General features: G+C 37.5%; 5 protein-coding genes across 11 annotated transcripts; 3 read left to right on the forward strand and 2 right to left on the reverse strand.

Annotated features, from left to right (window-relative positions):
- Positions 1–5,207: 5,207 nt before the first annotated feature.
- grin2ab (glutamate receptor, ionotropic, N-methyl D-aspartate 2A, b) lies at positions 5,208–138,719 on the reverse strand. Its single transcript, XM_055206009.2, has 14 exons — positions 137,663–138,719; positions 136,926–137,109; positions 130,352–130,747; positions 41,993–42,588; positions 21,389–21,503; positions 16,390–16,592; positions 15,934–16,099; positions 15,645–15,798; positions 15,415–15,540; positions 15,042–15,271; positions 11,294–11,454; positions 10,042–10,229; positions 9,479–9,717; positions 5,208–9,053 (listed from the first exon to the last, which is right to left on the reverse strand). Exons 3-14 carry the CDS (start codon positions 130,730–130,732, stop codon positions 7,269–7,271), a joined length of 4,344 nt encoding a protein of 1,447 aa, XP_055061984.1. The 5' UTR covers positions 130,733–130,747; positions 136,926–137,109; positions 137,663–138,719; the 3' UTR covers positions 5,208–7,268.
- A 37,948-nt stretch (positions 138,720–176,667) lies between these two features.
- Positions 176,668–182,985, reverse strand: socs1b (suppressor of cytokine signaling 1b). 6 transcript variants are annotated; one of them, XM_055206011.2, is made up of 4 exons: positions 182,756–182,985; positions 181,994–182,073; positions 180,611–181,779; positions 176,668–177,729 (listed from the first exon to the last, which is right to left on the reverse strand). In XM_055206011.2, exons 3-4 carry the CDS (start codon positions 180,711–180,713, stop codon positions 177,092–177,094), a joined length of 741 nt encoding a protein of 246 aa, XP_055061986.2. In that variant the 5' UTR covers positions 180,714–181,779; positions 181,994–182,073; positions 182,756–182,985; the 3' UTR covers positions 176,668–177,091. The 6 variants fall into 6 exon arrangements, with proteins under 6 accessions (XP_055061986.2, XP_073722293.1, XP_073722292.1 ...); XM_073866192.1 differs by having other exon boundaries at positions 181,964–182,073; XM_073866191.1 differs by having other exon boundaries at positions 181,994–182,077.
- Positions 182,986–184,136: 1,151 nt separating this feature from the next.
- On the forward strand, positions 184,137–189,523 carry tlr2 (toll-like receptor 2). The gene is made up of 2 exons (XM_055206012.2): positions 184,137–185,053; positions 186,610–189,523. Exons 1-2 carry the CDS (start codon positions 184,968–184,970, stop codon positions 188,984–188,986), a joined length of 2,463 nt encoding a protein of 820 aa, XP_055061987.2. The 5' UTR covers positions 184,137–184,967; the 3' UTR covers positions 188,987–189,523.
- A 6,237-nt stretch (positions 189,524–195,760) lies between these two features.
- On the forward strand, positions 195,761–250,164 carry prkcba (protein kinase C, beta a). Of its 2 annotated transcripts, none has more exons than XM_073866196.1 (17): positions 195,761–196,114; positions 196,630–196,661; positions 215,639–215,715; positions 222,819–222,936; positions 224,207–224,335; positions 229,712–229,868; positions 229,957–230,091; positions 230,167–230,263; positions 230,348–230,494; positions 232,443–232,616; positions 233,014–233,105; positions 234,097–234,159; positions 236,980–237,118; positions 237,191–237,271; positions 239,221–239,328; positions 239,455–239,595; positions 249,089–250,164. In XM_073866196.1, the coding sequence occupies exons 1-17, from the start codon at positions 195,948–195,950 to the stop codon at positions 249,239–249,241; spliced, it is 2,010 nt and encodes a 669-aa protein (XP_073722297.1). In that variant the 5' UTR covers positions 195,761–195,947; the 3' UTR covers positions 249,242–250,164. The 2 variants fall into 2 exon arrangements, with proteins under 2 accessions (XP_073722297.1, XP_073722296.1); XM_073866195.1 differs by lacking the exon at positions 249,089–250,164 and adding an exon at positions 243,199–244,566 and having other exon boundaries at positions 195,762–196,114.
- A 5,803-nt stretch (positions 250,165–255,967) lies between these two features.
- cacng3a (calcium channel, voltage-dependent, gamma subunit 3a) lies at positions 255,968–263,658 on the forward strand. Its single transcript, XM_055206015.2, has 4 exons — positions 255,968–256,339; positions 256,880–256,963; positions 257,462–257,602; positions 261,309–263,658. The coding sequence occupies exons 1-4, from the start codon at positions 256,087–256,089 to the stop codon at positions 262,064–262,066; spliced, it is 1,236 nt and encodes a 411-aa protein (XP_055061990.2). The 5' UTR covers positions 255,968–256,086; the 3' UTR covers positions 262,067–263,658.
- Positions 263,659–264,971: the final 1,313 nt, after the last annotated feature.

Here is a 264,971-nt window from a genome sequence, read left to right on the forward strand (position 1 = left end):
TTGGCCTAAATAAGCTATTCAACATTTATACTCTTATTGCCCAGAAATCAACATACAGTTCACTGCATTGCCCTTTTGTGATAACTTGCCCCCAATTGGTTGTCTACTCAAAATGGGATACAAATTTTTTATGATATCATGATTTTTTTATGATATAAAAACCTTACTCGGATATAATGTGTATTTTTTCCCCAGTCTGTCCTATTTATAAAATAAACTGAGAATATAAATGTTGGGTGGTTTTAACCAATAGTTTTTTTTACCCTGGGTTGTTTCAGTTGGATTTTTCCTTATATGACCCTACTGAGTTGAAACAACACATCATTTTTTGTTTATAAATGTAACTTTGAAAAGTAACTGATCTGAATACACAATCACAAATTTAAATGCATTAAAATATTTCTGAATATATAAACATAATTTTATGCTCAGTAATGTTACTCATTTTCCATATTTCATTAAAACAGTAGGCATGTTTCGTATCATTAGGTATGTGGGCTGAAATCCTATCATCCTTCAGTATGACCTACAATGTGTCAAATGACAAGTCGACTTCCATTATTAAATCATCTGAATTATAGCATTTAAAATCATGTAGTGCACTTACTGCCTCCCATTAACGTACTTTCACGAAGTCAATTCTCTGCCATTAAAGCGCTCTCGAGAAATACTAGGTCACGTCTCATCCAAATCTGTAAAGCATCCATTAAAAACAGCGACGAATACTGCTACCAATTGTCACCCTTCTTTATTTATCCGACCAAAGGGTCTCAATAAATACAAAAACATGCAGGTAGACATTATGAAGGAAAATAGAGGTCATTACATGGCAGAATTCGGTCAAAGGCAACAGAATGCTCATCACAACATTCAAAAAAATCTGCCTTTCACTGAATGTCAATGGGAAAAATACAAATGTAGTTACATTGTGCATATAAATCTTGATTTAAAATAAAATAAATTTTATTGTAGATCCAAACGGAGCGTAAGAAAAACCAAAAGTGGCTGTATTTCATGCAGAATAAATGATAAATGCACAAAATTGGATTGTTTAGTGAAATTAATCTGGAGACATGGTCCACACATACTGTACTGTACTGTACTTTTTATATATGACACACGCTTTTGTTTTTATCCACACACACACACACACACACACAGTGCACACATACTCTGAAGTATTTAGGAAGTTGAGGCACGTACACAGTGAACTACATAAACAGCATCTGTCAACCGCCAGTATACACACACAATACAGTCTCTAAGACACTAACCTATACTTATACAGTATATATACACACTACCTGGCACAAACACACACTTTCTGTGACTGTTATGTGTAGTATAAGAAAGATTGACATCTTTCCTTTATTGCACACGACGAGAATTAACATACGAGTGACCCTATGTTATTTTCAGCAAATTTGCAGCCGGACGATTTATATCTGTGCGAAATTGCTTTAACGCTGCTATTCTCCATACGACAGTGTTAAAAGTGCTGATACAGTCACTATTAAGGACAGAAGTGCTTGTGCTGGATTGAAAGCGTTGCTTGCTTTTCGGAGCCAATTGTTGTGCCACGAGATGCCAGATTTGTCAGGGTCTTTTGGCAAGTAGAAATTACAGAAAAGTTGTTTTGAAAGATCTGCCAAAACCTCATGATTCTGTTTAATTTAAAGTGAATGGGTTGTTTCGAATCATACGGTTCTCTGTAACAACATGACCGTGCGAATGACAGGATCGTATGAGGCAATGCAACTTTAGCTGCAATGCTGATGCAGGAAAAAAGTGCTTTAGGTGACTCGTGCTATTATTTTTCTAAGCCATCAAACTTTGCCTGAAGAAAGTTGGGGGGAAATGTACAGAACAACACAACACAAGAGACTCATACTGTAGGGTTGAGGTTTTTTTTGACTTGGGTAAGCAGACGCACAGAACAACTGCATAGAAAAAAATCCTATCACTAAAATGTGACAAAATGCATGTTTATCATGATTATCTGTTTGACAGTATTGGTTTGAATCCTGATTCATTTGTACTGTATCACCTCAAAGAGTGAAACATTCCAGGGGCACAGTTCACCCAAAAACTCATCATTTATTTTGTCATTCGAAACTTTTTTGACTTTCTTTCGAGGAGAAAACTGAGAAACGTTTGCTCTGTGTTTTTATTGTGCACAAAAACGAAATAGAGACATATTGTTCCTGTTCCACTAAAGAAGTCAATTTAGATTTTTGGGTAAACTGTCCCTTTAATCTAAACAGTGCATGCTTTGTTGTCTTTGTGTAATAATGCCATCCCTCCTCCTTCAAAATGAAACTTAAAACGGACACTCCACTTTTTTGACAATATGCTAATTTTTCAGCTCCTCTAGAGTTAAACATTTAATTTTTACCGTTTTGGAATCCATTCAGCCCATCTTGGGTCTGGCGGTATCACTTTTAGCATAGCTTAGCATAATTCATAAAATCTGATTAGACCACTAGCATCGCGCTCAAAAACGACCAAAGAGTCCCGACATTTTTTCCCATTTAAAACTTGACTCTTCTGTAGTAACATCGTGTACTAAGACCGACGGAAAATTAAATGTTGTGATTTTCAAGGCCGATATGGCTATGAACTATACTCTCATTCTTGCGTAACAATCAAGTAACGTCACAGCCGTACCATGGGTGCAGCAGGTGCAGTGATATTATGCAGCGCCCAAAAATAGCCCCCAGCTATATAACATAGAAAGGACTATTTTCGGGCACTGCTTAATATCATTGCGTCTTAGTATACACAATGTCAAGTTTTAAATAGGAAAAATGTCAAAACTCTTTGGTTATTTTTTAGCGTGATGCTAATGGTCTAATCAGATTTAATGGATTTTATGCTAATCTATGCTAAAACTGGTACCGCCAGACCCGCAGATCAGCTGAATGGATTCCAAAATGGTAAAACTCAGATGTTTAACTCTAGGGGAGCTGGAAAATGTTTTCAAAAAAGTAAAGTGTACCTTTAAGCATGTTTGAATAGCAAACTGTTAAAGGAACAGTATGTAAGAAATGTTTATCAATTAATCATAAAATGGCCCTGATATGTCACTAGACATTAAGAAATCCTTTTCATTTCAAATACTTATTTCACTGACAACAGTGGTCTGGCCAGGATATTGTCATTTAAAAAGTGGAGTTGCAGCCCTCAACTGATGTTTATGTTGTCATGTTGTGTATTGGCCACCAGTTGTGTGATTGCAGTACCAGTTTTAGCCACAAGTTTTGTGATTGCAATACCAGTTTTGGCCACAATCCTACATACTGTTCCTTTAAATGTAGTATAAAGTTAAAACAACTTGGTTTTGCAAATTGGTCAGTGCAACCTACTATTTTATGTTTTGACATGTGATAAGTTGACATAACTTATAAAAATAAGTTGAAATGGTTTAACTTCATTTTTTAAGTTAAAGTAACATAAATATATATGTTGATTTGACAAAAATGCTGATTTTCTTACAGTGCACTATTGTGTTCCATTACACATCTTGTACATTTCTACAAATCTATAATTTTGTAATTTTAATACACAATAGCTTTTGGATTTCGTGAGAAACTATAATTCAACATGGGAAACTGAAGGAAAACAAAGCAAAACATTTGTGAAGAATAAAAGATAAACTTTAATATGCACCGAACATATTGGCCCATAATCGGTATCGGCAAATAAAAGCATTTTTCCCACTATCGGACATCGGGCGCAGTAACATCATCACTCCTGACTTTGGAAGTTTGAGCAAGAGTGATGATGTTACTGCGCCCGATGTCGAAGTGCTCTTCTGCCACCATACTTACTCGTGTAACTTAAATAGGGAAAGTGTTTGGTGGCTTCTAAATTCATCTCTGTTTGGATCGTAATGAATGAATGGTGCTTGGCTAAATGGATGCGCTGTACAACAATTAAGTTCATGCATTGAGAAAAGAGAGGTATGTATTAATTCGTCTAAGTTGAGGGAAGAACATAGTAAAATATTGAAAATGGTGCTGTTTTCCTTTAAATTGCATAAATTAGCAATTTCGCAAAATTCCCATTTATCGCACTTCATGTGAGGTGGTTTTTCAAGCAATTAGAAAAAGGAATATAATACATTGTTTTTCACATTTACAGGTCACCCGACGTGCATAAAAGTAACATGTTCATTCTTTAAAGGGGCCATGGCATGAAAATCTGACTTTTTCCATGTTTATGTGCTACGATTGGGTCCCCAGTGCTTCTATCAACCTAGAAAATGTGAAAAAGATCAACCCAGTAACTTAGCTTTGGTAAACCATTCTCTACAAGCACATGAAAAAATAGGTTGTTAAAATTTGTCTCTCCTTATGATGTCATAAGGAGCTCTTACTATAATAATACCACCCCTTAATCTGCACTATCCAACCACAGCACTGCCATTTAGTGCAGAGAAAAGCACAATTGAGTTTTAATTGCAACAAACCACCATCATTGTGATCAGTGTTTGAATTTCATCAGCTCATTTGCATTTTAAAGGACACACCCAAAACGGCACATTTTTGCACACACCTACAAAGTGGCAATTTTAACATGCTATAATTAATTATGTATATGGTATTTTGAGCATATGTGCTCTGGGGACACCAAAGATTTATTTGACATCTTAAAAAAGTCTTGTGCCATGGCCCCTTTAAATATGGCGCAGTATGTTTGGTTGAAGGACAAGACAGAAGTCTTCATGCGGCATCACAAGAACTGACAAGCAAAATACAGCGATTCGACTGCTCAGTATGCGTTGTAATTTGATGTACTCCGTATGTCCGTCTGCAAAGTGTCATATGAAGTCGAACACATTCGTCACAATGCTTTTTGAAATGACGTTTTAATCGCATATCATCGGTTAATGGAAACAAAGTAATTTCAAAATAGTTTTATGTCGAGATTTAGAAAATAATGCTAAAGTTTTGCGGAAACCTTTTTAATGGAAACGCAGCTAATAACAACGCAATTGCAGTTTGTACGCTCTGCACTTCTACGATTTTATGATCATAAAACTATCAGTATCTAAGTAATGGAATACTGGTATCAGCCCCGAAATTTTGTATCAGTGCATCCCTAATTAACATAACAACACAGTTTTATATAATCTCTTGGTGATCAAGCAGATGTAAATGAGTCTAACTTGTATAATGAAAGTGATGTAAATGATGTAAAACAGATCAATGTGCAAATAGATTTATTCAGATGAAAGTCAAATCTACCTGTTAATACAAAGTCATACAGGTTGCATAAATCACAACCATCTAGCCACAACCCATCTACTCATGACATAAAATGTACGACAGTGTCTTGGATCCGGATGGTGTCTACATTCAAGCGAGATGTTGATGAACACGTCTGCGCGGCCTACTCCATGGATGCTGATGTAGACAATAAGAAAATTATGAATATGCATTTCATGTTTATTAAGTAGGTTAGAAACCACCAGCTGATCTGAAAGTATCTAATGTTGATAGAAAAGCTGGACTGATATGTTTTGATCGCATATGATACAGACTGGGCCTGAGTGATAGACTGACCATCTGCAAAAGGCTTTATGAATAGCCACACTTCAGTATTTATTTCACTCGAGTTATATAACCTGAAATATAAACCTCACTCAACTGTAGACACGGGGAAAAAAACGTACGATCCAGTCGACAGTTTTCGATACGACAGTTTTATGTTTGTATTCAAATGAGAATCAAAAATCACATCTGAGATGAATCCATATTTTCACATTCACTGTAAACATATACTCCCATTCACATCGAAATCAAAAAGAACAATTCTAAAAGTTCGACCATAGAGAAGATTAACATGCTGTTATCTTTTGTTTTTAAATATATACGCAATTAAATCACATTTATAAATGAATTTCACGTGTATAACAATTCATAAATAAAGGAACTAATAATAAAACTAGGAAATTTCATACATAAATATAATATTGCAACCTGATATTGTGCATATCGCTGGAACGACCATTATATTTCAAAACGACCAAAATAATCGTGAAGTATGACCGCGTGGTTGGATTCTACAGGAAGTGATGTGCTTGTGTGTTCGAGGCAAACAGGTACGTTTTTATATCTCTGCATTGACATCATTAATAAGTTGGTGTGGGGTTTTTTCCTTTTTTTTGTCCCTCTTTCTTTCGCCTCTTTCCTATTTATATTTTCTATAACACTACAGATATGCTTCGCACACCCTTCCGAATATTTGGCAGTGTATAAAACTGTAAAAATTGACTATCACTTTTTCAATATTCTAGACAACTATAGAAATATGCTCGAGATGATACAATTTGGATGAATTAACACTGACACTTTACTACACTGTTGTGCTGTGAGCAGAGGAGTGCCGTCCTGCGTTTTGCATGCCGCTAAGGTCAGATTCAATAGTGGGGAGGGGCGAAGACCTTTTCCACCGTTGGTGTCTTTGAACAAGTCCAAGCAATCGCAGGTCTTGTGTGCGCCATGTTTCCTTCCTCTGAAACTCTCTAACGTACTTGATTTCACCCAAGGCTAATCATTCAGGTAGTGCATTTTGTCACAGTTCAGGCTGGAATGGAAATCTAATCTTTGAACTCTCTAAGCAGTCTTTGTGGTTCGTGTCTCAGTGCAGAATCTACACCGAAATGCATTTGTACATGCATTTATAAGTCGTTTGAACACAATGACAAACGTTCTTCTGCCTCTCCAAAAACTCGGATCTGATCGAATTATGTACGAGTCTACGCCTGTCGTTTCTTTTACTGTACGCTGCGTTCGTTTTTTTGGTTAGGAGAGATTTTATTCTTACAACTAACTTTGTGCCTCTTGTGTACGAGTGTGTTTGTGTGTAAAAGTGCAGAATGTGGATACTCGTTTATTTCAATTGACTTTTTGGTTGCTCGTGTTGGTTGAAAAAGGAAACTCTTTGGAGCTGCCCCTGTTCTTCCAAACAGCTTCCGCTGTTCTTTCTTTGCTCTGAGGCGCAAGAGCGTCCTGCCCACCAACGTCAATGTTTTCTGGAAGACGCAGAGCTGCTGCTCGACTAGAGGGGACCTGATGTAAAAATTTTACTCTGACTTTTGTTCAGACAGATATGTCCAAGAAGGAAAACGAAGTAACTTTCTCGCCCTACAGTCACAAAGCTTTGGGAGCCGGCGAACAGTTCCGGTTTTGAATCATATCCCGTTGGAAGTATCCATGCATGTCTTTTCAGAGTTTTTTATACTCTCTGTCAAGCGCTCTCTATCAGACATCAGATTCGATGCTCGGCATCCTCTTGTAGATACGTCGAGCGCCCCCAGCGCTCAATGCTCTAGGGGCCGTGTACGTGCCGACGGGGGGAGGGGCTACATAAGGCATGACGTGCTCGGTGTAATAGAGGTCAGGGGTCACCATCCCCATGCCGAGCACGTTGCCGTCCACCTGGCCTAATGTGAGCGGCACCAGCTGCTTATAAATGTCTGTGGAGCTGCGGCCATGGGCCAGACGCTGGTCGTCACGGAGCGTCTGGAGAAAAGGATTATCTGTAGGTTGGGCTGGATACATCGACTTGCTGCGCCGCCCGATCCCCAACCCGCTGACGCCCACCCCGGCAAGTGTGTGGTTTAGATGCGCCGACTGTTTTTTGGGGTGCTTGTCCGGGATCAAGGTCGAGGAGGGAATGTTGGCGTATGGAGTGTTGTCTTGGAGGCTGACGCGTCGTGACGAACTCTTCTGGGGCAGGTTCTCGTAAGAGTGCTGGCGGTGAATGATCACGCCCTCATTCTGGTAGTGGCTAATAAGACCGTCACCTTCCTGGTCACTCTGGGGAAGATAGGCTGTAAAGGAAGCATCAGGCTGGGGAAGAAAAGGAGAGAAGGCCCTGTCAACACTTCCACCTCCGATTCCCCTTCCATCTGGACGGAGGAATTGATCTTCGCTGATGTCATAGAGGTTTCCGGAGTGCAGACAAGCCTCGCAGCGATACTGAGGAGACCGTACAGTGTAAAGTCCAGAGTAATTGGACATCTTCGACAGGCAACTACGGCAGTGCGTCTGTCGTGGATCCTGAGTAGAAGCAGGCCCACCAGTGATGCTCCCCACTCCCCCAGGCTTGCCGTACGTGTTGTACTTTTTATCCTTTGCGATTGCAGTTTGCATTACATCTGGTTCATGGGCCTGGGAAAGCAGATTGCTGTTGAGCTGCAGGATTGGCTGTTGCTCAGAGGAAGAGGGTGGACGGTGCTTGTTGTCACGGTGATCACTGAAGATATCCGGGTAGTGAAGTCCATTCTCGTGATCAATGGAGTCAATGGTATATATTTGACTTCCCTGGCTGCTCTGAGAGAATATCTGAGCGCTGTGATTACTCTGCTGGCTTGGCTGACTCCTCAGAGTCGACAGCTCCACATCGCTCAGGTCTCGCGGTAGGCGGTTCCTTTTTCTAAGAGTCTCTTTCAACTTCTGCTGCTTCTGCAAGTCCACTCGGCCAGAGCAATCTGACACATCAGAGCGGGCGGGTGCATCTTCGGGTAGGTATCGCTGACTCTTCATAGGCAGGGTCTCAACAGCCGGCGCTGCTGCAGACGGAGGGGAACCCTCTCCCGGTCCTTGGGTCTGTCGGAGAGTCTCGACTGATTTCTTCCACAGAGCACGTGGTTTGGAAGCGGGAGGTCGTGCTGTCTCACCTCCACCTCCCGAGCCACCGTTCCCAGCCACACCTGGCTGAGCATCCGTCAAGCTCAGGGGACGTTGCCCTGGCAACAGAGTATTGTTAAGTGGCTCTTTGTGACGGTTGCTGAGCATGGTGCTGGTGTTGTTGTAGGGCGCATTTTTCTGAGACAGGTTGTTGCCTTTACCACCACCCATTAAATCCAACAGGCCCGAACTATTAGGGAGAAGACTAGTTGGGCGTTTGGGCGAGGTAACTCCGAGGGTGGTGATCTCTTTTGCAGATTTCAGAAGGTGCAACATGTTGGCCTGAGGGCTAAAGTCTAACTCTGGGGATTTTTTCATCTCGATGTGGACGCCGTGAATACAGCTCCAAATTCCCTGTGGGCAGAACGGAGGAGGAGAGGTTAAAGGAAAGAGGTTGAGTAACACATAAGTGGAATGTAACAACAAAAGATATATTAGAGCAATATTTCTCAATATAGTCTCGCCCCATTTTTGTACTTGATGTTATGAGCCGAGTTCCGAAACGCTGTAAACCGATGGAATAAAATTATACATCCTGCTGTGACAAACAACCATGCCCTATAACTTTATTCAAGAGATGGTGCCTGGTGCTTTTATATTGTGTTTTATGAGCTTTGTCTTATTTTGCTCCAAACAACATGCTTGTAAGCATATAAACAGCAATTTCTACACAGATGAAGGGCAAACAGACACTGTGACACGTTAATACGTCAAGATAACGGTCGCCTTCAGCAACTAAATCTACGTAGTTAATTTACCATAATGTTTACGTCACATACCCTGCTGATAGTGAAGAGCATTCCTGGTCGACCAGAACACAGACCAGTGAAACAGTATCGTAGCCTCCAGTAGAAGAGGTGCTCCCAGACAAAAGTAATTAGCGACAGAGCCATGGCTGCCGCTAGCATATAGAACACACCAGCCATATTATCCACATCCAGCTGACTGCTCATCACTTCGTTCTTCTCATTATGACAGATACCAGTGAGCCACTGGGCCTCCAGCTCCTCCATCTCACCTAGTGCACAACACAAAAATCACACAATTAACATTCACAGCGCACATTCACACAGATAAACACTGACTGACATGCTGGCTGTGTACCAAACTCCGGTGAGCTGCCTACGTTCTAGGCATCATATGTGCACTTCTGATGCTTTGGCTGCTCAAGGCAGCAAAAATATTCTGGTTTAATAAGATACCCAATTAGAACACTATAGGAAGGTTGCATATATTCTTGGCTCATATGGAAATCCCACAAAGCATTGTGACTGTAAAAATATTCTATAATCGAGACAATGTTTAATACATGGTAAAACAAAAGTCAAAACAACAGGTATACCATCTCCAATTATCCCAAGGATAGCGAGGTCGACCAGGCGTTTCCAGTAGGATCCCTTTTGCAAAGCAATTCCATATCCTGTCGTGGCAAAGATGTAGCCGCTGCCAATAGTTACCAGCTTACAGCCGTCATCACGTCCCGCCATATAGTTGAGCACAGCGGCATCGTATATGAACGCATCCAACTTTCTGTATAAATCAACGAGGAACAGTTAGCCTCTTATATGTTCTTGACACAACCAAAAATCAACATTAAAACAACCTACAGCAAGTACAGATTGAGAGTTTATGAAGCACATACGGGTGATTCTCGCGAAATTAGACTTATGATGTGTCATGAAACATTTTGATAAAAAAGTAAATGCTATCAAAATAAGAAGCATACAGTAACAAACATCTCTTCATGTACTATTTTGCACATGATTTCAAATGACATCATACAAACCAATTTTGTTGTTTTTAAAGGGAAAATTTTCATTACCGCAACGCAACTTTGACATGGAAATTTATAATTAAAAAAATCGAAAAAATGAAAAGCTTCAGTGCATGTTATACTATAAACATTTACAGTAAAGAAACATGTGGTATTTGCTGATCATTGGTAAATGTAGAGACAATATTCATGAATTTAAATGTGTCCAAGAACAATTTTCTCATCCTCCGCAACTATTTTAAATTATTGTTTAAGCCTTCAAGGAACTAATATAAAAAAAAATTGTTGGAAGGGACATAATTGACTTTGACACTCAAGATGACTACCAGGTAAGTGGTTCTTATTTTTTCTCTCCAGATATAAGTTTAAATTTTGTTTGTCATAGTACCTAGACAACTTTTTAGTTCTCATTACCGAAACATGAGTTTGTAAATGCATTTTTAATGTTGTTGTAATGATAATTTTTGATAATGATAATCTAAAAAATTTTATAGTAAATATTTTTTAAATCCTCTAAAAAAAATGGTTATAGTAAGTTCAGACCTTAATCTTATATGTGCAAAAAAAAAAAACTTGGCTTCAAGGGCTTTTTAAAAATTCTGATGCTGGACACCTTCTAAATCTGGATTTAGTGAGAATCACCCATATGCAGTGGGATTGTGGATTAAAATCTGGTAAAAAAAATCTTATAAATAATTACATTGGCTAGCTTAGCTTCTCATGTTGGTGAGAAAAATACAATCATTTTTAAGTTTTTGCTATGTGTGACTTCACACCCCAGTAAATACACAAATAAACTGCAGTACAATTCCAGCCGTACCCAGTTTTAAGGCTGACCAGTGCATCCTGAACTCCAGTTTGATGGTATTTGACCATGTACTGGTGCATGTCGGGATAGTTCTTCCTGATGTTTCGCTCTGTGCTCCCATTGGGGACCGTCCCAAAGCGAAATGGTGGCGAGTAAGAATAGGGACTTTGAAACTATGAAGAAAGTAGAAATAAATGCAGCAATTACATCGAAGGACTGTGAAGGCATAAAATACAGATACAGTACATCCTCAGAGTTAAACCTCAAAACCACATCAGACATTCTGTTGTAAATATATAATGATGGAAGGGCTCTGGTGAACTGCCAATCAATACAGCACAGTGTAAAAATTGTTTTTGTCTGGTAGCTTAAAATACGTGCCTCTTGTGGTAACATCTAAGTGAGCTGGTAGTATTCAAGTTTAAGAAATAATTTATTATGAGGCATGGTTAAAATGACAGATGGAGCAGTTAAAAAGATATTTTAACTCGAAAGTGAGTGACATAAAGATGCATTATTTAGCTTTATATGCTTATAATAAATTATAGGTCGAGCTCACACTATAGGTTTTTAAAAATCCTGGCCGATTATGAAATCTGGTTGCAGCACACACATAATCTTGACAGATTTTCTTAAACATGCTCACACTTCGAGATTTGAAAAACATGCTGCATTACACATTAAAAGATATTACTACAAGATATTATTAAGATTATTGTGCCAATTAGCAACTTTCTTCACTCCCCCATGTGTTTAAAACCGAGGCGATTTTTTTCTCAGCCATTGTTTTTGAGCCAACAGTTATGATACGTTTTCACAGACGTGTTATTTAGGCAGTCGTGTTGTTTCCACACTTCCACAAGCCGTTTCTCTGTCTCCGCTCTTTACTGGACCCGTACAGCAGCTTGTTTTGTGGTCAATGTTTTAAAAGGTCATTCACCTCTGTCTCATTAGCTATTGTAAAAGTACTGATGTAATCATCCCGATTTAAAATCCTTAATATTAAGCATGTTTAATATGACCAGGGCTTGCGAGCAGATCAGAAAGTGTAAGATTTTATCTGTAAACGTCACACATTATATTATGAAAATCCTATAATGTAAGCCCATTTAGAAGCACCAAATTATTCTATACCATGGTATACATATCAAAGTACTATTTAAGGGATAATGTACAGGCAGTCGGTTGTTATATCAGAAATAAGCCCCGACAGTGTGATCAGGACCTGACGCAAAGCGGAGGGTCTTGTATCACACTGAAGGGGCTTACTAAATGATAACAACCGGCTGCCTGCACTCTGAAAATGGCTGGTTAATTTTAAGCCATGTTGGGTAAATATTGGACAGAACACACCGCTGGGTTAAAACTGTTCCAATGCTGGGTTCTTTTAACCCAGCTGCTGGGTTAATATAATCCATGGCTGCATAACAACAACCCACCACTGGGTCATTTTTAACCAAGCATGTATTCTGTCCAATATTTACCCATTATGGGTTGAATAAGCCAGTGTATACATTATTCCGCTTTTTACATGTCTGTTTACATCATAAGTAAGTTAAAGAACATTAAATATTGATTTGAAATCATTTATACCTTCTGCGAGGAAAACAAATTAGATTTTGGTTTTAAGGGAAGACAAGATGTTCAAATGTCACAAACAATTATTAAAAGACATATTAACATATTAACTCGTTCACCGCCATTGACGAGATATCTCGTAAATTAAGAGAATACGCTTCCCCGCCAATGACGAGATTTTCAGTCTTTCCGCAATACCGCTATTATCCACCAGGTGGCGCCCTTCCGCAACTTTTCAAACCCGGAAGTACTGCCCTATGGCAAGCTGCTGCATGTCCATGTCTGTTTTAAAGATCGCTCTGAATGGGATCTCTATGAAAAGTCCGTCACAAAAATGGAATTATCTCAGCTTTTTGCTCAAAATGTGGTGTTTTTGCAGAAACCTACCCATATTCAAAAGCTGATTACAAAAGAACTACTCAAGGTAGGATGAAACGTTTTTTTTTTTGTTTGAAAGCAGAGGGTCTGTTCTTTCATTTGGTATATTGTATGTTTATATATTTAAAGAAGAACATTTTCTGTAAGGCATTAAACTTTGGTGAAAATCATAAAAAACGCTGGCGCTGGCTGGCAACTTTTTTTAAAAACGCTGGCGGCGAAAGAGTTAATAGTTAATTTTTGTGTAATATTAAATTGTACCTGTCTAAATGATTGTCAGCATCCGGGTTATCGTGTTTTATTAGTTATGTGCGGTTGTTATCTGGGAATAACAAACTTGCAATTGTCGCGACTGGCAGACTGATCTCACGGAAAGTCATGTTATGATAATGCAAAATTTGATCAATGTATTTTTGTCCATGGCACGAAATTCGGCTTTTTTCATGCATTGAGCACGAATGTCTTTTTTGTGACACACAAATTTCTATAAATAGTTTTTCGTGTGTTGCACGACTTTCTTTTTTGTTTCATTTTATGTATTGTTTTCTCATTGTTTTTTTTCTATTTTCTTACCATTGTCGCTTGGGGATAGAATCACTTTCTGTTACTTTTTCATGCTGCGTTTACACCAGCTGCAGTAGAGGTGTGAAGCGTGAGTTATTTCAATGTTAAGTCAATGTGAAGACACGTTGACACGCGTCTGGAGGTCTCGCGGCAAGCATGAGGCGTTTGGCGCGGAAGACGCAAATTGTGTTTTTTGTGCACTTTGCGTTTGACGCAAATTTGCGGCTGACACCCGAGTTGAAAAATTTGAGCTTTGGCGGAATTTCGCACGCGTTAACCAATCAGGAGCCTGCTTGCTGCAGTGGTGGCAACCCCGGCCGGAGTCACTCATTCAACCTGAAGGAACGCTTGATATTCTCCGTGAGCAGTCACGCGGAGCTATACGACACAAGTTCTTATTTCTATAGAGACAGGAATAAAAAAGACCTCGCAACCTTGTAAGTTGTAATACACATTTCACTTTTGAGTCACGTGACGTTTATTGACCCGCGCTGTTTATTTTCCCCCTATAGTAAGGTTTCCAAATAAAAAACGGTAACTCTCTCGATAAATGCACAATCAACATCAGTCATCTTGCAAACAGACAACCGCATAGCACTTGCCTCTCCCACAAGAAGCGGATTTTGCCTCTGACGCGCGTCAAATGCTTGCTTTTTTAGACATTTGTGCTTAAAAAAGCTTAATTTTGTGCCATTGACACAAATAAATTGAACACATATTGCGTGACTATAACATGACTTTCCATGAAATCATGTTGCGACTGGCCAATCAAAATCAAGCATTCCAACGAGCCATGTAATACGGTGTGCTTTATTTTGTAATCTCAGTGCACTTACCGTAGTATCACCACTGTACACTTGTGTGTGCGACTATTTAATACTAACATAAAGTGAAAAGAAAGAAAATTAATTAATGGTATATCATTTTTAAATATATTTAAGGTTAATTATTTATATTTAATATAAGGCGAAATAATTTTTTAAAATTAATAGATAGGGAATAATTTATAACCTTTGAGTTATAAAAATGTTATATGTTTTTAATCAATATATTGTGGAGACCGTGCACCTGTAATAGCTCAGTGGTAGAGCATTGCATTAACGGTGCAAAAGGTCATGGGTTCGAATTTAGGAACACACATACTGGTAAAAAATGTGTTACTTGTATTTTGGATAAAATTGTCTGCCAAATGCATAAAAAAATAAGACTAAAGGCCTATTTTACACAGTCCAAAAATTACCTTTCGATCACTAAGGCCTGTGACCTGGTCCACAAATTCTTCCTGGATCATAAAGGCGGCCAAGTTGGCAGTGTAGCTAGCCAGAAATATCACAGCGAAAAAGGCCCACACGGACACAATGAATTTACTTGTGGTGCCCCTTGGGTTCTGTACGGGGACAGAGTTGTTGAACACCAGACCCCACAGTAGCCAGATGGCCTTACCGATGGTGAAGGAGGGCCCGTGGGGGTCTGTTAGAGAATGAAAAGAAAATGTTAGTGAGAAGTGTAAAAGCTCTGTGGTTTCACAGCCATTCACAGTGCTTGTTTCTTAAATGTTCCCATTTTTAAACTCGATCTGTTTAGAGATTTGTAGTTGAGGTTGCGTTTCGTACCTTTGCCCTGTGCCAAGTTTCTATTGAAACCGAGAGGACTGATGAATTCAAAGAGAAAAACAGCGATTGCCGTCACGATGAGCAACATGACAAACATCATAACCCACACCGAAGCACTGAAGGGTTCTAAGGGAGAAAAGAGAGACCAAAGGATTTATTGGTGACAGCGGAGCTACAAACACAGAATCCAGAGGGAATTCAAAGGGAATGTCATTTATTTATTACACTACCTAGAAATGCGGAGGGGGACACCGTTCCGTTGCTACGGGACACCATCACACTGATGCCCGTCTCCACGAATGGGACGGAGAAGTCTATGGCCTCTGAACGTTCTTCGTTTATGGTCAATGAGCCGACGGCCATTATGGCCTTTTTATAGACAACCTGCAAAGTGGAGAACAACATAGACACAAAAATATAGATGGATGAATGGAAAAATGATTAGTTGCATAGATAGAAAGTTGATTGATTGAGAGATGTTAGTAAAGCATCGATAGATAGACAAACAAACAGACTAACCTCCCCCACCATGCCGTTCCATACGTTATTGATCTTTTTGCCATGTTTACCGTTAGTGACCAAGTAAAGGTCATAGGTAAATTTCACATTCCTAGCGATCTTCTTCAGGATGTCTATACAGAAGCCCTTGCAGCACTGCTTGATGTAGGAACCCTCCGTGGTGTTACTGCGGCAAACAGAGTTATTGAAACACGGCTGATGCTGTACAAGTTTTAAGATATAAACATTTATTGTGTTCGGAAAGCTCAATCTAATACAGTCCAAGTATTACATCCAAAACTGAGCGTTAACCGCATTAGAGACAGCACAATAATTCCCGTATTTCCCAGAAAAGTAAGCTCCCCGGCTAAAGGTTAACAAAGATAGAATGCACAATGCCTCGGGTACAAGCTAGTTTATTCAAAGCTGGTGTTATCTTCCCGAGTCCTTCTTTATAGTTGCTGTAATAAAACTCACTCTTTAATGTGCTTCCTGCATGGTACCGAGTTACGCATGCAGGTGCCGGTGAGAATGTCCACGTCATCCACTATGACGAAGGGTCTTTCCTCAAGAGTCACAATGCTCAAGTGGTTCTCATCTGCGTCCATGTCCCCGAACGAGTTGTAACGTGGCCACACCGGAAACTTCAACTTCAGTGAGTGATTAATCCATCGTCCCATCTGAAATTACATTTGGACAAGCATTGGCTCATGCAAGCTTATGCTTCGTCAAACATGGCATTTTGTGTAAGTTTTGGGAGAAACATGGGATTCTTTGCGCATCAAAAAGTTTTCGTTAAAATAACATATTGAGACTTTTAAACAGACTTTCAGACGTGCTTGCCGACAGCCTAATCGTTCCCAAAGATTATACCCTTCTACACTAACTGGATATATAGGCATTGCTCAAGTGGTTCATAAAATTGCAAAACACTAATAATAATGAAATGCAACTATCCATATAATCATGCATAGTTAAAATAGAACAATAAATAGGCTCATAAAATTTTAAAAGGGAAAAGAAAATTGTGTTTTTTGTAATTAATAGTCAATAACAGCATTAAATTACATTATTTATACACGCTAGTATGTTTGTATTATATATAAGTAATTACATAAATTAATCTTTTTAAGTGAAATCTGCTAATAAAATTAGTCAGGTGTTACCTGCCTTGCCCACATTTTAGACATTAAATCTATCTACAGTTTCTATACTATACACTCTCAGAAATAAAGGTACAAAAGTTGTCAATGGGGCAGTACCCTTTCAAAAAGTTACACATTTTTATCCAAAGAGTGCATATTAGTACTTCAAATGTACATATTGGCAGTTCAAGGATACATATTTGTACCTAAATGGTACATATTAGGACATTTTTTAAGGGGTACTGCCCAAGTGACAGCTTTGTATCTTTATTTTTGACAGTGTATGGACAAAAGTATTGGGATGCTCCCTGTACAGGTTTAACCACTTTTGTCATTTCTTTGAGCACAAATCTTAATACTACAAGATATGATGGTACTTTAGCGCAAGGGTTTCAAACTAGGGTAAATCCTCAAGAAGGTCCCCCAGAATGTATTAAGGGGGTCCCCAGAAAATTTCAAGAGATAAAACACAAAACAAAAATTGTAGTTCACTGTGTAGCCAATTATTTAAGTTGAAAATGATTTGCTCTCTTTAAAATATCACATTTACTACATTTAAAATGGAAATGGTTTCTTAAAGTCTCCCTGCAGTCATCTTTGAGTATCATAATAAAGAGTATCAAAATATATAAAAGTTTTACCTGTCACAATAATTTATTCATGCTTTAAAGCAGATTTAATGTAAAGGGGATCGCACACCGGCCGCGCAGCTCAGCGCTGCGCCGTTCTAAAAAAATTGAACACATTGTTTTCTATAAGTATACGCACACCGGCCGCCCAGCTTTGACGGGGGTGCGACCCCCTTAACTCTATACGCTTGCCTCATTCAGTATACGCAGATATATAAATATGCAAATTACTCGGGTAAATATGAATATGTGAATTTGTCCCCGCCTCCACTTTTTCACACCACCTCGGACCATAGTAAAGGGGGTCAACAAACCTTGCACTATTTAATGTGCACTTCCGGTTTACGATACCTAGAGTTGTCCTAGACACGACGCGACGCTGAGCTGCGCGGCGGTGTGCGACCCCCTTAACTTTACACTCTTGCCTCATTTATTATACGCAGATATATAAATATGCAAATTACTCGGACCATAAATATGAATATGTGAATTAGTCCCTGCCTCCACTTTTTTACACCACCTTGGACCATAGTAAAGGGGGTCGCACGCCGGACGCGCAGCTTAGCATCGCGCCGTTCTAAAAAAAACGAACACATTGTTTTCTATGAGTATACGCACACCGGCGCCGCCAGGTGGTGCCTGTCCGCGGCGCCAAGCTTTGACTCAGAAAGTTGCTCAAATCCATATTGCAACACTGAGCACCACTCACATAGTTTAACATTAAATAACATCATATTTGTCCTAAATCGTTAGCGATTAACGTTGGCTGCTAACGTTTATTTTGCATTTTGAAGTAGACGCTATCGGACTAAACTCGCGCTATTTAATGTGCACTTCCGATTTACGATACCTTCGAGTTGTCCTACACGCGACTTGACGCGGTGAGATGCTGAGCTGCGCGGCCGGTGTGCGACCCTCTTAACTTTACACTCTTGCCTCATTTAGTATACGCAGATATATAAATATGCAAATTACTCAGACCATAAATATGAATATGTGAATTAGTCCCCGCCTCCACTTTTTCACACCACCTCTGACTATTGTTAAGGGGGTCGCACACCGGACATGCAGGTCTGCGCCGCACAGCGTCGTTGTAAAAAAATCGAACACATTGTTTTCTATGAGTATACGCACATCGACGCCGACAGGTGGCGCCTGTCCGCGTTGCCCAGCTTTGACTCAGAAAGCTGCTCAAATCCCTGTCGCAACACAGAGCACCACTCACATAGTTTAACATTAAATAACATAATATTTTTCCCAAATCATTAGCGATTAACATTGGCTGATAACGTATATTTTGCATTTTAAGGTAGATGCTATCTGACTAAATTTGCGCTATTTAATGTGCACTATTGTTGTCCGGTGTGCGACCCCCTTTATACAGTACTGTGCAAAAGTCTTCGGCCACCACCACCAGCTTTGTTGTTTAGGCAAAGTTTTAATGTCCGTCCATATTTATTTTTTACACAAATACAAAAAAATATATGAAATATGTCCACAAAATTTAAAACAAAACAATTTTCAGAACTAAATGTCTTCTTCAGGTATCAGTCGGTATTAAGTGTGACCTCTCTTGACACGAAACACATCTTGTGCTTTTTTGAGGATACTGAAGTCTTGAAGGCATTCGATTAGAATTAGAAATTAGGATTTAATTTAATTTGATTTAGGTTTAAGAGATCCTGCGGTTGCCTGCTATTGCTCAAGTAAAAGGGGAGTTTACCCTAAATACTTGACACTACTATTTTTAATACTTCATACACATTTCCAGTATTTTTTGGTTGTATTACAATAAAGAGTCTGAGAAATAGTTATACGATATGATCACTATACAATTGCAAAGACTTTTGCACAGCACTGTATATGTAAATAGATGCTACATTCGGCAGTTTCAGACACATAACTGGTAAGTTCGGTTTCACACAAAAGCATACGTGAACCGCGCGTTTGCAGCTCTAATCTTTTAGCGCTGATGTTAAAGGAAAACTACACCGTTTTCAATATTTTACTATGTTCTTACCTCAAATTAAATGAATTAATACATACCTATCTTTTTTAATGGGTGCACTTTTAATCTTTGTACAGTGCTTCTTGAATGTGTTAGCATTTAGCCTAGCCCCATTCATTCCTATGGCTCCAAACAAAAGTTTTATATTATGCCACCATACTTACTCATGTAACTACTCATGTAACAGTCTTTAAATAGGGAAAACATGGAAGTGTTTGGTGGCTTCTTAATTCATCCCTGTTTGGATCCTAAGGAATGAATGGGGCTAGGCTAAATGCTAACACATTCACGAGTCGCTGTACAAAGATTAAAAGTGCATGCATTGAAAAAAGATAAGTATGTATATTAATTAGTCTAAGTTGAGGTAAGAACATAGTAAAATATTGAAAAATGGTGGTGTTTTCCTTTAACAGGTGTGAGCATAAGGAAGAGCTGAAACAGCTGTGCTGAAATTGTTTCAACGCTGAGTCTATGCATCATCCATACATAACATCTATGATTCGAACTGATTCAAGCGTTCAACTGTGTTGATGTGATCGGTTTATTTGTGGAAACCAAGGCGTTTGGAAACCAAAATCTCCAATTATATGGTAAAAAATACATGGTGTTGAATAATGAATTTGGCTTGTCTTAAAGCATATTAGAAACACCACATAGACATATAAACAACTATAAAACCTGATTTTCCCCACAGGGAAACAAAAGATTAAGATTACAAAATTGTCAATATTCCCATTCAGCCTATTCACAACACTTCTAATTCTTGTAAAATTAACTTTAAAACACAGCTGTCTACTGAAGGATCTTAGGATCTGAGGTTTTTATGTATATTATCTGAGAAGTGTTTTGGCATACTACAAAGCTGGAAAGTCATTTCAACTACCCATGTAACATCAAGTAAGACAGGTATGTTTACCCCATGTAAAAACGATCTTGTGTCGCAAGTCGTGCGTTCTGTTCATCTATAAGCTCCGACAAAGCGATCTGCTCGCACCCTGTTCTAGCCCCGCTGCAGTGAGAAATGATTAGTGTCACACATTTCACACAATCACTGCAGGATTTTAATGTGTGTGCATGTGTGTCTTTTCACGCACACTGCGGGCCATTGTCAAAACACACTGCATCTAACGCACCTTAGAGAAATAACAACTCATTAAACGAACGCGTGAGTGAGCAAACCATTAAGAAAACGAGTGTGTGAAGCTCCGAGATAAAGTTGGAGAACATGTGAAGCTAATTAAAGGAAAGCGAGTAAAAGAAAGGGCAACTAGATGAGTGTAAAGGAAACAAGCAAATTGTTTATGTTAATAGCTTAAATAGAAATACAAATAAAAAGGAACAAGTCGCATGTTTTGATATGACAGAGACGCATTACTCTGCTCCGGTTTAGTGGTGGAAATAATTTCTTAATAAATATGTTATACCATAATAGGTTAATAAGGGACATTTTAAGTAAACAATGTTTGAAGTCATAAAGCATTAAAAAAACCTGAGGCTGTGAAATGAAAAGTACAAATGAAATGTTCTTTTTCTCTTATAGTGAAGGCCACTGCATTTTCACTGACAGCCACGAAAAGCTTCGAGCTAGAAAACAGAATATTGATTGCTTATGGTCTCCAAAGCCCCTTACAGGTGAAGGCATGGAAGAAAATTAAGATTCGGGGGATATAGAGATTAAAAGCTCTTTATCTTACCTTCTCCCATTCCCTCTGTGTGTTCAGAACAATGACAACCAGTTTGGGGTTGACTTGGTAGCCATCGTCCATGAATGAATGATCTTTACCCCCTAGACGTACTCCCATCATATATCTGTAACAAACAAATTCCACAGTAGATCAATATCAAAAAGGGTAAAAAGATGCTTTGAGGTTATAATTTGTTATTTTGGCCAAATTTTAAGGGAGGAACGCACGTATGCATTTCTTCTAAAATGCTAAAATAAACATATTCCCAAAAATGCATTGCAAAAAAATTGTGTATAGATGGTTTTTGCAACAACAACATAAACAAATGACTTTTGTGACCCAAACTTAGAGGAATAGTCTACTCATTTTCAATATTAAAATATGTTATTACTTTAACTAAGAATTGTTGATACATCCCTCTATCATCTGTGTGCGTGCACGTAAGCGCTGGAGCGCGCTGCGACGCTTCGATAGCATTTAGCTTAGCCCCATTCATTCAATGGTACCATTTAGAGATAAAGTTATAAGTGACCAAACACATCAACGTTTTTCCTATTTAAGACGAGTAGTTATACGAGCAAGTTTGGTGCTACAAAATAAAACCTAGCGCTTTTCTAAGCGGATTTAAAAGAGGAACTATATTTTAAGGGCGTAATAGCACTTTTGGGAGTACTTCGACTCGGCGCAGTAGCACCCTCCCTCTCCCATTATGAGAGGAAGAAGGGGAGCGGACTTTTCAGGCGAGTCGAAGTACTCCAAAAAGTGCTATTACGCCATACAATATAGTTCCTCTTTTAAATCCGCTTAGAAAAGCGCTACGTTTTATTTTGTACCACCAAACTTGCTCGTATAACTACTCGTCTTAAATAGGAAAAACGTTGATGTGTTTGGTCACTTCTAACTTTATCTCTGATTGGTACCATTGAATGAATGGGGCTAAGCTAAATGCACGCACACAGACGACAGAGGGATGCATCAACAACTCCCAGTCAAGGCAATAACATATTTTAATATTGAAAATGAATAGACTATTCCTTTAACTTTGGGTAGACTTCCGCAAAGAATCCAAAACAACAGAGTCCCCCCAAAGTGGATTAAGCAAAATAAATAAAAAGTAAATGATCTTAGTTCAAATCATAGCTAAGGTGTAAAATCTACTACACGTTACTGTAAAATGAATGTGTACAATGTTACCTAAAGCCGCATTCACATTAGCAGCAACTAGCAGTAGCAGAGCGACGCAATCTCATTGATTTCAATGGAAGCTTGGCGGGATCTGGCGACACAAGCGACGGTGGCTGTTGGCGACCGGATGGCTGTGTCCAGTCGCGCAACAAAGTTGACAAAAGTTGAACTTTATGCAAATGATGAGCAACTTTCTGGAGCAACTACCAATGAGAACGAAGCAGTGGTGTTCACGTCATCCGTCTCTCGTCAGTTACTGCAGTGGATGTTACTCACTTGTTTATGACAACCTGATTTAGACACGCCTCCTAATGCTGCGTTTAGACCAGCCGCGCGGTAGAGGCGTCAAGGGCAAGTGATTTCAATGTTAAGTCAATTTGAAGATGCGTTGACGTGCGTCTGGAGGTCTCGTGGCGCGAATGAGGCGTTTAGCGCGGCAAATGCGATTCCGCCTCATTTGCGCGTCTAGTTTGCACGAATGGCGCGAATTAAGCGTTGCCGCGGCAAACATGCGAGTTGAAAACTGTGAACTTTGGCGGAAAAACACCCACGTTAACCAATCAGGAGCTTGCTCTAGTAGTGACGTGATTACAAAAAGCGAGCGGAGTCGCAGAAGTCCCTCCCATGACGCAAATTTCCGTGTGAATCTCTCGATGACTACAATTTCACATGCGGCATTCACACGCGAATGAAGCGAGTAAACTCAAAATGTTCAAGCGGCAAACTAGACGCGAATTTGACGCCTTAAATGCGGCTGGTGTGAACCCACAGTAATAACCTCTTTGAAAGAGACGAGCGACACAGAGCGACAAAGTTGCTTATAATGTAAATGTACCTAAAAGAAGGGGTGCATGATCTCTGAAAACTGATCACTTCTTTTAAAATCATCTTAACAAACAGACCCCTACCCCAATAGAATCTAGACCTTCTTTTGATAGACCCGCCCCACACATATGCAACCCAGGCAACGATGTTGGTTATTAGACACGCCCCCTGTGTTTTGGTAGTCGGCCCGACTCCCTTTTCCAGTGTTTTTCAAAAATCATACACCCCTCCTTTAAAAGATCCTTCAATTCTTGCCTGGCTGCCAAACCACTTCTATGGACGCCCTCACTCCTCGTCTTTGGAAACCAATTTTTTTTATTTTTAACTAAGAATTTGTTCCAGAGGTCAGTTTAGTCGCTAGCCAAACTGATAACAGACATAGACCAAAAAGTTAACTTACGGCCAGCCGCACATAACTATGACAACACGCGTGCATCCTATGGAACCGTCTATAAGGAGCTATGGTGATCATTTATTTGTTATTATACATTATGTTCACTTCTTTCTAAAATGTTAAAATGAATAAATTCCCATAATGCATTGTGATAAAATGTGTACACGGATATAGAATTGGTGACTAAAATGAACATTTTATCAGAATTTCATGTTTATTTTATATTATCAGCTTAGCAACAATCTAATGGCTAAATCAATTGCGGCTTTTCGCATCAGAGCTACAGTAAAGTTTCCAGACACAAAGTTGTTTTTGTTTACTAAAAGTGCTTTCTTACAGCTGTGGACCAGCATAAAAGCCTTTTAATGAAATTAAAAGTGAAACGTGCTCTAAACACCCATGCAACATCAACCAAATAACGTCTGATTTAACCCCATTAGCCGCATTATCTATTTTCTTGAGACATTATAATGCCTTGGTGAACTAAAATGACTAACACAAATCAATCTATTACAGCGTTACAAGCATCTGTACCCATAACAGAAAACTTAAATGAGCCAGTAAAAACATACGCACTGGCGCGGACAGTGTCTTACAAACAAATTAATTCATTTGAATGGACAAATTCTGCATAATTTTTATTTGCTGCTATCCATCAAAGCACCAAAACTTCAAACTTTTATCATGAGGAAAGTATTCTGAAAGACAATAAAAAAACTCAGATGTGTAATCTGGATGTTATAAATATTCAATCTGCACAATTTAAGTTTTGCTACAGACAACATTAGTGGCAATGCCACACAGAAGTCTTCCTATGAACACCTTTGGTGTTATTTTGTCTTGTTTGTTCCGGCAGACGTGTTCCAGGTTGTTCAGATTAATAAGATGATACAGTTTGCCATTTCAGAACCACAGACTCTGAGTGGTTTATTTCACTTTGGGTTTTGGGATCAGTCTGTTCCTGAAAATTTAACCTTCTTCCAAACTTCTTTTTTAACTTGCATCATCTGTTCCACTATTATATGTTTCAAATATATGTTTTTTGAATACTGTAAATTCACACATACTGTACTACTCGCCTCGCCTACTACTATATAGTTTGGAAGTAGGGGGTTTCAGATGCAGAGGCTGTCTAAAACCATTCAATCATTCCCTATATAGAGAATGACATATGGTGAATAAGTGAACAAAAATGAGTGCGTCAGAGAATTGTCGCAGAGATTCGTCATAAACGTGTACAGCTGTGTGGCTTTATGGTTTGTATTGTCGATAATAAAGAGAACAAAACAACTGCTTGTCATAATTATTTACTATTATGCTTATTTATTAAATTTAATAAAATATGCATTATATTAGGTATTTGGTTTTTTTATTTGTTTATTTTTGAAAAGTAATAAATAACTGCAAACAAGAACTATCAAAAGTGTGTACAGTAAATGTAAATTTGTGGTGTTTACTGTCAGTATCCTTTAGCTGATTTCAGTTACGCGTTCGTCTCCCATTGCATCATGGGAAATAGTAAGTAAGCGAGTTTCCAGGTTTTTCTCAAATGTGAGGATACGTCCTAGAAAAGTTGCATATCTACGTCATAACACATCGTCAAATGACATCTCAATCTGAAGGATGCTTTGAAGGCAGCCTCTGTGCCCTTCATTTGGCCACCTTTGAAGTGTGTCCTTCGAACTCTCAAATCACCCACAATCCTTTGCAAACATTCAAAAAACATTACGAGGATAAAATTGGCACTTTCGTTACCCAATTTCATTCTAAAATGTAATCCAAACAGTAGGAAACGAGTAGACACAGAGTTCACCCAATTTCAGTATGAAATGTAAGACAAAAACATGTTTTACGCAGAAGGCATTTATGTTTTCTTTGATTTTTTAAATTTGTAAATTAAAAAAAATTAAAATTAAATTAAAATTAATTAATGTTAACATTCCCCACCAGACATTTTTTGAAAAGTTGCCCACTAGCATTTTTTGTGATCTTTACAAAAGTTTCACAAAATTACTTCTGGGAAAATTTTCGTCTAAAAATATATAAACATACAAATATATCGAATGAAAGAACAGACCCTCTGCTTTCAAACAAACAATAAACAAACAAAACGGAATCAGATTCGACGAACGATTATCAAAACGTACACAGTAGGCTGGGTATCGATTCAGATGTTCCAGATCGATTCGATTTTGATTCACAAGCTATCAAATCGATTCGATTCCTGTTCTCGGGTCGGTTTTTATCCTCAATTCTCGATTCAACTCAATGATGCCGTCTGCCGGTTGGGTATACCAAGATGGCGGCTCGAACTCTGCGCTGGTTTCACTTCACCCTGTTATGTTAAGCGTTCTATGCGCAATCCAGTCATTTATATAGATCAGTGGTTATTTCATATTGTCCTCATGTTTTGGATTATGGTCTTTATGTCGTGTTTATTAAACTTAATATCTGCACTTAGATTCATGTTTTGGACAGCTACATTACAATATGGTATTCACCTGGGATGATTACTAAACCCTGCTGAATGAGTTCCCCAAATCTGTGTGTTGTGAGACAACAAAATATCATTAAAATATTTGAAAAAAGATTCATACACAGTCACTACTACATACAAACACGAACAGTGATGCGCCAAGAAGAATCATTTTGGCTGAAATCGAAATTGCTGGGCACACAGACTGGAAATTGAAATGGAATTCTTTAGTCTCATGTTTAATCCAACCTTCAGTTCCAATAATAAACACTATAAATTCATGTTTTCATAACAGGTAAAACTTGTAAATGTACCTGAATATGTTATATTGTGCTGTGTAAAAAATAAAAATGAAAAAAGCGGAACTTCATTCACGATTTAAAAAAGGCGCACACGTCACTACGGCAAGCAGTAGGTGTCCGACTTGACGGTTCCATCTTCAACTCATACCCTCTATATATTCATTTGACATGCCTGAAAACCACTTTTTTGCGATATAAGTTTTATGGGAAATTGATTTGTCCGTTGGGCATATATCTCAATCAAAATTGGCCCAATTCGAAGAGTAATAAAAACGCAATTACTAAAACACGTGTGGGTGTTTCTCACGAAATCCAGACTTAAAAGGTGTCCAGCATCAGATTTTTTAAAAAGCCCTTGAAGACTAATTTTTTTTTGCAGATATAAGATTAAGGTCTGAACTTACTATAACCATTATTTTTTTAGGATTTAAAACATATTTCCTATAGAATTATTTACATTTTTTTAGATTATCATTATCAAAAATGATCATTACCGCAACATGATATTACCTTAAATATATGCATTTACAAACTCATGTTTCAGTAACGAGAACTAAAATGTTGTGTAGGTACTATGACAAACAAAATTTCAACTTTTATCTGAAGAGAAAAAATAAGATCTACTTACCTGGTAGCCATCTTGGGTGTCACAGTCAATTATATCCCTTCCAACAAATTTTTTTTTGAAAATAATAGTTCCTTGAGGGCTTAAACAATGATTGAAAATTGTTGCGGAGGATGAATTTTTTTTCTTGGACACATTTATATTCCTTATTATAGTCTCTACATTTACAAATGATCGCCAAATACCACATGTTTCTTTACTGTATAAGTTTATAGTATAACATGCACTGAAGCTTTTTATTTTTTAGATTTTTTAATTATAAATATTTCCAAGAACCCAAATCCAGTCATGGACACGTTGCGGTAATGAATTAAATGTGGAAAACAAAATTGGTTTGTATGATGTCATTTAAAATCATGTGCAAAATAGTAATGAGATGTTTGTAACTGTATACTTCTTATTTCGATACTCCTATGCATTTACTTTTTTATCAAAATGTTTCATGACACCTAATAAGAGAATCACTTAGGTTATTGTTTTTGGTTATATTTGACTCATAATACAGATACCCTGTAATGCTTTATGAATAAAGGAATTATACAAATCCACAATTAAAAGCCTTCCTATAAATACATAATTTCTTTCTGCTTTACTTCTGTACTATTTTTCGAACCGTTGCATTGAAGTAATGCAAGTATTGTTAAGTATTTTATGACAAATGGCCTGCGATGTTTCTCATTTGCAAGCTGCTTTGGATAAAAGTGTCTGTTAAATGACTAAACATAAAAGTACAATTGAATTCAATATCGCAATTATTAAATTCCTAGTGGTTATGGCCCTGAAGCTGTGAGCCTGAGGTTATGTTAATGTAATATTTTTTTAAACTATTCAGACTTTATGTTTTCTGCTTTTTCATTTCCCAAGAATGGACACGTCCCGGTCTCATTTGCCCGTGTAACACTTTTCCAGATAGCAGCTGGCTCACCATTACTGTTTGCTTGTTTGGCAAATGCCAGATGTCCTTTGACACAATGCGTTTTGAAAAGCGCCTTCTCTTGTGTAATTCTCCCATATGGTGCTATGCAAAGCTCTTAATAATGTTGTTTGTTTCACCTTATAGTCAACTGCTGGACTCATTCGAAGTGATCATTGGACCCCTCTGTGGCTTCGCTCACAAATCTCCTTGTTTGTGCAGAGTTTTGAGGGATGACCTTTTCTCGACAGCGTCTGGGGGGTTTGCAGTAGTTTCCACTTCCTAATAATTGAACCAACACCGCTGGGACGAGCCAAGACTTGAATATTGTTCAGTAACCTTTTCCTAAAGCATTTGTTTAACATTATCTCTGACATATATAGAATGCTCTTTAGTCTTCATTGTCACAGTTGTCCTTTAGATTAACAACCATAATAATTATTCCTCTGTATGAGCAACAGCAATCCTCCCCTAAGCAAGCACTGGCCACGTTTCGTCGGCATTTGAGGCAATGCACATTTCTGAGCCTGTGCCTAGTTTGCGATCGTACGCTTCCGCGCACAGAAACATTAATAACAATCGCGGCTCCACGTGAAACTATTAACACCTAATATGCATTTAACTTCATCTAATCTCTGGATACCAATTAACCGTTAATTGAGATCATGCGAAAAGGAGCTCTGTGTACAAAAAGTCATTTGAATCGCCACTTATGACATTTTACAAACCATGAACTCAATACGGCATAATTAGAATTAAGCTTTCAATTATTTCCAAAAGACCAGGGGAAAAGGTTACCCTGCACAGTCTCTAGTACATTAAACTCAGTTTCTTTATTTTTCAATCATTGAGATTAGATACACAGATTTATGCGTTTATTTGAGACAGCTGTGGGGAAAAAAAAATCAATTTTCGTTTTTCTGCTGTGGAAATCTTTAATATATAAATAAGACACACTTACAACAGAAGTTGTATCCGAGTAGCAGGTGTAGCTCTGACCCTGTTCTCTATATTTCTGCCTGAAGCCAAACCCCATTTCCTTGTTATGTTTCTGTTTCTTAATTAAATCCCAACAAGAGATTGTGTGTGTTTGTGCCATCTGAGTAGCGCACAGCTGAGCTAATCTTTCTTGTGCACTTTTAAGTGAAGACAGAGATACAATATTGTGCTAATGTTTTTTTGGAGTGTATTTGATTTGGACAGTGGTTCAAGACGATTCATTTTTACTCAATTACAGACCTTTATATAGTTATCTGTGGTGATGATGAGGCAACTGTTTAGATAAACTAATAATAAATGCTCAAAGCTTACTGTACCCTGTAAAAATGCAGCATGAACTTAATTATGCAAGTCAATTTAACCTACTTTTTTAAGTTTTGACTTTGTTTAACCTAATTTGTTACTATAAAAATATATGTTGTTATGACATCATTTTTACAGTGTACTTTCGATGACAAATAGGCTGTAAATAAACCAACAATATATGAAGCACTTATAGTAACGTTTGGTAATAAAAAATTGACTTTACTTTGGGGATTTTCTCCACAAATGTGATTACTCACAATTACTTTGATTAAATTGCACATCGCATAATGAATCCGCTTAAAATGAATTGACAGTCCTAACAAACAAACTCTGTCCACACAAGGATATAATTACCATACAATTAGTTTCCCACTGTGAATCATTATAACCTTTCTTAAAGGGACAGTTCCCCCAAAAGTTAAATTCTGCCATCACTCACCCTCATGTTGTTACAAACCTGTATAAATTTTTTTGTTTTAATGAACACGGAGGAAGATATTTTGAGGAATGTTTGTAACCAAACCGTTTGTGAGCCCCATTAACTGTAATAGTCGTACTTTTTTCCTACTATGGACGTAAATGGGGCTCATAATCAGTTGGGTGATTCTCATGAAATTAGACTTATAAGGTCATAAAACACTTTGATAAAAAAAAGTAAATGCAAAGTAAGAGTATCAAAATAAGAAGCATACAGTTAAAAACATCTCTTCATGTACTATTTTGCACATGATTTCAATCATACAAACTAATTTTGTTGTTTTTTTCCACATTTAAAGGGAAAATTGTCATTACCGCAACGTGTCCATGACTGGATTTGGGTTCTTTGACATGGAAATATTTATAATTAAAAAATCTAAAAAATAAAAAGCTTCAGTGCATGTTATACTATAAACATTTACAGTAAAGAAACATGTGGTATTTGGTGATCATTGGTAAATGTAGAGACAATAATAAGGAATATAAATGTGTCCAAGACCAATTTTCTCATCCTCCGCAACAATTTTCAATCATTGTTTAAGCCCTCAAGGAACTAACATTTTAAAAAAATTGTTGGAAGGGACATAATTGACTGTGACACTCAAGATGGCTACCAGGTAAGCAGTTCTTATTTTTTCTCTCCAGATAAAAGTTAAAATTTTGTTTGTCATAGTACCTAGACAACTTTTTAGTTCTCATTACCGAAACATGAGTTTGTAAATGCATATATTTAATGTAATATATAGTTGGGGTTAGTGATGCACCGAAATGAAAATTCTTGGCCGAAACCGAAAAATGGAAACCAAGGCCGAAAAAACAAAACCGAAACACCAAAATAAATTATTATGCAAATTATTAGTACAATTGCATTTATGGCTATCACTGTGTACTAACTTTACTAGGGGTGTGTGACGGATGAAAAAACTCACAGTTCGGATCACATTACAGTTATTGAGGCACAGATCAAATTATTTTTCGGATCAGCAAAAAGCGGGTGGGAAAAATCTAATAAACAATAAAGAAATTGCAAACATTTATAAAAGAGAACAAAGTTGTACATTAATAAGGTCTGAAATTAGCATTAGGTACAGAAATCAAATTAAATGAATCATAACACAATAAATTAAATATATTATTATTTTTTAGAGCTATTTGTCTCTTTGTCATGGGTTGTTTGATTAACATTAATGACACAGACTTAAGTAGGTTAATCTGACTGTAATCTATACATACACTTAAGACATAAACAAATGTTTTTATTAGAAAAAGAATACTGTGGAGGTAATTTTGTTTATATGTGCCCTGTCAATAACAGCGAGATTTTATGTTTGCTTGTTTTTTTTAAACGCGTTTCTCTCGTATGTGCACTACCGAGGGCACTTAAACGCGTGCACATACAGAGACCGAGGGTGAATCCCAACAGCGCAACAGTCGCTCCACATAAAAACGTTACGTTGTGTTTCGTTGCTTTATTCGGCAAATGTATGTTAATGGTTTGCAGTATGAGGCACATTAGCGCGACTCTCTCTAAAGTTTACACATCAAGACATACTTAATCTTTGCAGACGCGTGCAAACAGCTAGACCGTGAGTGAAACCTGCTTGAGCACGAAGGGGAGGGGTGGGAGACGACTGATCACCGTGAGTGAAACCCAAGCGCTAGCGCACGGATGGGAGGGGCGCGGTTGACATTCATTTTCGGTTTACATTTTCGGCTGGATTTTTTATTTATGTTTAAAAACACATTATTTTCCATATACCGTCCATATTTTGTTATTTTGTACACAACTCACTGATTTGAAAAGCACTGATCGGCCAGCTAATCTGTATGTTGTGATTTTTATATTTTGAATTATGATAATGACCATCGTGTCAACAGGATGAGGAAGTAAACTGTTGCCTACAATCTGTGTCTTTGTTGTAGTCCAAGAAAAGAGATTTACATTGGAGACGATAACTCGCGTAATCGTTTACTTTGGTATGTACCGTTAAAGGGAAACCAGGCAAGTCTGCGTAATATTTCTCTACGAGCTCCCCCTAGTGTATTAAAGTAAATGCTTTCAAACACACTGTCGTAAAAACGAATTGTTGTCCCTCCCCCCTCGGAACCAAGTTTATCAGCTTATTTCCAATCCAGTTAGGTTTCCCTTCCGTCAAGGGTTTTCGATGCTTCTTCCCCGGCTCTGCCATTTGCAACAATTGCTAGCCGTGTTTATCTCGCCTGCCTCTGTGTTGTTTGCTGTAAAGTGATACTGCTTCTCGCGATATCTGAGACTTTGCGAGACTGAAGGACACCGGGTCGGATACAGCGAAGTTGCAAGTGGGGTATTCTTCCTACAGACGGTAGGGGCGGGCGAGAGAGACTTCATTCGTCCAGTAATGAGTCATTTAACCATATACCGACTTACGAAGATGATTTATTAACATAAAAATGCTGCCTTGTGTCCCTTTAACATGTACTAATACACATTTACACTCCAAAGGAAATGTAAAGTTGTGAATCGGACCATTGTTGCTCTTTAACCTCATATCAAACCGTACGACTGTCTTCAAATCTAAGCAGAAGGGGACATTTTGAAGTATTTTGCTCCATATAATTAAAGTGAATTGTGACTGGAGCTGTCAATCACTTACATTCAACATCATCTTCTCCACAGAAGAAAGTCACATGGGTCTGGAAAAACATGAGAGTGAGGACATGATGACAGTTTTCATTTTGGCCTGAACTACCCTTTGACACTGAGAGGGGGTCATGTGCCAAACTAGGAAACAGACTAATATAGTGACTTGATGCCTTAGGGACTGCACATCAATACCATTGCAATACCTTAGTATTGTGATATATCTGGAATTTTCCATAAACTTTAAACAAATTGTTTGTATTAATGTATCGCTGTTGAAACAGGATTAACAATAATTGCCAAAAATGAAACAGAATCAACAAATGATTATAAACCAAAACTTACGAAACCCCATTAAATCAGAAATGACAACAAATGCTGAATTATTAACTGAATAGCAGAAACCTTTAAATGGCACCAAAGACTTATGTGAACAACACCAATCATCTGGTAATCACACCGGGGCTGACATCTCCAATGCAGCCAATAAGAACTACCCTAGCAGTTATTATGTTGTTTTGAGTGCTGGAAGACAATAAATAGGAGGTCAACAACAAGGGAGGGCTACAACATAATGCTTCAGAATCAATTTTCAGCAATCTTGACTTGCCTACAAGTGAAGCAAATAAACAAGGCTCGAATCAAAGGACAAGAAACGTCTCATGGAAAACGGATTTGTGCTCACATAACACGGTGCTCACAACGCAGAGGTGTTTAATGTTTTAAAAGTATATCAAACACGGAAAATACCCTCAGATGAAATCCTTGCTGAATTAGCATCTGCGTCACACTGTTCAGTAAGAAATGCAGTATTTGATACAATTTGACTGAGTGTTCCTGTAGCTAAGCAGACCGCATGAGTTTGATTTTATAGGGAATGCACATTGATCAAATGTATAGCTTGAACGAACTATAAGTCACTTTGGAGAAAGGTGGCATATGCATATGTAAATACGAAATAAAATGTTCAGTTTGAACACCTTGAAGATTGTTGCTTAAAGGGATTGTTCACCAAAAAAAAAAAAAATTTGCTGAAATTTACTCACCCTCAGGCCATCCGATATGTTACTGACGTTATTTCTTCAGTAGAACAATAAAGAAGATATTTTGCAGAATCGCAGTGCTCTGAGATTCATATTATGCAGGTAAGTGCTTTCCGCCACTTTGAGAGTTCAAAAAGCAGATATGAAGAGTTTGGTTCCAAAACGCAATAAATCCATTTTGACTAATTTGGGTAAAAATGTGTTTTCTATACCAAGAATCTTTAGGTTATTATAACATTAAAAATTCAAATCCATAATTTGATTTTCAGAGATTTATTATAAAAACTGATAATTTTTTCACAAAATGCAATAAATCCATGACAAGTTTTTTTCCCCAAAATGCTATAAATCTATTGAATCAATATATAAATGTGCATTCCTCTTTGCCATTTTATATTCATTTAGTTGACTAGTTGTACACACTGATTAAAAAATAAACATTAATGGCATTAATCAAAACATTTACTTTGTCATATTAAGAATATTGTCATTGCTGCTGTTATACTTGGGACGTTAGCGCTGAACTTTCTTGACAGCGATCCGCTGTAAAATGTTTTGGTCCTGCTCGATTTTCGTTGACTTCGAGTAAAATAATGGAAAGTTTTTCATAAGATCACCTGAGGTCAATGTGTTAGTATGACAGAAGCTTGATGCTGTCAGGAGAACAAGCAACAGCCGACATTTTTCCTTTGCCCGATTGCCTCCCGTAAATTATTCAATTTTGATGGCTAACGTTTCTTCCCCGCCACAGAAAACCACCACAGGTTTATCAATGCCATCAAAACGGCTATTTTGTGTTTGTTTGTTTGTTGATCACAAATTACAAAGTAGATGAGGAAAACTAGGATTTTGTGTGTATTCAAAGCACCACCATTATTGTTTACAATGCGTGGAATGGTGCGCTGTGATTGGTTAAGCGAATTTATTGCATTCTGCAGAGAAGGAGGACTGCCTTTTGTCACGGTTTGAAAAAAAGGGAGAAAAGATGACATAATAACACAGCAGATATCGGAATTTACGTAAAAATAAGAATTGACTTTTTCATAATGACCTGATACAATACTGATTTTGGCGGTATCGTGTATTTTGCGTTTTTCAACCAAACTCTTCAAATATATATTCAATACAAAAGTATTCACCATGACTTCTGGTGATATATTGACATCTTGACATCATTTTTTGCAAACAACTGAACATTATTTACAACATTATTAGCCTTAATGCAGAGACGATTGGCAAACCAGCCGCTTACTGCCACCTAAAGAGCAGAAAGGGGAAAGTGAGGCCCCCACAAAACACCAAAAGAAGAAGATTGCATTCATGTATGGCAGAGGCTCTGCATAAATGCCAATAATGTTGTAAATGACATTACATTTTTTGCAACAAATGATGGATTGGCTTTACAAGGCGTCAATATGTCACCAATATGTTACCAGGAGTCATAAGGAAGGATTATTGGGTATCTACTTTTTGAACTCTTAAAGTGGTGGAAACCATTTACTTGCATTATAGTTTACTTGCATAATAAAATGTTTTTTTGGGGTAAACTATCCCTTTAAAGGTGCAGTGTGTAAATCCCAGCGCCATCTAGTGGTGAGGTTTTGAATTGCAACCAACGGCTCAGTCCACTGCTCACCCCTCAATTTTGAAACGCATAGAGAAGCTACGGTAGCTGCCACCGGACAAACGTCATCTTCGGAGACAACTTAGTAAAAAAGTTTGTCCGGTAAGGGCTTCTGTAGAAACATGTTGGCACAAAATGGCGACTTCCATGTAAGGGGACCCTCAGTATGTAGATAAAAACATCTCATTCTAAGGTAAAAAAAACATAACAGTTTATTATGAAAGGTCTTCATACACCTCTGATGATATAGTTTTGTATATTATTTTGCATTTCTGTCAAGAGATCCTTCTAAAAATTACACACTGCACCTTTAAAGGAATAGTCTACTCATTATTAAAATATGTTATTACCTTAACTAAGAACTGTTGATACATCCCTCTATCATCTGTGTGCGTGCACGTAAGCGCTGGAGCGCGCTGCGACGCTTCGATAGCATTTAGCCCAGCCCCATTCATTCAGTGCTACCATTTAGAGACAAAGTTAGAAGCGACCAAACACATCAACGTCTTTCCCACTTAAGACGAGAAGTTTGGTGGTACAAAATAAAACGTAGCGCTTTTCTAAGCGGATTTTAAAGAGGAACTATATTTTATGGCGTAATAGCACTTTTGGGAGTACTTTGACTCGCCTGAAAAGTCCGCTCCCCCTCTCCCTCTCATAATGGGAGAGGGAGGGTGTTACTGCGCCGAGTCGAAGCACTCCCAAAAGTGCTACCACGCCATAAAACGTAGCTCCTCCTTTAAATCCGCTTCGAAAAGCGCTACGTTTTATTTTGTACCACCAAACTTGCTCGTATAACTACTCGTCTTAAATAGGAAAAACGTTGATGTGTTTGGTCACTTCTAACTTTATCTCTAAATGGTACCATTGAATGAATGGGGCTAAGCTAAATGCTATCGAAGCGTCGCAGCGTGCTCCAGCGCTTACGTGCACGCACACAGATGATAGAGGGATGTATCAACAATTCTTAGTTAAGGTAATAACATAGTTTAATATTGAAAATGAGTAGACTATTCCTTTAATGCATAAATTTAACTGTATAGTATAGTTGTATAGTTGAGTTGCATTCAGAAGTGAGCATTGCTATTGGTTGTATTCACACCGAAGGGCAAAACAATTACAGTAAATAATCTGAAGGGGAATTATTGTCTCATATGCATGAATCTAAAACGCAAAACAAATCGTAATGTTGCCTTGAAAACGTAGTTGAAGAAGTCACGTATAGCTTTTTTAAACTAGATTTCAACTTGTTTGTCTTAAAAACAAACAAACATGAAAAGAAGCAAGAAACGTTTCCCACTGAGTCTTTGGGTACATGAGCGCAAATTAACATTAAAATTGAAAAGCATATTAAATCTTAAATAAGATCTTGAATAAATTTCAAATTAGGTTTGAAAATGAATCATAAAGATGTGCCACCCAGGAGATCCCATTATGATAAATGGCAAAATGACTTTCTTTGAAGTGATTATGCTATATAGACACATTCTTTTGTGAAGTTGCTCAGTTTCGACCTTACGGGTAGCATCGCCCTTCAAGGTCACAAAAGCGCCATTTAGATTTCGCCCCGCGTGCGACTACATTAAGCCTGAGCGAGACAATAACAAAACACAACAGCGTTGATGATGATACTATCTCGATGCTATTAACAGTTAATGTGTCAGACTGTGAATAATTTCGACTGAAGGAGTCACCACAGCTCTGGCATAACAAAAGGATGCCTTAGGCTGCGAAATCAGTCAAGCGCTTTGAAGAAGAGACCTGTCGATGGCATGGGAGAGTCTTCTGTGTAAAGGTGATAATGTTGCAGGAAGAGCTCATGAAAGGAGCTGTTATGTTTGCGCTCGAATAGATACGGCAAGTCTGTTGGGCTCACAACAAATAGCAAAAGGTCTCGGATAAACATAAGCCTAGGCAGAGCTCTCCAAATAACTACAGTTAACCCATCACAACCAAGAATGCACAAATTATTAATGACTATATTGGCATTAGTCAACATATAACACATTTCCGTATTATTTTTATATTGCCATACTGTATTTGTTTTAAAATGAATGTTATTTCTGTATGAACATGAAATGGGCTTAGTTAGAGTGCATGGCAGATTTAATTTAAGTGAAAAACACAGCTATGAGCAGGGTACAAAGACTGCCATGGGCAAAATGTTTGTAAAAATGGGCACTGGCAAGTAACAGGCTTATGGCCAGTTTTCCTGCAGCTTCAAAAGGAACATAATACATTGATAATGTGACCTTTGATAATCTGAACATTAAGGGCTGGACAATAAGGAGTGCACAAAGGCCCAGGGCCAGCGTGAATGATGCTCGGGACAGTTGACAGAACTGTCACGTGTCTGACTGTGCCAACAAGTCCATGTGCACAAGATAAATGATTTTAGGCATTGGCCATTTTAAATATTCAAGCAAAGAAGACACAAAAGATAGTTTAATGTGCTACCCTTACTCGCCGTATGGCGTTTTTTGGCCAGAAATCTCTTAAATTGTAGTCTGTATGCCTTAAGTAAATGGGAACAATTCAGAAATGAAACTCTTGTGACAGCAGGGCTAGGCAGCATATGCCTTTACCATGAAAAAAAGTAATACGTAACAGATTTTTTTATTCTGTGTGTATAGACAGTTTCAGCAGTAACAACAAAAACAAGCGGCTTTCGTGGAAAACACGTAACTTCCGGTAAACTCCGCTAAGAATAAATAACAACAAAGTCCTTTTAAAGTAGTTTCTTTATATAACAAGCAAAATAAACAACACGTAGATTACCAACGAAACCAAAACATTTGTATTCTCGACGAGGTATTTGTTTAAGAGTTCTGTTTCAGCCAGTGTTGTTTTCGTCAACGATAACGAAATGATTTCGGTGACGCGCCATTTTTATGATGATAACGTGACAATGACTAGCTAAAAATGGCTCTAAGGTGACGAAAACATGACGAGACGCTTTTGAGTTTTCGTTGACGAAACGGAACGAAAATGATTATAAGTCTAATGTGCACAATGCATCTCATTTCTGCCTATTTTGCGTAAAATCTGTCTGTTTTTAGCTAAAACATATTAGCAATGCTGCCGCTTCCTACCCTTGTTTTGGGTACGCCCACCACCCGGCTGCCGCCATGTCGCGCACGCGCACCAGATTTCATTCAACAATAACACACCTTCGGCTGTGGCAAGCTCGAAGGACCGTGGCGGTGATGCCAATAAACGGAAACGACGAGATGATTTATGGACATACTTTCAGTGTAATCCATTAGACAGAAAAACGGAATGCATATTGGGAGACGATGGTAAATGAACTAGATGGGAAGAATACTATCAACCTCAAGCGGCACCTAAAGGGTCATCATGCTGATATTTTTTCAAAGGTAACTAACAAGTGACGCTGTTAACATATCATACACATTCAATTTTACTCGACAATCAGCTTGTGACACATTTCTACATGTATCTACTTGTCAAACCTAAGCCCATTTCCAATACTTTTTAACCTAAATTAATTTGTTAATTACTAATTACTAAATAACTTTTTTACTAAAATTGACTTAAACTTGACTTAAACCTTTTTGTGTTTTTGTCGACTAAAACTATTAAGTTTATAAGTGACTAAAATGTGACTAAAACTAAAAAGCATTTTCATCCAAAAGACTGAGACTAAAACTAAAAGGGCTGCCAAAAACAACACTGGTTTCAGCAACTAGTCAGACCATTAAACAAACAGAAACCAGAGGTAAAGTTCCGACCAGACGCGTAATTGCGTCACCGCACGTGCGTCTGATGACACAGTCTATACGGCAAAGTGTAAATAAGTGGGCGTGGCTAACTCAGCACTGCATCTTATACTGAATCTGACAGAGAAACATGGGAAATAATCTACACATAACAAATGAACGAGTAATTACTGTAAATTCACAATAAGCGCAAGTGAATCCACAGCGTCTCTCTTTCTCTATGTGCTCATGTTATTAAAGTGACTGTTATTGTCTGATTAACTTTTGTAACTTTAATAAGGATTAATCTATATTTAATTTATACAGTGAAGACTGCAGTATTACTCTACATTTGATTACTTCATTTCATTTCTGTTCCTGAATAACAGGATACTGTTAGATCAATCTGGAAAACTCAAACAGGACTGTTTATTTTATTTATATGTTTGTTCTGTTGTATTTATTTGCGCTTTTGCTCCTAATTGGATTATTTGTTCTTATTTTTTTACTTAACTTTATCATTACTTGACTTTAATAATTATACGTGGTGGGTCAAAAACAATGAAAAGAATATGCAGGCCTACTTCATGGCAAAAGGTTCTTAGCGTCGAGCCAACACTATCTTGTGGCAATTCGTACGTATTTTACGAAGTGGCTATTTCGTATTAATTTGTAAGACCACATTCGTACATTTTGTACGATTTGTATTTGCCACAGTGACGATGGGGTTAGGGGCGGGGTTTCGTTATCGTTTTTTTATCATAATCGTATGTTTTATACGAATAACTTCGTACGAATTAGCAAACTCAAAAAATATGGTTGGTCGAGCCCTGAAATTGAAAATTTACGTTTACTTGTAAGCAATGTGAGCACAGATATTAAAAACACAAAGTGTGTTACTGTATATCATTAAACAACACCGATAGAAAATTGCCTGATATTTTTTCTTTTACAGCAAATGTTACAATAAATATGGTGTCTATTCTTGCTACGCTGTCATCACAGGTAATGTCTGCCAATAGAATTACATAAAGACTCATCCAAATCCAGTTATATAACATCCTTTCTACAGTACTATGATGCCTCCATCTCTTCGTGTGTTTTTTTCACAGCAAAGATGTCTCCTTTTTTGCCTATGCTGCACTATGATAATCCTCTGGTTGGTTGAAAAAATGAAATGTTAAAAAATATATTAATGCCCATTTCTTTAACCCTACTGTAGGCTTTGTTATTGCAGATGCTCACTTGAAATCTTCTAAATCAATCCCTAAACTATGCCTGGTTACAAACACATTTTTCTTACTCTGCCTAACTAAATCCGATACTGTTTGAGTGCAGCTGTGTAGTATGTATACATATGTGTGTCTATTGGGAGGACTAACAGACTTAATTAAGCCAACACATACATTTGTCAGAAATTGGGTTTAGCCCCTGGGCGAGCAGAAGGAACGCACTCAGAACTACACCTGCTACCCATAAGCAGTCTTTGGGTTTATGCATATGATTGCCTTAAGACGTATATCTGATATACAGCCAAGTAATGTGGTACTGTATAATAATCTGCAGCTTTAAATGTAATCTTTGTGAACACAAGTCATTGCAACATTCTTTATGTAAAATAAAGCTGCTTACAGTTTTATATTCGTGTCCTCTGCTATAACAACCAGCATAATGCATCTATGCATCGATGTTGAAGGCATTAAGAAGGTTAATTCTAGCTCATTTGGATGGTGGCGTCATGCAAAATGTTCTCACATTGAAGAGTCTGCAGTGTCCCAGATACAGACAGCCTTAGCAACGAGGGAGAGATCAAAAGGAACACCTACTCGGAGCAGACGGATACCAACACTGCAAACAGCTACTGATGGTAACCCATGGCAACTCCTGATAACTGTGCTTTCCGGAAAATAGCCAAAGTGAGCGCTGTTCCAATCTAAACTAACAGTAGCTTATGTTTCAGACTACCGGGTAGATATGGACATCTTCCGGGCCGGGGCAGACTTCACAATGTTACCCAGAATGGAAATCAATCCGATAGCTGAGATATAAAAAGGAATCGGGCAGGAGGAATTATATGGGACCCAAAAGAGAAATCTTTGTGTCTTTTTATATATCCAGCATCTCTCAAATGAAACACGCAATCTGTTGCCTGAAAGTGCTCCTTGTTTGTCACTGCTAAGGGCATTAAGATGCAGAAATATTTGCAGAGATGAGAAACTCATTCAAAGAAAAATGCAACATCTATTTGACTTTTTCAAAATCATAATATGAAAGTGCTAAGCTGCTTTAGCCTGAATTCTACCCAGATAGCAAGCAACCACTATATCAAAGTTTGCACTCTCCAATAAAGTTGAAAAAATATAGAAATTCCACCATTATGGTGGTCAGTATTTGCTTTAGTTTGGCTGTTGACATTGATTTATTGGTTTCTGTCTTGTGCCTTGCTATCTGGGTAATCCACTGCATTAGCAGCGCAAAGGTGGTGGGTTCGATTACCCAGACATACTGATAAAAAATCCATACATTGAATGCACTGCAAGTCACTTTGGATAAAAGCGGCAGCATGCAAATGTAATGTTAATTAACTATGCATTGCAAAACTCCTGGTCATGTGATTTCAATCTAATGACCACCATTAAAAAGAGTCCTACCCTTCATTTAAAAACAGCTTTTTATAGATAGATCACTTATATGACTAAAGTCATCACCCCATTTTAAACACATTTTTCAAAAGTACTATTCATTTACTGTAAGAACTATGCTCATTTCCAAGTGCTCCCTCAATCCTATAGCTTACAGACAAATAGCACTATTGAAAGCTTAGCTTGCTCCTTTGTGTTATAGATCTGTTAGCCAGTGAAAAACACTTGTACAAGCAACTGTTGCCCAGAGAAGTAGGTGGCCAAGCTGTAGTACGACTTGACAAGCCAAAAGACACAGCATGTAGGCCCTGCACAACTAAGCTGTGATCACACAGTCTAAAAATGATTGTCGTTTATCATGTCAAAACTGATGAAATCACTAGGTGTCAAAGTTAACATACAGAATCAGTTTGTGGTTTGTATGAAGGCATTACTACCTTTAAGTGCACAAGGTATAGCTTACCTTCGTAGAGCACTTGGTGGCACTTCCGGCTTCTCTGACTGGCTGGTGCAGCTAGCTGTTCCATCAGGTATCCGACCTTCCTCCCGAAACATGGCAGCGGCTGCAGAACTGATGATTCCCACAGCATCCTGCACACGCTTCTCCAAAGGATAATCCCACTCGTCGTATGCCACAGATATCATCCCAGTTGGAAAAGCTTCTGGGGTATGTTCGATATTTCCTGTTGTGAGGCTTGGAACAATCCACACGAAACCAGCCCCAGTGAGACCCAACGAACGGGCTTCGTCTAAGACCAACGCTGCTTCGTCTTTGGAGCAGTACAGTAGTATGACGGGCGACTGGATGCGTTTCAGCTGTACGTGGGCTCGGTCCTCGGGCTCGCCGACCCCATCCAGCGTCACTACGCTCTGAAGGTCCCAACGTACAAAGCTGTGGTCCACCGTGACACGTACAGTGGCTATGAACTCCTGGAAACCTGGGAACTTGGTGGTGACCACAGAAAAGACGTGCCAGTCGTACTCCTCCATAATGGCAAGCATCAACAGTGCCTCCTGCTGGAGGGAGGCTCCAAACTGGAAAAATGAAGAACTGGCATCCTAGAAGAGATGAGAGAAAGAGAGATGGCAGAAGAGACAAAGAGAAAGGTAAACATTTTAAAAGAGGAAAATAATAATATAAAGTCAAGGAAATACATAGATCAGTTGTTTTCAAACTTTCAACTACCTCTTGTGTAGGGTGCATCCCTTCGCACAAAATTCATGACATAAACGATCTCAAACTTAAAATTTAAATTAAACAAAACATATTAAATAATACAATGTAGTGCTGTTGGTTAGTAGCCTAATTAATATTTTTATAAAATTTTATAAAACTGGGGCCCCATGGCACCATATGGTCCGCCCTAAGGGAGTCCAAGAGGCAACCTTCCAGTCTCTATTGTGAAGCCAACACGAAAGTGACTTAAACTGCAATTCATTGACTGGCCACTAGAAGCTGGCTCCAAAAGTGAGTCAATCCCATAGACCCCCATATTAAAATGCCCAACTTTACAGCAGTAATAAATATGTTTTCGTCTATATAGTTAATCCCCCCCCCATGACAACTGTGAGGGGAGTGAATTTTTTTGAAACTCATCCGTTTAAATTATATCAAGCCTTACGGTAGGTTTACATGGGGCGTAAGCGTTAAAGGCGGAGTGCACAATGCTTGAAAAACGCTTTGGAAAAGGAGACGGGCCGACTAACATAACACACTTATAGCCAATCAGCAGTAAGGAGCGTGTCTACTTACCGACATCCTTGCCGGGTTGCGTATGTGTGGGGCAGGTCTTTTAAAAGAAGGTCCAGATTCTATTGGGGTAGGGGCGTCTTTCTTTAGGTGATTTCAAATATCAACATTGGCTTTCAAACAGTGTGCACTCCGCCTTTAACGCTTCCCATTCACTTTTAATGGGTGACATCATGCGTTGCCGAACTAAATTCTGGATCTGTTGGCGCCGCGTCACTGCCGTTGCACACGGCAGAAGTTGAAAATTTTTCAACTTTTCAAGCGGCAACGTGTGCGTCAGCCAATCGGATCGCCTTATGCAAATAACCTAGACAGAGCTAGCCAATAACTTTATGGATGACCGGAGCATGTGTAGCGGCCACTGTGATTGGCTGTTGGCCACGCTTCAGACAAGCCTTCCGTCAACCGTTAACGCTTTCGCCCCGTGTGAATGTACCGTTAAAGTTCTGCATAATTAATGGAATGTCTATAAGAGTGACAGCTAAACTGCGTGGTTTCACAACTAGGCACCTGAGCTCCACCCACGTTCCGCCTCTTTGCCCATTTTTGGTTATCCATGAGTGATGTGCAGTGATGCGCTGCCAAGATGGTGATGGCAGGCTATGGGTGACGTTACGGACACTGTCTCTATTGTTTTTACAGTCTATGGTTGGCACACATTTAGACAGGGTTGTCAGAAATTTCTATGAACTTTTTACACAAAGGCAAGAGGATGTAAGCATCATGGGCTTGAGAGTCAGATTATGAAATGTTGACAACATCGTACAGATTTCTATCATTTTAACATGACATAACAAATGAAAAATGAGCTACCACAAATCATGGCAATATTTTTTTACCATGTTTGTGCTGTTGTTTTCCCACCAAAAATGGTCACTTCCTAAAGAGTGATGGTATTAAGCATCTAGCTTTGTTTTATACAAAAAAAGAGATAATGAAAGTCTAACAGAATGAAAAGAAAAACCTAAAACGATTACTCTCATGCAAGAAAACATGTTATTTTAAAATAGTGATGCCATATGGTAAACTACAATGCTTGCCATTCACAAAGCTGCCTTTGAGCAAATACTACCGGCGAATGTTACCTCACCCAATTAATATTCATGAGCTGAGACGATAAGGATTATAATGCCAGCCAATTCCACTCCATCTTAAATGTTTTCATGAATGTAATTTTGGAAGCAAAAAATGGGTCATGGATCAAAAAAGGTCGAGAACCCCTGAAATAGAGAAGGAAATAGGAAGAGCAGGAAAAGAAGACGTATCAGAAGCAGACAGGGAGCAGTTGAATACAGAGAGAGAGGAAGAAATTACTGCACACTGTCACCCAGCAGTCACTGAGTGAGTTAAGAATAATGTCTGCCTCCTCACGAGCTGACAGCTTGATATCTGAGAATACACAAACGCATAAACGGACGACAATGGGGCTTATGAATATCACAATTCACATGCTGTGCAAACACAAGCGAGTTGATCTGTCCACCACTGCGCCGTGACAGGTGCCACTACGCAAACAGTGGCACGCAGGTAACCAGGTGTTTCACAAGGAATAACATTGCACCTCTGCCGCGTAAAAAAAAAAAGAGGCCAAGCACAATTTCATTTGCATGAGGGAATCCTACGCTCATCTAGTTCAACTAAACTGTACCTCACTGTAACCGAACCTACGGAGAAAATTTAATCTATGGCATGTAACTGAGTCACGAGGCAATCCATCTCTCCGCACATTCAAGACCGAGCGAGCACCAAACTTCACGTAAAGCAATTATTTCAGGTCCTAGAAATATATGAAACACAAACAATTTAAGAAACATTAAAACTGTGTCCTAGATACACTCAGGAGTTAATAAATCAATGCAAATATAGTGGTTGCACTTAACAGGTTTATTTGATGGACCTATATGCACTCAGTGTGAATTCAGCACTTTAGGATGTTAAAAGTACCAGTATGCAATCGGATTATGGATATGCACACACGCGAAAAATCTTTATATCTCAGATGTAAATGCATGCATGCATAAGATGCACACCTTAGCTAATCGAAAATACCTGCTCTCAGACCAGATGTGACAGAGTCACAAATAAAATCATTTTTTGGTACTTGAGGTGCTCAGGGGTTTTCCTGTTTGGCAGGAGGTTGATAAGCAAGTAAAGAGGGTTGGGATTTAGCTGGAGAGCTAGAGGCATCCGGTTAAACACACAAACACAAATAGATGTACTTTTGTACCTAGAAATTGCTTTAATTTAGAAAGTAGGTGAGGTCAGAGCTCTGCAATATTTCTCTATTTAAGTGCATTTCAATCCTGTCACTGTTTATCAGTGCACCCTGACCTGGAAGCGATAATTTTCTTGACATTTCAGCATACGTGCATTGCTCTTCGAGTGCTAAAATATTTTATAATACTGTACGCTGCACTTTTTTTGTTTGTTTGCCCAGCTCATGCAAATTTATAAATGGAACAAATGAAAGAATCATATCAATAATTCAGTAAGCTCATGAATCCTTTCAAGTACTCTCAGATGGGATGGACAGAAACCAGAGTTAATCTTATATAACATCCACACATAGTTATCATGCACACAGTATGTCAATATTTGAAAATTAAATGTTTGGTTTATGCGTTTCAAATTTGCATTATTACCACTAATTTACACTGCACATGTCTGTGGCGCGCTATGGCTCCAATTAGGTTTTCTTCCGTCACGCTGTGCCAACTTACAGGAGCAATTCAGACGCAAACTGGATTTGCGAGACTATGAGATTTGCCCATTTTTATTTTCTTTTAAAGGAGTTGTATGTAAGATTTCGACTGTACTAAATCAGGAAAAATACTATATTTGTAGATATTTATTCTACAGATGCTGTTATTATCTTGGTACTTACTTGTTGAAATGTCTGTTTTTGTTTGGGTCTGTGTGATTCTGCCACTGCTAATTTACCCAATAGTGTATTTCCACAGCTTGGTTGCCAGTTACGACACCGCAATGTACCATAAATGCGACCTCCGAAATGAGCCGCAGACTGAGTATAAAAATCCACATGAGCGGGTTTGTAATTTGCAATCAACAAAAACATTGCAAACGTAACATTAAGCAGATAAACTTATGCTTTCCATCATCAATTGCGCTCCTTTATATTTCTGGCAACGTGAGATGGGGGCAAAAAAATAAACCATCTCAGATATTTCAAATTTAGACTGCGATACCAAGTTCAGCCGTTGTTACATACAGTTACGTTAAAGAAATACTCCAGCCAAATTTCAAAATTATCCCATGATTTACTCACCCTCAAGCAATCCGAGATGTCCATCATCTTTCAAACGAACACATTTGGAGTTATTTCAATAAATGTCCTTACATTATAATGGTAGAAAACAGGGGTCAGGTAACAACTTCTGACTTTAAACCCCCCCAAAAGTGCATTTATCCTTCAAAGAGTTAACCCAGACCACTCCAAGGGGTTAATAACGATATTCTGTGGATAATCAATATGATTTTCTAAAAAAATCCACATTTCAAACTTTATAAACTGTAGTAACTAGCTTTTGGTAACGATGGCATCTTGTACTCATGCGATTCACAGGAGTTTTAACGTAGTGAGCATTGGTTGCCATAGGTACTAGGGATGTTAACAATTAACTTATCTTCAATTAAATGTCAATAATAATACAATTTTTAAAACTTGACGATGTTCGAAAAAGCATGGTCATGCACGTGTGCGCGGCACCTGCACAAAACACATACAGCAGGAGAAAAAAAATAAAGTGTGCGCGCAGGAGTTAAACTCAGTGTTCAGTTACTTTTAAAAGTAATGCATTACAATATTAAGTCACTCTCAAAAAAAGTAACTAATTGCGTTACTTAGTTACTTTTCATGGAAAGTAATGCTTAGGTTACTTTTCAGTTACTTTTGCGTTACTTTTTCTAGTCTGAGGCTTGACCACTTTCAGGCCTTGCAGGTGTTTTTATAACTAAAAAGTTCTGCATTTAGAAATTGCATATTTCATCACAAAAACTGTGTAACTTGCATTACTTTTTTTAAAAAGCAACTCAAATATGAATGTATTCATCTAAAAAGAAATGCATTACTTTACTCGTTACTTCAGAAAAGTAATATTATTATGTAATGCACGTTACTTGTAATGCGTTACACCAACACTGGTTAAACTAGCCATGATCACAACGATGCAATGCATTGCCAACGCAATGAAATGGCATCTGTAGTGGATCTGATTGGGATCCGATACAGAAAATGCAAATACGGTTAGGATACTGAAAGCAAAGACTTTGGAAGCCGTCAAGTTTAGCATAAAAACCCTGCTAACGCTGCTAGACACAGAGAGGGAGACCAGAAGCCATTTATTAATAAACTGATATAAATGTAATCTTAAAATCTGGCAAGAAACAAAAATGTAAACTTTAATTGACTGACATAACACTCTGAAGACCCGCAACAGATGTCATTGATCATTATTGACTTGCTGAGGTGTTGCACGCTAGTCTAGTTGACCGTTATGGGTTTTCTAATGATAGAATACTGAAGGTTGCTATCTCCATAATTAAAGTATCTCTGCTAAAAGTGCACCGCAGGTCCAAGCTGAAGGTGACGACGGGAAAAGTGCCCTTCGTATGCTTCTAGGATATAATTACAACAAACAGTGTATCAACGACTTGGAAAGCAAGGTGAACAACTAGAAAAATAGCACTTGATGATAATGAAACCTTTATTCTGACATGGACACACGGACTTACATGCGACTGTTGCCGGAGTGGACATGTGAGGTAGAGTTATACACTGTCTATTAGTCATTATATTTCATTATGAGATAAGTAAAAATTGATGATTTTATTAAAACACCAACTACACTGACTTATTTCACAATCCCACTAGCATAGGGTGACCATACGTGCCATTTTCCCTAGATACGTCCTGGTCAGAATTTCCATGGGGCCTCCGGAAGTTGCATTTGTCAACCGCATACGTCATTGAGGTACTCACATTTCAGTAAAAAATATTTAAAAAATTATGATTTATTTCTCTTAAGACATACAATCGTAGTTTTATTCTTACCTTGAAATGTAACAGTTGCTTTTCTGAAAAACAGTAGAAGCTGAAATATTAAACCTCGATGACGTATGCGGTTGACAAATCTACCTGAAATCCTGGCCAGAAGAGAAGTTGAGGTTTAAAAGTGCATATTTTTTATTTTTCTTGCCAAAAATGACAATCGTTTCGCTAGATAAGACCCTTATGCCTCATTTGAGATCATTTAGAGTCCTTTGAAGCTGCAATTTTAAACTACATTAACACTGTTAAGTGTTGGGGTCCATTAAAGTCCATTAAAATGAGAAAAATCCTGGAATGTTTTCCTCAAAAAAACATAATTTTTTCTCTACTGAACAAAGAAAAACATCAACATTTTGGATGACATGGTGGTGAGTAAATTATCTGGATTTTTTTAAAGAAAATGTACTAATCCTTTAAGGGGGAATAAATCATGGTGTAATTTTAATATAGATGGAGTATCGCTTCAAGGTGAAGTTGGGTAATGGTTATGTTTTGTCCAGTTTAATTGCGCTTATGCCATGTCTTACTTTGTTGTCTTGTAGAATACAGGCAAAGTTTGTAGTGTTTAAATATGGGATTAATGCTGTAAAGATAAACCCTCTGTACAAGTCTCTTCGCAGCTCAATCCACAATAAAAAAGAAACACTATTTTATGGCTCTTTTAATGAGGTGATAGTACTTTTGACTTAAATCTTCCTTAAAAGCAACATTGCACTTAAATAAGCATGCCTTCATTTGACATATCTTTAACCACTTACAGTATATTTTACAAGAAAAAATTTTTTCAGTTTGTGTATGTGTCACTGGGACTCTAACCTGTGACCTTGGTGTTGCTTATACGGTGCATACTGACAGAGATACACAAATTCACTCTATGTGTAATTTAATATCTTTGAAGGAGCAATTCTTCTCAACCACCTCTCACATCTGATTAAGAATAGATCGGGTGATAAAAATCAACATCAGTAAGCCGCCAGCCCTGAGAGTCTTGAACTTCAACCTACCCTTGATTATAAAGAGATGCATTACAACCTTGAAATATCTTTGTCAAAAACTGACCCTGGAAAAGTCTAGAACAAGGGAACTTTAATAATATCTGCAGGGCCACCCGCTCACCGTGATCCAGGTTCATGCATTGCATTCAAACACTGTGCTGAAAACCATAAAAGCTTTGCTTCTATGCCATGCTGTCAAATGTATGCAATACTTTCCTTTCTTTTTGTTTCTCACCTGTTTTTTCAGGTCCAGAAACAAGGTGGGCCTTCATGCATGCTCTGCAGCATCAAAAAACAGGAGCAAAACAAAGGGAGAATTTCAGCATTTGGAGAAAAAACAGACAGAATTTATTTCGTATCCAAGTTGAGTATGCCAAAACCTCCATGTCTCTTTATCTATGTGCTAAAAACGTCTCGGTTACATATGTAACCCTCGTTCCCTGAAGGAAGGGAACGGAGACGTCACGTCGTGACCGACGAATTGGGAACCGCTTCGCGGGTGACCTATCTGCTTCGAGAAACCTTTAAAACGCCAATGAACTTGGCATGCAGATAATTGCATCTGCCGGCGCCGCCCCGCCGCACAGCTATTTAATGAGCGGCGGGTGCAGTTATCAAGTCAGCTATTTTTTGCTGAGAAAGCTGGCCAGAAAGAGAAAATTGTCCGGCCGGTATCAGCAGTGGAACAGCAAACTGTGGCGACGGGACGTGACGTCTCCGTTCCCTTCCTTCAGGGAACGAGGGTTACATATGTAACCGAGACGTTCCCTTTCAGTCGGTCACTACGACGTCACGTCGTGACCGACGAATTGGGAATCCCTACCAAAGCGCCACTGAAGCTGACCCTTCCAGTGCCTGCGTAAACCCTCCGACTCTCCTCTTAAAGGGAGCGGAAATGGGGTTGAAGCAGAGGCCGGTCAATACTTGTTCCTTAACCCACGATAGTGACTAGGCGAACTGGGAAGCGAACTCGTCAGGCGGGACTAAGATCGCTGCGGAAGAAAAACCCTCTAGGGGTCTACCACTAAGGTGATGGATAAAAAGACACGAGGTCTATAAAAATACACTCTCTTAGCAACACTAGAGAGGCGCGGAACGAACTCCGCTAAGGGAAACGTGGTAAATCATAAACTTTCCACGGAATACTCACAAAGAAACCACTAGGGGGCGCAATGTGGGCGCTAGCCTCACCCAGATAGTCAAGAATACATCTAGTGAGAGGCTGGCAGCCGATGCTCCGCAACATCGACCGCCAAGCGGTGGAAAAAGACAAAAAACATTTTTTGTAACGTTTTTGCCTTAATGGCCTTCCATACTGGTGCGGTTTTCTGCGCAGCCAAAAAGAAAGGCTCCAAGCCGACACAGGAGCCGTTCCTCGATGTTCTCACTGATCTGATGAGAGAACTCGAGAGGATACCGGCTCAACACGAACACTGTAGAATCTAGTGAACGTATTAGGTGTCGCCCAGCCAGCAGCTCTACAAATATCTGAAAGCGAGGAACCACGAGCCAAAGCCCAAGATGAAGCCACGCTTCTGGTTGAATGGGCTCTCAAACCAAAAGGGCAGGGAATGCCCTGTTTCTCATAAGCCAGGGCGATTGTGTCTACAATCCAGTGAGACATCCTCTGTTTAGTGACAGCTCTCCCTTTCTGCTGACCACCGTAACAGACAAAGAGCTGCTCTGAGGTCCGGAAGCTTTGAGTGCGATTCACATACACACGTAGTGCACGTACAGGACATAACAAAGCCATAGCTGGGTCTGCCTCTTCCAAAGGCAGAGCTTGTAAGTTCACCACTTGATCCCTAAAGGGAGTGGTGGGAACTTTAGGCACGTAGCCCGGCCGGGGTCTCAGTGTAACGCTGGATTCAGCCGGCCCGAACTGAAGGCACGAATCGTCGACCGAGAATGCATGAAGATCCCCTATCCTCTTAATAGAAGCCAGTGCGAGGAGCATCAAAGTTTTCATAGTGAGAAACTTGACACTCACTGTCTGCAGAGGCTCGAACGGGCAGTCTCTGAGAGCGTTCAGCACCATGGACAGGTCCCAAGGAGGAATAGAGGGAGGACGCGAAGGATTGAGCCTCCGTGCACCTCTTAAAAACCTAATGACCAGATCGTGCTGACCCACAGATCTACCGTCTATGGGTACGTGATGCGCGGATATTGCCGCGATATCTACTTTAATAGTAGACGGTGACAGCCTCCTCTCCAAGCGGTGCTGGAGATATGAAAGCACAATATTGATCGGGCATTCTCGGGGGTCCTCTCGTTGAGAAGTACACCAAACAACAAACAGGTTCCATTTCAGCGTATACGCCTGTCTCGTAGACGGCGCTCGCGCTGCAGCGATGGTGTTAGATACCGCCGGGGGTAAATCACCTACAACCTCCGCGCCCCGTCCAGAGACCACACATGGAGGTTCCACAGATCGGGACGGGGGTGCCATAATGTGCCCCCTTCTTGAGACAGAAGGTCCCTCCTCAGGGGAATCCTCCAGGGAGGGGCTGTCGCGAGGAGAGTGAGCTCTGGAAACCAACTCCTGGTGGCCCAATATGGAGCAACTAAAAGAATTTTCTCCTCGTCCTCCCTGACTTTGCACAATGTCTGTGCAATGAGGCGCACTGGGGGAAATGCGTATTTGCGAAGACCTCTCGGCCAGCTGTGCGCTAATGCATCCACGCCGAGTGATCCCTCGTTCAGTGAATAGAATAGGCGACAGTGGGTTGTTTCTGGAGATGCAAACAGATCTATCTGCGCTCTGCCGAAACGTCTCCAAATCAGCTGGACCGATTGAGGGTGGAGTCGCCATTCGCCGGGGCGCGCTGCTCGGGAAAGCGCGTCTGCCGCTACGTTGAGCGACCCCGGGATGTGAATGGCACGAAGAGACCTCAGATTCTTCTGACTCCAAAAGAGGAGATGGCGGGCGAGATGCGACATGTGACGAGAGCGCACTCCGCCTTGGCGATTGATATACGCAACAGTCGCAATGTTGTCTGTGCGAACTAATACATCTTTGCCTCTCAACTCGCTGCTGAAGCGGACGAGCGCAAGATATACAGCCCACAGTTCTCGGCAATTTATGTGCCAATGCAGCTGGGGTGATGTCCATACTCCTGAAGCTGCAAGCTCGCCATACGTGGCTCCCCACCCCGTGTTGGAGGCATCTGTGTATACTATTGCATGTCTGGAGACCTGTCTCAGTGGCACCCCCGCCCTGAGAAACGCTGGGTCTGACCACGGGGTGAAAGTGAGACGGCATTTCGGTGTGATTGTGACACGGTGAAAGCCGGTTAGCCACGCTCTCCTCGGGACTCGGTCGTGAAGCCAATGCTGAAGCGGTCTCATATGCAGCAAACCGAGCGGTGTTACAGCCGCGGCTGCAGCCATATGCCCCAGTAATTTCTGAAATTGTTTCAGAGGGACCGCAGTCTTGCCCGAAAACGTATTCAAGCAAGCCAGAATCGACTGAACGCGCGCCTCCGTGAGGCGTGCTGTAAGATTGACCGAATCCAATTCCATACAGAGAAAAGAGATCTTCTGTGTCGGGCACAGTTTGCTCTTCTCTCGGTTGACCTGAAGACCGAGACGGGCGAGGTGTTTGAGCACCCGATCTAGATGAGTGCAAAGCATTTGACGCGACTGTGCTATAATGAGCCAATCGTCGAGATATGCCAAGATGCGAACACCGCTCTCTCTGAGAGGTTTTAAAGCACCCTCTGCCACTTTTGTGAAGACGCGGGGAGAGAGAGAGAGCCCGAACGGTAAGACTTTGTACTGATATGCTTTTCCCTCGAACGCAAAGCGGAGAAACGGCCTGTGCCGGGGAAGGATTGAGACATGAAAGTACGCGTCCTTCAGGTCGATGGCTGCAAACCAATCCTGTGGGCGAATGCATTGAAATATGGTTTTCTGCGTAAGCATTTTGAACGGCATCTTGTGAAGTGCTCGATTCAGAACGCGCAGATCCAGGATCGGTCGCAACCCGCCGCTTTTCTTGGGTACAATAAAGTAAGGGCTGTAAAACCCTGACCTCATCTCGGCTGGAGGAACCGGCTGAATCGCGTCTTTCGCCAATAAGACAGCAATTTCTGCACGTAGTACGTGCGCATCGGCGGGTTTCACTATAGTGAAACGGATGCCCGTAAATTTGGGAGGTCGCCGGGCGAATTGTATCGCATAGCCAAGACGGATCGTGCGTAAAAGCCAGCTCGACGGACTGGGAAGTTGTTGCCAAGCTTCCAGATACCGGGCGAGGGGAATTAACGGCACAATCGTAGTACCCGCGGCGAGCGGAACGGCGGTGCTCGATGACGCGCTCTCCTGGGCTGCGTCGACATGTGTATTGTGAAAATGAGCACTCACCTGACTCCGCTGATGGATGGCTGCGCGGGGAAGACTCTGATGAAGATATCTCGGTGCGCTTAACACATCCTTTGGCGAGAGAGGAGGGGGAGAACGTAGGGTTATGAGCCCATCCGTCACACCCGACTGCCTCTGATGACCTGGAGGAAGAAGAGGAATTCGCTCTTTTTGTGGTTTTGTGGGTGCCGGCTGAAAAGCCGGCGGAACAGAAATTAAAGAAAACCAAAGATTCCCCACCCGGTCCTCCTCCGGGGGGGGGAGTGGTGCGTTCACCATCTCCCGAAGAGCGATCCCCTCCACCTCCAGGTCGCCCATCTCAGGGCCGCTTAGATTTACGCTTTCCACCAGGCTTAGCGGGCTGAGCGGGCGGGGCGGGCTGCTGACGGCCGGTTCCTCGCTTTTTTGGACGGCCCCGATGAGGAACGGAGGCGGCCGCCGCTGCAGGACGCCCTCGGCGAGGGGCAGACTGAGGTGCCGACGTCGACGGGGCAGGTGCTGGTCTCTTCCGACGCGGCATGATGTTAGCCAGAGCCTCAGTCTGCTTCTGGGTGGCGGAGACCTGTTGTGCGAAGTCTTCCACCGCCTCGCCGAACAGGCCGGCCTGGGACACCGGGGCGTTTAGAAGCCGGGTTTTATCGGCATCCCGCATGTCCGCAAGGCACAGCCAGAGGTGGCGCTCCTGGACCACCAAGGTGGACATAGCACGACCGACGGCCTGTGCGGTGGTCTTGGTCGCACGTAGCGCCAGATCCGTAGCCGCACGCAGGTCTTTAAAGACCGCCGAATCGTGACCTCCCTCGTGCAGGTCCTTCAGAGCCTTAGCCTGATGAACCTGCAACAAAGCCATGGCATGTATGGCAGAGGCCGCCTCCCCACAAGCCCGATATGCAGACTCCGTCAGAGCTGACGAATGCCTGCAGGCCTGTGAGGGAAGAGTAGGACGGTCCTTCCAGTAGGAGACGCCGGCAGGACACAACTGCATCGCTACCGAGCGCTCCACTGTCGGGATACCGGCATACCCTTTAGCGGCCCCCCCATCGAGGGAGGTGAGGGGTGAGGGCTGATGCGGACGGTTCCGGGAGGAAAACGGGGTTTTCCACGTCCGAGTCAGCTCATCATGCACCTCGGGAAAGAAAGGTACCGGTGGGGAAGACTGTGAAGCCCGTGCAGCCCCAAAGTACCAATCGTCTAGGCGGGACGGTACGGGAGGGGGAGGAGCTCTCCACTCCAACCCGACCGTCTCCGCAGCCCGAGCGAGCATGGCCGTCATCTCCGGGTCGAGATCGGGAACCGCAACCCTTCCCGAAGGAGGGAGAGGCTCGGGATCCACGTCAGAAAATGACGGCCCCCCCTCCGATGTTACGACAGACACCGAATCCTCGGGAGGTCCGACAGAGGTAGAAAGCGACGCAGAACGCGCGCTCTCCGTCTCCATCGGAACCTCAGATGGTTGCGGATCCGGTAGCTGAGGGCCGCTGGACGAACCAGCTTGCCGATTCAGCACCGTGAGGCGGAGGTCGTCTCTCCGTAGCTTCACAGCCGCCTTCTTGGCGGTGATCAGCAACGGAGGGCGGCGTTCCCGGAGAAACGCCACACGACCCCGCAGATCCGCAAGAGTCAGGCTCTCGCAAGCGGAGCATGTCCCTCCCATGAAAGCCGCTTCAGCATGCTGGAGACCCAGACATGAGAGACAGCGATCATGTCCATCGCGAGGACCCATGTATTTGCCGCATCCAGAAGTCGAACACGGACGAAAAGACATCTTTAAAAAGACGCTTTAACGCCCGTGAGCAGTGAACGGCTGTCTTTAAAAAGACGCAAGTTCAACTGCAGCTCTTTTAGGGGAAATCACTCTTTTAGCTGTGTAGTTGATGAAGCACACAGGGAGGAGAACGCACACACTCAAAAAGAGAGTGAAAAGAAAGAGGTGGAAAACACTCGCGAGCCTCGCTGTGGTGCCTTCGCCCAACCAACTGACACGCAGAGATCTATTTCGCAGGATCAGAGCAGCTTCTCGTGAGCAGTGTTTGTCTGCCAGCTTTCGAAGCTAAAAAGCTGATTTGATAACTGCACCTGCCGCTCACCAAACAGCTGTGCGGCGGGGCGGCGCCGGCGGATGCGGTTGTCTGCATGCCAGGTTCATTGGCGTTTTAAAGGTTTCTCGAAGCAGATAGGTCACCCGCGAAGCGGTTCCCAATTCGTCGGTCACGACGTGACGTCGTAGTGACCGACTGAAAGGGAACACCAGAATTCTACCCATCTGAGCCACCTGGCATCCCTTGACCTCCCAACCCGTGCTACAGCCCAAATCCTAGAAGCTTTTCACTATTCATTTAGCATTCCCAGCCATACCACTTGAACTTCACACATGAGTGACAACTTGGCATGATTCCTGACAACCTGCAGGCTAAAATCCCACTTTCCCTTCACAACTGACTCAAACACCCGATCCATGATACTTAAAAATCAACTCACTCCTCATTTTCCTGTTATAAATACAGTAGCGCATCCTACTTTAGTTTTTTTATGGCTTGCATCTTAAATTTGCATTTGACTTTGAAGAATTTAGCTGGAATCCGTCAGCTAGAGGTCCATGGGGAGTGCCAGTGGCTCACAAGTCACCATGATATTAAATCAACCAAAGTATACCCAGGTACCGCTAGTGGAACTAGTACATTATTATCTTGTATTGCCATTTTGCATAAATTCATTAGACAGGGCAATTAATTTTTTCTTCAAGCTAAAACCGTCATGATAAATGCTGTGACGGTAACTGTGTCAGAAGAGAACTGAAATGCCCCATCTGCATTAGCATTCATATGCAGATTAACGTTGTTGTTTTTTACCGCAGTACACAGAAAAACAAGCTGAATATGAGCCGTTTGGTTTGGTGATGGCATACGAAGGTCTGTCTTACTGCATTCAAGATAAAACTAAACTTATAAATCACATTGTAATGCAATAGTTGTTATATTGCAGCATATAAACAATACTGAGACGTGCATGGTATTTTGACCCGACTATGAAAATAATATCGTGTCTGGGGATTTATCCTGATTCTTGCCTCTAGAAAAAAAAAAACTTTTGAGGCTGATGGCAGACATTTTAGCATTATAAAATTACTCTTGCATACAACACATGATGAAATCTCAGGAGTGGGAGATAATGAGCCAGTTAAGTTAGCCAAACAATGATGGATAGATTAGTTAAAGCCAAAAACAGAGTGACAGAGAGGAAAAATGTGCAGCAAGAACGAAATTGAACAGTATCCAAACCTAACCATTTCATCAGGGAATAATGGTCCATAGATCAATTGTATATGGGCACAACCGGTTCAGACCAATGCATCATTGTTGATGATTAAACTGCTGCCTCTAATCCCCTTTAATGCCTTCAAACTTATTGGATGAGTCTTCATTAGGTAGCATGACTAAAATAACCCTACAGCAGGATTCAGGGCATGACAATGAAAAATGTGTTTTGTTTAAACAATTGTAAAATCTAAATCCGAATGAGTGTGTTTAAGTTCAACATTTCAGGAAATAAGGAGCTACTAAAAGTGGCAACTTTAAAGGCATCACAAAAATAGGAGATGTTGTCTGATCTCTAAGACTTCAGGCAATGATTAACTGCTAAACTATAGTGACACATTTGCTTTTCATTATAGCATACGTCAAACTGCATTTAAGGCTTGAAATGGTTTGGGATTACTGTGTCTATATCATTTAACAATTCCCCACATTTCATTCTTTACTATAAAAGGACAGTTCACTCAAAAATGAAACTTAACACTAATATTGCTACCTGTGTGTGCTTTTATTTTTAGGAGATGGGTTTTGGATCAATATATTGGAAAGGACTGTTCAAAATAATAAACCATTGACAGACAATCAAATCTACCGACAACTTTATATTTTTTTGATTTTGCATTGATAGATAAGATTACACAAACGTGTCTATCATCTTTCAGACGAGCACATTTAGAGTTATTTTAGTAAATGTCAAGCTTATCCACCTGTTTTTTGACATAAATGTGGGCGCCGCCATCTTTGAGCTTTCTTGTTTATGACTTTCGTTGAGCCACTAAAGGTAAAGGTAGTCTATTCGAAGGAAACAAGTGTGCCGTTTTGACTGGATGTTTAATGTTTATTATGAAATCCAGGACGACTGACATAATTTGTGCATTTAGGGGTTGCCATAATAGCTACAAATGCAGTAAATCTCTTAAAACATTTGTTTTAACCCCATGCACAAGAACTGAATGTGGAGCACATGCACTCATGATCTGTATTTACAAATCCATCCAGTAAAACCTTTCATAGAAACTGCCAGTAAACAATAAATACAATAATTGTTTATAAACAACCAATATTATGCTGATAAAAATATGCTGATTTATTTATTCTGCTACTATACAGTATATACTTACAAAAATGCGATTTCAGTACAGAATATATATGATCTGCTTAGTTAATGTTAATAATAGTTCGTAATGTGTTTTTGCCTAATTTGTTATGTTTTAAATAAAAAGCAAATACTTTAAAAAGTAAGCAAATAATTTCAAAAGCTCATGTCTCCAACTAGTGCGTAAGAAGCGATGTAATAATATTTTCATAAAACGAAAACAATACTCAATACATGTAGTAGTTTAAAATGTTTATTATGGTTTGTTCGAATTACTTATATTGTGTTGAATGAGAAATATACTGTGCCGACTGTGTCGGACCACCTGAAGGTTGACGTGTTGCCATAAACAAGTCCATTAAAAATTGCCGTTTAAAAAAACCTCACACCAGAGGGACAGTTGTGACATTTTAAACCATCACCTGAAAAGGTTAAAAACGTGAAGTCTTGGTTTATTTCATGCACAAACACTCGACTGACTTTCCTGTTGTAAAGATGCTGGTATGTCTCTGTGCTTTTATGTTTGCACATTGAAGACCCGTCACCTCCAATCAACAACCCGAAATGATCGAATATATTTTCATATGATGTATCAGGCCACTTCTTAATTTCATCCTCACACTGGTTCATACATGGCAGGTGTAGTTAATTTTAAACTGTTTAAATCATGTTTTATGCATGCTCCCACAACAGTGTTTTCTACCAGCTGGCTAATAAACCGGAAGTCTCGCACAAAGAAGGGAAATACGTCACATAACTTACTTCCGCGTTCGAGAAAAAGGTGGATCATGATAGAAAACAGGGGTCAGGGAACAACTTCTGACTTTAAACCCCAAAAAAGTGCATTCATCCTTCACAAAGGTAATCCACATGGCTCCAATGGGTTAATAAAGGTCTTCTGTGGAAAATCGATGTGATTGTGTAAGAAAAATATCTATATATTTAAAAACATTTTGACAGCATCTTGGACTAGTGAGTGTTGGTTGCCATAGGTAACATGTCCTAGATGACATCGTTACCAGAAGCTAGTTTATACAGTTTAAAATATGGATATTTTTCTTACAGAATTGCATCGATTAGCCGCAGAAAACCTTTTATTAACCATTTGGAGCCGTGTGGATTACTTCTGTGAAGGATGAATGCACCTTTTGGGGGTTTGAGTCAGAAGTTGTTCCCTGATCCCTGTTTTCTACCATTATACAGCTTGGATGAGCGAGGACATTTACTCCAAATGTGTTGGTCTAAAAGATGATGGAGATATGTATCTCGGATTGCTTGAGGGTGAGTATGGAGATATTTGGCTGGAGTATCTCTTTAAAAGGGTGAATTTAATTTTTATTTCATTTAAAATCTTAATTTTTTGGGTGCACTGTCTCTTTAAATAGTGTCTAAATCTGCCACCAGACTTTTATGCAGACTTTAAAGGTGCACTATGCAAGATTTTTAGTTACTGTTATAAACACAACATTCAAGATTGGCCCCTCCTCACCACAAAAGCTCACAAAATGACAAAATACTTACAAAATATTTACCCACAATGTTTTACTAACAACCATTTACACAACTACCACTTTCTTCAGATCTCTGACTATGGTTTTCTACTTTCTACTTGGTATGTGGCGGCTGTTGTTGTGCGTTAGACAAAATTAATCAAAGCCCATAGTCAGTTTTACCAACCTCAAGGGCTATTTTTCAGTAATAGTAGAATTTAGTGCGTGCATAAACTGCTTATTATGTTTATTGCAAGCTACTGAGGCAATAGCACACATCTGTCCAGCAGAACTTATGCCAACACTCAGACCCAGGCTCTTCTTTAGCATTCGACTACTTTTACGAGGTCTCTCTGCCCGGCGTTTAGCCTCTGTATATTTGCCGTTTTTATTGTGCCATGTTGGTTTATTCTGCCATGTTATTTTCGTAGCTGCTACCCTCTAAGGTTGCCTCCCGGAAACACAAAAAGCACCTCAAAACAATACAAACATAAGAAAATACAGGCAGGGAACAGTGTTCCTGTAGACACAACACTACACACCTTTATTAAATCATAAATAATGAATGAAAGGGATTATTTTTTGATTAGGGATTAGGGATCTGTAGAGTTTAGCTTTAATCTTAAACAAAACACGTTGGCCTGTAATTTGCATGCAATCTTGAAAAACTGATAAGATGCTTCAGGTTTGTTTGAATTAGGCTGGAGCTAAGCTTTATACAAAACCGTATTTGGAAATAAATTTCATATCAAACCAACCGGTTCCTGCTAACATTTGATACATTTTGAATGACCTAACTTTTTGTGACATGTTGCTTTAAACCAACTGATCTTAAGGTTATTCTTAATGGTTGTACGTTGGCCTCGAGTTTACATCTGTTTGTAAATTTTATTTTTGCATTGACTTTTGTCTATGTTTGTTTTTTATTTTTAAAGTAGTGGGTCTTACTTGTTGAAGTCTCTTGTTTTGAATTTGTGCTCTTGACTTGATGCACCTTTGGATTCTTATAAGAAAAAACACAGCTCTTGGGTTTTAACATTCAGCTTGCCTGAGCTAAATCCTTAAAGAATGCTAAACCCATATTCTCGGTTCAGGTCTTCTGTAACATGCAGTAATAGGATCTCAGCAAAAGGAGGACAGCTTTATTAAATGCAAAAATAAACAGCAAAAAACACCATGAACAACAGGCAAACGAAATATTCAACAAAACCTATGAAGGTTATTTATACAAACAACAACAAACAAGAAAGGACAAAGACAACCCAAACATTACAAAGGATTTAGATAAATAAATTACAGGGTTTAGATTAATCCAATAAACAAAGGCTTTTCTACAAAGTATTCAATAAAGTGTGTTCAATACTTATTCCCTGTGTCATTTCACTTTATTATTACGATTCAACTTGTATACTTAAATGTTCTGAATTGTTTGTATGAATTCAATATTTGGCCTGGCTACATCTGGTTGAAATTTTGTGTCAATAGCCCACTTAGAAATCCCCTTACTGATAAAAATGCTGATGTGTCAAATACTTATTTCCCCCGCTGTACATACACATATATACAGTAATATATAATGTTGATGTTAATGAGATAATAAAGTAATGATTGAGTGATTAATGATGAACACCTGCTGTTAACAAACACAATCACTTAAGAAAAGTAACAAACACAACAGATACAACTGACTTACAGTCCTACAGTTTTAGATGAACATCAACTGCAGATAACAGATCAACACATTAAATCTGTCAAGATTTCACCAGAAGAGAATTAAACACAAACATTATTATTTTCACTTATTACAAACCACTTCGACTTTATTTCATACATGTCCAGAAGTTCTTATTGAGAATTAACAGAACTTTGTATTTTCTTGAAAACAAGTTTAGTTTGAAGTCATCATTATGGTGATCAGTGTTTCTGTTAGTTTGGCACTTGACTCTAGCAATCATTAAATCGATTATTTTGTTCTCTTTTAACAATTGCAATCTTGTTTAATGAAATAGTAGTTAAACTGCAGTCGATAGCTTTAACAACATTAAAATGATTGTGACAAAATCAAGATGTGGTTGAGTGATTTGTCGAAACATTTTTTATTAAGCAAATAAAGGTCTAATGATTCTTTTTTATCTGCAAGCAATTGAGGCGTCATTACTCATCAAAAAACCTTAACAATGGTGATAATAGTAAAGTACAATTGCATAATTTATTCATGATGCAATGCATGCTGGGAGTCATGATTGGGTTTTTTACTATGTTGCTACCCAACATGCATTGCAGCATGAAGCTTTTTATTGTAGAATGTCACAACTGTTGAGATTCATAATATGATTTTTGATATCTGTCAAGTGTTACACTTTTTTAAACTTTTATAGATTTTATTCATAGGGAACGATACTGCTGTACTGATTTTACCATCAACAAAGCAGACAGTATAATTTTGGATTCTTTGGCTCAGAAAAACACTATTACCGCAATATTGAATCAGAGTTTATTCAGTAAGTATCAACATAACCTAGGATGGAGTACATGGAGGTATTCAAATTTGTTACTAATAGAATAATACAAGTAATACTCCAATCCCAAACTATATCTTTAAATCTTGTCCAGAAATTGAGTACATAAATTATTTCCTAATAAAATGATGTATTAGGTAATAATATTATTAGGTAATAATAAGTTAAGCTAATATCATCAGTCTCCTTATACTGTAGAATGTATTATATGCCATACACTATAAAGAATATAATAAATACTACATTTTAGAATTTAACAGAGCAAGTAGTTGCTGGGCAGTCATCAATTTGGCAGCATGAGGATGGGCATCAGGCGGATCGGTGGTGGGATGAGCATCACACCAAACTGGAACTGAGCCTATCTGTCTCAGATGTCCTCGGGGAACCGAGGATGAGACAGGGAAACAGAAACAAGGTTCTATTAGCGTAGAGGCCGCTCACATTTAATGTAAGGCATACAATCATAAAGTATAATGGATGTGCGTGTGCTCGGTTCCGGTCAAGCTAACTTTTGCGGTATAAGTATGTTTAGGACCTGAATTAGGTGAATGCTTGCTTAGATAGATGATCAAATGTGTCTAAATCCCGAATATTGCTGGGAAGGTCATACCACAGCACAAGGGAAAAAGATCCACCACCTTTAGATGATTTTAATGTTCAAGGGATTATTAAGAGACCAGCTATTATATTAGCTAGCTGCCATATGAGCCTCTTTTATTGCTACTATTTTATTTATTCATCCTGATTCATCAAAAATCTCTTTAGATGTTTGAGAGTTATCTCAATGTCCTTTTATCATTTTTTAAAAACTTTGTTTCTCAGATCCTCAAATCTATTAAACAAACATCTCTTTATTCTTGTCATTTCACTATCAAAACATCTATCAGAAGGGTCTTTTCTTTCTATCAGCTTTCCATCTCTGTAAAGCAATCGTGTATTCCTTCCACTGTACTTCACAAACATCCTTTCATCACAACACTGCCCTTGTTTATTCTATCCATCCATCATCCAACTAACCATCAGCTACCAAAATGTTTCTCACTTCGCACGCACACCTCCACCCTGACACCTCTCCGTTCTCAAAGCCCTTTATCATAACAACCACTCATCCATCAAATATCTCCATAATACGCACACACTGAGCATAAGTGAGATTTGCTTTATATTTTTCCATACATGAAATTTATGACGTATGTGTTCTTTCTTTTGAGAAAAAGTTATATAATTTAGTATGCATGAAAGTATGTGTGCGCGTGTGTACATTGCAATTCAGTGCAGATTCTCTCCTTTTGAGCGGAAACACATTATTGTTTCTGCTTGCAATGCCTTTTTAATGTCTTGATTATTCTCCCCCTTAGGCCATTCAAAGCCCAAAATACTCAAAATCCCAGAATTCATTAGAAGTTCATTACATTGGGAAAACTCATAGTCCAATAAACTTACAAGACTTTGAGCATCATGCAACTTAAGCAAGACTTTTTGCTGTGATGTGCCATTCAACCAAAACAAGCATTTCTTCCGATCTCTTCCCTTATTAGATCAAGAGTAATTGGAGCTTGATGGAAAAATCTAATTCAAATCCCATATTAGATACAGCAGTACCAATGCCTGGAACCAAAGGAAATCTGCATTTTCTGCACCAATTGTTGGGGAAAATCGGTGGAATGCTGTGGAGTCTACATGAAACTGCTTGCAACACATTTTATTTTTTGTAATGTTTAATAACCAAAACTTAGAATATTCATTTTGATAAAATGCTAGGTAATACTTCACTTTTTCTCTACACTCAAATATTTATTTTAATATCTTAAAAACGTCTTGTGGAATGTCCCCTTAAATGTTTATTTGTTTAATGACTGGTTTTGTGGTCCAGGGTCACATAATTCTAACTAAACAGTCCATATCAGTACCCCATAAAGGTACCTACTGGTGCCAAATGTATTCTTATCTATAGGGGTGGGCGATAAATCGGTAGGTACCTGTATGATAAACTGGTAGAGATTTTGGACTATCATCTCTATCAAGGTTACGCGCCCAGTCACGTTGCTGTGTGCGCGGTCACGAAATCGAACGTTTGTACACGTATTTAAGCACAGCAGTTTTTTAATAAATGATACTAAGCCCTTAAAACACAAACAACAGTGCTAAATGCACGTGCTGTTTCTGTGTGAGAAAAAAGCGCAAGCTGCGCATCCGCTGCTTATTGAGCTCGTAAGCATTTTGGTCACTTTAATGGCCTTAAATTTAGTCATTTAGCAGATGCTTTTATCCAAAGTGACTTACACATGAGGTAAACAATAGAAGCAATTAGAACAACACAAGAACAACAGTACATACACTAAGTGCACTAGAACCAGTCTCATCAAGTCTAACACAGTATACATAGCTACGTTTTTTTTGTTGTTGTTGTTAAATACACATATGCGTCAAAATACCAAGTTTCCCCATAAACACGATCATTTAGGTCTTAAAAGAAAGTAAACAGTTGAAAGAAATGCATGTGTAACATCATATTGGATCTGGACTTTGGTCCTAAAGGGGAAGTTACCTAATTTTGCTCCTGTCTGTCACTCATGTTAATCAAACTATGAAAAATAAGAAAATCTTATCCTTATTTCATCACTGACTATTTATCTTCAGTTGAGTTTTGTTTGTTTGTTTACATTCTTTTTTTATGCTTCTATAAGTTTTTTGTGAGAGTGATGAAAATTTTATGGCAAAGAGAAATGGAAAGAAACAACGCAGTTGGAGGAAAGTTGTCGATAAAAGTGATAGATGACATCAGCTAAAAAGGAAAAATTTTAAAATGATGGTGCCCACCGATGAATAGTGCTCGAAGGCAACATTAATGTAGTATTTTGGATGCAAGTAGGTTCCGTTTTTAATTTCACGTTGAATTTCAAATGCTAATCAAAACTGCGAATCCTTAACTTTTAAATGTACATTCATTTACACAATGGTTAAATCACTGGAGCTTGCAATCACTGTTGGACCTAAGCAGACGTTTCCACTCGACTGCTGTATCAAACTGTATCCGTCTCCTTTGAAGTGTAAAAACTCAAGCCAGTGGGCCCGTATCCAGGGTAGTTTGGGAATAGAAAAGAGGGTTGTGGGAGGGAAACAGACAAAAAAGCACCCTTTTACGATTTCTGTGACTCTGTGCCTCTGCTATGCTACATCAAAATGGTTTTTATCTGGCTGGCTAGAGGGGTCGGGTTAAAATGTATTTGGCTATTGCATTACGCAGCCTCACATACGTCAAAGAGACAGGGTTACAGCGGGAAGAGCTAGTCATAGTTTGATTAAGGATAACTAACAAGAAATATTGAAGTAGATATAAAATATTAACATGCATGTATCACTTATAATGAAACCAGGAATGTAAATGGGGCAATTTCCATTTTGTGTCGACTGCAAGCAAATAAATCAAAATATATGTAGAAACAAATATGTAAAGAATGGAGAATGTGTAGTACTTGGTAAATGATACTGCAGGTATTTAGATTATGAGAGCCTCCTGCAGGGATGCAAACTCATGAGAGGGGAAATTTATGTTTTATTTTCTCTCAGAATAAGGTACTAAAGCTGCTGCACGATACTAGAAAAAATTGCATTGTGATTTTTTTTATATTTATTGTAATGTGAACAATACAGGATGACCTCATCAGATTAAAAACAGTGGCGGGCCGTGCATTTCACACCTAGGCATTCAGTGCTGTCCTACATAAGTAATCCATCTCGTAATACAGTACTATCATTATGACGTCACGACAATAAAAAAAAACACCAATCGTTAAATTGCAAAGTAAAATAGAAATGACTGTATTTTACACCTAAAGAAATACGGTAACAATCAAATTTTACTTTATTTAAAAAGACACTACAAAATGAGGCGCAGAGAATATTATACAGAAATGCACTTGCTGCACTTTTTAATTTTTTTTGGACGACCTAGTTAAGGTGGTAGGGTTTCCAAGCTTAGGTGGGTCGCCTTAACTGAAATATGCAGATAATGAAGATAATAGACTATTATGGGATTAATTTAATATACATTCATGGAAAAATATATTACAATGCAAATCAGCTGGCCCTGACTTCCCACCACTGCTTAAATAGCTCTTTTTGACAAGAATGATTTTGATGGTAACTGAATCTTCATTGAAAATTTAAAGCTCGATTTCAGTTCCAGAATGACAATTGAAAGAAATATGACATATCATTTTGTCATATGCACGCAAAGAACACAGTGTATCCAAAAACTCCAAATCTGAGTAAATAAAGTCATAACATTACAATTTCAGTTTTCCTCTAAAAAAAGGTTTACCTTACTGCGCTGTACATTCTGCAATTAAAGATACACTGGGATGTCAATTCTGATATGTGACCCTGCACCACAAAACCACAAAGGTCAAAAGGTTTTGAAAGCTATATAAATAAGCTCTCCATTGGTTTATGGTTTGTTAGGATTGAATAATATTTGGCCGAGATACAACAATTAAAAAATCTGGAACATGAGAACCTTTAAAGTTGTATAATTTTATAATAATAATTTTGTATAATTTAGCAAAACATATTGTTAATGAAAAATATTTTTTTGATATATTTACGGAAGGAAATTTACTGATAAAATATGTAATGATTAAAAAAATATTTTGACCCATACAGTGTTATGTTGGCTATTGCTACAAATATATCCGTGCGACTTATGACTGGTTTTGTGGTCCAGGGTCACATATGATATAGTGTGCAGCTCTATTTTATACTTTACATTTAACTGTATTAAAGAACCTCAGTGTAGGTTATTTTAATAATAATAATAGAAAATTTACTACATAAATTTGGCAAATTAGTTTAAAAAATGGCAAATTTAGCTGTAAGGCGTGTAGGTTGTATCTCTGGTGGTTTGAGTAAACTTCTGCAACTGCAGGTTCTGTTCAGGTCTACACCTCTGACCAGTCCTGTTATGCTCTTAACCTCTGTCCACATCCCGAACACCATTTACGGCTGACTGCACCTGTGCTGTTTCTCTTTTTTCAGTTTCTGTCAGGAGACCATTGACATGTCAGGGGATATTCGCAGGCAGGTAAACTACATTCAAGTCGCACAACTGACCCAGAACGCCATACAATAGAAAACAGAGCTGCCTACTGTACACAACAAGGGTATTGATATAAACATTGACAGTTTTGTTGATTACAATTGAACTCATAACTGCAATTGTTATTATATTATTGATAGTCACATTGTTGTTGCGTGTCACTAACCCTAACCTAAATATTTGACAGAACACAGGTAAATAAATAAAGCTATGCTGGGTTGTTTTAATGCAATGCTGTGTTGTTTTAATCCATTTTCTTAAAAAATAAATCCAGATAATTTACTCACCACCATGTCATCCTGTCAAAATGTTGATGTCTTTCTTTGTTCAGTTGAGAAAAATTATGTTTTTTGAGGAAAACATTTTAGGATTTTCTCATTTTAATAGACTTTATGGACCCCAACACTTAACAGTTTTAATGTAGTAAAACCTTTCAACCTCTTTACGCAATTATGAGAGGTTGCGCTGGCACATCACAGGACCGGAGATAGACGAAAATTTGTGGTCTAAAAGTGCATATATTTATTTTTCAAAAATGACAATCGTTTCACCAGAAAAGACCCTCATGCCGCGTCTGGGATCGTTACAGTCCGTTGAAACTCAGTTGAAACTGAAATTTTAAACTGCATTAAAACTGTTAAGTGTTGGGGTCCATTAAAGTCCATTAAAATGAGAAAAATCCTGGAATGTTCTCCCCAAAAAACACAATTTCTTCTCAACTGAACAAAGAAAAACATCAACATTTTGAATGACATGGTGGTGAGTAAAATATCAGATTTTTTAAAGAAAATTGACTAATCCTTTAACAACAACACAGCATAGGTTAATTTATAACCCAACATGTTTTCTGTCCAATATTTACCCAGCATTGGTTTAAAAATAACCCAGCAGAAATTAGAGTGCTTGCAGTCCTATATTATTTTAAAGTCCTCTACCAGGTTTTCCCAATATTAAGTAATTAAATTTAAATGTTCTTAATCAAAGTAGTAACCTTAATTAAAATGTTCAACTAACAGACAATCCTCTAATGATTTGTCACCTCATAAATATAATTACTAAGAATATAATTAAAACGAATATACAAACTTAATAATGTGCCCAGGCAATAAAAATTTAACTGCACCATTCAAACTACTAATAAACGTTAATATCAAACCACTTTTAAACTTTCTAACACTAAAACTTTGTTTATTTAAAAAAATATTTTGTACAATAGTATAAAATTTAGTTGAAAAAAGTTTAGGTACGTTTTATAATAAAACTATAATAATCCATATTCGCGCGAACAAATGCAAATATAAACACACTTCGTCACTACAGCCAAAAATATATGCCAAAATCAAATCACATTAGTTCAAACACATTTTTATCTTTGTTTACCTTACTCAGTAATGTTCTGTCAATGTTCTGTCTAGAAAAACAAGACCCCATCCAGTTCAAACGAGACATAAACAAATACAAAACATTAACACCGTGGCTAAACAGACTGAATCAAAGAATCCGATCTAATCAAAATCATTCACACCCACATACACGTTTAGTTATGACACACTTAACAAACCTTTCATCAACCCGCCATCATACGCAGACCATGACATGCAAATTAATTAATTACAATCTCGCACAATGAATAAAAATTATAAGATGCAAAAATATGTGAAAACAGCAACAGACTTTCTGTTCTCATAAAAGGACATCTGTCGTATTATGTGCGTGTAAAATGACTAGTAAACGCTCTCTTGCTGAAATCGAAGATACGTTTGCTGAATCACTTCAAGTGCTGTTTGTGGGTTCGCTGAGGGCAAGAGAGTCTGTGCCAACAGCCTGCTTTAGCAATGTAAGCAAAATGTATATTAAGTTTCATTAAAAAAACTCATTAGGACGCACTTTCACGAAACATCCAGGTCCAATATCTGAACCTCTTATGAAGGAGTATTTCTTTTTTTAGTAAACACTTCATGTAATTTGCATATCCTGCTCTTTTCTCAATGCTTATTGAATGGTTAAGAATAGTGTGCATATTCCAATGTGCGGAGAGAAGACATCTACTGAAGTATTACTGTTAAAACATTATAAAAGCAATAAAAGAATTTACAGGTAATTACAAGACGAGCGCTGCTCACAGCATTTGTGTACTGTATGTTCGCCCTAAATAATCTTACAAAATAAAAGTATTCTTTACAGCAATGCCCTAGAAAAACCAGCTTTGGTTCCCTAAAGAACCTTTTAATCAAATAACTTTCAGAACCGTTTCTTTCTTACATTTTTTATGTGTACTCTCCCACAACAAAAAACCTTTTGTGCAAGTATTTTAGGAGTATAATGTAGACTTTGCAAGTGTGTAACTGTTAACACTGTTTTTAGTTTTTTTTTTTGTAGTTGTATTACCGAGATGTTTGTTTACAGTATAACGCGTAAGAGGACACTACACTTTTTAAAAAATAGGCTCATTTTCCAGCTCCCCTAGAGTTAAACAATTGATTTTTACCGTTTTGGAATCCATACAGCCAATCTCCAGGTCTGGCGGTACCACTTTTAGCATAGCTTAGCACAATCCATTGAATCTAATTATACCATTAGCATCATGCTCAATAATCACTAATGGTTTCAATATTTTTCCTATTTTAAACTTGACTCTTCTGTAGTTACATTGTGTACTAAGACCAACGGAAAATTAAAAGGTGAGATTTTCTAGGCCGATATGGCTATGAACTATATTCACATTCTGGCGTAATAATCAAGGACTTTGGTGTCGTACCATGGCTGCAGCAGGCACAATGATTTTACGTATTGCCCGAAAATAGTCCCCTGCTATTGAAAGTTACCAAGTGAACTAGTTCCTAGCCATATCAACCTAGAAAATCGCAACTTTTAATTTTCCATCAGTCTTAGTACGCAATGTAACTACAGAGGAGTCAAGTTTTAAATTGGAAAAATATCGAAATTCTTTATTTTTTAGCGCGATGCTAATGGTCTAATCAGATATAATGGATAAGGCTAAGCTATGCTAAAAGTGGTACTGCCAGACCCAGAGATTGGCTGAATGGATTTCAAAATGGTAAAAATCAATTGTTTAACACTAGGGGAGCTGGAAAATGGGCCTAAAACAAAGGAATGTACCAAGGAACGTACCAAAGCTATATGTATTTTCTAGCTGGTGCCGGCACTGCCTGTAGGCTTGTCGCGATAGTCGGTGTAACGGTGATTACCGGTGCTTCAGCCTCTCACTGGTTAGATCACTTGCCCACCGCGACACCGTCTTTCACCGTCGTTTTGATATTTTCTTGTAATTAAATCATTTAGTTTCGTTAGAGAGAGCAAACACTAACAACTGAACGTGTCTGCTGCCTGAATTCAGCGGAGCTGAACGCACGTCACAGAGCAGCTGGTGTCAGATTTAATTTATGACTGTCAGAGTGTTTGAGGTGAGCTGCCTGACCAGACGATGACAGAAGCTGTGTGCCTACTCGTTTTTGTTATAATATACATATATATAATAACATAGCCCTTTATGAAGATTTAGCCAGTTGCTCCGCTTGGGACTGGTGGGTTAAATTCAGTCAGAATTACCTGCAACATTGACTCAAGCACTTAATTAAACCAGCTGTTGCACTAGCATTAAACGCAAATTTATATGCGATTTAACGCAGCGTACGCAAGCGCTGCATTTAAACAGTTGCGTAATTCAAAAGTGAAAGTAAAATGCGCACGTCTGCATGCGCATTAATAAGCCCCTCCCACCCGGTGATGGCCTGTCGTCAATTTTTCCTTACTTAATCTACACTCAGTACCCTGTAATGACAAAGTGAGAAACAGAATTTTTGAAATGTCTGAAATAAAAACTAAAATATCACATTTACATAAATATTCGGACCCTCATTACTTAGTTTAAGCACATTTGGCATGGTGCAACAAACTTTTCCCACTTGGATTGGAGGATTTTCTGACATTCTTTTTTTGCAAATCCTCTCAAGCTCAGTCAGGTTGGATGGGGACATTAGTGGACAGCCATTTTCAGGTATCTTCAGATGTTCAATAGGGTTTAAGATAGGGGGTCTGAATACTTTAAATATTTGGTAGGGCTGTGACTGTGGCAGTATTTTACCACCGCAATGCTTATCCACCAATTCACTGCCGTGGTGCGGTGGTTATATAGTGTGTGTGTGTGTGGGCGATGCATATAGGCTTATATATAATGCATACATAGATTTTGAAATATAAAAATGTAAATGAGGATCAGATATACGTTTCTTTACAAACATGCGTGTTCATAGGTGCCAATTTCTTTTTCTGCTGGTGGGTGCTTGTAACAACGTTACGCAATGCTTAGGTTACTTAGCAAAGGCAGATGCTCTGGAGCGCCAAAGCGGAAAGTGTCATGGTTATGTTTACTGCATGGTTTTAGACGCGAAATGTGAAGCAAATGAGCATATGGCCAATTCCGTGTGTGCTTGAGTCAAGCCCTGGAGCACCCACGGGATCAGTTCCTTTGTGCTTGTTTATTGAAGCACTTCCATCTGTGAAACAACACACGGTTCAAGAAAAGAACCTTTTTGGGGTTATAATGCTTCCAGCCAAGCTAAAACCGCGTTCTGATGGTATACTGGTAGCGCAGATTGATATTTTTTCGCAACCTTGAGTGACCAAGAGAGGATATCTTGCCTCATTGTTCCATTGTTCCGCCCCCAAGCCAACGGGTCATCACTAATATCAGTTGCCTCCCCTTACAAATAGCGCACTAACTCTGAGTCTGCTGGCCGTTTGCATTCACACAAACTTGAAGACATTTCGGTGGGTGAGGTTGTACTTTATATTTTCCATATATTTTTGCACACCACCGCAAGTCGCACTTCACCACCACAATGGCACTGCACTGTGCAATGGTTATGACAACAGTAACAGCCCTAATGCTTGGTACAACAAACTATTTTAAAACTATAATAAATTACCAAGCACACAAGGGGCAGGGCATGTGCAAAACTTTGTGAACAGGGACCTACAGAAACATTTCTGTGGAGGCAGATTCTGTCCAATGACTTTAAACACCTGTTAAAGCTGAAACCTCTAAAAAAGGTTTAAATGAAAGTGATTATCATGAGCCTCATTGATTGTTTACCTGGTGAGACACTCTGCCAGTGTGATATTGACAGAAATTAAGACAGGCCCTGCTTTAGCGGCTCAGCTTTTGGCTAGAATAAAGCCTTGTCACCATCAGCAAGCAAACCCCAAGCAATACAAGAAGATTCACTTAACACTGCACTGGGACAACCGACAAGAAAGATTATCACCAGTAATGCTTCACACTAAGTGGAATGAAAGAAAGATAACAAAGACGGAGCGGTGGAGTAGACGATTACCACTATGAGGAACCAGCTGGCTCAGTTTAGGCTTGAATAAACACATTGGAGAAGCAGGTGCATGAAATAAATCATACTAATGTTTTGGTAAACCGAAAGGTTTACTGATGCATGTTAGGGATTGGTTGAGTAGCCAAACAGTCGTCCAATGAATGACTGAATTATGGCACGTTTCCAGTGTATAGTATGGCTGGTACGGCTTGGTACAGCTCAGTTTTGTTTTTTTCACTATGTACACTTTTTTCAGTCCTTCCAGAAAAACGCAGAGTTTTTTTGTGATTGTTGCAGGCAAAAATCCTCGATTTTGCGGCACGTTTTCTTAAAAAATGCAATGGAATATGTGGGATATTTATGCAATTTATGCGATGGAATTGCGGGAATTTGCGAAAATTGCGGAACTTGCGAAAACTGCGGAAACTTGCAAAAGCTGCAATGATGTTCACGTCACATAATCACGTCCCTTCATAACGTTCCCATGGCAATAAAGGACACGGCTGCGCTTTTGGGAAGTAAATGCAACATTTTTCAACTTTCTGCTAATATATATGTGACTTTTTGCTACGAAAATGCGGGGATTATGAAATCATGCAAGCCCCGCATTTTTTGTGCCCGGAAATATGTGATTAATGCGGCGAAAGTGCGTCATATTTGGAAAAAATGCAGCCCCGCATAAATATGCGGATTTGGCTGATTATGCAATATATCGCGCGATCGCGCAATCGCATTTTTCTGGAGGGACTGTTTTTTGAATACCACCTCGGTTGAGGTTCCTAGCAAGCCGTATTGATACCATTATGTAATGTGTAAACACTGCAGATCACTGATTGGTCAAAGAGAAAGTCATTACCACAGGGTTCCCACACCTTATGGTTCCATTGCATAGTACCCCACGGTTTGGTTTAGTTTGGGTCGGGTCAGCTTACTTTTGGGAGCTTTTCCATTGGGTGCAGTACGTAGTACCCAATACTTTTTTTCGTACCACCTTGGTTGGGGTTCCAAGCGACCAGAGCTGATACCAACAAGACGCGAAAACAAAGTAGATCACTGATTGGTCTGAGAAAATCGTCACTACAGTGTCATCGCTATAATGTAGATTAGCTTTACCTGTGGTAGCTTGCGCTGTCTCGAGCAAACATGTTGTCATCTGTGCTCTACTATAAGTTCCCAAACTCCCTTTTAGTGATGAAAAACATCCACAGGTTGTAAATCAGGAACACCATAACAGTTTTTTCCAAACTTGCAATTTGTGGTGGAACATTCGCGACGAGCACGTCAGCATTATATATGCATAAATGCAACTTCAATGAGGCTCAGCAGAGCGCCGTCAACTGACACCACGGTGTTTGAACAGAAACTGTCATGTGAGACAGAGTGATAAACGCGAAGTGCAAACATCTATTTGTGGTGGCCAATTTTAATTTTGTGGCGGACTGAGAAATAAATAAATAAATGTATGGGAATGTACAAGGACGCTCTCACTTGTATGATGTCACAGCAGTATGCAGCGCAAATATAACGACATGCCTATAATTCCTCCCACTGCGAAGTGTACTAAACTCGATGTAAAAGCTAACCTCGCCAAAGTGAGGTGAGCTGACCCAAACTAAACTAAACCGTGGGGTACTATGCAATGGAAAAGCGCCATTAGTTAACTTTAAATTCAAGGACCTATCAAGGACTTTCCAGGTCCAATACCCTCAAATTCAAGGACTAAATGTGGGGACACATTTCAAGTGAGAGCAAGGTTGCATTGTGTTACCTTTAAAGAGACATTAAGATGAATGTGTAAATCAAATTCAACCAATGGTGAGGCTTAACGACAAAGACAGGGTGACGCGGGAGTCAGGAAGTATATCGCTATCTGAAATATTGCCAAAGGCAGTGTTACAGGGATGCAGAAAGTATGGCAAGGGAGACGCAGCGCCTTGTTCCCTTCTCAGGGAACAACATTTGTCAAACACAACTATGCAAAAAAGCATTTTGGTATGAATCAACATTCGCATACAGAAGATATAAGCATTTAAGCAAACAGTTTAGCAAGTGTGCTTAAAAAGTCTAGAATTTTTATGATATTATCCTACACTACACAGGGAATAATATGGATTTTTTTCCAGAAAACATTTGCATAAAATAGATTCAAGCACTTTCAATGACCTGTATCTATGTATGTATATTTTCAAAAACTTCCCAGGGCCTTGCATTTCCCCCCCTTTCAAGGTTTTCAAGGACCCTTGGAAACCCTGCTACCAGCATCATTGCTAAGTTTAGCCCCGTGTGCTGTCGAGCAAACCAAGTGATGTATTCATCTTTGCTTTGATTGTGAATTTTTCTTGTGAATTGTCATGTTTCATGCATTAACAGAAATTTCTGAAAGCCAGTATAGAAGATCTTTAAACGCCTTTTAAAATAAAAACGAAGTTTGTTCTGGAGCATATGGTGAGACCTGAAAAATTCAAACGTTTTGTGAGTAATCTGTGTCAGACACAGACCTTAGAGGATACAGTTTATACATTTTCCAACTGTTTACAGCAAAACACAATTATTTATACCATATTATTTAAGTGTTTCACCACAAATAAAAATTCTGCAATCAAAAAAAGCATACATTCTTCTATTTCTCTTCTAAAGCTAACATATGGTTTCATAAAACTTCAAATAGAGTGCACAAATCTCATGAAGGGTTTCCTGCATCACTGCGTTAATATAAACATTATCCACATAGACACAAACATTCATCACAAACTAAAGCCAGCTATTGCAAAAAATGAAACATCTAAATCACTCTGCTAATGAAGCATCAGTCTTTGTAATAATTCGAGCAAATTATTTAGTTTATGGGTTTGCTGAAAGCCTTTTATCACTTCACAGTGAATAATCACAACACGTACACATGCTGGCAGAAAGAAGTCAATCATTTGACTTCCATTCGCCCACATTAGCCGAGCCGACTCCACGACGGTCTAAGAGAGAGAGAGAGGGAAATGAAATCGGGTGCGAATCACGTCATTTCCCAATCAAAGAAATGAGATTTATTTATAGCTTTGGGCAGCCGCAGGGTGGAGCTCTTTTTCTTGAACACAGTCGTACCTCTTCTGGTTTGAAGTGACCTCACTGTCTCTCTCTCCCCGTCTCCTGTCTGTCATGGTTTTTGTGCATTGCTGTGGCTAAGATGTAATCTAATGTCCTGCCGTGTAAAATATAGCAAATCCTCTCAGCTTACTCAGCCTATTTCTTTGAATTTCACTTCCTCTCACCCATGAGCACTTGATTCAGATTTACCAGGTTGGCAACACCTGTTCATCATTTAACAAGCTATTTTAGCTATACTGTACCTGGCGTCTACAGTATTTGTAATTTACCTATATGTTACGATTTGGCTAAACTCTGCATATTGCAGCTGAGCTTCAAGTTCTCCTTGAAATGAATTTAAAATGACATTTGCAACCTATTGTATGTATTGCAATGTATTTCTAAGTAAAACTGAATATTAAATACAAATTTAAATGACCTCGGCTTCTTTTGTGAATTGATCTTATCGTGAAAAGTACAGAAAATGGTCCCAAGCTGTCACTGGGGCTGTGCCCTTTAAAATGGTCCTAATACAGTATGTATAATGTGGAGACGTACTGTTTGTGTATACATTTGGTACCAATATGTACCTTTGATGTACTGCTATGAACTTTTTTGGTACCAATATGTACTCTCATCCCAGAGAAAAGTCAGATCTGAATATGGAGTCAATTGTGAAAAACATCCCTTGTTTCTACTTTGAAGAGAATTTTAACCTGTATGAAGGTTAAGTTCATTCACAAAAGCTCAACTTCTAATCGTAACTAGGTGTGGAAATTTGGGGACTCGGGGGGAATGAGGCATTAAATTTCAAGTGAGGACAGAGTTCCAGTTCAAAACATTTTCCATATTTTATCCACGTAAAACCCTCTAAAAGCTATGCAAATTTCATACTGAAATAAAGTGGGATTTTCTGCAACTGTGTTTAAAAATATAAATGTTCTCAACTAGGATGAATCTCTGCCATTTTCCCCACTGAACAATTAACTTTGTTATTAGTGCTGTAACCTTTATTATTCTACCGTATGTGAACTGATATTCAGTCACTGCTTTAACAGATTTTAGAAAGTTTGCATTACATTTAGCACCCTAAAACCAATCTATTGTTTTAATAAACTAATAAAAAATAATGAATGTTTACATGACATCAGCCAAAAAGGAAAATCTGTATCAGGCAAAGCAAGTTATTATATTTTTATTCAAAACTTATTTTTTCTTTATAATAATGTACTGAAGAATCATGGAAAATACGACCATGTATGTGCGTTAATAACATAGGCAATGCGATGACCAATTAATGCTATAATTTAGACATGCACGGATATAAAAATTTTCCACCTATAGCCGATTATTCAGATTAGGGTTGTGCCGATAGACGATAGTATCATAGCGGGCTTTAATGAGGATAGTTGGCGATGGTTATTATTATTATCATCATAGTTTCACGTTAACATGTCAGTCCCTTTAGAAAAACGCGATTGTGCGATCGCACGATTTATTGCATAATATGCCAAAGTCCGCATATTTATGCCGGGCTGCATTTTTTCCAAATACGGCGCACTTTCGGCGCATTAATTACAGATTTCCGCCCACAAAATATGCGGGGCTTGCATGATTTCATAATCCCCGCATTTTCGTAGCAAAAAGTCACATATATATTAGCAGAAAGTTGAAAAATGTTACATTTACTTCACACAAGCGCAGCCGTGTCCTCTGTTGCCATGGGAACGTTATGAAGTGACGTGATTATGTGATGTGAACATCATTGCAGCTTTTGCAAGTTTCCGCAGTTTTTGCAAATTCCCGCAATTCCATCGCATAAATTGCATAAATATCCCGCAAATTCCATCGCATTTTTAAGGAAAACGTGCCGCAAAATCGAGGATTTTTGCCCGCAACAATCACAACAAAACTCTGCGTTTTTCTGGAAGGACTGACATGTGCATTGCGTGCTTTTCCTCACATGAGAGGGTTTGTAAGCTTCACTTTGCGCGAAAGAGTTTGTAACCCGCGCGGATTCCTTTTCACAAGCACCTGGACTTAATGCCCGTCTTGGACTCTTGCTCGGACCTGAATGCGCACGTCATGATCTTCTTCTACCACGTGAACTTGTAATGCGCATGATTCAGACTCTTCCTTGCACTAGAGAGGTTGTTAGCATGCAGAGGGTTAAAACCAGCGAGTGCGTTGTTTCCGCTCCCTGGCATGCATGAAATTAATGACGTGCTCGGATTAATGGCATCAGTTTTAAGATGCATGCGGTCATGACAGTGTTGCCCTTGATTATTTTTTGTCCATCAATCAAGTAACTTGTCATAAATGAGTCAAAAATTAACAAATAAATAAATGAGTAAACTACTGCCCACCCCCGATACTATAGTGTATCGGTGATCTCACAAGCTGACGATAGGACGATCTCAAAATGGGGCAAATCGCCCAACACTAATTCAGACTGATATCTCCTGATACCAAAGCCAATACCGATAGTTTGGTGGTTATATTAACTTGCATTGATTACATTTTCTGAATGTTATTCATTCATACAATGACCATCAAACATTAAACTAGTGATGTTTCTTTACATTTTCTACAGTATACACAGGGCTTAAATTCATTGCATTTTCCTGTTTTCTTTTGATTGACAGGATATATCGGCAATGACTATCGGCTGTTTTATAACTATTAATCTATATACAATAGTGTGATTTTTTTATCGTCCGATACCGATTATAGAGAGTATGCAACGACGTCACTTTTCCACGTGACCACGCCGAAGCTTGTCCTGTTGAGTGGCAAAACATATAGCCAAATGGTTGGCTGTTATAGCCACGGCTGCGAAAATGTCAGTATAACTGACAATTACAAGCAAAAATTATAATTTAGTTGAACTTGATAGTAACCCAACTTGTCAACCCACTTGTGGTCAGTGGACGTTGGCATGTGGTCAGACATTGCTTTTCCCAAAATGTACGTACCTTATTTTGGCAGTCTGTAAACCGATAGCTCCGAATACTTTTTAGATCTGTTAGTACAGTCTATTGGACAACAGCTTTATCCCATTTAGACTTGTTTTTCCCGTGTTTTCGCTGATTTCACACTCTACACAAATTCTGCCGCTCTGTCTTTTGCCACTTAGTGGGCGTAACCGCAGTCACTTTCGCAAAAGTTGACGTCACATGCATACCCTCTATTGCCCAAGATACGGTACATTTCTGCTATCATTATTCAAGTTTCGCAATGACAAAAATACGCACGCTGTTGGTTTCTTAGCCTAACTCTTATAATACAGTAATAGATTTGGAAAGAAAGACAACATTAATAATCTTTCTATTTTCTAATTTCTTTATAGAAATATTTAGTCTGACTGCATGTTTACACTTATAGATGGAAGAATTATATATCTTTGTAAAACTGCATTGAAACAACATGAGTACTATGAGCTATGAGTTTTTATGCCTTTCTACAAGTTCCCTAAAAGCTAATAAATGAATGTCAAAAACACAAATGTTACAACACTGCTTTTCATTGTACAACTAACAGATAATAACAATTCAAAATGTGCCTGTATTGTGACGCGCATCATATCGTGACCTTGTATTGAGATACATATCGTATTTGGAAATTGTTGGTGGTACACAGCCCTACTATGCGGAAGTCTATCGGCCGTTCGTTGATGTTGTTGCTGCTGAAACTCTGTAATAATTAATTGGGACTTTACTGTCCACGCAAATAAATGTAAGATCTGAGGATTTCTGCAATCTGTGAAGTACAAAATATATGTTTGTGTTCATGAACATGGGCCCGTTACTCTTGGAGCATCAAGCCTCTGCTGATGGAGAGAAATAGCTGCTGCAGGGAACTCATGAATAAAACACCAAAGTTGCTCAAGAGCGTATCTATTCACACACACATGCACACATACTCAATCTAATGGAATCTACATGACTTAATGGTCTGACATACTTTTTACACACTTAAGCCCATAGAGAGAAGGAACACAAACTTGACGAAGAACCTTGATGGTCCGAAAGCTGCTTCGCAAACATCATCTCTCAGGCTTCTATTGTTGTAGTATTTACCCATCTTATGTTGCATTTAAACATTGAATGCACTTAAAAGCATCTGTGTTTGTCTAATCTTTGGCTTGTCTTTTTAAATTTGCTCAAGCTCCCCACAAGTCTAACAGCATAATGTCTGCAAGACAGTCTTCACTAAGTGACCCCACAGTTACTAAATAATTCACTAAGCTCTGGGGTGCTCTGAAATGCTTTTCAGACTTGACCATTGCTATTGCAGCTTCAAAGACAACCTGACACACTTGGTCGTGGTGTGTATAAAAACTTTGGAGGTCAGGATTTGTGGACCGAATGACACAATCGTACAAATGGCCTATCAAGGGATGGAAGGAAATTGGAAGTGATGTTTAGCAGATACACTCCACAGACTGCATGGAGGAATCCATAAAAAAGGTCTCTGCAAATAATTTGGTTAATTCAGATTATCCAGAGCTCTTCAAGGTGCTCCAGAAATCCCTCCCACTGGGTAAACTCCAAACCAGATTAGGCAATAAATCCATTATTCTGCTGCCATAACATTATACGGCATTGGAAAATTTAATCAGTGTCGAGTATAAAATTACAGGCTCCAAACACTGCTTATTTAAAAAATATATAAATACACTCTTACCTACTTTACTCTGAATAAGCGGCTAAAATTAAAAAAGCTTTTCAACTGGGTCAAATGTTTATTTGGCATGTTCACCCACTGTAAGTGTATGTTACGGCATAATGAATTATAATTTGATGACAATTTTATGCATTCTAAACCCTCCATATTCATACAGCAATACTATACATGATATGCGATGAATAATGTCGTGAATCACTTCCGACAACTTATTCCGTCTGGATTAAATGTACCAAGAAATGGGGATAAACTTCTCTCATTAACATACATGCTTTCTAAAATATCAAGCTTATTAAGTCATAAGCTTAGTGAATTTAGAAAATAATGTCTTTTATGCACTTTTTGTGCCTGTTCAAAATGTTCACACAAATAATATTACATTTATTCAGATAGTAGATGCTTTTATCCAAAGCAACTTTTAATCAGGTTCTTGAAGGTTGTGGTGATCTCCACAGATCATGTGAAGGGCGGCAGTTAATTTCACTAGACAAGGGCAGAAGGGGTAAATGTTTTTAAAAGTGAAAAAAGCTTTGAAGTTTCAAATACGCATTACAAAACACAATTATGGCTTCTGTCAGCACTTGTTATGAACTAATCTACAAGAAATCCTTTTAAGGTAAAATACAGGTAACAATCTTTTGTATACTGATTGCACAAGTTGCTATTCTTAAATCACAACCCAGTCTCGTGGCAATCCATGCCATATTCACAAAATTTAAATATTGATTTGTGTTCATGGACACAAATTTCCACTTTTTTGTTTCACTCAGCATAACAGTTTTAGCTGGTGTGTTCACCATAGTGTCGATTAAACATCGGTACTGTAGTGATTACTGCATTGTAAAAAAAAATGGTTTAACTTTAATAGGTAAGTTACCTGGTTGCGACGTTGGGCGATATGACCCATTGTGAGATCTTCATATCGTCAGCCTGTGAGATCGCCGATACGCGATAGTATCGGGGGGCAGGGCAGTAGTTTACTCATTTATTTATTTGTTAATTTTTTACTCATTTATGACAAGTCACTTGATTGGTGATCAAAAAAGTAAGGGCAACACTGTCATGACCGCAACCTTCTTAACTCTTTCACCGCCACCGTTTTTAAAAAAAGTTTCCAGCCAGCGACAGTGTTTTTCATGATTTTCACAAAAGTTTAATGCCTTCCAGAAAATGTTTTTCTTTAAATATATAAACATACAATATATCAAATGAAAGAACAGACCCTCTGCTTTCAAACAAAAACAGTAGTTCTTTTGTAATCAGCTTTTGAATATGGGTAGGTTTCTGCAAAAACACCACATTTTGAGCAAAAAGCTGAGATAATTCCATTTTTGTGACGGACTTTTCATAGAGTTCCCATTCAGAGCGATCTTTAAAACAGACACGGACATGCAGCTGCTTGCCACAGGGCAATACTTCCGGGTTTAAAAAGTTGCGGAAGGGTGCCACCTGGTGGATAATAGCGGTATTGTGGAAAGACGGAAATAGTCGTCATTGGCGAGGAAGCGTTTTCTCTTGATTGACGAGATATCTTGTCAATGGTGGCGAAAGAGTTAAAACTGATGCAATTAATCCGAGCACGTCATTAAATCCCAGGCGCTCTAAAGTTTCCTGCGTGCCAGGGAGCGGGAACAACACACTCACTGGTTTTAAACCACTGTGCTCCTAACAACCTCTCTAGTGCAAGGAAATGTCAGACCTGCACATATTACAAGCTCATGTCCAAGGAAGAGTTCAAATCATCCGCATTACAAGATCAGGTGCTAGAAGTCTATGTTGTGCGCATTCAGGTCCGAGCAAGAGTCCAAGATGCATGCATTAAGTCCAGATGCGTGCATGAAGGAATCTGCGTGTGTACAAGCTCTCTTGCGCAAAGTGAAGCCCACAAACCCTCTCTTGCGAGGAAAAGCACGCAATGCGCATGTTAATGTGAAACTATGATGATAACAATAATAACCATCGCCAACTATCGTCATGAAAACCTGCTATTGACGATATGTTTGACGATCAACAATACTATCATCTATCAGCACAACCCTACTGGTTGCCTTAAAATTTTGAGTTAATTCAACAACAAAAAAATTAGTTGACACAACTATTTTTTTAGTCAACTAATATATTTTATGGTGTGTTCACACCAGACGCGAATAAAGCGTTAAGCACGAGTGACTTACAAGTCAATGCAAAGAGGCAATTCACACAAATGACGCAGCACAAATTAAGTGTTTGGGGTGTTTGACACGCAATACGCTGAGTTGAAAAATCTCAAATAAAAAATCTAAAATATCCGCGCCGTGTTAACCAATCAGGTGCTTGCTCTAGTAGTGACATGATTATGGCTGCGTTTACATTTTGCATTAACATGCGATCTCGGTGATCCGTTCACGCAGATCCGATCATTCGTATATCAGGACACGGCGCGTTTACATTTGTCACATAAATGTGGCTTCTGTATCTGGATGTGTGATCGGATCCCGTGCGGGGAGACGCGCGCTGGGTGGATAGCTGTCAATCAAAATGGGTACAGCTGTCTTTAGCCACAGGATTTAGGGTTTTCGCGCTAACCGCAATCCCGTATTGTATTGTACAGTGCTACTGAGAAGCCAACAGCAGAGAATAACTAGCAACCCCAACAACCATGATGTTCACATTTTAAGCGTTATATTTTTTATCTTTAAAAGCCGTATAGCGTCCGCACCGCGGATGAATGTCCTGTTTAACTTGTCCTAAACTTGACTTTCACCCGCATGCTTTAAATCAACAACAAAATCCGTGTGAAACATGACCGACTCCACTGTTTTATTCTGCCTTAATAACGGGCTTTTGACTCTGCCTGAACTTATATGTATATTTATATTTTAACCACTATATATAAACTGTTGTTAGTTATGTTTCCTGGTAATTTTTATATTATTTTATTAAAAGAGCTAACAATTTGCTAAATTTCCTGTTCATAGTGCGTAAGAAGTAATGTAATTTACAAACACATATAAGTAACCTTGCATAAAACCAACACTGAATAAATGTATTTGGTTAATGTTATTATGGTTTGTACGAGACAGAAACAGCCGATTGACCAGAAAGAAGCGCAACATTCACGTTGATATGTCACCATGGAAACTCAAACATTATAACGATCCTGAATTCTGCCATTAAATATTAAATCTCTCTATGAATAGGAACATATATGCCTGAATAACTTAAATACAGTCAGCAGTGTTAAAATGCTTTTGAATATCGATTTATTAAGATACTTTTAAGCGTAGCTTCCATTGCTCCACAAATATGAATTTATGCGTTTCTCACCTGCGCTCCATGACATAACGTCCTTTATTTTTGACAGCTGTCAGTGAGAGGAGATGATAGTGGGCGGGGTTTTTTGTGACATTGACCTGTAAATGCAGATACGATGGCTGGATTGCGTTTACATTACACTGAGATCCGATCACAATGCGTCCTCGACTACCTCTGCATCAGGACACACAGATCGGATAACATTCCGATCACAGACGCGTTTACACTTGTCTTTTCAATGTGTATGTGGACAACATCCGGATACAGGTCGCATGTTAATGCCAAGTGTAAACGCAGCCTATGATGTAGCGAACTGAGGCAGAAATACAAAACAACAATCAGGGACAAAATCATTGTCGTTGTATGTGGACACCCGGAGCTGTACGACACATCTTCGTACTTATATAGAAACAGGGCTAAAAAGGATCTTGCCTGGAAGAAAGTGAGTGAGATAAGACAATCTGGTAAGTAAAAACGCTCTTTACATAATTTAAGCTATAGATATATAAACATATTGAGACTGGAGCGTATTCACGTCTGAGTTTTATGCGTGAATGATGCAAAATTTCAAGTGAGAATCAAGTGAGTTAACTTAACATTTTTAAGCATCTACTACGCGCGAATAGTGCAATTTATTCGCTTCACTCGTGTCTGGTGTGAACGCACACTAAGTCAAATCTTTTTTAAAGTGTGGTGGATTTCACATATCAAATCGATGAGCTGTATTTCTCAGAAACGAAACGTCAACATTTAGAAGTGACAATAGTTTACAAAGATAAGTAAACAGCCAACAGAATATAAAGCAAAAATTAAAAACAAGGATAAAAACATTCAGGCACTGCAAAAAATTACTTTCTTGAGTATTAGTTTTGTCTTCTTTTTAGTACAGATCAAACAAGCAAAAAATAGCCAATGGGGTGAGAAAATATTTCTTGAATTAGGTGTTTAAGAAAAATGTAAGCTTATTTCAAGATTTTTTTCTCACCCCATTGGCAGATATTTTTGCTTGTTTTAAGCACAAATTCACTTAAATGTAATTTTTTACATTTTTGTATAACACTCGACTTATTTTCTTAGATCATTTTGGTTATCAAGAAAATACATTTAATTTAATAATTTTTGGATATTTGTACTTAATACAAGACAAAAATACGAAGTAAAAAAGTCCCTTTTTGCAGTGTGATGTAGAATGTATAGTAATGTAGCAGCAGAAAGAAAAACGTGGTGGCGGCACAAAAGACACTTCCTTATAAAATACATAAGATTGAAAGTCGGGCTGAGTGACACGAAAAAGGTGAAAATCGTGTCCATGAAACTGAATCAATAGTTTTAAATTTCAGTGCCGTGAGACAGGGCAGTAAATGAATAAAATCCCACATGTCAAGCCCTTCTGATGGGATTTATTTAGAGGAATCCAGGAAACCACACAGGGTAACAGGTTCTGCTTTGCTTTCATCTGCTGCTTCTAATAACCCTATAAAGCAGCTTTCATCTTCAACCTATGACATGGTGAAATTGGTATGCGAAGGTTGTTGCAAGAGACCTTAGTTTACAGCTGACCAGCCAATAGCAGCGTGGGATGAAAGCAAAAACAGGGACATGACAAATTTCGTGAGAATTATAATTTCCTATTAATTCTTTCAGACCCCATCTCTAAAAGTACCCCATTGTGTGAAAGATTCTGAAGCTTATTATCCTAATTCTTTAGAGGTCAAAACTTTTTTTAGAATCACTCTCTTGGGCTGAATAATTTACACATTTTAGTACACATCAGAACACCTTCAGCACAACATCAACCATCGTCAGAGGTGGAAAGTAACGAATTACATTTACTCACGTTACTGTAATTGAGTAGTTTTTTTTGTGTATTTTTACTTTTTTGAGTAGTTTTTAAAATCTGTACTTTTACTTTTACTTAAGTATGTTTTATTTAAAGTATTGTACTTCGCTACATTTTAAATCTTATCCGTTACTGAGTAAAAAAAAATTTAAAAAGCAAGGTGATAAAGACGCGCAACGGATGTAAATGGGTGGGGCCTGGGAGAACGCGCAAAAAGAACCATGGAGACGGACGAGACAGGCGCGCGCTAATGCAGACCCGCCTCAGTTCAAATCTTATGAAAGAAACCCCTGGTCATATTTAAGCGACCACTTTCCACTGACGCGAAGCAGGTGTTTCATTTCTATGAAAGGTAGGATTCATGCTCTTAAGTACGAAATTGCACGACGCGTTTTTAATACCATGCGCATTATCTTCCGAGGTCTAGCAGCTTCGCGTCAAGTCAAACACAATTTCAAAACGTCATCGAGAATGCGTAGGTCATTAGACATTGCAGAGAGAGAGAGAGAGAGAGAGAGAGAAGAATAAAGGTGACATCAGGTCCCCAGGTCAGGGAAGTAAGAAGATAATAAACGTGTCAAATGTATATAGACATGGCACTCATCTCATTATATGCTCATTTAAACTATATATAGTTTAATAAAATAATGTATGTTACCAGCAATACATCAATTACAACCTTACTATAGTGATTGTATTTACAAGCTGCTGACCACCTTCAAAAGTGCATAACTCACATGTAAAAACCATTAAACAATTCCATAAATGTTTCTTACTTTAAAAAAGCTTTTTATGTTATTAACTTTTTGTTATTGCACTTTAATTGTAAAGATGTTCCTACAATTAAAAACAACTAGTTTGAGATGTATATTCCCTTGTCGTTTTTAAACTATACTAGAGTCCTCCACCTCTTCCCGCTGTAAAAAAAGTAACTTTTACTCTGAGTAAAGTTAAAATGACTTACTTTTTACTTTTACTTGAGTAGATTTTTAGACAAGTAACTTTACTTTTACTTAAGTAAAATATTATTAAAGTAACTTTACTTTTACTTGAGTACAATATTTTATTACTTTTTCCACCTCTGACCATCGTTATAATCACATAGCATCACTGATAACATCAAACTATACTACAGGGTTCCCACACCTTTGTTAACTTCAAATTCCAGGACCTTTCAAGGCATTTCCAGGTCCAATACCCTCAAATTCAAGGACTAAATGTGGGGACACATTTCACGTGACAGCAAGGTTACATTGTGTTACCTTTTAAGATACATTGTTACAGTTCCCTTTCGAAGGAACTCTCGCTCCGTCACTGCGGTGACACTTTGGGGACGCCTCCAGTGGTAAGTGCGTCTGAATGTGTATATCAAGTTCAACCAATGGTGAGGCTGAACGACAAAGACAGGGTGACGCGGGAGCCAGGAAGTATATCGCTATCTGAAATATTGCCAAAGACAGCGTACAGGGACGTAGGAAGTATGGCAAGGGTGGCGCAGCGCCTCGTTCCTTCTCAGGGAACAACAGTTACATACGTAACCCGATACATTTTCATTTGTCAAACACAATTATGCAAAAAAGCATTTTGATATGATTCAACATTCGCATACAGAAGATATAAGCATTTAAAGCGAACAGTTTAGCACGTATAGTCAAGAATTTTTACTATAAAACGGCCCATTCTGGTTCTTCAATCTGATTGGTTGAAACCCGTTCTAAGCCGTGATAAAATACCCCGGTAACCCCACGGTTCAGACCGCATTACATAAGTATCACTGCGCCACTGTCATGATTTATGAAAATAAACACCACAGTCTTTAATCATATTTTTATTTTTCTACAATTGCACAATTAATGGCGATATCCAGATAAATGTCAATAAAATTTGTTTGAGTCATCTCGTCAATAAAGAGAAAACATTCTCTGAGGAGTGGTAAATGGTACCAGATTTTCCAGACTATAAGTCGCTCTGGAGTATAAGTCGCATCAGTCAAAAAATGCATCATGAAGAGGAAAAAACCATATGTAAGTCGCACTGGACTATAAGTCGCATTTATTTAGAAAATTATTATTCTTTTGGAGGATATTTTGTCGGTTAAGTCTTTCTGCTTCCACGTATATTTGATTATCACTTCAACATTTGAACGATATAAACATGTTAATGTATATTTTAGATGAATATTGATTTGTAAAAATAAACACCACATTCTTTAATCATATTTTCATTGTGTCTTTGCTGCGTCTGTGTTGGTTGGGAACTGCGCTCTGTTGCAGCCACACTTGATTTTGAGAAACTACTTTGTTTGGCGGAAGAGTAATATTTGTACTAATATAATTACAACTTATTTGTGTTTTATTTATAAAATCCTGCTAACGTCATGCGTATGAAGTAACTGTTTTATAAAAGCAATAAGCCCCGCAAAGCAGTGGGGTTACAGTGCATTTTATAACAGCTAAGGGGGTTTTAGGCACTCCGCTTCGCTGGTAACCCACTGCTTCTTGGGGTTTATTGCTTTATGATATTATCCTACACTACGCAGGGAATAATATGGATTTTTTTCCAGAAAACTTTTTGCGTAAAACAGACTCAAGCACTTTCAATGACCTGTATCTATGTATTTATATTTTTAAAAACAACCAGGGCCTTGAATTATTTCCCCCCAGATTCACAAACTTTCAAGGATTTCAAGGACCCGTTGAAACCCTGATTCTAGTTTTCTATACTAAAATATTACATTCAATAAAAATATGGTTGACTTTTGACCAAATGTTCAAATGCAATTACAGCGTATGTTTGAGAAAGGTAATATATATGAAATCAATATCAGTATGAGTGTCGATCAATATAAGTGCCTTCAATATAAGTGTCAGTCATACAGCATTAGTCGAAAATAACCAATTCTTCTTCCTTAACATTATTCAAACATATTTCATATCATTTAAACTAATAGAGCCAGTGCCTTTCATTTGACCTTTACATTTTCCTGGCTAGCAAAACCTCGTGTTTAAAACGTATTTTAGTTCAGTTCAATAGAATTGATATCTAGCCGTAGTAATGTATTGTTAATCAGTCTAAACCAATTTACGCTATGTAATAAACTGTTTAATCAAATGCCTTTGGACACGTAGTACAATATTAGACTGACACGGCTGTGTGTGTGAGACTGGAGCTATGTATGTGATCAATATTTCATTGGATTTGTGCAGTGACAGTAAGCATATCGCTCTGGCGCATGCTGTTGCCTTTCAATGTATTTGTATGGCATTGATAAGCACAGTACGAGACCAGCCATTAGAACAAAGCCCCGCTGCTGCTAAAACACACACACACCACTTTTTTTCCTCATATACCCATTTCTCCTTTTTACCCTCTTTACGCTTTTACTTCATGTCTCTCACTCTCTCTCTCTCTCTTACACACACATACACACACTCCACCATGCCATTACGGCACTGTTGGTTGCTGAATTATGCCTAAACACACTCAGCGGTGAACCAAAGGATTATACAAACACTGTTAGCATGTTCAAACTATCACTCATGTTCATTTTGTGAGGGATATATATTTAGGAGAAGAATTTGGAGGGTGAATATTTCGCTGGTGAGCTCTCTAATAAATCTTCTGTAAGAAGCGGCATACAAAAATCCTTATTTAAATTCATGCTACTACAGAGAAAGAAAAGAATCAGATGGTGTTACCATTCACTGGCTGATGCAGAGACATGGCTACTGACCGCAGCTGTCAGACGGCAATCAAAAAAGCAGTTTTGTCACCCTTCGGTGATTTCCAAGGTTTGGAATCTAAATGAATATGGATCCAAATCGCATCGAGGTCCGCACCTGGCCTGAACATACAGGTCTCTTTTGGAATAGAAAGGAATGCAGCATGAAAAAACACAACATTAAAACAGATGAAAAATGTGACAGGTCACAGCGTAACGTAAAAATCAATTTAAGCACAAGGAATAGTGACAAAAATACAAAGTACTGTATATATTTTACTCCAATGAGAACACTGTACAAATAGGTACATATGTAGGGGAGAGCGAGGCACAACCTAACGCTTTTTGGTTTTGGCTCAAAAAAATATTTGAGTTTGATTAATTATATTTTTGCACAAGCAACACACACGTCTCTGCTACAAATGAACATTTGAAGTTTGTTTCTTACCATTCTTGGACAATTACACCAAACTTGACAGAAGTGAAAACGTTACAACTTACCCCATAGGTGGGGTTAATAGTAAAAGGCAGGGGGTTAGTTGTAACACTAACTAAAAAGTAAGTTTGCAGGTAAATATTTCAATACTATTTTGTCTGTATACTTGAAGTGGATATTCTTTATATATCTGTCTATAATCCACACACTGTATTCATTCACCCAGCCCTTTTCTAACAATAGTTCAATTATAAATGAATACGATGTCTAAATATGTGCGAAAAAGCAGCACAATTATGACAAAAATTTTTTTTATATGTGACCCAGTCTGTAATAACCAAACTACAGTTTCAAAATCAAATTCTTAGAGAATGAGCATCAAAGTCTGATTTTAGCCATTTTTATTATGATTTCAATCTTTGACGTGACCTTATTCAACCAATATTAAAAATATGAATGAAAATAAATTTGACACACGGTTTTTGATAAGACAGGCATTTATTTTGTTGGCAGCCAGCAATCATTGGTGTGTAGCCTGTTTAAAACAACGGCAAGAATTACGCTAACGTTAGCGGTTTTATATCGTAAGTGCTGAGGGGTTAGTTGTAACACAGAGTTACAATTTACCCCGCTGGGTCAAAATATTTCAACCCCACCAATAAAATTGCTAAGAGCTGCAGACATATTTCAAAATGATGCTATGTTTTATTCAACATGACACTGATTAATATTAGTTAGTAAACTTAGTTAAACTTAGTAACCGAAAAAAAATTATGATGAAAACATTTAGGGGCTTTTTACACCTGGTCACTTCATGCGTTTTCTCTGATCGGATAGCTATCCGATCGTAAAAAGACCAGGTGGAAATGCCCTCCGAAACGTTTTCGAGACGGATTTAAATCCGATCGTCAAACCACTTCAGGAGGTGGTCTGGGATGCATTTCAGATGAAACTGGACAAGTTGGTTGATGAAACCACATCTTTCAGCACATAACTCCTCCCAAACGTAAGCACGTCACCCAAAAGTTTGCCGTCAAAGAGGCAAACAAACAAAGATGACACGCTCGTTGCTTAATGGAGCGACGACAGCGGGTAAAAAAGCTTTATAGAATCAATAAAAGAGTCTAATAACAAACTCAAATGATATTAAACAAAGAAAAAAAATTTAAGAGAGAGTTTTGTGATTGCTTTTCCTGTCATGGACCTGCATTAAATCACTGCGGTCTCCTGCTGCGCTGTACTGCGAGCTTCAGCTCATGCCGAGCAAGGAGACGCGCGTCCCCTGCCCAACATACAGTACAACATACAGTAAGTGCCGCCTATTGTTGCATAAACGTCATCTTAAGTTTTTTAAGGCGGAGTAATAAATAGTGTATTTGCATTTTGGGTGGGGGTAAAAGATCGGATTCATATCCGTTTTGCCAAGACGCATTTATGTGTTGCCAAATGTAAATGTAACAGTTTTAACAAATCCGATCAGAGAAAACGCATGAAGTGACCAGGTGTAAAAAGCCCCTTACTTACATGCCTCAAAAACACTCGTTCATCAATAACTCTCTGGAAAAACATTATACATTTCCAATAATTTGGAACGGAAAAACAAAACGCTCAACCTTGTGCAACAATGTAAACAGTCCGTGTTACAACTAAGTTTTTGCTCCGCGCACCCCTACATTGTACAGGAACCACTAAGCTATAAGGATTTCTCATAAGCAGATTATCTCATATAAAGACAGCGCTCGTGTGCCCGTATGTTGCACTGCACATTAAAGGAGAAATGTACCATACAGAAAAATTCCCATGATGCCGTGTGTTTGGCTTGCACCCATGAGGGCTTTATTAAAAGATCAAACTATCAAAACCAACAAATTTTCTCTCTCTTTCATTTTCCTTTTGCTATTTCTCCTTTATTTATGTCTTCTATGTTCTATCTTTCTTCATTTATCTCCCCTGTGTGTGTGTGTTTAACAACAAAATGGTTCACTTTTGTAGGTTTGTTCCTTTTATATTTACTATAAAGAACGGCGTACATCATTTTTAGCATGCATCTTCATTTTGATCTCTCGTTTTTGCTGCTTATTTGAGCCATTCAGTAGTCACTACGTTTCCAAACCAAGTGCAAGCGTATTAGGATGTGCACATGTTGCATGTAATCTCTTTCCTGTGGAAAACACCTCCACAATCTTCACAGCAACAGCTGGGGTTACCGTGACAACACCTTATTACTGTGGTGCTAACCCTCTGGTAGCCTTGGCAACACCATAGAGACACCATGGAAACAGAGCGGTTTGACCGAGATAAGAGAGGTGGTTACGCCACAACATTTAAATTCATAGCCTCTCGCATCCTAAATTGGATTCAATTCATTGCATTCAATTCAAAAGCCTTACAGTCGAACAATTTGATCAACTGGAAATGTGGCCTTTGAGAGTCAATCCAAATACGGGGTGATGTTATGAAGACGATGATGCGGCCACGCGCAGTGTCTGTGTTCGGAGATCAGCTAATATTCATCTTCATCTACAGATATTCATCTGCATCTCTGCCTCTCTCGTGCGGAGGAGAGCCGAACAGTCAAGCTTACTTTGTCAGGCTGTAATTAGTTTTCAGATTCGATGACACCTCCTTTTGTTTATTCATCTTTCGCTGTGTCTTTTCTTTCATTGAAGTGTGGCTTGGAGGAGTAACATCCTTTATATCAGATAAGAAATCAAACTGTGTTTCATATTCTCAGAACACTCCTTCAGTATTTTCCCATTTTCCCTCACGCTATTCTTCTCAAAGAGTTTATCTCGCAACGCAGTAGTGTTTCCTTCCTTTCGTTTTTTTATCCCACCGTCCCAGATGTCTTGTTCTTTAATTCCCTCTCTCCCTCTTTCCGTCCACGTGCTTTTCTTCTAAACTCGTGCTCAGATCTTTCTCTCTCTTCTTTACTGTCTCTCTTTGCTGATACTAATGTGCATGCGCCGTTTTTGTAGCTTACTGTAACCGAAGCAAATCTTCTTCAGATACAGGACAGTCAAGGAAATAAAGCTAATAATTTACATTGTCACTTAAAAACAGGGAAAATGGTCCGCTTGCTAATGCTATTGCTGAGCTGAAAATCACTAAAGCACTTGACATGTGTACTTTCTGACCCAATATATTATATACAGTACCAGTAAAGACGATGGGCTCTATTTTAATGATCTAAGCGCATTGTCTAAAGTGCATGACACAGCTGCACTTGGGGCGTGTCTGAATCCACTTTTGCTAGTTTAACAACGGAAAAACGGTGGCGCACCAGATGCATGGTCCAATGAAATTGATAATGAAAAAGACTTATCTGTGAGCTTTATTATTTTTTAATAATTCATGTCCCCTCATAATTTTAAATCGAAAATGCAAATTTTTCCCCTTCTCGAAAAGATCTCTCTTTAAGTCTGGTCACGGGGTATGACAGGTGGGCAGGGCCGGGAAAAGATCACAGTGATTAGCAAATAGCAACATGACCCAACTTCCAACAATACAATTAATTCTCATTGAACCAATTCAAGTCCAGGCCCTACCTTTTTCATTTCAGAAGTCCGTGGGGAAAATAAGACAATCGCTACTTCTGTTTCATTAGGTGCGTTTACATGCAACCAAATAATCAGTTTGTAATCGTACTGATGGCTCAATCGAATTGAAAAGCCTTTACGTAAACACCTTAATCAATACGATTGAGGTCAATCGGATGCAAATTTCGATCATATTGAAAAGGGTGGTGTAGTCCAATCTGTGATCCGATCATCAGGTGAAAAGTACGCCTGGAAACGCCTGACTCGCAGTATTTTCTTGGATGCAAAAATACCTTGTGCACATACACAGAAGAACTGTGCTTAACGTTATATTTACTTCATATTTACGTATCAAATGATTCTCCTCACAGAAACATTAAAGCAAGCAACGGCACACCCATTATTAAGGTAATGGGGACATACAATGTATTTTGCAGCATTCATGCATACTTTCACAACATTACATAAAGCAATAAAATAATTATAAAAATGACCACTTAGCATAGCATAGCACAATCCATTAAATCAGATTAAAACCATTTAGCATCGCGGTCAAAAATAACCAAAGAGTTTCGATATTTTTCCTGTTGAAAACTTGACTCTTCTGTAGTTACATTGTGTACTAAGACCGACGGAAAATTAAAAGTTGCGATTTTCTAGGCCGATATGGCTAGGAACTATACTCTCATTTCCGTCGGTCTAGTACACGATGTAACTACAGAAGAGTCAAGTTTTAAAATGGGAAAAATATTGAAACTCTTTGGTTATTTTTGAGTGCAATGCTAATGGTCTAATCAGAATCAATGGATTATGCTAAGCTATGCTAAAAGTGGTAGCGCCAGACTGGGAGATTAGCTGAAACGGTAAAAATCAAATATTTAACTCTAGGGGAGCTGGAAAATGAGCATATTTTCAAAAAAAGTGGAGTGTCTTTAAATGTGTTTCTAGCCGAAAATGAGTCGTGTGCAGAAACATCCTGTTATTATACAAATATATTTATTATTCGTGTAATCTCCTTTAAACCGCAACAGTCACAAAACAGGCTGTTGGGGATCCCATATCAATGTGAGGTCACATTGAATACACCCCAACCATAACCGTTCACAGACTCCACTTTATGAGTGCGTAATTTAACCTTCTGCCAGAGACACATGTTTTGATGTAGTCCAAAGCACATGTGTGAGCGCTCTACCCCCTACTTTGCTTTCTTTGCATTTAAAGAAACACACACACAAAAACAGCGCGTTTTCACTGCAGCCACAAATGGCCATGTTCAACATCATATAATTTAAGATCTGTGGTGTATTTTTGAGCTGAAACTTTACAGACACATTCTGGGGATACCAGAGACTATTTTTATATTGCTAAAAACAAGGTTAGGAACCCTTTAGAAACAACTTTCTTCAACTCAACTTTGACTTTGTACATAGCGTGTGAGCTCGACGATACGCTGTCCGCAGCTTTCCAAGTCCTCTGCCTTTTGGCAGAGTTTGATTTGGGCTACTTTTAAAATGTTTGTGCGAGTTTATATATTTCTGTGGGTTTAAGATGAAAGGATATTGTGGATTAGTTAGTATTTGAGCTGTGAATGTCCATTGGGCTGGTTTTGATATGTAAATCTGGTAACCCTGGCAGTGTGCTTGCGCAGAAGTTTGGTTCGCATTATATAGAATGTACATGTAAACAAACTTTTTATCAGATTGCAATATATTGTCGTAACCTGTAATCGGATTAAATTCAGTCGGATTGACAAAATTTTGTGCATGTAAACAGCCATTGTGACTTTAATGAATCACAAGTGTGTTTTGGGTGTAACGTGCGATTAACCATTTAGAGTCTAATCTCTCATCCCCTTATAAGCCAGTTGCGCTTGCACCATGGCAGATTTGCTATTTATATGGCAGAATTTGGAAAAAGCAAAGACTAAACACTTCTCCAAAGAGGAAACAGATCTGCATTTGTCATAATAACTTTGAATAGATAATTCTGATACATCCAATTATATTCATTATGACATAGGCATTTTTATTATCATGTACACAATAATAATCTTTTACATTGTAAGCCTTTTAATTTTTAATATTTGGCGTGTTTGTGTGCTGCTGAGCATCCATTTGAGTGTATGCACGTTGTGCACCTGCCTATAGGCGACCATTGACTTTAGACCAGGTTTTTGTTGTTCAATGTCGCAATTGTTTTCAGTTGCCTTAAAATAGCAAAGTGCCAACAATAAGCTATGAAACCCCTCATTTTCATGTGCATTTGCTATTTAAACAATGTGGCGCTGGACGTGAAAGTGATAACTGCATCAGGCTGAAACTACTACTGTAGCAAGAAATACTTGCGTCACGCCTGGCGATGCATTGCAATCTTTCACAAATATTGTTTCTTTTAAAACATAATAAAGAACCTGGCAGTGCAATCAAAGGAATGGAAATTTAGATATGAGAAGTGGCTACGTTGGAGAGCTAGGGAGAAGTGACAGGAATGATCGATCCTAAAAACACAGTGATTGGTTACGGTGTCATTTTTGGTGGCACGATGCGGTGCAATTCATCAGACAGCAATTTGTGTCAACAGTGTTCGTGATGAACTTCATCACGGTACATCAGCAGCATACTACACCCCGGAAAGGATTAGATAACTCTTACGCAAGACATTTTTACTTTCAAATGGGTAGATGGGAGAACGGCAAGGACCATGAGATGGATTTAAAAAAAAACACCCTTATTCATTTGCCACAGCATATGGAAAAAGATGCATGGCCAAACATGTTCAAAAATATAGCAGATGAAACTTGATGATATTCAGCTGAGCTGACAAAACAGCTAAAACTTATACCCTTACTAAAACTCTTCTAGCCTTTGCTTCTGTGTATATTATATATATCTGACAACTTTATCCTCATCCACATAAACAAGAGTTTAATGCTGCATGCATTCCCATAAAATGTGGCTTAGAATTGTTCATTACTGCTAAAGTTAGAAAGTAGTGATACCGTAAACTGTTTATCAATAAACTGTTTATCCAACAATTCAATACTTTTTGCATTCTGTTGGCAAACAACTTCCTACTGAAAATACCAGTTGATGATGTCTGGTAACACTTAGCATTCATGATGCAGAAACGCATAATTGGTCTGTCCTCAGTGAAAGGGAAATTACTCTGTGACACGGCACAATCACAGCCAATCAAAACACATGGTTATGTGGAGTGTGATTTAGCCATTAAAGACATTAGAAGACAATAGTACGATGGAAGAATAAACCGTGTAATAATGAAAGGCAAAATTGCAGTATGTCAGCTTTAGGAATAAGTCCCATTTTTTAGTCAAAAGAGTCCACTGTCTTTTTAATAGAGTTATTATTTGTCTCAGAAATATGCTGTAGTTTTGTATATACACTCATCTAAACGATTATTAGGAACACCTGTTAAATTTCTCATTAATGCAATTATCTAATCAACCAATCACATGGCAGTTGCTTCAATGCATTTAGGGGTGTGGTCCTGGTCAAGACAAATTCCTGAACTCCAAACTGAATGTCAGAATGGGAAAGAAAGGTGATTTAAGCAACTTTGAGCGTGGCACGGTTGTTGGTGCCAGACGGGCCGGTCTGAGTATTTCACAATCTGCTCATTTACTGGGATTTCCACGCATAACCATTTCTAGGGTTTACAAAGAATGGTGTGAAATGGGAAAAACATCCAGTATGTGGCAGTCCTGTGGGCGAAAATGCCTTGTTGATGCTAGAGGTCAGAGGAGAATGGGCCGACTGATTCAAGCTGATAGAAGAGCAACTTTGACTGAAATAACCACACGCTAGAACCGAGGTATGCAGCAAAGCATTTGTGAAGCCACAACACGCACAACCTTGAGGCGGTGGGATACAACAGCAGAAGACCCGATAGGCTATCACTCATCTCCACTACAAATAGGAAAAAGCGGCTACAATTTGCACAAGCTTACCAAAATTGGACAGTTGAAGACTGGAAAAATGTTGACTGGTCTGATGAGTCTCGATTTCTGTTGAGACATTCAGATGGTAGAGTCAAAATTTGGCGTAAACAGAATGAGAACATGGATCCATCATGCCTTGTTACCACTGTGCAGGCTGGTGGTGGTGGTGTAATGGTGTGGGGGATGTTTTCTTGGCACACTTTAGGCCTCTTAGTGCCAATTAGGCATTGTTTTAATGCCACGGCCTACATGAGCATTGTTTCTGACCATGTCCATCCCTTTATGACCACCATGTACCCATCCTCTGATGGCTACTACCAGCAGGATAAGGCACCATGTCACAAAGCTTGAATCATTTCAAATTGGTTTCTTGAACATGACAATAAGTTCACTGTTCTAAAATGGCCCCCACAGTCACCAGATCTCAACCCAATAGAGCATCTTTGGGATGTGGTGGAACGGGAGCTTTGTGCCCTGGATGTGCATCCCACAAATCTCCATCAACTGCAAGATGCTATCCTATCAATATGGGCCAACATTTCTAAAGAATGCTTTCAGCACCTTGTTGAATGAATGCCACGTAGAATTAAGGCAGTTCTGAAGGCGAAAGGGGGTCCAACATAGTATTAGTATGGTGTTCCTAATAATCCTTTAGGTAAGTGTATTTATACACTGTAAAAAATTATATCAAATCAACATATATTTTTATGTTACTTTAACTTAACAAATTAAGTTAGACCATTTAAACTTACTTTTATAAATTAATAATTATATTAATTATTAATTAATTAATTATATTAATTAATAATTATATTTTAATTATATGAATAATTAAAAAATGAATTATAAACAATTTTTTTAATTTACGGTGTACAGACAAAATAAACAAGTTTTTAAAACCAAGAATTGAGCTAAATGTTCCATGGTTGTCAAATTGTATTAATAATTTGTAATGTTTTTTAAATAAATTGTATTGGTAATGTAGATCTTTGGTTTTCTCGATTCAAGTGGATAGGAGCTGAACTTGCATGTCTATTACCTTTAAAGAAAACAGAGGCCTTATACCCGCTCAGTGAACCGACTTGCCTTAAAGGGACTTTTTAGACAAATGAGACTTCACTTAAGGCAGAAACTGAAAGAAAGTTACTGATAAAATGACCTGTAGCAGAAACAGAAAAGCTTTTATTGCTCATCGTTTTTTCATTCCACCTGGTAGTAAGAACATAATGTCAAATCTTTTAGGGGAAAACCTGATATATTACTATATGCTATACATTTTAATAAAAAATACATTAAATTGAAATATTAAATATGCAGTAAACTGTAATACACACACTCTCAAATACATACAAACACAATCACACACACATATATTTTCATGCATGCTTGATTACAAACATCATCATTCAAGACAAATCACTAGGAAATACTATGCTAACTGTTACATACACACACATACAGTATGTATAAACACACACACAGTATTTATCTAGACTGTATATTTAAACACCGAAATATAGCCACAATCTAAAAATGAGATTAGAAGCATAAAATTTGATTTCAGTCATTGATTTTACAGTGATTTCAATCTTTGATATGACCTTACTCAGTCAATATTACAGTACAGATATAAAGGTTATATTTTCACAGAATGTTCTTAACATTATATAGGATGGTTTAGGTAGAAAATAATAAATCACAAAAAATCACTTTAGCTGGGTTTTCACAAGTCTGGTCACATACAGTGCATACTGTATGTATTAGGGATGGGCATGATTAATCGACGATCGATAATTGATCGTTAAGAATTTAGTCGACTAAGTTAATTTGTTATTGATTAATCGAATACTTTTTTATTCTAATGCAGGTTGCAATGCCTAGCGTAGCGTGTGTCTTGAAGCAATTAAATGAATTTCACTGTGTGGCAGCAATTCAACATTTTACCACCAGGGTGCAATATTTGACACCATACTCCATTATCTGTGACCTTCCGTTTTGATTTAAAAAAAAAATCATGAAGAGGTCATGATTTTTTGGAACAAATGAGGTCTCTTTTTAAGAATGCGGCTCGCAGCTGCAGGTTCCGCTGCTTTAGAGCACCGCATATTCAAGCGCATATATGTTCCATTTGTCTAACTAAATGTAGTTTAACTGTTTGCCACAAGTTGATCTTGTAATAAAGGTCTCATGGAGGAAAACGCGCTGTATTTTTGTATTCAACATTTTTGAATTATAAAAGTTAAATAATTATTTTTTATTATAAAAATATTAATTATTAATCGATAGTCGATCGTTAATTCTCCCGACAATCGACTAAAAGAATTTAATCGAATGCCCATCCCTAGTATGTATGCATAATCGTTAAAAAATAAATAAATTAGAAATTAATGAGAAATTAAAACGGATATTACAGAAATTAATTAGCACAGAAAACGAATCTCAAACATTTAAGCAGAAGGTTAAGATCATAAAACTGTTTAATCAAAGTGACCCTAAACTTTTGACTGGCCCTATATACAGTATACAGCAAAAACTGTTTATGTCTATGCAGTGCTAATGTACTCATTTTAAAGTGTTACTAACAAAAGAAACTGAAAGCACAGTGTTACTGCACTACAAAGTGTTTAAAAGCTGCATCATATTAGGTGGGTGTCAATATCCCACGCATGAGAAGACAAGCGATTGAGCAAGGCAGTGGTCAGCCATTAAAAATCCTTAAATGGGTGCAGTCTCTGGTCTAAAAATGTGCGCCTTGCAAGAACTTTAAATGGACCATGGGTCAGTCACTAATGAACTGTGTGATATTATTGAGTCACCCATCCATGAAAGTTAAGAGATCTACATTTATGTGCAGTTTAGTTGGTATGAACTAATCTTTATATATTGCCTAGAGGAGTTGTTTCATTATATAAGAAAGCATTCTCATTTCTAGGGCACAGCTGGCTATCAAAGCATATCTATGAGATCCCTTTGACCCCATATGTTTTCAAGAACCCTGAACCATTTTTACTATTAATTTAAGTTATTGATGTTCGAATATAAGTTTGCATTATTTAGCATGGTATTTTGATATTACTGATATTAGTTTTATTGAGTATAATATTGATTTTTGATCAATTGCAACATTTTGGGAATTTTGGAAACTTTCCATGGAAATACACAGGAATATATGGGAAAGCTAAGTCAGATGTCGAGGAAGCTAATGTTTTATGTGATGCAGTTTGTAAAAAATACCTACATTTTACGAATAACTTCCTTTAATTCCTTAAGTTTCCAAATTGGAATATTTCCAAAATTCCAGATCTTTGCAACCTTATGTACTACACAGTGTAAAGATACCAGCTGAGCATTTTCCGAGGGTAACAGCTTATGAAAGCCCTATAGGTTCCCTAATTGCAACTGTTTTGAACATATCGATGATAACGCATTGAGTAAAACTATTGGTCTTTAACATTCAATGTGAACCAATAGTTTTTATGCAATATCATTTGTCTATCCAATTTGTCTGACACTTCATATAGAGGTTCAATGTTAAAAAAAGAGCTCTGTTTATATCACTTCCTGTCTCTATCTATGTACAGTACTGTATGTGTGGAGATCATGTCAAACCCACTTGATGACTGTAGGAGTAAAGACCACAGCACTGAGTTTTTCTGTGAGTCACATACTCTTATGGAGAATCAATACTGATTCATAGCATTAACATTTGTACATTTTGCATGCATGTGTGAATTGTCAAAAATGAACTTTAAAAATAACCCCACAAGAAAACCCTCAACATTTCAATGCCCCCTAGGTATTAAACCTCAGCCATAAATTAAAACTTTATAAGTGATCAGATTTTTGCAAACATAATATATATAGATATAGATATAGATAGATATTTATATATATATATATATATATATATATATATATATATATATATATATATATATATATATATATATATATATATATATATATATATATATATATATATATATATATATATATATATATATATATATATATATTAGTGCTGCCGCGAACAGTCGACGTAGTCGACGTAATCGACGATGAAAATTTGTCGACGGCAATTTTTTTAGTCGAGGAGTCGCATATTTATTTTTTTCCGTCTCAAACGGCCCACTGTAATTCTGTCTCATGTCTCAAATGGCTCAATGTAATTCACCTCCACACCAGTCTGTGCGCTGTGCGCACCCTGCTGGTTAATCTGCTACGCTATCATCTTTCTTCCCTCTCCCCCTGCCTTCACTGCTTTAATTTTGAAAAATTGGCGGTGGCAGGTGAATCTATGGAATTATAAGTCGGAAAGCTTTCGAAGTATGAAAGTATTTTAAGCCAAGTTGTGATAAAAGAGTGGTCTGTTACACCGTGCCAAACGTCGCTGGCTTATCACGGGAGCACAACGACAATGCACGAGCATCTCAAACGAAAACACTCGGGAGTTATTGACGATACACCCACAGAGAATAGGACAACGTAAGTAACTGTTATATGATTATTAATGAAACGGCGAGCTAGTCAGTACTGTTTTATTAACTCTTTTGAGAAGTACAATGACTCTGTCTTTGGATGTTAAAGGCTATCAGTGTTTGCTCGTGATTCGCCACGGAATCAACACTGGACGCAACAAATAGATTTTTCATGATTCCCATTTACATTTTTATTTTACTATTTTAAACGGCTCAATTCATTGTTGCGAGTGTTCAGCGCGTCTCTCTCTCTCTCTAAGAACAAAGACGACTGATCGAGTTAACATGACTTGAAGAAAGATTAGCAGTAGTGTGAGTCTGTGGGCGAGCTTTCTCCCTCCCTATGATGCTGTATGCCGTGTTCTGTAGTCTATGTAACAACAACAGTGTATTCTCTTATATTTCTGAATTTGCACCGAATTGTCTGCGCTATATCACTCGCATTTAAAATCAAGAAATGGCTCAAAACACAACAACAATTATGAGAAGAGCAAAAGCAGTAAAGCTACAATGTAAATGTATGGTGATTTTTGCATATCTAAATCAGGATTTTAGCAGCAGTTAAAGGAACAGCTGGTTGGATAAAAAACGAGGTGATGGGTCATGTTTAGTCACTATTTTATAGGCTACAACAGAACAGATAATATGTAAAATAGCATTCAGTTGTGTTAAAATGCAATATAAGATCAAAGAGTAGAAGTGAAACATTTCATATTTCTGTTAAGCATCTACTTTGCACTGGAAGTTTTTATTATTATTTATATTGTTTACATTGTAATTTTTTATTTGGTAACATTTAAGTTATTCATATTGTTTATGACACCGGTGGGTTCAAAATAAAATGGACACAATGAAATAACAAACACTTGAGTTTTTTTTTTAATTAGTCGTTTAGAATAGTCGACTATTCGAAAAATTAGTCGAAAGATTAGTCGTTAGAAAATTAGTCGTTAGTGGCAGCACTAATATATATATATATAGATATAGATATATATATATATATTAGGGCTGTCGATAGATTAAAAAAATTAATCTAGATTAATCGCATGATTTCATGAGTTGACTGCGATTGGTCGCAAATTGGTCGCACCTTTTTGTCCATTCTAGATTTGCCCTAGTTTGGCACTTTTCAGGTTTTTAATGTTCTAATCATATATACATGTGTAGATGCTGTATGGAAATGTGTGTTGGCAGCAGCCTGTTTGCATTTTGGCAGAATCACCAGCCGTTGTTTTGTGTGTGAGTTTTCCTTTCGGAGGATTTTTCTTTCTCCATTTTTGTTTGCTGCTGCGTCGTTTGTGACCTGTGCTGGCAAGTTGAGTCGGAATTAGCAAATTTAAAAAAAAATAGTTGTTCATATTTTGACATTCTCTATTTAAACATAGAACAATGCATGATTTGTTGAAATATAACAAAATATGACAGAACTACACGTGTTTGAAGTTGAAAAAGTCAAATTACCACAAATATGTCCACATCCATACATTATATTACCACATCAATACCTTAAAATCACTGGTAAAACTAATAGATTTAGCACACACAAAGCAAAAACATCATCAATGTATGTTCAACTTTTTTTTCCTTTTGTTTGATTGACATTGAGACAGACTGCTTAAAATCTAAGTGATCTAATATAATGTTACACATCAGATATTTTTACCCAACAGTTAACCAAACATTTACTTAAGACATAACAGATTATAGATCCTACCTGCGTGAATTCTTATCAAAGCAGATATTTGTACAACTGTAATTTTGTGTAGATATCTATATATCCGGGTCGCGCACTCGCGCGTCTGTGTGCACGCGCTTCAGATATCAGTCAGTCAGCGTAAGGGGATCGCTTTTGAGTCTTGTCGCTCTTTAACATTAATCAGGTACCGAACTTTATCTCTCTTAATGACTATTTTAACATCAAGCAAGTCCTGCAGTCTATTTTATAAGTCATGCATAAAAGCGAAACCAAAATGAATTGAGACGCATTTTTGTATTAGATTAAGCATTAGGAGGACGGTAACGTTACACCTCTCAGACGTATAAATGATCATATCAGATGTCCAACGAGCATTTAGAGCATTGAATTTGGTAGACGATTTGATTAATGTTCTTATTTCTATGAAAACCTTTTACTCATTTAGAGAGAGTCACATTTGTCTGCGTCTCTGTTCATTCAACTATGGGCTGGACCAAGGGTCAAACAGAAATTGCGCGTTGCGTTAATCTCCGTTAATAAAATTAGTGGCGTTAAAATGAATTTGCGTTAACGCGTTATTAACGCGTTAATTTTGACAGCCCTAATATATATATATAGATATAGATATATATAGACATAGATATAGATATACACACACACACACACACACACACACACACACACACACACACACACACAAAGCATATATATATATATATATATAATAACCACTCGTTACGACCGAGGTATGCAGCAAAGCATTTGTGAAGCCACAACACGCACAACCTTGAGGCGGATGGGCTACAACAGCAATTTGCACAAGCTCACCAAAATTGAACAGTTGAAGACTGGAAAAATGTTGCCTGATCTGATGAGTCTCGATTTCTGCTAAGACATTCAGATGGTAGAGTCAGAATTTGGCGTAAACAGAATGAGAACATGGATCCATCATGCCTTGTTACCACTGTGCAGGCTGGTGGTGGTGGTGTAATAGTGTGGGGGATGTTTTCTTGGCACTCTTTAGGCCCCTTAGTGCCAATTGGGCATCGTTTAAATGCCACGGCCTACCTGAGAATTGTTTCTGACCATGTCCATCCCTTTATGACCACCATGTACCCATCCTCTGATGGCTACTTCCAGCAGGATAATGCACCATGTCACAATGCTCGAATCATTTCAAATTGGTTTCTTGAACATGACAATGAGTTCACTTCACTAAAATGGCCCCCAAAGTCACCAGATCTCAACCCAATAGAGCATCTTTGGGATGTGGTGGAACGGGAGCTTCGTGCCCTGGATGTGCATCCCACAAATGTTCATCAACTGCAAGATGCTATCCTATCATTATGGGCCAACATTTCTAAAGAATGCTTTCAGGACCTTGTTAAATCAATGGTATGTAGAATTAAGGCAGTTCTGAAGGTGAAAGGGGGTCAAACACAGTATTAGTATGGTGTTCCTAATAATCCTTTAGGTAAGTGTATATCCGTCCACACCCATGTTGATTAGAGTATTTAATACTTGAAAAGTGTTAAATTAAGTATAAAAACGTGCGATTAATTTGCGATTAATCGTGAGTTAACTCATGACAATAATGTGATTAATAATTTTTCACAGCGATTACATTCTGCCTTTAATGCCAGAATGATTTTCCCAAATGAAAATGTAAATATACCTCAATTGGTCTACCTTTTTCTGATAAGTGCTACGCTAACCATTCTAAGTTTCTGGAAAACTTTGTTTAATATCCAAACATTTACCACGTTCACCTTTGATAGTAATAAACTCAGTAGAAATGTTGGCAAAATGGCACCTCTAACACAAATAAATGAAGAATTTTCTTGTTGTGAAATGGAACAGAGCTCCCTCTCCCCCTCTCCTAACCCTGATTTGTGTGTTTGTGTGCATGCGTGTGCGTGTGTGTGTATACTGCACACTTCCCACGCGCAGTGAGCCTATGACTTGCATAAGAGGACCTCACCTCTTTAGCTTTCTCTCTCTCACACACACACACACACATTTTTTTCTTCACTTATTACTAACCAGACTGATATTTCATTAGAACAGATAAAAAAGGCAATTTTTCAAAATGTTAAGGAATGTCGGAGAGCTAATTGCTGATTTTACTCAAATGCACACAAATTCTACATTCAGGAAAAAGATATTAAAACCAAACCATGAGCAAAGAAAGATCCTCATGCACAATCCTCATATTGTAATATACTATTTTCTAAATAAAATTATCCTACATAATGTAAAGGCCATTTAGTGAAAATATAACCTTGGAATCTTTATATAATATTGACTAAGATCTTGTCAAAGATTGAAATCATGTCAAATCAATGACTGAAATCCAACCATTAATCTCTTATTCCTTTGTGATATACAGGATACGTTTACACAGCCTTTGGATTTACAACTACATTTGTTAAACATGCACAGTTCAAGGGAAAAAATACAGAAATACCTTACTACTGTTTAATAATTTATTTTCAAACTATTTTTACTTAATATCCATAAAAGCAAAATGGACTAAGACACAGTTTACATTTGAACTGGACCATAATGTGATTTTAGGCTTTTTATTGGAGGGCCAGGTGCCATTTACAGTATATGCAAAGAGATTTTTGTTATTTTCACCAGCTAGTCTACTAGTTAGGCTACTTATAGGATTCTTAGGGTATTTTAACACTTGAGTCCTCTTTGAAGGAAGCCAACAAATAAGTCTGACTCTTACTGTGGGTTCACACAAGTCGCGTTTGAGGCGTCAAATTCGCGTCTACCGCGCCTAGTTTGCCGCTTGAACAGTTTACTCGCTTTATTTGCGCGTGAAAGCCGCATGTGAAATTTTAGCCATTGAGACATTCATGCGGAAATTCGCGTCATGGGAGGGGCTTCTGCGACTCCGCTCGCTTCCTGTAATCACGTCACTAGTAGAGCAAGCACTTGATTGGTTAACATAGCACGTTTTTCACTCAAATTTTTCAACTCGTACGTTTGCCGTGGCAACGCTTAATTCGCACCATTCGCACAAACTAGACGCACGAATGAGGTGGAATCGCGTCTACCGTGCTGCGCTAAATGCCTCATTCGCGCTGTGAGACCTCCAGATGCGCGTCAGCGTGTCTTTACATTGACTTAACATTGAAATCACTCGCGCTTGACGCCTCTACCGCAGCTGGTCTGAACGCAGCATTACAATGTCTTTTATTAACAGTGGCAAAACAGAGTAAACAAAACAATAAAACTAAACAACCTGATCTCACGAATTTCCGTGTTATAGTCACGGAATATTGTGCTCATTTATCCGTGTCATTGTCACGAATCTCAGCATTTTTCCGTGTCTGTACCACAGACTTTCTTTTCTGTGTCAGTTGCACGTATTGGTAACTCAATTGTTTTCCCATTTTCTTACCATTTTCGCGTAGGTTTGGGGTTAGAACGACTTTCTGTAACATAAAATGACATCCTAACCCAAACCCAACTCTAACCCTAACGTCAGGCGACAATTGTTTAAAAGTCCAGAAAAAAATAGTATAAACCAATAGTTAAAAGTGACATCCTAATTCAAACCCCCAATTCTAATCCAAAACCCACGCGAAAATGGTTTAAAAATAGGAAAAACAATTGAGTAACCAATACGTAAAAACTGACACGGAAAAGAAAGTCTGTGGTACAGATAATGAGCAAAAAATTACGTGACTATAACACAAAACTTTGTGAGATCATGTTGAACTAAAATGCATAGACAGGTGCATAAAGTCAATCTCTTCTAACAATAGCCTTGAGTAATGCCTGTAATAAGAGTGACATTATTAAAAAAAGTTACTTGTAATTTTCATGTATTTACATTTTTCCTAAACTGTCATGTTAATTTCATCCTCTAATAGGGGTACCAAACATTTTATTTTCGTGACCTAAATAGTAAGGGGTGTCACGATTTCGATGTTAAATCGAAATCGATCGAAATTAAGTCACAACCTCAAACTTCCAATAGACAAATGGGATCGTCAATGCTGCCACGCCCCCATGCACTGAAAAAAATTATTCATTGAATTTAATCAATTTTTTTAAGGTAAGTGGTTGCAATCAATTTATTTAAGCTACATTTAAACAAAAGTTTTATATTTTATTTTACGTTACTAATCTTTTTTGTTTAAATGTAGCTTAAATAAATTGATTGCAACCGCTCACCCCAAAAAAATTGACTAAATTCAATGAATCATTTTTTTCAGTGTGTCAAGTCCGGTCGGCTTGCCAAGTGAGGGAAAATAAACATCTCAGAGGTGCCTTTAAAAACATCGGTCCAGCGGAACGCGATTTATATTTTAAACACGAGGGATGTATTGCTACAACTCCTTAAAATGCATATAATAAACAGGATTACTACCTAGTGATCTGACTTTGGACAGAGCGCAGCTCTCTGCACGTGCACGAGAGAGCCGCCAAGATGCAGCGGGTTATATTTTAAACAAAAGGGATAGTTTGCCTCAGCTCGCATGAAACGCATAAAACTGGTTTTACTTCAGATGCTAGCAGTCAAGAAGCGCGCATTAAGTCCATTTGCGTGCAAGAAGGAATCCTCTCTCTACAAGCTCTCTCGCGTAAGGTGAAGCCCACAAACTCCCATGCACGGAAAAGCACGCGATGTGCATGTTAATGTGAAACTATAATAATAATAGCATATCATTTTTTGTCTTTCAAAAAAAAAAGAATTAAAAATTGAAAATCGAATCGTGAACTTAGAATCGAAAATGTAATCGAATCGAGGATTTGGAGAATTGTGACACCCCTACTAAATAAATATAATTGAGTAGCTTTTATTTTCATTGTTATCTTATTAATGAAATGTGTGCTTATTTGCAATATCAAAATACCCTATGGTACATTATATAAAAATCCTTGCCATCGCTATTCATTATATAAACAGTTTTTGTGCCATTCACTGCAACAGCCACAACTTTGCGTGACCCAACTTGCTCCACTGTGTGACACACAAGTGGGTCCCAACCCACAGTTTGAAACCCCCATACACCTAACCCATACACCGTTGTGTTTATGTCCAGTTCATGTTTTTTTCCATCATGTACCTTAGACCACAAAACACAATAATTGCTATTTGCCACAACCTGACAGGGCAAACATCAGTGATTGACAGTAAAGCCTACAATAAGTGCATGCTAATGTCATTCGTACAGTACAGCATGTCGATGATGTGACAGGCAAGTCAACAGTGGCAACACCGTACATATCAACTCACAAAACCAATTCCATAACAAAACTGCATATACAGTAAACAACACTCCAAATACGACTGTCAACTGTATTCTGCTGTAAAAATGTTTTCTCTGTGGACTGATGATGCAGTCTGACTTTTTTTCAAAATTCAATAGGGCATTTTTCTATTTGAATGTTGTTGGTATTTTTAAATGTCCACTTGTCAATAAAAACCAGATTCCTGCCTGAAGCATTTCAAACTTTTCCACCTTACACTCCTAAATATATTTATACGACACCTGGTTTGAATAGACAGATGTTGCTGATGTTTGTTAATTCTTCACACCATTCCAGCATCTATTGCTGGATTCATGGTTAATCCACACACACATTGGGGGAGGGGAATTTGGCATCTCCAATTCACCTAACCTGCATGTTTTTGGCCTGTGGGAGGAAACCAGAGTACCCAGAATAAACCCACGCTGACACAGGGAGAACATGCAAGCTCCACACAGAAAGGCCATCTGACCTTGCCGGGGCTCAAACTGGGGAGGCAACAGTGCTACCCACTGAGCCACTAGGCAACCCCCTGTAGCTGTTGTAGTTACACCCACGTATTCAAACTGTTATAGCTTAACTATGTACATCCTACCTGCACTACAAACATCTATTACAATTAAGGAGCTCAAATGCAAAAGCCACTAAACGCCATCTCAGGCATAAATGAGAAAACTAAATGGTCTCAGCATGTATTATATGTTCATTAAATACCTTCACAACAAATCCGTTTAATCCCAGCCTCAGGCCATTCAGAAATAACATTAAACGCCACATTGATTTTTCAGCAAAGTGCACAGAAGAAGAATTGGATGAACGATGAAGACGATTTTATAAATCAAAATGTAAAGGAATCACGTAGCCTGGGTGCCAGCCGATCTTAGCCCCGCCCACCACATTTTGAAAAACAGGAAGATCGGTCTGGCGTTTTTCCGTTGAGGAGCTACTATGCGAGTCCCAAAGCTGGCCGACGAATCAAATTGTGAGGGCGGGCTTTATACAATGATGGACAGATGATCAACATTAACGTAATGAACCACGTCACCAAAGAGCGCGTGTGTTAAATCTGTTTAATGAAATGCCTGCCGCTGGAGAATTCAGATGTGTGGATTCTGACATTGAGTCGGTTCTAAAAGATATCGACAGAGCATTTATTTAAAAAGAGGAACATTGAAACGCGATCAAGGCATTTGTTTATGTTTTGCCATCCTATACGGTATTCGGCAAAAGTTGGTCGCATTTATGGAGGAGAAAGTTAAAGGAGCAGCTGAAATGAGTGTCACGGCGATGCAACTCGGCGTGCACGACGAGATGGATATAATTAGCGGTCGTTGCCAGCTTCTTTTCGGAAGCCTGGAATCGTGGCTGCTGAATAAGTGGAGGGACATGCTAGGCTCCGATATTTTTCAAGCCAACGTAATGGGTATCATCGTGGATGAAGTTCACCTAACGTACAAATGGTAAGAGATAGTCTTACTGTATGACTTAGTAAATACTTAATGTTGTGATATAAATGAAATGTTGTAAACATAGTAGGTGTTGATATACGTTCGCTAACTCAGACTAAGTATAATCACAATGATGTTAGTGTCATTGTAGCGAAATAACTAGCAGTTCGGTCAGGCTGCAAAAGACGACATTTCAACATACGTCACACACTCCGTTGCTCTGATTGGTCGTAGGTCTATCCAATTGAGTGGAGAGACATTTTTCGGTTGAGACACGCCTCATAATTTTAGCTCAATGGAGCGGTATCAGACTCAAATTCTGACTAGAATTGAGTATGACAATGTCAGGCTAGGAATCAAGTATAATCTACATGAATATAACCATTTATGTGTACTTTAGTAGTTTACCATTATGTATTTATTTTATTTTATTACTATTATATGTATTTGAGAAGTTATTCAATGCATACATTTAATTGTGTAGTCTAAAGCATATTTTCACTGTCAAGAGTCACAGATGGTTTCAATATACGAAAAGCCCCACTTGAAACATACATGGAAAAATACCCCTGTCTCAAAACTGTAACATGTAGTCTTCATGCTCTTATATATACAAATACAAGCCACAGTACAGAGCGTAGCCAGCAGATCTTGCAAGATCTCCTCAAGGCTTTATTTCGCAAACATAAAGTCTACATTTTGAAATCAAAACCCAAGACTGAAGAGTGTTTTGTACGAAGAGAAGAAAAATCACAACAATGATGGCGTGCAACTGATCACATTCAAACTTGGGTCCCTTGCGAGTATACTTTGACCTGAATACAACCCAAATGTGGCAGTGACATGGATCACAGCGCCCCTAAGGTGTGATTCAGTTTTTTCTGACTTTCATCATATGTCTTATCAATGTTTTAGTTGCATCATTAGTGATTTTGCAGCTGTTTACCTTGTCTTGTTCAAAGAATTTGTAAAAAAGTGTACATTTTTGCCAAGGGTTTTGCAGAAAAAGGCAGTCGAATTTGTTAAATACCAATAAAATAACTAAATTGACATTAGTGAAAATAAGGAATTTCAGTTACTGGCAAATAGCCTTTAAAAGTGAAATTACTAAACCTAAACATAAGAGCCTGATAAAAATGCTAATTTACAAGAAAATACCAGATGCACTTAAGAGAGTTTTGCACCTGAGCTCCTCATTTATTAAAGGAACAGTATGTAAGAAATTTATATCAATTAATCATAAAATGGCCCTGATATGTCACTAGACATTAAGAAATCATGTTCATTTCAAATACTCATATCACTGACAACTCTGGTCCGGCCAGGATATTGTCATTTAAAAAGTGAAGTTGCAGCCCTCAACTGATGTTGTCATGTTGTGTTTTGGCCTGATGCGCCACCCTCCATCTACCAATCACAAAGTCAGTAGTGTTTCGGCATCCGAGTTGCCAGCTCTGCTCTAGTGACCACAGCTGCAGCTACGAACGTGTCGGATAAAAAGTGTTTAATGTTACGAAACCGAAAAGACCTCATTATGAATCTGAAATACGTCGTGACAAAGTCTGAAATAAAACAAGGATTTGTATAGGAGATGCCTTTGAAAGATGGAGATGGCTTAAAACGGAGAAGAATTTGAATCTGCCCGTATCGCGTAATGTTATGCCTTCTCCATAGTAAAATCGCGCTGCGTGCCCAATTTATTTGAAAAACAATATGGATTGAGGTTTATTTTATTCAAAATCCAATGAAATATCTATATTTCTTATATGTAATACGTTTGTGGACAAAAACGGCAAATGGATGTTATATTGTGAATGCTTAGCATGGAGATTACAGCAGCGCGAGTCTGGAGTTACTATGAACGCGCTGTTTTATAATACAGCTATGATGTAATTTTATGAATGAACGCATTCCGATATGACCTTGTTGCAATAAATGTATTATTAATTTTGCTAGAGCATTTGTTTCATTAAACAGCACTTCGAACTGCCATCTAAACCCTTTAACCTTTGTGATGTTGTATGGCAAGTTTAATACCCTTCTTCATCAATATAATACATTGCAAACTTAATAGTTTGTAAACAAAGACGCTTCGGGCCCACCAGCGTGGCCCGGTCGGCCTAAACGGTTTAACAGAAAAAAAACGTACTGTGTTGGACTCGTCACTTGCCATTGGAAGCTCCTTGTAGCAGCCAGTACGTTCCTGCTGGATCCTGCAGCCTATACTATCTGGCAACCTCGAATCAGGGGAGACGGGGATGGGATACACCGCTCTACAGTAATTTGAAAGTGATTGCAGTACCGTTTTTGGCCACCATCCTACATATGGTTACTTTAACTCCAGAACCAACACTGGACTGCTTTCATGTATGGATCTAATCATAAAATCGAATTTACTGTACAACGCGGAATGTCACGGAATTTAAAAAATTTTGGATTGTCATTTTTAAAACCCATTACAACTCCTTTTCAAATGCTAGTTTTTATGTGATTTCATTAATAATATGACAGAAATGTGCGGACAAATTTTTTGTGTAATGCATTGCAAACAATTACAAGAGTTGCCTCATCCGAGCGCAAGCAGGTTTCGTCAAAGCCCGGGACACGGCAGACAAAAAATCTACAGTATACTTTCTTCCCTCGCCCGCCTTGTGCCCGCACAGCTTTGAAAGTATTACAGGACATTGACAAATTCAGGATAGATGAAGAAAAGTAGTAGATCCACCACTGCAAACTAAGTTTAGAACAAACAACAAGAAAACAAAGACCAGGAATGCGACGCTCTTTACATCTATTTACCAGCGTGTATAGCTTCTTGTTTATGTTCCTCAGACATGAGGGCTCACAAAGAGCGCACACAGGAGCATCGGCAGTCAACACATGCGTGATCGCTGAACTAAGTTTTCTTGTTTAAATAAACATAAACAACTGGATGTTTATCATTAAATTACAACTTTTAGAAATTAAAAGAAATTAAAGTTTTAGAAATTTAAATTACTCACTTCTCTTAAGTGAACAACTTTTGCAGCTGTACATTTAATTCATACAGTTAATGTTATAATCAGGGGCGTCATGCACCAATTTTTTTTAAGGGGGCAGAGTGTCAACAGCTCACAGAAAATTGTGCATACACAGACATCAAACGAAATATTATAGAGCTTTCAGTCTTTTCCATGGCACTTACATTTCTAACAATCTGAAAACCCCTGCTTTAATGCAAAAACCTCCAAAATAAAAGTGATGACTAACTTTAATATCAAATACTATTCAATCGGAATAATGACACATTTGCATCATATTTACATCTGAAACGGCATGTTTTATTTATTTAAGTCTTCATGGCTTGTTTAATTGTGTCATTAATGCATTTTGCACAACAACTGCATTATATAAAATTAATGTAATTTTAAATCCATAAAGTATATAAACAACGAAAATGACATAAGCTATAGCCACGTGATTAATTTTAATGGTCAATAATGTTTTAAAAAATATCTGTTTAGATAAAATTATTAGAGGAACGGATTTTTGCATTAAATTTTACCTCATATGTGAGCATGTGAGATTCCGCGCCCGCGTGAACTCTGGCGAACTTTGGCGTTGTGCCAAGAAGATGAATCTCTACTAATATAACGTTGAGACGGTCACATTTAAAACCATACATTTTGTACACAGAGGAGGTTAACTGCACATTACCGTACTGGGGTTTGGAAATGTTGTGAGCGTTTCTAACACGTTTTAATTCCTCAGATAGCCAAATGCAGCAGCAACCCAGCAACAGCAGAGAGCTCGTGAGCGCGCCCAGACGCTGATGACGTCTGCGACTGCGCTGGCTGCAGCCAGCTGCCGCCAGAATAAAAGTAATGTAACATGATCAAAACGGCGAAAATCTCCGAAAAGTGACAAGGATGCAGCACAGAATGCATAAAAGTGTGCATATTAAATAGATTAAAAGTCAAATAACAGATTAATGGACGCTTATTTGATTTTGAGGTTGGATGCAAAATCCATTGGCTCAAAAAAACCAAGGGGGCACGTGCCCCCTTAGTTTGAATGGGCATGACGCCTCTGGTTATAATGTTAAATAATAGATTGTTGACAGACAATTTCTGAACTAATATATTTACATTTAATATAGATGCCTGAAAAGTAAAACAAGCTGAGTATAGTCTTATGATTAAAAGAAAAAACTGAACAGTTGGTTGCTTGTCAGTAGGACTGTTGTAGTAACAGCCAAAATACATTGTAATTTTAAATAAAACTTTTAATAAATAGTTGTTAAATTGTATTTGTTTAAAGGGACACTTCACTTATTTTGAAAATTAAACTCATTTTCCAGCTCCCCTAAGGGGGTCGCACACCAGTCGCGCAGCTCAGCATTGCGTCGAGTGGAGTCTAGGACAACTCGGAGGTATCGTAAACTGGAAGTGCACATTAAATAGCGCAAGCTTTGTCAGATAACGTCTACTTCAAAATGCAAAATATATGTTAGCAGCCAATGTTAATCGTTAATGATATGGGACAAATGTGATGTTATTTAATGTTAGTGGCGCGACAGGGATTTGAGCAACTTCCTGAGTCGTAGCAGGGCGGCGCAGACAGGCACCACGTGTCGTCGCTGGTGTGCGTATACTCATAGAAAGCAATGTGTTCCAGTTTTTTAGAATGGCGCGATGCTGAGCCGTGCGTCCTGTGTGCGACCCCCTCTAGAGTTAAACATTTTGTTTAACCATTTTGGAATCCATTCAGCTAATCTCCGGGTCTGGTGCTACAACTTTTAGCATAGCCTAACATAATTCATTGAATCTGATTAGACTATTAGCATCGCGCAAAAAAATTACCAAAAAGTTTCGATATTTATCCTATTTAAAACTTGTAGCCATGTTAAGATTGTTAAGTTATGCAAAGATTTAGTACACGGTGTCACTACAAGAGTCAAGTTTTAAATAGGAAAAATATTGAAACTCTTTGGTTATTTTTGAGAGCGATGATAATACCCTAATCAGATTCCATGGATTGTGCTAAGCTATGCTAAAATTGGTAGCGCCAGACCCGGAGATCAACTGAATGGATTACAAAATGGAGCCCTTTTCACGCAGACATTCCGTAAAATACATGGGAAAGGCATCAAGGATTTTTCCGGGATCCTTCGATTTTTTATTCATTCACACTGCCATGATTACCCGGCTTCTGATGGTCCCGGAAAGACACGTGACCTGTTGAAAGTCCCGCCCTCTCTTCTACGCAGCGTCTGAAGTTTGCATATTATATATTATTTCTCTCTCCAAGAACCATTTTTGTTTATGATAAGATTATAAAGGAGCGCGTGACGCGCCGTTCTAATGCTGGTAAATGATCTCAGCTTCAGAGTGGATATTTGTCTATTTCTCATCGTGATTGCATTTCATTATATGCATTTAAAACCCGCATTTTGAGGAGCTGAACGATATATCTTGTTGGGATGACGCGCGGGTATTTTTGTTTATTATAGCTCAAATGAGCATGTGACGCGATATTCTTTTATGCTGCTGATTTATATGCATGTTATCTCTCGTTTTAAAGAGCTGAACCATAACTTTTGTTGTGATGATGCGCACGTCCTCACTACGACACGCCCATTACGGCATTCTTTCGGCTTCTTGTTCACACAGAGGGTTATCCGTGTATCTGACTAGGTCCTCTTTCCGACAACGATCCCAGAAGATTAACGGGACGAGTTTGTGTTCACACAGACGCTTGTCTGGCAATTTTACGGGTATTTTCTGGGACCAAAGGTCTGTGTGAATGGGGTTTGGTAAAAATCAAATGTTTCACTCTAGGGGAGCTGGAAAATGAGCATATTTAAAAAAAAAAAAAAAGTGGAATATCCCTTTAATGTTTTCAGTTGATAAAATATGCTTTTTGATTACTGACATTTAATTTAATCATTAAAACCAAAATCCATTAAAATAAAAGCAGAAAACACAGAATTTGAAAATAAAATGGAATTTGGGAAAAAATAAAACAGATTTCATAGGGCCTTAATTTATGCATGGATCCTTTAATGTGCTTCACATCAGACAACTGATGCGCTAATACTGATTACATAATCATCAATTAATACTTGTTGACACTGCCATGCTGCAATAAAGCCAGTTGATGGTTAATTAATAGAAATTGCTTTCTGTTTAACGTGCACTGCAATGACGATAATGACTTGTCATATAAATGTAACGTGGATGAAATGTTCAGTTCTGTGAGTCTCTGGCAGACATACACGGAGAGTGCACAGGGATGAGGGACAAGGTCAGCCAAACCACAGACTGCCTGAAGCAGATGAGGCTCAAGTGCTTTGCTCAAGGGCACAATTGTGTAAGATTGTACAGCGCAGGGTTTTTCAGATCATCTCTTAAAAATGAAGGTTCTTCGATGGTCCTTCGCAGCACCTTAGATCCAGTAAATAACCTTCTGCTGATCAAGAATCATTTTTCACTCTACTGGGTTATTGAGTTGACTGTGTGATTTAATCATTTTGTGTTGTTAACATTAAAAGGTCTTTAGATCAAGATACAGTATTGGTTTTATGAGCTTTGGATGGATGGTTTTGTAAAGAACTAAAACATATGAAGATCATAAAGATGAAGTGCACTACTAACATCAGCAAAATAATGACTCTACTTAAATAAACTCTCTAATTTTTTCATCAGTTGGCCAAATATATCCCAACCCAAACTCTTGTCAGCTTGGTATGGGTAGCAAAATCTTGATAAATCTCAGCGCAGATGTCACACATTCTTGAGATCTCATCAAAAGCTCTACAGGAGACATTTTACTGAGCTGGGTGTAAGCCCTCACAGTTTCTTTGCTTTTCCACCTGATAAATATGATATCCAGAACCAAAAAACACATACTGACATGCAGTTTGGTAAGAGAAAGTGAGAAATCCGATCCAGCCTGAACAGACAAGAGTACAGAAGTGATTCATTGGAAACGATGAGTCCCACACACAGCAACCATGGCCCATTGCTTTGAACAGCTACACATTTCAACATCTAATCCTACGCCAGGCGGTCTTTGATCGTGCGATGACTGCTAGACCGTTATGACCAAATATGGACATTCTCTAAATTTATCACTGTTTTATCAAACAGCATCTAAGCTAAATGCAGCCCTGCAGCTGTTAACAAAGGATGCGATTTCTGGAATAATCGGAAGTTTAACCGACCCTTGCTATTAACGCCATTTTCAAGAGATCTGGTTACAGATGAGCATGTTTTAAATGCATGTGCAAAAAGGCTCATAAATGGTCAAATCAATCAAACAATGTTTAGTGGTGGTCATTAAAAATCACCATAACAGAAATAACCATTTCCATTATAATCAGTCACATCAGTCACTTATATATGCATTTTATTATCAACATCTGGTACCTCAATTGGTAGTGCATTGCATTAGCACTGCAGGGATCATACGTTTGATTCCCAGGGAACACACACACTAATCAAATGTATAATTTAAATGCACTGTAAGTCACTTTGAATAAAAGCACTTGTCGAATGCATACATACAGTAGATGTAAATTAAGCCATTATTATTATGAGCTTAAAGAGGTTTATATTGAAATAATGAGTGGTTGACTGTACATGATTCATTTCTCAGTGAAACATAATCAATAATGATGGTAAACCTTTGAAGCCCTCACATTAACATGTATTTTCTAACACACTGAGCAGTGCTGTTCATGGAGGCAATGCTCCTGAAACCAATTTGTGGGATTGCCTGATACTGTTGTTGTTGTCCTCCTCCTCCTCCTCCTCTCTACCGTACCATCTATCTGTGCAAGACTAAAACACTGCTATAGTGTCATTTTTACCTCACTTTAGAGGATTCTGCCAAGCCTAGACAATCTTTAGGTGTTATAACCTGTTTAAATAATGCAGAGGACAGAAAGGGTGATATGTTGATGTATTTTTAGTTACAGTACTGAAGGACTTACATGTCATGCCATGATAGAATACAGAATAACAGTATTATATAATGCAACAAACAGTAGGTATAGGTAAATAACTTAAGGAGCACCTATTATCCATTTTATGATTTTAAAGTTCCTTTGGTGTGTATGTGTGCATGGGCCGGTTATCGGTTTTAAGGTATACAGAGGTTTTAAAGAGTCAAGGTTTCAAAACCACTAAAATTTTATGTGATACCGTTTTTAAGGTATAAGCTGTGTTTACACAAAATAAAGTTAAATAATTAAAGGAAAAATCCAGATAATTTACTCACCACCATGTCATCCAAAATGTTGATGTCTTTCTTTGTTCAGTCGAGAAGAAATTATGTTTTTTGAGGAAAACATTGCAGGATTTTTCTCATTTTAATGGACTTTAATAGAGCCCAACATTTAATACTTAACTTAACACTTAACAGTTTTTTTCAATGGAGTTTCAAAGGACTATAAACAATCCCAAACGAGGCATAAGGGTCTTATCTAGCGAAACGATTGTCATTTTTGACAAGAAAAATAAAAAATATCCACTTTTAAACCACAAATTCTCGTCTAGATCCAGGCCAGCACGACCTAACGTAAATGCGTAGTGACGTAGGGAGGTCACGTTTTACATATATAAAACGCACATTTGCGGACCATTGTAATCAATAAACTGACACAAATACATTAATTAGTATCATTCAACATACAACAACGTAGGCACAGTCCTCTTTCAACACACTTGTAAACACTGGGGCGGAGTTTCGCGTTCGTCTTCTGTGACCTCTTGACGTCATGACGTATTGCGTGGGGTCACACTGGCGCATCACGACCGGATCTAGACGAGAAGTTGTGGTTTAAAAGTGGTTTAAAATATGACAATCGTTTCGCTAGATAAGACCCTTATTCCTCGTTTGGGATCGTTTATAGTCCTTTGAAACTCTTTTGAAAAAAACTGTTAAGTGTTGAGTTAAGTATTAAATGTTGGGCTCTATTACAGTTTTTCTCAGTCGCTTTGGTACAATTCTCAGATCAGAATTGAAATTCTCAAAACTGCTTGTTCAATTCTCACATCATTGTGTCACTTGTGCACATCAAAAAAGCAGTTTCTCATTTCTTTGAACAAGTTGCAAATGCTTTGGTACATCCATGCAAATGATTATGTACAATTCTCTGCTTTTTCCTACATTATCAGTTGCTTATGTCATGGTGATCAAAATGTATTATAATGGGTCTCTGTTGAATAGTCTCACTCCACACAACATTTAGGCATTGGTTCATAGTATAAGTCTTTACTTGCAAAATGGTTGAACAAGTTCTCATAATACAGGATATGGTCAAACATATTTCTATACATTTCCATTAGACGTTTTTTTCTAAATTTGTCCTGAATTGGTAAATTGCTCCCAGGTGAATCGTGACTTTCTCTAACAGACAGAAACGTCCCCCAGCAAGCAAAAACCGAGACGTTGAAATGATGGCTAACTATAGACCCAATAGTAACCCACTTCTACCCTAAATAACCTTGAATTTGGTTACATGCCATTTTTGCCAAAATAACTTGAAGATGTATGATATTCCAACATGTAAGCAAAGTCAACAAGTGTTCAAGTTCAAGGTGTTTGCTTTCATTTCTTTTACATGTTCTAAAAGTATACACCTTGTCTATTCTTGGGTCATGGTTAGACGTCTATTAGACTTTTACTGGCAGCCAAAATTTAGCCTTGTTTTAGCCAAACATGCTTGCTGGGTCAGGAGGTATAGGAAGACTTCAGTGCAATTTCTACAGCACTGCATGTACAGTTTTCCCTAAAGATATTGTCCCATGTTCACATTTCTACCTTTATGTTATGCAGTGCTGTCTTTTCCTTTCTGTATCACTATGACATGGTCTGTCAACCAATTACAGTACAAACAGTAAAAGCGTAAATGTAAATTTTATCCAGTCTCTTGCAATCAAACTCCCACATAACTTACCCTAAGGTGTAACTTACAATTGACAATACTTGTCATCAAAACTTTAGCCATAGTTTACATCAGAACATCCCTACAGAGTAACTGTTATAATGACAACATGACTAAACAATTTGACTGTCTTATCCGTACACAATGACACAAGGACTTGACATTCTGATGGCACTGACATGTTCATTGACACAGATATTTAATTTTGAGAGATGAACTAAGGATTTTGAGCAAGAAAGTGGCTTTTGCAGGTTATCCATGGTGTTTTGCTATTTGTACGAATTGTTTTGAGAAATGCACTTACTGTTTTGCAAATTGTGAGTATGATTCGAGAGGTGTACCAAAGCGACTGAGAAAAGCTGTAAAGTCCATTAAAATGAAAAAAAATCCTGCAATGTTTTCCTCAAGAAACGTAGTTTCTTCTCGACTGAGCAAGGAGGGACATGGACATTTTGGGTGACATGGTGGTGAGTAAATTATCTGGATTTTTCTTTTAAGAAAATGGAATATTCCTTTAAGTCATGCTATTGATTTGACGTTTACATTTATATTATTAATATTAATATATTTTAATTTGATAATTTTTATAATTTTTTGAAAGAATATTATAATTTAAGGACTTATTTTTGCCTGGCATACATGTTGTATGTTGCTTAAAAATAAAATGTATTGTGCTCAGTTGAAAAGTTGCAGACATTTGAAAATAACACATTTTAGTGTTGCAATGGCAATACTGCAACACCATGAAACCGTGGTATTTTTACTAAAGATTATCAAACCGCCAGAATCTCATACCGCCCCTTGCCTATAAGTGTGTATTAATACATGTTAACGATATGCAAAGGTATAAATCCCAAAGTAAACGCTAATGCTAGTTAGCGTAAATTTACAAGAATGACATTACCAGTAAATTCAAAAACGACATTATCTTTTTTTACCAGTAAGATATCATTTACACATGAGTACCAAAATATGAGTAAACTATATCAGATAGCGGATGTTTCTGCACAGCGAGGTTGGTGTTGTGTTGTAAACAATTGTGGGTAATGACTTTATATCCACGGTCCGTATTTTAGTTGTTTCTACTTCTGTGGCAAACGCTCACAGTCGTGCACCGTTGCTCCTGACAAAACAACATTCTATTAAATGACTTCAAACTGAACTGTAAGAAAAAAAGTCACTAACCTGCAGTAATGTCTAAACATAAAGCTTTACAGAGAATGTGCACTTGGACAATTTGTCAAATAGTTAGTTAGATAGTTAACTATTTTAAACAACTCTGGTGAAGATATTTAGTTGATTTAGCACTTTACGTGTCTTCGACTTTAAGCAGCATATGGAGAGAACCTTCAATAAACAGCACGAGTAGAAAAACACGTCATCTGAATCAGAATGTTATGATTGGCCCGAAGCTGTCAGCGGCAGGGTTTCCTGCAGCACTTTGCAGTTCGGGCGGCCCGCCTAAGCTGGGAAGCCCTACCGTCTTAACTAGGTCGTCAAAAAAGCTGCACAAAAGGCTGTCAAGTGCATCTTGGAGAATAGCGCGGACACGAGCATGTGCCCTACATGGCCAAATTAGAGAAAGACGTGGTCCATCACTGTCTGGAGGATAACTAGTAGCCAGTTGATAAAACTTCTCAAAGAATAGCGCAGACGCGCTTCACACCACGAGCCTGCAGGCGCGCCACACGGCCGAAATGGCCCGTCAACTGGCTGGAGGATAGCCAGTTGATAAAACGCATGTCCGTGAGAACTGTAGTGGACTTATGTTTTGGGTTTCTTTAAGCATGTTATTGTATTAGTCTATAGTTCTTGCAAATTTAAAGTAAGTTAGCTCGTGATTTTTGTTGTTTGAGCAACCTGCTAGCTAGGTTGCACGTGCATGTTGATTAGATATAATTGTTGAGCGCTCTTGCTCACGTTATTTATGTGCATTTTTTACATGCTACAGTAGTTACACTCCTTTAAATTAATGAAATTAATAGTGGGATATAAATAGTTTTTACACTCTTCGCGCTATCTATCATCGTTCGCCAGACGTTCTACAAATCTGCTTCATTAATAATCTAGTATGTGTCATTAATAATCTAGTATGTGTTCATTTTCTGTCATAGTTTATTAAAAATTAAGTTTTATTTGAGTATTTTAAATAAAAATATTTTCATTTTCATCATGACCCGTACGCCCCGCCCCTTTGATTAAATATACTGTCTGAAACGAGTCTACATTTACAAATAACATAATTTACAATAATTTAATGGTTAGTACCAACATTTATGCGTGTTTAAAGACGTGACGATGTGAATGCGTCAGGTTTAACCCTTTAATTATACACTTCCGCATAGGATATACTTATGTATCCTCACTCATGAACTCCTTGTTTCTCGCGGTGCGATTAAATAATTGAGATGTTTTTTTAGATGGCAATGCTTGATTGGTTTCCGGGTCGTAGGATGTAGGACGTAGGAGCAAGGAAACGAGGAAGCATATTGAGAAGCACCATATATGTTAAATGATTCAGGCAGCATTAATTGCAGATGTTTAATACTTATTGTTATGAAATGAAACAAAACCCCTAACCATAACTCTCCAGGAATATCAATAAACACTGCCTTGCAAAATAATAAAGACAAATCAATTTCCCAGAGCTCATTTACAACGTGAGATCAGCAGTCGAAATAAAACTATATTAATCCAACAACTCCCCGCTGTGTTGAATATTCATCAGACATATAAGCTTTACGTAGATATTTATCAAGTAGATTTGTTACCAATTTGCTGGCTTGATATAATCCATACATCAATATACAGCAGTGACTCGTCTTCCTGGGAAAACAAGCTGTATATATATGATCACATTCACCAAATCTGATGGCTTGATAAATCCAAACATCAATATACAGCAGTGACTTTCTTCCCTAAGAAAGCAAGCTGCGAAAATATGATCAGATTTAGCGAATTTTCATAATCTCTCGAATTCCCATTGTCAGTCATCATAATTTTTTCTTTCACGCTCACAAACGCACACACAATGAAAGCCTCTGGTCCAAGACAAATCCGAGAAAACAATTTGAATTATGAGGTTAACGTTTTGCTCTAAATGAATTAGCCCGCCCGACTATACAATATTCATAAAGTTAGTGTCTCACAAAACGCAAAAGACTGCGGAATAGTGAATCTAAACATAGCTCTTAAAAGCTGCCTTCAAAGGTTTTTTCTGTTTTTTTTCTCTTGTTCCTCTCCCGAATAGACTGTCATCTCCGAACTCTGAGGAAAATGACCTCATTCGGTCCTGAATGCAGCCACCAATCTCCATGTTTCCCGATTGTCCTTTACAACCCGAGGGAAAGAAGCAGTGAGAGGAACAGCAGGGAAAAAATAAGTAAGGACGTGTTGGTGGTCTGCCAGGGAGAAGTATCTTTTGTGTAGGACCTCTATTCTGATAAACCCTGAAGGAAGAAAGAGGAAGAAAATAAAAGGGAACGAGTGAAAGAGATATGGACGAGAGAATCAAGGTTCACATATAGAGGGATTGCAGAGATTAAAAGAAAAGACTGAAACTTGACAAAAAAGGTCTAAAAGCTTTATCTTCTAAGAAAAGACCTGTACAGCACTTTTTCATCCTACAGTTCAAAGCGCTACACGTAATATGGGCACTTTCCCGTGAACCCGCCCAAAGTGACATCTACTTTGCGAGGGATTTGATCTCCTAATGATTCCAACACCGGCTGAATTCATTTCTGATCTCATATCTCTGTAATCAAAGGTGCTGTGCATCAAAGTCAATCTATAGCAGCATCTGAGGACAGCTATGACTCACACAAAAATAAGTATGTGGACATGGAAGTGTTATTGTCGGGGCTAGAATAGATTTAATACTATGGTATATGACTACGGCAGATTGATTGATCAAGGTCTGCCATTCTAAGGTCTTTTTAAAGGGGTCATATGACGTTGCTAAAAATAACAATATTTTGTGTGTTTACACTGTGTTAACGTGGTTTAAGTTTTAAAAAACATTATTTTCAACATACTGTACATTATTGTTGCTCCTCTATGCCCCGTCTTTCTAAAATGCGGCAATTTTTACAAAGCTCCTCACTCTCAAACGTGTGAAATGTTATGCCCATTACCAAAATCTTCCCACACTGCAAATTTTGCCCAATTCCGATTTTTTTCCGTTATCTGATTTTTTTAAAGACTCCCTTACATTATGTTTTAAATGGGGCTCGTTACCGATATCTGCATTTACAATAAACACTTGGCAAGACAATTCAAGGTAGACATACTGACCCAGAACAGCTTAAACCACAAGGAAGTACAATGTCAAGATATGCAATGGACACAGAAAAAATTATCCAAGATTATAAAGCTTTATACTACGGGTACGTTGAAAGCTTGAATCTGATTGGCTGATGAACGTTCTGAGGTGTGCAATTATTTTCTGGGAAATGCACGTCGAACGTAGTTCAAGGCAGCTGTCTTGACCGCATTACAGTTCCATATCACCTTGCATAGTTAACTGTAATAACAGACTAACAAAAACAACATGACAGATGATTTTTTGAGGCAATAACAGCGCTGTTTAGAGATGCACAGAGGTAGCCTCGTTTACACAATCTCTCAGTGTCTCGCTCGCCTTCTTTTTCTCTCTCGCTCGCTTGTTCGCTCTCTCTTTTTTCTATTTCGCTCTGTCTCTGTCGCTCTCTTTCTAATAACTTCATTAATAACTGCATTAGAATGCTATCAACGGCTCAAGCCTCCATTGCCAGTGTTATAAAGGCGTTTTGGAGCAAGCAAAAGAGCCGTTGGATGAGATGCAAAAGAAATAGTCCTACTCACAAAAGCGGTTTAAGTACAAACCGGACGAATCCCTTTAAACCTATCATGTGATCGATGTCTTGAGATGTGTTAACCGTAGTATTAGCCAAATAATTGACTCCGGGCCGTTGAATTATTAGAAAAATAATGCACACCCAAGGTGTAACGGCCACTTCGCTTTGAGTCGAGGCATCACCACCTCGGGTGTGTATTATTTTTCTAATAATTCAATGACCAGTCGTCAATTTTTCCTTACTTATTTCTGTAACAAGACATAAAACTTCCACATTACTCCAGTTAGTGGAGCTGTCATCCTCTATTGCACTGCTAAGAAGAGTCATGTGATCGTGGGTTGTGTGCACGTAAATTGACGTCATTTGCCAGTGTAGCATTTTTATTGACATACGACACTTTTTAAAATTAGAATATCCGATCTGTCCGCTTACATTGTGGGCGCGAATGCATGTATCCGATTCATATATGATTTATATCCACATATGAATGAGGCCTGAAACCAATTGGAGAATATGGAAATCTATGCATTTTTTCCTACATTTTTACACATCCATGGGTCATATCTAATCTGTGCCACTTTAGGGGAAAATCAATTGGAATTGAGTCACTTCAAACAGGCAGTGTAAATGAAATCTTTACAATTTTACGGATCTTCTATATGTACAAATAGCTTTTAACAGGCCAAAGACAAAGAAAAACATGAAATTGCATCATATGACCCCTTTAAACATCTTGAATTGAAACTTAGGTCTGGCACTAACATTCTTTTGTCACCTACTTCGAGACATACAACACACATAAAGTTTATTCTGGCTCATTCCGAAATGAATGCGAACACTAGGAGGCTGAAAGCCTTCTTATTAGTGAACTGGCCAACCAATAAATAGATATTTAAATCATGCAGTGTCGTTTGCTTCCACCCAAACTGCGCCAGTAAAATTGGCAAGCGAAAGGAAGGTCAAATTAAATTTACCGTATTTTGCATAAACAACCAATCATTATCAGCGGTGACCTTTCGAGCCAATTAGCTTTTAGTATCACTTTAATGTGTCATTAAGCCTGCTTATAGTCAACACAACAGGTGATAATAGACTGTTTTTGCCAAAATAACAATGGAGTCTTTATTCATTTTTCTACTGGTCAAAGTATGTACTGTAGCACTACTATATTTGTACGGCTTGTTTACTTGACTGACAGGTGTTGGACTGTTAATGGAAACATTATAACGCATCATTACATACACTACAATTCAAATATTCCCACAGTAAAGAAAGGGGAGTAAATAAAGTAAAAAATAACGCCTCTGCAAAAACAGATTGCGAAAGAGATGTGAGGATTTGTACATTAAATCTTGGTAAATCGGCTTACTAGACTGCAAGACCGTAGTTGTTTATTTGTCTATTGTAGTTATATTTCAAATTGTGAAAATAAGGCGAAAGCTTACAACACACAGCTGGGTAAGACTACAGAAGTAATATCAGTGACACTTAGGGTTAGTGTATATTATTTCTCATTATACCACTCAAGCAAAAAGTGTGTGTATAAAATTGTCAGAATTTACAGCATCGTGAGAAAACGAACACTCACCCAACGTGAACTTTGTCTCTTATTAATTAAAAAAATCTGACAGATTTATTCGCTATGAAGTAATGAAGCTGTTTGGGTGTTTCGAATGAGTCACTGGTTTAAAAAAAGGGTCACAGCTAAAGGCCTCTTGGAAAAAAAGGCCCGTGGGCTGTGGCCCAATAGTTAATTTATGCCTCAACATAAAAAATATATACTCATGTATTTGACTTCTGGAAAACATATGACAAGCACAGCGCCAGGGCACTAATATATTAGGGCTGATATACTCAAACCGTTGCTACTGTGACATCAGCAAGTGTCTTATAAGCATGTCAGAGAGATGGCTCTCCCTTCGAATGGGTTTTGGGTCCATAGCAGTGTTTTAATATGCTATTATTAGGCACAGTTGGTGACATCATATGATCTAATCTGCCAATGCAAACCTCAGCCTATTGTTCAAGGAACAAAAAGAAAATTTAAGGGTGTGTGGGAGACGGATAAGAAAAAGGGACTTTGTGAGCTGTGTGAGTGCATGTTAATATTTAATTTTGTTCTGTCCTCCCATAATGCACCTTTCTAATACAGGCGGAATAAAAGCAGCTTCAATGGGGCAGAAAACAGCTTTAGTGTTTAACTGTGCAGCCTCCATCGCTCTCATTTTCCCTCGCCTCCTTCATATGCACCCTAAACACATTTCCACATTTTCTCAGACCTCATTCCAGAAGTCGAGCATGCAAACCACATAAAGAAGTTCATCAAATATGCCGTCCTGCCCCCTCGGCGCATGTTAGTGGTAGTGTGAGTGCTCTCTGCCCTTTCCTTCCATATGGCAGGGGGAAACATGGTAAAAAGACATGTCCCTCCATGTTCATTTTTTATAATGTGAAAACAGAAAATTCGGGTGTACGGCAGAACCAAGCATCCTCCAGGACTCTCATACACACTTTCAAACCACGCTCGCAAGCCCCCCAGAGCGTACAGCAAAGGAACATGCTGTGGAACTTGAACAAAGCAGGATGAGAAACACAGAGGTACATCAGACATAGAGAGAGAGAGCGAGCGAGCTTAACCCATTCTCCTCCTGTACTTTCAGTACATTACATTTACATTAAAGGTGACATCCCTACTGAAAAATCCAGCTAAGACCATCATAAGCTGGTAGCTGGTTTTAGCTGGTTTAAGATGGTCCTTCCAGCCTGGCAAAGCTGGTGGGTCAGCTGGTCTTCCAGCCTGACCACCTAAGTCCAGCTAGACCAGCTTAAAACGTGACCAAAACACAGCTGGACCAGCTTGCTACACTTTTTTCCATGTTTAAATGATATAATTGGGTCCCCAGTGCTTCTATCAACCTAGAAAACATGAAAAAGATCAACCCAGTAACTTAGTTTTGGTAATCCATTCACTGCAAGCATGTGACAAAATCTACCCAGTCTCACGAGATTTCGTGATATAGTCACGTTATTGTTTTATTCTTTTTTGTATTATTATCACGCATTTCCGCGTTTTTCCGTGATCGTATAACAAATTCCTGTTTTCGTGTGATTAGCACGTATTGGTTACTCAACAGCTTTTTCCAATTTTTTAACCATTGTCGCTTCGGTTTAGGGTTAGATTTGGTGCTTGCATTAGAATGTCACTTTATATATTGGTTTATACAATTTTTTCTGATTTATTTTTTTATATGTCGCCTGGCGTTAGGGTTAGAGTAGGGATGTCATTTTATGTAAATCTAACCCTAAACAAAGGGACGATGGTAAGAAAATTTGGCAAAACAGTTGAGCAACCAACACGTGACAACCACACGAAAACAGGAACTCGATCACGAAAAAACGCGCAAATTCGCGATAATATCACGAAAAAAGAATCAAAAAATTACGTGACGGGTTTCAGCAGTAACAACATAAACTGTTGTGGCTTTCGTGGTCATCGCGTAATTTCCGGTAAACTCCGCGAAGAATAAATAACAACAAAGTCCTTTTAAAGTAGTTTATTTATATAACAAGCAAAATAAACAACATGTAGATTACATAGGACCGCAAAACATTTGTTATATTCGTCATGGTATTTGTTTAAGAGTTCAGTTTCAGCAACTAGTCATGACATTAAACAAACAAAAACCGGAAGTAAAGTTCGGACCAGGCGCTTATCGCGTCACTGCACGTGCACCCGATGAAACGGTCTATATAACGAGATTTTGTGAGACTGGGCTGGATGTCAGAAGGGGATCCTATTATAATATCACCACCACGGCACTGCCATTTAGTGCAAAGATAGAGACAGAGAGAAAATAATTGACAGCACAATTGAGTTTCAATTTCAACAAACGACTATTATGGAGATCAGTGTTTGCATTTCATCAGCTTATTTGCATTTTAAAGGACACACCCCAAAATGGCACATTTTTGCTTGCACCTACAAAATTGCAATTTTAACATGCTATAATAAATTATCTGTGGGGTGTTTTGAGCTAAAACTTCACAACGTTAAAAAAGTCTTGTGAAATGTCCTCATTCAAAATAGAGAGTTAGACCGGCAAATCCACTCAGCCTGGAATATCATTGCACTTCCAATACAGAAATGCCTATATCAACTTGAGGATCGAAAGCAATTCTGGGACATGATTTAAAGATGGGATGAGATGTGTTATGGGAAACGGCTAGCGGGGGGATCTTAATGTTTGAGTTTCATTCACATCAGCCTCAGTGTTTGACTCCCATTGCGCCATTTCCATCCATAAGAGTCTCTTCAGTTATTACCCTATGGGCTCTCAAGCAGCACTGGGCATAAAGTGTCAAAATAGAGGAGATATTAAACAATCAAAATTGTATGAATTCTAGTATCAAAACTCTGGATTGTGAAAAAATAAAAAAACAACAACATTTAAGCAAATCTAGTAGTAATCATACCAAATTCAACGTGTTGCTGGGGAATGAACACATCAAAACCAATTTTCCATCTTCAAGAATCATTCCTAATGAAGTGCTTTGACAGAACAGCACAATCCACGCACTTTGAGGTTATTACATCACGGTTTAAAATTATCACATCTGTATTTGAAAAAAGGTAGTTTAAAGAGAACTCAGCTAGATGATGCAACGCAATGACATGGTCGCCACTGAGAGGTTTCGGCGGTGAACCCTTTAGAAACAGCATACTAGTTGAATGTAACTACTTGTTACAGTAATGAACATTATTAAATAGTACACACCAGCAGCATCACGTTTCAAATAAAGGCCGAACTGATGATTCAACACACAATAATAAAGTTTGCTGGCTTCTGCACTGAACTCTCAGCGACAGGTCTGTCAGTAATCCAGCCACAGGTACTCTGTCACACCCCCACATCTGTGACTACACACACACACACAGCTCCCTGCCAAGGTTTCACAAAACAAATAGATGAGGGACAGTGACAGAAAGACTGGCAACCCGTCAGGCTGTGTCTGATGCAGATGGCATCAGTAATAAAGAAAATCTGCCAGGTATCTGAATTGTGTGTCATTTTAATGGCACATAGCTGGACAACCCGAAACATGGCACCGAATGTTTCATATCACATTTTCTGTTTGTGGAAAATATCAGAGATGTGATGAATGTTTTGTGGTGTTCCAAGCGGTTTGTTTGTTTGTTTATAACACCATGCCTGTTTCTGTGTTTATTTCACCGCTAAATCCAGTTTAAAATACAAAGATGTGAAATTAAACAAAACTTATAATCAAATGAAAATTCGGTCATCATTTACTGACCCTCATGTTGTTTTAAACCTGTATGAGTTTGAACACAAAAGATATTTTGCTTGTTGACGATACCCATAGTATTTGTTTTTCCTAATATGGAAATCAAGTCAACTGTGTGCTTACCATCATTCATCAAAATATCTTCTTGTGTGGTCACCAGAATAAATAAACTCAAACAGGTTTTATACAACGTAAGGGTGAGTAAATAATGCCAGAATTTTCATTTTTAGGTGAACTATCACATCTAAGCAAAGGATGCAGTCTTACCTTCTCCGCCATGGTCATCGCAGAGCCGCCGTGAATTCCCAGTATGGGCATGGATGTCTGAGAAGAAACAAAGTCCAGCATCTGCGCCACGGCTTCCTGATCCGTGCCGTCTCCGTACACCAACCCGTGCAGTCTCTGACGAGACATGAGCTCACACAAGTGAGTAAGCATGCTTCCTGGGTCCGTCTGGTTCACCTGGACACTGAGTACAGTCACGTCCAGCGGCGCGCCTACACCGCGAACTGGACGCAGGGCAGATTCGGATACGGTGGGGGTCTGGCCCAAAATCACAGCCACACTTAGGGATGGAGGTTTCTCTGCAGCCTGTGACCAACCCAGGAAAGCCAATAAGACCATGAACCAGACTACAGCTCCCATCATTCCTGGCTTCAACCCCTGTGTGGATGAAAATTTGAAAACAAGCTATATTTAGCCGGTCGCAACACTTCTAAATGCAAACACTCTCCATGTCTTAAAAGCATTTTAGCAAATCAGGCTCAGAGCAGCAAACTAGACTAAATCGAATAATCCACTGACATAATTTACATCCACCCCATTACTTTGCTTACGAAGATTTAAGGGGTGGACTGAAAAGAAATGGGAAACGAAACCGGAAGATGAGCCTTTAAAGGTTAAGATGGTATGGCAACTACTAGTACTCAATCATTACCAGTCAATACTTTTCAATTAGTCTAAATAGTTTAATGGAACAGTGGTTCACTTATTACCAATTAACTTAGATGTACTGTCTTACCATCTTACCCATATATCAGTGCAGTTGTATTTCAATGTCCTGCCTATTTGATAGGACTCTTCAATAGTTTATCAAAATTCTGGGCTGTATTTGATGCTTGGATGACTCCAGATGGCAAGTGTGACTGTCTTCTAAAGTATAGTAATAATTGATGAAACCATGCACTTACTAAAATGAATTTTAACTTCATGAGTGAAGAACAGCTTACACATGGTTAAATTTTAGTGTGCTTTTGTCAGCACTTTAAAGATGGTTCAATCTCAAGAAATCGAAGTCATCTTCGTTATGGAGGTAGCTGTGTTTGAACCATTGTGCTTTTTAAGAGCACATTTTGCAGGTCTCCCTTATTTAACACAGATGATTTAAATCATCAGCTTGGTAAAAGATCCACGAACTGAATGAAATGAGGGCATATCTGAAACCTCGGTATGCGAAAAACACTCAAAGATGTTCAAAACTTTTGGATGTGCGTTTGAATCTCGTGAGAGCATGAAGGAGACACCAAATACAAAAAGGTATTAAGATAAATTTCCTGGAAAACTGTGAATCAGTTGGACCTTTTCAAGTGTAAGGGGGCGTGCACACCAAAGCGTTTAAACACGGCTAAAAAAAAGGCCAGGCGAACGCCAACTGTGGGTGTTTGCCAGCTTTTTTTAGCTGAGCGCTTTGGGTGCTATGATACTTCTGCTTTGTTTATCAGTCATTGAATGATGCGCTGGTTGGTTGTTGTTGTAATATTTGTCCTGCACCTCCTCCACTGTGATTGGACGGCTGAGTGAGAAGTGACATTGATGAGCTGAGCGTTTCACCTAAAGTTGAACATTTTTCAACTCCCGGCGCTCAGTGCTGAGCATGGAAAAGCCACCAAAAACCGAGACTCAGCGCAGGCAAAACCCACTTGCTGCTGGTGTTTTTAAAAAAGCGCCCTACTACCAATAATTGGTTTTCACCTTCTTCAACAAGAGTAAATAATTTTTGCGTTAGTACATCATAAGTGAACAAACATTCAGGTGACAGAGAAAACATGCTGGATGTCAAAAATGTGTGCATACTGCATTAACACATACTAAAGTATAAACTTTTTCCCTGCCAGCGTTTTTTTTTTAAAGTTGCCAGCCAGCGCCAGCATTTTTCATGATTTTTACAAAAGTTTAATGCCTTCCAGAAAATGTTCTTCTTTGAATATATAAACATACAATATATCAAATGAAAGAACAGACCCTCTGCTTTAAAAAAAACATTTCATCCTACTTTCATTAGTTTTCTCGTAATTGTAATAAGTTCTTCAAAAACACAAAATTTTGAGAAAAAGCTGAGATAATTCAATTTTTGTGAAGGACTTTTGACAGAGATCAGATTTAGAGCGATCCTCAAAACATACACGGACATACAGCTGTTTGCCCTAGGGCGATACTTCTGGGTTTTATAAGTTGTGGAAGTTGTATAAGGTGGTAAATAATAGTGGTAAAGTGGGATACTCGTCATTGGCATGGAAGCGTTTTCTCTTAAAGGGGCTCTAAGCGAATTCATGCGTTTTAGGCCATAAAACATGTTTTGTTTCATACAGTAAACATCTCCTCACTATCTGCTAGCTGCCTGTCCTCTGAACACACTGTAAAAAATGCAGTCTCTGTAGACAGCCCAGGCTTCACAAACTGCATCAAAAACAAAGTGGTCAAACCTACCACCACGAAACATAACAAAGTGTTCCAGCCAATAAACGACAATCAGGATTTGGGAGTGGGGGTTTGGTGCCTTCATGACTCGTTCAGAAAGCACGGAAGGGAGGGGGAGGGGAGGAGTTAGCTACACTCTGTTTTGTTTGAAAACACTTCGAACATCAACAAGAAGTGACATCACATAGATTCGCTTAGAGCGCCTCTAATTGACGAGTTCATCATTGGCGGGGAAAGAGTTAAAAACGTAATGTTTAATGCTGCATTCAAGCCATATCGTAATTACCGTTATTTCGAGATGACAACACGTAATGCTCAACTTGAAGCCCTCGGACTGGGAATTATGCATTTCTTTAGACGGTTTCAGCAGTAACAACATAACTAACAGCTTTTGTAGACTAAACGCAACTTCCAGTTGAACAGAGTCCTTTTACAGTAGTTTAATTCTGATAACAAGAAAAATAAATTACAAGTAAATGACCTTCATTCATATATCATATTTAATGCGTATCAACTATTACACTGAGCTAAAGTTACTATGTAAAATTAATGTATACCAGTGATGCGCGGGTCAATGTATAAACAACCCGCACCCGACCGACGTTTTTAAATAACTCGCCCGCAACTCAGACTGCAAAAAAAGAAAAAATATAAATTGTACCCGACCCAATCCCTGGCCCGCATTTTTTAAAAGTAATTATTGTTTAAAATAGTTAATTGGCATCTTTATTTTAAACGACCCGACCGACCGTGGCCCGAATATCATTAAAAATATTTTTTGATGACTCGTAACCTGCGGGTAACCACAGGCACCCGCTCATTTCGGATCAACCCGCGCATCACTGATGTATACTGCCCTACAAAGCGAAAGCGCAGTAACTACGCATTTGGTCAAAATTGAGTTAAGGGTTAAAATGGGCTTTGTGAGATCTGTTGTGTCTTGTGACAAAGTCTCCTGGTTAAATTTTGTCCCAATTCAGAGAAATGTGTGTGCCAAAATTGCAGTAACATGTTTGACTGGCTGGTGTAAAAAACGTTAAAGCCATTTTTCTCAGTTTCAGTGTTTGCGTAGATACTGCACATAGCCTTTGGAGGGCAGTATACAATGTTAGCTAAAATTATTGCATGGCTGTTGTCTCGCCTCGTCTTTAGCAAACCAAATCATTTTATTTTCGACACTGTATTTGTTTTAGAGATCAGTTTTCCCACTAGCCAGACCAATAAATAAATACACACTGGAAGTTCACTTTGCTTCAGGTGCGTAACCGCAACTACATGTGTGCGTTCAATGAAACCCTCTATAGTAAACTACAGTATAGTAAAAATTTATTGCATGAAAGAATATTGTTGGCAGCTGTAAAATACATAATTACAACATTAAATTACAATTTGATGGTACTGCACATAAAGCTCAAGGTAACAATAATAACATACTTAAAGTGGTTTTGCGTGAGGTTGCAGCGTTCATGTGGTACAGACCGGCTCTCAGAAAACTCCCAGTCTATAAGCTGTAATTACGAGCTCTACGAGGACATGAAAAGTTTTTACACATTAAAATCTTAAAATATGGCGTGAACGCACCTTTAACGGTCTAGCTGGTACTTCATTTAATATGATTTCGGACACGGGAATGAGTCAGATAAGAAAGACTTTCCAAAGGTTATCTGTTTCACACCTGTGTAACTTCACTTTTTCTGTGACACAATCATGAAACCAAATGAATTCAACAATCTTGAACACAGCAATATACGCTCTAAAAAATGCTGGGTTATTTTCAACCCAAACTTGTGTCAAAAAGAGACGAACCCAACCTGTTGGGTTGTAATTTAACCTATGTTTGGTTGTTTTTAACATGAAATGCTGGGTTGTTTTAACCCATTGTTGGGACAAATATAAAAAATTTGACCCAAAACTTCGTTGAAAATAACACAGCATTTTAACTTAAAAGGAGTAGTTTAAATTTTGTTTGTTGTTAATTTAACCATGGTTGCATTCCTTTGCCATCAAATGTAAGCTCTTGATACCAAGGTCAAATTCACTCTTTCATTGAACGTTTCTCTAGAAATGTCACTGGGTACAGTACGTCTTTCATTCCTGAAATTCAGTCATCAGTCATATTTTCACCTCTATTTCATTCACTGACAAGCATTTGACAAGAGTACTTCTGACCTGTAGCCACCAACCAAAGATGATAAAGTACTCTGAAGACTTGTATACAGTATAAACCAAACATCAAAGCCCAACACCTATAAAGGGATACATTAACTATATTCAAATATCCTGCTGTTTATATATGCAAACTCTGTTACCACTGACTAAAACAGAGTATATATACCGTATATTATTTTGGTGTATAGCATCAGTTTCCGAGGGTATGTCATTTATCAGTATTTATCATGACAGAAAAATCAATGAAATGAAATAAACCTCACAGTCTTGCTTGAATTTTGTAAGTTTATTTGGGTTCTTAGTACTAAAAAATGCGATAAGAATGAGATACCATCAGCTGCTGCGAGTACAAACATTTTATATCACCAGTCCTCAAGAAGAGATAGAGCTCATTACAAAACGTAATAAATATCCTTAGTAATAGAAACATTCTTTCCAAACACCCATCTTTACCCTGGAGTAAAAATAAAATGTATTATGAATGCATTTACATGCATATAAGTAGTTGAAAAAAGCGTGCATTTTGCATCAGTAGCAATAAAGATGTCTGCATATTTAGTTAAGGAAAGTGTTTATATACAAAATACAAAACAATACACACACAAATGATTGCAGACTAGTCTATTGCATAATCCTGCCAAAATGCAATATTTGCATTATGAAGCAATGACTTTGTTTAACACTTGACAATGTACTGATGCGTTGCCAGTTGTTGGCAAACAATAACGGCAGAAACCACATTGGTTAGCTGTGACAACTAAAACATTTGGATGTATTGTGAAGCATACTAATTAGTACCAATCACATAATTACCCTAATTGCATTCTTGATGGTTGCACTGATTGTTTGTGAGGGTCCAAAAGCAGTACGTGCCTCGATGGCCACATTACAGTTTCAGGAGACAGACAGTGCACTGTTGCCCTTGCAACTTTTTCTATTTGCATACGTACTAACATCCATAATTGGCATACTCGCAGAGCTATCCCATGCCCTTAAGCCCAACCCGGGGTAGCACTTAGCATTTGCAAATTTTATTGCATCTCCTCCACTTGTTCTTCATGCTTTTATATGATTTGTTGCAGTGTATCAAGCTTTCAAGCACATTAGTGGTCAACCTATAACTATAACCTTAGCTCGCAGGATGCAGTTGAAAGGCAGCCAAATGTTCGAAGTAACGACAGTTCAGCACAAGGAAAAATGTGCTATTTTTTATGCATCAAAATTTTAGCAATGCTGTCAGAAAGGTCTTGCCAAGAGTGTTCGTATGAGCAAGGTTTAGATGTCGCATGCCCAAAAGTATACAGACCACAGTTTTGATGGTCTGTCACTGTCCATATTTTATAATTTAAAAAGCAGAGCGTAAAGTGCCAAGCGCAGATCGGGCCCTCTGTTAGCACAACATCACCGCTGAGATCACTTCGCAAGCGAGCGCGAAGGCTGTGGGTGGATTTCTGACTTTGACTGTGTGTGTGGATGGTTGGGAGGGTCAGCTGTTATACTCTGAGTGTACTCCTAAAATAAGCACCTGTGCTACTTGTAGGTCCTTCTTCCCACAATTATTACTTTTACTGACTAACGCATTCGTCCTCATGGAAAGATATTACAAGAGTTGACCCAATACTGAAAATACAAAAATGAATAACATTTTGTTTTTAAAATAAGGTCACCGTATCGTTTGTTTACAGGCCTATACAGTATGTGAGCCTCTGTATGTGCATGTGTGCATAAAGAAGGGGCAGTTTTTAATTATTTAACCTTTAAAAATGTATCATCCTATGTAGGAAAGACTATTTCAGGCCTGGTCCTGTAAGCAAGAGGAAAACATCTAAAATGTGTTTGGACAACGTGACTGCACCCAAATCTGCAAGTCCCTCTATTTCGGCGAAACCCGCGAACCAACGGCGCCCCCTGTCGGATTGTCCCTAAATCGCTTCGCGCCTATGACTAAACATTCAATATTTTTAACGTATCTTACCTTGCGTGTCACGAGGTGTCAGTGAAGAAAACTCGCCGAGGTTGAAATGTGCCATCTGCGAAACCCAGCGACGTTTTGTGAATTTGATCCACGAAGATTTCCTGACAGAGAAGAAGGCGCGTGCCCGGGCGCATTTTCAGACCTTCGGTGAGACACCTTGACAGGAGCTTAAGTGTGCAATGTTCTGAAAGAAAGTCAACCAAGGTCCATATACCAGGTTAACATAAATGTGACAACTGATCATTTAATGTATTTTTCTGTAGAGTTCTATAGTCTGTGAGAAAAATGCCACACAGACAGGCTTCGCGAGTGTGCCTCGCGGGCAAAACTGATCTACGAGGACGCGTAACGGTTCCCCCGCACAGAACCAAATATCTCATAAGTGACTGACAACACCATTAAATAACGGGGTCTTGGATGATCAGTCAGCTTTAAGGAGACAGTAAGTGATACGCAGGTGTGCCAGAGACCCGGCGTGTTTAAATCACGGCTGGTGTGGTATTCCCCTCACGCGCGCTGGGTTTGTCTCTATGTAGGGCGCTCGTTCGCGCAGCAGGTGTTGCGCATCAAGGCGGTTGAAATAATTTTAACTGTCACAAATATAAACCGACACTTTAGTCAACGTCAAGATCCAACGACTTATTTTCTTTGGCTACGAGAGCGCGAGCACACATTTGTAAGGATGGTAATAACAAAATTTCCCATATTTTACCGAAAGTCAAATGAGAACAACTCACCTGATATCCCTGTCATACATTCCCAACATTCCTGCCAGGATTTACGCCGTGTCCCCACTCTTCATTGTATAACCTTGCTGTTTCTTTATAAACAAATCCGTCAAGTTCAGCGCTCTCAACGGCGTAATTCCATCGGTGCCCTTGCGTTCACCGTGCCCATTCCTTAAAGCGATTCGCCAAAAAGGAAAGGGAAAAAAGGGTTCAGTGGTTCGGTCGAAATACAACGATCCAAACGGATTTACCCCTTCGATTTTTTTCTCTTTTATGTTTGAGTCTGGAGCGCTTTCTGCAGTGGAGCTGGTGGAACAGGTCCGCGTGCCTCTTCTGAGGGGCTTCCGTCAATATTGCATCCTTTTGGAAAAAACAACAATTCGCCGCTTTATTCGTCGATAGTGGGGATGGGGTCTATTTTGGATAGAGGTTCCTCTGCAACACCGTCGACTGAACTCGAGAGATCAGCGCAGTCAAAACTGTCGTGCGCGTATTCGCTCCTTAACATCTCAGCGCGGAATTGAGACGGTTCTCGCCAATGCCTCCCACGCGCTCCGCGCCAAATACAACTCAATTCGCTCACCTTAGACGCTATAATTAAACGTGCACGTATGCTTTAGAGAGCTATTGTTGTATGTAAATGAAAAAACTGTATTTCATTCTTATATTGCACTGTTAATTTCAATAAAAAAACAAAACAAACATTTGGTTACCTCAGGCGCGTTAATAAATGCACCAACTTTACAAAACAATGTTATCAGATGCAGCCTTACTAAATCAGTAAACTTTACACTTACTCTTCCAAACCTTTCCTCCACAAACCCTCTCACTCACTGTCTCTCACACATCGCGTTGCACAAGCACAAAGTCATAAATGATCATGAGAACCATTAACAGCCCATGCGCGCGACGGCCGCGTCAAAACTGTGGAAAATTCTCAATCACGCCTCAGTAAACAAGTCGTTTTCCGGCTAGATGTGGCAAAACCACTATCGCCTCCACGTGTTTAAGAGAGCAAAACAATTCAACGAACCGACTCCTGCCTTTCTCAATGAAAACGGAGATTTTGGGCTTGCTCTGTTTGCCCCAAAATTGGTGGTTCGTTATGAGTCAGACGCTCCCAGCTGTGTAATTTCCCTGTGGGAAATCTACAAGAGCCTCTGGTGATCCCCAGCTCATGCAATTAAATCAAATGATTTTATGACTTTCACTGCTGTGATCATTCAGTCAATCACAAGAAAACAGTTTGAAGCGAGTCTATTTAAGTCATTCAAACTTCACAACACATTAGGTGCAATTGGAGCAGAGTGCATTGGATATGAAATATTATAATGAATATTACGTGCATGTACATTACATAACCCTACATAGGCCATTATCCAATCATTATTTGACTAAAACCATATACATGGTTTTAAAAGGTGCACTCTGAAAATAATAACCCCAATCGCTTTAAAGTAGCCTATTTTGAATTATGGACTGAATTGCTAGGCTGGAAAAGCACTTTTACAGTCCAGTGACAAATTTAAATGATTCCCACACTTTACTATCTGTATGAGTTTGCACAGGGACCATTGACAATCCATGTCTGTCTATTTAAGTTTGGAAACCTATGCCTATTATCTGCTTGCTTGAGCGACTAACACAGATTTATGACTGAAGGGAGGCTCTGATTCGTTCTGGCAAGGAGAGATTTTCTTTTAAAGTTCAAAATGCATTTTCTTGTCTAGTTCAAAGACATTGCATGAGTGATTCAGAATAGTGGTTAGTTTTGCTTTGATGATGGCCAAACACATCATTGACAATATACTTATAAAAGCATCACACCATAGTATAGAAGTGCTCTCAACGATTATGGGGTGTTTAACTTGTTCTTTTTAAAATGTTATGTTTTCTTTTGACAGCGTTTAGATCCGTCACGGGATAAAGTGAAGGGCGCTTATTTTTATGTCACTGTTTTTAGTAGAACATCAATTTCTTTCACAGTTTAAAGAACATAGTGATTATGAATTAAAGAACTGTGACATAAGAGACATCTGAACCGAGAGAAATAAGTGAGACAGTTTAGTTAGCGTAATATAATTTTATTAGCAGTACTTTTTTTGTAATTCTTATCAATAATAAAATATTTAAAATTGACATTTTACATGACAAGGTTATACGATATGCAATAGGACCTAGGTTATATCAACAAGCAGAACCTAATATCTAAACATATATGCTTTTTGGAAGATTATTTCAGAAACAGTTGTATTTAACATTAGTTAATGCATTGGCTAACATGTACTAACAATAAGCAATATAGTTTTTCATTAATCTTTGTTAATGCCAATTGTTCATGTTTATTGTGCATAATGTTAACAGTTACAACTTTTAATTTTAAAAATGAAATGCTGATATTAACATGAATAAATGCTGTAGAAATATAGCTTATTAATGCAATTAACTAATATAAAACATTATTGTAACGTGTTACCATTATTGCTAAAACTATTCATTTTATTTAGTAATAATTGAGTAATAAATAGACATTTGTATGCTAATAATATATGTGTGACCTGATGTGTGGGCATGGAAACCGTATAGAAGCTCCTGAGTATACCTATTAATAAATCATGTTTTATATACAGTATTGTGCGTAAATCCCTTAAACATACACAACCAATTTTTTGCAATGTATTAAATCAGCCCTTGTTGCAAAGTTAACCGAGCCAAATTGCGAGTTATTAAATAAGATCTCCGAAAATGACTTGAAAGAAAATCACAGGTAATTATCTAAAACATTCATAATAAAATACATTTATAATTGAGAATACCTTACACATTTTCGTCAGCCTTTTTTGAGGACGGTTACTGTACACTGTCTTGGCAACAGACACAGCAAGATACTTCATTAGTTAACAATAGACTGTTTGGATTTACAACACACATCATTATTTCACATCCGTAAAGAACAACCTTATTTGTATGATAAAATAAACATGCTTACGGCAACAAAACAAACCCAGTTATTGCAATATACAGTTTTTGCAACAAAAATGCAGAGCTGGATAAGTAAATGGAGACGAAATTAAGAAATGAATGAGTAAAGAAGAAATGGAAGAGAGGCTTGCATGAGTCTGTCATGTGCACAAAAAGTGGGAAAATTCTGTCTCCATGGTAACCCAATTTTCAGTGTCACCACTTTTGTTACCAAACAGACCATGCTACATTACATAAAACACACATTTACACCCCTCTTCACACACAGACAAATGTGCTCTCACACACGCGCACATACACGACGACACACACGTAAACATACTTTCACCTAATAGGGAAGCAGTGATTCACACTAACGATTGAATTTGCATTGATCGCCGTGGCCAGACTTTGATGCATCAATACAGAAGACAAAATTGTCATCTAACTTAATTATTTTATAAGTACTTTAAAGTATCCCGCAGAGATTTTGAGTGCAAGAACACAATTAAGATCAAAACACTAAGGCAATATTTACTTTTAATTTTGCAATTATGCAAATGTGCTTTATTAGTAATAATTAATCCTAATCTCACTGGTAAGACATTCTGCATTTATCTTTGTACAAAGCACTGCACGTGAGCCCTCGTGTACATTTATGGCTTCACTTGGCATGCATATGACTACCTTATAACTATACACTGCTTATATTTAGCTTGATTTAAAATGTGTATAAATCTTCATTGTGAAACCATCTTCATATTATGTTGACAGTGAAAAGTGATTCACTAGAAATTTAAGACATGTCTTAATGCATGTGTGATGCCAGCTATTTTATTGGTTTTTCCTTATTTAATACCCTACTTGTACACTGTTCTCTATTTAAAACCCTTAATGCAGTCAAGTAATGATGTTGACTAATGGATGCAATATTATTACATAAAGGCTACTAACAATTCATGGAAATTTGATACATTTACACATTTGACTTTTATACAAAGCGACTTACAAGGTACCCATTTTTATCGTTTCCTGGGTTCACATACTAATATGCAGTAGCTATAGAGAATTGCTTGTTAAAAATGACAAAATTGTTGAAGATTGGCAGAGTTTCTCTGCGTTCATAATAATTACATGTGTTGCTGAAAGCGGACCAGGCATAATTTTTTCCAGGACTTGGAGACCCTTTTTATTCAAATTTGTTTGACATTTGTCTCGTGTTTTAAAACATCTACTGTTTTTGCAAAATGTGACTACTAGTAAACAATACTCATAGCATAATATTTTTTAGGAAGTTGCTACAGCAATTTAAGTCAGATGATCCAATTAACGAGATGAATGGGGAGAGAATTTGAGAGCCCTTGAGAATACTAATGATCAAGGACAAGTGTAAGGTGTATAATATTGAAAAAGCTCAGAAAGCGCAGAGCATATCTGAAGCTGTGTAGGCATCTTTTGATTGGACAGTGTTGAAATATGAGAATTTCACTGCTTTATAAAAAGAGCTGGCTGTCACAGGTTCGTCCAAGTCAAACTAAAACAATCTGAAGGAGATAATGAATTCCCTGACATTACTATCCAGACCACATACTGGGTGTATTTCACACAGGCAATAAATATTAAATATAATAAGGTAAAGGGCAAAAAAAATCTCTTTCTGACTGTATGGGTACACACCAAAAGATAATCGGGTTGATTTTCAGCCGATTTCCCCCCTTCCTAGCAATGTCCTGATTATCTTGATGGTTCTACAGATTATCTTATCAGATTTTCCCTTGGTGTGAGGTGTGTTAAGAGTGTCCAAACCTGTTCGGAAGAGCATCGGAAGCCCCCCAATCGCGAATCGTAAATCAGAAATCAGAAATCCTGATGTGTGGGGGAACCCGAGGACAAACGCGCGCACACTCTTGAGATTATCACGTGAAACGAAACAATATCCAATCAGAGGTCCCGTACACACTGCATATTAATTCGGTTGTCACTTCACCTTTTAATGCTTAATCCTGTTCTGTACACACACACTTCAGGAATTTACGGGACTCACAACCGCATTTTACAACTGAATTAACTCCCGCAAAATGCAGGTAGTGACAACCGAATTTACAAAAACTCTGCACAGTGTGTACATAACCGAACTGAACAACTAGTAGTTAATCAAGTGTTTAAAAATTCATCATAAACAGGATAGGTCTCTCTTCTGAAAAAATAAATGCTTAGAAGGGGGAAAAATCTTCTGTATGCGCGGTTCAGAAAATGACAGAGGCACAAGCGTTTGCTCCTCAGTGTTGCCAGATCTTGCACTAAAAAAACAGCGAACAAGAAAAATCCAATAATAAACCGAAATAAATCTAAATGCTTTACCTCAAAGATCAAAATATTGGGACCGGCACCCTCACACTTTATTAACACCAAAAACTTGATCGTTTCATGAGGCAAAAGCCATAAACGGTTAAGCACTATTTACGCGGTATTTACGTACAAAAAAGACGAGGACCTGGCAACACTGCAAGACAGCGCGCTCCGCGCTGTGAAGCAGCCTCAAAAAAGCGTAAAATACACAACGCCAAAACACAATGCTGTTATTATTTTGGTCAAAGCTGTGAGTGATAAGCACACGAGACGGCAGAACGTTGCTATGGTTATTTCTGTCTCAATCATCACATTTTCGGGAGTGAGTCTTGTTTTGTACAGACATGAAACGAACATTTAGGGGATTCACTCCCGCATTTTAATGCGGTTGTCACTCACGAAAGTTTGCAGTGTGTACAAGACCAGATTGCGAGATGATGGAAGATGGAAACCGTCATGGCGCAGCACTTGTACAGACCATGTTCCCGCTGTCTCCACGACTTCACCCAAACCCTTTTCTTTTTTTCCCTTGAATTTTCTGTTAAAATCATTCCAAACACTATCATTGAAATGTCTTCCTGCATATCGTCCACCATGCTTATTCTGAAGTCTCGCAAGATTTTGCGAGATTTCCTGTGTTCACAGTCGAGACTCTTAAAAATCTGTTTGTGTGTGGTGTGCTGTCTTTGACACATCATGGCACACAACACACTATAGACGGTTTCAGCAGTAACAACATAAACAAGCGGCTGTCGTGGTTCGCACGTAACTTCCGGTAAACTCCGCTAAGAATAAATAACAACAAAGCTATTTAAACGTAGTTTATTTATATAATAAGCAAAAAAACAACACACAGATTGCCTAGGAAACCAAAAAATTTGTTATTTTCAACGAGGCATTTGTTCAAGAGATCAGTTTAGCAACTAGTCAGACCATTAAAAAAAACAAAACCGGAAGTAAAGTTCGGATCCAGACGTGTATCGCATCAGCGCACATGCGTACGATGAAACCGTCTATAGGTGCAAAACGGTTAAATGTAGGATTTTTTATTCTCATGTTTGTGGTCTATCACATTTTGAAAATCTCAAAAGATGTAAAAAATCTTTTGGTGTTTACCCAGCATTAAGCCCAACCTGATATCAAAAATTTTACGAGTTAGCTAATTCATATAAATTTGTATGAAACAAATAACTCAAAAATGATACACTTCCCCTAACCTTGCCCCCAAACCCAACGTTACATGTGTTGAAAGCAAATCATACAAAAACATACATATTTGCTCGTTCAAATTCATAAAATGGGAATTGTAAAATGTGCCATGAGAAATACGAATTGCCATGAGATTGTGTTGCAAAGCCTAATATCTATTTATTTTAAGGTATTCAAAGTATATGGACATCATTTAATATCTATATTTATTTTTATTCAAAGTAAACAAATCGTAATCCAATCATACACTGCAAAAAATTATTTTCAAGAAAAAAAATTCTTAGTATTTTTGTCTTGTTTTCAGTAAAAATATCTAAAAAAATCTTAAATTAAGATGCTTTTTCTTGATGAACAAAATGACCCAAGAAAATAAGTCTAGTTTTTAGTCCAAAAATATCAAATTTAAGTTGATATAATTTTATATATAATATTGGCAGATTTTTTTGCTTGTTTTAGACACAAAATCACTTAAATTTTTGGTCTAAAAACTAGACTTATTTTCTTGGGTCGTTTTGCCCATCAAGAAAAAGCAGATATTTTAGATATTTTTACTGAAAACAAGACAAAAATACTAAGAAAATGTTTTCTTGAAAATCAATTTTTGCAGTGTATAATCAATTATTCACATTTCTGAGGCATACATATTGTATCTGACATGAATATTTGACATATTAAACATCTTTAAAACAATATATTACACTGATTATCTATTCTAAAAGCCCTTGAATAATTGCTTGTTTCAGAAAATGTTCAGTTTGTTGCTCGGAGATACCTCCTGGACAAAGATTTTGTAAATCATGCACCTTGTCTGCACTATGTCATGTAAAATCCTCTCTGCTACGACAACAACATGACAGATGACAGGAAAGATTATTGCGCAATGCGGGGAGTTCAGCGTTTTTGGTAGACTTGACGGTAGAGTGGCACGACAAGGGCCTTTGCTGACCCACCTTGTAACATATCAGACTTAAGACAAAGAGCAAGAATCTATTAGAGGGTTTAGTAAAGCCATGATCCATTAATGATACCGTTAAAGCAGCTTGAGTCAAGAAGAGTAATCAGTCCAATCAGACCGATAAAAAACAAACAAAGCCAAGAGACTGATCTGAATTGCAAATCAACCTTTAAGACTTGGCAATAACTGTAAAACCCAAGCAGGTCTATCATACCTAAAGAGTGTATTTACATTCTAATTTACATTACATTATCTCTGTAGCAGCTGGTTGGCTGGCACCGGCAGCTCCGAGTATACATGACGTGGACATTGCCATCTTAAAGTCCCTGTGAACTGGAAGTTGTGATCCACTTTACTTCCATGTTTTGACGTATTTCCAAGTAAAACAGAGGCTGCGTCCGAAAATTAAGGCAACTGACTTGGTGCCTCGCTGCCTCATGCGGCAATGACTTCGGGGGCATGAAGGCAGCTCCAGGAAACACATTTGGACAGCCTTCATGTGCAGCGTAATAAAATTCAGTTTGAAATATAAACAGAGAGTGCCTTTGTGATACGTAATCCCATATTTGAAAACGCCAATATTAATTTCTCGCTAGATATGCAATTAAATTAAATAAACTTTTTTACACAAAATTTCCAGACGCTTGGCAGCCATTACATTTTTTAGAAAACTCGATCAGGCTCGCCCAATAACATTCCCCATAATGCAAAAAAAATATTTTCAAGAAAAAAATTCTTGGTATTTTTGTCTTGTTTTCAGTAAAAATATCTAAAAATTCTTAAATAAAGTACTTTTTCTTGATGAACAAACCAATTCAAGAAAATAAGTCTTGGGTTTAGACTTAAAATATCAAAAATTAGCGTCCCTAACTCAAAATTTTCTAGTGACTGGTAACATTGACAACCTGATCTCACGAATTTCCGTGGCATAGTCATGGAATTTTGTGCTCATTTTTCAGGTGGCATTCTCACGGATCTCCACATTTTTCCGTGGCCCTGCTACGGACTGTCTTTTTCCGTGGCATTCTCACGGATTGGTTACTCAACTGTTTTGTCCTATTTTCTTACCATTTTTGCTTCGGTTTAGGGTTAGATTTACATGAAATGACATCCCTACCCAAACCCAACTCTAACCCCAACACCAGGCAACAATTGTTTAAAGTTTAGAAAATATAAAAGAATAAATCAGAAAAAATAGTATAAACCAATATTTAAAGTGACATACTAACGCAAACACCAAATCTAACCCTAAACCGAAGCGAAAATGGTTTGAAAATAGGAAAATATGTTGAGTCAATACTTAACTTTCAGTTTTCACAATTTTTTAAAGTATACATTTTTTACAGTGTAAATTCAAGAAAAATTTGCTTACACCATTGGCAGATTTTTTTGCTTGTTTTATGCCCAAAATCACTTAAATTTGATATTTTGTCTAAAAATTTGACTTATTTTCTTGGGTCGTTTTGCTCATCAATTTAATTTAAGAATTTTTAGATATTTTTACTGAAAACAAGACAAAAATACTAAGAATTTTTTTTCTTGAAAATCATTTTTTGCAGTGCACCAACTCTGTATCACGAAATTATGTACCTATAGTCACGTAAATTTGTGAGTCTTTTCCGTGACACTGACACGCTTTCCCGCCTTTTTGCATGAACATGTCACGCATTTCTGTTTACGTGTCAATAGCCTCTTTCACACAGTAATTCTGGTAAATTACCATGAATTTACCAGAATGAATTTACCAGTAAATACAAAAATGTGCTGTTCACACACGCAGTGGCGTTCCGTTATTTTACCAGTAAGACATCATTCACACATCAGTATCAAACTGATAAATTCGTTGAGAAAGCGGAAGTACCTGTAGCACGCGGCGAGCTCAGTGTTGTATTTGTAAACAATCCACGTCGTTCATAACCACGGTCCGTATTTTGTTGTTTTCACGTCTGTGGTAAACAGTCGCGAAGTTGCTCATGACCAAACAACATTGAATGAGACGACGTCAAACCGAAAATGCGTTTTTAACAACAGTACTGTTTGCACTTTAGGCTTCACAGAGGGCGTGCTAAGGACGTCGGCAATTCGGCGGTAAGCTGTTTTAAACAACTTTGGTGAAGAAATGTGGACATAACCTTCAGGTGTGCTCAACTTTCAAGCAGCATGTGTGTGTGGAAACGTCAGTAAACAGTGCGGGGCTAAACGCGTCATCTGTATTAAAACGCTATGATTGGCCCGAAGCTGTCAGCACGGTCTGACGTCGTCCGTTCTAAATGCCGGTAATCCTATAATTTTCGTTCACACACAGCGCTTACCGGTAAATTACTGGTAATCTTACAACCTGTCTTACTGGTAAATTGGGAGCACTGATTTACCGGAAAGGTTCTGTTCACACATGACATGTTAACGGCAATTTACCAGTAAATTACCAGTAAAGACTGTATGTGTGAAAGGGACTAATGTCACGTATTTGTTACTCAAATGTTTTGTCCTATTTTCAAACCATTGACGCTTCGGTTTAGGGTTAGATTTTGTGTTTGCATTAGGAAGTCACTTTAAGTATTGGTTTATACCTTTTTTCTTGATTTATTTTTTTATATTTTATGATTTTTAAACCATTGTCACCTGGCATTAGGTTACACTGCAAAAAATGATTTTCAAGAAAAAAAAGTATTTTTGTCTTGTTTTCAGTAAAAATATCTAAAAATTCTTAAATTAAGATGCTGCTTCTTGATAAGCAAAATGACCCAAGAAAATAAATCTAGTTTTTAGACAAAATATCAAATTTAAGTGATTTTGTGCATAAAACAAGCAAAAAATCTCCCAATGGGGTAAGCAAAAAATCTTGAAAATTTTTCTTAAACACTAAATTCAAGAAAAATTTGCTTACCCCATCGACAGATTTTTTTGCTTGTTTTATGCCCAAAATTACTTAAATTTGATATTTTGTCTAAAAACTGGACTTATTTTCTTGGGTCATTTTGCTCATCAAGAAAAATCATCTTCATTTAAGAATTGTTAGATATTTTTACTTAAAACAAGACAAAAATACTAAGAATTTTATTTTCTTGAAAATCATTTTTTGCCATGCACCAACCCTGTATCATGAAATTATGTACCTATAGTCACGTAAATTTGTGAGTCTTTTCCGTGACACTGACACGCTCTTCCGCCTTTTTGCGTAAAGCATTTCTGTTTACGTGTCAATGTCATGTATGTGTTACTCAAATTTCTGTCCTTTTTCAAACCATTGACGCTTTGGTTCAGGGTTAGATTTTGCATTAGGAAGCCACTTTAAGTATCGGTTTATACCTTTTTTCTTAATTTATTTTTTTTCTATTTTATGATTTTTAAACCATTGTCACCTGGCATTAGGTTACACTGCGAAAAAAAATTCTTAGTATTTTTGTCTTGTTTTCAGTAAAAAATATCTAAAAATTCTTACATTAAGATGCTTTTTCTTGATGAGCAAAACGACCCAAGAAAATAAGTCTAGTTTTTAGACTAAAAATATCAAATTTAAGTGATTTTGTGCGTAAAACACGCAAAAAAATCAGTCAATGGGGTAAGCAAAAAAATCTTGAACATTTTTCTTAAACACTGAATTCAAGAAAAATTCAAGAAAAATGTGCTTACCCCAAGCATTGGCAGATTTTTTTTGCTTGTTTTATGCACAAAATCACTTACATTTGATATTTTTGGTCTAAAAACTAGACTTATTTTGTTGGGTCGTTTTGCTCATCAAAAAAAAAATGCATCTTAATTTAAGAATTTTTATATATGTGTACTAAAAAAACAAGACAAAAAGACTAAATAAGAAAGTCATTTTTGCAGAGATCTTAATATAATACAATTTTCTGCAAATGTTGCCTGTCAAAAAATGCTATCTTGTCAAAAAACGGGTACGCTTAAATAGTCGTATTGGAAGATGTTTTCACCCACATAATGGTGTTTTTAAGGCATCTTCGGTAACTGAAGCCATGCTAACCAGCCAAACTTTGATCCCTCGGTTAAATCAGTCTAATCAAACAAACATGAAGAAAATGAATACAGGCAAGAATTGCAACGTCTGATATTACAAATGCTGTGTTTAGGTCTCCCACATGTTGCCCACAAGGTTTGCACCTGAAGCATCCAACACATTTGCTTTTCACAACCACACAAAATGCTTGACAATTCAACATTTCAAATGCTTTTAGACATTATGGCCAATTGTAAAACCAGATTGCTTTGAACCTTTCTCACTGCAACTATGGTAGACTACATATTTGTAAGGTCCCCAACCAGTTATTATCCGTAAACATCTAAGTTTAAACTTCTTTAATGACTGTTGTATCAAGGTCATTGGAAGTCAATACAGCATATTTTATCACGTGACACAATACAAAAGTCGGTTTGTTAAAGCTTAATCCCACTCCCTCTATAGGTGTAAATCATTGAGGAGTTTGACGTTAACTCGAATGATTTACAATGGCGCAACCGCGGTGTCAATGCTCTTTAGCCATTAGGCCGGAGGATGTGTAGAAGGACATTTGTAAACGTCAACCAGCCATTAAGATGAGGGAGGAGACACATTGTACTGTCTCATAATGATTTATTACGAAACGTGGATATCTAATAGGGGATTTGTGTGCGGGTTTGTGTGTGTCTGTATTCAGGTGCCATCCGCTAGTGTGGAGTCGCACGGTTCGCTACATCAAGCTAAGCGGCTCACTGTTTTGAGCATTTGGTACAGTTTCTGTTCTGACGGTTATACTCCAAGCCAGTATCTGGAGCGAGCGTGGGCCTAACACATACTCTGACGCAACACGCACATGGTGTCCTGGATACGCCACAGCTCCGACAACAGCTAGAAACAACACACATACACATTCAGACATGCAGGCTATTATTTCAATATTTGACTCTTTATACAGTATGTGAATGTGCCTTTACAGCTCAACTGGAATAGCATTTGCACAAGAAGCACAAAGGTCATGGGTTCGAACCCAAGGGAACGCACATACTGCTTATACTGTGGCTTGAATGCACTGTAAGTCGCTTCGGATTAAATTGTTTGTCTAGTGAAGATATGTAAACGTTAATGTATATTTGACGAGTATTTGTCTTGTCACCTTTTTTACATGGGCACCTCTACAGTGAGGTTCAAAAGTTTGAGACTGGTAGAGACACGGCTTCTGTTTTATATTATTTTATATATTATTAAAATATTTTGATTTCTGGCTTACAAAGTTAGCATAACAACTTAAGATTTGACATGAATTGGAGTTTTTGTTTTGTCCACTTTTCCATTATTGACAGGATGCTCAGCTGGCATTGATGTTTGTGCAAAACCTGGTGATCCATGCTATCCCAGCGTGAGCTGAGAAAGATCCAAAGAGCATCCTGTGCGCTTCAATGGATTTGACATTTGGTACAAAGGATTTAATATGGTCAGTAACTAATTTGTATACATTTCATAAATGACCAAAGTGTAGTCCAAAATATAAAAATGTATATATAATATTAAAGTTTTAATGGGTAACTTTAAGAAGGATCTCTTGACAGAAATGCAATATAATATACATAACTATTATCAGTGGTGTATATGAAGACCTTACAGAATGAACTGTATTGTTTATATTGCTTTAGAATGAGCCGTTTTATCTACATACACAGTGGGCCTCCTTACATGGAAGTGGCCAACATGTTTCTACAGTAGCCCTAAATGGACAAACTGCTCTACAGAGCGTGTTTTGTCCCTACGATGACAAGTTTCATGTGACAGCTACCGTAGCTTCTCATTGCGTTTTCGAAATTGTGGTTGGTTGCAATTAGCAATCTCACTGCTAGATGCCGCTAAAAACACATTATAAAACTGCCCGTTCTGGTCCTTCATTCTGATTGGTTGAAACGCGTTCTAAGCCGTGATAATATACCCCGGTAACCCTACGGTTCAGACTGCATTACATAAGTATCACTGCGCCACTGTTGCTACTTACTGATTTATGAATATAAACACCACAGTCTTTAATCAAATGTTAAATTTTTCTACAATTGCACAATTTATGGCGACATGTCAATAAATATTGTTGAGTCATCACGTCAATAAAGAGAAAACGTTCCCTGAGGAGTTTTTACCTTAAATTCATATTTCCACTATTATCCACTAGGTGGCGATCTTACCCAACTTAAACACTGACGCATTCCCTCAACACTAAAACTAGCGTGTACGTTTTGATCAGGCTCTGAATCTGATCTCTTACAAAAGTTCTTCAGAAAAATTGAATTATTGAATTTGAGAGGTGATAAGAGAACAAATGAAGGTATGATGAAACTGTTTGTTTGTTTTTTTAATCGGAGGGTCTGTTCTTTCATTTGATTAATTTTATGTTTATTAAAAGAAGATAATTTTTCTGGAAGGCATTAAACTAAAACTGGGTGGCAACTTAAAAAAAAATGCTGAATGGAAACGAGTTAAGCATGCTTCCAAGCATATTTGATCATCACTTCAACAGTTGCACGATATAAATGTTAACTCTTTCACTGCCAGCGTTTTTTTTAAAAGTTGCCAGCCAGCGCCAGCGTTTTTCATGATTTTCAGTTTAATGCCTTCCAGAAAATGTTCTTCTTTAAATATATAAACATACAATATACCAAATGAAAGAACAGACCCTCTGCTTTCAAACAAAAAAACTCGTTTCATCCTCCCTTCAGTAGATCTTTTGTAATCAGCTTTTGAATATGGGTAGGTTTCTGCTAAAACACCACATTTTGAGCAAAAAGCAGAGATAATTCCATTTTTGTGACGGACTTTTCATAGAGATCCCATTCAGAGCGATCTTTAAAACAGACACGGACATGCAGCAGCTTGCCATAGGGCAATACTTCCGGTTTTGAAAAGCCACCTAGTGGATAATAGTGGTATTGCGGAAAGACGGAAATACTCGTCATTGGCGGGGAAGCGTTTGATCTTGATTGACGAGATATCTCCCCCCGCCATTTTCAAGATATCTCGTCAATGGCGGGGAAAGAGTTAATGTATAAATTAGATGTATGTTGATTTATGAAAATAAACACCACAGTCTTTAATCATATTTTCATTTTGCTGCGTCTGTGTTGCTTGGGAACTGTGCTCTGTTGCAGACACACTTGATTCTGAGGAACTACTTTGTTTGGCGGAAGAGTAATGTTTGTACTAATATAATAACAACTTAGCTGTGTTTTATTTTATGAAATCCTGCTATCTATATGAGATAACCGTTTTATAAAAGCAATAAGCCCCACGAAGCAGTGGTATTACAGTGCATTTTATAACAGCCCCTTAGCTGTTATAAAATGCACTGGTAACCCACTGCTTCCTGGGGCGTATTGCTTTATTACACCTTTAAATAATGTAATATATAAGGGTGTTTTCGACCTGTAGATCAATTGCTTTGTTTTCGAAGGGTTAAATGGCTACAATGTTGCAATTTCATATTGGTTCAGTTTGCATTCACAAGGCAATATTTCCAAACAAATCAGACTTTGAAAATACAAGTCACGTGCGAGAAAACTCTCCTGTTTATTTTTCAGGTTTACGCACAAATTTGTCAGGATTGACAGACAGCAGCTTTGGGGCATTATTGTGTGGTTTTTTGGTAAATGCGGTTATATGACTTCATTATTGTGAGCCTCAAAATTTAGGCAGGACATCATTCTTACCATCTATTGCGAAGAAGAGCAATTAAAAGACATTTTATAAGGAACAGGTGCGCTGTGGTTTTGAATGCCGTTGATATGCTCACTAGAACTCGTCACCAAGGAGCTTTCTGGTATGTTTATGGTTAAAAAAAGCAATAAGATAGCCGGTTCGTTGGTTCGTTGAGTCAGATTGCTATTGTAGTTATACCGGACCACTCCAGAGTTCGTTTGCACCTCGTTCAGGCAGTCTTGGAGCGGTTGTTTTGGTGCGATACGAGCGTGATTGCCGTGTTCACATATGCCTGAATGAACCAAATCAAGGGAGAAAACGCACCAGGTTCTGAAACAAAGGCTCATGTCTGAAAACACTATAATATTACAAATATTATGTTTTCATTGTTTAAAATATTTGTAAAAATCCTAACCCTGTTAATTTACCTGTTACTGTCAAGTCTGATAGATCCAACTATGGCTACGTCCAAAAATTGTTACAGACCTAACGTGAGGTCTAGCTCACTAAATCTCTCATGTCAATGAAAATTACTCAGTCCGTTACTCAAAGGTAGTTAACTCTGTTGATAAAGATAGAGATGAATGAGAAAACAGCATGCAGGAGACCAAGTGATGTTAAACAGAATAAGGATTGTCTTAGTTGCATTCTCGATGGTCTGACTGACTTTACATGACTAGAAACATATTTAGGAGGTGTTATTATACACTTTCAGAAAAAAGCAGACAAGAAGGTGCAAAAGTTATTACTGGAGCAGTACCTTTTATAAAAAGTACACATATTGGTACCTGTTTCACAATATCGTATTTTTTGTGTTATGGATTTGAGTAGAGCTCTTGTGCCTCTTAGTTATTCTTTATAACCTACTTTATATCTGAGTGGGACAGTTTTTCCCCAAAGTCTTGGGCTTTGGCCCTCTCCAGCTTATATATATCTAACAGTGTGCACAATTGCTGTTACACATTACCTCCTGGACTGCAGTAACATGTATGGAATATGCCAAAATACATCATATGCATAGACCTTAAATCATGTTTAATCACACAGGCACCGGTACGGGAAAGTAGTAGTCAATGTATTCATAAGTCAAGTATTAACTCTTTCCCCACCAATGACGAGTTATCTTGTCAATTAAGAGAAAAACGCTTCCCTGCCAATGACTACTTTTTACGGAAATCCATATTTTTGCTATTATCCACCAGTTGGCGCTCTTACCCAACTTAAAAAACACTAAAAAGTAAACAAAAGTACTTTACAAATGTGCTCACGTGAAACTTTTATTTGCTCATGCGAAACCTTCATGTGCAGGATTTTTTTTTAAGTTTAGTTTCTCGTGCTCACGTGAAACTTTCGCGTGCGCATGTGACATTGAAAGTTTCACATGCGCACGCGATAGTTTCACGTGTGCACGCGAAAGTTTCACGTGAGCATGCGAAACTAAACGCGGAAGTTCTACGTGCGCGTGATAGTTTCACGTGCGCACGCGATAGTTTCACGTGAGCATGCGATTGTTTCACGTGCGCACGCGAAACTAAACTTTATTTAATTTTTGCTCCATGTCCCTTTAGGGGCTCCATATATTTGAGAGATGATAAAAAAGAGATTTTTTAAACTAATGTATAGTTAGGCAGTCCCTCCAGTTTTTCGCGATTTTGTAGTCCTTATATGAAGTTGTTGGGAACTTGGGACACAAAAGAAAGGCATCTGTCCACTATCATCTCATCTCAGCATTAGCAAACATGTGCGCATGCCGCCTTTCAGTGCGTGAGGACTGAACTGTTCTCCTTTCAGGCTTTGCACTTGAACGGTCACATAGACAGATAATAACACTCAAGTGAACACACTTTTTAGGGAAACAGTAGTTTTAGACTTGTGGCTATTGTGAATTACTGTAGGTGAGTCAATTTCAAACTTTTTAAAGAGCGACGCACCTCAAACTTTTGAATTACGTGACGCACCTCTCTCATTTATGCAGCTGAAGTGGTTAATTTTATTTTAATAACATTTTCCATAAATCATCCTGGCGACCCAGTTTATAAAACCACTGTTTGACAGCTGTCTATATGTTAACAGTGTAGGCCCTATCTGTATCTAAAAGTTGTATTTATTTGTCATATTTTCATTTTGTTTCTCTGTTCTAATTACATCAATGTTTACTAAATTATTAAATTATTTCAGGACTTCTTAATAATAATTTAATATTAGACAATTGGTGTGCAATTATTAGAGGGGGGGGTCACAATATTCTGCGCAAACTTTTCGAAATTACCGCCGCAAAATCAGTAATTTTAATCGCAAAATCCTGGAGGGACTGTATTGTATGTTCATAAAGAAATTTTCTGGAAGGCATTAAACTTTTGAAAAAAACAAAAACAAAAAAAATGCTAGCGCTGGCTGGCAACTCTCATGTTGTTACAATTTAGTATTAATTTCTTTGTTCTGATGAAGACGACGGAAGATATTTTAAGGAATGTTTATAACCAAACTGATCAGAGACTCCATTGACTTCCATATTGTATTGTTTCTTACTATAGAAGTGAATGGGGTCCACGAATGGTTTGGTTACAAACATTTCTCAAAATATCTTCCTTCGTGTTCATCAGAACAAAGACATTTTTACAGGTTTGCAACAACATGAGTGAGTAAATGATGACAGAATTTTTATGTTTGGGTGAACTATGCCTTTAAGAAAAAAAACTAAATTATTGGGTTTGTGTAAAAAATAATAATCTTTAAGGCCTTGAAGTTTTAAAGTTTTACTAAAAAGTTCAAATACTTTTTGATATCACAGTGTAAAACAACTTCATTCGGGTTGTTGTGGGCCACGTAGCGACACATAATTTTTCAAGGGTACAGCAAAATAATAACCATATGGCGTATGGTGTCATTTGCTTGCAAAATATCATTGATAGAGTAGCTAACTTTAGGTAATAACATTGCATTTTTTACAGAGTAATATTATTTTTCTGATACTATTTAGTAATTCTGTATGATCAATATACAATTAATATAAAGGGTCTCTTGATCTATATGTGGGCCTCAAGAGGTTTTAGGCAATTTTAATGCAAGTTTCTGGTATTAAATCTATATTTAACTCATACTGGTCTTTTCCTTTCAAAAATGATAAAGTTTTAGTTAGACAGTTTATGATTTTTACTGTACAGTTTTTCTGAGCTGCAAATAGTAGCAAAGTCATTGTGCAGCCTGTAAAGCAATGACTCACCTTAAGTTGTCAGCTGAAGTCTGAGTCAAGTGACAGTGAGTAAAATCTAAGTTTGCTGAGGTGCAGATATTTGCAGTTCTCAAAAAAATGTTTTTTTTTTTGCGGTCTAAAGTCATAACTCTTGAGCCTTGTACAGTATATGTGGAAACTGAAGAGTCTTTATCAGTTTAGCATTGCCCTGTTATGCCAAAACAACACTGTGGGTATGAAAAGCACATTTCTCTCTTGGAGAAAATTCATATATTCTGACAAAATGTTATTTACTGTACTCATGGGTTCCAGACACATGCCGTCATCTTTAGGACCTATGAGTAGCCGCTCAATATAGGCAAAACGCAGTCTTGCTGACCCTACACCAATAGACTGTAAAAAATATGGACGTAGTGTCCGTGACGCCACACATAGGTTTATGAAGAGCTTTTTTGAAGCCAATCGTGTCATCGTGTCATTCGCGTCACCACCCATCACTTGCGGATAACCAAAAATCGGCAAAGAGGCTGGACGTGGGCGGGGCTAAGGAGCCTGGTTGCTGAAACCACGCCCACCTAGATTGACGGTAGTGACAGCAGTAGCAGTTCACCTGTCACTCATGTGGCCACGCCCTTAATTATGCAGAACTAATTTACTTAAAGTTCATATTTTTTGTCTAAAAACTAGACTTATTTTCCTAGGTCATTTTGCTCATCAAGAATTTTAGAATTTTTAGATATTTTTTACTGAAAACAAGACAAAAATTACTAAGTAAGAAAGTCATTTTTTGCAGTTTATACACTTTTTGTACCAGCCTGTAAACATGCGGTAAAGTTGGCCATTTTAACATGGGGATCTATCTATGGTACTGTATTAACCATAGCAGTTTAATGCTGCGTTCACACCAGCCACGGTAGAGGCGTCAAGCGCGAGCGTGATTTCAATGCTAAGTCAATGTGAAGATGCATTGACGCGCGTGTGGAGGTCTCGCGGCGCGAATGAGGCATTTAGTGCATCGCTGTAAATGCGATTCCGCCCCATGGCGCCTCAATGGGGTAAATTGAGCGTAGCCGCGGGAAACGCGCGTGTTAAAAATTTTAATTTGGCGGAAAAACGCACAGCATTAACCAATCAGGAGCTTGCTCTAGTAGTGACGTAATTACAGACAGCAAGCGGAGTCGCAGAAGCCCCACCCATGACGCGAATTACCGCGTGAATGTCTCGATGACTAGAATTTCAAGCGGGTAAACTCAAAATGTTAAAGCGGCAAACTAGACGCAGTAGACGCGAATTTTGACGCCTCAAACGCGGCTGGTGTGAACGCACAGTAAGTCACTTCCATATTGGCTTCACGTTAAAAATCGGAAGGTTGCCCTTTGCCCTACATTCATTTCATTTACTGTACACTTTCAGAAAAAAATGGTCAAAGATGGTCCCAAACTGTCTCTAGGGCAGTGAGTAACTTTAAAGGTCCTATTATGTACCATTTAGGTACAGCAATGTATGCATATGTACCTTTGAGGTACTAATATGAACTCTACATGCAATGGTGTAATTTTTAAAGGGTATCACCTCGGTGACAGCTAAGGACCATTTTTTTTTTGGACAGTTTTGTCATGACATCATTCTCCTGCGACATCAGGAGGATACAGTAAAGGAAAACCATTTACCCCAAAAACTACAACTATAAAGACAACTATAAGGATAATAGCATGCATCCACACCAACTGATGATAATGTTCAAATGCCCTTCAAATTAAAATGGTTTTTAATTGGCTGTCAATGGTTTACTTTAAATAGCTACATTTTTACTCTTTATGGTTATCTTTGTAGTTATAATTCTTGGTATGAACAGGCCTCAAGTCACATGCATCCTAATGCAAAACAATCTGGCTACAGAATTATGCTCCATGAGCCATTATAAACAAATATGGCAGATTTGAAATCACTTCTGAAGGGAATTTGCAATGTGCCTATGGGATGAATGGGCATTCTAACGAATAGCTTTCTCCAGGTATTATAGACCCCCTTGTGTCAAACCACATTTCCTACACTGCAGTCTCCACATTTTCCACATGGTCTCCTATCACTCCCTCTTTCTCAGCACGAGAATGACTACTGACACTATATCCCCATATACTGTAGACTTCATCCAAAACCGTTTTTGTGAAATACAACAAGGGGGGAAGGCGAGTGATAAGCCAACATTGGCTACAATTTATAGCCAATATTAGAAACAAAGGATTATAATGGCAATTAAATAGACAGACATGTAGATTAACAAAGAGAATAATCAGAAAAGGCATGAGATGTAACAGATGGAGTGATTAAAGTAACACAAAGATAGAAAGGCAAGGAATCAAAAGTGCATACACTTATGCCATCTGTACAGTAGGAACACAGCATATCTTTCTCACTGTATCTTTCACTCTCGCGTACAGTAATGATTTTAAATAGCAAGAAGCATTTATCAGTGCCAAAACAAATATTTTAAGTTTTGCTGGTAACTACTGGCCTGTTTTTCCTGTAGCTCAAATGGAGAATTGCAGTGACGGCCGGTGACTTCTTTTTTCGAGGGCGCATAATGGGAAGTTCGTCACAACATGTATGTAACCCTTCATGTGTGTGGTTTGTAATTTCAAAATATGTGTTTGGCGCGTCAAGTGAACCTATGCATCATGTGTCTTGTCAAAATAAGTGCCTGCTGCAGACACGTCTAAAGGGTTTATGATAAAAGAGACGCTCGCGTTTGCCCGATACTCTCATAATTTGGTGATGGGGACGAGACCGCCTATGCCGAGTCCAAGTCTATCAAGGGTTTTCAAATACAGTCGAATCTGAGTCAAGACCGAGTCTTTAAGGAAGCAAGTCTGAGTCGAGACAGAGTCCTTTAGGAGTCGAGACCGAGTCGAGACATGTCAGTTTTCATATTCATGATTTAATATCACCCCAGTTAATAATCAACAGTTAGGCCTACAGACTAAGCTAGATTGTGAATTGTTTAGAGGAGCAGTTTTAGGGGGCGTGCACACCAAAGCTTTTACGCCCGCGGCCGGCGCATGTTTTCAATTAATTCCAATGGAATCTTTGCGTTTTTTAAATAAGCCAGCAGTTAGCGGGTTTTTTCCTCGCTGAAAACCGGCGCTCTGTGGTTTTTCCGCGCTCTGCGCTGAGTGTCGCGAGTTGAAAGAGATTTGACTTTGGGTGAAAAGCTCCGCTCGTCAATGTCAGTTCTCACGTGGTCATCTAATCACAGTGGAGGAGGGGCGGGACATTACCACAGCAACCAACCGGCTCACAGCTGAAGTATCAGAGCTACCAAAGCCCCCGGCTAAAAACAGCTGGCATTCGGCGTCCTCAAGGCGTTTTCAGCCGCGTTTAAACGTTTTGGTGTGTCCAGCCCCTTAACGTCTTACTATGGACAATGCTTTTACTATCGTTAAAAATATCCCTACCACATGCATCATCTTCTGCCTATTTTTCTAGAGATAAATAAACTGCTCTGATGGCAGTATCTTTGCATTGCACCATGGGATGTCATTATTAAATAATGCATTGTATTATTATTGTTATGTGTTGTGTGGTTCTTTTATATGAACATTAAAAAATGCATTGGTCTGGAGGATTACAAGTCCTTCTCCTCCCACTGTGATCCGAGACCAAGTCAAGACTGAGTCTTTGAAGGAACAAGTCCGAGACGAGTCCGAGAAAGCAGAAATCGGTCTTGAGATCGGATTCGAGTACTACATCACTATTATAATCTCATGCGTAATCAGAGTCTACTGTTAAGGAAGTGTCCTGGGTGTATTTTGTGAACGTGAATGTCTCTTTTATCATAAATGGTTTTGACGCGTGTGCAGCATTTAAGTGCAACAATGAATATTTTTACAGTGTAGATCAGTGGTTCCCAAACTTTTTCAGCGTGCGGCCCCCCTTGTGTACAGTGCATTTTTTTCGCGGCCCCCCAAAAGAAAATTTATGACAAAAAAATGTAATATTTTCATTAAAAAAAATATATTAAATTATACCTAGTAGTGCTGTTGGTTAGTTGGCTTATTATTTTTTAGGTTTAATTACACAGAATTCATGATAAATTAATGTATTTTATAAAATGTCATAAAACTGGGGCCCCCCTGGCACCATCCCACGGCCCCCAGTTTGAAAACTACTGGTGTAGATGACATAACTTATAAACAAGTTGAAATTATTTAACTTAATTTTGTTAAAGTAAAACAAAAACTTGTGTTGAAATGATACAGTGTTAGAAAAGGTGAGAAAAAACAAACAAACATTAACTCAATGGTTTTTGGGAAACCAAAAATGTTTCTTTTATGGCTTCAGTTTGAAGAATCTTTTGTAGCACCTTTATTGTACCAATAGCTTGAATGCTCTGTAATTTGCTTGGTGTAAAAGCATCATTTTAATGTAAACGATTTTGTGTCCAGAGCTGGGTGGTGGTGTTGTATAGATTTGGGACCGTTCAGCTTGTACTCACAAAGCCCAGAAGAGAATTAGCATGAGTCATGGGTTACCTCGGGAATCTCTAATGGGTTTATACAATAGAAGTTTTTGAATTATGGTAAATTAAGTTGTACGGTTAGCCTTACTTTAAAAGACTTTGCGCTTAGTTCTACACCATAAATTACATATCATTTTCTTCCATTTCTTTAATGGTCACCAGTGAACTAGGTTTGTCTATAAAATGTACATTTATAGAAAGCCGAATCAGTCTGTACTCTCTTATTATGAATTAATAAAGGCCTAGTCCTACATCCAAATTAATCCTCAACCAGAATTCCTCTCTCACAAACTACAACTGTGATCCACCAGAGGGCATCAGCGTACAATGTACCATACTTTACTTTACAAGGACAACTCATTGGGCTTTTATAAATGCAGATATGTTTTAAAGATTATTCATGCATGTTAGAGTCTGAGTACAGTAAATACAAAAATACATTTTCACTGAAAAGAAATGATTCATTCAATTTACTCAATTTTTTAAGGTAAGTGGTCGCAATCAAGGTATTTAAGCTATATTTAACAGAAAAAAATAGAAATACAAAACAAAACAAAAACCGTTTGTTTAAATGTAGCTTAAATAAATTGATTGCAACCGCTTACCTTAAAAATTTGAGTAAATTGAATGACTGATTTTTTTCAGTGTTGGGGCAGTTTCCTGAACATGGTTTAGATTAATACAGGACTAGGCCTTAATTATATTAGGATATTTAAGTAGTTTTACAAAAAATAAAAAAACAACACTGGAGTGCAGATGTGTTTTTGTACCAAATGTATACATATGGTCCATTTTAGGACATTTTAAGGGGTACTGCCCCCGCATTGACCATTTGGGACCATTTTTGGACAATGTTTTCTGCAGTGTAAGAACATTTTTGGGTGTTGTTACTGAATATATAAAACTCATACACCAATTTTCATAAATTTTTATTAACATTTTTATTTTAGTGCATAAAACTAAAAAGGGTGGTTTCCCGAACAGGGCTTAGCCTAGTCCAAGATTAAAATGCATGTTTGAGCTGCCTTAATTTAAAAACACCTTGCACTGATATATGTTAAGATAATTGTCCAAAAATTGTCCTAAATTGTCGATGCGGTGCATTAGCCTTTAAAATGTCCTAAAATGGACCATATGTACACCTTTCAGCCTGATTTCACGAGAATTCATACATATTTTACGAGTTGGCTAATTTGTATGAATTCATACAAAGTTAATCGTGCAAAAACGTATGATTCTCATGAAAAAAACAACAACGAAACCCAATCCTAACCCCGCCTATAACCCCGCATCTAACCCTAATGTCACCGGTATTGATGGTAAAGCATTACAAGTAACGTGCATTACGTAATAATATTACTTTTCTGAAGTAAGGAGTAAAGTAACGCATTACTTTATAAATGCACACATTAATATTTAAGTTACTTTTTTAAAAAAGTAATGCAAGTTACTTTTCAGCTTAATTAATTTGATAAAAAAAATAGTCACATAGAATTTCGCACTGTATGCATGCACTCCTGAGCAGTTTGAGTCAGAAACGGAGATGACTGGCCAGACCTTGACATTTTTGTGATGAAAATATGCAATTTCTGAATGCAGAACTTCAGTCTTAAAAAATATCTGCAAGGCCTGAAAGAGATCAAGCCTCTGCTAAGTAGGAAAAAGTAACGCAAAAATAACGCAAAAGTAACGTAAGTATTACTTTCCATGAAAAGTAACTAAGTAACGCAATTAGTTACTTTTTTGGGAAGTAACTTAATATTGTAATGGTATAAATGTGCACTCTATGATATGGTATAAATGTGCACTCTTTGATATCAATATGTACTTGTGAGGTACTAATGTGCACTCTTTAGGTGCAAAAGTGTATTTTTACTGGCCCAGTGACGGCTATGGACTATTTTTTTTTGGAAAAATTTTCTGATAGTGTAGTCTGAAACAAATGGTGCTAAATAGCACTTAAAGTGGTTCTTGGCTCGTAATCATAAGAGGAACCATTTTTAGTACTATATAGCACCTATGAAGCACCTATGAAGAACCATACGGGGGTCATACAGCACCACAATAGCACCACAAACCACACGGTGCTACACAGGTACTTCATCAGTGCTATATGGCACTTATAATAGTTCCTCTATGATTACGAGCCAATAACCACTTTTAGCGCTATTTAGCACTATTTGTTTTTAGAATGTATAGTTCCAGAGCATTAACCAAACCTTTTTTGTTGCACACAAAAGGTCTCTTGTTGTTGGAAATGTGTTTACAAGCCGTTTCTCAATGTCAAGGAAGGATCCTCGGAAGCGGGAATTTCGAGGATGCTACGTCATCGAAGTCCGTCGAAGGACTGTTCCAATGTCGAGGATCCTTGAAATTTCAGCCAAGGACTGAGTCCTTCGTTCGAGAAATATCCCATATACAGGAAAGGATGCAAATTTGTATCCTTCGCGCTCTTCACGCGCTGAAATCACCCACAATCCTATGCGCGCAGCACTGAAAGCACACCTTTCAATCACGCAATGACGTAATGAGGTGTACTTGCTAGCCTGTTCCATTTAACGTGTTCTCCGAATGCTTAAAAGGAGCCTCGCCTAGCCTCTGAAGGAAGTGACTTGTAAGGACTAGTCCTGCCAAGGAAGTATCCTTGACATTGAGAAACAGCTACAGACTATAAAAAGTTACAAAATAGTTTTATTGTTCCTTTGACTTAAAGTTTTTTTGGGGAACTAAAAATGGTAAAAACGGTACCATCTTTATTTTTGAGTGAATGTGAAAAAAGAAAAAAGATCTAAAAATATAAATACTCAGAATCAGCACAATATATATATTTAAATGCTTTGTTAAAAGAGTTAAAACTTTGATCTGACATGTTTTGAATATTTGAGTTAATCACAGTGTCTTTAAACAGTTAGCTGGGCGTATTATATAGACAAATCGTGTGTGATATGTATGCAAATTAGATGATGTAATGATCTCTGCTGTGTAATCACAAAAACCAGGAAGACATACGCACAGTCACATTTCACATTACATACGCCCAGCTTAAAATTTTCCTTTAGGAAAAATTGGCACCACTAAATATTTTATTATTTCTTCTATGAGTTACATCTTCAGACTTATCAAACACTTATCATGGGCAAAGTAATGAGTCAGCCTTTGTTGTTATTGCTGTTGGTCTACTATTATTACTTTACTTTAAAACTATGAGAATCTTAAAGCTGGCAATCAATCAACAACAGTTTTGGAAAGAGTGCTAATTTATGAGAACTGTTTGTATCATAATATATATACCTGTAGTTGCTGCGTTATATTTACCACTCCCTCAGTGTAAACCGCCACAGGGGATTTTAACTCAGGTGATTGATCCATTAACAACCTGTTATTGTTTAAAGTAAACTTGTTTGAAGCTAAACAATGAAAATCTGAAACGTGCTGGCACACTCTTGGTATACGAATGTTACAACATTGTGGTTTTGTCAGGTTTTGTCCTTGTGTGGATGCCCAATTGGCACTTAGGGGCCTAAAGTCTGCCAAGAAAACATCCCCCACACCATTACACCACCACCACCAGCCTGCACAGTGGTAACAAGTCATGATGGATCCATGTTCTCTTTCTGTTTACGCCAAATTCTGACTCTACCATCTGAATGTCTCAACAGAAATCGAAACTCATCAGACCAGGCAAACTTTTTTCCAGTCTTCAACTGTCTAATTATGGTGAGCTCGTGCAAATTGTAGCCTCTTTTTCCTATTTGTAGTGGAGATGAGTGGTACCCGGTGGGGTCTTCTGCTGTTGTAGCCCATCCGCCTCAAGATTGTGCGTGTTGTGACTTCACCAATGCTTTGCTGCATACCTCGGTTGTAACGAGTGGTTATTTCAGTCAAAGTTGCTCTTCTATCAGCTTAATTCAGTCGGCCCATTCTCTTCTGACCTCTAGCATCAACAAGACATTTTCACCCACAGGACTGCCCCATACTGAATGTTTTTTCCTTTTCACACCATTCTTTGTAAACCCTAGAAATGGTTGTGCGTGAAAATCCCAGTAACTGAGCACATTGTAAAATACTCAGACCGACCCATCTGGCACCAACAACCATGCCACGCTCAAAATTGCTTAAATCACCTTTCTTTCCCATTCTGACATTCAGTTTGGAGTTCAGGAGATTGTCTTAACCATGACCACACCCCTAAATGCATTGAAGCAACTGCCATGAGATTGGTTGATTAGAAAATTGCATTAATGAGAAATTGAACAGGTGTTCCTAATAATCCTTTAGGTGAGTATATATACTGTATATGTAAATAATACAGTATATAAATGTACTCAATACACATTTTTGTCTAGATATACCCATAAACTATAAAAAGCTGGGTTATTTTCAATCCAGCGTTGGGTCAAAAAAGCATTGAACCCATTTGGGTTGGAGTTTACCCTACACTGAAAAAAATTATTCATTCAATTTACTCAATTTTTTAAGGTAAGTGGTTGCAATCAATTTATTTAAGCTACATTTAAACAAAAGTTTTTTGTTTTGTTTTGCCTTTCTAATTTTTTTTGTTTAAGTAAATTGATTGCAACCACTTACCTTAAAAAAATTGAGTAAATTGAATGAATAATTTTTTTCAGTGTATGCTGGGTTGTTTTACCACAAAATGCTGGGCTGTTTTAACTTATGGCATTAAAATACAACACAAAAAAAACATTTGTTAACCTGGATTTTAAAAACTTAAGTTGCACGGTTATATTTACAGCGAATGCCAAAACTACATTGTATGGGTCAAAATTATCATATTTTATGCCAAAGAACATTAGGATATTAAGTAAAGATCATGTTCCCAGATATGATATTTTTTTTAATTTCCTACCGTAAATATATCACATTTGGACAACTTTAAAGGTGATTTTCTCAATATTATGTGTTTTTTCAGATTTTTAAATAGTTGCACTTACAAATATTGTCCTAACAAAATATTTATACAGCTGTCAGATGATTTATAAATCTGAATAAAAAGCCCCTTATTACAGGTTTTGTGGTCTAGGGTCACATTGATGGTTACAGCATCTGCATGTACGCACTTGACTCACTGCCTTATTCCAACAGAGTGGAAAACCCAAAGCTTTTACCACCAGATAAATTAAATTAAAGTTTAGAAAGAAACACGCCTCCTTCTGGCAAATTCCCATCCAGATGATCAAAAACTCCAGTAAATAAAAAAATTCTAAAATCAATAAGTAACTATTACTACTAGTTTATGGTCTGTATGAGGCAATCTTGTTATGCACTGTAAAAAATGATCTCAAACAACATAGATATTTGTATAACAGATTAAGTTAAACAATTTCAACTTATTTTTATAAGTTATGTTCACTTATCATCAACGTAAAATAGTTGGTTGGATTGACTTGCAAAACCAAGTTGTTTCAACTTCATGCTGCATTTTTTTACAGTGTGGTAACTTTCTTCATGTAGTTATTTCTGGGTGAACAATGGGCATAAAAAATCATCGGCATTCAAGGTATTTCATTGTAGACAGACGTTTTATCCAGAGAGAGAATTTGAACACTGTAAAAAAATTCCGTATAAATTTGCAGCTGGGTTGCCGGTAACTTGCCGTGGATTTGAATTTATGTTATTTACTGGCAACATTTTGTTCAAAGTTAAATAAACTTTAAACATTCACAACTCTTTGTCCCTACAGAACAAAACTAGAAAAACAGCATCAAGCAAAACATTCTGCGAAACAAAATCTGAAGCAAAAAACAGAAAAAGGTTGATGATGATTTCTGGTTCCCAGAATGCTTTGAATGAGGCCGTTATTGTATAGTTTTATTCTGTAAAGATAAAGACTTGTTAATATTTCAAATGTATTCAACTTTGAACAAACTCTTGCCAGTAAATAACATAAATTTAAATCTACGGTAATTTACCAGCAACCCAGCTGCAATAACATTGTAATTTCTACTGATTTTTTTTTATAGTGAAGTTATACATTTTATTAGTATATGTTTACCTTGAGATCAAACCCATGACCTTTGTGCTTTCATTGCAATGATTTACTAATTTAGCTATATAATTATGATAATCAACATAATTAAGATAATTAAAGGCAGACAGTGAGATAATCATGAGTTCGATTTCTCTTTAGCAACATTTGTGAGAAACGAAAACTGAAATCATTCACATCTAACACTTGATAAAGACATAAAAGGTTTTAAAGAAATGAAAGTAATGTCTTATGACACAAATCGTAGTATTCTTCTAAACTGTAGATTTCCAATCAGACGTTACAGACTCAGTTTCACTTCAGCAGATGTTTTCTCAACAAAGTAACTTGTTACGTAAGAAATTAAAAGAATTAATCCAATACAGAGTAGCCTACTTCTCCAAAACTGGTAATGTGCTCCTGTAGGTTCTTCCCAGCGATGCCTTAGAAGAACCATTTTTTGTTTTCTCAAGGAACCTGTCAGTCAAAAAAGCTTTTTGAAGAACCATTTCTTTCTTACCTTTTTATAATCTAAAGTAACTTTTGTCACCGCAAAGAACCGTTCTTCGTATGTTAAAGTTTTTTTATGGAACCATTTAGCCAAAAATGGTTCTTGTATGGCAGGTGTCCAAACTCGGTCCTGGAGAGGCGGTGTCCTGCAGAGTTTATCTAAAACTTCCATAAACACACCCGCCTTAAAGTTTTTAATCTGCCTAGTAAGACCTTGATTAGCTGGATTGGGTGTGTTTGATTACGGTTGTAGCAAAACACTGCAGAGACACTCCTGTTTTATGGCATCATTTAAGGCTCATTTACAAGAAAACATGTCAGATGCACAATAGAGGGTTTCGCAATTGAGCTCATCAATTCCTGCTTCAAAAATAACTTTTCTCCTCATCCACTGTCACATGTGATCAAATTTGGTTCCCCCGCCATGCAAATGCTTAGTCACAATTAACAATGCAAGTATTATGATCAAATATTTATAGGACCTAATGAGAATACAATGTTCAGCACACTAGCCATACTACGTCAATGCCACACACTATACATGTCAAACTAACCATATCAAGAATTTAAATTTAACTTCTGCTGAAAATACCAAATGCCATTGCAGCACTTTGCTTAAAAAAGCACATTGGCATGAGTGACATGTTGCGTTAGCATTCGAAAGCTGTATATCTTGCTCTCATTCTGTCTTTCCGGTTTCCTTTAAGTAGTGCACCACACAAAAAACAAACAAAACAAAGCCGGTCTTGTTGTAAAACCTACTGGGTGAATGAAACTGAGGTAATGCCAAGGCATGCAGAAAAAATAACATTTCCAGTCAGCACAATGAGAAAGCTAATTTGCATGCCAGACTGGACTCCGTAGGAAATCACTTAGATTGTATTCTGTTGAGTGAGGCTAGTTGGATGTAAAAAGAAATCTATGGAGGTTCAGTTTTAGTGAGAGAGATTTCTTTGTGTTTCCTCAATCATTATTACATATTGGGGTCTTTAATGACCCGGGATGTTTATCTAACATGAATGGATCTCTAAACTGCCCAAAAGTACTAAACTAATGACTGATACATTAAAAAATGTTTTGTTATGCACAGAGCCGGATTAACCCAAAGGCAAACTAGGCACGTGCCTAGGGCCCGATTGGCGGGATGGGGCCCAGACAGAGGGGGAATTTTTTTTTTTTTTTACAAATGTCCCATCTACAATTTCGCAGCTGTCGGGCGGGATCCCCGTATGTCCAAAACCATTGTTTTTCAGGAAATTAAAAAACGCCGTATTTTTTAAGTTATTAAACATTGTTTCATTAAAGACGAGCTTTATGACTCGGGAGCAGAGAGATACGAGCTTATGCTCTCATTGATAAAAATGGTACGGACACAGACGTCGCCGCTGCCAGCAGTGTTCAACAAATACTGCGGTCACATTGAGCCTTAAAGACGATGCTTCAATAGTTAACCAAAGCTGACTTTGGTTTCGAATGCCCATCCCTACAAACAACCAATTTGTAACCAAAGACTAGGCTATGTAAAATGTGAATTAACTTTTATTAGTAACTTTGGTAAGTTTCAGATTTCAATTCATAAATAACCTCGATGGGGGGGGGCAAAAAATGCAGCCTGCCTAGTGTAGTCCATTTATTTAATCAGGCTCTGGTTATGCATTGACATTTTAGTTGTCATCAAACAGATGTTAAAAATGTACAGTGTTGAAGTTCCACACTAATAATTTAGCCACCGTGATAGTCAGAGCACTGCAACATTTGTATTAAATAATTTCAGTTCATACATCCATCCGTTCATCTATTCATGCATTTTCAAAATCTACTAATTCGATACACCCTAAGGTCAGGGGTTAGTTGGAACCTATCCCAGCATCTTGTGCAAGGGGAAAATCTGTACAGATGGTCAGATGTGGCACTTACATACTTACGTACACATTTACAGACACACACACCCACACACCTAAGGGCAATTTGTAATTCTGATTTACCTCATCTGCGGATTTTTAAACATCAAGACCCAATGTTGGTTTGACGTCAAAACCCAATGTCAAACTGACTTCAAGACCCCACATTGGGTAGACGTCAGGACCCCATGATGAGCAGACGTCAAAACCCAACGTCAAACTGACATCAAGACCCAACGTTGAGTAGACGTCAAAACCCATCGTCGATTTGACGTCAAGACCCAAAGTTAAGCAGACGTCAAAACCCAACATTGGTCTGATGTCAAAACCTAACGTTAAGGAGATGTCAAAACCCCTCATCAGCCTGACTTCAAGACCAAACCTCGGCCGGATGTCAAGACCCAATGTTGAGCAGACATCAAAACCCAACGTCGGTTTAACATCGAGACCCAATGTTGAGCAGACTTTGAAACCCAACGTTGGCGTGATGTCAAGACCCAACGTGGAGCAGATGTCAAAACCCAACGTTGAGCAGACGTCAAAACCCAACATCGGTCTGACGTCAAAACCCAATGTCAGTCTGATGTCAAGACCTAATGTTGAGCAGATGTCAAAACCCAACGTCAGTCTGATGTCAAGACCCAATGTTAAGCAGATGTCAAAACCCCTCATCAGCCTGACTTCAAGACCAAACCTCGCCCGGATGTCAAGACCCAATGTTGAGCAGACATCAAAACCCAACGTCGGTTTAACATCGAGACCCAATGTTGAGCAGACTTCAGAACCCAACATCGTCTGACGTCAAGACCCAAATTTAAGCAGAAGTCAAAACCCAACGTCAGCCTGACGTCAAGACACAACATTGAACAGACGTCAAAACCCAACTTCAAACTGACACCAAGACCCAACGATAAGCAGACATCAAAACCCAACGGCAGCCTGACATCAAGACCCAACAACGGCCAATGTCAACACCCAATGTTGAGCAGACGTCAAAACCCAACTTCAGCCTGACGTCAAGACCCAACATTGAGTAGACGTCAAAACCCAACGTTGTGAAGACGTCGATACCCAACATCAGCCTGATGTCAAGACCCAATGTTGAGCAGACTTTGAAACCCAACGTTGGCGTGACGTCAAGACCCAACGTGGAGCAGATGTCAAAACCCAACGTTGAGCAGACGTCAAAACCCAACATCGGTCTGACGTCAAAACCCAATGTCAGTCTGAGGTCAAGACCTAATGTTGAGCAGATGTCAAAACCCAACGTCAGTCTGACGTCAAGACCCAATGTTAAGCAGACATCAAAACACAATGTCAGCCGACATCAAGACCCAACAATGGCCGACATCAACACCCAATGTTGAGCAGACGTCAAAACCCAACGTCGGTCTGACATCAAGACCCAACATTATAAGGCGCCGATACCCAACATCAGCCTGACGTCAAGACCCAACGTTGTGCAAGACGTCAAAACCCAACATTGTGCAGAAGTCAAAACCCAATGTCGGCCTGATGTCAAGACCCAACGTTGTGCGGACGTCAAAACCCAACGTTGGCCTGACTTCAAGACCCAACGCTGTGTAGACGCCAAAACCCAACATCGGTCTGACTACAAGAAGCAACGTCGGCCCTACATCTAGACCCAACGTTGTGCGTTGAGTCTTGACCCAAAGTTGTGCAGACATCAAAACCCAACATTGTGCAGACGTCAAAATTCAAAGTCGGCCTGATGTCAAGACCCAATGTTGTGCAGACGTTGCGTTTCGGTTGGAAATGAAAATCAGGTTGACATCAAGACCCAGCATTGAGCAGACGTCAAAACCCAATGTCAGTTTGACATCAAGACCCAACGAGATTCAAGATCATCTTCTGATTGAATAAATTATACAGTACTTCTTGGAGATGTTTGTGTCGCGATCTTTGCAAGCAACATGAAGCCATCCGATCAAAGAAGAAAGCCTTCATGTTTACATCGGCGACAATATGCTTCATCAAGATTGAAAAAACGCTGCATTTCTTAAAGTATGCGTGGTTCACGGCATACAGTCTTTAAAAAGGCGTCCAAGAGTTTAGCTTGAAGCAATTACTGGAATCAATTGCTGCCCACAACAAGTCCAAGATACTGATGCCTAGAGACGGCCCTTTAAAGATGAATGATTGTTGCACACTGGCATGTTATTGTAAAGACAACTCCGAGCCCCTAAACATGACTTGACACAAAGCGAAACGTGATTGGTTGTATTGCATGTCAATCATGTGGCCTCTCGTGTGGTCCTTGACCATTTAAAGCAGCCATGGTTTTATGTGAGACTATGTCTTTCCAGTGCTGTTTGCCATTTAGGGACTTTTAGACTTTAGATTTAATAAACAGGGTCACATTTAATATGGCTAAATGGGCCATGTGAGCGACGTCTCGCTGTAGCCGGTGATGTCAGAAGGAAGCCCCTGCCCAAATACGTGACATTATCACTTACTTTGAAACAGGAAGAAGCTCAATTAAACCTCTACAGAGGAACTAGGATTTGGCATTGTGTTTGGCCTCCAAGAAACTCACATTTATTTTGTCTCACTTCGTCAATTCTTCCCACAACAAGAACCCCAAGATACTAATGCCTAGATACAAAACAGTTACTGGATCTGCACCCACCTACTTTTTTACACTTCTGCAAATAAATTCTTTCCAGGAATCTGTGACGTCTTGTTCCAGCATATGTGAAAGACTTACTGAACCCAATGAACTAGAATTTAATGCATTTTGCAGACACTTATATTCGACGCGATCAAACCCATGAACGCAATGCAACACAAGTAAGCTAAAAAATAGACATAACTCTTTCATTTTCATTTCTCTTCTTTGCAATTGACTCATAACAGCCAGTGTGTATTATAAATCATGCATTGCAAAAATAACACACGCCTTAAATAACAATGAGAAACTAACCAAACACTAGTACTTCAGTTAGTTTAACTCAAACATGTAAGGTGATGAATTTGTATCCTACAGTCTCTAAGACTACATTGCTCCTCCCTTATCTATAAATATCACTGACAGGCGGATCAAAAGAGTGAAATTGCGAAACGTTGTGAAAACTTTTCATCTTTTAATCACATTTCAATGCAACAACTGTATCCTAGTGTGACTGGTTCATATTAATTCCACACTAAAATAAAGAGAACAAAACTCTGTATCAGGTGTCAGTATCAAATGTCCATGTAGCACTGGGGAATTAAAATTTTTTTAAGTTAAACTTTTAACTTGACCTCACGACAAAGCAGATACAGTATCCGTCTAGCTCATGTGTATCCACCAGGATGTATCGATTCACCCGGTTTCTTGATGCACTGATGTATTGGGATTGACCACTATATTAACCACTGATCAAAATGTGTACAGTTTCATTTGTACGTTTCATTGCGTTCAACTTTACTCCTTTGACCAAGTAGACATAACTGCATGCTGGGATTTCCAAATAGGAGCGTAAAGTCCAAAAGTGCAGTACCTTTCAAAAGGGTGTCTATGTCCTGTCTATCTGTTAATCAATGGTCAGAAGTCACGCCTCATTGGATCTCCTGCTCTGTTTAAGAGTTTTTTGAGAGTCTTTGTCCTGTGGAAATTTATAAAACATGTATTTTCTGTGTTTTGATGGCTGAAAGACCAGCATCCATATATGTTTAAAGCACAAGCTCTGGATGTCCATCCCTAACAGCCTCATTTTGGAATCAACTTGGCGGCGGACTGGATAAAGGTACATTTACATATAAGCGAGTTTGTCGCTGTGTGTCGCTCGTCTCTTTCAAAAGAGGCATTTCTATATCTGGTTGTCATAAACAAATGAGTAACGTCTACTCCAGTAACTGACGAGAGACGGATGACGTGAACTTCACTGCTTCGTTGTCATTGGTAGTCGCTCCCAAAAGTGGCTCATAATTTGCATAAAGTTAAACATTTTTCAACTTTGTCGTGCGACTGGACACGCCCCATCCAGTCGCCAATGGTTACTGTCGCTCGTGTCACTGGAAATCGCTAAGCTTTCATTGAAATCAATGAGATTGCGTCGCTCTGATACTGCTGGTAGCTGCTAATGTGAATGCGGCTTAAAGGTACATTCACATTATATGTGAGCATGTACAGCACTCAATGCGTAGGGCTCCTTTTGCCTGAATTACTGCAGCAATGCGGCAGTATTGCATGGAGTCGATCAGTCTGTGGCACTGCTCAGGTGTTATGAGAGCCCAGGTTGCTCTGATAGTGGCCTTTAGCTCTTCTGCATTGTTGGGTCTGGCATATCGCATCTTCCTCTTCACAATACCCCATAGATTTTCTATGGGGTTAAGCTCAGGCGAGTTTGCTGGCCAATTGAGAACAGGGATACCATGATCCTTAAACCAGGTACTGGTAGCTTTGGCACTGTGTGCAGGTGCCAAGTCCTTTTGGAAAATGAAATCTGCATCTCCATAACGTTGGTCAGCAGCAGGAAGCATGAAGTGCTCTAAAACTTCCTGGTATATGGCTACATTGACCTTGGACCTCAGAAAACACAGTGGACCAACACCAGCAGATGACATGGCACCCCAAACCATCACTGACTGTAGAAACTTTACACCGGACCTTAAGCAACGTGGATTGTGTGCCTCTCCTTTCATCCTCCAGACTCTGGGACCCTTATTTCCAAAGGAAATGCAAAATTTACTTTCATGAGAGAACATCCCTACTGAAAAATCCAGCTAAAACCAGCATAAGCTGGTAGCTGTTTTTAGCTGGTTTAAGGTGGTTAACCCTGGTCCTCCCAGCCTGACAAAGCTGGTCATGCTGGTGGGCCAGCTGGTATTCCAGCATGACCAGCTAAGTCCAGCTAGACCAGTTTAAAATGTGACCAAAACACAGCTAGACCAGCTTGCTACACCAGCAAAACCAGCTTCCTACACCAGCAAAACCAGCTAACACCAAGCTGGGGACCAGTTTTAGCTGGATTTTTCAGTAGGGATAACTTTGGACCACTCAGCAGCAGTCCAGTTTTTGAAAGCGAGACACTGTTTGTTGTTCAAGAGTGGCTTGACACAAGGACTGCGACAGCTGAAACCCATGTCTGCTTACATCATTGTGGTTCTTGAAGCACTGACTTCAGCTGCAGTCTGAAGTCTGCCTTTTGAATCTCCCCCACGTTTTTCAATGGTTTTGTTTCACAATCCTCTCCAGGGTGCGGTTATCCCTATTGCTTGTAGACTTTTTTCTACCACATCTTTTCCTTCCCTTCGCCTCTCTATTAATGTGCTTGGACACAGAGCTCTGTGAACAGCGAGCCTCTTTTGCAATGACCGTTTGTGTCTTGCCCTCCTTGTGCAAGGTGTCAATGGTCGTCTTTTGGACAACTGTCAAATCAGCAGTCTTCCCCATAATTGTGTAGCCTACAGAACCTTGTCAGTTATAGTTATAAAATGAAAAGAAATAAACATTTGAAATATATCAGTCTGTGTGTAATGAATGAATATAATATACAAGTTTCACTTTTTGAATGGAATTAGTCAAATAAATCAACGTTTTATTGATATTCAATTATATGAACAGCACCTGTAGCATGAATTGTACGGTTGTAAACAATTCACGTCGAAATCATGTTACCACTTTGTAAAAAGTTTCCTTTAAAATAAGATTGTGACTACAGCACATAAACTATTACTTTTACAAATTAATGATGACAGTAGGGTTCTCCGTTGCTACAGCACTCTTATTTATTCATATTCAATAAATAACTACAACAGCTGAAGTTTTTTTTTGTTTCATTTTGTTTCATTTGTTCATTGTACTAGTATCATTATTTAGTTGTCCACTTGGCATACAGAAAATATTTAACTGGTCTTTTCTCTTTTTATTTTGTGGCCTTGGTGCATGTTACTTTTATTTAGGGATATTTTGATAAGATTACTAAAAATATTTGTGACTCTGGATCACGAAACCAGCCATACAGTTCAATTTTTTCTAATTTAAATGTATACATCAAAGCTGAATAAATAAGCTTTCCATTGATTCATGGTTTGTTAGGGTAGGATAGGATAATATTTGGGCGAGATACAACTAAGATACAACAATTTAAAAACCTGGAATCTGAGGGTGCAAAAAATCCAAATATTGAGAGAAAATTTGTAGTCCTTAGCAACACAAATACTAAGGATAAATGTATTTTTATATATTTACAGTAGGAAATTTACTAAGTATCTTCATGAAACATGACATTTGCTTAATACCCTAAAAATCTATAATTTTGACTCATGCAATGTGTTATTGGCTATTGCTAATATACTCATGCTATTTTTGGTTTTGTGGTCCAGGTTCACTTTTTACTATAGGCCAACGTAAAATTAATCTGTAAAACATTTCCTTCCACATTGTAAAATTTCTTTTACTTTTATTATCTTTTATATTTTTAAAATGTCTAAGTTTAATCAACTCGAATTTACAGTTAATTTTTTTACTTTTTATGACTAGTAAGGAGTTGCTAAAAATTATAAAAATTAAATTAAATTTGCTTATGTTGTTGTTTTATTATTTTATCAACTCCTCACTAGTCAAGAAAGTTGAAATTAATTGTAATTTCAAGTTGATTAAACTTAAAAAAAATGAAGTGCAACAATGATTTTTTTTTTTTGTTCACTTTGTTGTATTTCAAGTAGCCTTTAAAGGAACAGTATGTAGGATTGTGGCCAAAACTGGTATTGCAATCACAAAACTTGTGGCTAAAACTGGTACTGCAATCACACAACTGGTGGCCAATACACAAAATGACAACGTAAACATCAGTTGAGGGCTGCAACTCCACTTTTTAAGTGACAATATCCTGGCCGGACCACTGTTGTCAGTGATATAAGTATTTGAAATGAAAAAGATTTCTTAACGTCTAGTGACATATCAGGGTAATTTTATGATTAATTGATTTAAATTTCTTACATACTGTTCCTTTAACGTTTCTTTGAAGTGTTATTGAACTTTTCAGAATGTTTGCAAGAAAGACAAAAATTGCAAAATCCAAAAAGTAAATGAACTGAATCAAAAACCAGTAAATTATTAATCAAATCATTTAATAGCCAGTCCAAATACTAACAAAAAGTCTCATGAGCTCTTAAATTATGCTGGCACTGTGTACAATTCATAAGGAAATAATGCAAAGAACACCTTTCCTGTTTTTGTACTAGAGGATGTGATTTCTATAGGCAGAATGGTCTGTATGAAAATGTGCAGTCTCTGATAAAGATAAAAAAATATGCATTTGGATTTAAACATTGACTATGAAAAACAATGAATGCACATACACACTTATACAATAACTAACAAATGTACTAATTAGAAAGATATAAGATGAAACATCCTATTGTAATTGTTTCACATTTTGAATAAACTCATATCATGCATATATATTCAGAGTTTTCTGAATTTCTGAACTAATTCAAAGGCATGAAAACACTGGGATTAAATCATCTTTTCATTACCATTGATAAATGCCATTTTTAAGTTTCTAAAAACCGTACCATAATAGCTTTAAAACAATCTGGTTCATCTTGTGATAAGTTTTTTTTCTTATTGATACAAAACAGTTTCATTTATTTCTTTTTTTACCACTAGATAGAGCTGTTTCTTTGAATCACGAGAGCATTCTGGTATTGTGGGTTGGATTAGATTACAATCAGATCTTTCAATATAAACAGAAAGGGAAACTGAGGGATAGAGATTACAGTAAGTGAAATTAACCGCTCCTGTATATCAATAAACCGTTTAAAATAAATAATGTTTATTATAAAATGAAAAGAAAACTGTACTTTACACCAACTAGTGAAATGCTTTAAATTTCTGCATAGCAGACATTATCATAAAATACACACTATAGATCACACAAACTACATCTTGTAAATATGTACCAAACGTTTTATACTGATATCGGACACTCTATGTTAAATAGTTTTACATTCATATAAAAGCAAAAATACTTTAAAGTAACAAAATTGTTGCATGAACCAATATCACTGTAACAGCCAATTTGCGAAATTTTCAAATAAAATCGTTGTGTAGTGCATATTTCTGGGTCCAAACTATCCCTATACATTTATATCCACTATGTCTCGTTAGGCAATAAAGAAGAATCCTATGAAATGACAAAAAAACTGTAAAATGTGAACCGTGTAACAGCACACATTCATATGCTAAAAGGGTACGAAGAGAGAAAATCTCGAAGCTCCCGACTCAAAGGAAGCTGTTGAATGTTTTCTTTTCGACATCTGTTCATTACGGCTCTTCTTGCCAGTTCTTGCAGACCCTGCGGTGCATTTCCACGGTAAGGTCTACTCAAGCTCTTTTTGGGGGACGCAATGTAGTACGCCAAAAGGCCAAAAAGGCAAGGGAATGTGTGTTTACTTCCCGCTAAACTGAATTCTCCATCTTTCAGGAGCACTCGTACGCTGGTCGGGCCCTCGGGGGCCTGATAGCTCAGAGTAAAGAAAACATTCGTCTGCATGCTGTCCCTGAGCAGAAACGTCCCGAGCGGGAGTTTAGCCAGTTGCGTGTGTGCCTCGTCCACTTCATAAGGACCCCAGTAAAATCCACTTTGGCTCAAGTAATGCATGGTCTGAGTGATAAGATCACAGTCCCGCTGGTGCCGAAAGGGCCGAAAGTGCGTCGGCCCGATGGGATAGGGCACAGGGAGCTCGGCTGTCTTTGGTGGGCCTTGTGGCTCGGCTGTAAGGTCTGTGTCATTGTGTTGGACCATTCTGGATTGGCTCCCACTCATAACATTCCCCCATTGTCCCAGCGCATAAACGATTGATTCTGTGCAGCCTGATAAAGACAAACAAGAGATCTCGTTTGAACACTTTCGAGAAATGTACGATAAATGACAAATTTAACCATATTTAAAATAGGAATTTCTCTAGATTTACAATTTCTTGGAACTTTTGGAGTAATACAATACAGAACTCACTGTGATATTTTGTTACAAAAATCGTACATATTGTGGCTTTAACCCAGCGGTTGGCTTTTCCCTTTTTGACCCAACTGTGGGTTGAAAATAACCCATGGATGGGTAAAGAAACATTTTAAAAATCTAGAAAATCCTACATAGGTTGAAAGAACCAAACATAAGTTAATTTTAACCACGCAGTTGGGTTGGTTCATCTTATCTCTTAGAAAGGATGTGTTCATTTTTGCACATTTAAAATTTGTGTTATGCTTTTATCACATGATGTGTCGTTTTGTGTTCAAATAAAACAAAAGTTGTTTTAAAAGTAACACAAAATGTGTTGTTCCAGTAACACAAGAGATTTACGCATTTAATGTGTTGTCCTTTAATGTGTTGTTTTAACACATCCGTTCTAGGACATCTCAGCATTCATTTTCTTTTTTTTCATCATGCTCAACTAATTTGAATAGGCATGACTTTCACTTTAAATATATATATATATATATATATATATATATATATATATATATATATATATATATATATATATATATATATATATATATATATATATATATATATATATATATATACATCAGTAAATGTTACAAATCCATTAATCGAGATGAACAAATGCAAAACTGTTAACTCATCCTATTGATATAAGCAACAAAAGTAAACAAATGGAAATTTAACTGTAAATTGTTACCAAAAGTTATCTTTTGTTGTAGCGAGTGCTTGTTATAGTTTAGACTAGTCTAAAATATTTGTTCTAGGTTGGTTATTTTTACTGCAAGAGAAAAAAATGAAATGACGCAACGTAGAGCTCGTCTATAGTCGGTAAACTTTGGCATGTATGATGTCATTAAAATAATTATCATTTAATTCATCATCTAATAGCCCAACCCTAATACATTTACACAGACCAGAAACAAAAAATCAAATGAGTTACAGATCATTTTTTATATTTTATACAATGAAATAGGCCTACAAATAAACCCAATTGGAAAGCTCTCTCATATCAAATCAATGTCATTGAACTGTATAACCTAATAAATAAATAAATACATTTCGTAACTGTACATTTAAAGGTTTTTCATATCGTGTCATCCGTTACCCAAGAAAAACCATGGGATCCTCTGCTGATCTCCAATGTCACCGTATACGAAATAAAATGTGCTTTTCGTATTAGGCCAGGGGAATCCCCTTTGCGACCTTTACTGCACTCTTTTCTTTGGTAGGACCATCACCACACAAACTGTAACCTATGCACTTCAGGACAACCAGGTAACAGGTGATGTCAAATTATACGTACTACTGGTAACGTCCCCGTTAAATGCAAAGAGAACGACGAGCACTGATGATCCATATGACAAACCACAAGACGTTTAGTGTAACTTACCGCAATAACAGTGTGATGTCGACTAACCCAACTTCTCCACAGCTGTGATCAAACGTCCAGCGATACTAGATGTTAAGTTGTGACAGCATTCTTACAAAAGGCACATCAAACGAAACCGAAAGTTTTGCACCAAAAATAAAAGGCGGTCTCGCTTCTGCCACTTCAGTTACAAGTAAATCTCTTCCAAGAATTGTACATGCCCTCCTATAGGATCCTATATGTATAAGGTATGCGCTTTATGATATGGGTTATAGGCTGTCATCCGCTTCGTTGTCAAGATGCATAATCAGTGCGTAATGTTCAAGTCATAGTTATAAAATGGGAATTTATTACGGCTATAAACGCACCCCAATATGTCCCTCTCGCTCCTCTTATGCACCCTTATATAAGGACAACATTTTGAGGATAAATAGACACAAATAATGCTCACAGAGGCGCATGTCACGTGCAACCGACAACAGTTTATACTGACATTTATTGAAACGAGTCCGTATGCAAATTTATTTTTAAATTCCTCTTTAGCCTAGCAACAATAGTGCGCATTTTGGTTTCACTTTCGCTTCAACTTCGTCTTACTTTAAATCACGTGATATTCGGCTGGCTCTCCGCTTACAGTTGGTTAATGATTTAAGACAAGCCGTTGGGTTCAGATCCTATCTCCATTTTAGGGCTGAAATATACATGACATGATAATTAAATACTTAACATTTGCAACACATGACAACCTGCAACTCTTACAAAGTATTTTATGCACAATTCATGCGTAATTTAGTTTTTTCCTCAGGCTATTGCTCATACAACATTGAATCACCAAGTATGCAAGTGATTTTATGTAGCCTACTACTACTAGACATAGTATAAACATTTCGAAACGCAGGTTTGTTTCATCCCACAGTAAGGGAAAGAATGGATAAACCCAAATGCTGGATCGAAACATGTCTTTATGCAAACTTAATGGTTGCATTCACTGGTAACAAAATATTTTTTAAAATAAATACAGATGCTATAGGATAAGAAGACACTCTATAGATATCTTTGCAATCTCTTGTGACTCATCTAACTCAAAACATCTGCTAAACATCCTGCTGTGCTCTTTAAAACAATGCTGCGTTTTCTTAACCCATGGTTAGGACAAATATGGACAAACCCAACCATTGGGTCAAATTAACCACATTATAATTTTTTTTCTTAAATGTCTGTCCATATTTGACCCAACAAACAAGCATTTTTCGAATTAGTGCTTTAAAAGTCATAAACGCATGGCATACTTCTTTGCTTGTTTGCATTACAATCATCATTTGGTTTTAATCTGTTTTTGCATTAGAACATTTAGTTTGCAGATTCTGGGAGAACAATACCTTGCACAGCACGGTATACTCCAGATGAATCCAGAGACTTTAACCGAAAGTTGATTCCCCTTGGAGATGAACACCCAAAAAAAATAACAAAAATTGCAAACATTCAAAAAGACCAGCTGTTATCCACTGCTATGTGCACATTCACCTGAGATGTGTTTCTACAGATGGGTGTAATGCCCTGTCTTGTCTTAGACAAGAGGAAAATGCACACCACAACCCATCAAAGACTTAAATACAGGTGCTTTTCCATTTTAGTTTCACTTTGGCATAAGTGCAAGGGCTTTAGCACATCGATAATGTGCATAAATTCGATTAGTCTTGTGCAACGCATATTTTCAAGTCAGAGACAAAAATGTTGATGTCTAAACGTAAAAATTTATAAGCGATTAAATGCAGCTTTATTGTATTGTTAAAGGATTAAGGAAGTTTTATCAATCACATGTTTGTGCCAAAACAATGGAATCTTATGTGATGCTATTAACTGCAATGTCTTGAATTAACCTTCACTTTCAGAATGACTCACAATCAAAATTAAAGGAAATTATCATTCTGAAACAATCAAACAGGGGGAAAAAACAAAACATTACAACAGTGCTGAGACTTATAAAACCTAAACCTTACATAACATTTCATTAAATAGGAAAAAGGTGTGTTGCAGTTTAGATACAATATTGTTATCTTTTGTGTAACTTTACAACTTATAAAACAAGGTTATTTATTGGCCAGGTTTATATTCCCACATGTGATGTTAACTTCACTAATTTAAAACAAACACTTGTAAAACAACTACCCAATTAGCCTTTATCATGAAAGATAAAGGAAAACGTTTTCTAAAAAAACAAAAACGGTCCTTTATAAGCTAACACTGCACTCTGCTGGCTAATCACTAAACAGTGAAAACGCCATAGAGATATCGACACTTAAATACAAATATCTGTGCATGATAAAAAGTAAACATCCGGCAAAGGACATGAAAACATCAACCACGGTCCAAATATGTGGCAATCATAATTTATTGCATAAGTCTCCTTTAGTCCCCTTCCCCAAAACCCCAAACTTTCCATTGTTGTTTAAGTGGCTGCAGGTGTTGTTTCGTGTTCCTCCTTATGTCGCCTCAGCGTGTAGACAGCAGATGTGAGCACAAGAACACCATATGTGGCAAGAACAAACTAGAAAAGAGCAGAAAAATGCAAGAAAGGAAGTAATGTAGACAAGAGATAACAATTAGAGACGATATGCCAACAAGCACCCTTTGTGTGTACAGACAATGCCGCTCTTGACATTCTAACCCAACGATTACCCAAAAATTCACAGTTTTTGTTATCTTTAACAATGGGACACTGTATGACTTACTCGTGAATTAGTCAAAAGAAATGAGCTCACATTTCTTGTAATGTGTAGCTGTTGAAATGTTTTCTCCATCCCGTCAGCTCAGTTGGAGTTGGTGCATCAATCTTTAAAAGCTGTCTCGGTTACACAAACACACAGTGTCATATTGGGGTCATTTCGTGTTAACTCAGATAAAAATGTTCAATTTTCATTCATATTTAATAAGAAATCCATATTTGTAGTAGAACGGGGAAAATTTTAGTTAAATCCGTAAGTAACATGACTTTAAACAGTTGACTGTTTTGTTATTTTATTTAAGCGCAGTATTAAATTAAAATCTGTTGACTTTAGCCATTCTTGTTGTATTTATGTCAATATGTCTAAAAATTATAAAAAAAACTTTTTTTCAAAAGTATGCATGATGTTGCAAGAAATATTAAAGATTTCTTAATAACTGTTTACTAATAAACCTAATTTTACCCTATATGGTACATACATTGGGGTTTTCAAAATTTGGATGATTTTCACACAAAATTAAATATAAAAAAACACCATAAAACACATAAATATATTTGACAACACTAAAAATTTACAGAATAATAAAAATTTATAAAGATGCATAAACAATGACTTAAACACATACACAAACATGGAGTGTATGCTATTTGTATACTTTAAAATATAATTATAATTATTAATATGCATTTATTTACTTTTAATATTATTTTTAATATATACATGCAAGAATCCCTTGTATGACAGAATTTATAATACATTTTATGCAAAATTACTATCTATGAAGAGATGTTTATCTACCTTGACCTCGGTTATGAGATGACCAAAGCTCCGGAATGCGCGTCTTAATAATAGGAGATGTCGGCATCTTTGAAGATTTCAAAGTTTTTATTACACCTGAACTGCAGCAATCGAAATATAATACAATAAAAGTTTTATAATGCGAGGGTGTAAAAGTACATACAATACAGTATACTGTCTTTGTTGTTTAAGGACCAACTATGCGCATGCTTCAGCTGTTTATTTCCGGGATTTTTAAAATGACAGCACAGTAGCCAATTAAAACGCGATGACGTAAATGCAGATCCAATGGAATCGGCCTGAAGGCGGGACTTAAATGTGGTTACAAAATATGACAGTGGTCAGCCATGTAAACAGTGTACACGTGTTTATCGATCAAAGAGGAAGATAACGGGCAGGTTTTATTTATTAACTATGTTCTCTTTCGGCTCAGTTTATACTTTAACCTGTGTTTCTTGATTTTTTTAAATGGTCCGTTAGTTTGTGTGTAAAACATTGACATAGCCTACGCGTCACAATAACAACAAATATACCAATTTTCATCATTCTATTTAATCTATTTTAAGACGTCGTAATTTTGTGCAATTATATAAAATATGTTTACTAAATTTATATTAAAATGTTTCTTTTTCGTATTTCTGTTTTTATTGTTCATTTATTTGAGAATGATAAAGGTCATGGGTTCCAACCCTGATAAAATAAATATATGTAGCCTATAGCTTGTAATGCACTGTAAGTCGCTTTGTATAAAAGCATCTGCCAAATGCATAAATATATACTATATGTATAATGAATGGATACTTCATTTTAAAATATTTTATTATAATTATTCTTCACAATTCTATATTAAAAGTCCAGGACAACGATAATTTAAAAGCATTTAAAAAAAAGAAAAATAAATAACATGAAAAACAGTTTCATTCAATTCAATTCATAACAAGAACCTTATAAATAGTCCCATTGGCATACATTTTGCATTTTGCAAAGTCACCTTCTTCAGTATTTGTAGATTTCATTTACGTGTGATATATTGAAAAATGGCTTTTTTCCAAGACAGTTTTATTTGATATTTATATAAAAAAATATATACAGTATTGGCAGAATAAATATACTGTTTATTAACAAGAAAAGTATTGACAGTGACACACAAATGTTGTGTGTTGGCAAGTTTGCTACTTCAGAATTTATTATATGGCTGGAAAACAAAGATAAACATTTCGTAAGTTTTAAAGACTTTTATGTGCAAAAAAATTGATTAAATGTATTACGCAACTTTTAATACAAATTATTTTTGTTCAACTTTATTAGACATATTTTTAGTTTTGCTTCATGTAGCACGAAGCAATTAAGGATTTAAAAAGAGGAAGTTAAAGTGTGTGACACAAGCCATGAAAGTAACTCTGCCACACCTATACGGCAGCACTACAGCTCTCCTGTGGTTTTTGTTGGACCCACCCAGTCTGCTTTTAGTAATAACAGACAGTTGTAATGTAATATGTAAGGAAAAAGTAATACGAATTAAAAAAAAATCTCACAAACAATTCATAACAAGAACCTTATAAATAGTCCCATTGGCATACATTTTGCGTTTTGCAAAGTCACCTTCTTCAGTATTTGTAGATTTCATTTTACGTGTGATATATTGAAAAATAATGATAAGCATTTTATACGTTTAAAGCTTTTCAATACATGCAAAGAGTCTCAAATTTTAATAAATTGATCTCAGAGCTTCTTCTTCATTATTACTCTTGCCTTGTAACATATTGAAAGTGCATGAAAGATTAGATTGTTTCTGGATCATTGGAAGAGGGTGCTTTTTTCATATTGTCCTTTATTATGTACGTTTTGGGTCAAAAAAGAGAAAAGCTGAAGTGCTGCCTTGTTGTGGCAGATTACTTTCATGGCTTGTGTGACATACAGACTAACTTCCTCTTTTCAAATCCTTAAATCTGAAACAGTGCTTAGTGAAGCAAAAGAAAAACAGCTCTAAAATAGATTTACAATCAATTATTTGCATAAAAGTTGTGTAAGACATTTAAGGCAGTTTGAAAAAACTCTAAACTACTGCGTAGTGTGTAAGAAAAATACATGCACAGAGGAAACAATAAAATTAATCTATAGGGATGGTTCCCTTAAATCTAGGAAGCAAATAAAAGTCATGATTTAGTAGGTTTCAGGCTAGGCAGTTCCTCATGAAATTCACACTATATTTATGTGTTTATTCTGTTGTCTGCTGTTACTGCTATTGCCAATCTGCAGTTTGTCTATTGAAGGGAGAGGTACAATAACGTCTGCCAGGTAACCAAATTTCAGGCTTTCTGTCTTACAAAATAATGTGGCATTTATGATGGATTAGATAGTTGTTTATAGGCTTTTTGTTTGTTTATATATGCTAAATATAGTTTGTATATGTTATATGTATATATTTATATAGTATATAATAGTTATATATTTATATGTATAAAAACACAAAGTTACACCCCAGAGATGGGAACTAAATAATAATAGTATATATTCAAAAATATGTAGTAAATAGTTTTAAGTACTTATCTGATTAAATAGTAAAAAAGTAAAGTTTTTATTAATTTCATAAAGAGTTAGAAGTGTTTCCTGTAGCTCAACTGAGCATTGCCTTAGAAATTCAAAAAGTTGTTTCTGTTCACTTAATACGGCGCATGTTTTTGTCTCATTTTATATTGGTTTCTCAATTGTTTTATTATTTTACCATTGTCACTTGTGTTTGGGGTTAGAACAACATTTTGTTACATAAAATGACATCCTAACCCAAACCCCTATTCAAACCCCAACTGCAATCGGCCATGGTTTAAAAATTAACAAAACATGTTAAATGACACCCTAAAGCAAGTCCCAAATCTAACCCCAAACCCAAGCGACAATGTTTTATAAAACAGAAAAAAAAGGAAAAACCAATACATAAAACGACACAAAAAGATGTGCCGTATTAAGTAAACAGGAATAACAGCAGTTACACAATTATATGCATGCAAAATTGGAATTTGCCGTATGTATTGCATAACTATGAGAATGGGTTGAAAAGGTTGTGAGTTGTCAGATTTCCAAGAAATACTGACAAAATGTATCTTAAATGCCTGCCAAACGCGAACACATCATTTTACGAAAGTAAATTTGCAACGATGCGAATAGATGGCAACTTGCATGGGGTGATAGGAATGACGCGAATTAGGCGGCGTGATTGCGGCAATTACGCAATATTTGCTTCCTTAATGCTGCATACACACCAAACGCGAAGCATCGCATTCCTCACTCTAGATTACTCGCGGGATTCAACTTCATGTCATGCAAATTATTCGCTTGAGTTAAATATTTTTAATTTGCGTGAAGAGAATAGCGCGTGTTTTCCCTGCAATCTTTTGCGTCTTTACATTGACTCTGTATGTAATCTAATCGCACAAAATGTTGAATTCGTGTTGGTGTGTACACATCTTAAGTATTTGCACAAGTAGATACCATTTAAAGTCAATGCAAAGAAGTGATTAGATGTGATTTCGTGCTGGACGAAATGAATGATGTGAATTGGGTGGCACAATCGCCACAAACACGCACTATTTGCCTTAAACTGTTCTCTGCGCAAGTTAAAAGCTAAAAATTTGCGGGATCCAACATTAAATTCAGAGAGTAATATTGAACGAGGAACACGATACATTGTTCGCATTTGGTTGTTTGCCTGATTAAATTCGCTTTTGGTGTGTATGCCTCATTAGTCACATTGGATAAAAACGTCTGCCACATTCATAAATTTCAGTGTAAATGGTTAATAAATATGATATGTGCTTACTATACAAATATACAAATATGTGTTTCTTTACTTACAGGATGGGACTCCTGCGAGCAAAAGAGTACATAATTCTACTTTTTGTCTTAATTTTGGTTCAAGGTTTTAAATACTCAAAGACACAATGTCACAACTGCAGCAAGCAACATTTTTGTAACTGTTCCTCAAATCATCTACAACGTGTCCCAGATGTTCCTGTGAATGTCCTGGGCCTAGACCTGTCTTTCAATCAAATCGAGTCGATCTACATGACAGACCTCGGCCGATATACTGAGCTGAAGTTCCTAAAGTTACATAAGAACGAGCTCACGTTTATTCACGAGGAGGCATTTAAGTCTCAAAAGAAGTTGGAAGTTCTTGATCTGTCTTTAAACAAGCTAGAAAATCTATCTTCATGTTGGTTCCAAGAGCTAAAATCTCTTCAACAACTGAACGTTTTAGGAAATCCATACACCACTGTGGGACCCGCACCTCTCTTCCGGTGTCTGGTAAACCTGAGGACACTGCAGTTTGGAAGTCCTTCACTAAGAAAAGTGTACAAGAATGGCTTGGATGAGCTCACTCGTCTGGATGAGATGACAGTTGTTGGTAGTAACCTGATGTTGTATGAGAATGGGAGCTTAAAAGCAGCCCGACCTGTCAGTTTAGTGTCCTTGAGCCTTCAAGATCTATTCCAGAAGGACCCAGAACTTGTTGCTAAAATTCTTCGAGATGTCTCCCATTCGGAAACTGTCATGATTGTGAGAGATAGTGCTCTCACGACCAACATTTCAGCCGGACCCTTCAAAGAGATGAAAGAAGGGGGGACTACAAGTTTGACATTTCTGAATTGCACCTCAACAGATGAAGCTATCACCTCTTTGTTGTTGGTTCTAGATGGATCCGCTTTGTCTTACCTCGGTCTTGAAGATGCCCATCTAGTTGGTCAAGGATTTTGGCAAAAAGCTACACTCACGCATTACGAAAACTTGCGTACGGTCTACGGTCGTAATCTTGACATCCAAGGGTTCATTCGGTTTAGCAGCATGATGCAATTGGAATTTCTCCTACAGAATTTTTACAAAATATCCATGATTAACTCCACAGTTTTCGTGATTCCTCGATTTACCACTTTTATGATGAAAAAAATTGAATACCTGGACCTTAGCCAAAATCTCCTGACAGACCTGACAATCGAAGAGACTTTGTATACCGGCATGGGTCAATTTCAAAACCTCAGCACACTCAACGTAAGCCAGAACTCTTTAAAATCTTTCGGGCTTTTGTCTCATCTCGTGGCTAACATCGCAAGACTTATAAATTTAGACGTAAGTCATAACAGTTTCGTTTCTATGCCAGAAAAATGCAGTTGGCCGACGACTCTCAGGTTTCTGAATCTTTCACGTACAAAGCTTTCAAGGTTGACCCCTTGCCTGCCTTTAAGCCTAACAGTATTGGATCTGAGTGAAAATGATCTTAAATCGTTCCACCAAAAATTTCCTAAACTTACTACGCTTATACTGACGGGCAACAGATTTCTGAGTCTACCACAGGGGGGATTTTTTCCGAACCTAGAGACGTTGCATATACAAAGAAACGCTTTGCGGATGTTTAACGGAAAAGCTCTGAGTAGATTTAAAAACCTGCGTTATTTGGAGGCGGGTGACAACAATTTTCTGTGCTCTTGCGAGTTTGTGTCTTTCTTTCAATACAATGTTAAAGATCTAGTCACCTTAAGGGACAGTCGTCAAAATTATGTGTGCGACACCCCGTTCTCTATCAGGGGTGATACTATTGACAGTGTACGATTGTCAGTCTTCGAATGTTATATGATCCCTGCTGTCTCAATCCTTTGTGCTGGGATTATTTTAGTCCTCCTGATTATCGCTGTAATCTGTCATAAATTTCACGTTATTTGGTACCTGCAGATGACTAAAGCGTGGATTAAAGCGAAACAAAAGCCTGCTGTTGGTCGGTTGGCTGGAGAACTTCGCTACGATGCTTTCGTATCCTACAGTCAACATGATGCAGAGTGGGTGGAGGAGATCCTAGTGCCGAATCTAGAGAACGCTCACCCCCCGTTTTCTCTATGTCTGCACAAACGTGACTTCCGGCCGGGCCGCTGGATCGTGGACAACATCATTGACTCGATCGAGAAGAGCCATAGGACTCTGTTTGTTCTGTCCGAGCACTTTGTGACAAGCGAATGGTGCCGCTACGAACTGGACTTTTCGCATTTTCGCATCGTTGACGAAAGCAACGATTCTGCGGTACTGATACTGCTGGAGCCGATCGAGAAAGAGTCGATTCCCAAGCGTTTTTGCAAACTGAGGAAGATTATGAACTCCAGAACGTATCTAGAATGGCCTGAGGATGAAGACAAGAGATCAGAGTTCTGGAGCAATCTGAGAGCTGCACTAAGTAGAAATGAATGTTAAAGTCCCTGTTAGGACTGTGTATCGCCAACAATTTCCCGATACGATACATATCCCATTACGATGCACATCACGATACAAGACTATTTTGATTTACATTTTTGTTCAGGATTTAGTAACATTATTAATATTATTATTATCTGTTTATTGTACATTGAATAAGCAGTGTTGTAACAGTTGTGGTTTTGCCATTCATTTATTAGCTTTTGGGGTAACTCATAGAAATACTTAAAATTAAGTTAGTACTTAACTTATGTTGTACAAAGAAGTTTTACAAAGATAGTGCCTTACTCTAGGCATTATATTTGTCTCTCATTTAATTATTCTATATCTATATGTGTATAAACCTACAGTCAGACTTAATACTATTTAATAGAAATCAGATTATTAATGTGAAGGCTATAGTTTATAGCTCTGTATCTCTTCTCTAGACGTACACTTTTCACATCTCTCTCAACTTTCGAATACCGCTGAATGCATGCTCGTAATTGTGTTAAGGGGGTCGCACACCAGACGCGCAGCTCAGTGCCGCGCAGCGCCGTGCCGTTCTAAAAAAATTAAACGCATTGTTTTCCATGAGTATACTTACACCGGCGCCGACAGGTGGCGCCTGTCCACGGCGCCCAGCTTTGACTCAGGAAGTTGCTCAAATCCCTGTCGCGCCACTTACATAGTTTAACATTAAATAACATCATATTTGTCCCAAATCATTAACGATTAACATTGGCTGCTAATGTATATTTTGCATTTTGAATTAGATGCTATCTGACTAAGCTTGCGCTATTTAATGTGCACTTCCGGTGTACGATACCTCCGAATTGTCCTAGACCCGACTCGACGCGGCACTGCGCGACGCTGAGCTGCGCGTCCAGTGTGCGACCACCTTTAGGGGTGAGGCCATGCGTAGTGGCTCAAGTCACTGTTTTTTAAAAATTTCACCCATTTTTATACATCATTAACACCAGTGACGGCTGGTGACTTCTTTTTTTGAAGCGAAGTTCGTCACAACATGTATGTAGCTTGTCATGTGTGTGGTTCGTCATTTCAAAATATGTGTTCTGTGCTTTGAGAGATCGTGTGTGCATCACGTGTCATGCCAAAATAAGTGCCTGCAGCCTTGAACTTCAACTTGAAAAGAGACGCTCGCGTTTGCCAGATACTCGCATAATCTCATGCGTAATCAGAGTTTACTGTTAAGGGAGTGTCTTGCGTGTATTTAGGGAACGTGAGCGTCTCTTTTATCATAAACGGTTTTGACGTGTCTCCAGCAGGCACTTATTTTGACAAAACACGTGATGCACACAGGATCTCTCCACACGCAGGACACATATTTTGGAAAAGGGAACCACACACGTGACAATCCGAACAGTTATTTTGAATTAGCGCATCCTCGGAAGAGCAGTTACGAGCCGCCATTGATTAACATCGTGCACACACAAGAAATATTATTTAGGTAAATCTACAACAATTAAATTATTTGATCACATTAGACTTAGCAGTATCAGATTTATCTTAAAACACTGCTTTAACAGCCAAAGAAAACTTAACATTAAAACACAAGAGTCAAGGGCCCAATAAAGCAAACACTGATCACCATAATGTTGTTTTTAACATTGTTTCAATGGTTGCTTGCTATCAAAGCTTTCTGTATTTTTTCTATGGAAATCTGACTCTCATTTTCCTCCTTATACAGCCCCATTTTTGGCTTCCCTAGTGGGGAAAAAAACTTTTTGTGGTTTTGTGGATGTTACAGATCTTTATGTAACTATACAGCTCGACAAAGGAGCTTTTCAAAAACCTTCATTTGATATGACTAAGAGGATTAGCTGTGGGAGTGGGCACTACTGATAGGAACCAATCAGGTAGAAGGATCCCCAGTGTATGAACCAATCAGAAGCAGGAGAGTCAGTCAAATTTCAATATGACACTGGTTTAGGCTGGATTGTAATGCTTTTGAAGAAACACTGACCAACTAAATGATTTTAGGGACTCAGTTGTATCGATTAACATTATAAACTATTAAACTAGTTGTACTAACACCACTGTGATTGTGTAGGTGCTTTGAGGTAAACACGACAAATATTGACATTCCAGATCACGCTACTGTCAGATTGTGTGTATTGGCGTGAGACCAAACAATCGGCCATCACATTCAAGGCATTGCACTATTAAAATGGCTATTTATGTATAGCCTTTTGAATGCTTTTAAAGTTTTGTTTGATTTGGTAATACGATTAAATTTAATTTAATTTTTGAAAATGATTTTGTGATCAAGTAAAAATGTTTTATTAAAAGTCTACTCATCTACTTTTAAAGTTCAATCAAATTGATTTATGTTGTGCACTTCACAAGTTTTCATTAAAGGCAAAGCAGCTTATCATTATAAATTTTAGTCAAGACTAAATATGGAAAAAAAAACTAAAATAATAAAAAATACATTGTATTATTGCAATTTTGCATCTGTTCGGAAATGCAAAAGTTTTACAAAAAATATCTGTATGTGTTTATTCCCCAGAAATGCCACGAGAGGGAGAACTTTTGATAAACCTATTTCATGGCTTTGGCGCCATCTATTGGATATTTTTGTATTTTTATTATAAATTTTGGTTTTATTTTCCCCACAGTGAAACTATCGTAAAATCTCACTTTTGTAATTAAAATCTATTTACAAGTTAAATATAATGTATTATTTTTGTTGTGATAATTTGCCATAGCCCATAATTGAATGGTGAGGTGGATGGATAACCACATCAGAGAGCCCTTACGTTTATTTCTTTCCTGATAGGATTATATGACAGATTCAATGTAACCTTTGACTAAACACTCAATAATAGTGTCAATAACACATCAGTGAACAAAATCAAAATCAATGATTCGTATACATTACCTCTTTATGCACACTATTATGGTCATCAATATCACCTTATCCAGATAAGCATTAACAATTTATTGCATATTAAAAATTATATATTGGTAAAGTTGCCTCTTTGTAGGAGAACCTAGAAAGCCTTTTTTGATTAACTTGAGGAATTTATTTAAAGGGATAGTTCGCCCAAAAATAACTTACTCACCCTCGTGTTGTTTAAAATCTGATTTTCTTTATTTTGTTGAACACAAAAGATATTTTAATAAATGATGGTAACCATAGAGTTGATACACATTAACTTACGTAGTAGCAAAAACAAACGTGTACCATCAACTGTATGTTTATCATAATTTCTTATCATCACTTGTGTTGATCTGAATAAAGAAACTCATACAGGTTTCGAACAAACATGAGGGTGTTCACCGAACAAATATTGATGTATGTTGTCATACATTTTTTAATGGGAACCTGCTATTAAATGTAGGTTCGGGAGGAGCCTAAACATTCAGGCGTGTCAATCATCATTATGAGCGTTTATAAGGCAGCCTCCAGGCCTCTGCATCCATCTGCAATTGTTTCAGCATCCCTCCCCACGCACCCTTGCAGGGGGGAGGGTTGGGGATCGAGCACCGGCCTCGGGTTCGGCTCTGAGCTCTCTTCAAGGACAGCAAGCCCAGTTTGTTTACCAATCATTAAGACTGAATGCGCAGGCGAACTAGTCAATTGTTTAAAATTGCACCACTTAAAACACATGTGACAACCTGCCAAAACATGAAATGTCAAAGTTAAGTTGTCATGTTAAAGTTCAGTTCAACATTTCAGTTAATATCTTGTAATATATAGTAGATATTAGCCTTAAAGGTATAGTTTACTCAAAAATGAAAATCCTGTTACCAAACTAATCAGAGACCCCATTGACTACCATAGTATTTTTTTGCCTCTATGGAAGCCAATGGGGCCTCTGAAGGGTTTGGTTACAAACATTTCTTAAAATATTTTCCTTTGTGTTCATCTAAACAGAGACATTTATACAGGTTCGTAACAACACGATAGTGGGTAAATGATGACAACATTTTCATTTTTGGGTGAACTATCCCTTTAATACAACCCAGTGTGGTTTTATTGTGACTACTTACTGCTATTTTAGAATGATATTGGGACTTTATTTTGCAGAATTCAAATTTAAGTGTTTGCAATTTTGACTTTCCTTAATATATAATTCTTGTATAAAAATCTCTGTCACAAGTCTCCCTAAGGCATTAGGTAACGACTTTGAAATATCAATGTTTGTGTTTCCATTTCGTGTGATGAAGACATTAGTCTCTTTTGGATTATGTTGTAACAACCCTCATTTGTCACGCTTCAAATAAAAGCATCTGCCAAGTAAGTGAATGAATTTTGCTCATAAAACACATGGGAAGAATCATTTGTTGGGGTCAAACATGTTTCGGCGGCCCTTCTATTAAATTTGCATGGTACAAAGGACTGTTAATTGTGGCATGGTGATATTTTTGGGATAGGTTGCCACCAAATGCAGAACACTGCTTGCTAATATATGTAGTATTGATCTGACAGAGTCTATTTAGAGGAAGCAATTGCGCAAAAAACCTTGAAGGCAACAATTCCTGAACCGACAAGGATATTTCCCTTGTCAATGCTAAGGGGTTAAGTGACTTGTGCCTCGAGTGCACCATGCGAACTGTTATTTCGGAGGTATCAGGTCTTGGATTGGAATTGTTTCATATTAAAAACACAATGCTGTGATTATATTTGCTGTAAGGGAAACTGAAAACAATCTATTTCAATAAATCTGATAAGAAGTTCTTTGTCATGGTAAGTTAAAAAGCCAAATTAAAAAAACAAACTTTGTATACTCAGTTGGTCTTCCAAGGAAATGTCTTCCGTAGAATTTTAGAGGAGGTAACAGAGTTTTATTGATTTGCATATAATTGCACACACAGCTTAAGGCTATTTGAATAGGTTCAAACAGATATTACTGGTTTTAAAGCACTTACTGCAAAAGTGACAAAACAAACTCGTCGCTTTTAAAAAAACTTAATATCGAAAGCTAAAACAAGGTGTTCAATGAAGCCAAAACAAATACAGTAACATGCAGGGGCAACATCAAAAAACATCGTTCTGTATAACGTGACGTTACATATATTAAGCAGTTAAAAATAAGCTATAGGGGTAAAATTATTATCGTACATGCTCACTGACCTCCTGAGGTGACAAGATATATACAAAATAGATTGTACCCCAATGTGCTGAAATACGCTCCAGCCCATTACGACACTGCAGAGGACATGTGACTTAGGAGAAAGGATGAATGGATGGAAAACAGGTTTTGAGTTGAAAATAAAATGTCTTGTTATAATTTTTGTGACATTGTTAGGTAATGATGGATGCCAAAACTGGTATCTGAAACTGCAGGTTTCTAAAAAACAACAACATGAAATATGATGATTGTGCAAAAAATGTAATCCTAGAGCCAAAGCCTCAAGTAACATGAGTATATGTGTAGCAAAAGTCAAAAATACATTGTATGGGTCAAAATATTTTTCTTTTATGACAAAATTAAGTAAAAATCATCTTCCATGAAGATATTTTGTACATTTGCTACTGTAAATTTTTCAAAACTTGATTTTTAGTGGTGGCCTGTGACTTATTTTTCAAGGGCACATGGTGCGAAGCTTGTCAAAACATCGCGTCATGTGTGTGGCTCGTCATGTCAAAATATATTCGCCGTTTAACCTGCATCACGCGTCATGTCAAAACACGTGTCTGCTGCAGATGCTTCAAAGGGGTTTATGATAAAAGAGACGCTCACGTTTGCTAGATACTTGCTTATTCTCATGTCTAATCAGAGTTTAGTGTGACGTTAGCATCTCTTTTATCATAAACCCTTTTAGCGCGTGTGCAGCAGGCACGTATTTTGACATAACGCATGATGCACATAGGTTCACATGACGCAACAAACACATATTTTGACATGACAAGCAACACACGACACTTGAACACATATTTTGACATGACGAGCAACACACATGACACTTGAACACATATTTGACATGCCAAGCAACACACATGACACTTGAACACATATTTTGACATGACGAGCAACATACATGACACTTGAACACATATTTGACATGACAAGCAACACACATGACACTTGAACACATATTTTGAATTTGCACACCTCAGAAGGCCACCACTTGCTTAGGACTTCATTTGGACAACTTTTAAAGGCGATTTTCTCAATATTAAATTGTTTTGCACCGCATATTCCAGTTATTCAAATACTAGTTGTATCTTGGGCCAATATAGTCCTATCGAAAGCTTATTTATTCAGCTTTCAGATCTGAATCTAAATTCAAAACATTAACCCTTATCTCTGGTAAACTTTTGTGGTCCAGTTTCTTCACAGCAATGCTAGAAAAAAATTGTTTTTCAAAGAAACGTTCAGGTTAAGTTTTTTTTAAAGCAATTTCTTTCTTACTGTTTAAAGTCTGTAGAAACTTTATCCATTGACTTGAAATGGCCCTAGCACACCCAAATAGAAAACAAAATACACATTTTCTACTTATACTGCTAAATGCTGCCAAAAGAAAAACTTGGTCTGATAAATTTGGACTGTCAGGTAGACACAGACACATAATATATTATGTTTTATAGCCTATGTTTAATAAAGTAAATATTATTACCGAAAAAATGTGCTCGCGTTCTGTTACTCAGTCCTTTGTAGGCTATTTATTCACGACGCATTCTTATAAGCATGCTTACTACATGTTTTACAAGCAAAATATATTAAAACCGAATATTTCTCTTAACCACACAACACATAAACGCATACAGTTATGCAAATCGACCGTATGACAGGGGGCGTGGCCACGGTGTCTGGAAGCTCCGCTGCTCGCGCGCTCAGGCAGTAGAACAGTCAGCTGGGGAGAGGCAGGCGTGTGCTCGCGCGTGCCGACCAACCGGGAAGCGAAGCGCAAACCGAGCTAGACCCTGCACGACGGCGCAGGCTCGAGGTCGAAACGGGCACTTTTTCACCCCATCGACGCACGGATTTCTAACACTTCCGTCCTTACCATGGCCGACCCAGTGAACGAGGCTTTCGATGGCGAGGAAGGCGCTCGAGGATTCGCCAGACAGGGCGCGCTGAGGCAAAAGAACGTGCACGAGGTGAAGAATCACAAGTTCATCGCGCGCTTCTTCAAGCAGCCGACCTTCTGCAGCCACTGCACCGACTTCATCTGGTGAGTCCGCGGGCGTTTGCGCGTTCGCGTTGTTATGTGAGGCACAGGTTGCTCACTTGATGCTCGTGACAGGAAAAGCCCCTCTGTCACAAACGCACCGACGCGTCTGAACGCACTCGAACATCCGCAGTGGTGTCAACGCAAAACAAAGGTGCCGACGGAAAAAGAAAGAGGCTCGCGCGAGCAGCTGCAACGCAGCGCTGCGGTTTGTGTCTCTATCAGATGTTTTTCTGTACATTTGCACGTAACACCCACATTTTGGCATTCGGATAAAACTATTGCGCGTAAACATGCTCTTCCTGTCCTCCAGGGAGGGTAAAGGACAGATGTCTATCATGAATAAATGGGGCTATAATCAAGCCATCATTATGTCAGGGAAATATTTGGCGATTTTGCGGAATATATGGCGCGCGCCTGCGCAAGTAGTGCGAGCTGAGGAATGCGTCCAGATTTGCTTTCTGCGCTGCTGTTTTTCTTTCGCCGCAATCTCACACACGTTTTTTTCTCTTTTGCAGGGGTTTCGGCAAGCAAGGCTTTCAATGTCAAGGTAAGACTGAGTTCCCCTGTGTCTCCATACTAAAAAAATCAAGCAAATGCTGCATGTCTCATTTTCACTGGGGAAAACCGGTTGTTTTCTGTCAACTGTGTCTTTTTTTGCTATTTGGGCTGTGGGCAGTCTTTCACAATTTATGGTGTCTGAGGGAGAAAGAGAAAGAAGACTTTGGTTGTCTAGCGTTGGGTTGAAGAAATTGCCTCTGACAGTGGCTTGTGTGCTGTTCCTACACACGGATATGTTAAAAAGTACAGTACAGTAGCCTATAGTACAAAGAACAGTAACAGTAGGTGTTAACATTTGCTGTAGCTGCGACTAGTCATATTAAAAACTACAGTGCAATTCAGGAAACAATAACGGTTGGTGCTAACGGTTGCTGCTGACAGTTGCTCATCTGATGTAGCAACACATATACATTAATAACTACAGTGCAAGATAAAAATTACAGTGCAATACAAGAAACAATAACAGTGGGTGTTAACAGTTGCTGCAGACAGTTGCTCGTCTGATGTAGCAACACCTAGACATTAATAGCTACAGTGCAAAATCAAAATTGCAGTGCAAAACAAGAAAAAAATAACATTTGGTGTAAACGTTTGCTGCTGACAGTTGCTTGTCTGATGTAGCGACACATAGACATTAATAACTACAGTGCAAAATAAAAATTACAGTGCAATACAAGAAAAAATAACAGTTGTGTAAACGGTTGCTGCTGACAGTTGCTCATCTGATGTAGCAACACATATACATTAATAACTACAGTGCAAGCTAAAAATTACAGTGCAATACAAGAAACAATAACATTTGGTGTTAACGGTTGCTGCTGACAGTTGCTTGTCTGATGTAGCAACACATAGACATTAATAGCTACAGTGCAAAATCAAAATTGCAGTGCAATACAAGAAACAATAACAGTTGGTGTTAACAGTTGCTGCAGACAGTTGCTCGTCTGATGTAGCAACACATAGACATTAATAGCTACAGTGCAAAATCAAAATTGCAGTGCAATACAAGAAAAAATAACATTTGGTGTAAACGTTTGCTGCTGACAGTTGCTTGTCTGATGTAGCGACACATAGACATTAATAACTACAGTGCAAGAAAAAAAATACAGTGCAATACAAGAAACAATAACAGTTGGTGTTAACGGTTGCTGCTGACAGTTGCTTGTCTGATGTAGCAACACATAGACATTAATAGCTACAGTGCAAAATCAAAATTGCAGTGCATACAAGAAACAATAACAGTTGGTGTTAACAGTTGCTGCAGACAGTTGCTCGTCTGATGTAGCAACACATAGACATTAATAGCTACAGTGCAAAATCAAAATTGCAGTGCAATACAAGAAAAAATAACATTTGGTGTAAACGTTTGCTGCTGACAGTTGCTTGTCTGATGTAGCGACACATAGACATTAATAACTACAGTGCAAGAAAAAAAATACAGTGCAATACAAGAAACAATAACAGTTGGTGTTAACGGTTGCTGCAGACAGTTGCTCGTCTGATGTAGCAACACATATACATTAATAACTACAGTGCAAGATAAAAATTACAGTGCAATACAAGAAACAAAAACAGTCGGTGTCAACGGTTGCTGCAGACAGTTGCTCGTCTGATGTAGCAACACATAGACATTAATAACTACAGTGCAAGATAAAAATTACAGTGCAATACAAGAAACAATAACAGTTGGTGTTAACGGTTGCTGCAGACAGTTGCTCGTCTGATGTAGCAACACATAGACATTAATAACTACAGTGCATGATAAAAATTACAGTGCAATACAAGAAACAATTACATTTGGTGTTAACGGTTGCTGCTGACAGTTGCTTGTCTGATGTAGGAACACATAGACATTAATAACTACAGTGCATGATAAAAATTACAGTGCAGAGTTATTGGCAAAGATTTGAAAAAGCAGTTGGATGTGTGACAGAGTATTTCTGAGCTAAATAATACAACCCTCCTTTTTCTTGCAAGTTTTGGAAAGTTTTTTTCAACTTCTAAATCTGTTGCGTAAAAGAGCCCTCCAGTACAGTGGAAGTCCTTATGTGGAGACAGGGTAGTAACAGAGTTGTGCATGTGTCTTGGTTTAATGCTGGGTTTTGTTGAAATTGGGCTGTCCCAAACGGGTCATGACTTGCAGGCGGTAAGTAAAACTGCATCAAATGTCTGTGTTTTGTTGGCAATCGGCGAATAAGTGCATATAATATAAACAACACGAACATGTAGTGAATCGTAAGTTATCCAAAGAGAGTGGGGTAATGTTTTGTCGTTCCGGAAACTATCGATAGAGCTGATCTGTTTTTTTAAATCTGATAAAACTAACTCTTCAGAGATATGAAGGATGCAGTACTACTCTTTAGGTACTCAAGATTGACATAAGATAAGCAGAACCAGCGGTTGTATACAGTTTATATAAAAAAAACTACAGTGCAATATACACTAACAGTAAGTGTTAACAGTTGCTGCTGACATTTGCTCATCTGCTGCCGCTGTGCCTTGTCACGTTACTGTAAAACTACAGTGCATACGTGTAGTGTATAAGTTCTGGAATCTTATCTGAAATTCATCAGTAATACATTATAGCGCCTATTGTGCTGTAGTAATTATTGTATTTTTCTATTTTATCGATTGTCACCATAAATCATTTGTGATTTAAAAAATATAGTTATTTTGCCTGTGGCACTGCACCCTGTCAAGGGACTGCGAAACACCTCTTGTCACTTGTAGTACTCAGTTAAGTTACGATTGAATTGTGAAATGAAGAAAAACAGTAGATCTTGACTTTTTGCATTTGAAAGTGAGTTACAGTATCTGCCATAGCAGTTGTAAAATGACCCAAACACAAATTCACAAGCATAAAACTGTCAGAGCCTGAACTGTCATTATACAAGTGGTTTGGTAACATTGTGTGAATGCATTATCTCCCACCCACTCAGAACAGTAATGGGCAGTTAAAAGCAAATCATCATCCGCAATGATTACATCACAGTTCTGATCGTTAACACGATACAAACGTCTTCTCCAAAACATGCAGCTAAAAATCTACACCACATTCTCAAAAAAGCATGCAATTGCTGGAGGATTTTATCAAGCAGTCATGGTTATATGATGCATGGTCTCCAATCATCACCATTTTTTAACTATTGACAACTTCTTAAGCACAGCTTAAGTACCACAAGTAGAAAATTTTATGTTAAAATGGACACCTAAAGTAATAATTGTACTATAAAATAACATTTCGGTCATTGTTTACTTACTGTTACATTTCTCCATGCCCATTCGACTTAAGTACGTCGTACTGTTTCAGTATCGGTAGTATATGTAAACGAATAATGTTTACTCTTCCTCTGTGTTACCTGAACCGAGAAATTTCTTCGAATTTTTTAGTAGTCCGCACACCCCGGAGCTGTCAAGAGTCAGCAGACCTTTGCAAATAATAAACATAGATTTCTCGGTCCAGCTAAGGTGGAGAAAGAGTCAATATTGTTCGTTTCCATATACTACCGACATTAACAAAGTACAGAGGGAGGTAAAAATGGCAAAGTTAAACTTTTTCTCCATGTAGAACTCAAAAGTGCACAATTTGCTGGCACTTTTTATATAATGTAGAGCCCTATGAAATCCTTTGTATTTTTTCCCAAATTCCGTTTTATTTATTCTGAAATTCCGTGTTTTCCGTGTTTTTTAAAATTTATTTTTAACCAAAAATCATATATTTTTAACTGAACACATTAAACGAATACAATTTAAAACCAATTTATTGAAAGTTTTATTTAAAATTACATATAAGGCGATGTATTTTGGCTGTCACTGCAACAATGCTACTGACAAGCAACTAACTGTTTAGTTTTTTCTTTAATCATAAGACTATACTCATCGTGTTTTACTTTTCAGGCATCTGTATTAAATGTAAATATATAAGTTATGAACTTGTATGTCAACAATCTGATTTAACATAAGCAATAAATACAAATAAAACACTGCACAGTCCCTACTGTATGAATGAAATGTACAGTAGGCCTGCACGATAAATCACATGTGATTGTCACACGTATCTCGTCAGTAATGCCGGTTCCTTGATTAGTAATAAATCGCCATCAGCTGCTTTCAGATGGAGCGGCATTTACTACACAAAGCCGTAGTTCACTGACAATCGGGGCAATTTCGCATTAATTATCACGGATGTATTGCCTGCGATATGTATGCAATACGGCCCAGCTTGTCAGTGAGCTACGGCTCTATGTAGTAAATGCCGCTCCATCTGAAAGGGGCTGATGGCGATTTACTACTAATCAAGGAACCGGCATTACTGACGAGATGCGCAAGATATCGCGTGCGATTTATTGTGCAGCCCTAATATGTACAGATGCAAAAGTTGTTCTGTTAAGAGTAGAGAGGGGTTTTCATTTTTGGTGTGTACATTTCTAACACAGAAAGCAGCAGGCTACTGTCACTTTAAGACCCAAGCCAGACTAATCTGTTTTATATACTGATAAACATCCAGCTGGAATGTTCACCTAAACAAGAAAGAAGCCAATAGTTGGCGGGGCTTTCCGTCGCTATCTTAGCATTGCGTCATCGCGAATCACTCGAATAACCGAAAATGGGTAACGAGGCGGGACTTGGGTAAAGCTAAGGTGGCTGGTTGTGGTTGCTGAAACCATGCCCGCCTAGCTCGACGGTAGTGACAGCAGTGGCAGTTCACCTGTCATTCAGTGGGCCACGGCCTTAATTATGCAGAACTTTAAGGCCTAATATAATTTAAACGGATTAGTTATAAAAAAAATTCATCAACTTCATGGTTGTCATAAGGGAAGAATTAGCTATATAGACCAAAAACACTTTTCGTACCAGGCTGTAAACATATTATTTTTTGCTGTAAAGTTGCCGTTTTAATATAGGGGTCTATGAGAATTTACTCCCTTTTGGAGCCAGCCTCTAGTGGCCAGTTAATGAATTGCAGTTTAAGTCACTTAAGTATTGGCTTCATCACTCATACAGTATATTCACCGCAGTGGTGGATCTGCTACTTTTCTTCATCTTTTCTGAATTTGTAAATGTCCTGTAAATATACTTTCAAAGCTGTGCGGACGTGGGAAGAAAGTGTACTGTACCTTTTTTGTCTGCAGCGTTCCGGGCCTTGACGAAATCTGCTTGCGCTCTTATGAGGCAACGCTTGTCAATAGCCATGTTTCCATCACCAAAATTTTATGTGGATTTTGAAGTATCACATCAAAAACTAATGATGGAAACACAGAATTTCGATAAAAAAAAATGGGAGATGGAAACGCATTTGCCGAATTAATTATGACGTAGCGAACATTAAACCCACGGGACTGACCATCTAGCTGTTTCCGCTGGAGTTTTTATGGAGCTCGACGTCGTCGCAATATCCTTGCTGCTAGTGCATTCATAAAAAGTCTACATTCCTTCTTCTATGCACACCATTCAGTTTGGCAAATACATTGCCCCATTGTGACTACATGCAGTCCTTACTCCATTAACCTCGCGTACATTTTTGTTGGTTACTAGGTTACCAATACCACCGTCATTCGCTCGAACAACTTGTTGGAAACGCACATAGTTTACATTTGTTTGACTTTTTTGGAATTTCGAAAAGATTCGCTTCATGCTTGGATGGAAACCCAGCTATTGTTTGCAATGTATGCATACCTTTCTTTACCTCCAACATTACATAAAACGAAAATGTTTCTGCGCGTTTCTGTCATTTTTATTTGCCGAATAATGAAACCACATCAAAAAAATAGCATTTGAAAATGGGTTATTATGGGTTTTCAAAATGACTAAATTCATAATTTCCAAATTCCATGAGATTCCGTGTTGTACAGTATATTCAATTTTTATAGCTGAATTCTGTCCACGTTATCCGCATCTCGGAAATCATAGGGCCCTAATAACAAAAGTGAATGCGAACTGGAGCCATCAAGCTCCAAAATGGCCATAAAATATAATGAAAGTGAGCCAGATGACTCGTATGTTACATTCAGACAGCCAAGAGTGAGGAACCATTGGGTTGAAGGGTCCCGAACGAATCGTCATTCATAAATCAAACAACATTAACTTTTCATGAACTTTTATTAAGGTGCCAAGGAGAGCTATGGAGAGGACCCCAGCAACAGCAAATTATATTTTCAGTCTGTTCCACCAACAAAGCTTCTGTATGGCTTCGAAAGACATAAAATGCAAGTCATACAGACCACCTGGATGATGTTTTTCACGGGTTGAAAACAGTATGCACTTTTTCGCATTTGGGTTAACAAATCTTTTAATCTGCTTCACTGTACCACTGTCATCAAATTGAAGTTTCACTATGAGTTATGTACAAGCAGCCTCGCTTAGTTTATCTGTTTGTATTGCCTCCACATAGTCTCCCACTATTATAAATGTATGGGTTTAATTAAAAAAAAAAATTTATTACACTTATAAAAGCATATAATCTCTTAATATTGTGCATAACAACAACCTGGCCACCATCTGCTTCCTACTGGGCCCAATATCAGTCAGATAATTCATCAATCTGACATCATTAATGTGAAAGCTTTCCAGTGCTAATCCTCATTCATTGATTTCTTAAATTTTTAAGTAAGGATGTAGAAGAAAAATGTTACTGTGTTAATCCCGCAATGTTAGCATTAAATGTTAATCATTTACTCTTTGAGCAAACACGCACACACCCAAACGTAAGCTTACAAGATAAATAGATTGATAAAATTGTGTAAATGTGGACTCTAATTTTGTTAATATTTGTTTTTTTCTGTCCTGTAACACAATGACCACATCTCCTGGACATGTCTGTTTGCGTCAGCGTGCATACTCCTTAATGTTAACTTAATTAAATACACATCTTCAGCAAGAAGCCCCTCCCTCTTATACCATCTAGAAATAGCGAGCAACAAATATTGGTTCGTGTTAGCAACAAACCTTAGGCTATTGGCTGTTTAATAAAAGGGAGGAGCCCTTACGTCCCTCATTTTATTAAGAAATTTGTCAAGGAAGGTCAACTGAACAAAACAGTCGCAAAGATTGAAACTGAATTGGTTGTTTTTAGGATCTTGAAGGGTAATCTAAATAGATGATAGATTTACAACAAAGAACAATAAATCAAATTGTTCCAACATACAGATAGTTATCTTCCACCTTTGATTCTTGCTTTGTTTTGCTTGTGAGTTTGCTAGAGAGGGTTAAAGCAAAAAAGAGAGCAAGAATACAGAGAGGAGGTCAGAGCCGTCAGTCCCTGACCTGGTTCAAGCAACAAAGGGATGTGTTTTATACAGGCACAATAGCTATTTTTACCATTTCATTTTACTGTCAAATACCTGTAAGCCGAGGCAGAGGTACGAGAGGGCGGTGGTGAAATACAGAGGGAAAAATGCAAACAAGAGGTTGAAGTGAAGGCTACTGTTAAAGTTGAATGTATCAATACACAAAGCCGTGCGTAAAGATGCCGTAATACTTGTTTGTGTTATCAGCACTGTTACAATGACAGCCAATAAGAAAGCTTTCTCATTATGCCAAGTATACGGTTCATCGATATTTCAGAAAGTTATGCGCATGTCAAACCATGAAATGTTTTACTGTAAAAAAAAAGAAAGTACTAAACAAGTACTAAAATACATGCCATTCTGCATTTGTTTTATTTCTAAATTCCAATCATGTATTTATATAAATGTATGGTTGGAAAAATACGAATTTCATTTTGAGAAATGAAAAGTATGCTTACTGCTATTTAAATACACGATCCATGAGCAAAACACAAAGTAAATCATGGCTGAAACTGTTGTGAGCTTAGATTTAAACGCAAGCACTCTTTTATTGTGGCAATAAAGCAAATAGTAATAAATAACCACAATAAAATACATTTAAGTGCTGCTTGGCTTTGCAGAAACAGGTGCCAAGATGTGACTCTACGCTGTGGGTGGTTGCCAGGGCATTGCCAAGCAGTTGCTAAGGTTCTGAGTGATGTATAGCGCATTGCATTGTGGTTGCTTACTGAATTTTTTAAGAGTGAAAAAAAGACCAGCCCAGTTCTCAGTGGTTGTGTCTTTAGTTATTGCTTGAGTCTCTTTCTTAGTGTAAGTATACAGGGTTTTCCAGCTCATATAGCTGTAAAAAAAACCTTTAAGGCTGCACGATATTGAAGGGGGAACTGCGATTTATGCATTAATATAGTTGGGGTTTTTTTTTCGCCTGTGCATTTTATGTAAATTATATTAAAAATATTGAAAACAGAAAATTATATAACCAGCATACATGTTTCACATTGTTTCTTTCGTTGTTGTTGTTGCTTAAAGAAAGCATTGCTCTCTTTTAGGCCTGTGTTTTGTAAGAATCTCATGATATGATGCGTATCACGATGATTGTCATGATTATAAATTTGGCTAACGGTTAATTGTTTAATAAATGGTGGCGGTTATGCCGATTAGTTGCCTGTTTTAGGGCTTTGCCAATTAATTGACTGTTTTATTGCATTGACATTCAATTCTTATACATTTTCTTGTTTGTTCATGAAATACTTTTCACACATTGTTGTGATTATTTTAATTAAATATTTTGCACAGTTTACCTGGCAGTAAATATTAATACACATAACACATATTTAAGTTATTATTTAATGAATATATCTTTCAAAAACTGAAAATCTTCATGAGAAATAAACCAACTAAAGTGTCTGAAAAATAACTGAAAATAAAAATGCTATCAAAATAAACTGATTACACCAAAACAGACTATACATTTCTTTAAATGCTGTTTTTCCACACTATTGAATAGCTTTGGAATATATCACGTTACACTGTCAGTAGGGAGCAGCATCTGATACTATCTCGTTTATACAGGCGCTGCAGCTCCCCCTTGTGTTTTTAAAGAGGTGTGCAATAGTTGGGGTGATCTAAAATCATCGCAATGTCGTCAAACAATCGCGGTGAGATGATTATTTAATCATTGTGACAGCCCTAATTGGGACACTGTTTACAGACGTTTCCACACATACATTGTTTAAAAGGTCGATCGCATTTCTTCACCAAAGTTATTTAAAACAGCTTACCATCTATTTGCCGAATTGCCAACGTCCTTAGCACACCCTCTGTAAGCCTAATTTGCAAACAGACTGTTGTTTAAGACGCAGGTTTTGTTTGACGTCACCTAAGACAATATTGTTTGGTCATGAGCAACTTTGCATTTGCCACAGATGTGAAATAAAAAAATGTGGACCGTGGATATGAAGTCATAACCCGCCATTGTTTACAAGTACAACATTAAGCTCGCCGCGCGGAGGTTTAGAGGTAACTTCCGCTTTCTCGCCGAATTTACCGGTATATTGGTTCTGATGTGTGAATGATGTCTTACTGGTAAAAAGACAGAACGTCACTGTGTGTGTGTGTGTGTGAACAGCACATTTTTGTATTTACTGGTAAATTCATTCGGGTAAATTCATGGTAATTTACCGAAATTACTGTGTGAAAGAGGCTATTGAGAACACACCACCATATGCAAACCTTAGCAAAAAAATGTAAGTGTGCCCCTATGCTAGTACTTCCTGTCACTGTTTGGGTTCAGAGATCAGAAGAATGCTATTTAGTGTTTGTGATGTAAACAACTACCACTTTTATTTATTTAAAATATCAATATTGTGTTTTTTTTATTTAATTGATACAGTATTGGCAAAGATATCACGGTACTCACCTGTGTTGATATTTTCTTATAGCCTATACTCTCTTTAGCCCTATTCGAATGGGGTTCGTTTTTTTATGGGGGTAGCTGGAGTAATGTAATTTTACCACAGGACATCTGTAATACTGATGGTCAATTCGCACGGGAAAATCTCAGTAAAACATTCAGAAGTGGGAGGGTTAACTCGAATACGCAGCGTGTGACCTCCCTCGTCATTACGTGCACATTACCTTGCTTCCTGAAATCACATGTGCGAAAACACAACATGATGCAGACAAGAACAACTCGAAATCTGAGCAGAGAGGAAACAGTGTGTTTTATTTTGGTTTGTGGAGAACGTCAGTTTCAGAAACAGTTCTGTGTGCCTTGAGAAGTGATTTTGAACTTTTTTTAAGTCTGTGTCGTGGTATGCAATACCTGACTTGCCACAGACTTGTTCCTCTGTCTAGAACAGAAAACAATTTTTGGGTATATTTATAGCTAGTCTAATTGCACTGGATTAGTATTACCTGAGGTAATTTCTCCGGACCTTTTTACAGAATCTAAAAGTCACCGTAATCTTACTGACATTGTTTGTAATGAATACTGTCAAGGAGCATTCGGATGGGACTAAAATGACTGAGAAGCTCTGATAAAAATTAATTTACCCCATCTTCCTATGTAAAACTAATCCCGTCCGAATAGTACTTTTGTCTCTCCAGTCTTTCTGCTATGGGCATCGACCAACTTTGACCAACTTTTTGAAATATTGAAGTCATTCGTTTATAGCATAGAATTGCGATACGCATATTACGGTGATTTCGGGATATTTTTCGCTCCTAATTGTGAGGTAAAGAAAACGTAAGCATCTTTTAGTTTGCAGTAAAAGTGCACAGGGCACCCACATTACTGGGATGTTGGATGCAATGTTTAGAAATGTTACGATATGTTTTCCTTTAGCTTAAACTTTAAAGAATGGGGTTAACCACACCAAGGGCATGGGATTGGGTTCGATAGCCATTGAAAACATGGACTCGTAATTGTAAACCCATTTCCCCCTTTATAAAATTCCAGTTAAACTCATAACATCAAGGTTGCTTGGAGAGAATGAATGGGACGAAGGCCTGTAAATGCCTTCATAACCAACTGCAAGAACTTTTCTGTTATCACATCATTTGTAATGACTGGAGGGCTATAATTGAATTAATAAGAAACTTGACTTTAATTAAGATGCATGAAGCCATGGGATTTCAGACATTTCATTATGAACGTGCCAATCTTCTGCCATTTGAATATTTGTGCGCTTTGTGCAATACATGGCGTACATTGTAGTTGCTTGCAATAGCGGCTGTGTTGGGTAAGTTAATAAAAAAAAATGTCATTACTAGTTACTTATTACATCTTCAATCAATCAATTAGATTACTGTACAAATTACTCTCTCTAAAAAGTATTTAATTACTTATTAATTACTTTTTAAACCCTATTTATTAAATAATACAAGGATAGGGTTGAAATGGCTCTAATAAATAATATAAAAGTACATCAATTATTCTGTTCCCACTTTAGGTTCCAATTGTCACTAAACTAGTGTGTTACCATAATTCTTAGTAAATTACCAACGTATTTAAAGTGAGAAGGATACATAAAAAACGCATTTTAACGTTAGACTTTAAATTTTGATTTTACTTCGAAATTTTATTACTATATATATATATATATATATATATATATATATATATATATATATATATATATATATATATATATATATATATATATATATATATATATATATATATATATATTGTAATAAAATATATATATACACACAAATATTTGTAATGATATTCGGGTCGTGGTTCGGTGGGTCGTTTGAAATAAAGATGCTAGTTAACTATTTTTAACAATTACTACTTTTAAAAAATGTGGGCCAGGGAGCGGGTCGGGTACACTATTTATTTTTTATATTTTTTGCGGTCCTAGTTGCTGGCGGGTTAGTTGAAAAAGTCGGTCGGGTGCGGGTTGTTTATACATTGACCCGCGCATCACTGATATGTATCATTTTGGTACAGATATTTGTTACCAGCATGTACCTTTGACTTACACAAATTTCCATCCTTGGGTGTAGAGGTGTATTTTTTTTTAAAGGCTACCTCCCAAATGACAGCTTTTGTCCCTTTTCTGAGAACCAATCTGCAAAAGCATACTTAGGATTAGCAACTTCATGACAATACCTTGACAAGTCATTTGTAAGTAGTAGGACAAAGTCTATTCGGGACCATTCATTTTTTTTAAAGAAATAGACAACAATTTAAAAATATCCATGATAGGTAACAAAGTTGGACATTTAACCTAAATTAAGCTGTCACCCAACACTGTAGTACACAGTTTTGGCATGAACGTCGATCTATATAGTTCTGTTTGGTTGTTTTTGAGCTATAGGCACTTGTTCGGTCTTGTTTCTTGACATGCTGAAAATTACAGCTGTTTTGAGTAGTTTATGATGGTCTAAGTGAGACTCACACCCACATCTAGTCCTCCTTGACGAAGACAACTTTTCGATCTATATCATGTTTCATACGTGAGCGGTTGAACTTTCTAGGAAGTCAACAGGTTGGCACTTGCTCCTATGGCGAACATGTTGGAGGAACTACTGTGGGAATCATCTCCTATTGAAACACTAAAACATATGTGTGCATGTTAACTGTTATATTGCGAAGAGTTAATCGGAGCAAGACTATTAAATTGACATTTAGTGTAGGAAACCGCTCCATTCTCTTTAACCCTTAGGTCTTGTTGCTAGGCAACAGCCGACAGATTTCGAAGGGAATGTCCTGGAATGTTTCTTTGGAAAAGGGGCATGGTGAGCGGAATGGAAAAGACTTGTTTACACAGAAAGGGAGATCCTTTTGCCTCAGCGTGGCTTCTGTAACTTGACCGTCTCTTTTCTGATGTCACACAAGCTGTACATTCCTGTGGCTGGAACGTATAGCCGTGTTTGTCAGATTGACTAGATTAACTGTGTGTGTGTGTGTGTGTGTGTATGTTTGGTTACCTCCCTAACCTCTGCCCTGTAATTGTGTTTACCTTCCCTCTTGCCTGTCAGGTCCTACAAGGTATTCAAATAGGCGGAAGATAGACATGTAGGTGTATGTTAGAGCTCTTAGCTCTTCTTCATTAGAATCAACATTTTACTTTCCTAAGAACAGACTATTATTTACGCACATTAACAGTGTACAGTAATGGAAATACTGTTGAGAGCATATCTCAAATAATCTGGTTTGAAGAGTAATGAACTTTTGATCAGCAAATCTGAGCACAGTGTGAGACTTGTAGAGATCTTTCTGTTCCTGTAGTAAAGGTCATTGGTTCAATAAATGAAGAAAAACATACTGATTTAAGAAATGAAGATACATCTAACACCTCAGAACAAGACGCAGACAATGTTCTACATTATTTTCGGGTTAATATAAAGACACCACATTTGAGTGGACATGAAGCACACTTAACCGTAAAATCACAGATCACAGCAGTTGCCGTTGAGTTGTCAACCTCATTAATAATTTGTCAAATGATGCATATTTAATAGTCTGGTTAATAATGAATGCTAGTGAGCTCCTGTGATTAAAGTCCTAAGGTCGGTAATGTCTACTTGTTGTATTTTTGCACTGTTTACATGTATTTAGTTGGTGGTGGTGTTTATTGCTGTGAAGTCTTGCTCTAAAGTGATTTTTACAATATATTAAAACTTTAAATATTGTATTCTTGCATAAGACGTCATCCGATACATTGTACTTATAGTGCACGTACGTGTTCTGGGGTAAGTTTGGGGTCAAGAGTGTAATTACATACTGATACCATAAACGTAAGTACAATGTAACTATTTACGTATATGTTTTTCTTGCGTTACACCATGTCCTAACTATATGCGACGCAGTATGATTCCAACGATGGGCAATTTGTCTGTCCATACTTAATGCGATAAAGGGGTGCAGCGCGACATAGCCAATCACAAATCACAGCCAATCAGAACAGTTTTGCTTTGTTTAAGTTTTGTATCGCACTGCAGCTGAGGAGCGCACACACACAGACAGTTGCATCTGTCTGGTTTTTATGGTTTTCTTTGGCAACTTAAAGGATTTGTTATATATATAATCTAAAATTAATCTCTCCTCATCCATGTTTGATGAGTAACGGGATAGTTCACCCAAAAATAATGTCATTAATGACTCACCCTCATGTCGTTCCAAACTCGTAAGACCTCTGTTCATCTTCGGAAACAGAGTTTGGGATGTTTTGGGTTTAGGCGGAGAGCTTGTTGACCCTTCGTTGGGGGTCTATGTGCGGTTTGCTGTCCATGTCCAGAAGGGTAGTGGGAACATCATCAAGGTGGTCCATGTGGCGTCGGTGGGTCGGTTGGAATGTGTCGAAGCATCGAAAATAAATTTTGGTCCAAAAATAACAAAAAATTCTACTTTATTTAGCATTGTCTTCTCTTCCACGTCTGTTGTGAAGCGCATGCGCGAAACTTAAGTCACGTGACTGCAGTGACGCGGATGACGTGTTATCCTCAGACATGTTTGCGAAGTTTTTTTTCAAACTCACAGCGTCTCCCGCAGACTGTAAACGAAGCCCAGGCGCACACAAAAAAAACAGCTGGGGCGCACCAGATAACACGTCAGCCGTGTCACTGCAGTCACGTGACTTTAGTCTCGCGCATGCGCATCACAACAGAGGCGGAAGAGAAGACAATGCTAAATAAAGTCGTAATTTTTGTTATTTTTGGACCAAAATGTATTTTCGATGCTTCAACACATTCTTACTAACCCACTGATGTCACATGGACTACTTTAATGATGTTTTATTACCTTTCTGGACATGGACAGTATACTGTACATAGATTTTCAATGAAGGGTCAAGAAGCGCTCAGACTAAATATAAAACATCTTAAACTGTGTTCCGAAGATGAATGGAGGTCTTACGAGTTTGAAACGACATGAGGTTGAGTCATTAGTGACATTATTTTAATTTTTCGGTGAACTATACCTTTAATATTCATAATGCGCAGAACTTTCATTGAATGAGATCTCCGTATAGCTGGAGCTGTCAGCCACGACATTGTGGAAATAGAAATCGTTTCTAAAATAAAAATGTCGAGGCATCGCATCACAGGTCCTATTGAAGGTCTGGGAATCATGGCCGAGGACCGCCCAAGAGGCCATATGACTGGCACAAAAGCAACCAATCATGTTTCACTTTGTGTTTAGGAGCTTGGAGATGTTGCCACAATAACAGACCGGTGTGCAGCCATCCTTCATGAACGTCTCTAAAGTTTATAACAACAATAGCAAACACATTATAATACCTGCCATAACAGAAGATGACTACGAAATCTGCTCAAGTGTTTTCAAAAAAGTGTTTTAAATGCATCAGACATTCACCCAACGGTTTGTGGGTGAGACTATTCTTGGGTTATTAGACTCTTACTATAAATTGAGTCCTAGAGTTTTAGTATAGATGATGCATGAGTATGTGGGTCGAAAAAGCTACTAACAAATCCAGGGACTTCCTATATTTCTTTGCAATCCATGTATTCTGTTGCAAAGGCTCTGTATTTAGTGTTTCATGGTGTCGAGGAAATGGACCTTATTATTGAATCTTTAGTTTTCAACAACAAATGTTGATGTTAAGCAGTTGATTATTGGCTTTAGCTTTCAGATACATTCACATTGTTAAGCAGATTATCGATGCACAGTCTGTTCATTGACAGTGTATTGCACGCTAAACTAGAAAGCACTTTCTCAAACTGGCAAGCTGTAATCTAATCTGAGTTTTCACAACATCAGGAAGTGTAAAAAAAAAACAAAGTCCACAGACACAATGTGGTAACAAGATACTGTAGCTGGTTGATGCAATAAGTTTGAAAACAGTTGAAATAATTACTGGGTTTGCCAATGTTTCCTAGGTTAACACTAAGTTTATATTTTGAGTTTTTTTTTTAAGGCACATGTACTTTCCTAGTACATTGTATTTGTTCCTACTGTAAGTGGTACAGCATGGCACCGTCAATGATAAGATCATGGCTTCAATTCCTAGGTCGCACACTTTGTGCTTGTACCATCTGAACAATCATAAATCACCCTAAAAGACACGTAAAACAAAATGAATTGTGTCTTTTCCTGTGTACACGGGCATGGACTACATCATTTCCCATTCAGCCCAATGTTTGGCTACATGAGTTGAGTGGAAGGAATTCATCTGGCAAACAATTAGGAGCAATGGTTTCAAGATGTAGATTTATAAGTAGGCACGTGGAAGTGAAAACCCTGACCTGTGCATTGCTTGTACCATAAGTTCAGCTACAGGAACTTCAAAAGGATCCCCAAGGGGGAAGTATAGTCAAATTTGTACAAATGGTATGGTATGTCACAATACTGCTCTACAAAGGCAAAAGGCAGTAACTTTGTTTTTGGCCGAAAATCAATTTATTGATATTTTGGGACATTCAAGACCTCCTTTATCATTTGGAGAAGTATATTGATTTAATTGCATTGTTTTTCAAAAACTATCAAGAAGAAAATGACTGACAACTAAGTCACTAAAAAGTCTAAACTAAAGAGTAATTTTCACACACCAGTGAGTTATGTTTTTTTGCCTTCGTTTGGCAGAATAAATGCAAAATGAAACCACACTAGAATACGTTCGTCATAATGTGTTTATTGAAAATGTGTTATATGATCACAGCTTTATGTTTGTATGCAAAGTCAAAATGGAGACTTGAGTAGCGTAAATGTGGGTGTGATTTAATCTATACGTTTCTATTACAAAATCATTTTTGATGTATTTGAACTAAAGCTACATTTAAAATGTATAAGGTTCCCTTGCATTTTATTTCTGTAGCTTCTTATCTTTACAAAAATAATATCACAAGCATTTACATTTATGCACAGTGTTGGGGTAACGCATTTAGAGCTGCCTAACGATTAGTTGCGACTAATCGTTTGCGGAATAAAAGTTTTTGTTTACATATTAAATATGTGTGTAATGTGTATAATATTTACATTATATTTACAATATATACATGCATGTATATATTAGGGATGCTTAACGATTAATCGTGATTAATCTATAGCAGAATAAAAGTTTTTGTTTACATCATATATGTGTGTAAACTGTGTATAACAAATATATAAGTATATTTATATATAATATTAATTATACATAAATATACAAATGTATATACACATGTAAACATTTCTTAAATATATACATGAATGTGTGTGCATTTATTTATACAAAGTTATTATACACAGTTCACACATATATGATGTAAACAAAAACTTTTTTCTGCTATAGATTAACCGCGATTAATCGTTAAGCATCCCTAGTATATATTTAAGAAATATTTGCATGGGTATAAACATTTGTATATTTAAATATAATTTATATATACTAATATATATCAATATATTTTTCCCTAAAATTATACATACATGTGTTTGTATTTATGTATATATAATTAATTCGTTACATTTATATATACACAATATTTGTTGACATATTGTGTATAATAATTATGTAAACAAAAACTTTTATTCTACAAACAAATAGTCGTTTGGCAGCCCTAAACGCATTACAAGTAACGCGCATTATGTAATAATATTACATTTTTGAAGTAACGAGTAAAGTAACGCATTACTTTATAAATGTACACATTAATATCTAAGTTACTTTTTTTTAAAAAGTAATATGAGTTAGTTTTCAATTTAATTAATTGAATTTAAAAATAAAATAATGTATTGAATTAAACTGAACATATTAACGTAGAATTACGCAGGCTGTACGCCTGAGCGGGAACAGAAACGGAGATGGCAGGCCAGAGCTTGACATTTTTGCGATCATAAAAAACACCAGCAAGCCTGAAAGAGATCAAGCCTCAGCCAAATTAGCAAAAGTAATGCGTAAGTAACTTAAAAGTAACGTAAGCATTACTTTCCATGAAAAGTAACTAAGTAACGCAATTAGTTACTTTTTTGGGGAGTAACTTAATATTGTAATGCATTACTTTTAAAAGATACTTTCCCCAACACTGTTTATGCATATGGTAGGCGATTTTTATCTAAAGTGACCCACAGTTTATTTACGGAAAACATTTTATCATGTGTGCGCCGTGTTGTGGAAACGATCACCTTTGCGTTGCTAATGCAATGCATAACCAATTGATTTACTCAGAGAAACCACATACATGCATATATTTTGGACATCTCCCAAATCAAACACACTGGGTTATTAAAGTCATTAAAACTTTATAGAGTACTCAAAGACCTGAAATGGGTGTCAAGTAGGGAGACCTGTATTTCAGCTACTGTACAGCTTAACATGGAAGTGGATTATTATTGCATTTGTGTTTACTTTATTGTTCTTATATAGGGCAACTATCATAATACTTTCATAACATATTAGTAATTTCTTTACATTTACATCAGACAGATGCTTTTATCTTAAGCAATACGTTTTATCAGCATGTGTGTGGGAATCGAAACCCATGACCTTTGCGCTGCTAACACAATTTTCTACCAACTAATCTACAGGAACATTGCTCTAATCTGCTCTATTAGTAAAGGACCTAAAAACTATGTGAAAAGGGAGATAAGGGATCTTAAAGGGATAGTTCACCCAAAAATGGAAATTCTGTCACCATTTACTCAGTTGTGTTGTTACAAACCTGTATAAATTTCAACACAAATGAAGATATTTTGAGAAATGTTTATAAACAAACCAATCAGAAGCACCATTGACTTACATAGTATTCTTTTTTCTTACTATGGAAGTCAATGGGGCTTCTAATCGGATTGGTTACATCGGTTTGTAAATTTATACAGGTCAATATAAGAGTGACTGTCTGACCCAAAGGTTCATATCTAAACCCTAAACCACACGTATAAATGCCTTTTTTTCATACAAACAAAACTTCAAACCAAGCAAAAAAGGTTATTTTGATTAAATTTCACTTTTTTAACCATCTGTTGTAGTTGCCTTTAACTAGCCGTTCGCAGGGTAATTTTTAGTAGATGTTTGACATCTTAAATTCAAACAGGTGTCCAAGCTGACAAAGCACAGATATATGGACATATTTTATTTAGTATGTAAATTATTTTTGTATTGATATCTTAATTTTTTGCATAAAGTATTATTTGCTTAATAAGCAATAAGTTGGTTTGTGCACATTTTTACATTTGGTAGTAATAGTGTCTGGCCTCTAACAGTACTATTCATCTTTGTTTCTCTTCCAGTGTGCTGTTTCGTGGTCCACAAACGCTGCCATGAGTTTGTTACGTTCTCCTGCCCTGGAGCCGACAAAGGCCCTGCATCAGACGTAAGTAAACAATGCGAACTCGCCAGGAAGCAAGCAAACATCTGCCCCACCTTCTGCATTCTTGCGCCATCTTTTCTGATAGTGAAATACCCTTCCTTGTGAGTTGAAAAGCTGGCCTCATACTTTGTGCATAGAGAGCAGTTTAAATATTTATTTTGTGGTAACTGATTAAGTAGTGTTTAATAACATATATTGCGTGTGTAGGCATAAGTTCACATCCACCCAACATGCAGGCACGAATAGGGAGGGACATCGAATTTCTTCTCTCTTAACTCTATTTTAATAAGCACACTTCCTTCTAATATGTGTAAATCAGACAGACACATGCACTTCCTGTGTGGCACATTATCTTTGCAATGCAGCCGAGTTTATGACTTTCATCACCAGTGGGGTGCATTAAGTCGTATTAACCTTAAAAACGCATCTTGTTGTAAAACCAATAAACAAACTCCAACAATCATGTTGCATATTGTTCGTGTACGACAATGCTGATGGTGTTTAGCAGGTTCAGCTCAAGTCAATTTTGGGATGAAAAATAATTTGACGACTGGCTGTTTTTTACTTGCTGACATTTGTTGAATGAAAACAATAAGGGAAGTAAGCTATGGGAAAGCAATATCTCTTGACAGAGCTATATTTCATTTTTGCTGCAGTTTTGCCTGTTGCTTGCTCTCTACTAGTGCGCCCCCTAGTGTCAGAATTGAATATAATGTTCCTGGTAGTCATGTGCAATATTTACAGCATACTTTTTGTAATTTTATTTTACTGTGAATTAGCCTTTTCAGTATGTGGAAGTAAACTGGGTTAGGGTTTAGCTCCAAAAATTAGTCTATCAAATAGCCCACATGAAAAAATACTGTATTTAGTATTTACCAAACCCTAACGCAGGCTTTCTCAATTTACCTCCACAAACTGAAAAGACGAATTCACTAAGACTAATTTAGTTAAATAAAATTACAAAAAGGTTGCTGTAAATATTGCACGGGAATTACCCAGGCATTCTCAGTATACAAAAAAATTTACAAAGTCTATCGAAAATTCCACATGAAAAAAATACTGTAGTATTTACTGTGCACTAAAATTAGTGTTTTGGACCCTTACCATAGTAAATATTAAAGAATACTAAAGTGTTTACTACAACGTATAAGGTCTTTTGTAGTCAATACTACAGCATACTATAGGTAAACTGAGAAAGCCCGGGTTAGGATTTAGCTCTAAAATTAGACAAAGTCTATCAAACAGCCCACATGAAAAAAATACTGTAGTATACTTTAGTATCTAGTGTACACTAAAATTTGTGTTTTGACCCTTAAACATACTGTAGGTAAACCGAGAAAGCCTGGGTTAGGGTATAGTCAGGTGTTAAATTGGGATTTGTTATGTGGGGGGGGGGCTCTGTGGGGAGGGGTACTTCGAGGTGTAACATGTTTAATACTGATGACAGCAAAGCCATTGGTGTGTTTCAATTACATTCGGACCTCTGATAGGATTTGATAAGTTTCAGCTCTAAAGCTGTGCCAGAGATTCACCCCAAATATTTTAAAAAGAGTGTCTAAATTTTAAATTATGCAAATCTATGAGTTTGACACCTTATATCCATTTGTTGCACATGTCATTATGCACAATTGATCAAACTTTAAAGGAAGTTAAAAGAATTAATCTCCTTAAAGACTCAATTAACAAGAAAAGGTACAACACACAGTACTGTATCAGCAACATGTCTTAGAAATTAGCCATAGAGATGCCCTATGCTGGTCAGCAGCTAGTAAAACAATCACTATAGGTTTGATTTGTGTAATCAAAATACATTATTTTATTAAACTATACAATAGTTATATCCAGTGTTATCCAGTTAACATACTGTAATTAGATGAGTGAGATACATACTTTAATCTTTTAAATTACAAGTTTCTAGTCTTTTCTCGACATGTGCACCATTCCCTAGGATTTAGCTACAAAATTAGACAAAGTCTATCATACAGCCCACATGAAGTAGTATACTTTAGTATCTAGTGTGCACTAAAATCTGTGTTTTGGACCCTTACCATAGTAAATATTGAAGTATACTACAGTGTTTTGTACAGCTTATCCGCTTTTTTATAGTCATTACTACAGTACAAAATACTATAGGTAAACTGAGAAGCCTGGGTTAGGGTTTAGCTCCCAAAATTAGACAAAGTCTATCATACAGCCCACATGAAAAAATAATGGAGTATACTTTAGTATTTTCTGTACACTATAGCTTATCTGTTCTTTATAGTCAATACTTCTGCATAATGTAGGTAAACTGGGAAACCCTAGGTTAGGATTTAGCTCTAAATTTAGACAAAGTCTATCATGCAGCCCACATGAAAAAACGAGTATACTTTAGTATAGTGTGCACTAAAATTACTGTTTTGGACCCTTACCATAGTAAATATTGATGTGTACTACAGTGTTTACTACAGCTTATCATTTTTTTATAGTCAATACTAGGGGTGGCACGGTTCACAAAACCCTCGGTTCGGTTCGTATCACGGTTCTATGGTCACGGTTCTCGGTTCAGTACGGTTCTTGTTGTTATTTTTTTTAACACTCCAGAAATGTATTATCTTATTAATGTATTAATTATCCATAATTTAGGATACAGTATTAAAAAAAGTTATATCATGTAATCATGCACAAACTGAATTTGACTAAGCACATTATTGGGAACATCCCTGAGGAAAGCCAGGCGAGATTTTGATACAGCAAGAGGGAAGACATTGATGATTTCAACATGCTTTTCATTTATTTGGCAAAAAAGAGAATGTGTATTGCCATCTACATGAACTTTGTGTGCATTTTTAGCACACAAAGATAACTTGCATTTATCAAAATGCCAACTTCAGTGTAGCTTTACGATTTATCACTGAGAGGCTGCTTAAATACTGCAGAGAGAATATGTGAACGAGAGAGAAACATAACGTTTACACCTGTTATATTTAAATCCGTCTCTTTTGTCCACTTTTGACCATTTCTGTCCTGATTACTTTAAGGGGCAGTTTATGAAATAAGAACGCGCAACTTTCTGTAACGTATGCTCTAAATGATGCGAGTGAGAAGTGAATCCATGTGCAAAAGGTGTTTATTGTAAAATCCCAATAAAGGGCCAGCAACCAAATCCAAAACAGGGTAAATCCAGTAATCGTAATCCTAAGCACAGGCAAGAGGTCAAGGCAGGCAGAGTCACAATCATATATCCAAATAAACAGGCGATAGATCAAGGCAGGCGGCAGACAGGCAATAATCCAATAAACAGGCGTGGGTCAAATAACAGGTAGATGCAAATACAAAATACAGGATAACAGATAACAGATCAGGTAACAGAACAAACAGGTAACGGGCTGGGCATACGAGTGTAATATACAGCGGGGAACAGGTGTACAGGAAGTGACTAATATACAGAACTAACAGGAAGTGTGAAGCGTAACATGGCATGATGAGTTTCAAAATAAAAGTCCAAACAGAGCAGAGAATCAAAATACAAGAACAAATAACAAAAACACACAAAATACAAGAAAATACAAGACAAAACCTTACAGAATCCCCCCTCTAAAGGGCGACTCCCGGAGCCCAACATTCACAAAACAAAGTCCAAATAGAGGGTTGGCGGGCGGGCCAGGACCTCTTGGCAAGGCAGGGCAGTTCGTAAGAGGTCCTGGGTCATGAGGCCAGGATGGTCCAGGGTCGTGGGGCCAGCATGGTCCCGGATCATGAGGCAGATGTAGGCCTGGGTCATGGGGCAGGCTGGGGCCTGGGTCATGGGGCAGGCTGGGACCTGGGTCATGGGGCAGGTGTGGACCTGGGTCATGGGGCAGGTGTGGACCTGGGTCATGGGGCAGGTGTGGACCTGGGTCATGGGGCAGGCTGGGACCTGGGTCATGGGGCAGGCTGGGACCTGGGTCATGGGGCAGGCTGGGACCTGGGTCATGGGGCAGGCTGGGACCTGGGTCATGGGGCAGGCTGGGACCTGGGTCATGGGGCAGGCTGGGACCTGGGTCATGGGGCAGGCTGGGACCTGGGTCATGGGGCAGGCTGGGACCTGGGTCATGGGGCAGGCTTGGAGCTATGTCATAGGGCAGGAATAGACCTGGCACACAAGGAGAGGAAGGGTCCGAGCACACTTCGGCCTCCGCCTTGGTGTCCTCTGCCTCCTCCCTGTGTCCGGGTACTACCCCCCCCCAAAAAAAACTTGGGAAAGCTCCCACTGTCCCAGGTGGCGATGTCTCAGATGGGGAATCAGGCGAGTTCTTATAGCCAGGTGAATCAGATGAATTAGATGGGATCGGTGAATCAGGCAGGACAGACGAATCCGATGAGTCAGGCAGATCAGATGAGTCAAGCAGATCAGATGAATCAAGCAGATCAGATGAATCGGGCAGATCAGATGAGTCAGGCAGATCGGATGAGTTGAGCAGATCAGATGAGTCGAGCAGATCAGATAAGTCGAGCAGAACAGATGAATCGGGCAGATCAGACGAGTCGGGCAGATCAGACGAGTCGGGCAGATCAGACGAGTCGGGCAGATCAGATGAGTCGGGCAGATCAGATGAGTCGGGCAGATCAGATGAATCATAGGAGTCGATTGAATCAGAGTAGTCGGATGAATCAGATGAATCGGATGAATCAGATGAGTCGGATGAATCAGATGAGTCGGATGAATCAGATGAGTCGGATGAATCAGATGAGTCGGATGAATCAGATGAATCAGAGGAGTCGGGCGGATCAGGAGAATCAGGCGGATCAGATGAATCAGGCAGATCAGGTGAATCAGGCAGATCAGGTGAATCAGGCAGATCAGGTGAATCAGGCAGATCAGGTGAATCAGGCAGATCAGGTGAGTCCAGGGGTTCGGGTTCAAGGCCTTGAGAAACACAAGAGACAAACGAGCAGCAGGCAGACCAAACGCACCACAGGGCTATGGCAAACTCAGAAAGTCTATAGTCCAGGAGACATACCTCAGCTGTTGGTTCAGGCATGGCGGCTATCTTCACGACAGGTGCAGGGTGAAAAATAGCTCTCCTAGGTGCAGGTGTGGTGGTGACGATGGCCCTCTGAATAACAGGTGCAGGAATGGTGATAGCTTTCTCACAAACGGGTGAAGGTGCAGACACAGACAGGATGGCGGCCATTTTGGGAACAGTCAAGGTATTTGCAGACATGGGCAGAACAGGCAGATCATGGCGTGGTGTGTTATGTGCGCTCACCGGAGGTGTATCCCCAACACCCACAGTGAACGGTGAACCACATAACAATAGTGCAAAATCAATATATTCCTCTAGTGTCCAAGCATCCATATCCCGTGGCATCAGTAAACGTAAATGTTCATCAAGGGCATTGTAAAACAGACTTTTCAGTGTTGTGTTGTCAAAATGTACCTGATAAATTAAATCCAAAAAATCCTGAACGTAATCCTCAATGGTGCGGTGGTTTTGGCGAAGTGCAAGCAGAGTGTAGATGGGTTTCATGATGCTGGTGGGAAGTTACTGTCCTTTGCTGGATTCCGGTATAGGCTGTATATTCTGTAACGGATGCTTTAAATGATGCAAGTGAGAAGTGAATCCATGTGCAAAAGGTGTTTATTGTAAAATCCCAATAAAGGACCAGCAACCAAATCCAAAACAGGGTAAATCCAGTACTCGTAATCCTAAGCACAGGCAAGAGGTCAAGGCAGGCAGAGTCACAATCATATATCCAAATAAACAGGCGATAGATCAAGGCAGGCGGCAGACAGGCAATAATCCAATAAACAGGCGTGGGTCAAATAACAGGTAGATGCAAATACAAAATACAGGATAACAGATAACAGATCAGGTAACAGAACAAACAGGTAACGGGCTGGGCATACGAGTGTAATATACAGCGGGGAACAGGTGTACAGGAAGTGACTAATATACAGAACTAACAGGAAGTGTGAAGCGTGACATGGCATGATGAGTTTCAAAATAAAAGTCCAAACAGAGCAGAGAATCAAAATACAAGAACAAATAACAAAAACACACAAAATACAAGAAAATACAAGACAAAACCTTACACTTTCACACGCTAGCAAAATGAAACTACGCGGAAATCAGCCGCTTTCGTTTTATCAACGAAAGGCTAAAAATAGCGCTGAATACGAAAAGACGTAAAACAGTGTTCATTACCTCAGATTAGATAAATGGTCGGAGAGAAGGCTGTCGCGTGTGGCTGTATCTATTGTTTTATTTCCGCTGTCATCATAGGTAACATGAAATAAAAAATGTTTCCACACACCAAACTTATAGACGCTGGCGCATCCTCCAACTGCGGGCAGACTTCTTTTTCTCTCCCTCTTGCCATTCTACACGTAACATGACCGGCAGCACTCACTCTCCACACCAGTCACCTCTTCTTTCGCGCTATTCGCGAAAGGGGAACACGCTATCTGAGGTCACATACATTGCGCATGCCATGAACCGTTGAACCGTACGACACACACACGCTCCGAACCGAGACAAGCGAACCGAACGGTTCGGATTTTTTTCATGAACCGTGCCACCCCTAGTCAATACTAAAATATACTATAGGTTAACTGAGAAAGCCTGGGTTAGGGTATAGCTCCAAAAATTGGCTAAAGTCTATCATACAGCCCACATGAAAAAATACTGTAGAATACTTTAGTATTTACTGTACACTAAAATTTGAGTTTTTGAACTCTACCATAGTAAATATTGATGTGTACTACAGTGTTTACTACATCTTATCAGTTTTTTTAATAATCAATACTTCAGAATACTATAGAATGTAATGTACTATATAGTATACTACTACTAAAGTATCTTTAAGTCGCTATAAAACTCAAAGCAGTGCTTCCCCACCGTTTTCCTGGAGAAACTCCAGCAGTTCATATTTTGGATGTCTTCCTAAGTAAATGCACTTGAATAAACTCATTTGCGCAATACGTGAAATGGGTGTGACAGATAACCTACATTTCAGCTATAGTTTGCTATGCAGTATAACTACATACAGTAGGCTTCTGCTTTATTGTATTTAGGGCAATTGTAGTAATAGTTTTAAAATGTCTTACTTTAGTAATAATGATTGTGTGTTTTGTGTCAGACGACCCTCGTAGTAAACATAGGTTTAAGGTACACACGTACTCCAGCCCCACGTTCTGTGACCACTGTGGATCTCTGCTGTACGGACTTCTACATCAAGGGATGAAATGTGACAGTGAGTACATAAGCACTTATTTTGACCCACCGAATTCCCATATATATAGGGCAGGGATTTTCAAACTTCATAATACCAAGGACCCCCAAATATGATTACCTTTTGTGAGGGACCCCCAACCTAAAATGTAGGCGCGCGGTATGCGTGCTCATAATGGAAGCGGGTGGTCACGACGCGCACACGGTGCGACGTATAAACAATTTTTTTGTATAAAGGAAGAAATGAGAGATAAACATAACAAATAAAAACACTTAATGAATACAAATTTTCTTGGAATGTTTTGGGGACCCCCTAGTACCTCATGGAGGCCTCCATTTTGAAAACCCCTGCCCTAGAGTGCATACTTTTTATTGCACATTATTAATAATAGCACGGTTGGATGTAGACTCTGCACAATGGTCTTCGAGTAGCGACACCCCGATATAGTCTATTCTTAACCCTGTTCCCCAAAGTAAAGTATTGCATTGTTTTTGCACACTTTGCTTTTACATCTGTAACTATAAGGACATCCCATGATGATACCGGTTTTGTCAGATTAAGATACTTTATGTGAACTGTTTTGGCACCTTAGTTAAGTGTAGGCAATAAATACTCACACAGAGCCAAAAGTGTCACCGCATAATGAAAGCCCCCCGAGCGGTTCCCTCTACTGGATATATGGATGTATTATATTACTGCATGTACTCTTATCTAAAAAATTATTGTCATTTATAAATCATGTAATTGCTGCAAAATCATTACGAATCGAATTATGAAACATGCTTATTTTTCTATTAACCAAATCATGCTCATACAGATCAATATGTGACACTTCCTCTGAAAACCCAGCTAAAGTCATTTTTTGCGATTTGCTGTTTTCTATCATGCAAAATAATGTAAAGTACATGAATTCTGTGAAAAATAACTTTGATATTTTTAATATTGACCCAGTAAGGTCATGACTCATGTCAAAGATTAAAATCAATGAAGTTGAACTTTGAGTCACATGTATTAAAATGAATGTCAATGTGATTTGTGCATATTTAAAAATGTGTTGCTATTGAATCAGTTGTTTAGTGTGTGTTGCATACAGCTGCTTTAAATGCAGCTATTTGTTAGTTGAGGTGTTCTTTAGATGGGTTTAGACGACGTGGGTGTGATCATCTGTGTTTATATGTGACTGTGTGTGGTTTTTTCGTGTGTGGGCTTGTCCTAGTATGTCGCTAAAGAGCGTGAAGCCAACGCTGCATGTGTGATGCTGTCAATCTAACTCTGTGTGTTTTTCATGCAGACTGCATGATAAATGTTCATAAGCGATGTGTGGAGAATGTCCCCAGTCTGTGTGGAACGGACCATACGGAGAGAAGAGGACGTCTGAATCTCAGTGCTCATATCAAAGATCAAGTGCTTACAGTGAGCGGTGAGTTCACACACACATGAACATTTACTTTATATAATCCTCCCATTCATTGCCGTTGTTCCCATTTAAAGGAATAGTTCACCAAATATGAAAATGTACACGTTCCAGATATGTATAACTTGAACACAAATACATTTAAAATACCATCATGTTATCTTCTTACATCGGGGTCAACCTGGCGAAACTCTAAAAAGCACATCCATCATTAAAATAATGACAATGATATTAAGAGCTTATTTAGTGACTGTTATATCAAAGTTATGACTAGTTGTCGTATGTGTGTTTGTCACCAGTAAGATTTAAAGGGGACATTTCACAAGACTTTTTTAAGATGTAAAATAAATCTTTGGTGTCCCTAGAGTACGATGTGAAGTTTTAGCTCAAAATACCCCATTGATAATTTATTATAAAATTGCCACTTTGTGCGTGCGAGCAAAAATGTGCCGTTTTGCAAATGCAAATGAGCTGATCTCTGCACTAAATGGCAGTGCCGTGGTTGGATAGGGCAGAATAAGATGCGGTATTGTCATTACAAGATCCCCTTCTGACATCACAAGGAGAGCCAATTTCAATTATCTCTTTTTCACATGCTTGCATCGAATGGTTTACCAACCCATTAAGTTACTGTTTTTTTTTTTTTAACATTTTCTACGTTAATGGTGGACCCAATTATAGCATTTAAACATGGAAAAAGTCAGATATGTCCCCTTTGAAGGTATTGACTCATGCCATATTTAAATTTACCATGCTAATCTGTATGTTTCCTTAACCACGCCACATGTTGATTAATAAATAAGCTCAAAATAAGATATTATTACTTGATCTGACACTTTAAATAGCTGTCACTGGTGTAATCCAATTCCAGGGACTTAAAGGGCACCTATTATGCAAATCCACAATGTGTTTGGACATAATGTGTGTTGGCAGTGTGCGATTACAACCACCCTACAATGGAAAAAAATCCACCCGGTCATTGTTTTTTAATTCTCGTTTAACCAAAGCAGTTTCATTAGACATGCCGTTTTGATTCTCTTATCAATGTGAGGTCACATTGATAAAGCCCCGCCCACTTACAGTCCTGCATTACCATGGTTTCCACCCTTGGTGAGTTGTACTCTGTCCTCTAGATAGTATTGTCTCAGACTTATTTTAACTATATTAATCAGGTCTATTTTACTGTCTGTTTGTAATGAAGTGAAGAGCTGTAGCTCATTTGCATTTAAAGGTACAGCGCATTTTTGCTCCCACCCAAATAAGGGGATTTTGGACATGCTTTAACAAATGATCTGTGGGGTATTTTGAGCTGAAACTTCACAGACATATTCTAGGCACACCTGAGACTTATATTACATCTTGTAAAAAAGCCATAATAGGTCCCCTTTAGCACTAGAGACGCACCCTTATATCGGCCAATAATCAGCAATTTTTCATGCTATTGGCCCATAGTTTAAAAACAGCTGATATTCAGGGCTGATATATCCTGCCAATTAAAAGAGAACAGGAAAATGCAATGAATTTAAGTTCTGTTGATAGAAAATGTGAAGAAACAAGTGTTAACTTCACAAATGTTAAGTTCAGAATTTAGTTATTGCAAGTTAATATAACTACCAAACTATCAGTATTGGCCCGATATCAGTTTGGCTATCGGTATTAGTGGAAATATTTAATATAGTTGCATTTCCACCTGAAACCTATGTAAATGTTACAAGTAGATTTAAACCCATTTTTGTGTATTTTTGCAAAATGCTATTTTAAATTTTTTTTTACAAATCAGAGAAATAGCTGTGGTCATCTTTGAACAACATAACCCTGTAAATTCTGTTGTGTTGGTTTTAAATAAGTAATGCTACAAGCAAACATTATTATTGTTGCAGGCACTTTTATCCAAAGCCACTTACAATGCATTCAGTTTATACATTTTATCAATATGTGTTTCCCTTGAAATCGAACCCATGACCTTTCCACTGCCAACACAATGATCTAGCACATATTTGTCAGCTACAGTTAATCTTCAGGTCTGGATATGCAATAGCAGCAGGTTTTTGTAGGCTTACAGCCAACATGCAAATCAGTGAAACCAAAGTAATGAATGGAAGTGTAATAATGTTGTACGTCCCTTTGGTTGTTTAGATACGTTTGTTGGCAACACAACTGAGAGGCTTTAAGCAATGCTAAGCTCAGGGTTGGATCGTAAAAATGGAAATCCTAAATGCACTGTAAGCCACTTTGGATAAAAATGCAAATGAAGTAAAATCGTCTTCATGAGAAATCCGGTTATTAGTCTGGTAACAAACCCCTCTAAATGAGTCTGTTTTTCTCAGTTCTGTTTGCTTCGGGCAGAAACAGCATCATCTGGAAACATGAGATCAATCCACCAACGATCGCCCCACATCCCGTTCTCACACACCCACAGACACATTCGCCCATCAATCAGCTGTCAAGAGCTGCATTTAGAGGCGCTTTGTGTAATGATAGTGGAAATGTTGTACACGTTACAGTTCATTTATTACATGACAGACTCTTTAGTGTGATAATGTGCACTGTTGATAACAAGAGCCACTTAGGTTATTGCTCAAGCCTTAGCATATAACACAGTGTTTCTCATTTAAGGGACTGGGGCTCACAGGTGGGCCTTTCAAGGGGGGCCTTAAAGGATTAGTCCATTTTCTTTAAAAAAAAATCCAGATAATTTACTCACCACCATTTAATCCAAAATGTTGATGTCTTTCTTTGTTCAGTCGAAAAGAAATTATGTTTTTTTGAGGAAAACATTCCAGGAATTTTCTCATTTTAATGGACTTTAATGGACCCCAACACTTAACAGTTTTAATGCAGTTTAAAATTGTAGTTTCAAGGACTCTAAACGATTCCAAACAAGGCATAAGGGTTTTATCTAGCGAAATGATTGCAAAAAAAAAAAAAATGCACTGGGTTAGGGTTTAGCTCCCAAAATTAGACAAAGTCTATCATACAGCCCACATGAAAAAATAATGGAGTATACTTTACAACTTCTCACAACTTCTCATCTTCCTCCGGCTGTGTGACGAACCAGCCGACCTCATGTAATACGTCATCACGTCAAGAGGTCACAGATGATGTATGCGAAACTACGCCCCAGTGTTTACAAGTGTGGAGAAAGAGGACCATTCTGACATTGTTGTATGTCGAATGATACTAATTAATGTCTTTGTGTCAGTTTATTGTTTAAAATGGTCCGCAAATGTGCGTTTCATATATGTAACACGTGACCTTTTCACATCATTACGCAATTACATGAGGTTATGTGAGTTGTGGTTTAAAGGTGCATATTTTTTATTTTTCTTGCGAAAAATGACAATTGTTTTGCTAGATAAGACCCTTATGCCTTGTTTTGAGAACATTTAGAGCCCTTGAAACTTTAATTTTAAACTGCATTAAAACTGTTGAGTGTTGGGGTCCATTAAAGTCCATTGGAATGAGAAGGGTCTGGAATGTTTTCCTCAAGAAACATAATTTCTTCTCGACTGAACAAAGAAAGACATCAACATTTTGGATGACATGGTGGTAAGTAGATTACCTGGATTTATTTTTTAAGAAAATGGACTAATCCTTTAAGATGACTTAAAATTATTCAAAAGTTATAAAGATAAATAAAACAACCAACCCAAAATCCACGTATTTCTTATTGTTTGGTTATTTTGTAATGAATATACATTTCAGTGTTTCCCAAAGGATTTTGAAGAGACTGTGGTGGTGATGACGTCACTCGCTAATTAGCATATATGTGACGTCATCATGTCGTGTTTGCGTTTGATCTAGTGTTGGCACCTGAAATATGTTTCACTTCTACTCTTTGATCTGTATCTGTATTTGATCTGTATTTTATATGAAATTATATTTTAAGACAAATTAAGCTGTTTTAAATGGTAAAATAAAAATGTAAATGGGAATCATGAAAATTCTATTTGTGGGGGCCAGTGTTGATTCTGTGGTATCATTTTGATATTGTAAGTGATTGTACTTAATCATAAAACCTACCATACTGATAAAAAGTATAGCTTTGAATGCATTTTCGCTTTGGATAAAAACGTCTGCCAAATGCATATTGTGAAATGATTATAATGAAAGAGAGACCCATGTATGTGGAAAAGGATGTGGGCACCTAATGCTAACCTAAAAGCCACTGGCAACCAACCCAGTAACCTTAAGCCGCCTTTCCAATGTACACTCATTCAGAAACGACTGTCAGGCGTTCGCCCCCTAGTGGCAGTTGTAATGATTTCAGTTTAATCGTAAATCCATACCAACATGGGAGAGAAGTGCAAAAGCCTTCCTTCTAATATTCACCATAGTGGAATAAATAAAAAAATGCAAATGAATGAAAAAATAAACAGCTATGCATGTATGACAAAGACCGCCAATAATATTTGGAGAGAACAGTTGGAGACAAGATTAAAAATAATGTATACATATTTAATTGATACTTATCAGGATTAATTTTTGAAAGGATTTAAGTGTTACTGATAAAGTTAAGCAAAAAAGATTATTAATTTCACCTTGCATTTCCACTGTACACGACATTCAGACACAACTGTCGGAGTTTGCCCCCTAGTGGCAGTCATAATTAAATTTCAATTTACTCGTAAATTCGGAGATGTTCAAAAACCTTCATTCTAGTATTCACCATAGTGAAATAAATAAAGAATGCAAATTAATGAAACAATAACATCTATGCATACATGACAAAGACCACCCATATTTTTTGGAGAGCAGATACAGTATTGTGCAAAAGTCTTAGGCCACCATGCCATAATTAGATTTGTTGTTTTTGCAATGTTATAGTGATCATATATAATTGTTTCTCAGTCTCTTTAATAGAATACATCCAGAAAATACATGAAATGTGTATGTAGTATTGAAAACTGTAAAAAAAAATTAGCAATAGCAGGAAACTGCAGGATCTCTTAAATCTAAATTAAATCCTAATTTCTAATTTTAAAAAAAATTAGTCTTTTTACTTAATTCTGCTCAAAAACGCTCTAGATGTGTTTAGTGCAAACTTAGAGAGGTCACACTAAACATCGACAATGCCTAAAAAAGACATTAAGTCGTGAAAATTTTTTTATTTTATTTTTTTGTACATATTTCCTGTATTTTTTGTTTGTATCTTAATAAAATAGATTGAAAAATAAATATGGATGGACATTAAAACTTCTAAAACAAAAAGTCTGGTGGAGGTGGCCTAAGACTTTTGCACAGTAATGTATGTAGACAAGATTAAAAATAATTACAAAAAATATTAAATTAATAATTCCGAAAAATGTAAATAAAGTTTCAGAGTAATGCTTAATATTTAAGTAATTTATGGTGTACTTGTGATTCTGTTTCGTTTTACAGTCCAAGATGCTCGTAACTTGGTACCGATGGATCCCAATGGCCTGTCAGATCCATACGTGAAGCTCAAGTTAATTCCAGACCCAAAGAATGAGAGTAAACAAAAGACCAAGACCATCAAGTGCTCCCTAAATCCCGCCTGGAACGAGACCTTTACTTTGTGAGTGAATAATGCGTTACTTCATTCATATGGTGTGTGGTGTGTATGTGTAATGAGTGCATCCGTTGCATGTGTGCTGTTACCATAGTAACCTCAAAGAGACAGACGTAGACAGGCGTCTGTCAGTGGAAATCTGGGATTGGGATTTGACCAGCAGAAATGACTTCATGGGTTCGATGTCCTTCGGCATCTCTGAGCTGCATAAACAAGGTGTCAGTGGATGGTAAGATATAACGTTATAGACAAAACACTATGAGACCATCATCTGGATTATAAACTGCACGGGTTTGGATTGTAGGTTTAAGTTGCTGGGCCAAGAGGAAGGAGAATATTTTAATGTTCCAGTTCCTCCAGAGGGAGAAGAAGGCAATGAGGAACTAAGGCAGAAGTTTGAGGTAAAATCGTACTTGTTGTACTTATCTACATATTATGAATCTGCTTCGTCATTTTAATTTTGGTAAAAAAATTTGTCACCTCAGAGAGCCAAAATTGGACCGGGCACTAAGAACATAGATGGATCATCAAAGAACGACATCTCCAAATATGATGCCAACGGCAACCAGGACCGCATGAAACTCTCTGACTTCAACTTCATCATGGTACTCGGCAAAGGCAGTTTTGGCAAGGTAACGCACTGCATACGTTCGTGTACACTTTCTTATACAAATGAACAAAAAAATATGTTTGTACTTGAGGTGATTTTTGATGGCTTACTAGTACGGTATGAGCTTTTAAAACATTTGGCTTTATTTATAAAAATTATTAAAATAAAATTATTATTTAAATCCAGAACAACAAGGTGCATTATGAGAAAAAGTTTAACACAAGCTATACTACAGCTAAATATTTTTATGAATTGAAGAACATTGTTTAGGCTTTTTAAGTGTAGATTTAGTGAAATAATGTCCTAATAAAAAAAAATCAGCCAGTATCTGTCAGGGTTCCCACGGGTCCTTGAAATCCTTGAAAGTTTGTAGATCTGGGGAAAAAAATCAAGTTTTTGAAAATATACATACATAGATACAGGTCATTGAAAGTGCTTGAATCTATTTTATGCTGGGAAAAAATCCGTATTATTCCCTGTGTAAAATTCTAGACTTTTTTGTTCGCTTTAAATGCTTATATCTTTTGTATGCGACTGTTGATTCATACCAAAATGCTTTTTTGCATAGTTGTGTTTGACACATGAAAACGTCTCGGGTTACGTATGTAACTGTTGTTCCCTGAAAAGGAAACGAGGCGCTGCGTCTCCCTTGCCATACTTCATGCATCTCTGTAACGCCGTCTTTGGCAATATTTCAGATAGCGATATACTTCCTGTCTCCCACGTCACCCTGCCTTTGTGGTTAAGCCTCACTATTGGTTGAATTTGATATATCAGATGCACTTACCCCTGGAGGCGTCCCCAAAGTGTCACCAAAGTGACGCAGCGTGAGTTCCCTTGAAAGGAATCTTTAACGATGTATCTTAAAAGGTAACACAATGTAACTTTGCTCTCACTTGAAATGTGTTTGGGTAATGTGAGGGTATTGGACCTGGAAAGTCCTTGAAAGGTCCTTGAATTTGAAGTTAACTAAGGTGTGGGAACCCTGATTTGTGCACATGTAAATTTACGAAAAGAAATCAAAACAGAAAGCCATGCATATTAATATAGGGCATTTTTAATAATATATTAGTTGATAGATTGAAACGAATGAATCATTATTTAGGCTAAATTAAGTCGGAAAGTCATGTAGTCATTTAGATTTCAGAACAAGCTTAAATGCTATCCATAACAACTTACATTATATCCTGTGTGTTCCTTGGTCGAAAATATGTAGAAATATATGCGAAAATAAAAACTTTTTGACGCTCTGGGTTTTCCCCTTCTGCATCATTTTTTGACGTACAAGATACTGTGGCGAGGACGCCGGTTGCTCTTGAAAATAATGTGTTCATGTTCTGTGGAAGTAATGTTATTAACAAGTAATATTAATAACTGCACTTTGACACTTTTTGGGGCGAAGGGGCCCGGGAGGGGGAAATGTAGGGTTATGGAGGAAGTAAAGCAATGAAAGAGAGATGTTTTTGGTTTTTACTGCTGGTTGTAACGTTAGATTGTTTTATTGTGCGTTTTGGTTTTTGTTTGCACGCATGAGAGTTTTAATATCTCCTAATACCCGTGTTAGTCTGGACAAATACAGGCAATAAACCAACAATCCAGTTTGTGTGAAAGCTATCCTCTCTCATGCTCGTTCTCCTGGGGAAAAATACACACCACCACATTGGTCTCAGAAGTGGGATCTTCCCAGAAGATAATGGAGAAAAATCCAGTAAGATCGCTCTGTTGTACAATGACAGAGAAGAGCAACCAGCGTCCTCACCACATTACTTTCAGTTGTTTGGCTTATTTGTCAAATAAAGATGCATTTTAATTCATTGCATGTGTACAAGTAGAAATCATTTTAATACAGCTGCCGAAAAAACCCATAACCTAACCCTAACCTAATGCTGTAATACAGGATTGTGCTTACCGCGACAGCCCTACTTTGTATTGTACTATGATAAATTTCAATTGACTTTGTCTTTCTTCAGGTCATGCTCGCCGAACGTAAAGGCTCAGATGAGCTGTACGCCGTGAAGATCTTAAAGAAGGATGTGGTTATCCAAGATGATGATGTTGAGTGCACTATGGTGGAGAAGAGAGTTCTGGCTCTTTCCGGCAAGCCGCCCTTCCTTACACATCTACACTCCTGCTTTCAAACCATGGTACAAATCACTTTCACACTTTACACTAACAGATGCATTGTACCCTGAAAACTAGAGATGCGGTGATATGAAATGTTTCTACGATAGCCGATTATATAGATTAATTTCTGACTATAGATTGGTGGTTATTAACTAAATTATGAAGATTACATTTTCTTAATGTTATTCTTTCATATAATGACCATTAATATTGAACATTAAACTAGTGATGTTACATTTTCTTCTATGCACTTCTATATTCCTGTTCTTTTTTAATTGACAGCTGTTTTGAAACAAAAGTGTAAAAAATCTATTTTCTTGACTGATTCCGATTATTAGCCGATATATCGGTGCATCTCTACTTAAAACTATTAGCTGTTATGTTATGACAATCGATTATGGTGTTTGTGTTTTGTAGGATCGTCTTTACTTCGTCATGGAGTATATCAGTGGCGGAGATTTGATGTATCAGATACAACAAGTGGGAAAATTCAAAGAGCCCCATGCAGTGTATGTAATGACTCGCTTTTAAACAAACTATACACAAAGACCAACATTATGACAGCAAGTTACTACATTAAATCTATATACAGGAAAGTTAGATGACAGTGTTGTAAATGGCCAGTATGTGGCACCTGTGATCACACATTCGTTGAATTCAAATAATCTTAAAGGCGGGGTGCATGATCTCTGAAAGCCAAATGTTGACATTTGAAATCACCTAAACAAACAAACCCCTACCCCAATAGGATCTGGACCTTTTTTTGATAGACCCACCCCACACATACGCAACCCAGGCAACGATGTTGGTTAGTAGACACTCCCCTTACTGCTGATTGGCTACAAGTGTGTTTTGGTACTCGGCCCGAATCCCTTTTCCAAAGTGTTTTTCAAAAATCATGCACCTCGCCTTTTAAGTAGAACACCACCGTTTTCCAATATTTTACTATGTTTTTACCTCAACATAGACGAATTAATACATACCTATTTTTTTCTCAATGCGTACACTTTAATCTTTGTACAGCACGTTTTAAATGTGTAAGCATTTAGCCAAACCCCATTCATTCCTATGGCTCCAAACAGGAATGAATTTATAAACCACCAAACACTTCCATGTTTTCTCTATTTAAAGACGGTTACATGAGTAGTTACACAGGTAAGTATAGTGGCACAAAATAAAACTTTTATTTGGAGCCATAGGAATGAATGGGGCTAGGCTAAATGCTAACACATTCATGCTGTACAAAGATTAAAAGTGCATGCATTGAAAAAAGATAGGTATGTATTAATTCATCTTAAGTTCAAGTTAAGGTAAGAACATAGTAAAATATTGAAAAAGGGTGGTGTTTTCCTTTAAGTAAATCCATACATTCTATACATGCAGTCATATATTTAGTGTATTGTTATGATTTAGTGTATTGTTACTCAAGATTTTGAGTACTGATGTGAATAATTAAGTTACTGACTGGGGCAGAGTTTTAACTCTTGTGTTCATCATCAGGTTTTATGCAGCTGAGATCGCCATCGGTCTCTTCTTCCTCCATTCAAAAGGGATTGTTTACAGGTAAAATTGTACATTATGTGCATTGTGTAATTTTTAAAATGCTGTATAATATACACAACTATATTATAAGTGGTGTATAAAGACCTTACAAAATGAACTGTATTGTTTTTATTACCTGAGAATGAGCCGTTTTATCTACAGTGGGGCAAAAAGGTATTTAGTCAGCTACCAATTGTTCAAGTTCTCACACTTAAAAAGATGAGAGAGGCCTGTAATTTTTGTCAAAGGTACACGTCAACTATGAGAGACAAAATGAGAAAAAAAATCCAGAAAATCACATTGTCTGATTTTTTAAGAATTTATTTGTAAATTATGGTGAAAAATAAGTATTTGTTCAATAACAAAAGTTTATGTCAATACTTTGTTATATACCCTTTGTTGGCAATGACAGAGATCAAACGTTTTCTGTAAGTCTCCACAAGGTTTTTACATATTGTTGCTGGTAGTTTGGCCCATTCCTCCATGCAGATCTCCTCTAGAGCAGTGATGTTTTAGGGCTGTCGCTGGGCAACTCAGATTTTCAACTCCCTCCAAAGATTTTCTATGGGGTTGAGATCTGGAGACTGGCTAGGCCACTCCAGGACCTTGAAATTATTCTTACGAAACCACTCCTTCTTTGCCCGGGCGGTATGTTTGGGATCACTGCCATACTGAAAGACCCAGCCACGTTTCATCTTCAATGCCCTTGCTGACGAAAGGAGGTTTTGAGTCAAAATCTCACGATACATGGACCCATTCATTCTTTCCTTAACTCGGATCAGTCGTCCTGGTCCCCTTGCAGAAAAACAGCCCCAAATCATGATGTTTCCACCCCCATGCTTCACAGTAGGTATGGTGTTCTTTGGATGCAACTCAGCATCTTTCTCCTCCAAACACAAAAAGTTGAGTTTCTACCAAAAAGTTATGTTGTGGTTTCATCTGACCATATGACATTCTCCCACTCTTCTTCTGGATCATCCAAATGCTCTCTAGCAAACTTCAGATGGGTCCGGACATGTACTGGCTTAAGCAGGTGGACACATCTGGCACTGCAGGAATTGAGTCCCTGGCTGCATAGTGTGTTACTGATGGTAGCCTTTGTTACTTTGGTCCCAGCTCTCTGCAGGTTATTCACTAGGTCCCCCCATGTGGTTCTGGGATTTTTGCTCACCATTCTGGTGATAATTTTTACCCTACGGGATGAGATCTTGCGTGGAGCCCCAGATCGAGGGAGATTATCAGTGTTCTTGTATGTCTTACATTTTCTAATAATTGCTCTCACAGTTGAATTCTTCACACCAAGCTGCTTACCTATTGCAGATTCAGTCTTCCCAGCCTGATGCAGATCTACAATTTTGTTTCTGGTGTCCTTTGACAGCTCTTTGGTCTTGGCCATAGTAGAGTTTGCATTCTGACTGTTTTAGGTTGTGGACGGGTGTCTTTTATACTGCTAACAAGTTCAAACAGGTGCCATTAATACAGGTAACAAGTGGAGGACAGCGGATCCTCTTAAAGAAAAAGTTACAGGTCTGTGAGAGAAAGAAATCTTGCTTTTTTGTTATTGACCAAATACTTATTTTCCACCATAAATTGCCAATAAATTCTTAAAAAATCAGACAATGTGATTTTCTGGATTTTTTTCCTCATTTTGTCTCTCATAGTTGAAGTGTACCTATGATGAAAATTACAGGCCCCTCTTATCTTTTTAAGTGGGAGAACTTGCACAATTGGTGGTTGACTAAATACTTTTTTGCCCCACTGTACATACACCCCTGGTCCCATAACATGAAAGTCTGTATCATGTTTCTACAGTAGCCCTAAATGGACAAACTCTTTTATAGAACGCGTTTCGTCACCATGTTGTCTCAGACGACAGCATGTTTGTCCTGTTGCGGCTACCGTAGCTTCTCTATGCTTTTCGAGAGGGAGGGGTAAAGCCGATTTATAGTCGTGCGTAAGTTCGGCTATACGTAGCCCGTGTGTAGCTCTGCGTAGCCTGACGTGCACCTCGCAAAAATTTTAACAGCGCGTCAGTTCTACGTGGACCGCAAGCGCCGTGATTGGTCCACCAGAACCCCTCCCGTCAGGTAAAAAAAAAGTAGTACCTACACACAACTATAACGATCCCTTAAGCTGTGGACTAAGCCGTTGGTTGCAGTTCACAATCTCACCACTAGATGCCACTAAAAATCGACATAGTGGAACTTTAAGGAAACCTGTGCTTATGTAACACAAAATAATATACAACATGTTTATGTACCTGGCTGCATGGAAATGTATTAAATGTCTCTAAGGGCATAAATATCTTGAAGTAAATGTGCATCTGAGTAATCTCTAAGTACATGTTTTCTTTTATCACACCTTTATTGGTTTACACAAACAAACCGGTATTTCTGAATGGCCTAAGGCTTGGATTAAGCGGATTTGAAGCGAAAGTATTTAAAGCACGTATAATATGTGCCGAGAGCATTGTGTTAATATCACTATCTAATTTTTTTATGGAGGTGGCATTTAGCGGTTTTTGCATTACGAGCTGTTTAATTATTCATTGCTTATTCAAAACATTCTTGAGGCCATGAATGTAAAAGCCTGGATTGTTTATAAGTTAAGATTCATTGACAGTGAAAATAAATGTTACCCATATATGTGACCCTGTCTATAAAGTCTCATAATCTAATGAGATAAGAAGCATCAAATGACTTTATATTAAGAAAATCCAGGTTATATTTTAAAATCTCTAGAAATGACTTCAGCTGGGTCTTCACAGACTGGGTCACATATTTTCTTGACATAATTTACATACATAACATATTTCCGACATTATTGTTTGCTTTTTTACAGAGATCTGAAGCTAGACAATGTGATGTTGGACTCTGAAGGCCACATTAAGATTGCAGATTTTGGCATGTGTAAGGAGAACATGTTTGATGGTGCCACGACCAAAACCTTCTGTGGTACTCCAGATTATATCGCCCCTGAGGTTTGTTGGAGTTTTTACTGTAGAGATGTACACTATGGGTGTACGTTACTTAATATCTGTCCTCTGTTACAGATCATCGCTTATCAGCCCTATGGGAGGTCTGTTGACTGGTGGGCTTATGGAGTTCTCCTGTATGAAATGCTTGCTGGACAGGTAAGCTGGTGCTAGCTTATGAAAACAGTATTATTAAAAAAAAAAATTGGATGAGGCACAAAAATGGTAAATATTTTTAAGCACTTAAGATCATGCGTAGTTTGAATTTGAAAGATGTAAAGGACGATAACTTATGTACTGTAAGTTTTCATATTAATGGAAGATATCGTCATTTTCATTGGCTGTCGGTGTTTAATGGTTTATCAGCTGGATAAAACTACACTCCGAAAGTAATAACAACAAAATCTTTTTCTTTGGAGTTGGAATGTTAACTCTTGTGTCTTTATAGTTTAACGGTATTGTCCTTAGGCTAATGAACTCTATTATTTGGCAAAAATAATTTATAAATATTATTATTGTTAATAAATTATTAATATTGTATTTTTAAATATAATAAATGTTGCATAAAATATATTATAAAATTGTTTAAAATACACTAGTCAACATTTGAAGTGGATCAAAACCTTTCGTAAAAGTTGTCTTAAAACCTATATTACCCAATACCCATTCTTGTCCTAGGACAACTTTAATGAACGTTTTTGATCCACTTCAAAAGTTGACTAGTATATATTGAAATTTCATTAACAAAGATTAATAAATACTGTAACAAATGTATTGCTCATGGTTTGTTTATGTTAGTTAATACATTAACTAATGTTAACTAATGAACCTTATTGTAAAATGTTACCGTAATTTTTTATATATTTTACAATTTCTATATATTTTTATATTATATTATATTTTATATATATATATATATATATATATATATATATATATATATATATATATATATATATATATATATATAATTTCTTTCTTTATTTATTTCTTTATTTATATTTAATATATTGTAAAATATTGTTAATAAGTACGAGATAATGTATAGGTAGCTGGTTGTTATCTCAGAAATTATTTTAGTTTGTGATAACAACAGGCTGCCTACATTATCATGCTTTTTACATGGCTATTTACCTCATAAGTAAGGTAAAGAACATTAAATATCATTTTGAAATACGATTTGAAAAACCTTCCTCGAAGAAAGCCTGTTTACTTTCAATTTTAAAAACATTTTCAATGTCACAAACACACTATTTGGTTTAATAGTTTGTAAATTTAATGTCATATATGTTATTAAAAGACATATTTATATTACATTTTTGTGTAATATTAAACTGAATCTGTCAAATTGATTTGCAGCATCCGGGTTATTGTGTGTTATTCGTTTTGTGCGGGTGTTATTTGGGCATAACAAACCTGCAATGTTGCGACTGGCCAATCAGAATCAAGCATTCCAATGAGCCGTGTAATAATAAGTAATGACGATTAACGAACACAATTTTTTTGTATTAATCACATAAGCAATAAGACACTCTGTTTTTACAATAGCTTACATATTAATCTAGCTTTGTGTCATGCGTATTTGCTAGGACTGCACAATATATCGTTTCGCAATGTGCGCCTCGGCAATAGTTACATCGCAGAACATACAAAACATTTATTTCAAAAGGAAAACTTTTACAAATGCCTTTGCCAGTGTTATTATGAGAACGGTTTCACAAAATGAATAAACAGAAGACAGAAGTTAACAGAAGTTAAATCCTCTCAAACAGAGCTTTTGTTGTCATCTGGTGAAGTCATGAAATATTTTGCATATGGCAATTTACATCCCAGAAAAACAAAAGACCGCAATGTTAGTTTCCTCTCAATATCGTGCAGGCCTAGCAATCGCATTCCTTATCAAGGTCAAAAAAAATTAGTGGTTGCTACTTTGTTACACAATGTTTTGCAATAGTAAATCATTCATTTGTAAGTCACTTTGGATAAAAGCATCTGCTAAATGACTAAATGTAGTAAATTAATATATAAGATATATATATAAGAGTCTAATTTCATGTGACAAATTTAGGTTTATAGTAGTGTCAACAAATTTTTTCTTTTATCTTTAGCCTCCTTTTGATGGCGAGGATGAAGATGAGCTTTTCCAGTCCATCATGGAGCATCATGTGTCTTACCCGAAATCTATGTCCAAAGAAGCAGTGGCCATATGCAAGGGGGTAGGTACACAAGTGTAACATGACCGTACTCGATATATATATAAGTGATTTTATATAGTAAATGACTTTAGCTGGGTTTTCACAATGCTTGTATACCCTAACCGGCCCTATTACTTATTTATATAGCTGATGACCAAACATCCAGGGAAACGCCTTGGCTGTGGACCAGAAGGAGAGAGAGATATTAAGGAGCATGCGTTCTTCCGTTACATGGATTGGGAAAAATTACAAAACAAGGAAGTCCAGCCCCCCTTCAAACCCAAATCTGTAAGTGATACCACAAATTGTACGTGTTGTATGTGATGCCACTGAAAGTATGCCGGCTTTTTCCTGGGATGCTGTGTTTGAATTCCCAATCCTGAGAGTTGCAGTACTAGTGCGTTGAATGAGCTCATGAGTGGAGCATTAAGGCCCAATCTTCATTTATTTAAGAGCCTTGTGGTGATTTTCTGAAAACGTGGTTTTATTTTGTACATGTGGTGAAGTTGAGGCTCTTGCACGTCCAACACAGGAAGTGATGCGTCTCTTTTAGTTTCTGCTGTCAAGCCGCATGTGGAAAAAATGTGACGCTAGGTGGGGAGGGTTTGGTTTCAGCCTTTGGTGTTACTGTGGTATGAATACAGAACTGAGGTGGAGAAATTTAAGCACTTTTTTGTACAGATTGTACATAATGCTGATGCTGGGTGTGAATGGACATGAATATAGACATGTATGTCTCTTATACAGGGTTACTGAACCGCCACATAAACATGAACACTCTTGTTAAGGAAGATTGTTTAAGTTTTAAAGAAGTGATTTGTTTCCACGTACTTGTTGAAACATAATTGTTAAATTATTATTAAAAGTGAAAAAGTGAGGACATTTCTAGAAAGTTTAGTTCATAAGCTTTTAAGAGGAATGCTCTTACGTATTGTTTTGTATTAAAACAACCTTAAATCTTAAAAATTAGCCTACACTGTAAAAAATACAGCATTTTTGTCAAATCAGTATATATTTTTATTGTACTTTAAATTTAAAATTGAGTTAAACAATTTCAACTAGTTTTTATAAGTTTTAATATGTCAACTTTTCAAAGGTCAAAACTTAAAATAGTATGTTGAATTGACTTGCAAAACCAAGTTGTTTTAACTTTTTTTACGGTGTAGGTTACTTAAGTTTTTATGTTTGTATTTAAACAAGAACCTAAAGTGCAGAAATCTTTACAGCTAAAGTGAAATTTGCATAATGTGGTTTCATGCATATAGATATAACAATGCTAGCCAAGTCAGGATAAAGTCGTCATGAAACAGATTGTCTTATTTTCCTTGTTGTGACATATATCCTATGATAGGCTTCTGAAATGAGAAAAAAATTAGGGTGGGACTGATTGGATCGTTGGAATCATGCTAATAGCCAATCGCTGCAGTCTTTTTCCCAGGCCTGCCCTCGCACCATTCCTCATGACGGGAAGTTAAGAGACGTCCTTTTGAGGAGAGGAGGAGATTAGCATTTTTGATTTAAGATTATGAGAGATTAACTTTAAAAAATAAGTCATTTGTTAAAAAAAATTAAATATTCCATAAAAAGTTTTTAATTTTACTTCTGTTCCAGGATTTTTCTCATTTTAATGGACTTTAATGGACGCCAATAGTTAACAGTTTTAATACAGTTTAAGATTGCAGTTTCAAAGGACTCTAAACGATCCCAAACGAGGCATAAGGGTCTTACCTAGCGAAACAATTGTCATTTTTGACAATAAAAATAAAAAATATGCACTTTTAAACCACAACTTCTCGTCTATCTCCGGACCTGTGACGCGCCAGGGCGACCTCACGTAATACGTCATCACGTCAAGAGGTCACAGATGATGTATGCGAAACTACGTCCCAGTGTTTATAAAGTGTGGAGAAAGAGGACCGTTCCGACGTTGTTGTATGTCGACTGATACTAATTAATGTCTTTGTGTCCGTTTATTGTTTAAAATGGTCCGCAAATGTGCGTTTCATACATGTGCGTGACCTTTCCACAGCATTGCGCAATTGCGTGGGGTCGCCCTGGCGTGTCACGGGACCGGAGAGGGACGGGAAGTTCTGGTTTAAAAGTGCATATTTTTTATTTTTCTTGCCAAAAATGACATCGTTTCCCTAGATAAGACCCTTATGCCTCATCTGGGATCGCCCAGAGTCCCTTGAAACTGCAATCTTAAACTGTATTAAAACTGTTAAGTGTTGGGGTCAATTAGAATGAGAGAGATCCTGGAATGTTTTCCTCGGGGAGCAGGGTTTCTTCTTGACTGAACAGAGAAAGAGGTCAACATTTTGGATGACGTGGTGGTGAGTGGATGGTCTGGATTTTTTTTGGGAAAATTGACTAATCCTTTAAGGTTTAGGGTCAGAGAGATAGAAAAACAGACAGATTTAGATTCATGTTGGAAATAGGTTCTCATTGAAAAGAGAAAGCGTGCGGTATAGTGAAATGTTGCCTTATTGGTCAGTGTAAGTAAGCCACGCCCCCAGTATTGTGTTGACGACATTAATACTTTGAGCTAAAATGATGATTTTTCCCATTCACGGGTAAGTTCTTTGGGTGTATATAGATCCCTCTTTTTTTCTCCAGTTTTTCCACTTCACCATCACATTTCTGTTTGAATACTTTAAATTATCCGGTTCCTCGGATCACACATTTCTCAATGCTGCATTTTTATGGCCTGACATTCAAATGCTTCCCTAACATTTAATTTACATGTTTGAATGTAAAAACTTATACCGCACAATCAAAGGCAAGTTTGCAACATTGAGATCAAATGCATCACTTTTCACTCAAAAATGACAAATCTGTCATTATTTTTCTCACTCTCAAGTTGTTACAAACCTGTTTAAATTTATTTGTTCTGCTGAACACAAAAAAGACATTTTGAGGAATGTTTGTAATCAAACCGATCAGAGGCCCCACTGACTTCCATAGTAGGAAAAGGAATACTATGGAAGTCAATGGGGCCTCTGATCGGTTTGGTTATAAACGTTCGTCAAAATATCTTTTTAGTGTTTATAAAGAGATTTATACAGGTTTGTAACAACATGAGAGTGAGTAAATGATGACAAAATTTTCATTTTTGGGTGAACTATCCCTTTAAAACATTTTACATAAAAAAAATGTTTCTGATAATTTGATTGCCAACATTCATATATTCTAGACTATGAAATGTAGATATGTGTTTGTATTATTTTCTGTCATTGCACAATCATGATGTTCAGTTATTGTACAGCAACTGTATTTAATAACGTTACTATAAAAGAAGCAGAAAGTTGTTTCATTTCGATTAGAGATCTGTATTAAAAAATTAAAGGAAGTTTCAGGTTCAATGTTAAGTTTTATCAGCAATGTTTGGGTTATGCTGCAAATCATTTGGACTTACAAGCCAAAATTATTTAAATTATTATTATTATTTTTATTATTTGTTTGTTATATTTTTAATTATTTTATGCACATAAAGTTGACATTTATAAAGCAAGGCTTTTGACGAAATTATAAAATATGTTAACGCTATTTAAGACTAATAAGTTAAAATTACATTACTATACATGCATATTTTTACTAAGGTATATTGATGATATTTAAATGATTTTAACATTTAACTCATTAGGGTCATTCAAACATTAAAAATGCAAATATTATTTTATTAGCAAATTTCTTATTCCGCCAAATCAAGACCAATTTGAAAGATCATAAAACTTGCACTGAATCTGAAACATTTCTTAATTTTTTTTAAAGATTATCCTTTATAATTTTTCACATTTAAGGTTATCCTCACATGTCATTTTGCCTAATTTGTTTCCTCATTTCGCAATCATTTTCCCATCCCACATCTCTCTTCTCTCGTCTTCTCCACAGTGCGGTCGAGACGCAGAGAACTTTGATCGTTTTTTCACCCGTCATCCTCCTGTCCTGACCCCGCCTGACCAGGAAGTGATTCAAAACCTGGACCAAGAAGAATTTCGGGGCTTCTCGTACATTAATCTTCGTTTTTCATCTGTAAGATCCAAGTAGCCCATTTTAGCCAAGCACGTTGTAGGGACCAATCATATGACAGATACACGGTTCGAACGAGCCGATGAGGGACGACCGGTTTAGTGGAACGGAGGTAATTTCGGTACACATTGTTCCTTCCTGTTTATTCTTTCATTCATGTTGCTTAAGCCTCTTATTTCGGGAAGGATCGAGGAAAACGATAAACTAACTTTTTAAACGAGCTTATTAAAGAGCGAGTAAGTGAGATTTTCCTATTCTCTGGCGCTTGCATTTCATTATGTATTGTAATGTTACGCGACTTAAAAAAACTTCATAGTATTTAGGTGAATTTCACGAAACTTGGCCGGAACATGTCCAGGTCACATTTTACACCAAAAGTTAAAGAAATATATTGAAAATAAAACCGAATGATTTCCTAAATACATGTAATGGGACGAACAGTATTAGTGTAGTATTTGTCGTACTGACTTTTATTTATGTTGCCTTAAATACAACTATTGTATTACATTTTAACTGTATAACATTGAAATCACTTTAAAGAATAATGACAAGTACGAAATACTCAAAAAAAAGAGAGCGTCATAATCCAAAAGAAAATGATAGTCCTCAAAACAGGCTATGAATTTGTTGTTTTTCGGATGTGAAATATGAAATGAACACGTTCTTCACAAGTTTTGTGAGCTTCACCCAATCACCTCTGATTCAATCATATCTTTATCAAATATAGTTGCCAAATCTGTCCTTTTCCCCTAACACACATACGCACGATCCACGTGGCTCGGCTGAATCATTTAGCTCTCATTGATCAGGACATTTTACTGGGTCACCCCATTTTCAGTGATTTTTCGGTTCGGTGTTGTACGTGTGTTTGTGTAAAACTGTGCCAAGTCAGAGATTAAAGATTAGAGGGTGATTTTACGGTACATTTATGTAGTTATCCAACCAGTGCTGCTTGGATACTCATAACTACATCCTTAAACTTCTTAGATTAGACAACTGGAAATGATAGTGATGTATCTGCAACAATTAAGCATCTGCGACTTATTCCAGACATATTAATGTTGTAACTACTTACTAAAGTTAACATATCTTTTTGTCATTATTTTGCCAAATCTGTGATGTATGATCTTTTTTGACTTGTTACCTGTGCCTGGCAGTGTTTGGATCAAATTACTGTAAAACTGTGGACAGACTGTTTCTAGAGGAAAATATATGAATATGTATTTGGAATATACGAATGATTTCTGTTTGTTCTGTACATTTTCATCCATTGTGTTTTATTCATGTACACACAATAATATATCATTTATCATTTAATGGTCATTGAACACAAAACCAGTCAGGTATTATTGTAGCAATTGTATGGGTCAAAATTAAAGTTTTTTCTTTTATTATGTAAAGATCATGTTCCATTAAGATATATTGTGCATTTACTATTGTAAATATATCAAAACTTTTATTTTTGTGAGTGGATGCGGTTGCTAAGGACTTCATCTGGATAACTTTTTAGGCAATTTTTTTAATATTTAGATTTTTGGCACCCTCGGATTCTAGATTTTCAAATAGTTTTCAAAATGTGTCCTATCCTAACAAACCATACATCAAAGTACATTTTATTTTTTCATCTTTTAGACTATATGTATAAATCTTAAACTGTAATAATGTAAAAATATTGACCCTTATGACTGGTTTTGTGGTTCATATATCTTTTTTGATGCTCATTGCCATGGATGTTACAGGCCATAACAATACAATATTTTTTTTGTTTGTCTTATATATAGCTAAAAATCATGATGTTGTGTTGTCCAAGTTAGTGTTAAAGGAAAACACCACAGTTTTTCTATATTTTACTATGTTCTTACCTCAACTTAGACTAATTAATACCAAACACTTCCATGTTTTTCCTATTTAAAGATTGTTACATGAGTAAGTATGGTGGCACAAAATAAAACTTTTGTTTGGAGCCATAAGAATTCTGCATTTGGCGGCCATCTTTACCCCAGGCAGCTCGCTCACTCGTAGCATTGAGTTTTAATGGTGCAGGTACTTTTAAGTGACCATAACTTTTTTAATTTTCTACCGATTTTCAAACAGTTTGGTTTGTTATAAACGTCAAAGATGTACCTATGACACTGCATACTTATACTAAAAAATATATTCATGAAACATGTTAAAGCATCCAGAATTATAGCCACGTATGCTACGAGTGAGCGAGCTGCTTTGGAGACCCCGCCGTAACACATCTAGCCTTTATACATATCTATGGTTATAACAAGGTAAACTTTAAAAAAAGATTTGTTGGTGCAGCTTAAAAAAATAAGTTACCTGGTTGCCTTAAAGGTGCAGTGTGTACATTTTAGCGGCATCTAGTGGTAAGGTTGCGAATTGCAACCAACGGCATCACACATCCACTGCTCACCTCTTGCTTTTGAAACACATAGAGAAGCTACGGTAGCCGCCACCGGACAAATTTGTCATCGTTGGAGACAACTTAGTAAAAAAAGTTTGTCCGTTAAGGGCTTCTGTAGAAACATGGCGGCACAAAATGGCGGCTTCCATGTAAGTGGACCCTCTGTGTATGTAGATAAAACGTCTCATTCTAAGGCAATAAACACATAACAGTTCATTATGAAAGGTCTTTATACACCCCTAATAATTTAGTTTTTTATATTATTTTGCATTTCTGTCAAGAGATCCTTCTAAAAATTACACACTGCACCTTTAAATTTTTGAGTTAATTCAACTTAAAAAAAAATACTTTTTTCACAACTTTTTAAAGTTGAATTAATTCAAAATTTTAAGGCAATCAGGTAACTTACTTTGCTAAGTTGAACCAGTAATGTAAGAATGTAACAGAACTGGCAGGCCTGTAACATCTTGTGATCCATGACAACGAGTACCAAATTATTCAGATAACTAAAAATATACCCATTTGAAAAAGCAGAAAAATAATGACTGGGAGGTCAAATATAGGCAATTACGTAATCATCACCTATATAACAGAAAGTGAGATGTGCTGAGTTTAATGACAACAGCAAAGCGCCTTTAATGCAGTATACTGAGACTTTAACACAGATCATTTGCCTTCTTGTAAGCCGTATTATATGTGTGGATGAAAGTATATCTACACAGCTGGATAGCCTGCACACATTTTTATAATGCATTCAACATTTTTTTGAATATCAAAACATAAAATATGTATTTAAAATCCAATCAATTGTGTTGAAAAGTCATGTGCATGTAGCCTTAAAGATACTGTATATTTAAAAACAATGCAAATCTAGAAATTACTTTTTAACTCTTTCCCTGCCATTGATGAGTTGTCTCACAATTAAGAGAAAACATTTGCATTAAAAAAGCATGTTCGTGATTAGTTTTTTGTTAATCTGTAATATCGTGATTATCCACTAGATGCCGCACTTTCTCAATTTATAAAAAAATTAGTGCTGGGCAAAGATTAATCGCGATTAATCGCATACAAAATAAAAGTGATTTTTGGCATAATATATGAGTATGTGCTGTGTCTAATTATTATGTATAAATAAATATACACACATTCATGTATGTATTTAAGAAACATTTACATATTCTATATTAAAAATAAATTAAAAACAATTAAATATAAGTAAAACAATTCTGAAATGAATATATGAATGTGTGTGTGGTTAAATATACACAATTATTAGACACAGTACACGCACATATTATGCAAAAAATCATTTTTATTTTGTATGCGATTAATCGCGATTAATCTTTGCCCAGCACTAAAAATATATATTTACTAATTTTAAACTCTGTGTATGTTTTGATAATCGTTCTGAATCTGCTCTCTAACAAAATTCCTTTACAAAAATGCAATTATTTTAGATTTTTGCTTTTTTATGAATATGAATAGGATAATACGTTTTTTTCCCATTTTGTTTGTTTGTTTGTTTGTTTATTGTTTGAAAGCAGAGGGTCTGTTCTTTCATTTGATATATTTGTATGTTTATATATTTTTAGAAGAAAATTGTCATTCTTTTTGTGAAACTTTTGTGAAAATCACAAAAAATGCTGGCAGGCAACTTTTAAAAAAATGGCTTGCGGGGAATTAGTTAACGTAAATTGTGTAAACAAATTCTCATAACATTTAATTAAAAAAAAATATAACAATCCGTAAAAGCGGACCCATATCTCAACCTCAGGAATGTTTTGTGCGTATGCACATAAATTGTGTATTTGGACTTCTTGGTCTGGTGGGGATGTGATGATGCAGTTGTTGAGTAGGTACAGGGACCAGGCCCTCGAGTGCTACTTCTCTCCAAGAGCTCTTATAAAGCCGGGCTGGGTCCCCGGCAGAAGGTGAGAACTTGTCTTGATTGTCCTCTGAAGGGCATTGGTTGCCATTTGTCTTTCTCTCTCTGTGTGTGTGCCTGGTTTTGTGTTTTTCAGAACTTTGAACTGTTTGTCTATGTTGTTTAGACTTGAATCTCCAAATGTTTGTCTAATGGCTGTTCTTCGGATAAGTTTATGGTCCATCTTTTGTCCTTCAATTCTTAATTCTGATGTTTCTTCTGACTGTGGGTCTTCGTTCATTTCCTCCTGCTCTTTCTTGTGATCTGTCTGAGCATCTGTGTTTGTTCGGAAACTCTCTGATTATTCTCTACGACACTGTTTTGTTGCATTAATATGTAAATTAGGTTTAAAGTCAACCTGAAATCAAAACGAGACATTTGTGGTCTTATTGTGACCAATTCACTCATTACATGCTATTTACGGAAAACTAAGAAACACGTTTGTCTTCGTAATGTTGTATAAAAATTATAAAATAATTACATGTGGATAAAACAAAATATTAAATAAACTCCGCTCTGTACTGTACATTTTTCCAATTAATGTGATAAAATTGAAATTTCTTTGCGTCAAGCCCATCGCACATTTTGTTTTCTTGGCTGAATACTCTTAAAGAGGTTCACCCCAAAAATGGTGCTCATTGACTTTATATAGTAGGAATAAAAATGACCATGCATGGTCAAGTCAATGAACTACTTTTTTAATTTTTCTCTGCATTGTGTATTTTCATGTTGACTTTGAATCCATACTTTGTTGAAACCATACAGCATTGTTAGCATTGTTGCTATAACGTATGGGGTTCTTATTAAATGTACATGTATTGTTTGATTTATCACTAAACATGGCAGAAAAAAAACGCAAAACCTTTGATTTATTAAAGCGGTGAGATGAAGTTAAAGCAACTTGGTTTTGCAAGTCAATTAAACCTACTATTTGAAGTTTAAATTGTTTAACTTAATTTGATAGGAATATCCTATTAATGAAATCTCTGATAAAGTTGATCAGTTTATTTGATAAAGATGTTGAAATGGATCTAAAGTACGATAAACCTCGACATCCAGGATAGTTGCACTGTGGAAGTGCTTTGCTGCCTTAAAATTTTTTGTTGGATGGGCTCCGATTTGCAGGTCATGTCAACTTGCTGTTGTTTATCTTGACAGGAGATGAGTTGTTACAACTTATAAAATGAAGTTGCCTTTTTTTAAACTAAACTTTATAAGTTATACCAACTCACCTTTAGTTGTAACAGCTCGTCTCTGGTCAGGTTGGGTAATGGTGGGTTGAAGTGACTTGTGGATCTGAGTTGGTTCGGCGGAAAAATTGAGGCAGCAAAGTATTTTTTACAGTGTGTGAATGAATTTGATCCTCATGGTTATTTGCTTAATTTTGCAATCATAACTCTATTTTTCTCTTTTTGTAGAAAAATCGCCAAGACACGGGAAATTTCGACAAGGAATTTACCAAGATGGCAGTCGAGCTAACCCCGACAGATAAACTCTTTATAATGAATTTGGACCAGAATGAATTCCAAGGCTTCTCCTACACCAACCCAGAGTTCGTCATTCAAGTTTAACCCCAAACCGACTTATCAACCGTTCAGATTATATGAAGGGAGGAAAGCTACCCAGAATGCATTATTTTGTCCTTGTGCATCTTGATTTTCCTCTCTTCTCATTTAAAAAAAAGGTCCAGACCCTGTATGATCATATACAGAACCAAACCAGCACTACTCAGTCTAAACAAAGTTCTCAGAAACTCTGAATCGAACGATAAAAGAGCGTATTCATAGTCTCCATGAGAATGCCACGTGTTTTCATCTCCATGAGAATTATCCTACCTCTTTTCTTTATACATGTCTCCATATATTTAGTCTTGCTTTTCTAGCAGTCCCAAACAAAGTGCAAGCACGGCTAATCTGAAATTGCTTAGAGAGATCTAATGGCATAAAGACAAGCTAGAGCCCAAATGAAAGAAAAGCAAATGGCCATTAACTTGAACCACACGCATGTTTGTGAGTTTTGCGTGTAATTGTCTTGTTGCTAGATTCCAGTGATTCCGGTTTGCTGGAGATTCCCGGCAGTAGCTTGCATTAGCACATCATCAAAGCAATTAAATAATGGCATAGTGGCTTTAGTTTGCCACAGGCATGATGGTTCCTGTTCATGAGACGATCCTAAAAATATTTATGTATAATTCTTAATATCTTAAGGGAACAATGTGGGCTCTCAGGCTCTCTTATGTTGCATTAATGAAGCTTTTAGAAAGTCAATTTGTAAAAAAAACGGATGGTTTTAATAGTGTCGAAGGCCTGTTGCTTGTTTGTCATCTTTAAACCTAGCAATTTCAACAACCAAGGTATGGGCCAATGACATGATTTATGATGCATATTTTTCTGTCCGGGGGCATTATTTACTATAAAAGTAACTTGATACATTTATGACGTGTCACTTTATTTTACAAAACCTATACAATGACAGTATTTTTTATAATTGCTACTCATTTTTTGTTTGTTATCTAAAAAATGTAAAATGGCGGCAGGGCAACTGTCCATACAAATGAGCAGTTTAAGACAACTCAAAATCAAAACAAGTTCATTTTTCATTATTTTATGTTCGAAATCTTTCCTATTATTTCACGAATATCAGTAGTTGTTTGGATGTAAGGATAATTTAAAAAACATGTGTTTGACAATTTGGATGTTCTCAAATGTCAGTGTAGTACAACCGCAATGAGTATAAATACTAAACATGATGTCTCATCATCCGTTAAACTCCAGGTGCTCTTTATGGCTGAATGAAAGTTTGTAGATTTCTCTAAAATACTGAAAAAAATGCCACTTTAATGTTATGGGTAGGCTGGTTCACATTCTGTGTCAGGTGGTACAACCAATGAAAAGCTAGAAAAAAATGCTATTTTATCGATCACATTTTAATTGTAAATTTAAAAGTATATTTATGAATTTAATATCACATGCAAAACCTTATACCACCAGCATCCAACTAGAAGTCTTTTAAATGTAAATTCATTGCAGAGGTCAGGTGGTGCAACCAGAAAGTCAAAGTGAGCAGCTGCTATGAATGCCCCATTAAGCTAAATAATTTTAAGCTATAACTTACATAATAATTTTAGTTTTAATAAATGCAAGGTCGTCTATATTTGTTTTATTATTGTTCTTAAATTTATTGGACACTATCAAATAAACAAACAATTAGCATGACACAGGGAGCACATTAAAACTTATCTGGCAAATGGACAATAATTGGTTATACCACCTGACATTTTCTTTGAATGAGGATATCAAAAATATTGTGAAAAAAATTAATTTAAATGTACTGAAATGTTTTCTGGTTTACAAAACGTTAAATGCATTGTTCCTGACTCAAAAATATGCATTACATATTTTTTTTTAAAAATCGGTTTTAGGAGCTTTTTTTTGTTATTGACCTGTATGTCGATCATTGAAGCACAGATATTAATAGTCGTAAATAAGTCATAATAAACAAATGCATGCTATTTGTAAGAGCATCACACCACTGTTTAATCACAATTATTTGTTAATTCATAGTGCAATCTGCATTATCCCCTATACAGTGGGTGAATTAAGTATTGGACACGTCACCATTTTTCTCAGTAAATATATTTTCAAAGGTGCTATTGACAGTTTTTACCAATTTTAATTACTGATAGTTTTCAGCTGTTTTTTTCTTGGCTTTTTTATGCCTTTTTGCACCTCCCTTTCTTCTTCCTCCCTGTGTCATTTCACATTATTACATATAACTTAATTTTTGAACTTATTTGTTTTGATTTCTTTGTACGTATGGATTACTTGGGTTGTTACCAACATCTGGTGAAAATTTCATGTCAATAGCACATTTGGATACACACACACACACACATATTTATATATAATGACAAATAAAATTATATAAATGTTTGCTCAGGTAAGTCAGGATAATATTTCTCTGAGTGCACAGAATAAGCATTATAATTCAGATTTATGGTATTCAAAATTATTAAACTTATATAGATATCTTACATTATTGCATAGACAATAAATTTATAATCAATCAATGAACCTCACAAGAAAAAATGTATGCACATTCTATCTTCATTGTGTTTTTAAAAAATAGTTTTAACTTTTGAAATATATATATGGGTCACAATCCAATACTGATCGGCAATTTAATAGTTGAAATATACATGAAAAATTAAATCTCTGAAAGGAATTAAGGAAAAATGATTGCCCATTTATGATGGCAACTATATGACCAACTAACTTGGTCATTTTTTTTTGACAATGATGTTACAGAAGTTGTGCAATCTGAAGATGACAGTACATCAAAAATGCAGTGGTGTGAAAAAAAGTGTTGTGCCGGACCCCCTCCAGACATCTTATGTTTTTTTGCATATTTGTCACACTTTAATGTTTCAGATCACCAAACAAATTTAAATATTCGTTAAAGATAACACAAGTGAACACAACATGCAGTTTTTAAGGTTTTTATTATTAAGGGATTCATATAAGCCCAACAAAACTAAAGTCTTGCCTGAAACCCGTATGTGCCATATCTGTGTATGGGGGTTTATGCCGTATTCGGGGGACTCGTTATGTGTCGTGTCTGTGTTCGGCAGACTCCACAAGGAGTTGTAGTCTACCCTATGCATGCCTGGTAGAGCCCTTGCTCTTTAACTCTGTGTTTACATATTAACCAAACGTGTCAGTAATGGTTGGATCTGTAGTAGTATAGATCCTTTATAAAAGAGTTCTGGTATGTGAACATTTCTGTTTATGTTTTCTTTTGTATTTAGATATACGAATTAGAAATATAAGTATTCTAGTCTTCCAAATAAAAATGCATTGTGTGATTATGTAAACAGTGATTATATAAGGATAGCCTGCTTTTCTTGGTGTTGTGACCGGGAAAGTCTGGATAACGTATACAGATATTGTATAGTATTTATTGTATAGAATAAATGGATGGATGTTTGTTTGTTTGTGAAAGAAGACAAACAGTGATCTGGCCTGAATTATAAAGAATTGGATGTAAGGGTAGTACAGTTTTAATCTTAACTGGATGTTTTGTTAGTAAAGCATCAAAAGGTATCCCAATGCAGATCATAACTGACAGCCTTACTATCATTTTTTTCCTGAACTATTAAAACTCTTCAGCATGTGCATAACTGTAAATGAATAATCTGGATTAGTTACACCTAAAATGACATGCACATCCCGTGGCCCTTTATTTTTGGTATGGAGCTAATATTTGAGTTTTTCTATCATGTTTTAATGATGAAAGCTTCAAAGGGCTTCCTGTACAAGAATCAACCTCCCCAAACCAGATTTTATACTATGCAAGACAGGTGTATGTCAATACTAACACACTGACATTAACAGGCAGCAGTGGTTATTGGCTATACAGGAGAATGTTATTGCTGGTGATTGAAGAGATGTTTTGCATGTTATTAACTCATGTTATGTGGCCATTAAAACTGAAGTGTTCCAATGGCAACCTGTGTCTGTACTGTGTGTCCGTCTACAGTAAAATGTGTCTGCTTTGTAGAGTTATTCGGCTAGTTTTAAGAAATGGTACCAAATTGTGCATGATCATATTAATATGAGAAGGATATCAAGGTTTTGTAATATTTTAATACTAAAGTATTTATTTATAGAGGTAGCTATTTTAATGTAAGAGGGAAGAATTGGAAGATTTATCATGTTTTTGCTTTAAATACTAAACATAATAAAATAAATAAACAGCAACTATAGAATATGAAACATGACACTTTGCATTGGTGTCCATACAGGGACGGATTAACTCACGTATTGGGCACGTGCCAGGGCAACTGGACCAGCAGGGGGCCTTGGCAAATTTATGAGTAAATTTTTCATATAATTTTTTATTTTTAATGAAATGGCGCTAAATACGGTAAAATACGTTTTTATTTTTTATTTACAAATAATTAATCATAATGCAATCCTTCCTAGCTGTTGAGAGCGAGTAAAATACAACATGTTGTCACGCGTACTCGGATGTCTCACTCAGTTTATTGTTTTTAATGGCCATTTAATCCAAACTTTTGAGGGAATTGGATTTCGATGACTTTGTGGAAGAGTTTTTCCGAAGGAAATCAGGAAAGATACCCATCAGCTAAGGTAAAACCCGTATTCCTGTCAGCCTTTGGCTCCTTAAAACTCACTGTTATTGCTGTCAGACGAGATTCTGTGAAACTATACCCTAATAAGTCATGTTTAAATGGTGTGTTCATAACTCTTAAGCAACTGAAATAAGTTGTTGTGAAATTAATTGGTGTCCCAGATTCAGAGAAACGCAAACGCCCTTCTGCAGTGCGCGCGCTCTGAGGGAGTTTAGCGGTAGGCGCGTGTATGGAAGTAAAACAGTGCCGTTGGATTTTGAATTCTAATTCTTAGCACTGAATTTTTTTACATCGAATTTTTAACACTGAATTTTATTTTGCATCTAAATCAGACTTTGAATTTTAAAAGCCATCGAATTTCTAGCACTGTTTTTTTGCCTATGACATTTTTTTCAATGTTTTAAAAAAAATTCAGTGAGAAAAAAAATTCAATGTCTAAAAAAATTCAGTGTAAAAAAATGTAAACGGGCAGTGTCCTGATATACTGATGATACGATCTGCCAGATGTGAAAAATGTGAGATTTCGTACTACGTTAAAGGCGGAGTCCACGATGTTTGAAAGCCAATGTTGATATTTGAAAACACCCAAACAAACACGCCCCTACCCCAATAGAATCTGGACCTTCTGTTGATAGACCCGCCCCACACATACGCAACCCGGCATTTGATTTGATTTGATTGGCTATAAGTGTGTTTTGGTAGTCGGCCCGTCTCCTTTTCCAACGCGTTTTTCAAACATCGTGGACTCCGCCTTTAATGCAAATAAACCCTTTGCCTGAACTTCACCGACTTCCCGTTTCAGCGTCACATGACCAATGGAGCGTAAATGATTGGCTGAATGTTGAATGATTTGATACAGGGATCGATTGCTTCTCCTTGCTTCCCCGGATGTTGACTCTGAATATTTTTACACTGAATTTTTTGAGAGGTTGAATTATTTTGCACTGAATTTTCTGAGACATTGAATTTTTTACACCGAATCTTTTGAAACATTGAATGTTTCTACACTGAATCTTTTGAGACATTGAATTTTTTTACACTGAATTTTTTTAGACATTGAAATTTTTTTCTCACTGAATTTTTTTAAAACATTGAAAAAAATGTCATAGGCAAAAAAACAGTGCTAGAAATTCAATGGCTTTTAAAATTCAAAGTCTGATTTAGATGCAAAATAAAATTCAGTGTTAAAAATTCGATGTAAAAAAATTCAGTGCTAAGAATTAGAATTCAAAATCCAATGGCACTGTTTTACTTCCATACGCGTGTTGTTTTTATTTCCCATGTAAAGGGCAGCCTGTACGTTGTATTTCGTCAGTTTTTTTCTAACGTTGAGACTGAAAACGTTTTTAACAAGTTAACTTAAATAAAAAGTAAATATTGTGTACATTTTACATGTTTTTTTAGCGCAATTGTAAATCCTGTATGATGGTAGGCTACACTTGCAACACCGTTGTCAAAAATGGGGAGCTTTGAGATGTCCATCAAAATCATAATAATTCCCTGTGTCCATATGAATACTAACTCTATTTAAGTTAATTATTTATAGCTCTACTAGTGTTATATTTACATTCAATAAGTTTAACATAAAAAATGTAAAGTGTTACCAAATATAAATTTTACAGTCAATAAAACATGCGCAAATGCTGCTCCATGGCACATTTTTACGCATCTTAGGCAAAGGCTAATTGTTCCTAAAACTTCTGGGTTTTTAACGACAAAATGAAAATGACAAAATATTATTTTGCTTATCATATGCATGCTTTTAAATGTATAGCTACTTTGTTGCACGTGCGTAACGGTAAGCTGGACTTTTTGTGCCCTGTCTATCGAGCGCAAAATGAGAGGCGGCGCTTTACATCCACGAATGTGTAGAGCTCTAACAGAGATTCGAGCCAAAACGACATGAGCATGTGCCATGGAGTGCACAGAGACCAGTCATGGACCAACTGGTTTTATCTGAAAACTTATGGAGGGGACCTTTCATCGCAACAATGACTTTTTAAGGAAGGTTGTTCATGGATAGACAAATATTGATCTGGCAGGTAAGTTTTTGAAGAGCTTACTTGACTGACGTTTGTATAAATGGAAATAAACCTTAGCTATCCATATTTTGGAACTCGTTCACAATGCGCGAGTCTGGAGCGCACGACATGAGGAACCCGTGCCAAACCCAACATGAAAAACGATCTTTTGGTCGCTGTCACGTAGGGGTTGAAAAACACTCATGAAGATCCAAGTGGATAAGCTGCTGTTATCCCTTACATGTGTACAGTAATTTGGAGACACCCTGCTCCCGGGCGCAGGATGAAGGTGTGTAACCGTGGAGCGCAGATGCTCGTGACCACGGCGGGGGCTTTCGCGGCCTTCAGTCTGATGACCATCGCCGTCGGGACGGATTACTGGTTATACTCGCGTGGTGTGTGCAGGTCCAAAAGCGCGAATGATAACGACACGAACCGGAAAAATGAAGAGGTGCTCACTCATTCAGGGCTCTGGAGACAGTGCTGCATGGAAGGTATGATTATTATTGTAGTAAAATGTCTAAGTTTAAAAAATAAATTGATTTACCTATTTTAGGGTGCTGTTGTTTCGACCCATCTCGCACTCTCTGACCTATATCAGTTCAACGTCGATACTTTTAATGGAAAGTGTAATGAAGCGCGCAGGCTGTTAAAGGGGCATCAACTCGTGAATGTGAAATAAGCAAAAAGTTGATTACGTTGAGAAAACAAATGTAAATAACTAATGTGCTTATGTAGCATTGTGTAAAGATCGCAAAATATCATACAGTAAAGTAGTTTCGATCCCATGGATTACACACTGATAAAATGTATATGCGTAAAGTTAAGATGGTTGGAACAGACGAAACATACACATATACAGTATATGCTTTACTGGCGTGTTACTCAGTTGGTACAGCCTTATGTTAGCAATGCGAAGGTTGTGGGTTCCATCCCCCAGTTGAATGCCCTGCAACTTAATGATTTGATAGCATTAGTCAAACCATTTGGAAAAGGGCATTGGCTATTAACAGTGTGTCTGTGTGTGTTTACAGGCGTATTCAAAGGGGTTTGTAAGAACATTGATCATTTTCCAGAGGATGCAGATTATGAACAAGATGCTGCAGAATATCTATTGCGTAAGTATACAAACATCAAGGTGCAAACACACATACATTCATATCCATATATTGACATCTGCACAGATATCAAAGACACATTTCAATAGTTGTAGTAATATTTGGGGGAAATGGATATATACATGGTTCATTACATATACACCTTCTAAGTTCCTAAATTAAGATTCTGAAGAAATGTGCCCATTTAATCGATTAACTACCAGAGTATATAAGTATGTTTTTGGTGGGTGTTATCTAAAACCTACTGGAATAAGACCCAAACACTACATAAAAGAAATGTGTAATGGTTTTAATGGTGCACTGCTGAATCATAATCATCTTTATTGCCAAGTACTGCGGGTTTGCATGTGCAAGGAATTTGTCTTGATGTGATGGTGCATATGACAATAAAAAGTAGAATACATTAAATAAGGAAACATTCAGAATTTTTTTATTTAAATTTAAACATTTGTGATATAATGCTATGTCAACATAATATTTTGTCTTTGTGTGTTATAGGTGCTGTGCGTGCCTCTAGTCTTTTCCCTATACTGAGTGTGGGACTGCTGTTCATTGGTGGAGTTTGTGTAGCTGCTAGTGAGTTCTACAAGAGCCGACACAATGTTATCCTGTGCGCGGGAATCTTTTTTGTCTCAGCTGGTATGTCTGCACGCTTACACACATGCATCTCTTAAAACGAACTTTTAGTGGCTGAAAACAGTGTTGTTGAAACAACATCATTGCTCAAAATTCATGCAGCTTTTGAGAGAAATCCTGCATTTGGCAAAAATCCTTTTTAGGAAAAACTTTAAGACCACATTTGCAACATTTCAGTCATATTAGTCACGTTTATTTTGTATAGTGCTTTTTACTGTGTTTTATTTACCTGACGACAGCCGTACCATAAATTTTGTTTCTTAAACTCAAATTACACAAAAAAAATGGTTGCTACTGCACATATGTTCACAACACTCTGTACAGACCCAGATAGCATGCAACTATTGAAACAATGTTAAAAACAGTTGATTTGTCAATGTTAACTGCATTGAATCAATATCAGGTTTGCACCCTCCATGAATATTGAAAAGATATTGAAGTTTGAACAAGCCACCATTGTTATGATCAGTGTTTGCTTTAGCTGAGTCCTTGACTCTTGACATTCACTAAGTTAAATCTTTCTATTCTTTTTTTTAAGTGTCTGTATGTGTTTATGTTGAAATGCATGTGCATTGGAAAAGAAAGATGTGTTTCAAAGTTAACTGATTGCTTTTTGTGAAGATGTCAAGATTATATAAAATGAAGCTGCTTTACATGATTATGCTGATCCATTTTTGACAATTATAATTGTTTTGGTTTGTAAATACACTGTGACAAGAGAAAAAGTGAAAAAATGCTGACACATTCAGACATCATTACCCATCCTACAAATCTCAACAATGGTGACAATCATCAAACAAATTCGGATAAAACGATCAACTGGAATGCATGCTGGGAGTGATCAATTAGTTTAGTACTACGATGATACCCAGCATGCATTGCAGCATGATTCAATAGTTTAACCTTCTAAGTACTTTTATAATCCTCAAAATAACAGACCTGACACTGCTTCCAACTAGTACTGTAAATCCACTTCTTTCACATTTTTAACAGTATTTCATTAATATTATTCAGGTATATCTACAAGAATTAAACTACTTAATAACATTCAATGTTTTCTTTGCAATAGCAAATGTATTAAAAAAAAAACACTGCTTCAACAGCCAAATAAAACTTTAAACACATTAAAACAGAAGAGTCAAGGGCCCAACTAAAGCAAACACTGATCACAATAATGCTGATTTGTTGAAATTTCAATATTTTTTTCAATATTAATGGAGGGTGCAAATGTGATATTGATTCAATGGTATTAACATTGACAAATCAACGATTTTTAACATTGTTTCAATGGTTGCATGCTATCTGGGGAGCCCCGCCCCCACAGGTTCTACATAGGTGATGGTTAGCACTAAAAATAGTTTTCCTATGATTACAAGCCACTTTTAGTGCTAGTTAGCGCCATTTCTTTCGAGTGTAGTGCAGGAATAATCTTTAACAGTCTTTAACGATTGATGATTGGCCACCCAGCAAGCAAAAATCGAGATGTTGAAATGGTGGCTAATAGACCCAGTATAGTCCGGCTATGAATAATCCCCTTCTACCCTAAATAACCTTGAATTTGGTTACATTTTTGCCAAAATAACTTGAAGATGTATGATATTTCAACATGTAAGCAAAGTCAACAGGTATTCAAAGGGGTTTGCTTTCATTTTGTTCTAAACTTACACGTATTGTCTATTTTTGGGCTATGGCAGACGTCTATTAGACTTTCACTGACAGCCCAAATTTAGCCTTGTTTTAGCCAAATTGCTTGCTGGCCAGTTTTAACAATGAGAGGCGGGACTTCCTTAGCTAGAGTGGCTGTAATGAACTTCGCATCTTTCCCCATTCATAATAATAGAATTGCACCGGCTTATTAATATCTTAAATCTTTCATTTAGCCTACTGGAGGACAGCATTGGGTCATTTTAACCTATATATATTTACTAGTGGTCGACAGATATGGGTTATTTTATGGCCGATGCCTATACAAATATTAAGAAAGCTGTATGGTCAATATGAGGCAGATATAACACGAATTTAGCAGAGAATTTATGTTTAGCACACATTTTCTTATATGTGGATTTAACTCCACTTTTGGGTTGACAGTGCCAAAACCTGATGCAATGATGTGATTTTAAATGGAAGAATACACCCCTCACGTTTAGTGACATGAGTGCCTTTTTTATTACAAACATCAAATTTATTAATAGAAAAACTTACTGGCCGATGCAGTTTAAAAAAAATCCAAATATTGGCAGATATATCGGCTTCTGCAATATATTGTCCTATAACTAATATTTACCCAGCATGGAGAATGCAGGGCTCAAAAAAACAAGCAGCTACATATAAAGCTCCATAAAATGAAAAACAGTTGAATTGCAAAAAAGAGGGGTTGATCAACATGAGGAAAAGACAGAATTGAGGAAAAAAGAAAAACATAAAAAAGACAGCACTGTAAACAATTTTTCACGCTTTTTTTATTTTATGTTTACATTAGAATTATTATCATAATTATAAAAATATTTAACGTGATCTCATGACCCTACGAACACAGCTTACATGACCCTACGAACACAGCTAATATTTCAGCCTGATCTCACGAACTTCCGTAGGATAGTCACAGAATTTTTTTGCTCATTTTTCCGTGGCATTCTCACGGATCTCCGCATTTTGCCGTGGCATTCTCACGTATTGGTTACTCAACTGCTTTTTCCTTTTTTCAAACCATTTTTGCTTCGGTTTGAAAATAGTTTGAAAACTTCAAACAATTGTCGCCTGGTGTTGGGGTTAGAGTTGGGTTTGGGTAAGGATGCCATTTTATTTAAATCTAACCATAAAACGAAGTGACAATGGCAAGAAAATAGCACAAAACAGTTGAGCAACCAATCCGTGAGAATGCCACGGAAAAAGACAGTCCGTGGCAGGGCCACGGAAAAATGCGGAGATCCGAGAGAATGCCACAGAAAACTGAGCAAAAAATTCCATGACTATCCCACAAAAATTCATGAGATCAGGCTGAAATATTAGCTGTGTTCGTGGGGTCATGTTCTCAGGAGGCTAAGTCCCCCTCCTATCTGACCCTAGCAACGACCCTGTCCCCCTCCTCTAAAATTCAATACCTGCTTTTAATTATCTAATGTAGCCTAATTATATAGCTGCAGGGTCAGCCTATTGAAACTATAGTAAGATTCAAAAACTATATTTTACTACATTTCACTATAGTAAATGTTGTTGTAGATAAAAAAAGTATTTTTCTTTTTTTAATCATTTCACTTTTAATAAAGAAGTTGAACATTTATGGGTAGATACATTTTCCTTATACTCGTGTAACCTTTAGCCATGACCAGTAGGTGGCATTCTAACCAAATATATATGCAATCCTTATGCCAATGATATTTGGGGCGAAGTTTTGCAGATACTTAATCAAAACTTGTGTAAGAAGCTACACATTTTTTAAAGGGACACTCCACTTTTTTTTTGAGTAGCGCCAGACCCAGAGATCGGCTGAATGGATTCCAAAACAGTAAGAATCAAGTGTTTAACTCTAGGGGAGCTGGAAAATTAGCATATTTTTAATATAAGTGGAGTGTCTCTTTAAGTATATGTCTTCTGTGGGAAGTGAACCTCTTGGGTTGCTAACACAATTGAGGCAATTGTCATTTTTAGAATAAACCAAAAATTTTCTCCTTTGCATTTCAGCTGGGATTTAACATGTTTTTGTTTTCAGGTCTAAGTAACATAATTGGGATTATTGTGTATATTTCGTCCAATGCTGGTGACCCAAACCAGAGCGAGTCGAAGCGCAGTCACTGGTACGGCTGGAGCTTCTACTGCGGCGCGCTTTCCTTCATTGTAGCGGAGACGGTGGGCGTCCTCACCGTGCACTTGTTCATCGATACGCACCGCGTGCTCAGAGCGCGTTCACATCGCACGCTCCAACTCAGCACTCATTCCCTGCAGCAACGGCGATCGACCAGCTACCGTTCCCGTTATCGCTGGAGGCAGGGGCAAAATCGTTCATCTGACTCCCGGTCGCGCGAGCCTTCACCTGCTCGACACGGAAACGACCTCGGGTTGTACGGGCTGGGGCACGCGTCTTCAACGAATGCAACCTACAACTCTCTTAATACTAGCCGTGGATTTGCGCATTTCCACAACTCTGTCATTGCCAACAATACATTTGCGAATCCTCATATTTTTCCCACGCAGAACTCTGTGAAATCAGAAAAAGGGATTCCCATACAAAACAATTGGGGGTCAGAAAAGGGGGTTGGGTTTCCAAATGCACATGGTCAAAATTCAATCAAGTCTGAAAACGGAGTCATGCTGTCACCAAACTTTAAACAGAACTCGGCGAATCCCCGTAAAAGCCCTGTGTATGCACAGAATTCTGGGATTGACATTGTGCGCGCGCAATGCGCAGTAAAGGAGCACTTGTATGTTTCTCAATGTGGAACTGCAACAAGAAGAACAACTCCAGTATGAAAAGCACAACATTTTTTGCTGCTACAATAGCCTATATGACTATGCAACATGATGGTGTATAAAATGTGCCCAAGGCCTTCACACGTATATTATTAATGGACGAAATCAAGTGGATTGACACTAAATGGTGCTGCACTAACAGGACAAACTGCAACTTTCATCGATACCACTTACAAAGACTCATTGTTAATTTAAAATATGATAATAAAGTCATTAATTGATTTTTTAACAACATCTATTTTTTATCTAATTCAGAAATTTTAGAAATACCCAATGCACACATTTTTTATACTGTAAGTGGATTAAACTCTACTTTTGGGTTGACAGTGCCAAAACCTGATGTAAAAGATGTGATTTTAAATGGAAGAATACATTCCTGACTTACTGCCATTCATTATTTGTTGTAACAACCAGTCTTTCCAGAAAAACGCAGAGTTTTTTTGTGATTGTTGCGGGCAAAGATCCTCGATTTTGCGGCACGTTTTCTTAAAAAATGCGATGGAATATTTATGCAATTTATGCGATGGAATTGCGGGAATTCGCGAAAATTGCGGAACTTGCAAAAACTGCGGAAACTTGCAAAAGCTGCAATGATGTTCACGTCACATAATCACGTCACTTCATAACGTTCCCATAGCAATAAAGGACACGGCTGCGCTTTTGGGAAGTAAATGCAACATTTTTTAACTTTCTGCTAATATATATGTGACTTTTTGCTACGAAAATGCGGAGATTATGAAATCATACAAACCCCGCATATTTTGTGCGCGGAAATATGTAATTAATGCAGCGAAAAAATGCAGCCCCGCATAAATATGCGGACTTTGGCTGATTATGCAATATATCGCGCGATCGCACAATCGCGTTTTTCTGGAGGGACTGAACAACCGAAATTAGTTACTTTAATCTAATGTGCACTCACTTGGCTAAGTGATGATTTATTTTTATTTCCTCTTGTTTTTAAATGTACCATCTATTAGACAATTTTCACATACTGACACTGAGTACATTCATTGATAAAACAGATACCCAAAAGCCACCCTGGGGTTAAGTGGATTGATTTTGGACACAATGAGGACAGAACATTAGTGACTCCAGTTTCTGGGTCACTATATCCTATAGCTGATTGTGAACCTTTGTGTTAGCAATGAAGTGATGCATAGTTTTTTTTTTGCATACACAGTAAAAAATACTTTGCTACCTTAAATTTTTTGTTAAATCAACTCAAATTTACAAGTTGAGATGAGGTGTCAAACCTTATAATATATAGTTGAGAAAAGTCAACTTAATTTTATAAGTTATAACAACACACCTGTAGTTATAACGACTCATCTCTAGTAATGACTTGTAAATCCGAGTTGATTCAACAAAATTTTTTAAGGTATTTAAAGTAATTTTACGTAGCAGGATTTTTGCCCTCCTATAAGATCATTACCTTATCACACTGTGCAACATGTATCGTCTAAACTCGGATACGAGAGGCATGTAGACTGTACAATGATGACACGGAAGCTTCGGCGGCAGCGTCACATGTTGCGCAACGTCACCAGCATGTGCTCGTGGTAAACAAATACGGCGCGCAGGTCGTAGCAGCAAACACACTGTGCGGTGATCATGCCAAATTTCTGACACTGTCAGAAAACTATCGTAGGCTATCCTTGGATGCAAGACCGGAAAAAAGGCCGTCTTTGAACCGCTCTCATTGTACGACATAGGACCACCGATGAAGAGCCACGATCACAGAAATCGCGACGATTGTTTCACGATGGCAATCTTTTGTCTGGGACAGCCAATAATCGTGCAGTGTATCCCGGGCTTTACACAGAAATGTATCCTGAGAAATAAGAGACTAAACACTGGCATCTCTCTATCTGTCAATCAGGTTGTGTGGTCAGGGTTTCTGAAATCTGGTTTGATAACATTTTTAGAAGTCTGGTACAAGCCTAATGTCATGACATGTGCATTGTGGTTCACCATTGGTTTAAGGATGGAAATAAAGTGGAATCTCACATGGGAAAGTTTACCAGACAGGGTTTAGATTAATCCAGGAACAGGTCTTAGTTAAACTAGGACATTTAAGTAGTTTTTACAAACATACCTCTAAAAAAAGCAATACTTTACTGCTGTGCACCTTGGTACAAAACAACCCATACGGCAAAAAAATAAATTTCTTTGTACAAAAATATGTTTTAAATATATGCTAAATACATTTGGTAGAAATTAAATGTATTTTTTAAATTGAAAATATATTTAGTTTTAACCTTCATATATTAACATATATTTCAAAATGTACGAATTTCAGGGGCAACAAATACATTTCTAATTTTACAATCCATATGGCCATATAGACATTTTGTATAAAATGTATAAATATATATATATATATATATATATATATATTAGTTATATAAATAATTGCAGTTGAAAATATATTTAATTTTAAATATTAAAAAATAAATAAACTGTTGTTTACAGGTTTGTGACAGGTTTTTTCGTGCAACATGAATATAAATGTTTTAAAATATATTTATTTTTTAAATACATTTCAAAATATACAAAAAAATTGCAATTTCTTTTTTTAAACATTTAAAAATATATTACAGTACATATATTTTTTGGCAATTTTTTGTTCATTTTAAAATATATTTAAAATTATATTGGGAATGGCACTGATATATGTTAGTGCAAGATGTTTTTAAATTAAAGCAGCTCAAACATGCATTTTAGTCTGGGACTAGGATAAGCCCTGTCTGGGAAACCACCCCATAGAGGTTTAATTACAAGTAAAATGTTTTATAATATATAAAGTTTTTTATATATAAGTGTTTTCTGTTTCTTAACGTGCCCCAGGTTTAATTTTAATTGCTATAGAAATGAGCAACTGGCGACATTATTAAAGAGTAAA

This window comes from Misgurnus anguillicaudatus, chromosome 3 (genome assembly GCF_027580225.2).
Source record: "Misgurnus anguillicaudatus chromosome 3, ASM2758022v2, whole genome shotgun sequence".
NCBI classification, from domain to species: domain Eukaryota; kingdom Metazoa; phylum Chordata; class Actinopteri; order Cypriniformes; family Cobitidae; genus Misgurnus; species Misgurnus anguillicaudatus.

What these genes read in the sequence shown, in the direction of transcription:
- grin2ab (XM_055206009.2), bottom strand. Translation starts at nt 130,732, where the DNA reads ATGATGGGAGCTGTAGTCTGGTTCATGGTCTTATTGGCTTTCCTGGGT. An exon ending in CGATGACCATGGCGGAGAAG is followed by an intron (nt 42,589 to 130,351) that starts GTAAGACTGCAT and finishes CATCTCTTCTAG; the next exon opens with GATGCCAGTTCTTCATTTTT. An exon ending in CCTTGGGATAATTGGAGATG is followed by an intron (nt 9,718 to 10,041) that starts GTATACCTGTTG and finishes GTTGTGCACTAG; the next exon opens with GTGAGATGGAGGAGCTGGAG.
- socs1b (XM_073866194.1), bottom strand. Translation starts at nt 180,713, where the DNA reads ATGTTTGCAATTTTTGTTATTTTTTTTGGGTGTTCATCTCCAAGGGGA. An exon ending in AGTATACCGTGCTGTGCAAG is followed by an intron (nt 177,730 to 180,610) that starts GTATTGTTCTCC and finishes TGTCTTTATCAG; the next exon opens with GCTGCACAGAATCAATCGTT.
- tlr2 (XM_055206012.2), top strand. Translation starts at nt 184,968, where the DNA reads ATGTGTTTATTCTGTTGTCTGCTGTTACTGCTATTGCCAATCTGCAGT. An exon ending in GGTACAATAACGTCTGCCAG is followed by an intron (nt 185,054 to 186,609) that starts GTAACCAAATTT and finishes CTTTACTTACAG; the next exon opens with GATGGGACTCCTGCGAGCAA.
- prkcba (XM_073866195.1), top strand. Translation starts at nt 195,948, where the DNA reads ATGGCCGACCCAGTGAACGAGGCTTTCGATGGCGAGGAAGGCGCTCGA. An exon ending in GAGCCGACAAAGGCCCTGCA is followed by an intron (nt 215,716 to 222,818) that starts TCAGACGTAAGT and finishes GTGTGTTTTGTG; the next exon opens with TCAGACGACCCTCGTAGTAA. An exon ending in TGGAACGAGACCTTTACTTT is followed by an intron (nt 229,869 to 229,956) that starts GTGAGTGAATAA and finishes CTGTTACCATAG; the next exon opens with TAACCTCAAAGAGACAGACG.
- cacng3a (XM_055206015.2), top strand. Translation starts at nt 256,087, where the DNA reads ATGTGTACAGTAATTTGGAGACACCCTGCTCCCGGGCGCAGGATGAAG. An exon ending in GAGACAGTGCTGCATGGAAG is followed by an intron (nt 256,340 to 256,879) that starts GTATGATTATTA and finishes GTGTGTTTACAG; the next exon opens with GCGTATTCAAAGGGGTTTGT. An exon ending in AATCTTTTTTGTCTCAGCTG is followed by an intron (nt 257,603 to 261,308) that starts GTATGTCTGCAC and finishes TTTTGTTTTCAG; the next exon opens with GTCTAAGTAACATAATTGGG.